Source organism: Mauremys mutica, chromosome 1 (genome assembly GCF_020497125.1).
Source record: "Mauremys mutica isolate MM-2020 ecotype Southern chromosome 1, ASM2049712v1, whole genome shotgun sequence".
Classification (NCBI taxonomy): Eukaryota; Metazoa; Chordata; order Testudines; family Geoemydidae; genus Mauremys; species Mauremys mutica.
The window spans coordinates 124,219,523-124,458,533 of NC_059072.1; the positions used below are offsets into that span (position 1 = coordinate 124,219,523).

Here is a 239,011-nt window from a genome sequence, read left to right on the forward strand (position 1 = left end):
TAACCAGAACAAAAGCCCAGCTGTATACAGCTCTTATAAAAAAAAATAAAGGATTTTTGGATTAATAAATCAGGATGTATCAGACAGAGCAGCAAGTAAAGATTAAATTTAAAGAAGAGCTTGAATCAAATTTGGTCAGTTAGATAGGAAATGTAGATACATCTGGACACTACATTAAAATCTTAATATACAAAGCTACTAGCACTGTAGGTTCCTTCCCCCACCCCAAATCAGCAGTGTTCTTTACAAACATAGCAGACTGATATGAAATGGCCACTTCGCTGTATTTTAATTAAAGACGAATTCAAACAGCAAGCACAGCATTAGTATAGAGACCAAACATGCATGGTGGGTTAAGAAACTAAAGACTGGCCTCCTGCATACATGTATGTAAGAAAAATACAACTGATTTCAATTGTTTTTATTAGGTATTATCAGTTTACAAATTTGAGATTTGTTTAAATAAAGCTATAGAACAGAATCAGTTGGAAACTCATTTTGGGCTTTTTTTAGATCCACAAAATTTGCAATATACTTTGTCAATGGCAAATTCCAGGCTGTCTAAAACACAACCCCACTATATTTTCTTATTCACATATTTCTTAAGTTATCAAAAAACTAAGATTGTTCTAAAAATATTTAACAAAACTAAATAGTCAATTAAACTACTCTATTTGTCCCTATAATTATGTATACTTGAATTTTGTTCATTTTGTACACGATACTGATTGTTTAAAAGCACTTAAGGAGACTACATTGCAATTTTTTAATAATTCTCAAAGTTATAAATAGATAGATCCCATGACAAAATTAAGTTTGTTACCATACATACTCTGAGTATTTATATATCTCATGCCTCACCCTAAACAAAATATTTTCTAGAGGAAATAATGCTCTAAAGGTAATATTCCCTTGTCATTTTAATGCTAAACAACATGAATTTCAAGAGCTTCTATTTCCTGACAAGCAAAGGTCCAAATCAAGCCCTATATTTTGCTATAATACACTAAATACCATCTCAATGTATGATTTTTTTAAATTAAGATTTCATTTCTACAGGACACAAAAACTGTCAGCAGACAAACTATGTATACATGTGACACCTGAGGTTTATGACTACAGATGCACAGATTCAGATCAGTAATCTCATCTTTCCATGTAAAGCATCCATCTAGCCACCTTTTTCTTCCCTGCCCTACAGCCAACTTGGGGTGGGGGGGGGGAAGATGTACTGTATGTAAAACTTAGGACATTGGAAGATACAACACTATAAAGGAACAAAAGCATAAGTGATGTAACAGGTTACTACAAGGTTTTTGCTACATAAAAATAAAATGACAGTCAAAAAATTCCAAGAACCAGAAAGTAACATGGTAAACAAAAATGGCAAAACAACCTGCAAAATATTCTAGAGCCTTAAGGCAGCCTTCATTTCAATCAGCAATGTGATCACTGGCATATCTGGAGAGAAATTCTTCTTTAGTGTACTCAATTATGTTGATATGCAACCGGTTAAGAACTATATCGATCCTAGAAAAGAGAAAAGAACAAAATACTCATGGGCATGTGTTCCACAGCAAGATAAATTAAATACAGTAATATTCATTAAAAGTAAGTGAAGTTTAATTTTTAAAGCCGCCACATTTAGAAAACTGGCCAAGATTTTAAAAAATAAGAGCTTAATATTGGGCTCTTGAATTTCAAAAATGTCAAACACCCAACAGCTCTCACTGATTTAATCTGAGCTCAATGGGAATTGATGGGCATTTGGTACTTTTGAAAACCAGGCCTCTTACTTAGGTGCCTAATTATGAATTTAGGATTTTAACTTTCAGCGTCTATTTTTAAAAATATTGGTCCTTCCATCCAGGGACTCTGTAGTACGTTTTTCTATCACATCAGTTACAGAGACAAAAGTCTAACAGTTAAATTACTACTAGTTACTCTAAAATGGGATATGAGCAACAAATTTGCTTGATAGAATGCACGTTCAATTACTATAAGAAAAGGAACACGTCAGTCATTTTTAAGAGTCAACTGTACACATGGAAACTTCTCTAAGAAAAGTGAATTATTAATTGGAAAGTCATAAAAAGCCTTAAATATTTTACCATCTGTTATGAAAGTTCTCTGACATTTCAGCTACATTATATAAAAATGATCAACTTCCCCCCCCCCAAAGGAGTTAATTAACAGGAATCATGTGACTAAATCCTCATGACAAAACTTCAATATCTATCCTGTTTTTTTAATATTTCTTACTTTCCTAATTTACTAACCTGTATAGAAGTCATGACTCCATTAGCAAGAACAGAAAGTTTTCCAGCCACTGATTTCACTCCTTGTTTAAACTGAGCCATATCAGGAGCTGAAGGCAAGACATTTGCAATACTGTAATTTCCTATATAGGGGATAAAAAAAACATTTTATAGTGATATTGTATTAAAAATAGCGTGTTGTTAGAGCTATTATCTACTACATTGAACACCAATCCCATGAATGTCTGAATGTCCATACCAACTAAAGTTCTAAAAATTAAAAGTAATCTTTAGATCTAAAACAATTAATCAAATTACTCAGACTCCTCTTGCTTTATATTTTCAAATTTCCATTTGAGAATTTGTACATATTCCTACCAAACACGCTATTTTCTAAAACTGTACACTCCATATACCAAGTTGAGCAATTACACTCCGCCAACATATAAGATTCCTCCTGCAGTTTCAACTGGATACAATATTACTAATTTCCTTTCCTAAACTGTTACCTAGGCTATGGCTACATTAGCGCTTCAAAGCGCTGCCGCGGCAGCGCTCCCGCGGCAGCGCTTTGAAGCGCTAAGTGTAGTCAAAGCGCCAGCGCTGGGAGAGAGCTCTCCCAGCGCTGTCCATACTCCACCTCCCTGTGGGGAATAACGGACAGCGCTGGGAGCGCGGCTCCCAGCGCTGGGGCTTTGACTACACTGGCGCTTTGTAGCGCCGCAATTTGCAGCGCTGCAGAGGGTGTTTTTTCACACCCTGCTGCAGCGCTGCAAATTTGCAAGTGTAGCCATACCCCTAGTCTTGCTGAGTGTTGTTTAACAGCTGCTGTATTTCACTACATGGATGCACTGGTATAGGTGTAATTCCGATACTACCTTTGGGAGGAATTTAGGGTGGTGCCATAGGAAATGTCAGAGGGCCTAAGCGGTTTCTGCAGGGCCAGCCTATCCAGGAGGTGCAGAGGCACCTGCAAGATGGGAACACACACTGGTGAGTGTTCCAAATGCGTGGGTACCACGCCAGTCATTGGCACCATCGGATCCCATTTGCACCTAGTCTTACTCTCCACATGTGGAAGCTTGGACATTGGTCCAGTTGCGCACATCTCACCCACTTGGCCAGGCTAGGGGAAGAAATGCTGTGCTTAGGAGCAATCTACAATGGGGATCTGCTCTTATGCCCGTGACAGTGTTTTTTACTCTAATGTTGGTACTTGTCCTTTGTCTTCAATACCAATGGATCGGGGCACATGAGGGGACTGGAGGGGCTCTCACTGCCAGTGATGGTTGCTTCACTGGTCCCGAATCAGAATGTGCCCTCAGTCTAATGGCTTCCTCCATCAAGTACTTATGGAGGCAAAGCTCTTGAGCTTCCTGTGTTCGGGGCATGAAAGACTTGCAGATGGAGCAGCAAGCCATGATCACAGGATGACTATGAACCGCCAATGTGATATGGCTGTTAAAAAAGCTAATGCAGTCTTAGGATGCATCAGGCGAGGTATTTCCAGTAAAGATAAGGAGGTGTTAGTACCATTATACAAGGCACTGGTGAGACCTCATCTGGAATACTGTGTGCAGTTCTGGTCTCCCATGTTTAAGAAGGATGAATTCAAACTGGAACAGGTACAGAGAAGGGCTACTAGGATGATCCGAGGAATGGAAAACTTGTCTTATGAAAGGAGACTCAAAGAGCTTGGTTAGTTTAGCCTAACCAAAAGAAGGCTGAGGGTAGATATGATTGCTCTTTATAAATATATCAGAGGGATAAATATCAGGGAGGGAGAGGAATTATTTAAGCTCGGTACCAATGTGGACACAAGAACAAATGGATATAAACTGGCCATCAGGAAGTTTAGACTTGAAATTAGACGAAGGTTTCTAACCATTAGAGGAGTGAAGTTCTGGAACAGCCTTCCAAGGGGACTAGTGGGGTCAAAAGACATATCTGGCTTCAAGACTAAGCTTGATAAGTTTATGGAGGGGATGGTTTGATGGGACAGCCTAATTTTGGCAATTAATTGATCTTTGATTGTTAGCGGTAAATATACCCAATGGCCTGTCATGGGATGTTAAATGGGGTGGGATCTGAGTTACTACAGAGAATTCTTTCCTGGGTGCTGGCGGTGAGTCTTGCCCACATGCTCAGGGTTTAGCTGATCGCCATATTTGGGGTCGGGAAGGAATTTTCCTCCAGGGCAGATCAGCAGAGGCCCTGGAGGTTTTTTGCCTTCCTCTGCAGTGTGGGGCACAGGTCACTTGCTGGAGGATTCTCTGCACCTTGGATCTTTAAACCACGATTTGAGGTCTTCAATAACTCAGACATAGGTTAGGGGTTTGTTACAGGAGTTGGTGGGTGAGATTCTGTGGCCTGCATTGTGCAGGAGGTCAGACTAGATGATCATAATGGTCCCTTCTGACCTTAAAGTCTATGAGTCTGTGTGTGTCTTGCCGTGGCAGTAAAGACAGCTCTGGTACTTGTCACTCACAGATAATGAATGCGGGCAAGAGACACAATTTTTAAAATCATGGAATCTGGGGCATAGTCCCCAGGTGGAGAAAGTTCCCCAAACAGGGAAAGAACTACACTAGTGTAGATATCACTAAAACAACAAAATACAATTATCTGCAACTATATACACAGAACAAGGAATGATCACTCTCTTAGCAAAACAGAGCGTGAAGGAACAGGGGTTCCGACTCAGGCCATGTGGCGGTAAGAGGGAACTGAAGAGGCATTGACCCACACCATCTATTATACCCTTGGCTTGAAGCACAAGGGGACGCACCACGCATATGCGGGTTAATGGACACTTCTTCCAGACTCAGGTGCATCCCACATGTGGAATACACATAGGTACCATCACTTGAAGAACTAAACAATTTGCATTTTAGCAGACAATTCCAGAGGGAAATGAGTAGCGGTGTCACCCCTGTCTTGCAATCTTGTGTGCCTTACAGTAGCTCCCACCTGGGCTGCTCACAAACAGCCTTCCAGCATGCAAGCCACACCTGGAGTGTCTGTGTGTAACTGCAGCCCGTCAAGTACACCTGGTCTCTCACCAGCCTGGGTTATATTGCAGGGTGACCTCAACACACCCCCAGTCGCAGATCTTCCCCCAGAAATCTTTGTCCTGTGCTGCCCAACCCTATCCTGGCCAATACAAATGTATTAAATCCATTATTCCTTTATAGAAATAACATGCCATTTATTACCTTAAATAGCTATCCAGACACTTCAATTTAAAAAGACTGGATTAGATAAAACAGTAAAACAAGCTTATTAACAACAAAAAGAGATTTTAAGTGAGGATAAGTAGCGAGGTATAAAAGTTAGAAATGATTACAAGAAAAATAAAAAAGAGAAAACTCTCACTAGTATCTACTTACGAAACTAGCTTAGTTGCAAAGTAAACTCTCTCACCTCAGGCTCCAGCAGATTACTGACTAAATTTGCAGGTCAGGACCCCTCCTCTAGAGTTCAATGGCTGTCTCCTTTTGTCTTCTCGGTTGTGGAGAATGAGGTGGGCAGGGAGAGAGAGAGAGAAACAGGAGGACTGCTGTTAACAACCCCCCCTCCGCTGGAAGGGGGTGAGACCAGAGTAGTGGGCACTGCCGGAGGGCAGTGTCCTGAAGTGGATGAAGACTGTCCTGAAGAGGACGCCGCTGAGCAGGGAGCAACGGGGGTCCAAGGGCAGCAGAATGGAGACAACAGGCGAGCTACCACGCAGCCTACCACGCGGCGAGGATGTCCCGGAGCGGTCAAAAGCTAATTCCTGGAGCGACTGACAAGGGGCGCCAGCAGTGGTGAGTTGAACCCCATCACAGTCCTATATAGGAGTAGGGTATTTTAGGGGAGGGTATATGTTGGTCATGCCTTTTAAGAATCGTTTAGTGGTTGGATGAGCAAAGATGGTAGTACCTTATCATGTAGTGAGGTGACTGCTGCTAAGTTTACCTTTATGCAGCTATTGGAGAGGCACGTCTTTTTAAGACCCAGTATATAGTCCAGGACTCTGGGTAGAGGGGCAGAATGAGGAGACATATGATGAGCCTCATACCAGGCGCAGAAATGTATCCACTTATGAGCATAAGTCTTGCGTGTGCTCCGTTTGTGACTATTCAAGAGAAAATCTTTTAACTTCTTCAGAGTAATCGTGATCCAGCCCCATTAGCCATGGACGAACCAGGCCTTTAGGCGGAGAACCACTAGGTTGGGGTGAATAATGTGGCCGGCCTCCTGTGTCAGGAGGTGAGGAAGTTGTGGAAGGGTTCGAGGAGGTTTCACTGCCATCTGTGTTAGGTATGGGGACCATGTCTGTCTGAGCCATGTTGGTGCAATGAGTACAACCCCGGCCTTGTTCTGTCTGATTTTGTGTAATACCCGGCTTACTACGGAGATCAGGGGGAACGCGTACATTAGTGGTGCTTCCCATTTTGTGGGGAGGGCATCGCCCAGTGAGTGGTGCCCGAGCCCCGCTTGGGAGCAATATTGAGGGCATTTTGTATTGCGAGCTGTTGCGAATAAGTCTATAGTACGGAACCCCCACTGGTTGAATATAGTCACGAGGGTCTGGTAGTCCATCTCCCACTCATGGGTTTGTGAGAAGTGTCTGCTCAGATGGTCTTCCGTGGTATTCTCAAGTCCTGGCAGGTAAACTGCAGAAATGTCTATATTGTTGGATCTGCACCACTGCCATAGGTGGAGTGCCTTGATGCAGAAAGGGTCTGATCGAGCTCTGCCCTGTGGGTTTATATAAAACATGTGGGCTGTGTTGTCCATGAGGACTTTGATGGTATTGTTGCGGATACGCAGAAGGCAGTGTTTGCATGCTTTTGTTACTGCCCAGAGCTCTAGAATGTTTATATGTAGGTTGGTTTCTGCTGGGGACCAGCATCCCTGGATGATGGTGTTGTCCAGATGGGCTCCCCATCCCACTACGGAGGCATCTGTGGTGATTGTTGTAGTGGGAGTTTTTTGTTGGAATGGGACCCCTGAACAGATGTTTTGCGGTTGTATCCGCCATTTGAGGGAATCTTTCACTCTCACTTCTTAGATGCAGGGTCCTTAGACACGGTTTGTGTGCAGCCCTTGTCTGAGGCTGCTGCTGGAGACCGTTGGCCAGGAGGAGTCCTGGACTCTGGGTCGGAGGCTGGCCTGAGGGATTTCTCCATCATTACTAGTTTTTGTTGGAGGTCCCTGGCTTTCAGTGTCCTGGCAGATAATTTCTTGCAATGTGGACACTTCTGTGGTATATGGGTTTCCCCGAGACAGCATGGCCATCCGATACAGTAACAGATAGCCTGTAGATCAGCCAATGTTTAAAGCCAGGGGGAACCAGGCATGCCTAAGGTGAGGTCACCATTGGCAGAGACCCGCTGGTGGCGGACGGGCAAACAAAATAATACTTTTTTTTTTTAAATCGGTAAATAAGGATGAGAAAACAAAAGAAAACCAGCAAAAGGGATAAACAGAGATGGGAATATAAGCAATTTTACGAGATAGACAGGCGCTGGTGTCATTCTGACTCTAGCCAAAGGCGGTAGAGAAGGAACTGAGAGAAGGTTGGCTGCGCACGCTAAATGGCCACTCGGAGTGGTGAGAGACAGATGTTGCGCGTGCATGACCAACTGGGGCACTGCTACTACAAATCTCTGATTACAAGCACAGGGCGTCAAGACACCTAAAGTGGAGCACCCACAGGGACACTCCTCAAAGAACCCCACGTTATCTATCTTTTCCCTAAGATGACAAAGGTGCCCAGCCCTTTGACTTTGGGGGATCGATTGTGACCCAGGAGTCTGGTCAGGAATCTTGATGGAAACGTGACGAGGATTTTACCTTGTACCTAATCTAGCTTAAATTTTAGTTACTAGAAAGCATTTTATCTTTATTTCTCTTGTAACCATTTCTCACTTTAATTCTTATACTCACTTAAGATCTATCTCCGTAACTAAACTTGTTTTATTTTTAATGTCATCCAGTCCAGTGCTGTGTTTAAACTCAACTCTCTGTTAACTCCAGTTAAAGTAACAAACCGTTGAATACTGACTCTTTAAAGGAGCAATGGACCTTAACATTCTTCTGCTTGTTCCAAGATCAGGTTGGACGTTTCAGAACACACATTTTTGGGAAAAATTGGGGCTGGGGAGAGTGTGGAGTTTCCTTATCAGTTGTTAACCAAGACTTGTGGAGACCAGTGGAAGTCTCTGATATTGTAGGCAGGCTCCAGGATCCAAAGTATTGGACCAGGGTTGCCCAATACATAGACAGAGTGTATACTTGTTGCTGACTGTGAGTGTCCCAGGCAGAAAAATCACAGTAGCAAGGCGTTGTGAAGCACTCGGGGTTACATAGTAAGATATGACAATTCTTCATTTGTCTGGACTGCACCTCAGAATGTGACATCCATTACAAGACTTTTCTAGATGTTGGCAGTTCTATATGGTGCGTAATACAAACAGCTGAACTCTGCTTCTTCAGAAGGCATAATTTTTCTACAACTGTTCCTTTTATAGGAAAGGTTAGAAGTTATAGGGTCAAGACAATCAGGAAGCTCAATCAGAAATTAATAGGTTGATGCTCGTATAGACAACCTAATGGTCAGACCCATAGTGTTACAAAAGGTCACACTGAGAATCCTAGTGATTAAACAAACAGTGGCGGCAGAAACATACTTTAGAAACACCAAGGGTGAACACTCATAAAATTTTTGAGCAATCAGTAAATTCAATGCATATTAAAAAATATTTTTAAAAGCTCAAATTGAGTTTGAGCTTTTAAAAATATTTTTAAGGTACTTCAATTATGGGCTTCACAATATACTAACATGGCTCAAAATACAAAAAAAGTTGCTTGCTACTGCAGCATGTAACTTATAAGGTAAATGCACATTAACTAAGTTATATGCCAAAGTGCAATTTTAAATTTCCTTATCTGTGGATCATGCCTCATCATCATTCCTTATCTTTTTCCTATGGCTGCAAAACATATTTTTTTCTCACTTTTCCACTACAGTGAAATGATACCTTATGGGCAATAAGGAAAAAGATGCAGTCCTATAAGACTGCATCTTACATTATGGGTAATGTAAGATATCACCCTCCAATTTTTTATATTCTTTCCTTAAAGAAAAGAGCTTTTTTCCTATAACCACAATCAAAACAACTATTCTGACCACTTGCAAAAATTCTTGCTCCTTTTATTCAGCAAGAATTTGTCACTATTTTAGACTCTCAAAAGGCAAAAGATGCCAAACTTTCTATTAAAACTACACCCTTGTCATCTCTAATGGCAAGTCTACACCATGGCTGTTTTAGTGACCAACGATAATTTGAATTGGTACCTTTCCACCCATAATTTCTAAGACACTAGTGATGCACGTTGGTATTTAAAATTAAAAACTGTTCAGGATAGCAGAACTTATTTGTAGTGAAAGATGCAAAGTCATTTTCAATAATACATTTTCTGCACTGCCCTTAAGGTCAGTATTGGCTATTTCTATAGTGGTATCACTAGACCTGTGTTCTACAGATTCTTTAGTCAAATCAACATTGTGATATGGATTCGAGTTTCACTTATACCTGTGAGATCCATCTGAAACAACAGTAGCAAAGACACAACCAAGTTTCTGAACTGAAATTTTTACTTTCTTATGAACTGTGTCACTTCAGATATCCTTTGGCCTTCTAATTTTGAAAACCAAATTAATAAAAATGAAAATCCCAAAGAACAAATATAAATAATTCAGATATAATGTAAATTAATACCTTAAGCAACTTAATTTTTCTCACGGCTTTCTGGGAAGCATCTTGCATTTTTGTCAGTAAAACTTGACCAGTTAGTGCCATTGACAATCAATAACTTTGAAATTAATTACACTAGAGGCTGTTTTTGTAGCCTTTCCTAGGCCTGGTCTACACTAGGACTTTAATTCGAATTTAGCAGCGTTAATTCGAACTAACCGCTCAACCGTCCACACCAGGAAGCCATTTAATTCGAACTAGAGGGCTCTTTAGTTCGAATTTGGTACTCCACCCCGACAGGTGGAGTAACGCTAAATTCGACATGGCTAGCTCGAATTAGGCTAGGTGTGGATGCAAATCGAACTTAGTAGCTCCGGGAGCTATCCCACAGTGCACCACTCTGTTGACGCTCTGGACAGCAGTCCGAGCTTCGATGCTCTGAGCAGCCACACAGGAAACGACCCGGGAAAATTTGAATTCCTTTTCCTTTCTGGACAGTTAGAATCTCATTTCGTGGTTGGACATCGGGGCGAGCTCAGCAGCACCGGCAGCGATGCAGAGCTCTCCAGCAGAGGAGTTCATGTAATCTCTGAATAGAAAGAGGGACCCGGCTTAGACTGACCGGGAACTCTTGGATCTGATCGGTGTGTGGGGCGAGGAGTCTGTGCTTTCGGAGCTGAGCTCCAACAAACGGAATGCAAAGACCTACGAGAAGGTCTCCAAAGCCATGATCCAGACAGAGGATACAGCCGTCATGCAACGCATCGCCGCGTGAAAACCAAGGACCCCAGACAAGGCTACCAAAAAATCAAAGCGGCAAACGGACGCTACGGAGCCTGCCACCACTGCCCCACCAGTGACCATGGACTCTGATGATGGGACAGTGTCGACGGACAGTTCCTCGACGATGTTCACGGACGGGGAAGATGAGGAAGTGTTTGTGGAGGACGAGGCAGGCGAGAGCGCTTACAACGCTGGTTTCCCCGACAGCCAGGATCTATTCATCACCGTCACGGAGATCCCCTACCAACCCTCCCCGGCCATGAACCCGGATCCTGAATCAGGGGAAGGAGCAGTCGGTAAGTCCTTTAACCATGTTAACTTTTATTCTTAATATAACAGGAATCTGAAGTGTGTGAGAAGGAGGTCTCTCTATATATGGTGATAGATCAGAAATCCTCCTGGGAGATCTCCACGAAGCTCTACTTCCGTTAATCGATAAGCATCAGCAGGAGGTTCCTGGGGAGAGCTGCCTTATTGGGTGCTCCGTGATAGCACCCTTTTCCGCGCGAGGCTTTCATGCGGTATTCAGGGAGCATTGCCTCCCCGACCACGGCTGCATCGGTCCGTGGTTCGTGATAGATTTCACGCAGCATGCGCTCTCTATCTCCTTCAGTGCCCGTCCTCACAGTGATCTCGCTAGGAGACTCATGCATCTAATTAGGGGAATTACTGTAATCTTACGCCTGGTCCAAAGTATTTTTAAAAAATCTCCGGACAGACGGCATAGCAGAGACTCAGCACGCTGCTGCGAGACGAGCGTAACAGAAAGCCAAAGAATCAAATGGACGCTCATGGAGGGAGGGGTGACTGAGGATGCAAGGTATCCCACAGTTCCTGCTGTCTCCGAAAATGATTTGCATTCTTGGCTGAGCTCCAAATGCTTCTAGGGACAAAAACAGTGTCCGCGGTGGGTCAGGGCATAGCTCGGCAATTTACGCACCCCCCCCACCCACCCCCAGAAGTGAAAGGGAAAACAATCCTCTCTTGACTCTTTTACATGTCACCGTATCTTTACTGAATGCTGCAGATAGACGCGATGGTGCAGCACTCAACACCAACATCCTTGCTCCCCCCACGCTATGGATGGCTGATGGTACAAAAAGATGGGTATCTGTCCTCAACATCAGCCTATTGGCACATGGGGCAGTGCAAAAGGACTGGTAACCATGCCGACTACTATCTGTCAGGTTCCCCAGTGTCAGGTGAACCTAATTTTTCCTGGTAGATGGTACAATATGGCTGGTAACCATCGTCATCATAGCAACAGGGGGCTGAGCTTCATCAGCCCCCACCCTTCATGTGTAAAGAAAAGATTCAATTGCCCCTGGACTAGCAGCAGGATGCTGGGCTCCTCTCCTCCACACTCCTTAATGTCCTATGTGGACTATCATAGCAACTGGAGGCTGCCTTCCACTCATTTCTCACTAACAAGTCACTGTGTCTTATTCCTGCATTCTTTATTACTTCATCACACAGGTTGGGGGACAATGCTATGGTAGCCCAGGAAGGCTGGGGAAGAATGGAATGAACAGGTGGGGTTGTTGCAGGAGCACCCCCTGTGAATAGCATACAGCTCATAATCTATGCAGGATCTGACACAGAGCAGCTGTGCTCTCTGGTTCTCTGATACAGTTGTTCTCTAGTACACTTGCCCATATTCTAGGCAGGACTGATTCTATTTTTAGATACCAAAAAGGAGGGATTGACTCAGGGAGTCATTCCCAATTTTGGCTTTTGCGCCCCTGGCTGCTTGGCCAGGGGCACTTATGAAAGCACCAAATGGTGCAGTGCAAAAGGACAGGTAACCATGCCCATCTTATTACCAATTTATGGTATGGTAGATGGTACAATATGGCTGGTAACCATCTCTGCTGTCATGCAAAAGCAAAAGCATGCTGCTGTGTAGCGCTGCTGGACCGCCTCTGTCAGCGGCATCTAGTACACATACGGTGACATACACAAAAGGCAAAACAGTGTCCATGGTTGCCACGCTATGGCGTATGCCAGGGCAATTCTGGGAAAACGGGCTTGAAATGATTGTCTGCCGTTGCTTTCCCGGAGGAAGGAATGACTGGCGACATTTACCCAGAATCCACCGCGAAAATTATTCGTGCCCCAGCAGGCACAGGGGTCTCAACCCAGAATTCACAGAGACAGCCTAGACTCAGTTAATTGTTCGCAAAAATGTATCTTTGAAAGGAATTCACTCCCTGTTTCCCATCTCACAGCTTCCACTGTCTCCAGACCTGCCACAGCATCCCCCTCGCAGAGGCTGGCAAAGATTAGGCAGAGAAAGAAAAAGACAAGGGACAAGATGTTGGATGAAAGTATGGGCTGCTACCTAGCCGAGGCGGACCAGCAGAGCCAGTGGAGGGAGACCGTCTCTCTGTACCAGCGCTCACACAGCGAACGGGAGGAGAGGTGGCGTGAGGAAGACAAGCAGGCGACTCAAACAATGTTTGCACTAGTGAGGGAGCAAACGGACACGCTCAGGCGCCTTGTGGATGTTCTGCAGGACCGCAGGAGGACAGAGCCCCCCTGCAGTGTATCTGCAACCACCCTCCCCCGCCACAAAGTCCCATACCCCCCTCACCTAAAATAACCAGAAGGAGGGGCGCCAGAGGCCGTGTAAACTGTCACTGCACCCCAGCAGAGTGCTCAAGTACCAAAAAGCTCTCATACCCTACATTTGCAGAAGTCGTTCCCTTCCGGACTCACACAAGTCCCAATCCCAGTTCCATCCCCTAAGTGTCTACTTAAGTAATAAAAATACTTTGCTGTTAATTACTGTTTCCGTCATGTTTTTTCAAAGAAGACTGTGTTTGAATGGGGGGCGTGGGGAAGGGGGTTGTTAATTGCATAGGACAGTCACCTTTCCCAGGGATTCAGACACGGGGGCAGGATCAGCAGCGGGTCACACACACAGTGCAGTCAGTAGGCACCATGGTCGGTATGGGAGGTGGTTTCCAGGTTCTGTGTGGGCGGGGGGGGATGTGACTTTGTAGCGGGGGAGGGCGGTTACAGATCTTATACAGCGGTCCTTGTCCTGGACCGCTGAGTCACGCAGCAAAGGAATCTGTATCCGTACTCCTCCGCCACAAGGTCACATATCCCCCCGCACACAGAATTCGAAAAAGAGGGATGGCAGGCTCCGTTGAAAGAAGCATTCCGGCACTGCGGACCGCTCTAGGAGCAGGAGCCTGTCATTCGTTGAGTTTAGAGGCGGTCTTTACATCACCGCACACCCTACCCAGCACAGTCTGCCTCCCAGTTTCAACCCTTTAACGCAAAGTGCATTAGCGGGCAGGCTGGGTCCCCGAGGATGACTTTAGGAATCTGCTCATCCACAACAGTTATTTCGTGGTCCGGGAAGAAACTACCTTCCTGCAGGCGTCTGAGCAGCCCACAGTTCCTGAAAACACACGCATCATGAACCTTGCCCGGCCACCCGACGTTGATGTTTTCAAAACGTCCCCTATGGTCCCCCAGTGCTTGCAGCACCATTGAAAAGTAGCCCAATTTCTCATCAGCTGACTGTGGAAGAGGTGGACGATAAAGTGCGTGGAGGAGAAAACGGTGATGATCGCAGCGGGCTCCATGCTTGCAGTGCTGTGGCGTCCGCGCTGTCACTGGCCAGAAAAGTGCACAAACAGATTGCCCGCTGGCGCTTTCAAGGAGGGAGGGAGGGAGGTTGTGATTGACGGTTCAATGACGACACTTACCCAAAACCACCCTCGACACATTTCTCCCCCCAGCAGGCATTGGGGGCTCTACCCAGCATTCCAATGGGCAGCGGGGACTGCGGGAACTGTGGGATAGCTTCCCACAGTGCACCGCTTCCAAAGTCGACGCTGGCCCCGTGAATGTGGACTCAGAAATTCGAATTAGTGTATTTAGTATGGATACACAAATTCGACTTCATAAGGTCGAATCCACAAATTCGAACTAAGTTGATTCGAAATAGTCTTGTAGTGTAGACAAGGCCCTAGATCTTGGTTTTTTGTTTTGTTTTTTTTTTAAAAGATGCAGACATTTAACCTGATTTTTTTTACAAGAACGAACACTTTGGAAGAGTTTTACGATAAACCCTAAGTGCTGTTCATGAAAGTGAATCTTTGAATTTAAAAAATGGTGTTTGATTCTGGCAAGGACTCCAGAATTTCTACAGCTTTTTTGTTGCCAATCTCTGAATTTCATATTACCTTCATTTTATAGAGAATCACTGTTTGTGTGCCTCTCAAAGTTAGGCAATTTTCAGAAGATAAGGACACTACCTCTCCACCATAGTTGAAGGATGAGTGTGTAACAGACTGACTACTGTGTGAATTAAAAAGGACAGTACAAATCACTACAGTATATCACAGGCTGATACTGGCCCTGTAAGAGGGTGCAGGGCCAGTGCACTCTGCCTCATCTGCTGACCCAAATGAGCTTTAAAAGAGAGCACCTGGGACTAGAGAGAAGGAGAGACCCCTTTGAAAGGGAGTCTGTGTGAGTCAGGCTGAATGCCAGTCAGGAAAAAGGCAGAGCGCACAGACATGGGGTGCCTGCTCCATGGGAACAGGGACCCCTGGAGAGCTAGGACTGCCAGAGTCCCCTGAGAGGGGAGGAAGTGGGAACCTGAGAGGAACTGTTCTGAAAAGGGGCATCCAGGGAGAAAAGCCTGGATGGCAGTGTTCAGGGAACAGGACACAGAAGCAGTAATCGGGCACAGCAGAACTGCCAGAGTCCCCTGGGAGGAAAGGCAGTGGGCACCTGAAAGGAAAAGGGAAAAATTCCCCAGGAACTGTAGCCCAGGGTGTGTAGAGGAACTGTTTTGTTGTCACAATAAAGCTGCCTCAGAGACTGTGGCATGGCAGGGGATCCATTGTGGGCAGTGGAGAAGCTACTACCTTGTTACAGTAGCTTCCTCCCTTTATTATTTTTTTAGTGATACCAGCCAAAAAGAGTTTGTAAAAGTCTCTCATCTTTGGCAACAAAATTCTATCTTTATTTGATGTACTTCCTTGAGCACCATAAACCATATGGATTTTTCAAGTGGTCAGTAATGAATACGCTCACAGCACATGTATGCTATAGTGTCTTCATGAGTTGTAATACTTTGTACTCAAATATTGGTACCTACAAGACATTTTAAAACAAGATAGTATATTTAAAGGGATGGCTTCAACCTGAATTTGAATCTATTTTTAAAATAAAAGTTAAAAGTAGTTTCAGACAGTACGCCTCCCCAATCCTTGTTTTACAATCATATTTTTCTATTTCCTTCCCATCCCCTCCCTCCATTGCTGTATGAAAGCCTCACATAAACCACACAGAGAACTGATAAGAGGAGGAAACATGAAATTGTCTCCACAAAAAGTGTGGTTAAATGCACAAAATAAACAAACTGAAAAAAAATCCCCTTCTAATTGCTATAGTAATTATAGATATAAACTATAACACTAATACGTAGGTTAAAAATTCAGGGGAAAAAAAACGGGTTTTTAAGCTAGTGTCTCCCTTTATATATATATATACACAGACATACACACACACACTGCTGAGGATATTAGTGAACTGCCATAATTCTAAGTTAGTCACTGTGGCTTCCTTCCTATCAAGAGTCTTCCAAGTTGCTTGAATTTAGATGCTTTTGACTAAAATTCAATTTGAGAATTCGTGCTAAGTGACACTGCTGCATTAGCCAGTAAATTAACAGTGCATACCTTACTCGGTGAGGCCAATGCAATATCAAATATTTTCTCACTGGAGCCAAAATGAAGACAACGATTTTTTTCAAAAATTTCCACAATTAACTAAGATATTGAAACTGAATTGTGTGGCTGTTTTTTAAAGTGAAATTGGGATGTTGGGTATCTTTCACTTTTCTAGACTATATTTATAATTACTTACGGATTTTTAACTATTCTTCAAACAATTTTTTTTAAATTACCTCCCTTTCCTCACTGGCTACAGAACTGAAACCCAACTAATTAGAGCACTAAAATGCTCTGATGTCTCATTGTCTTTTATAGCTTCATGCCATGCTACTGACTGGTCAAATAAATAACTGGACTAGAATGACAATATACCAAGGCTGCAACTATGTCCCAGCCTAAATTTCAGCCAATCCAATACCTTCCCTTTTATCCTCTCTTCTTCTCCCCCCAACCCTACCTATGACAAACCCCACCTGCTATTGCACCCTGTTAATTCAAGCGGGGAAGGGCTGAGATAATATAGACTGGGCTATTGCATAGCTTTCTTCATAGAAGCTTACTACTAGGCAAGTAATATTGCCTAGTAGTAAGTATTTGTTAAACACACATATGCCCTAAGGCATTTAAGGAAGAAGAATTTCAAATCTTGTAACTACTCTATCTAAGTGTTCTGGGTCTTCCTGAATCAATTACTCCCTCAATAATGATTTTGACTTTTACCAAATGTAAAGATTAAAATCTATTTAGTATGACTTATGTGCCATATAAACCTACCTGATATATAAGAAAATACTGAACCACTTGACTTTCTAATCTTATTTTGTACAGATTATCATTTCCCATTGATAAAAGACTTTACCTTTACAAGTCATAGCCTATCTTTTGCATAGACACATGGCATAAAATCAGCTTCAAATAATATTAAGTTACTTGCCTTCAGGAAGGTTATGAAAATCTTAATTGTGAGTTTCCTTGTATTTTTATAATTAAAATTGCCCCTCTAGTTTTGAGAGTGAATTGTTGTAATAAATGCTAAGCACAGAATGCAGTTTATATACTTCATCTTGTGGGGAACTGGGAGAGCTAGATTTCTGACACAGTGCAACTGAAAACGAATACTCTTAGTACATTTATACAATGGAGTTTTAGTTTTTTTCATTGCCTTCCTTTAGTACCTGCTGGTTGCTTCTTTTGCTCTTCAAACAAGTCAGCTGAACTTATGGAGGAACTTGCAGAAAGTCTCTCTAGACGAGCCCTAGCTTCATACTAGAAAAGAATTAAAAATAAAACGTCACTAACAGTATATTGACATGTCTTGCTCGTTTGCTCGGGTGCCTAGTAAGGGACTACAGAGACTTTTACCTGTAGAACACAGATAAAAATCCATATGTCTCTGCAAACTCCCCAAGGCAACCTACTCTCTGACCATTAGCCAATCCGAGCTACCTACCCTGCCCATTATTAGTAACTGTAACACAATTTTCTAAAGTCATCACACAATATTTGAGCATCAAAAAATATGTTTATTTTGCATAGAAACGTTTGTACTTACATCAGCATGGTCTTGCTTTCCAAAATACATATCTGATGAAATAGCTTTGACATTGCCAAATTTTTTTTGTGCCTCATCTGTGCTTAAAGGTGGCTCATATTCAGGTTTACGACGAGATGTAGGCCTAAAGCATTAATGCAATTTTTAAAAAATTCTATCCAGTATAACATGATTGAGCTGAAAGCAATATTATCTCTTTTTAACTAAAACAAAAAATGTACCTAGTTTTTTATATATTTTTTTAAATGCAAGTCAATATGAAACAAAGACAACAAGAAATATAAAGAACTTTTCTTTAAAAATGATATAATGGCAGAAACATAATATTTCAGTGATAATTTTATAAGTAGATAGGTAAATACTACTTGACTATAACTTGAACTGAATGAGTTCTGTTGGTTTGAATTAGAAGAATTAATTCAAGAGAGATTTATTAAAAAGCAAGCAAAACTGGTGTCAACAAGGATTAGATTAATTCTACAAAAGTTACATTGTAACCCACATTTATGTTAAACTCTGCCCAAAGTGAAGATGTAAAAAATAATGTTCAAAATGAGAGACTGTTTACAGCAGGCTTAGCCTAGTGGTAATACAGCAGTTCATAATCCTTTGAACCATCATTACCTTCCACATCTCACTGGCAACTAAATATATTCAGAATTCTCTACAAAATATAACATTAAAAGAATGTCAATGTTTCACAAATAAACACTCTAAAGTCAGAAAATGTCAGTGTTAAGATTGCATTTTGCTACAGTCCTTAGTTACACAATCACATGCTGTTATTTTCTAAGAATGGCTATTCATTTAATATGCAGGTTGGATGGTGTCAAATGAATATGTGCAAAATTAACTTTTAAATAAACTTAAAATCAAAAGTGAAAAAGAAGGCTGCAGACTACAATTGTCATTGACTATAAAACTGAAAATATTTCCCTGTGGAAAACAATAAATACTTATTTTAGACCAATTTTTTAAAAAAACAACAAATCTGTTACTTGTAAATATATTAAATAAATTTTAGTCTCAATTGTACAAGTGCATCACTATTTAATTCATTTAGCATCCAACTTAAATAAAGTTGGAGGCAGAAGGTCTGCAGAAGAAAAACGGGCAGGATCAGAATAACTAAAAATATAGAAACAATGTAGGTTTACTTCCTCTTACATTGCAATCTTCTTTTCTGTGCATGTCTTTTGAATTATAAACTCTTTGGGGAATGACTGTGTCTTGTACAATGCTGAAAACTTAATAAATAGTCAACATGTAATATGTAGTAATAAATGACAAAAAGTTACACAGGAAAACAGAAGAAACTCTTGCTACATATGTAAGGAAACCTCATTACTAATGATCAAAGTTTTGGTCAAATTCTGCTAGTCTTAGTCTCACAGGCAGTACCATTTAAGTCATCAGGACTACTCTCATAAATTAGATGAGTAGGTTTAGCTCTTTGTACTGAAGTTAGTACAAGTTATCTCTGTATACCTGTCTGCATAGTCTGTAATTTTTGAAGTCAGAAATGTGTCAGTGTCTCTGTTACTGTTCTCTTTCTTCCAAAAGGAATCTGTATTGTCTTCCCATTTAGAAAAAGTGCTGCTCCTCAACTCTGCAGAATCAAAGTACCTGAATGAAAAAAGAAGGAAAGTATTGAATAAAATGTCTTATTTCAATTTTATTTAACTAACTCAAAGCACTCCAGCTATTCCGCAATTACTAATGCCTGCAAAAGCTATCAGATTAAACTAGGCAAAACTGCTACAAATGGTTTTGAAACTTAAGCTAAATATGTTTTGTCAGTATTTCTCCTTATGGAAGAATACATCTTCATCTAAGAAGGTTCTGCAAAATTATTACTTATATGTGTGAAATGTATATGTAAATACTGGTATGATATGAAAAGAACGATTACTTGCTCTATAGTAACTGTGATTCTTTGAGATGTAATCTCTGCGGATCCCATCGTAGGTGCTCATGCTTAAGATCAGAGTGGGGAGGGGGGTTTTGAGGGAGAGGTTAAGGGAGGAATGGAGTTTGCAGAGCAGTGTCCATCAGGTCTACATGTGTGTCCTGTACCATGAAAGGATAAGAAGGGTGGAGCGGCAGCAACCCTCCCTCAGTTCTCTTGAAATTCAAAGCTTTTGCTGTTGAGGACTCTAAAAATCAGAGGCAGAGAGTGAGTTGTGAGATCCACACTGACTACAACATGTCAAAGAATGACAACTACTGTAGGGTAAGTAAAAAACGGTTACTTACCTTTGTAACTGTTGTTCTTCGAGATGTGTTGCTCATATCCATTCCAGTTAGGTGTGCGCGCGCCGCGTGCACGTTCGTCAGAAGATTTTTACCCTAGCAACCCCAGTGGGTCGGCTGAGCGCCCCCTGGAGTGGCGCCATAACGGCACCAGATATATACCTCAGCCAACCCACCCGACCCTCAGTTCCTTCTTGCCAGCTACTCCGACAGTGGGGAAGGAGGGTGGGTGTGGAATGGATATGAGCAACACATCTCGAAGAACAACAGTTACAAAGGTAAGTAACCGTTTTTTCTTCTTCGAGTGATTGCTCATATCCATTCCAGTTAGGTGATTCCCAAGCCTTACCTAGGCGGTGGGGTCGGAGAGAGATGTGGTGGAGCCAAAGGCTGCATCATCTCGAGATTGCTGGACCAGAGCATAGTGAGAGGCGAAGGTATGAACCGATGACCAGGTTGCCGCACGGCATATTTCTTGTATTGGCACGTGCGCCAGAAAGGCGGCGGATGAAGCCTGGGCTCTGGTAGAGTGGGCGGTGAGATGGCCCAAGGGAACATTAGCTAAGTCATAACAGGTGCGTATGCACGCTGTCAGCCACGAGGAGATGTGCTGCGATGAAACAGGAAAACCTCGCATCCGGTTGGCAACTGCAACGAACAGTTGAGGGGATTTGCGGAACGGTCTTGTCCGATCTATATAGAAAGCCAGCGCCCTATGAACATCGAGAGAGTGAAGCTGTTGCTCGCGTGAGGATGCATGCGGCTTTGGAAAGAAAGCCGGGAGGAAGATATCTTGATTGTTGTGGAAAGCTGATACCACTTTTGGGAGGAACGCTGGATGCGGTCGCAGCTGTACCTTGTCCTTATGAAAGATAGTATAGGGCGGGTCCACCGAGAGCGCTCGGAGCTCAGAGACCCGCCTAGCCAATGTGATGGCTACCAAAAAGACCGTCTTCCAGGACAGGTACAACAGCGAGCAGGTGGCCAACGGCTCAAAAGGTGGAGACATGAGCCTGTTGAGGACCAGGGTTAGGTGCCAGGTGGGAGTCGGGTGACGTACTTGAGGGTAGAGATGCTCAAGAGCCTTTCGGAATCTAGCAGTCAATGGATGAGAGAAAACCGTATATCCACCCTCTCCTGGGTGGAAAGCGGATATGGCAGCTAAGTGTACCTTTAGAGAGGACAATGCTAGGCCTTGCTATTTCAGGGACCAGAGGTAGTCTAGGAGAACTGGGATAGGGAGCTCCGAAGGGCCAGCGTTGCGCGCCTGAGCCCAGCAAGCGAAGCGCTTCCATTTGGCTAGGTAGGTAGAGCGAGTGGAAGGCTTTCTGCTGCTCAACAAGACATGCTGCACAGGAGCAGAGCAGCGCAATTCCGACTCGTCTAGCCACGCAGGAGCCACACCATGAGGTGGAGGGCCGTCAGGTCTGGGTGACGGAGAGTGCTGTGATCTTGGGTTATAAGATCCGGGTGAAGCGGCAGAGGAATTGGGCTGGTTATGGAAAAACGGAGCAGCATGGAGTACCAGTGCTGCCTGGGCCACGCTGGCGCAATCAAGATGAGATGTGCTCTGTCTTGTCGGAGCTTCAGGAGGACTCTGTGGACTATTGAGAACGGGGGAAATGCGTGGAGTAGCTGATGAGTCCATGGAAGGAGAAAAGCGTCCGACAGGGACCCCGGTGACAGGCCTTGAAAGGAGCAAAAGTCCTGGCATTTCTGGTTCGCTCGAGATGCGAACAGGTCTATCCGGGGAAACCCCCACTGTTGGAAAATTGTATGGGCGATGTCCGGTCTCAGCGACCATTCGTGGCAGAGAAAAGATCAGCTCAGGCGATCTGCTAAGGTGTTGTTCACGCCTGGGAGGAAAAATGCCACTAGGTCTATTGAGTGGGCTATGCAGAACTCCCACAGTTGTATCGTCTCGTGGCAGAGTGGGGAAGAGCGAGTTCCCCCTTGTTTGTTGATATAATACATGGCCGTTGTGTTGTCCGTAAAGACTGAGACACAACGGCCGCTGAGTTGACTCTGGAACGTCTGGCACGTGAGGCGCACTGCGCGTAGCTCCCTGACGTTGATGTGCAGCTTCAACTCCTGCAATGACCAGAGGCCCTGCGTACGAAGGTGGCCGAGGTGAGCCCCCCATCCGAGGGACGAGGTGTCCGTCGTCAGGGAAAGTGAAGGCTGAGGCGGATGGAATGGGACCCCTGCACACACTTGGGATGGGGTCAGCCACCAGTCCAGGGAGCGAAGGATGCTCGTTGGAACGGTGAGCAGGGCGTCCAGAGGGTCTCTGTACGGGCGATACACCAAGTTGAGCCACAGCTGGAGGGGACGAAGGCGGAGCCTGGCATGCTTGGTTACGTAGGTGCAAGCCGCCATGTGACCCAGGAGGCGGAGGCAAGTACGGGTCGAGGTCATGCGAGAGGTCTGAAGCCCCTGAATGATCTGTGTGAGGGCCTGGAATCGAAGCTGAGGAAGGTAGACCCTGGCTAAAGAATAGTCCAGGGTCACTCTGATGAAGTCCAGCCTCTGGGTGGGTATTAAGATGGACTTCTCCACATTGAGTACCAGGCCCAGGCGCGTGAACAAGTCTCTGATCACTGCTACATGCTGCTGTACTTGGGTCCGCGAATTCCCCGATGAGCCAGTCGTCTAGGTAGGGAAAAACGCAGATGCCGCGCCGACGGAGGTGGGCGGCGACGACGGCCATGCACTTCGTAAATACCCTCGGGGCCGTGGATAGGCCAAAGGGGAGGACCGCAAACTGGAAGTGAAGGTGATTGAGCGTAAATCGTAGAAAGCGCCTGTGCGGTGGAGAGATGGCAATGTGAAAATAAGCGTCCTTCATATCGAGGGCGGCATACCAGTCTCCAGGATCCAGGGTAGGAATGATGGTTCCCAAGGAGACCAGGCGGAACTTCAACTTTAGCATGTATTTGTTGAGGTCTCGCAGGTCTAGGATGGGCCGGAGGCCCCCTTTGGACTTGGGGATCAAGAAATAACGGGAATAAAACCCCTTGCCTCTTTCCCTCTCTGGAACCTCCTCTATCGCTCTGATAGCGAGGAGTGTCTGCACTTCTTGTAAGAGGAGTTGCTCGTGAGAGGGGTCCCTGAAAAGGGACCAGGAAGGAGGATGGGAAGGTGGGGGTGAAACGAATTGGAGGTGATATCCACGTTCCACTGTGCGGAGGACCCAGGCATCGGAGGTCAGCCGGGACCACGCCAGGAGGAAGTAGGAAAGGTGGTTGGAAAAAGGAGGGAAAGGATCCTGGATAAGAGCTGGTAGGCCGTCCCTGGGCGCATATTCAAAATGACGACTTCGGCCCCGCCGGTGGCTTAGGTGGGGCCTGACCTTGGGACGGTTGTGGACCAGGCTGTCATCTACGTCCCCCTCGACTGCGACGTCGACCGGAGTCTTGCCTGTACCAGGGCATAAAGTAAGGCTGGTTAAGCTGGGGACGGAACGGACGTCTCTGGGTCACAGGAGTGTGCATCCCCAATGTGCGGATAATAACCCTATTATCCTTCAGGCTTTGGAGCCTGGAGTCCGTCTTTTCGGAGAACAATCCCTTGCCATCAAAGGGAAGGTCCTGGATAGTATACTGTAATTCAGGGGGAACATTCGAACTCTGCAGCCAAGAGATGCGTCGCATGGTAATGCCGGAGGCTAGAGTTCGGGCTCCTGAATCGGCAGCATCCAAGGAGGCTTGTAACGATGTACGAGCCACCTTTTTACCTTCCTCTATGAAGGCTGCGAACTCTTGGCGCAAGTCTTGAGGAAGCAGTTCTTTATACTTTTCCACCTCAGCCCATGTGTCATGACCGTAGCAGCTCAATAAGGCCTGCTGGTTAGCCACTCGTAGCTGTAGGGCACCCGCAGAGTAGACCTTGCAACCCAGCAAGTCCATTTGTCTTGCGTCTTTAGACTTAGGAGCCGGGGCTTGCTGACCGTGGCGCTCCCTGTTGTTGACGGATTGGACCACTAACGACGAGGGGGGAGGGTGGACATACAAATACTCATATCCCTTAGAGGGAACCATATACTTGCGTTCCACCCCTTTGGCTGTGGGAGTAATAGAGGCCGGTGCTTGCCAAAGGCTGTCAGTATTCGCTTGAATAGTCTTAATGAATGGCAGGGCCACCCTGGTTGGGGCGTCTGCTGACAAAATGGTGACCACCGGGTCGTCCACCTCTGACACCTCCTCTTCTTGGAGGTCCATGAGTAACGCCACCCTCCGAAGGAGATCCTGGTGTGCCCTCAAATCAATCGGAGGGGGCCATGAGGACGAAGACCCTGCTACTGCTTCATCCGGGGAGGAGGAAGAAGATACCCCTGGGATGATGGTGTCCTGCCCAGCCTCTGGGTCCTGGGAAGGTTCCTGGTTGAGAGGCTGCTGAGCAGGCTGAAGGGGTGGTGGTACGTCCGTCTGAGCTTGGGGGCGGCTTATAGTAGCCTCTGGGATGCGCGCTTCTGATGGTACTGCGCGGGTGGTAGGCAGAGGAGCACCTTGGGCCTGGTGGTAAGCCCAAGGAGTCCAAAAACCCCATTGACGAGGGTCTTGGTCTGTGTATTGGGCCTCCTGGAAGATTCCCGAGGGCACCTGAGGGTCATGCTCGTCCACATAATAGCTGTCGGCCTGTGATGATGCCGACGCGTGCCTGGAGGGCCATGGAGGAGCGGAGAAGCCCTGCGCCGAGGTGCCGACTGATCTTGTTCCCCTCCGCTCCGGTGACCGGTGCCGGGAGGCAGTGTAGCATCGAGAGCAAGAGCGAGAACGGGACCTACGACCGGCACGGTGCCGGGAGGTTGACCGTGATCTCCACTCTCGGTGACGAGAATGGCTTCGAGAGGCACGGCGTCCGTATCGGCACCGGGATCTGGATCGGTGCCGCGAGTGATGAGTCGGAGAGCGGGAGAAGGACCGGTGCCGCGAGTCTGACCGGCGCCGCGTGGCAGAGCGGTGCCGGGACTGCGAGCGGCGTTGCGATCGACGCCGAGAATGAGATCTGCGGCAGGACCGGGAACGCTCGTGAGACCTGGAGCGGGAGCGGTGCCGGTCCGACTCGGTGCCGGGAGGCGGTTTGAGCAGTGCCGGCTTGCCGATAGAACGGGGCGCCCGCACCGGCGGCGCCGGGGGCGGAGGCACTGCCGGGTCCGTTAAAGCAATGAGGTCCTTTGCCGCTGTGAAGGTCTCAGGAGTTGACGGCAATGTGAGTTCTACCACGGCCAGTGCCGGGGAGGACACAGGATCCGGACTCGACGGCCTCTGTGGGGCCGGAGTCGACGGTACTGGCAGAATTGCCGGTGCCGTCGGTGCCGCGGCAGGCTTCGGTGCCGAGCGGTCCGGTCGGGGCGCACTCTGCAGCCTCAAAGCGGGCGGTGCCGAGGTGGCAGCAGCCTTCGCTTTTTTCGCCTTTGGCGAGAGAGAGCGTCTCAGGGTCGATTTCGGTGCCGATGGTGCTCTCGGTTTGGGCAGAGAAGAGTGGCCCGGTGCCGAGGAGGTACTGCGAGAGTCTGAAGGAACGGTGGACGGTGCCGAAGCCGGAGGGGTTAAGGCTGCCTCCATGAGGAGCTGTTTGAGCCTGATGTCTCTCTCCCTCTTGGTGCGCGTCTTGAAAGCCTTGCAAATTGGGCACTTAGAAGATAAGTGCGACTCTCCCAGGCACTTTAAACAGGAGCTATGTGGATCTCCTGTAGGCATAGGCCTGCGGCAGGCCGAGCACGGCTTGAAACCCGGGGAGCCGGGCATGTGCTCCGGTCCCGGGCGCAGGAAGGGGCTAATCCCCTAACCCGCTAACTAATATAACTCTAAAACTGATGGAAACTAATAAAACAAGAAAAAACTAAAACTAAGATAATAACTATGTACAATTTCACAAGAGAAGAACTATGAGGAAGCTAGGGAAGCGGAGGTCGGGCGAGCTGCACTCCACTGTTCCAACGACCGACACGGGTGGTAAGAAGGAACTGAGGGTTGGGTGGGTCGGCTGAGGTATATATCTGGTGCCGTTATGGCGTCACTCCAGGGGGTGCTTGGCCGACCCACTGGGGTTGCTAGGGTAAAAATCTTCCGACGAATGTGCACGCGGTGCGCGCACACCTAACTGGAATGGATATGAGCAATCACTCAAAGAAGAACTGTTCTTTCTTCTTTCACTATGTGGTCAGTGTGGATACCACTGAAGGTGACTGGCAGCAGTGTCTTCCCAGGACAGTGGGAGTAAGTAGTTTCAGCTGTATCAAATAGAGATTGAAGTGTTGCTGTCCAATACTTGGCATCCAGATGTGCCTGTGGCATCAGAAGCATCCATTACCATCTGTATGGTCATCTTGGCCACTAAGGGTATGTCTAAACTGCAATTAGACACCTGCGGCTGGCCTGTGCCAGATCTCTTCAGCTCAGGCTGTGGGGCTGTTTAATTGCAATGTAGACCTCTGGGCTTGGGCTGGAGCCCAGGCTCTAAGACCCTCCCACCCCACAATTAGCCACGTGCTGCTATATGCAAGCACAGGAGTACAAGGTCATGCCTTGTAGCCCTTGTCCTTCGGGGATACTCTGCTTATACCACCAACATGATTAAAGAGCCAAGACTGGGAAGAGAATAGAAAAACTTAAACTCTGTGGGAGGTACCTGGTACCTCTTCTTAACTTGTTTCCCAGTGGGCTTTATCTTGAGCAGTGTCTGCCACATGACCTTGGCCAGGTCCTTCATTATAGGGAAAGCAATTCTGGCTGGACAATAAGCTGACAATATGTCAAATAGCTTCTGGGATTTCTCAAATATAACAGACATCTCAATTTCTAGAATGTCAGCAATCCTCACAAAGAGCTCCTGGAATGCTTTAAAGTCATCCGGTGATGGTACCAATGCTAAGAATACTGCCTTATCATGTGATGAAGACAAAGGATCCTTTGGCAGTGATACAGAGTGCTGGTGCTGCTTCATCCTTGAATCTGGCTCTCCCTGGTATTCTGGCATAGGTAGTCTGGCCAGGGACGCTGATGAGAATGACCTCTTCCTCAAATCTGGTGGAGACCAATTTCTGGATGCCTGAAATGGTGGGTCCAAGTACCCCCAATAGGGCCTCGGTGGCATGTAACAGGAATATGGCTGGCTAGCTTGCTAAGTACTGGACAGGTTAATGCCATTCCTGATGAGCTGGTGAATGCTGAACCCTATAAAATAAATTGAAACCACTGACCACAGGAGAAAGGGCTCTCCACTGGAAGACAGGGTGAATACATGCCCTGGAGATGATGAGGTGGGAGTAGACCTCCTCCATGGGTGGCACTGAGGTATATGGTGTTCTCGGTAACAAAATCTGTACCAGTATGAGTCTCTGTATCAATGTCAGTCTTAGTTCTCATCTATGCGGATCCTCTCCAGTAAGTATTGATGTAGAAGGTTGCATCATCAGAGCTGGATGATTGTGCTGCACCATATGCTGTTCCTTCTCCTCAAGCCTCAAAACCATCCATGACTTGGTGGATTTATCTTCGGAGGCTTTAAAGTGCCTATCCTTATGGGAAGACACTGAGCTCTACTTGCAGTCTCTGCCTCTGTGTTCATAGCAGGCCCCCTCAGGGCCAAGTCTTTACTCAGTGCTGTCTTCTCTGTGGTAGGCTTTAGGGTCACTTGTCTGCTTGACAGGGCACCGGATGAAACTGGCTTGATCTGCTAGCAGAACTTTGAAGTTTGTCTCCTCAGGGTCTGATGAGACCTGTATGGACTGTTCCAAACGATGGAGCTTTAGTCTCACCTTCCGATTTACATGTTTGTGAAAGATGAACAGAGCTTAAAGCCTGAAGGTTTAAGAAGCCCTATACAGGGAGTCTGTCTGCAAGGAGTGGCCTACAGATTATTTGACTGCAGAGTTCAGTTCAGATGGATGAAAAGTTCATGGCAGTCGATGTAGAAGACCAAAAGTAGTTCTGAAGGGTTTCTTGAAGATGTGCAGGAATTTAGCCTGAGCTAAGAACTAGCAGGTCTGACACTCATCAGGTGCTATCTTGCTGTCACACCGGGTAAGAGGGAACTGAGGTAGGATTGCAACCACCCTACCATTTACACCCTTCTACAGGAGCACAAGGAGATACAGGGCACATGCATGGCCCCAAGAGATACTGCTATTAAAAAACAACAACAACAAAAAACCCAAACCTCTCTTGTGTGCACGCACATCTACAGTGGGATCCACACTGACACCCAATTCTGAAAAACTTAAAATAATGGGTATTTTGCAGGGCAGAGATTAGAGTATCAGTTAGGTGTTTTAGGAACTGTTAAAAACTAAACCATAGAGCAGATTCCCTGCTGGTATAAATTACCATTGCTAAACATGGATCAGAACTGTAAGGAGCCAATTCTTGCTGGTGGTGATTCTCACAAACCCATCTCTCTGCCCTTGCCTCCCGCAGCCCTTCAGCAAGAGCACTCTCCGGGGAAGGTGGGCCTGCAGAGACCCAAGTTCTCTGTGTCCCAGTGGGGTGGGAGTAGGGGAGCTGCCCAGGGGAGAAGCTGCCTCCACTGACAAGAGTCACCTCTGGTGCCACGCACACTGGCCCCACGTCTCCAAAGGTGCTGCCCAGAACCCCCAAGGAGGCTGCATGGTACAAGGTGCGGACCCCTGCTTCACCGCTAGCACAAACGTCAAACAGCGCATCTCACTGCCCTCAGTAACAGCTATTCAGGAGCAACAGCTAGGTACTGCAGGGAGGGGGCGCTGCTTTGCCCTGTCCCCAATCTCCACCCATGCTTTGGAGGCTGTCGTGGATGCAAAAAAATCCACTGGTGGCTGCATTTGAGAAACGCTGGACTAGCATTTAGGATTTACAATGTGGTATCATATATGAAGTAAATTGCAGGAAGGCAGCAATCCTCAGCAGCACAACAAGTAGCTTACTCCCACTTCTCCTAATCTATGACACTTCTACAAAACTCTTATGTTTTCATCCACCACCAGTCCAGAGTGACAGCAGAGCTCCAAGCTCCACAGGCTTAGTATCAGAGTATCTTGCACCCCTTCTTATTTACCACATCAGCTTCTGAGTTATATGCATCCTACTATCCTGCTCCCCCATATAACTGAAAGAACTGTAGTGGACAACAGTAGAGCCTGCATCAAGTCCATCATTCCTCCTTACCTACTGAGGCCATCAGACAATTCTGTAGCTTTTAGAGGCCTGGTAAGGATAGGGTGCAAGGAACAATGGGAAGCAGTGAGGGGCAGCAACAACAATATTTAGGGAGAACAGAGAAGCAGACTCAGAGACTGGCTTGGGAGCGAGGAGCCAAGGTTGACAGAGTTCCTAAGTCCCATTTCCTTGCAGCCTTGTTCTCCTGCCCTGTGGAGCTTCACAACTATGCGAAGTGTTCTGCTCCTCAACTCCCAATGAATGCCAAATATTAAATAAATGTAACAAAAAAGACTAAGAGAATTCCCATGTTGTTTGGTACCTTAACTTAAATTTCTAGACTTTCAACTGTTTAGATTTGTTTCTTTTTTGAAGACACTACAATTTTTGAAAGGATTTTACCCTTATATTACAGATATGTATTGTCGGTCTGATCTCCAGCTAAATTATTTTGTCTTCTGATGTATATATTAAGACAACATTAAAAGAACCTTCCTCTCTTTCATAGCTATGGTTAAAAATTAAGGAGCTTTACTGTGGTAGAAACCACAAAATCTAACTGACTGCCTATATTCTTTTTGAAGTGGAGAGTTTGTACACCAGTTTCAATTAAATTCTGCTATTACCATGACTACTACAAAAATAAACAGCTAGGTCATGATATATCTTCTAATTATTGAACAAAGATATAAAAAACTCTTCCATAATTCATAATTTGACTGCCAGGGAACTAATGAATAATTTGAGAGCAATAAGAGCTCTTTTCATGGGACAAATAGAAGCATTCAAATGGTCATGTTTTATTTTACAGCATTGTTGCCCGTGTATTTGGTACCATGCCTGCATTTCTACCACTAGTGATTACGTTACAAAGTAGTGACATTAAAGTCTTTGTGTTTTAATTTGACATTCTGCAGGTAACTAGGTACAATTTTTCAAAGCCTATTTTTTTCTGTTTCTTTGGCAGCAACCCAATACTTCAAATTTATAAAAGCACCATCTGCTCCTACCTCAATCTATGAACAACTGTTTCATAGCAATTAAGGCCTTTAGGACTTGTTCTTTTTTCCTCCAGTGATAGCAATACCTATCATGCATAAATATGCGCTTTGAACGAAAATGTAATACTTTACATATTTAACATTTTTCCTTTGTTTTTGTTTAACATACTTTTGAATAGTAAAATATTTTTAAATGTGTACAATTCAGAAAGCTTACCAATATATGAAAGCGATACATCTGAAATATTTGTAAGTTTTCCATGTTTGACAACAGAGATGTATAATTAGATTTATTCCAATCAAACTCAGCATTCTAGTGTCAGACTTTAATATGAAGCCTATTGTTAGGTTTGAGAGTTAGTTTACACATGCTAAGAGGACTAATAAGTGAAGAAAGAGAATAAGCTAACATGATGCAGAACCCACTGGACCAAAATGGTAACAAATCAGATTTTCCTATCCCCTACATGTGTCAATTGGCTTTGCAAACAAACACACACAAATTAAGAAATAATGCAACATATAAAATAGACCCATCGGCAGGCCCAATTTAAAATAGATGAGGAGAAAAAAACAAACAGAACAAAAAGAATGCAGCACCAAATCAGCAGAAAGAAATCTAAATGGTTCCCACCTTCCCGCCCAAAACTCTTCATTTATTAAAAGCAGCAAAGAGTCTTGTGGCACCTTATAGACTAACAGACGTTTTGGAGCATGAGCTTTCGTGGGTGAATACCCACTTCGTCGTTTGAATGCTCCAAAACGTCTGTTAGTCTATAAGGTGCCACAAGACTCTTTGCTGCTTTTACAGATCCAGACTAACATGGCTACCCCTCTGATACTTCATTTATTAAAACAGTAAAAAGGTTCAAAAATAAAAGCAGGTATTATTGATAAATGTTTGTCACTGAGATATTAAAATCAACTATTTTGCAAATTTTCCATTCAAATTGGTTCACTCTAAACCATAACAGATGCAGAGTTGTGTGCCATGCTGCCTTGTCTTGTATTTTATATCAATATTTTTACTACATCAAAACAAAAATTTTAATACACTACCTTGAACTAGGGGAAGAAAAATATGAATCATCTTCATCATTGTATTTTTTTCTTGGTTTTGCAGTTGTGGGTGTTTCTTGTTCTATCATTTGCATGTCTGAGATTACTGAATGGGAAATGCCACTGTACCAATAAATAAATAAATAAAACATTAACTTGTAAAGAGACCACTAAGTACAACTCTGAACTCAAGCAAATTGCAACCCTGATTTTCTGAAGATCTCAGGTAACATCCAAAAAACATACTTTTGAATTGTAAAATATTGTAAAATGTGTACAAATCAGAAAGCTTACCTATATATGACATCCAAAAGCTATGAATAATTAAGGTTTGGGGACAGAAGGGGAAGCTTTGAAGTCTGCATTGTATATTTTCTAACACTGTCAAACAAGCTTGAGAACATGCGGGCCATCTTCTCTGATTTTAAAGCTTGCTAAGCCTGCTTTTTTAATGACTTGGAGCTCTAAACAGGAGCTGTGTTCTAAGCTTACAGGACTTGGAGCTCCGTAAAAACATACCAGCTAGCTCCCTGATAGTCAGCTAACTTGAGAAGAAATTTGGTGGAGAAGCATGATACAATAACCTTTGGGAACAAAGTCAAACTTCAGTTAGCTGACTGTTTTGTCTAATGTTGAGATGCACTGTACATAATATAGGATTTACCATACCAGCGGGCCATAAAGTCCAGTATCCTGCTTCCAAGAATGGCAAATACCAGATTCTTTGGCAAAAGATTTAAAAATAGCTCCTGGTCAATTATGCATTTTCTATTTCCTTTCTAATCCCTGTGATATTAATTATATTTCCCTCATCAAAACATGCATAAAGTCAAGGATAAATTTATAGGGCTATATAAAAGCATTTTAATACAGTTCATAGAATTTCACATACCTTCTGTTGCTGCCAAATCCCATGCCAAGTCTGTCTACCTCAGTTTTCTTTTTACCAGCTATATTTAACTTTTCTTCTTTCATTTGAATTTCAAGATCCTTGTAGGCCAATCGTAAAGATGATACACTAAAACAAAAATACACAGATGTGTAATAAATGTAAATTAATTCTTAACTTTTAGTTCCCAATCCAGTAACATCAGTAGGAAAGCAACAGAAAACTACATTTGACAATAGAGATAAAATGGCCAAATTAATACTGCTGTAGGAACCTTAAAATAAGTCAGGAAATGCAAAAGTTAAGTGCTCAGTATTAATGCATTCAGTTTTTACAATTATGACAAACAAACTATTTTTGGATAGATAAGGTGGCTAGAGAAGAAAGCCAGGGGACAGAAGGGTCAGCATGAACAGCCAGTGCCTCAATCTGTGTTTAAACATAGATGTACAGCTCAGAAAGTATGCAATTGTGGTCTGTTTCGAATTGCACACCTTTAGACCAGTGGTTTTCAAACTGCGGGTCCCGACCCAGTACTGGGTTGTGGAATGTAAGGCACTGGGTTGTGGCGGCTCTGGTCAGCACCACCAACTGGGCTGTTAAATGTCTCATTGGCAGTGCTGCCTGGCTAAGGCAGGCTAGTCCCTACCTGTTCCAACACCGCACTGCGCCCCGGAAGCAGCCAGCAGCAAGTCCGGCTCTTAGACGGAGGGGCCAAAGGACTCCATGCACTGCCCCCGCCCCAAGCACCAGCTCTGAACTCCCATTGGCCAATGGGAGCTGGGGGGATGGTGCCTGTGGGCGAGAGCCACGCAGAGCTGCTTGCACGCCTCCGCCTAGGAGCCAGACCTACTACTGGCCACTTCCAGGGCACAGCGCGGTCCACAATGCCAGGACAGGCAGGAAGCCTCCCTTAGCACCTCCATTGCACCACTGACTGGGAGCTGTGTGAGGTAAGCCCACGCCCCAACCCTGAGCCCCTCTCCAAACCCAGAGCCCCTTCCTGCACCCGAAACCCCTCATTCCCGGCCCCACCCTGCAGTCCTCACCCCCGCATCCCAACCCTCTGCCCATTGGGTTGCAGGCATCAACAATTTTCTTCAACTGGGTCGCCAGAAAAAAAGTTTGAAAACCACTGCTTTAGATTGTTGTATTGTGAAAATTTGATATACAATTTTCCTCTCTTAAGTCAACCCATACGTTCCCCTGCCCCAAAAATGTACCATATACTCTACTCCTCATTAAGGAGTGTTTGCATGCCAAGTTTCAAGCATCCAAATATATCAGCGTTTGAACACAGTCTAAAAAAGTGTAGCCACAAAGTATTCTTTATCCACTGAAATAGGTGAAAATTTTTTCCTCTACATAAAAAGGAAAAAATTGCTCCTCTCATATCATAGATGGGCGGCCCTGGTTGAACCAGGAAGGGGGAGAGCTCACATCCAGACTGTAGCTTTGCCACTCCTTGCGCCTCAAACTGCATGTGGGAGCGTGCTTGGGACAGAGGATTCTCTGCCTCCCATTGGCCAGCTGGAAGCAATTAAGGGGGCTAATTGGCTCTCATGACTGCCCTCCCCCATTTAAAGCCTTCCCAGGCAACCAGGAGCCATCTTGCTGTGTTTGCTGCCCCACCCTCCCTCCCTTTGAGGTATATATCTAGTTGTGTTTTCAGGATGCTGTGTGTCCAAATGATCACCTGTTTTTAGGATCAAGGGGAAAAAAATCCCTCAAGAGGGTAAATTGACAAAATCTAGAACGTTTTTTGTCCCTCTCAAAGAATTGTGGAGGTACAGTTTAGGTTAAAAGGAGTAAGAATAAAAATTTAAATATTAGGAGGTAATACAGAAGTGTTTAGTTCATCAAAACTTGCAGGCTGTGTCCAATACGGATAAAGGCTAAAATGGAAGAAGTAAATGAGAATGGGATATGTCTGATGGACCTTTTGCCGCAAGGAGATGGAGAGACACAAAGTCTTCTCAAACTGAAGTCCCTTTTGGTTCTCTCTATCCTGGCATGGGAGGAATGGGGGAGGGAGGTGGCAACAGGATTCAGAAGTGAGCTGAGTCCTAGAAGAGGATCGACCACAAGTTATTGGTTACATGGTGAGAGCCCTGTAACTCCACTGTGGATCCAGTCAAATGCCTGGTATGAGAGAGAGGGTGCATGGACAGTGTTAAGTTAATAAGTTAACAAAGATATATATCCCTGTGTGTGTTTTTCATTCACCACTGTGTCCTGATCAACAAACTCAGTTTTAGGCAGACCAATTAGAAAAAATTTCAGCCCTAATGAAGGAATTTTTCAGGACGTTACAAGTAAAATGGAAAAAAAAATTACAGATAGTTTCCTTTCTGCTAGCAGTGTCTCCCACAATTCTCAACATCTTGGCTACTCTTCTCTCTATACAGCTCATGGAGGCGAATCAGTATTGGAGCCATGTGGCCATGTCCCCCTGCAGCTGCTTTATTCCCAAGCCGTAACATCTGCATAATATCATTAAAAACAAATATTCCAGAGATAACAATTGCCCGATAATTATTCCACTTAATATTTGACTCGACTCATAAGCCAGCCAGAGTGGGTAGAACTGTGGGAGACAATGCTAGCAGAAAGGAAATTATCAGCTGCAGAATAGAAAATTTCTCTCTCGGTGTCTCCCACAATTCTTGAAGTCTGGGAAGTAGTGAGCAGCAAACAGATGTAGGGAGGGTTACAGAAAAGGTCCGAAATAAGAAAATGGTACCCTTCCCCATCTATAATACTTATTCAAAGAGCAAAATCATTTCCAGGCCACCGTGTGCAGAACCTTCCTGCCAAAAGTATGCCTCTGCAGAGGATAGGAAATCTACCTTGTAGCGCTTCATAAATGTGATAGCATTCGACCAGGCGGCTCTTTCTGCCCATGAAGTTGCCAGAGATCATGTGGAATGTGCTTGACCCCTTATGGAACCAGAATCTCTGATGCCCTGTATGCTTCCACAACACATAGTCTATTTCACCTAGCAAAAGAGGACTTGGAGGCTCCGAGTCTTTGGCATTTCAGATGGAAGGATACAAACAGGGTACCTGGATCTCCTTGTGGACTCTTTACATTTGAGGTAAATTTTCAGAGCCCTTCTGATATCCAAGGACTGCCACCTCTCCTAGGTGGGATACTGCGTCCTTGGACAGAATGAATGTAGAAGCACCCTTTGGGAAGCTTGGAAAGAAGAGTTCACCTTCAGAATAAACGATTCCGGAGTTCTGAGCACCACTTAGTTCTCATGACACATGCAGTAAGGTTACTGCATAGAGAGCACTGCCAGCTCTGACACTCGCCTGGCAGACATGTTGACTTTCAGAAGACAAGTTTTTATGGACAAATAAAATTATGACACTGATGTAAGTGGTTTGAAGAGATGGTCTGTCAGGGCTCTCAGTACAAGTCCCACTTGGGAAAAAAAGGTCAAATTGCTTGCTGATACAGAACATGGCGGTGCGAATGTCCATCAGGATCTGAACCATCCTGCCCCTCAGATAAGACAGGAAAGCCTGGCAGGCCAAGTGAGCTGCTCTAAGATACCAAACAGGCTAGGGTCTCCATCTGAAACACTGGTTTCTTCAACAACCTGTTGAGCCCTTTGAGCTGTAGAATGCTCAGATTCCCTCTGTATGCTTCTGAATTATCAAGAACCGTGAGAATCTTTCTTCCGAGGGAACACTCTCTTTCTCCCATATCCAGGACAGAAATCTCATTCTGGATTAGACCATTCTTTAAAGGGAGATATGGCAGACTGGATGAAAAACATATGGAGTGGAGCCCGTGACTTGGGAGAATCCCTGACTCACTGTCTACATGACCTACTGGTCCATGATTGAAGCAACCCATACCTCCAGGATATTGGAAATCCTGCCTCCAATCTTCAGCTTCAGGCAGAGACCTACGTGGTCTGTGTCATAAAGAGGCTCTGGGAGTGACAGGATTCCCTAAGGTCTTTCCGATTGAGCCACAGTTCCACAGCTTTCCTTTGGAGAACCTGCTGTCTCTTCGCTGCTATTTATGAGAGGATGAAGGCCAGTCTGTCCTTTCTTTTAAAGGCATGGAAGGTATTCTTTAGATCTTGCAGCACTGCCGCCACTATCTTGTCTAGCTTCTCTCAAAAAGTCAGGGCTCCCATGAATTTGGCAGAGCACGGCACCTGCTTTGCATAGCTATCCACCTTCCAGTGACAGAGCTATAGATGGAACCTGGTCACCAAGTTTGAGGCCATAGCTTTGGCTGAGAATCTCTTTGCCTCCATCGATGTGTCAGCAATGAATGCGGTTGTTGGGGAAACTTTAGTTAAAACAGAGCTGAAGTCAGGGTGATATCTATCCTTGAGGGCTCTGAAATCCTCCAGACAGTAGAGAGATGCACTTGCAAATCAAGCCGCTGCTAGGGATGCCCTGAAAGAAGCCGAGGAGGCCTCAAAGTCTTTAAAGTAGTTGGTTATGCTATCTGTAGTTAAGAATGTGATCAGTCTCTGTTAGAAAAATGAAGGCCAGAGTTTATATCTGTGGGAATCCTTAAAATGCAACTCCCTTTCTGAGGGGATAAACATACCTTTAGCCAGGGATGCCAAGTCAGCATCAACCTTTGGTATCTAAGTAATTGGGACTTTTGGTATATGAATCCTATAGAAGCAAAGAGAATTTCAGTTAATCTCATTATCCCATTCATCCCTGACTATATCCTTGAAGGAGTGTAGGGAAATTGCAGCTTCAGGGGAGGATTTAGAGGGAAAAAATTTGATCAGAGGTTTACTCTCCAGATTTTTTTTTAAGACTGAATCTGAATAGTGGATACAACCTTGCTGCACATGGCCATGAATTTCTCAGGAGGAAAAAAACCTTTACTGAGTCTTTCCCCGATCCTGACTTGAGTCAGAGCCTGACAATTCACCATTCTCTGTGAAGGATGAGGAGTCAGTAGACTCACAGCTCCTAGATCTTCTACACTTTTTGTTACCTGTTTTTGCTTTCTTTGCTTTTTTAGTTTTTTTAGCTTCTTTAGAGAGCATACAAGCTCCATTGCAGCTTCGGTGAGGCCTTTTGCAGCAAGCCTTGCTGAGAGCCCTAAATGCTCTCGGGAGATCTCTTTCCAAGTCCTCCCGTGCTGGGTCCCATTGCCCCATGAGGGGAACGGCTTCCAGACCCCTTCTGGCTGAATTGGGAAGGGGATGTTTTTACAAGCCCTACTTCTTTTACCAGGGCACTCAGGAGCCATTTTACGACTTGTGAAGGAGAGGATTTGTGACCCTGTAAGTCTGCCCTTTCTGTTCTCCAGAGGCCCCTTGGGACTTTACTCTCTAAGTCAGCTGACTGGGGTCCCCCTTATCATCCCTGAAGCCTGTCCCCCTAGTCTCCTAATCCATTTTTCCCACATCGGAGTCACAGTTGCTCCAGAGGGTATGGGATCCTACATGCCTGTGCAACCCATAGCCCCAGGACATAGAGGGGCTATGGGTTGCCTGTAACACTGGGCACAACTCACCATCTGCTGAGCCTGGAAGGGCAGACTTACTGATGGAGCACCACTTGGATGTCATTTGGTGCTTTTTAGGCTGCTCTGGCATACCTGGAAGTCAAAAGGAGCCAGTAGGGAGGCACTGCAGCTGAGACGACAGGGGGTTCCAATACCCAGCTAAAAAAACTGGCCTGAAGGGAAGAGCATCATTGCTCAACACTGCCATAAATTTTGACAAAAATAGTTCCCCTCAGGCGGATGTGAAGGCAGGAGCTCTAAAAACCGCCATCCGCATGCTATGGTGCCACAGAGGCAGAGAAATGTGCAGTAGGCAGGAACTGAGGGGGCATGGCTAGTTCATGCAGCTCTGAAACTCTGATTTGCCTCTGTGAGCAGCAGAGAGGAGAGCAGCCCAGATGTCAGTAATTGTGGGAGATGCTGGGCTGCAGAAAAGGGTGTTGTAATGGGAACAATTGTGCTACCTTAACAACAGTATTTGCTACTGACTAACCCTCTAACATGAGCAACATATGAAAGTTAGGGTTGCTGTAATAATTGTCCCAGGAGTCCAAACTTTTGCATGTAAAATCTCAACGATAAGGTTATCTTAATGTACTTTTTGCATTTCCTGCACAGAGGGATTATGTGACTGGGGAAGTGAGTACATATTTCTACTTAAGCATGTGAAGTGGGATTCAAGCAAGTGCACTGAGTTTATATGAACATCTTAATACATGCAAGATTACATTTACACAAACTTGTTTTAATATACATGTAAATCAAGTAGAACTTTTAAAATTAAACTTTTTTTATTTTTTTTCCAGAACAAAGGTATTTGAACGAAGGATAAAGTTTCAAAAATTTCTGTCTTGTATTTCTGTACCCACAAAATGATTTATAGGTGTCAATTAGAGTTCCAGCCTCTCTATCTGATTCACAACCACAAATCAACTTCACATGTAAAACACCAGTGTAAACGTCACCCACAAAGATAGACAGACAACCATTCTTTTGAAAATCTGGGTATTATGGGTGAAAAATATAAATTTTTCATACGATGATGAAATTTTAGTCCAACTAAATTCAATTCAGGGCTCAGAATCAATAGATCTCCTCAACTATCTAGTGTCACTTTTGTGATGATGTATTCTGACATGACTGCCTGGTAACTGGCACATACACAGAATTTTTAAAAGAGTACTGTCTCTCCACTATATGTTTAAAAGCCATCTTCAAAATGCTGATCCCTTTGCTTGGTTCTGTCTTCTGGCTCTCTCATTTCTACATATAACCATGCTGCCTCAATATTTTTGGATTATATCATTGAAGTAGCAGGATAGCAAGTACTGTTATACCATCGGTAGTTAAGAATGTGATCAGCCTTTGTTTTAAATCCTAATGCTTAGAAGTTTATAATGAAAACCAGCTAAGACAAACCCTCCACAGAAGATCTTAGAATGGAAATGAATTACAAAGTTTTAATCAGATATTTCAGTCTGAGGGTTAGATACTGTACATGCACATTAAGTGTTTTCAGTTTCAAAAGGATTTCACTATAAATGCATATCAGCCAGTCTGATACAAAAGAATGCTAACAAGCCATTACAATACTCCATGTTGTGTATCCAATTTAACCCCTTACTGCTGATTTAAATAAACCATAATTAGTTGATTAGGACATTCCCTAAAGCAATACAGTGTTGTTAAAGAGTGCCAAAATGCAGAAGTATGCAATATATTGCCTCAGCCACGAAGGTAACATTTAAAATCTTGTAGCAAAGGTGTACTTAAAATAAATGCATATTCAAAAATACTTTTTAAACATATTAGTGGCTCCCTTAAAAATTATTAAGGTACAGCTGGGAAATTTTATTCCTGTGGCAATGTGGCTAGCTACAGTAATAATGAACTCCTTACCATGTACATTTTAAAGTCATAAATGTACATATCCATGAATATGCAGTTACACTACATCACCCAAAAACACAAGGGGGAAAAGGTCTGGTCTTTATATGATTTATAATCTTAAAAAGATGGATATATTTCTTCAAATAGTAGAGAGTGAAAATGTCAAACTACATTTAAAATTATGATTGTGAGAAGAAAATTACAGAATGAAATCTTAAGGCTATGAAGTATATTTTCTCAATGAATATATAAATCCTACTAGTTCTAACAGTGAGATATTTACATACCTCTCTCAGGGTAGGTCTACACTTACCTGCCGGGTCGACGCGTAGAGTTCGACTTCTCGGAGTTCGAACTATCGCGTCTAATCTAGACGTGATAGTTCGAACTCCGAATGCGCTCCCGTCGACTCCGGAACTCCACCACCGCGAACGGCGGTGGCGGAGTCGACGGGGGAGCCGCGGACTTCGATCCCGCGGCGTCTGGACGGGTGAGTACTTCGAACTAAGGTAGTTCGAGTTCAGCTACGCTATTCGCGTAGTTGAACTTGCGTACCTTAGTTCGACACCCCCCCCCCCCAGTGTAGACCAGGCCTCAGAGAGAAAATATAATCTTAAACATTTGATTACTGTCATTTTCTCTCCACAAGCACGTTAGCTAAAACTGAAGAGTCAACCTTACCTTAACATCTTAACATTTAAATTTAACTCTTTAAAACTGTATATGGACATACATATCCCAGAAAAGTCAATATGCACAATAGTAAATCTGAAAAAAATAGGCCAAAAATCACTAAATTGAAAGTGGTCTGTAAAGGAAAGCAAGCTTCTTAAGCCTTCATGTACTCCTTTAAGTCTACTATTCACTGAATAAAGTGTTCTACAATGGAAGACATAAAAAGGTGTATAAATAACAGTCAATGGAAATTAAAGCAGTTATGATAGTTGGGCAAATGGATATATAGCAATAGAAATAAAAAAACTGCATTAGAAGTAAACGTAACTGAAAGGAGCTTTTCCTGGAATTATCCATTCTGAAGCCGTGCATGTTTTTATATGCTGAGAAAACTTTCACTTCTAAAAACATGCATTTTGACTTTTACAATTATAAATAAAATAGACTTACTGTTACACCTCTGTGAAAGCATTAATGAAATCAAGAAAATAAGAAAAATACATGTCTTCAAACCAGAGCATATCTTTTGGGCAAGTATATTAAGTTCTTATTAATTCCCCCATTTACTGCAGGCTCTATTATAGGGCAACTGAAACTGGTCATGCCAAGTTCAATTTGAAACTTCTACTAGACTTAAATTTTTAAAAGACCAACCAACTAACCAATATTTTAAGGACTGAGCTGAAGACCACAGTTTATCAAGGATATTTTAACAATATCAAACCTTCAGATCTGCTTCTGGTTAAAATAAATAGCATGTTGATGGTTCTGAATAAGTCCACTTATCCACTCTATTGCAGAGGATATATCACAAAAACAGCAGAAGGAGAGAAAAGATTAAAACCCTAGAAATCTTGTACACAGGGTTTTAAATGATGCATTACATTTAGAAAAGAGTACAGGTTTTTCATCAAAACTTTTGTGAGTTGAAAGCAACATTTACATTCTAGCTATTTTATAAAGTCCTATTGAATGTTTCCATTTATTTTTAATTAAACACAGCAGAGATATTGTTTGGAGCCCAGAGTAAGTTAAAGTATATTCATGCTTCTCTAAATTTTGTATGCACTGCCACCTAGAGGTTACAAATCAAAGAGTAAGCATTTTTAAGGGAAAAAAAAATCAGGAGACTTGCCTATAACAGGAGTGAGACAAGATTGCCAGAGATCCACATATTTGGGGCATACATGTGCACCCCACATTTTTTACCAGAATTTTCTAGAGGGTTCTGGCCATGAGGGTCACATGTATGCTTCCTCACTATTTCAAGCTCTTAGGCCCAAAGCCTCAGCCCTGTCCCTCCAATCCTTCCATTACCTAGACTCCACAGAAGTAGAAACACAGCATGGGTCCTACAGATCTGTGAAGGCAATCATGCAAAGAACCTCATTCACAGATGGGTAGCCTGTTTTCCTTCATTAAGTATTGTCTTCACAGACCCACACTTGGAGATTGGCAAGCAGTAATACTGGCCCTGACGAGGACATAACTAAATAAAAATATAATGAGTCTTTCAAATCCATTAACAAAACTAGAAGACATATATAGAGGTTAATGCTTCTTAGTTATGGACAGAGCTCCAGATAGCAGCTCTGTTATCTATTATAGGGATGTTTCTGAGACAAAATATGGTAGTTGACTTAAAGCTAGTAGAATGTGCCCTAAACCCCTTGAGAGCGAAGATCCATTGCAAGATCATGATAAGTTTGGAAACAAAGTGACAATACTGTGTGTCTATCTTCACTAAAACAGTTAGGTCGAGCTACATAGTTCAAGCTAACATAGTTCAAGTCAGAGCTGCCACACTGTGGCATAATACCTGAGCTACACAGAGTGATTGGATTGGCATCTAACAAGTTGTGCTAACTCAAGCTTGTAGCCTGTAGCTGCATCCCCAATGCATTACTAGCTCAAGCCTCAGCATTATACAAACTTCACAACCAATACTCTCTGAGGGTATGTTTACATTGCAGCCAGTAGTAAGCCTCCCAGCCAGGGTAGAGCTATGTTAGTGGTGTCTGAGCTAGCACACTAAAAATAGCACTGCTGACATCACAGCTCCAGCAGCAACTTGCGGTACCCTCTTGAGCTCAGACTCAGGGAGTCAAGTGGACTTGAGAGCCCAACCCACAACATTTATACTGCTATTTTTAGTGTGCCAACTCAAGCTCCAGTAGTTTCAGTCTACCTATCCACACTGGGAGGTTTGTTTCTAGGTGCAGCGTAAACATACCCTGATGGGTCAGCAAGCCTGAGTTTAAAGCACCTCTTACCTTGAGCTAGAGATTTTGTGTGTGGATGGGAATTGGGTTAGGAATAACATTTGAGATATATCTTGAGCTACACTGCAGCAAAGACAAGCCCTATGTAAGTGGTAATTTGAACTTTGGATGACCCCCGTAGGCTACAAACAACCTGGGGAACTCCCAATGGGTTTTTAAAGGAGGGCGCCCTTGGCTCCAGGAAAAGGAGGATTTAATTTTGCAACAGTACCAATTTACAAAAGTCAACTGCTAAATATATTAACTTCATTGAGAACGACCATAAAACTAGAAATAATTAAAGAAAAACATAGCCATCTGAAATCTGCAGAAAGAAGCTACAGAGGTTTCAAATAGATGTAACAGTTACTGGAAAAAACCAAGGGACAGGATGGGTACATAGTTCCTTACATAGCTTTGGGTCTGAATGATCATTACCTATTGAACACACATGAGGCAACCCACAGGCAAAAGCATTTTAGAAGGTTCTGATAAAGATATAGGATGTCCCTGATGCACTCAATCATGGATTTGTACAGGTAACAGTACTCAAACTATTCCTTGCTTTTAACGAAGATGAACTAGGAAACTGTGTTTCATTCTATTTCTTCACTATTGCCAAAAAAGTTTCTCATCTTTACAAAGAATGTTGTTGCTGTTGTGGGTATTATTTTTTAAACATAGTTTTCTGTAAGTTACTTTTCAACACATATAAGCTACATTATTGCAGTAAAATACAAACATCAATTGAAGCTTTGTTTGCACCAAATAGTACTTGGCATTATTCTAAATGTTAGTAGATAAATCTAACAAAGTTACTTCTTGTGTTTTATCTTCTATAAGTAATTCATACTTACAATGGTTCTTCCCTCTCAGTTCTCTTACTGACATGTAGATCTTCCTGTTCCTTCATTTTATCTACAGCTTGTGCTTGCTTTTCAATCTCATTAAAACTCTTGCTGCTCACTTTCTGGGCTCCCAAGCCACATTTTTTGGCACCAAGCTTTATTTTAAAAAGAAAAAGAAAAAAAAAAAAGAAAGGCTTTATCTCTATATGTAACTATATTAACTGTCCTATGGTTTAGTATTTTTTTGAAAGAAGAATCAAGTACTGTACCTGATTCCACAGCATCTGGTATCAGTAATAAAAATTCAGAGTGGAGAAGACCATACAGCAATATGTTCCTAGATGCCACTCTCGGCCTCCATTAGAAAGCCTTTGATATTCAGGAACTTATTTAGTCTCTCAAACAGCAATTACAGCCTGATGAACCTCCTGCAGTTTGTCAGACCTTGTTACTATTCTGATAAATTCTGTACTGAATACTATAAAATATAAAGGAGCCTCAACTGCTATTGGGATAGGAGCCTAACTGCAATTTCGTATTTCTCATATGCTTAATTTCTCAACCTTAACATTTCATTAATGTTAGTTTCTGCATTAAATTTATCTGTATCCATTAAAAAAATCTCAAAGTACACAGGACAGAAGGCTTTTTAATTTGGGGGGAAGGAGGGTGAGCACAGAGAAGGTAATGCTATTTTTAACATAAAAATACTGTCATAAAAAGTCTTAGGCCCTGCTCCTCTAATTCACTTAATGCAGAATGTACCTATGAGCCAAAGCACAGCTCCACTGGCTTCAATGGCAGCGCACCTGCATACAGTGATTTGCAGAATTGGGGGCAAATGTGAAATGTAATTGAATCCGTGAACATGATAAAATATACACAAAGTAAATTCTGCTCTCGGGTACGTATACAAAATGTCTACTGAATTCAGTTAATTGCATATATATATATATCCAGATTCAGTAAGTGCTCAGTATTATCGTATGAAATCAGAAAATGACTTACAGATGATAAAGTACTCCACCCCACAATACTACTACTACTAAACATTCAAACAAATGCAGCCAAACAAGGGTTTAGAAAAACATTTTGTTTATAAGATTCTTGGATATTTTGTCATAGTTCAGATTTTCTAATTTGTTTTAGTGATGCATATCGTTACTGATACAAAACAGTCAAGATGTCTCAGGATGGATGGCTATCAGCCAGGATGAGCAGGAATGGTGTCCCTAGCCTCTGTTTGCCAGAAGCTGGGATTCGGTCACACGGCATGGATCACTTTATGATAACCTGTCTGTTCATTCCCTTTGGGGCACCTGCCATTGGCCACTGTCAGAGGAAAGGATACTGGGCTTGATGGACCTTTGGTCTGACCCAGTATGGCCGTTCTTATGTTCTTAACAGTGATTGCATGAAACACTCAAGATAAAAAAATTCTGTATTGCAGTTTAAATTCTACAAAATGATATGGGGCAAAATATATATTACAAACTTACCCCCTTTTTAGCTTGATTTGGCTTCTTTTTCATAATGGAGGTGCCCTCTGTAAAGATTAACAACCATTACTTTGGCATATAACTTTACATTTATCCAATACTTGCAGATGCAGATTTCCACAATTTAAGTCTTGAATTACAAGTTTTGCAGTTTATTCTGCTGCTACAGGCCTGGTCTACACTACGCGTTTAAACCGATTTTAGGAGCGTTAAACCGATTTAACTCCACACCCGTCCACACTAAGAGGCCCTTTATATCGATATAAAGGGCTCTTTAAACCGGTTTCTGTACTCCTCCCCAACGAGGGGAGTAGCGCTAATATCGGTATTACCATATCGGATTAGGGTTAGTGTGGCCGCAAATCGACGGTATTGGCCTCTGGGCGGTATCCCACAGTGCACCACTGTGACCGCTCTGGACAGCGATCAGAACTCGGATGCAGTGGCCACGTAGACAGGAAAAGCCCTGCGAACTTTTGAATATCATTTCCTGCTTGCCCAGCGTGGAGCTCTGATCAGCACAGGTGGCGATGCAGTCCGAAATCCAAAAAGAGCTCCAGCATGGACCGTACGGCTGTGATCGCTGTATGGGCAGACAAATCTGTTCTATCAGAGCTCCGTTACAGAAGACGAAATTCCAAAGCATTTAAAAAAAAATCTCCAGACAGAGGCCACAGCAGGGACTCAGCACACTGCTGCGTGACAAGCGTAACGGAAAGCCAAAGAATCAAATGGACGCTCATGGAGGGGGGGGGGGGACTGAGGACTCAAGCTATCCCACAGTTCCTGCAGTCTCCGAAAATCATTTGCATTCTTGGCTGAGCTCCAAATGCCTGTAGGGTCAAACACATTGTCCGCGGTGGTTCAGGGCATAGCTCGTCAATTTACCACCCCCACCCACCCCCAGAAGTAAAAGGGAAAAAAAATCCTCTCTTGACTCTTTTAAATGTCACCCTATGTCTACTGAATGCTGCTGGTAGACGCGATGCTGCGGCACTCAATTGCAGTATCCTCTTTCCCCCTCACTGGTGGCAGACGGTGCAATATGACTGGTATCCGTCCTCATCATCAGCCCGTGAGTGCTCCTGGCCAGCCTCAGGTGAGGTTGGCCGGGGGCACCTGGGTAAAAAACTCCTGATCATTCCCAGTAGATGGTACAGAACGGCTGGTAACCATCTTTATCATAGCAACAGGGGGCTGAGCTCAATCAGCCCCCGCCCTTCATGTGTAAAGAAAAGATTCTGTCCTGACTGGACTATCATAGCAGCTGGAGGCTGCCTTCCCCTCATTTCATTTCACTAACAAGTCACTGTTTCTTATTCCTGCATTCTTTATTACTTCAGCACCCAAATGGGGGGACACTGCAACGGTAGCCCAGGAATTCTGGGGGAGGAGGGAAGCAGTAGGTGGGGTTGTTACAGGGGCACCTCCTGTGAATGGCATGCAGCTCATCATTTCTGCGGGATCTGACACGGAGCGGCTGTGCTCTCTGGTTATCTGATACACTGGTTCTCTAGTACACTTGCCCCATATTCTAGGCAGGACTGATTCTATTTTTAGATACCATAAAGGAGGGATTGACTCGGTGAGTCATTCCCATTTTTGTCTTTTGCGCCCCCGGCCGATCTCAGCCAGGGGCACCCATGATAGCAGCAGACGGTACAGAGCGACTGATAACCATCATCTCATCGCCAATTTACAATGGCGGGCGGTGCAATATGACTGGTAACCGTCTCTGCTATCTTGCAAAGGCAAATGAATGCTGCTGTGTAGCGCTGCTGAATCGCCTCTGTCAGCGGCATCTAGTACACATACAGTGACAGTGACAAACGGCAAAATAGGCTCCACGGTTGCCATACTATGGCGTCTGCCAGGGCAATCCAGGGAAAAAGGGCGCGAAATGATTGTCTGCCGTTGCTTTCCCAGAGGAAGGAGTGACTGACGACATTTACCCAGAACCACCTGCGACAATGATTTTTGCCCCATCAGGCACTGGGACCTCAACCCAGAATTCCAAGGGGCGGGAGAGACTGCGGGAACTATGGGATAGCTACGGAATAGCTACCCACAGTGCAACGCTCCAGAAATCGATGCTAGCCTCGGACCGTGGACACACACCACCGAATTAATGTGCTTAGTGTGGCCGCGTGCACTCGATTTTATACAATCTGTTTTACTAAACCGGTTTATGTAAAATCGGAATAATCCCGAAGTGTAGACGTACCCTTAGAATACTGCAGTTTCTACATGAAGAAATTTAGAAATTAGCTGTATTACTATACTTTAATGTTTGATGTATCTTGTTTTCCTGTTTGTTAGTGTTTACAATTTATGGCTAAATTTTCAAACCTGGGTGCCTAAAATTGGACTCCTAAATAGGAGCAAAGGATTTGTCAAACCGGATCAGACTGAAGATTCACCTAGTTCAGTACCTTGTCTCTAACAGTGGCTAAACATATATAACTCCTGTGGACACCACTGGATTTTGTGGATGCTCAACCTTTCTGAAAATTGGGTGATTTATAATCTATATTTAAACACTTTTTTAGAGTGCTAATTTAACTGTTTTTATATAAGTGCATAAATATTGATTTAGGAATCTAACTTTAGGGACCTATGGTTTGAAAAGTTCATCCGTAGTGTATAATACTAAATTTTGAGGTGTGGAAATGAAGTGAAGTTATTTTGCATAATGTCTATCAAAATCGCTAAAATGTAAATTTTTGTTAATATGACTTTTAATAAAACAGTGAAGAAAATTTTGTACTCTTTCACAGTAACAGACACATTAAGCCAAAGCATATAACTTTCATAATAGGAATTTTAAAATTATTCTCACGATAATAATCCATAATGGCCAATGAATGTTTGTGTATACTGTGAAATTAGTTTAAGCTCTAAATTAGTTGGAAGCCATCTTACATGACAGAGAATTACAGGCAACAGGTGGTCTTGCAATGTTCAATATAACTGTAAAAGCATTCAGTTTATTTCTGTGGCACATATTCCTTGAAATACACCTCTACCCAGATAGAACGCGACCAGATATAACACGAATTCGGATAGAACACGGTAAAGCAGTGGGGAGCCCGTGGCCCTTTAAAGCGCCACCCGAGCCCCGCTGCTTTACCACATTATATCCGAATTCATGTGGAGTCCCGAGCCCTTTAAATCACCACTGGAGCTCCGGCAGCTGAGCTTGGCCACTGCGGGGAGCCCCAGGCCCTTTAAATCCCCACCTGAGCCCGGCTGCCAGAGCTCCAGCAGTGACTTAAAGGGCCTGGGGCTCCCCGCAGTGGCTGGAGCACCGGGCCCTTTAAATCACCACCGGGGAAGCTGGTCCAGTCCAGCATGGCGTACCGGCTCTTGCTCGTACGGGACCAACCCAATCTAACGCGGTCTCACCTATAAGGCGGTGAGATATTTTTGGCTCCCGAGGACTGCATTATATCGGGTAGAGGTGTATGCAAAACATGTACCCTAAGGCATACTATTCTTCCTTAAACTTAATTGAGTACTAACAATTAATTTGTAAGTACAAACTGAAACTCACACTTTGAGCCAAGACTTCAAATCTCGTATAATAATAGTACCTTCATAATAACTTGCATTTACTATAAGAACATTGTAGCTGGAGGTGTAATTTGCAGCTTGTGTAGCTATCAGAAACTCTAGGTATGTGCTTGGACCAGCTAGCCTGTCCTGCTGCTCATGCAGCCATGGCTATGCTCCTATTTTTAGTGCACTAGTTCAATCAGAACTAATGCAAGTTATGTCTAGCCGAGCTGGAAATTGTATCTCTAGCTCCAGTTATATGTACCCAAAGAGAGATTTTACTTTTGGAAGATGTGCCACGTTTTATTACACAGTTGCTGTTTCAATGTTTTATTAGCTACATATATATCTCCAGCTCCAAATAATGCTGTGAAGATTCGTTTAATAAAGTTATTTTTGCCTAGTATTTTTCTATGTATAAATCTGCAGCAGAATCTGCACCTCTCAATAATGAGGACACACAGATATATTTGGATGGGAGGATGAATCTGACTTTCCTATACTCTAGACTAATTTCCAATTCAGAAACAAACCCAACTGTAAAAAAAAAAAACAAAAAAAAAAAACCATACTAGCCTGGATCATCCCCCCCTGTAGGGGATGGGTGGGAGGGGGATATGGTTTCTGCTGGGGGGATAAGTCACAGGAACAACTCCTGCAAACGTGGCAGACTCAGTGTCCACAAGAGCCAGTCCAGCCACACAAAACCTAGTGCCTCTGCACTAGCTCAAGCCTCCAGCATCCTCTTCTCTCTCCCCCTGGTAGCCTGGTCTGTATTATCTTTTTTGCCTAAGCTACATGAGGCCAGACAATGTGCATGCCTCTGGTTGGGTCCCATTCTTCCCCAGCCCTCTCAGCGTACACTCTTCCAACATGCACCCCGGAGAGGGAGGGAAGGAGGGAGAGAAAGAGAGACAAAGACCTGTGTATGGAGAGTCCTCTCCATGGATAAACCTAGGAGGAATGATTTGGGCTGGAATTTGTTTGAGTCACTTGCTCTTGTACTACAACTTTCCATTGCAATACACGTTTTCTGTAAACGTACTGAAAGCAACTTTCCATTTCAAGATGGTCCATTTCAACTAGTAACTTTTCTGTTATTACTGACTTATTTAGCTTTTAAATTCCTTGGTACAGGGACTATGTCTTTATTTGTGAAGTGCAATGTAAATCTAGTATTAAAATTTTTTATAATAATAATAATAGGTCTACTCTTGACATCAGAATGCCATTTTCAGTCAGCATGGACAGACACTTTCCCCTATGTAAATACCATCATTTTTATAATGAGATACTAAAATTATCATAAAGACTATAATATATTTCTGGGATTATTTTCTTTCATTTCTGGAAAACTGAATTTCTTATGTTTACCTCAAGTAGTTACCCTACAACTATTTAATTTATGCTGTAAGATACAGCTCTGCAATGTTGCTTAAATTATGAACTCTACATGCTAAAAATGTGTATTATTAATTTTTCTGCAATAAATTAGAAAATGATTTTAAACTAAAAATTATTGCTGGAAAGAGAGCAAAATTATGTTTAAGACAGACAGACAAGCCTATTAGTGAAACACGTGTTTGCTTAATGTAAATAGCAGGCTGTGAATTACAATACAATGCTCTATTCCACCTGTGTGCTTAAGTGTGGAACCTGAAGCAGCCCAACAGGAGGTCTAAAACATTAATGATCACCTTTGTTAGGTGCGATGCCTGCAGCATCTAAATTCAGCAACTCGGCTAAAATGAGAAATAAAAACAAAGAGCACTGAGTAAAAATCACTTTTTAAAGTGTCATACATTGTTTAACAGAAACAGCTGTATTAACATATTATATTACAAGTTAATTTGTTTCAGTTAGCCCATGTGTATAAATATTAAAATAAGACTTGCACATTTCTTCCCAACACAACATTTTCTTTAACAACGTATAGTGGAGTAAAATATATTGTTCATCTATCTGTTTAGGGCCATTACCTAATGCAGCTTTTGGTGAGACACTAAGGCAATCAACACTTGGTCCATGGTCTGGTTCACCTAAAAATGTAAACAATATTGAGAACAACAGAAGTATGTTTATTAGGATGTTCTGAACAGCTCACGTATTCAGAAAAGGTTGGTTTTTTTTTTTTTTTTTTTTTTTTTTTTTTAAAAGATAACTTCCCTGCCCACAATCTTAAACCTGGTTCTCCCTTCATTTCCCTGTAATTTTCTGTATTTGCACAGAGGCATGATAGTGCTTGATGCAAAGTTAAAATTACGTGCCTCCTGTAGTAACATTACCAGTGACCCACAAAATAACAGGTAGAAGGGGCATTTTAGTGATATTCAGGTAATTTCTATGTAATTGTAACTGTTCAAAATTCCAGTCTTGGGCTACAAAACCTGAAAACTAGAAGCTTGAAATATGTTTGGAAGATACAGAAGTAAAAATTAGCAATTTCCAGGGACCAGATGTTGAAAATTTTGGCTTGTGTGTGTTATTTACAAGGATGTAACCAAATATGTGAAAAACAAAATGATACAAGGGGGAAAAATACATCTGAACAGTATTGGTTTTTAAAACCTATTTAAAACTGGTTCAGGTTAACAAGTTTTCCTTGGCCAGCAGGACATGGCATACCAATCCCTATCCTGTTTACAGCTCTTAGAAGGAAATCAAAAAATGAAATGGCTGGTTCACATAGACCAGACAAACTGAGTTAGCCTGAGCCACTTCTAAATCTTCTTTAAAGCCAGTTCTGCTAACAAGGTTTAGCTCTCAATATAAATAGGGTTTAAGTCTCTGGCTGAGTTACAGGTCATTGTCTGCATTGTTAAAATACATCATTCAGATTTGTAGTTTTACAGAAAAAAAAATCAATATACTTTTTGTTTACATAAGCAGAATAGTTTTCGTGAGTTCACATACAAAACTATAATGGAAAAAAAAATCAATGTTACTATTAACATTCTTATCCATATATTTCACTTAACAAATGTGAAATAAAATAAAATCTTACACAATTAAGCTGCTACTTGATTTATGAGAAAAAGCCCTCGAGTAACCTAGCAACACCAAATTTTAATCTATTAGTAACCTATGAACTGCTAACTAATCATAAAATATCTTCACAAGTTTAAATACATTATTAAAATGACTTTCTGGTGTAAGACTTGCATTATGTTTTCAGTTATGTGACCAAGTCTAATGGATCATTCAAAGAGTAAAATCTGGCCCAAAGGGTTTCAAATTAAATTTAAGTGTCTCTAACAATACATGCAGTCCTGTACAGCACGGCATGACCCCTCTACACAGTGTTCCCTACCTACCCAAAGGCTTCTTAAATTATTGCCACCAGAACACAATTACATGGTGCGTAGCTGTTACTGTTATAATAAGTAGCATTAAAAACTAAAATCAACACAGAGGTGAACTTAGTTTATTGTTAACGGAGGGAGGATGAAACATACCTTCATTAGATTCTGGAATGATTTCTGAAGACCCCTCCTTTTGAAAAACTGGCTCCGGTTCTGATGATGCCCATTCTGTGCTACTCACCTGCAACAGGAAAAGGAAGTTACTAAATAAAAATGTACAGAAAATAAAATGCATTAAGTAAAATACAAATAGTATCTGCATTGACTAAGTAAGGCAGTGACGGATCTTAGCATTTTCAGTGTGACACATTTTGGGGTAACTTGGATTTAATTTCTCATATCATAGCTACAGTTTTTGTTTTAAAAATTGTCCTCAATTAGTAATGACCTTTTTCTTGTTAAATAGGTACAACCATAATATGCAAACCACATAAGGGAGTAATTACATTTACCCAAAACAGCTGCTTGTAACAAAGATACATACTAATGGCCTTATTTTTCCATAAGGTGCTGAGCATATGCAATCTCCCATTTATTTCAAAGGGTTGGGGGGGGCGGTCTTCAGCACTTAAAGATTAGGGCATAATTGTTTTATTATATTTTACAGTATTTCTGTAGTTATTCCACACTGGTTATTCCATTTTGACCAAGATGATATGCTACAGAAAAGCTGGACAGTTTATTTACTGCTCTACCCCCAAACTCTTCCCTTCTCTGTAGTCTTGCATCTCGAACTCTCTTAATGTTTCATTTTGGACATCGAGCTGCCATCTCATCTTTTCCTGGCAAACCCTCTCTTCTCCTTGATAGAAAATTTCACTTTTCTGCCTACCAGCCAGGCTTGCAACTTTGGCATAATTTATTATGCACTCTTGCCACAACACACCTGTCACTAACTCCTGCTTGTTCTTCCTTCACAACTCAAATTAATGCTTTCCTATAACCCTATTGTCAAAATCATTGTAATGCCCTGATTATCTCTTGCAAGGACTACTACCAACCTGCTCCTCTCTGGAGTCTCTCCTTTACAGGCCATCCAAAAACTTGCTCTGAAAACCATCTCTTTCTCCTGTTCAGACCATGTCACTTCACTATTTAAATTATTTGACTGACTTCCACGTCAAGTTCAAGGATCTGTACAACTCTACTCCCATCTACAACTCTACTTCACCGTTTTCATTTCTTGCTCTCTTCTTAGGTTCTGCCCAAGTATTCATTAGCCCCTTTCTCCCACTCTTGTTTTCACATCATCTTCCATGATAACTTTTATGCTTAAAAGTTTTCCACTTATTTTGCAGTCACAGGAAAGATTTGTCTTGTCACTAAGATACTGATTCGGAATTCAGGATAGCTACGTTAAATTCTTGGCTTTGCCACAGAATATCTGGGTGATGTTGGGAAAGCAACTTAAACTCTGTGTCCTAGTTCTCCATCTATAAAATGAGGATATACTTCCCTACCTCACAGAGATATTACAAGGATAAATGTATTAATGTTTGTGAGACACTCAGATACTAATGGTGACACGGAACCACAAAATCATGCAGCCAGATAGATTTGAATCCTGCCTTAAAAAATTTCTGTGAAGCCTTACAAATACAATAAGAATGAATTTAAAAAATAATTTCAAGTGAAAACTGAGAAAAAATGTAAAAGAATTGTTTTCCATTGAAACTACACTCTAAGAGTGGTACTGCCCCATTACTAAGGTTACGATTTAGTCATGGATATTTTTAGTACAAGTCATGGACACGTCGTGGTCAATAAACAAAAAATTACTGTCCGGGGCCAGCCACCCAGGAACCGCTGCCCAGGGCCGCGGCTGCTCCAGCCGGCTGCCTGGGGACCGCTGCTGGGGCCGTCAGAGCAGCGACTGGTGTGGCTGTCCCCAGGGGGGTCACCTGAGCAGCTTGCCCCGGAGACAGGTGCTTGGGCAGCCCTGGGGTCAGCCACACTGGCCCCTGCAGAAGTCACAGTGGTCATGGAATCCGCAACCTCCATGACAGACACGGAGCCCTACCCATTACTAAATGCTGACATCTCCCTCTCCTTAAACTCCCCAAAAAATTATACCCACTGTAGTAGTCATTTTCATTGTCATTTTTAAAGTAATTTAGCTAGTAAGCACCTGAAGATAACTTTTTATTTGCCTATAAAGCACTGTGCATGCTATTATACTATAACAACTTTAATATCAATGTTAGTAAACTGACAAGGAATGGGTATTTTGTATATCAAGGGCTAGTCTGTCAGTACAGAATCATAGAAATATAGGACTGGAAGAGACCTTGACAGGTCATCTAGTCCAGTCCCCTACACTGACCTATTCTTAAAAACCTCCAATGACGGAGATTTCACAATCTCACTAAGTAATTTGTTCCAGTGCCCTTACAGTTAGGAATTGTTTCCTAATGTCTAACCTAAATCTCCTTTGCTGCAAGTTAAGCCCATTACTTCTTGTCCTGTCCTCAGTGGTTAAGGAGAACTTATCACCCTCCTCTTAATAACCAACTTCTATGTATTTGAAGACTGCTACCACATCCCCACACTCAGTCTTCTCTTCTCCAGACAAAACAAAAATTGTTTTCAATCTTTCCTCGTATGTCATGTTGTCTAGAACAGGGGTTCTCAAACTGGGGGTCAGGACCCCTCAGGGGGCCAACAAAGCTGTCAACCTCCACCCCAAACCCCGCTTTGCCTTCAGCATTTATAACGGTGTTAAATATATTAAAAAATGTATTTTTAATTTATAAGGGGGGAGTCACACTCAGAGACTTGCTATGTGAAAGGGTCACCAGTAAAAAAGTTTGAGAGCCACTGGTCTAGACCTTTAATCATTCTTGTTGCTCTCCTCTGGACTTGCTCCAAATTTGTCAACATCTTTCCCAAAGTGTGGTGCCCAGAGCTGGAGCAGCACTCCAGCTGAGGCCTTATCAGGGCTGAGCGGAGTGAAAGAATTACTTCTCGGGTCTTGCTTACAACACTTCTGCTAATACGTCCCAGAACGATGTTCGCTTTTTTTGCGACAGTATTACATTGTTGACTCATACTTAGTTTGTGATCCACTATACCCTCATTTCTGCCTTTCCTAGCCAGTCATTTCCCATTTTGTATTTGTGCAATTAATTATTCCTTCCAAGTACTTTGCATTTGTCCTTATTGAATTTAATCCTATTTATTTCAGATCATTTCTCCAGTTTGTCAAGATTATTTTGAATTCTAATCCTGTCCTCCAAAATGCTTGCAACCCCTCCCAGCTTGGTATCCTCTGCAAACTTTATAAGTGTACTCTCTATGCCATTATCCAAATCATTTTTGAAGATATTGAATAGAACCGAACCCAGGACAGATCCCTGCAGGACCCCACTCAATATGACCTTTCAACTTGACTGTGAACCATTGATAACTGCTCTCTGAATACGCTTTTCCAACCACCTTATAGAAGGTTCATCTAGGCTATATTTTTCTAATTTGTTTATGAGAAGGTCATGTAAGACAATATAAAAAACCTTGCTAAAGTTGAGATATCACATTGCTTCCTCTTACCCTACCCACAAAGTTTGTTACCCTGTCAAAAAATGATATTAGGTTGGTATGACATGATTTGTTCTGACAAATCTATGTTGACTGTTACTAATCTTATTTTCTTCTAGGGGCTTACAAACTCATTATTTGCTCCATAATCTTTCCATATAGAAGTCAAGCTGATGTCTATAATTTCCTGGTTTGTCCTTATTATCCTTTTTATAGCTAGGTACTATATTTGCTCCTTTCCGGTCCTCTGGGATCTCTCTGATCTTCTGCAAGTTCTCAAAGATAACCACCGATGGCTCAGAGTTCTCTCAGCCAGATCCTTAAGTATTCTAGGATGTATTTCATCAGGCCCTGCCGACATGAACACATCTAACTTGTTTAAATTATTTTTTAAGTTGTCCTTTTCCTGTTTTAGCCTCAGATCCTACCTCATTTACACTGATATTTGTAGTCATCCAGTCACTGCTAATTTTTCTGGGGAAAACTGAAACTGACCATTGCTGTGTTTCTCTTATCGTCTTTCTCTCTCCATTGAGAAATACGCTTGAACATTCTGAAAGGTTCTTTGTCTCTTTGGGCATTCTATTATGGCAATACATTGATTGTAATAATATCAAGCTACTACAAATTTAAGATCATAGTTGCTAAAACTGCTTTCTAATCCAGGCATCTGGATTTTTCTAACAGATTTATTTGGGCATAAGCTTTCGTGGGTAGAAAACCTCACTTCTTCAGATGGGGGTTTTTTACCCACGAAAGTTTATGCCCAAATAAATCTGTTAGTCTTTAAGGTGCCACCGGACTCCTTGTTGTTTTTGTGGATACAGACTAACTTGGCTATCCCCCGATACTGGATTTTTCTGTTACCATACTCCCCAGGCTACTGAAGCTCTAACAACTGAACTAAATGTTGCCTCTATCACTTCCATGTGAAATTGTAGAAAGGTGCACCGGGCACAGAGGAAGTGAGGCAGACTAAGTTTCAGCTGAAAAGGTGAACTAAAATTAAAAGAATAGTGACAGCATGAAGTACAATACTTTAGATCTTATAAAGATCAAATAAGTATTCTGGAGATTCTACTTTTTCAGGGAATTTTTCACTTACAAATTTTTGCTAGGAGCTATTGCGCTCTTATTGATTTACTATAAATTTATGGTAGATTTAATTAATTATAATGTTTTGATCTTGTCTGACAAATTTGCTGTGACTAAAAGTACAGCATCTATGGATCACAAAATAAATAGGGAAGTAGCTTCAACCCAACTGTTGTCAGACTAGCATCCTTCCTATAAAAAAAGTTGTGTTTCAGAGATTAGTGTCTAACTATCACAAAGTATACATTTAACAACACTGAGACAATAAGCACTTGAAAAGACTAATGTAAGAATTATGAACAGCATATTCTATACCTTCAGAGAAGCATGTGATGCAAAAAAATCCTCCTCTTTTTGCTGGGGTGACACAGGCGGAATTCCGCAGCCATCGATCCACAACTAGAAAAAAAAACATTTAATGATAAGAGCTTCAGCTTCCATCTGACATTACACAAAAATATTTAAAATTTCTTCCAAATACACTTCTACCTCAATATAATGCTGTCCTCGGGAGAAAAAAATCTTACCACGTGATAGGTGAAACCGCGTTATATCGAATTTGATTTGATCCGCCGAGGAACACAGCCCTCCCCCCCCCCCCGGAGCGCTGCTTTAGCGCGTTATATCTGAATGCGTGTTATATCAGTTGGTGTTATATCGGGTAGAGGTGTATATAGGACAAAAATGAAACTTTTTTTTTTTTTTTTTTTAACTGAGACTTAAATTGATCTTAAGCATACGGACAATGCCAGATTCATGACCCAGCCTTTTATCCCAAAGGCAACAAACTTCATTTTCCACATTGTCTGCTGTCCCACTCCAGTAACTGTCCAAAGCCGGTTCTCTTTTCCCACCCATTACCTGAAGCAGCAGTGTTCTGAACTTTTTAAATAAAAACAATAATTGAAAAAAATGGTCTTTTCAGTGTTGATGTAGTGCAGGGATCAGCAACCTTTGGCACATGGCCCGCGAGGGGAAATCGGCGCGGGCTGAGGGATGCGCTGGCCACCACCTCCTGCAGCCCGCATTGGCCTGGAGAGGCGAACCATGGCCAGTGGGAGACGCGATCGGCTGAAGCTGCGGAGGCGGCAGGTAAACAAACCGGCCCGGCCTGCCAAAGGTTTCCAATCCCTGATGTAGTGCTTTCAAAACCTAAAGTGCTAATTATAATGGAATGAAAATGTAGCATTTGATTACGATTAACAAACATACTTTGAACTAAATAATAAAAATAGGTTTTAGAGTTTCAACAATTTGATTCATATTCAACATTCCTTACATCACATACCTATTATATATGCCATACAATTCTGCATAATTATATGTACAATTTTAAACTGAATTGCTCAAAAGTGCAAAGATACATTGTTCTCCTTAAAGAATTCAGAATCCCCAAAAATTATTTATCATGGTGCAGGTGCATCTATGCTATATGCAATTAAAAAAAGCCACTAAGTACCTTAAGTAGCAATCTAAGATGATTACAGGAAAGCATAAGGTAATGTTTTAAAAATAACTTTCAGGCTAGCTACCTGCTGACTTTTCCAGATAAATACATGGGGAGGGAGGTTGTTATTGTTTTTTAAGCCCATTTGATTTTTAAATGAATCTTTCTTTTCCCACTGTGAAAAGCGGTTTCCCTCCAGACTGTTGAATTCTTCCTAGGAAAGATGCCTCACTGTGACCTTTGTGGGCAAATGTCGTTTGAACCATTTACAGCCCTGGAGTTCGATCCAATAAGATAAAACCATTATTTTTTTTCAAATATCTCACAGCTATCTAGGTTTGTTTTTCCCCCTAATATTCCCATTCTGCATCAGAGTATAAGAATCAAAACACAAGACTGTTAGACGACAACTGGAAAAAGCCTTCCAAACTTTCTCAATATGGCTTAGCCCTACTTTGAAGGAATCCTCCTACTCACTCCCAAGAGTAAGAGGGTGACAAAGTTTCCATCACATTTAAGGGCTCAATTGGCATGGTACTGATATTTAACTCCCCATTGATTCTGAAAGAAGACTGAAGGCTTTCAGCACATTGCGGGACCTTGCAAGTCAGGACTTTAATCCTTTGCCTGCACCCTGAGACAATTGATCAGAAAGTCATTTCTCATGGTAGTTTGAATTTTGTGGACTAGAAAACTAACAAACTAGCAGTCTATTCCATAAAGGTCACAGAATAATAAGTCAGTAGTAACTTTACTTCTAAACTACCATGAGCAGGATTTGAGCCAGTGACTCAGAGAAAGAAAGTCCCCATATCATTACCAAACCCCAAAAGTATTTTTTTAAAGTATGCATTTAATCACTTTTGCTGACCATCCTTTTGTGTACTATTTTCACCTGCTCTATTAACTGATAGAGGTTCAACTCCAGAAGAAGCAAAATACATATACTTTACAAAAAAAAAAAATACTGACACTTTTTCCATTAAAGTTACATAAATTCATAAATGTGCTACTCCATAACTACAATAAGTGTAATTAAAAACAATAAAAATTACATATTTTTAATGAAATCTGTAAGGTTTTTTCTAGCATTCAGATGAGTACTACTGTGTTAATAGCTATGATTAATCCAAAATTGTGTGACAGTATTAGCTCACACTTGACTTTCTCAGCATTTCCCTCCCTCCCCAACTAACAAGATTAGTTTCACTACTTCATCTCCTAGCCCCACAGATTCACTGCAATTTGTATTTACTTAGCTACAAAAACAGACACCACTCTACATTACATTTTAGCTACTGTTTAGAAATCTAAAATTACTTTGGAGCCAGGAAATCAATTCTTTTATATTAAAATGAATGATCTAATGCATTACTTACATCAGTACCATGCTTCCTTGTTGCTTGTGTTGCAAGATATTTAATCTTTTCCCTGTAAAGTTGCGCACCACGACTATTGTACTTAGCATTGGTATCATTTGTTGTGCACCCATGTTGTTGGAAAAATGCAGACTATAAAAATAAACAAAAACATGCATATTATGAGAATAGAATTAAACATTTGTGGGGTAGAACAAGACAATTTTAAATGGTTAGATGCCAAATAATTTTATTTTAAAAATTACTAAAAAATTATATAATTTATTGGACCAGCTTCTGTTGGTAAAAGAGACAATAGAATTTGGTCCAATAAAAGATATTACCTCAACCTCTTTGATTCTCTAATATCTTGGGACCAACACGGCTACATCATCACTACATACAAAAATATTTAGTCCAAAGAAACAAGAAATTATAGGCCAGCTCTCATTACTTGTTTCTTTTACTGCCAAATCATGGAAATCCAAAAATCAAAACACATAATTATTGATACAGTCTATTCATGAGATTATCTATGGGGATGTGACTCCATTTTAGACATAAGATTTATAAAAGAACCTCTACAGGACACCATGATTAAAAACCAAGGAAAATAATCACACTTATTAACCATGGCTATATTATTATTAAAAAATGGAAAAGAAAATATTAAACAAAACAACCCAAATGATCAGAGATTGTAATTGAAGTAACCAATTTCTCTATGCCTCTCTGTGGAGAGCTTTTAGCAGAGATTACATCTTTGACAATGCCATCTGTGGGTCATTCTTCATTTAGCCCTGGTCTACACTACAGGGTTAAGTCAAATTTAGCCGTGTTAGGTCGATTTTATAATGAATACAAAAGCAACCGCATTCTGTCGACCTAAAGGGCTCTTAAAATCGACTTCTGTACTCCTCCCCGGCGAGAGGAGTAGCGCTAAAACTGACCTTGCTGGGTCGAATTTGGGGTAGTGCAGACACAAATCAACATTTTTGGCCTCTGGGAGCTATCCCAGAGTGCTCCAATGTGATTGCTCTGGACACTTTCAACTCCGATGCACTAGCCAGGTACACAGGAAAAGCCCCAGGAACTTTTGAATTTCATTTCCTGTTTGGTCAGTGTGGCGAGCTGAGCAGCACAGGTGACCATGGAGTCCCCCCAGAATCGCAAACAAGCTCCAGCATGGAGTGAACGGTAGACACTGGATCTGATAGCTGTATGGGGAAAAGAATCTGTGCAGGCAGAACTCCAATCAAGAAGAAATGCTAATATATTTGCCAAAATCGCACAGGGCATGTCGGAGAGAGGCTACAATAGAGACACACAGCAGTGCCGCATGAAAGTCAAGGAGCTCAGGCAAGCCTACCAAAAGACAAAGGAGGCAAATGGTCGCTCCGGGTCAGAGTCTCATATTGCTGCTTCTATGATCAGCTGTATGGCCATGGGGGGGGGGGGGGGAAGAGGCTACCACTACCCCACCACTGTTCTGCAAGGGGGGGGGGGGAGTCTCACGCAACACAGAGGAGGATTTTGTGGATGATGATGATGATGATGATGAGAATGTGCAGCAGGCAAGCGGTGAATCCATTCTTCCCGGAAGCCAGGACCTTTTCATTACCCTGGAGCCAATACCCTCCCAAGGCGGGATCCCTGACCCTGAAGACGAAGTCACCTCTGGTGAGTGCACATTTGTAACTACAGTACAGGGTTTAAAAGCAATAGTGGTTAATGTCTGATTTGCCCTGAAGACCTGGGATGCATTCACAGCCAGTACAGCTACTGGAAAAGTCTGTTAACGTGTTCTGGGGATGGAGCAGGAATCCTCCAGGGACATCTCCATGAAGCTCTCTTGGAGGTACTCCAAAAGCCTTTGCAGAAGGTTTCTGGGGAGGGCTGCCTTATTTCGTCCTCCATGGTAGAACACTTTACCATGCCAAGCCAGTAGCAAGTAGTCTGGAATCATTGCAGCACAAAGCATGGCAGCAAATGGTCGTGGGCTTTGGTTGCATTCAAGCAACATTCGGTTTATATCTTTCTGTGTTAGCCTCAGTAGAGTGATATCATTCATGGTCACCTGGTTGATATAGGGGAAATTTTGTAAGGGAACAGTAAAAGGATCCCGTTCATGCTTGGCTGTTTGCACTTGGCTAAAAGGGATCATCCGTGAGAATAGCCACATGGCGGGGGAAGGGGGAAGGACTCATCCCAAATAGCCACACAAAGGGGGGGGGGGAGGTGTGTGCTGCACATCCACCTGAAAACCGCAGCCCCTCCTTTTAAATGGCAAACCCAACCAACATTGCTTGCTATGGAAAAGGAGGGCGCTGCAGTTGAAAACATTCCCACATGTTATGAAGGTGTTAGAAGCCAAACCCACGTACCCTTTGGCTTACCGTGGCTGCCTGGAAACCGAATTATGTTGCCCAACCGTGTGTGATGTGTCACCATACCGGCACACGCTCAATATAAAAGGCAAAATGCGACCTTGTACCTAAAGCACATGTGCTGTCTGCTGTGAATTGCTTCATTCACTGTGAAAGTCTCCCCCTTTTGTTCTCAGAAATGTATCTTAAATTTTACTCTCCCTTTTTATCCCCCCGCAGGTGCAAATGTTTCTATGCTTCCCCTATCATCTCCGTCCCTGAGGTTATTGCAGATTAGAAGGTGAAAAAAACGCACTCGCGCTGACATGTTTTCCGAGCTCATGCAGTCCTCCCGCACTGATAGGGCACAGCTGAATGCATGGAGGCATACAGTGATAGAGGCCAGGAAAGCATTCAGTGACCACAATGAGAAGAGGCAGGAGGTGATGCTGAGGCTAATGGGGGAGCAAATGGACATGCTCAGGCATCTGGTGGAGCTGCAGGAAAGGCAATGAGAGCACAGGCCGCCACTGCATAACTACCTACACTCCTCCCCAAGTTCCATATCCTCCTCACCCAGACGCCCAAGAATGCAGGGGCGGAGGCTCCGGGCACCCAGCCACTCTACTCCAGAGGATGGCCCAAGCAACAGAAGGTTGTCATTCAAACAGTTTTGATTTGTAGTGTGGCTACAATAAACAATGTGGCCTTGTCCTTCCCTCTTCCCCCAGGCTACCTTATCAGTTATCTCCCTTTTTAAAAAAAAAAAAATAATAAAGAAAGAATGCATGGTTTCAAAACAATAGTGACTTTACTTCCTTTGCCAGCTGTGATCGAAGGGGGAGGGTGGTTGGCTTACAGGGAATTAAATTCGACAAAGGGGGCAGGTTTGCATCAAGGAGAAACACACACAACTGTCACACCGTAGCCTGGCAAGTCATGAAACTGGTTTTCAAAGCCTCTCTGATGCGCAACGCGCCTACCTGTGCTCTTCTAATCACTCTGGTGTCTGGCTAGGAAGTATGTCCCTTCTTGCAGCTGCTCAAACAGCTCAGAGTTTCTAAAGATGCGAGCGTCATGCACCTTTCCCGGCCATCCCACGTTGATGTCTGTGAAACATCCCTTGTGATCCACTAGTGCTTGCAGCACCATTGAGAAGTACCTCTTGTGGTTTATGTATTGGTTGGCCAGGTGGTCTGGTGCCAAGATAGGTCTATCCGTCTATCGCCCCACCAGAGTTAGGGAAACCCATTGCAGCGAAGCCATCCACTATGACCTGCAAATTTCCCGGAGTCACTACCCTTGATAGCAGAACGTCAGTGATTGCACTGGCAACTTAAATCACAGCAGTCCCCACAGTAGATTTGCCCACTCCAAACTGATTCCCAACTGACCAGTAGCAGCCAGACGTTGCAAGTTTCCGCAGGGCTATTGCCACTCGCTTCTCAACTGTCAGGGCAGCTCTCATCTTGGTATTCCTGCGCTTCAGGGTGGGGGAAAACAACTCACAGAGTTCCAGGAAAGTGGCCTTACGCATGCAAAAGTTTCGCAGCCACTGGGAATCATCCCATATCTGCAACACTATGCGGTCCCACCAGTCTGTGCTTGTTTGCCAGGCCCAGAATCAGCATTCCACCGTATCAACCAGCCCCACTGCCGCCATGATGTTCCAATTGCCACATCCCATGCTTTCAGGAACATCTTTGTCCATGTCCTCCTCACAATCGTCCTCGTGCTGCCGTCTCTTAGCCAGGTTCTGCACATACTGCAATATAATGCGCGAGGTGTTTACAATGCTCACAACAGCAGTGGTGAGCTGAGCGGGCTCCATGCTTGCCGTGCTATGGCATCTGCACGGGCAACCCAGGAAAAAAGGCGCGAAACAATTGTCTGCAGTTGCTTTCATGGAGGGCGGGAGGGGAGAATGACGACATGTACCCAAAACCACCCGCAACAATGTTTTTGCCTCATCAGGTATTGGGAGCTTACCCCGGAATTCCAATGGGCAGCGGAGACTGCAGGAACTGTGGGATAGTTTCCCACAGTGCACCGCTCCATGAGTCAATGCTAGCCACGGTAGTGAGGACGCACTCCGCCGACTTAATGCACTTAGTGAGGACATACACAATCGACTGTATAAAATCAATTTCTAAAACTCGACTTCTATAAAATCGACCTAATTTTGTAGTGTAGACATACCCTTGATTAATTAAGACCAAGGTATATTGTTTCCCAAAATTATTGTGAAGCCAGTCTTAGTATCTTAGATACTTAAAAACTATTTGCATATGGACATAATTGGTTTAAGGGCAGGTGAAATTTGTCTAGGTTTTATTAATAGCTAGCAAGCTTATAGATGGGAAAAGGAAACATTCTCAGTTAAATCCTATGAAAGAAATATTGAAATTTGTTACTTAGTTACTTTAAGCACCTGTCTTGAGACAGGTCAATTACAAATATTTAAAATCTCAAATCCAGTTAAATCCTACTATTTCTCTGTTTACCAATGTTAGGCCGGTCTTTCTCTCCAGGAATACATGGTCTAACCATTAGATGGTTAACAGGAGAAAATGTTAGTATCTTCAGTTACCACAGCATTTCCATATCCCAATAAAATCATTACAAGAATTTCAAATATAATCCCTTCACAGTGTCTTTGTTAACTTCTCACCAATCCACATTGAAGTCTTGGGTAGGTTTTCCTTGGGTATGGTTTCTTCTTGAGTCTTTTCTGTTCTTAGCTATCTGTACTAGTAGCTTGCTTGTAGAGATGGACAGGATGAGTTGCGGAATGCTTGCTGTTTAATCAGGGTAGCAGTATGTGTGAGATGGAGGAGGTGCTCACTTCACAGTTTTATACCCTTTCCTTCCTATTTTCATGAAAATTATAGGAAAACATCTCTTTCATGCATGTTTAGATTCCAAGTTCGTTGCTGTCATTCTTTCACTGGCTCAGTACTTTCCTGAGTTGTCCTTAAGAGCCTCTTCATCTTATGAAGATGTAGTTTGTTAATGATATATGCATTACAATTGTAATTCTTTCTTGACAGTTATATCTCTCGTCTTTGGGGCAGGACGGTCTCACAACACCTTTGAAGTTAGAGTTTTAACTCTTCCTTTTTGTTCAATTCATTTTCTGAAGCTAGCACTTCAATTTTATTAGAGTTCAACAGAAAATAAAATGCTTTCAGAAAGTTCAAACACACCTGTTTTTTTATATAAAAGTTTTTTGTTTCAAAACAATCTTTTAAAATTAGTAATTATTTATGTAAAGTCTTTCTAAGAGTTATTTAAATAAGGTGTTGATTCTTTATAACAATTTTTGGAGAGATATTTATTCTTGTCTTCCTGAGTCGCATGAGGGAGTTGCTTGAGCATTACCAGTAATTAATTAATTCCCTGTTAATATAAACATTCTATTCTTAAATGATTTCTTACATTAGTAACTAGTTTAGTAAAATCATTAATTCTATGTTGATATATAAAGCATGTTACCATTTATACCAATTATATTAGGAAATTACATTAGACACTGGCATATTTGCAAGTATTTTAACTAAACAAAACAATCTGTCACTGCAACATTTAAGAAATAAACATAGGCCTGATCTACACTACACAATTAGATCAACGTAAGCTTCCTTATGTCGGTGTCTACACTACCAAGTCCCTTTCGCTAATGTAACTCGCCTGCTACGTCGACTTAATTACTCCACCTCCACGAGAGGTGTAGTGCTTAATTCAACATAGGTCGACGTGGTGGCAATGTAGGCACCGCGTTGCTTACACTGACTTAACTGGCCTATCGCAGATGTCCAACAGTGCTCCGCTGTGACCACCCTAGTCACCATTCTCAACTCCGCTGCCTACAGTCAGGTACACAGAAAACAGCCTCTCCCCTGTTTAAGGACCATGAACTTTTGAATTTCCATTTCTTGTTTGTTTGGCATAGAGCGCCCACCTGCACAGCTCACCATGCCGGCTCCATGCTGGAGTACATAGGAGGTGGAGGATCTTCTGGGTCTGCGGGGAGAAGAGTATGTACTGGTATAGCTCCAGTTCTGCCACAGAAATGTAGACATATACGAGCAGATTGCTCAGGACATGGGGGAGAAGGGCTATACCAGGAACACGCAGTGTCACATGAAAATCAAGGAATTGCAGCAGGCATATCAGAAGGTAAGGGAGGCGAACAGTCACTCTGGTGCAGCACTGCAGACATGCCATTTTTACATGGAGCTGCATGCTATTCTCAGTGGCAACCACACCACAACACCCAAGAGCAGCATCAATACCTCTGAGGAGTCGGAGTCCAGGGCCACTGCAGGCAATACTGAGGAGTAGGTCTTTGACAAGGAAGAGGAGGAGAATGGGAGAAAGGCAAGCAGGGGATCCATTGTCCCGGAGAGCCAGGAGCTGTTTTTAACCCCGGAGCAGTGCAGCCAGTCACAGCACAGCAGCATGGACGAGCATGATGCCAGAGAAGGAACCTCTGGTGAATATGCAATTCCAATTAATATGTTGAGGTCACATGCTCTCGTATGCTATTTTTTTAATTTAAAAAACTAGTTGAGGTAGAGTGGCTATCTGCTTTCCAGTGACTGTACCAGCTATGCAGAGGGTGCTCTGCGAAAAAGATTATTTATCTACATAGGGATGTCCAGGGAATCCTTCATAGAGATCTCCAGGAAACTTTCATGGAAGTATACTGCAATCCATTGTAGAAGGTTTCTGGGGAGGACTTATTCCTTCCACTGCAGTAGGACACTTTCCCACACCACTCCAGTATTAATCCATCTGGCATCATCACAGTACACAGCATAGCAGCATAAGGACCTGGTCTGTAACCAACACTTTCAGTAGCTGTTGCATTGCTGCCTCTGTTAACCTCAGAAGCGTGATATTAGCTAAAGTCACCTAGGGAGATGGTGGTAGTTTTCATTTTAAATTGCTTGAACCACAAACAGTAGTGCCTGTGGGGCCCCCTTGAGATTTTCTGCCCCTTCACCAACGCTTTACAACACATGGCTGTAATTTGGGTGGCAGGAGTCGGCACTGACGTCAGAAACTGCAAGCCTCAGGTACTAGAAAGCAGCAGCAGCAATGGTGGGAGTGGTGGGGGGAAGGAAAATGTTGTGGTGGCCACCCGCCACTGCAAACGCACACACCCATGCTGCCTCTGCCAAGGCATGCAGTTTGGCAGAGGGAACACTGGTCTCCGACCTCCAGACAATGCCCATGTTACAAAGGGGAGGTGGAAACTCTGGTCCCACTATGGGTTTGCTCACCCAATGCTGCAGATGGTGCAGTACCCCTACCCGCAGGCCATACTCACCATGGCTGGGACAGCAAAACAGTTCAATTAGTACCCTGTAGAAATGAAAATGTTCAGCTTTACACTTGTGTGGAGTCAGGGAAGTGATTTTTATATAGCAACTCCACACTAGATCCTGGGTCTGCATGGATCGTGGTTCCGCTCTGCTTTGCATGGTTTACAGCTGAAAGTTTGGCATTCAGCTCTTTCTCCACACTGGCAGAGAGGCTCTCCCAGATAAGATGAAGGCAAAAGAGGATGTGTGATGACATGTTTAATGACATAATGAACGCCTCTGGGACAGTGGACACCGAGCTTTTTCCCTATCCCAATTTTGTTCCACCATCTTTCCAAGATTTAACTCTTTGTCAGATCTTTCAGTGTCTATATGTGACAGTCAGTGACTAACCCTCTTGCAGTAAACTAAGAGGGGAGGTGTGACGCTCTGTACCTCGGGGGAACCCGCAGAACCCCCATATTCATCCTTGCAAAATGATTTTGTGCTATCCAATGTCACCAATGGTCCCTGCTTGCAGCTTTTTGAACAGATCTGTGTTCTTCAAGATGCACACATCATGCACCTTCCTGGATCATCCCATGCTGAAGTCGGTAAAATGCCCCCAGTGATCCACCAGCACTTGCAATGCCACAGAAAAGCATCTCTTTCTGTTTATGTACTCTCTGGCAAGGTGATCTGGTGCCCAGATAGGGATATGTGTGCCATCTATCGCCCAACAGTAGTTATGGAACCCCACTGCAGCAAAACCATCCACTATGTCCTGCACATTGCCCAGAGTCACTACCTTTCTTAGCAGAAGGTGATTAATGGCCCTACATACTTGGATCACTGCAACAGATTTCCCAACTCCAAATTGATTTCCCACTGACTGGCACTGCAAGCTTCCACACAGCAATCGTCACTGACTTCTCCACCGTCAGAGAAGGTCTTATTGTAGTGTTGCTGCACTGCAGCGCTGGGGAAAGCTCTGCACACAATTCCTGGAAAGTGGCCTTGTGCATATGAAAGTTCTGCAGCCACTGCTCATCATCCCATACCTGCATAATGATGCGATCCCATCAATCAGTGCTTGTTTTTTGGGACCAGAACCTCCACTATGTTGAGCCGCTGCATGACTGCCATCAGCAACCGGGAATTGTTTCATTCCACGGCTTCCCTTGGGGCTATTTGAAGGACACTGCCATGTTCCATGCGGCAGATCTCACGGCTCTGGAAAAACCACAGGATAAGGCACGTGGTGTTTGCAACGCTCACCACAATAGGGCACAGCTGAGCGGTGTCCATGCTTCTCTGCATATGGCATATGCGTGGCTAGACCAGCTTTTTGAAAAAAAGGCATGAAATATTACAGATTGCAGATGAAATCAGGGGAGGGAGAAAACTGCTTTATGGGACCTTAAAGTTATGTTTCCAGTGACACTTGTGAGAATGTTTTGGTCCCATGAGGCACTGCAAACCCTTCCCAAAACTCCTCTGTGGCAAGTTGCCCTGTGAGATAGAGCAATGCACCCTGGGTAGCTATGTATCGATGCAAGTGCTGCTACTGAGGACGCACTTCACTGACAGAGTGTGGTGTGGACATGCACAACCAACCTAAGTCGACATCCCACCGTCGTAGTAATTAAGTCTGTAGTGTAGACATGCCCACAGGTTTAAATCATTTTCAACTACACATGATTTTTCCTAGAGACTTTTCTGAATGAAGTTTTTAGACTAATTATAAAATTTCAAAAAGGAAATTTTCTGAATTCTTTGTGTAGGTTTACTTAGACATTTTTGCTGTTGTTCTGGGGTTGTTTGTTTGTTTGTTTCGGACAGGTGGAAGGGGGATGAAAAAGATCATTTACATTTATTGATCTGATAACACAACCCTACATTCCTTTTTACAATTAGGTATTTTCCTAAAACATGATTTTTTTTACATAGTTGGTTTTCTTGAAATAAGAATTACATTTGTACCAAGCTGGTATGTTATACAAAGGGAGGTTTCTTGGTCTAGATAAGACACTCTTTCGGTTTGTCTGTCTCCGGCGTTACAAAAAGCAGAAACCTCCTGGAATTCCTTTAACCATCCTGAACATGTTATAATATAACTAACTAAAACAAACAAGTGTTATATTTTTGAGCATTTTGGCTATAACCTACTTGTATCCATATCTTTATATTCACTAAGGATACAAACAAGTTTTAATAAGTTAAAAAGTTATAATAATATATTAATATCAGTTTTGCATTAATAATAAGGTCTGTCCAACACACACTAATTAATTTAAACAGTTTTAACATTAAAGGTTCCCTGATTGCAGCAAGACAATCTGAACCACTGTTGAAATCTGGTCTCTTTTTCCTGGTCTTGTTCCAGAACAAAAACAGAACTAGTCCACTAAACTAGCTGTGCAACAGTGCAAAATCTATGAAACACTATGACGACTATAAACATGCTAACAGGAGATTTTAATTTAAAAAATATTCAGAAAACCTCTTCATGCATGTTGCAAAGAACCCTAGTCCTGGAAAGGATGGAACTGAGGAAGCTGGGGACCAGACAGTCTCTTACAACCATAACTCTGAATGTTCTTGGCTATACAGGACACTCATTTCCAATAGGCACTGCTCTTCCTCATGCTCTCCAGCCAAGTTGAACTTATCACCATACGTGGGAATATGCAAAATCCACTTCAACAAACATATTTGATTACAGAATATCTTACTAAAATAAAAGCTTAAAGGAAAGAAAAAACCTTTATTCATTCAGACTTCATGAATGGTGATGATGGAGTTCTTCTAATATGAAAACTAATCTATCAACCTACATAAATTACATTGGTGCATTCCAAAACTGCTTGAAAGATCTAGGTCTGGTGAATCTGAAACTTTGACACTTTCTTCAGAGCACAGTTATAGATGATAAATAATTCAATATTAGTAACATGTAGAAATGCTTGCCAACCTACTACAGTAACTCCTCAATTAACGTCCTTCCACTTAACATTTTTTCAAAGTTATGTACCTGCTCAATTACGGAACATGCTCATTTAAAGTTGTGCAATGCTCCCTTATAACATTGTTTGGCTGCCTGATCTGTCCACTGCTTGTAAGATTCTGTGGAAGAGCAGCGACTTACAAGGGAGCATTGCACAAGTTCCTCTTCTCCCCCTCCCCCACAGTGCTTACCCGACTGCCAAACAGCTGTTTGGCGGTGCGTAGGACTTTCTGGGAGGGAGGGAGGGAGGAGGCAGCACGGGGAAGTGCCACATCTCCACTCCTCCCCCTCCCTCCCAAAAAGTCCTAAGCACGAAGTGCTGGGAGAGAGGGGCAGGAGCGGGGATGCACCGCGTCTCCGCTCCTCCCCCTGCCTCCCAGAAAGTCCTAAGCGCTGCCAAACAGCTGTTTGGCAGCGCTTAGGACTTTTGGGGGGGGGGGGAAAGAGGGGAAGGGGAAGGAGCCGGGATGCGACGTGCTCCATAGTGGAGGTGGAGTGGGGGTGGGAAGAGGTGGGCCTGGAGTGGAGACGGGACGGGAAGAGGCGGGCCTGGAGCATCCCCCTGCAAAGTTGGCGCCTGTTCTTCTCCAGGGAAGCTGCCGCTGCAGCGGTGCTTCATAGCGTCCTTGCCTGCAGCGGGCTGTGCCTGTGTGGGGTAAGCCAGGGGCACTTCCCAACCACAGTACAGTACTGTATAGTATGCAATGCCCTTTGTCTGCCCCCAAAAAATGTCCCTGGAACCTAACCCCCCTGTATTTACATTAAATCTTACGGTAAAACTGGATTCGTTTAATGTTGTTTTACTTAAAGTCGCATTTTTCAGGAACATAACTACAACATTAAGTGAGGTGCTACTGTATAGCTGAAGGCTGGATACAGAGTGTAACAGTTTCTAGACAGGCTAACAAATCCAGCGACTGTGTTTCAGTCTTAACTGCAATAGGCTCTAAGCCCAAGGTTTTCAAAACTGTGTGCCTAAAGTTAGACTCCTAAATACATATTTAAATGTCCAAATAAACTGCCAGTGACTTTAATGGAAACTTCTGGGTGCTCAGCACTTTGAAAAACCTGGCCATTTATTCAGGCCTCTAAATATACAGTTACAAGCGTGACTTTAGGCACACAGTTTTGAAACTCTCAGCCTCAGTTACAAGAAAAAGCTATTCTGGGAAGAAGAAGAACCTCAGAAGACTATACTGATTTTCTAACGACCTTAGATATTTCTAGGGAGCTAATCACTGTGGTAGCTGAGGTTCAAGATTAAATTGCAACTACAGTAAAGAAATAGCAAATATTAATAATATTCTGAAACAAGAGTTAGTAAAAAATAAAACAAAAACTTTATATGAAATATATGACAATGCAATTTAAGAGAATTTGAGTGCAACTATTACAGAAACCAAGTTACCTGGGAAATTTTTAGTTCATTAGCTACGGTATCACAAATTTCAAACAGTAACTCATATTAGATAATGAATTTACAAGGGCCCTGATGGTACCAACTGAATTGCATACAAGAACTCTTATCATTGTGTATTAGATGACAAAACACAAATTTTGAAAAGATATGTTTTAATATTTTCCCTTCGCCATATCTGTATTCATTTCACTTTAAAAACTGAACTTTGGCCAACAAAAATAAAGCATATAGAAGAAAAAGTAAAAACTAACCTAATTATTTTGGGTATTTGCCATTTCTTTAAAAAAAAGATCTGCATTTTTGTCTTTTTTTCCTTAGAATATTAGGATAGAAAATAACCAATAACATTTCATGCTATCACTTGTGTAATCTTTCAGCACAGCTGATTCTTCCTTTCACTAAGGCCAAAACATATGGAAAATTCAAAGTAACTTATTGTATTTCACTAGAATTCTAAGAGACACATTTATTGATCTTATGCCTTTGAAGTCTGTGCAAATCTCTTGAAACAGCACACATATTGTCATGACCCCATTTCCATATAAACTAGTTTCTTCCCAACAGGATGTATAAAGTTTTAGGAGTGAAGCAGTTAATTCATTATTTTAACTTGAAACACACAAAAAATACACAAATATTCTAGGGGGCTGTGGAGTTAACTTCTTCATCCCTGAATTCTTCACTAACACATGAAATGAGCAATGAAGCTAAGTGTGGAGCTGTTAAACATGATAAGCAAATACTTGAAATAAGAAAAACCTTTCTAAGATATACTTACGGCATTAGCATTTCCTCCTATTTGCATGCATCTCAACTGAAACCAAGACCAGTTGGAATCTAATTCCGTAGATCTAAGCAGAGGAAACATTTTAAATGTTATTTTCAAAAACAATTTTAAATACATCTTTTAAAAGTTGTTTTAAGAAAAACTAGCAGTTTGTAATAAATATTACAGTTCAAAAACCTGTATTATTGTAGACAAAACCCCTACACTAACTCAAGGCATGTCTACACTACAAACTTAAGTTAAGTTGACATACAGCCACTGCAGTAATTACTGCAGTTTTTCATGTCCACACTACCCTCCTTCTGTCAGTGGTGTGTGTCCTCATCAGGAGTGCTTGCACCGACTTCAGAGGGGAAGTGGAGTTATTATGTTGGTGTACTATGGAATAACTTGTAGGCATAGGGATCCTGTACTGTTTTACTGAGGACAAAATTAAAGGGTCTACTCAGGACAGTCACAAGAATCGAAGTACCTTTTGGGCTGTCCATAAAACTCATGCATAGCCTTAGGTAAGGCAGGGTTAGCAAAGAATTTCTCCCAGGACTCTAATTAACTGTTCAGTGTCTAAGGTCTGGTCTACACTAGAAAATATTTAATAGCATAGCTGCACCTGCAAACTCCCCTAGTGTAGGATGCAGCTTCTACAGGCAAAAGAGTGCTCTTGCTAGCATAGCTTACACCAGTTGCCTGAACAAAATAACCTATATCAGTAAAATAACTTTTTTGCTCTTATAATTGCATCTACACAAAGGCTTTAGCTGGAATAAAAATGTTGTTTAAAATTTAAAAAAACCCACACTTCTAACCACTTTTATTGTATCAGCAAAAGTTTTAAAGTGTAGACCTAGGCTATGTGAATAGGGAAAGCTCCATTAGGCTTCTGTCTGTGTTTAAAGTTTTTCCAATTACAAAAAGTCAAAAAAGAAAATGAAAACTGCAGGCAATATGGTGGAGGCCCTGACACAATACAACTCCCTTTCCAAATATTTACATTTGTGCCTACGTATGAGAATATAACACTCTGACAATCTCATTCCTGCAAAGATAATCACCTAGTTTTTGTGAAGGTTCCTTCAATATTCAAAGGCAGGGATAATTACACCTGTTACCAATTTTCCATATTTTTCATTTTATCAGGGAAAGCAAGTATCATCTCACCTGGTACACCACAATGAAGAGACTACGGTGCCATATTTCACCATTACAGGTTTAAAGAACAGAGGCATACTGTCCTTTTAAACATTTCTGATGCATGTACTCATGAAAGAATACTCAGTACCTTGTAACACAAAGCTAAAGATGACAAACAATCTCTACGCAAAGCTGCAGAAATCTGGCTCAACCCTGATATAGAAGAACCATAAAGATGAGAGAATTAAGTTCAATTTCATGCCTGTTCAAATCTTCATCTCCTGCAAGGAAGTTTGAACAAGGCTGCCAACAAGGGACTTAATTATCTTTGTACCACAGCTTGTGCAATGTGAACACGTGCACAATAGGAACTCTACTGAGACTCTCTCCTCTCTCATTTATCTAGTTCCCAAATACACAGCAGATAACTTGCAGCCAGTACCATTATGAGATGGATGTGAATCAGTAACTTAGAATGAAAAGCTCATTCCCTCATTAATAAGTGTCCACAATAAAAGCCTCTGAAGAACCACATAATGTCGTGACAGAAACACTGGAAACAAATCTTACCACTTATTTAGCATAAAATCGTGCTAACTACTTACCGAATGAAACTCAAGTGAACACCAAGTGATCGATGGGTCCCTGAGCAATCAATACAAAGAAAAACACCGTATGTTATGCTTGCCCAGCTAGGATTTTTGGCTCCACAGTCAAAACACACCTAAAAAAGATAAATTAACAAATTAATCAATTCCTACTAAAAGATACTTTTTGACTAATACCTATGTAGTGCTTAGCATTTTAAAACTAATCCCCAGACCCCAGGTTGACTAGTTCATTTTATATTATCCCTACTTTATAGATGGGGAAACAAACTGAGGTTAAGCAACTTGCCCACCTCTCACAACTAATCAGGAGCTCGCAGAATTAGAAATCTGAAATTCCCGGCTCCTAGTCTGTTCAATCCACTATCTTCTAAGGAACTCCTAAATTCAACATAATTAATGACAAAGTATCAGAGGGGTAGCCGTGTTAGTCTGGTTCTGTAGAAGCAGCAAAGAATCCTGTGGCACCTTATAGACTAACAGACGTTTTGCAGCATGAGCTTTCGTGGGTGAATACCCAACTGCTTGCATCCGAAGAAGTGGGTATTCACCCACGAAAGCTCATGCTGCAATGACAAAGTAGTCACTTCCACTCATACGAACACTTACTCATTCCATCTATTTAGAATGTAAGCAGCTACATAAATTGTAAGATACTTGGGGATGAGAATTTGTCTTCGTGCATATCTGCAGTACATCTAGCATGCCGCTGGCAACATACAAATACATATATTATAGAATCTTAACATCATAATGTTCAATTTGTTAAAAATATTTGTGAAAAGTGTAACACACTTCCTCGCAATCAACTTATGCTATCAGCCATTTAGTTTTTATATTCTCAAGCTTTTGTGTTTAAAAGACAAGCAACATGCACATTTAAGAGAACCCATATCAAAATAGCCCAAGAATAAGTTTGTTACAACTCATTCTATATTATTAAAAACAACAAGTGTTTAAGGAATAGCATTTCAAGGACATTCCTCTCTCATCATGGTAATAAATGATTCAGATAACGTGTCTAATACCAACTGGGTCTATTCTCTTCTCAATGGGTTTATGTAGCATCAGTTAATATTGTTGGTAATGATGTCCCACATGCTTTCCTTTTCCCCTGTAGATGCAAAGGGTTCCTGACAGCAAAACCAGTATGGTAAGCATTCTTCCCATGTATTGCTTAACCCAGCTCTCTGTGGCTCCTAATGTGTCTGTTTGGGAACAGAGCCAGAGGATCTGTTGTTACGCTGATCCTCTGGTTCCCCATAACACAGAAATGAGCAGGCAGAAGTGCCACACAGCCACTCTCTTGCCTGAAGGAAGGATCCCTTGCATCCATCCAAGTTATGCAGGATTTGGGCCTGTGCATCTATTTTCAGGATTTGCATGGAAAAATTAGTTCAGTTTCATATTTCACCTTTCATGTTTTGTTTCAGTAATCCTGACTTTTATTTTTTGGTGGCTGAGGGAAGTGAGCCCTCACACTCAACTTGATGGCATTTCTCTGTATGTAACATAACTTTTGAACCTGAATTCTAAGATTATAGGGAATGTTCTAGGCATCAGTGGGCATAACTCTATAGAGATTTTGGTGAAAAATAGAAGAGGAATATGGGGCACAAACAGAGGCCTTTGCATCTGGTTAGCAAACGCAGCAGCTCCTACCACCTCAGGAGTATGTCGATAGATAAAGGACTGGTTAATGGCATCCACAAACACATTCAGCATAATACCCCACATCTCAGCTCTGCCCATCCTTCCAACACAGTTTACAGTAACACCACCCTGAACGACTTGCCTCCCAGACAGACCGTTGTAAGAATGGTGGACGGAAAATGGGGGATAGGGGTGCACAAAGAGCTCATTTCAAGGGAAGAATAATTGGGGACTCTGACATGGGGGGGAAAGGAGTACGCAGAGCCCCTGTCATGGGCAGGAGGAGGAAATTAGGGGTGCGGACTTAGAGCCCTTATTATAATGAGGAGAATGGGGGACAATGGTATGGAGGGAGGGGACCCTGGGAAAACAAAGAGCTCCTGGCACGGTGGGAAAGGAGGGAAATATGGAGGCACACAGAGTGCTTAGCACAGGGGGAAGGTGGAGGCACAAAAAGCCCTTGGCATAATGGTAGGGGGAATGAGACACAGGGAAAACACAGAGCTCCTGGCATGGTGGGAAAGGAGGTAATGAGGGGGCTGACATAGACCCTGGCTTTGGGGGAGGAGGGTTGCAGGAAGTCCCTGAAACAGAGGGACATGGGATGGGAGACTAGCACACAGGAAGCTTGTGAGAGGAGTAAATGGAGGAACGCAAAAAGCCCCTGAGGTGTGCAATGCTCTCAGCCTACAGAAGCGACAACGTTTACCGATCTTTTTCCTTTAAAACATTTACTGCAAATAGACTAAGTCCTAATCTACACTTAAAAATTAGATCGACATAGCTATGTTGCTCAGGGCTGTGAAAAATTTCACACCCTGAGTGCCAAAGTTAGGTCAACCTAAGCCCTGCTGTAGAAGCAACTAACTAGACAGAAAGAACAGGAGTACTTGTGGCACCTTAGAGAATAACTAAATAAAGTTGTTAGTCTCTAAGGTGCCACAAGTACTCCTGTTCTTTTTGCGGATACAGACTAACACGGCTGCTACTCTGAAACTTGTAACTAGACAGAGGAATTCTTCCCCCAGCCTAGCTACAGTACTGCCTCTCAGAGAGATGGATTAACTACATCAGTATAAGAATCCCTTCTGTTGATGTAGAACTGTCTACTCTACAGCACTATAGCAGCACAGCTGCAGCACTGTAGCTGTTCTGCTGTAGAGCATACATGCCCTTAATTATGCCACCTAATAAAAAAAATCTTGCTATCAGCACGGACTTAATGTCCAAAACTCATCCTTTTTTTTTTTTTAATAATCCAAAATTGTAATAAAAATTATTTCAAATATGAGCCTGGTCTCTTCCGCCCCCCCCAATTTCTTCTAACTGAAGGAAAGAAAGTGTTCATACTCGGACTGAAGCTAATAAGACCAACCTGCTTGTTTCTAAACATGAGAAACCAGAATATACTTACAGCTCTATTCTGTGTCCTAGACTCTAACAATCTACCCCAGTGAACATAGGAGAAAAATATCTGAATGTCAGGAAGTGGATATGTTTAAACAACCGAGTGTTTAAAAAGTTCAACATAATAAGTAGTCCAAAATATTGCATTTTTCTATGTGATTTATAAACATTTGTTCCCTTATAGCTTTCTTGATTACATCATCTTAAAACTGATTGCATCATCTTGTAAATTTGACTGTCACAGTGCAGTGAAGTTCAGTATCTTTGCTGGTGCAGGATCTAGCTCTAAATGAACTGGCTATTTTACTGTGTCGTCTGTGAAAATTCACAGTATGAAATCACGTATCATTTATAAATAGTTGGGTATACAGAAACAATGTATATACTACTTTGTGAAGTCTACTATTTTGTAGACACTGCATCTTAGGTATTAAGCACCGTGCACACCACTATTGTTGCAGAAGTAGAATCGTCCACCTCATTAAAACAATATTTACATTCATTTTACTCAGCATTCAGAACTCTTTTTTATTCTAAACTTGCATGAACTGTGACAGGAAATTAATATAAATTTTAATTAGAACTAGCATTTCTGAAATAGTTTATGAAATCATTTCCACCTAAAAACAGAGCAGGGGTATTCCCCACACTGTTTTAGGTACAGACATTTGTCAACACCAGCAAGGAAAGCAGAACCCTGATCCTAAATTCTAGCAGGCAATTAAAGCAGAAAATCATTCTCAGTTACTTTATTTCGAGTTTTGCTTGTAATACTGTTTCTACTGCATTGATTTTGGATGTTAAAATGTTTTTTAAAGGAAGCTTTTCTGTTCATCATCTTAATAGTCATTTCTGAAAAATCAAGCATCAGCTAATCAGCATGTTTGCACCAGAGAACAGATAACTCACATAAACTCTTTAGTGTCTTGCAACATGCATTTATTAAACCAGTACTCACAGTATCTCTTTATATATAATGATATATACCACTACCGGATATGGAAATACACTAAATGTAGCCCTAAGAGATTTTGGTGAGTGTGGCACTTAAGGAGCTGGGCAGATTAACTGAATCCAGCACTGACCCCTCTGCGTAATGTCCTCTCTAGATATATTAATTTTAAAAGAATACAATTAACATATATCAAACTACACAGTGTTGATAAATAGTCTATTTTGACTGTTACAAATCTTGCTCAGGCAATTAATTATTCTGATCTTTTAGTGAAGCACTGTCAGTGGGTACTGTACTATACACAAAAATAAAGACAGCCCATGCCCTGAAACACTTACAGTTTAAAGAGATTAGTTATCCCCTACTTTTTAGCATTGAACAATGACACAAAAAATGACAACACAAACACCAGATGCTTTGATGTTTTTATAATTTTTGAAAGGTCAGTAAATTAAGTCATATACTTAGCTGAAAGGATTACTTAATTACACAAAAATTTTAAGTAAATAAGATTTAGGTCCACACTAGATATCTTACAGCGGAACAGCTGTACCAATGCAGCTGCGCCACTAAGATCTCTCATGTAGCCGCTCTATGCTGACAGGAGAGAGCTCTCCCGTCAACATAATTAAACCACCCCCAAAGAGTGGCGATAGCTATTCGCTTTATGCACACTACCACTTATGCGGGCGAAATTTATGTTGCTCGGGGGAGTGTTTTTTCATACCCCCGAGCGACATAAGTGGTAGTGTAGACATGGCCTTACTAACTGAAGATAAAGGGTATAGTGAAAAGTTCTAAGACTACAAAGAAACCTATCAAATATCTATCCTTTTTGGTAAAAGGGGAAAGGGAAAATTTTCAGTTTTCTCACCTCAGCATAGACACAACCATAAAACAGGTAGCAAGTCAGACCCCAAACCAGCAGACTAGGGCCAGTTATATACTACAATCTTTTGTCGGCATAGCTGTGTTGGTCAGGGGAATGGTAAGATGTGATCTGTGAACATAACTGCCAGCAAAAGCCTCTAGTGTAAATGTAGTTTTAACCAATACAGCTTATTTTGCTCAGGGGTGGGAGGGCTGTAATAAATTGTGCCAACAATACCCAAGTTCTTCCCAAATTGTATATTTTAACATTTACAGCAGCAGTACAGCCCAAGGACATTAGTAAAAAATATGAGAATACACAGCTTTTCCAAGTCTTGCACTTCCTCCTCATGTCAGCAAAAAATGAACATGAAAGAAAGTATGGAAAGCCGGGAGGGGAATAAGGAAATGCCTAGAAAAACAGGACACAGGACAAGTTGTAACAAAAAAATAAAAGAATAAATGAACAAAAATATGTTACCTTTGAAGACAAACAAACATACAAACGCACACAAAGATACAGGAAAGTTGTCTGGGACAATGAATTGTCATTCTTCCTCCCTCTCCCCCTTCTTCTCTCTGTCTTTGGAAGTAAATAAGATGCAATGTATGTCTTCCCTGCAAAGTTCACTTGAGTTAAGGACACTTGAGATACTCCTCTTTTGAGCTAGCCTAACTTGAGTAACTGAAGCCATACTGGGAAAGAACATTTCAGCTGCTGCCCTCACTTTTGTGTGGCCTTAAGACTTCTACAGGCATATTTTTAGAAATTCTTTGCACGAAAGTAAGCTGAGCTGCTCTATAAATTATTTCCCAATGGATTGAATTAGAATTTGTTTGTCCTTTCTGGGCACATGGGGGAAATTGAGGGTAGGCATTGGAGGACGAGCTGCATTTGAGTAGAACTAATCTGCATCCACATGACAGAATAGTTGTGTTAGCAGCTAACAAATTGTGCTAATTCAAGCTTTAGTCTATGCCTGACAGACCAGCCAACCTGAATTAAAAGCACCACTATATTCAAGTTCAGGAAGTGTGTGGGGATGGGACTTGAGTTATGTGGCAAGGCAGTGAAGACAGGGCTTCATGTTCCTCATCGCATACCTGTTAGGGTGAGAATTAGGCTAAAACGTTGGACCAGATAGGCCTCAACACATTACTACTGTTTCTCATATAAGATCAAAACGTTATTAGGCACTTACAGACAGTAAAAGTCAAAGTTAAAAGTCCCATCGGCAGTGCTGCCCAGCTAACACAGACTAGGGCCTACCTGCTCCAACACTGGGCTGTGCCCCGGAAGCAGCCAGCAGCGGGTCCAGCTACTAGGCCAGGGGGCCATAGGGCTCCACACTCCCATTGGCCGGTTATGGGAGCTTGGGGGAGGAGGCAGTGCCTGGGGCGAGAGCTGCATGGAGCCGCTTGTGCGCCTCCATCTAGGAGCCAGACCTGCTGCTGGCCGCTTCTGGAGCACAGTGCAGTCTGCGGTGCCAGGACAGGCGGGAAGCCTGCCTCTGCACCCCAGCTGCGCCGCTGACCAGGAGCTGCCGGAGGTAAGTCCGCGGCCCAATCCCCTGCCCTGAGCTGCCCCAAACCTGGAACCTCTTTCCTGCATCCCTGGAACTCCTCATCCCTGGCCCTACCCCAGAGCCTGCACCCCCAGCCCAGAGCCCTGACCCCCTCCTGCACCCCAATCCCCTACTGAAGCCCTGAGCCCCCCTCCCCAACCTGGAACCCCTTCCTGCACCCCAAACCCCTCATCCCTGGCCCCACCCCAGAGCCTGCACCCCTAGCCCGCACCCCCAGCCCAGAGCCCTGACCCCCTCCTGCACCCCAATCCCCTACTGAAGCCCTGAGCCCCCCTCCCCAACCTGGAACCCCTTCCTGCACCCCAAACCCCTCATCTCTGGCCCCACCCCGCAGCCCTCACCCCCGCACCCCAACCCTCTGCCCTAGCCTTGAGCCCCTCCCACACCCCAAACCCCTCATCCCCAGCTCCGTTGGGTCGCATGCATCAACAATTTTCTTCAGCTGGGTCCAAAAAAAAAAAATGTTTGAAAATCACTGGTCTATTTTGGTAGGGCCAAAGCACAAAACAATTCTTGATGAGAAAACCATGAAGAATATTCTGAGATTATACTACAAATCATGCATCTTTCATATTTGGATTTTTCCTTTCATTAGGTGTGAAAGAGGGCCAATGAAATTAGTTTTCATAGTTTTGAAGGGGTTCTTAGTGAATAAAGTTTTCTTCTTAGTTTATAAAAGCTAATTGAACATCTTAGTGCCAAGGCAACAACAAAATCAAGCAGTGCTTCAGAACACTGAGGGGAAAAAAAGTGCCAATTGGACAATGGTCCAAGTAATTTGAAATAAGACAACAGCACAATTTACAAACTACAAAAAGAATGATGCCACTTTTATTAATTTCAAGTAGTTTCAGGAAAGAGACAAGATGTTAAATCCACTGCAGTCTAACCAGAGCTTCTGTTTTGAAACTTTCTTTGCTTCCATTCCCCAGCTGTAAAATAGGGATGATGCTACTTACCCACCTCACACAGGGATTGAGAGGGTTCATTTGTGTTTGTCCTGAATATGGGAAGCTCTAGCCATAAAGTAAAAGCTGTTTGGAAGTAGGGGAAGGTTGGGGTTCAAGAGGTTATGGCACCCTGCTCCCCATACTCACCTCTCCCAGGCTGCACACTGGTTTCCCTCCCTAGGGGAGGCAATACTCCTTGGTGATAAATTGGATTGAAAACATAATAATGGAGCCTGTATTGCCTGCTCCTTCCCAAAAAAAGAGAGATGAGGGGAAAAGGATGCAGGCTAGATCCCAAGTTTCCTCACACTGGTGGTGGGAGGGGGGAGTAGGGGCAGTGAAGCAGGGGGAGGCTGTGACAAGAGCCCTGCTGGAGGTAAGTCACTCACGGGAGGTTTGTGCATGGGGGAGAGAAGGGTGTCACAGACCTAGCAATAATAATAATTACAGGCGGAATGAGATAGGTGTCTTCTGGACATACGCTGAGTTCAGTCACACTATCAAGTCCTAGCATTTGAGGCCAAAAGGGACCACCAGATCATCTGATCTGACCTCTTGTACATCCCAGGTCACCAGCACCACTCAGTGTCTGCACACTAAATACAACCAAAATTAGACCAAGTATTACTGCCTACAGTAGACTATTAGGTGCCACAGGGAGAGATTAGTAGGGACCAAGGTGCACCAGTGCCAGAGGGCCCTGTAAGGACAGGGAAATGAGACATACCCAGATAATCCTGGCAAGTGACCTGCATCCTATGCTGCAGAGGAAGGTAAAAAAAAGAACTCCAAGGTCGACTACCAAGCTAGCCTGAGGGGAAATTCCTTCCTGACCCCACATGTGGTAATCACTTAGACCAGGGTTCGGCAACCTTTCAGAAGTGGTGTGCAGAGTCTTCATTTATTCGCTCTAATTTAAGGTTTCGCGTGCCAGTAATACATTTTAACGTTTGTAGAAGGTCTCTTTCTATAGGTCTATAATACATAACTAAACTATTGTTGTATGTAAAGTAACTAAGGTTTTTAAAATGTTTAAGAAGCTTCATTTAAAATTAAATTAAAATGCAGAGCCCCCCAGACCGGTGGCCAGGACCTGGGCAGTATGAGTGCCACTGAAAATCAGCTTGCATGACGCCTTTGGCACGCATGCCATAGGTTGCCTACTCCTGACTTAGACCTTAAGCATGTGAGTAAGAACCAGCCAGCCCTGAACCTGAGCGAGAGAGAAAGAGCGAGAGCATGCTCGGTGCCACCTCAGCGCTCTGATCCTCCCAGTCTAATGTCCCATTTGCAGCTGTGGCCATCCCTGATCCTTCAGAGGAAGGAGATTAAAAATATATATACAGTAGAACCTCAGAGTTACAAACCAGAGTTATGAATCAACCAGTCAACCACACACCACATTTGGAACCAGAAGTACACAATCAGGCAGCAGCAGAGAACAAAAATAAAGCAAATACGTACAGTTTTAAACGTAAACTACTAAAAAAAAATAAAGGGAACGTTTAAAAAATAGATCAAAGCTGTATTAAGTCAATATTCAGTTGTAAACTTTTGAGAGAACGACCACAACGTTTTGTTACAAACATTTCAGAGTCAGGAACAACCTCCATTCCCGAAGCGTTCGTAACTCTGAGGTTGTACTGTACATACGCACACATTAAATTGGGGGAGGCCAGGGATATCCCTTTTTGACACCGACCAGAGGCTGACTGAAACCTTGAAGCATGAGGTTTAGGACTATAAGACACAAACCGGAAGTGAAGCCTCCCCTCCCCCCATCAGCAGCAACCCCCTCACACAATCCAATTTATTATTGTCCGGCTCCCACTTAAAACTAACCCAATTGTTTGCCCCCCCACTACTCCCTTCAGGAGGCTGTTCCAGAACCTCACTCCTCCCTTTTTTTTAACGTCCAACCCGTATTTCTTCACGGCTAGTTTACACTCCTCTGTTCTTGTGCCAACATCATCCTTCAGCTCATACAGCTCTTCCCCCGCCCTAGTGTGTCCCCCCCCGTAGAGAGCAACCCCCCCCTCCCCACGCACCCACCCACCCACCCCCACCCGCTGTTCTGGCGGGGGCTGCCCATGGCAGGGAGGGGGGGGAGCACTGGTGGGTCCCTGGGCCCGTCAGCCCTAGGCGGGACCGTGGCCCCCCCAGGATCCCATTGGCCAGTCACAGCGGGGGGGGGGGGGATCCGCTGGCACCGCCCCCTCCCGCTCCCAACAGTGCGACGTGTCACTAACAAAGTTCGGCTCCCCCCGCCCCCCCCCCCAAGCGCCGGCTCCCGCCCAACCGCGGCCCCGTTACCTTGTTGGTGGGGGCGGCGCGGAGCCGCTTGAAGATGGCGACGATGTCCTGCTTGCGGGGCTCGCACATGGCCGCGCCGCGCAGGGGGGCCGCTCTCGGCGGCGGCCACCGGGCAGGGGAGCGAAGGAGCCGGCCGCCCTCACACACGCACGCACGCACACACACAGACAGCCGCCCGCAGCCGCAGCACGGAGGGGAGGGGCGGGCGCTGAACGGGCCGGCCCGCGAGGGGCGGGGCCTGAGCGCGTGAGCGAGGGGAGGGGCGGGGCGATGCGCGGGAAGCCGCCGTCCACGTTCCTGTTCGGTCGGGGGCGGGAGTCGCTCGCGCGCCTCGCCCCGTTCCGAGCTCCCGCTAACCGCCGCTTGGCCCGGGGCTCCGGGCTACAGCGCGCGACGAGCTGCCGCCCCCCCCCCACACCCCGCGTCGTGTTTCCCGAGGGCTTTTACAGCCGCTCCTGGCCGCTGCGCCCCGCCCAGGCCCGAGCCAGCCGTAGCAGCGCTCGGTGCGGGAGGCCGGGCCTCAGGAGCCCGCCCCGCAGCCGCTGACTGGGGTTGGGCGAGTCACGTCACCTCAGGGCTGCCTCCGTTTGCCCCTCGCTGGTCCCGCTGTAGCTCAGCGCTCCTGGCACATCGCGCTCCGCAAAGCCTCCCGCACCCCCCTGCAGCCCGGCCCCCGCCGCGGGGAAGGAGTCCCTGGCTGCCAGGAAACATCCGTGTCACCGTGCACCCAGCGACCGCCTGGAAAAACAGCCTCAGCATCAGAATGTACAGCTGGACAAAGACAAAAGGCTGCTTGAGACGAGTAGGGTTTGCTTTGGGGCTATTTACTTTGTACATAATGGTGATTCTGTCTCCTCCCCCCCTCCCCCCCCACACCCCTAATTTCCCACAACTATGAAAAATTTAAATTGATCAAAATGATTTTAAAAATTGAATTCTGCCCAGCCTGATTATCTGTGATGGCTCAGTTGGACATCCCAAACAGCAGGGGCAGGGCGCTGATGCTGCTCAGAAAGGGGATAGTACCAGCAGGGCCAGTATAACAAGCAGGCAGCTGCCTGGGGTGCCAAGATTTGGGGGCGCCAAAAATCTGTGTCTAAAAATTGTTTTTACACTATTGCTTAGGGGCACGTACCTGCCAGTCTCCAGGATCTCCCCCCACCCCTGCCCACATAGAGCAGGTACCTACCTGGTTCTAGCTCAAGGGTGGGCAAACTTTTTGGCCTGAGGGCTGCATTTGGGTATGGAAAGTGTATGGCCAGGGGTGAAAGTAACTTACAGGACTTACCAGTACTGCTGGAGTCCTGAGGGGGCGTGGCCTCAAGCAGAAGAAGCGTGGCCTCAAGATTTAAAGGCCCTGGGGCACCAGCTGGTAGCACCAGGGCCTTCAAGTCAACGAGGGGCTCCCAGCTGCAGAGGTGGCTGGGAGCCCCCCCGAGGCTCAGGGGCAAATTAAAGGGCCTGGGGCTCTGGCCACCGCAGGGAACCCCAAGCTTTGCCAGGCTGGGGCCGGGATTTAAAGGCTCTGGGCTGTTTGCTGCATCAGGGAGCTCTGAGCCCTTTAAATCCTGGCCCCAGCCCGGCCACCGGAGCTGCAGGCAGGATTTAAAGGGCTCTGGGTACCTTGATTGTTCTTGAGTCTAACTTATTTTTTCACAAACCACTTGAAAATCGCAGAGGGTCTCAACGGACCACTTAATGATCTTTTCAAATATTGTTTGTACCATTAGCTAACTATTGTAAAGCACTTTTTTTTATAAAGTAAAAAAACATTGGGGTGTGGGGTTTGGCCAGGAGCTAGGGTGAGGGAGGGGGCTCAGGGTTGGGGCAGGAGGTTGGGGTGTGGAGTGCTTACCTGGGTCAGCTCCTGTTTGGTGCAAGAGGTGCAGGTGGGAAGGAGGTGGGGTGCAAGAGCTCTTGTCTGGTGCTCAGGGTGGGGTGGGATGTGGGGAGAGGGTGCAGGAGTCAGGTCAAGGGGCTGGGGAGGTGTGAGGGGGGTGCAGGGGTCAGGGCTGGGTGTGTGTGTGAGAGAGAGAGGAGGGTCCTCCTTGTTACAAAACAAAAGTATTTGGTGCAATCTCATCCATTCCAATGGTGCCTTCCTTCTCCTCCCCCTGCCTCCTGCAGGTGGCAATCAGCTGGCTTGCAGCATTCAGGAGGGAAGGGGGGAGGAGCAAGGACTCCGTGCACAGCCTCCCGGTCCCCTCCCCTACTTCCTGAATGCTGCAAACCAGCTGAATGCCACCTGCAGGAGGCAGCGGAGGGAGGAGAGAGCCTGTGTGCCCAGACCTCGCTCCTCCCCCCTGAACGCTGCAAGCCAGCTGATTGCTGCGGGCAGGAGGAAGGGGAGGAGACTGGAGGAGCGAGGACTCTGAGTGCAGAGTAAAGGGGGAGGAGGTGGGGGGAAGCAAAGGCAGGTTAAGGGTGGGGGTTTGAGGGAAGGGGTGGCATAGGCAGGCTGAAGGCTGAGCCCCCGCCCCTGCTGCTTTTTCATTAAAACTCCCATGCAATGGGATTTAGATCAGGCCCAGAGAGACTAAGGATGCCTCAAAATATGGCCCTACATGACTTCCACAAGGTCATACATGAAGTCTGTGGCAGAACAGTTAATTGTACCTGGGTCTCCAGAGTCTGAGGCTAGGGACCTAACTGCTGGACCATCCTTCCTCATCTCTAGCAGGAGTGAGATATTGATTCTGAGCCCAGAGATTATTTTTGAGAAGTTGATAATAAAAGGTCATCTTAGCCATAGATCATCTACAGGGCCGGCTAACTTTTTTGCCTCCCCAAGCAAAAAAAAAAAAGCACGCCACCCCGCTGTAACACCCCCCCCGCGACCACCGCGCTGCCCAAGCCCCCCCGAGCGCCGCCCAAGCTCCTGCCCCCCCCAAGCGCCGTACCACCCAAGCCCCCGCCCCCCTCCGAGCGCCGCCCAGATGAAACAAAAAAAAAAAAAAACCCTCCAGCACTGCCCGGCCGAACCAAAAAAACCAAACAAAAAAAAACCCCCGAGCCCCGCCCCACCCCCAGGTGCTGCCCCAAGCACGTCCTTGGTCGGCTGGTGCCTGGAGCTGGCCCTGATCACCTACCCAGGCACGTTTTTAAGTTTCAGCTACTTTTTATATTTGGATTTCTAACTATAATGTGCAATATTTCTAGGGTGACCAGACAGCAAGTGTGAAAAATTGGGATTGGAGAGGGGAGGTAATAGGTGTCTATATAAGACAAAGCCCCAAATATTAGGACTGTCCCTATAAAATCAGGACATCTGATTACCCAAAATACTTCCGATTAACACATGCACACGTCTTGATATGTTATAACAAGTGTTGCCCTTTTGGAGGTATGTCAGTTAGAGAGATCTAGCTTAGTGTGCACTGTTGGCCCTAAATAGGCAAGTGCGAAGGAGACCATTTTAGTTGGAGCAGGGAAGGGCAGGTGGGTCCACCTTGATGAGGATACACTTACCCAAAACTGCTTGCATTGGGGAAATGAAGGGCACAAAGGCCACTGTTCAATCTTGTAAATCCCCCTGCAGCTGTTATTCCAGCTAACTACAGCATGCTAGTGGGTTAGGAGGTGCCTGCCACCACTCCCAACCCAAAGTCCAATTATTTGGGCATTGTGCAGGGAATGAGAGAATGTAATCATTAATATGATAATTTATAACATATAACTGCAAAATGTGCATTATTCAAATGACTTAGTTACCTGTGTAGTAAAGCTATGAATACACATTATGTATATGCCTTAGTAGCCATGGGCAAAGAGCAGCCTTATGTTTAGCATCATATAAGATTGAATAAAATAATCCATTTAGCCAGGCATCAATATCTTTCTTGCAGCCTTCATAGCAATAGTTACTGACCAAGCCAGCTCTCGTTGGAGTCTGCTTTTGAAGTTCTTTTGTTGAAGAATTGCCACTTTTAAGTCTGTTACTGAGTGTCCAGAGAGATTGAAGTGTTCTCCGACTGGTTTTTGAATGTTACAATTCTTGATGTCTGATTTGTGTCCATTTATTCTTTTGCATAGAGGCTGTCCGGTTTGGCCAATGTACATGGCAGAGCGGAATTGCTGGCACATGATGGCATATATCACATTGGTAGATGTGCAGGTGAATGAGCCCCTGATGGTGTAGCTGATGTTGTTAGGTCCTATGATGGTGTCCCAGAAACTGCAGAACTGGAATTAATTTGCACACTGGATGCCATCAAATTAGGCCTGAATAAAGACTGGGAGTGGATGGGTCACTACAAAAAGTAATTTTCCCTCGGCCGATACTCACAACTTCTTCTCAACTGTTGGAAATAGGCGACATCCACCTTGATTGCATTGGCCTCATTATCACTACAAAAAGTAAGCTGTGACTTGGACTCATCTTTGGAATCAGTGGAAGCTTCACGGATTATCTACCAAACCCTTGACATAGAAAATACACACTTGCCCCATGATGGGATTTCTCTATAACTGTTCCATTTTTGCTCTCTTTGCTGAGCTGCCCACAAGATTGCCAATCAATACCTATTGTAGTGGGGACATCTGTTCTCTAGGAGCAGATGGGAGGACACCGGATTAAATTCAAATAGGGCAAAAATACAATATTATGTGACAGCATCCAGCCTGTCCAGTATGGGAAGCTATAAATCCACCTGGCACTTTATGTGAAAGCTCAGAGAAAGCAGTATTTGCCACCACCACCTTTGTATTAAATACCCAGAAGGCTTCACTTGCTACAGTGCCACTGTTGCCTCTAACTCAGTGGTTCTCAAACTGTGGGTTGGGACTGAAAAGGGGGTCACAACCACATTTTAATGCGGTCGCCAAGACCAGCGTTAGACATGCGGGGTCCCAAGGCCTAAGACAAAGCTGAGCCCCACTGCCCGGGGCTGCCCTCCTCCCACCTGCCCCCAGTTCATACAGTAATTTTTGTTGTCAGAAGGGGGTCATGGTGCAATGAAATTTGAGAACCGCTGCTCTAACTCATGGTAGGTAGTGGGCTTGACTTTCTGCTGCCAATTAATGCTTGTTGCGAGGCAACTCAGCACTAAATTTGTCCATTCATCTTTGAGAAAACAGTAGGCAGACAAAAGCAACAGCAAAAACAGATCAAACACGAATGCCAGAATAACTAGCAACTCACGGCCCCACCAAGGGGAAGACAACAAGCCTGTTTCCTCAGTAGACTTGATTGTTTGAGCCCTATGGATCTTCGGATCTCTCCAACGACAAATCAAGCCCAAAGGAGCCTTGACTCCTAGCAAGAAGCATACACAACACTAGCAGGTGAACTGCCAGAAGTCAGCACATTAAGGACCTGTTCCACTATAGCAACTGAGTCATAGAAGCTTACTTAGGTTCCAGAACCAGAGGAGGGGCTACTCCCGAGTCCAAAGAGGAGATAACTTTAAAAAAGAAGAAAGTACCATTTCTAACAACTCTTGAATAATGCATTAGCCATTTCATTGCCATCCCTGAGCTCAGAGGCAGAATCTGTGACTCTTAAATTGATCACTAGATATGATTATTTTAGACATTTTCAGCAAGTCCCCTGATGTTTTGACACGAACATACATTGACTGCTGTTAGGTCTGCCAAAGAAGAAAAGTTTGAAAGAGAATGCGCCCCTGGCCAAGAGCTCTATTTCAGAAGTGAGTCAGGAAGATTAAAGAAAAGGATTGTATGGCCTGAAAACTAACTTCACCACCTAATAAATAAAATAAAATAAAATAAAATAAATAAATAAAGGAGGCAGCAGCAGCCAGCAGAGAAGTGGGAACCCTACTACCAGGAGTCCAACTTGCAGCAGGATCAGAGCTGTTGATAGTAGAAGGTTTTTTTCTCCTCTCAGCCTGTCTTCCCTCTCCTCCCCTTTGTCCATAATATTTTATTGTATTATGTAGCTAATACAAATGCTGATTTTTGAAGGAACCTAAAATTCATGTAATAAGAGTTTCAGTGTAAAAACAGATACACTGATGACTCAGGGAGATTTCCCATTAGTGTTAGAGAAGACCTAATAACTGTAGTCGTAAAACTAGTTTTACTTTGCTTTGCCAATGTCATGAAAAAAAGAACTTAGGATGAAAAGATATCAATATGGTACTAGTCCAGCTTCTGGCTTTAGCAACAAAAGTAGTTTTACTATGTTAACTCTACTAATATTGCATAAGCACCTTAGCTAAGAGAGCATATCAGTGTAAATGTTTACTAAAGGTACATCTACACTTCACATTTCTTTCGGTAGCATTTAGAACACATACATGCATAGCCCCCCACCCCCAACATAGGTATCAATAGAAGTGTAGACCGTGAGGCATGGCATAGGCAAGTAAAGACATGCCTGAAAGGTGTGAGTATGTACCCAAGTACATATCCTATATGACTCTAGTCACCAAAGCTGTGCCTCCCCATCTACACTGCTGCAAAGAGTGTGATGACCTTGAAACCATGGGGAAACCTTTGAATGGGGTTTTGAGGGACTGCTTCTGCCAGAGCCCATGTTAAATGATCATTGTAAATACCTGTTAAAATTTATAACTAATCTCCTAATGCACATCAAGTCTCATCTAGTTTTAAAATTTTAAATGTGGTTTTAAAAGTTAAACATAGTAACAACCAAACATTTTTCTAGTGTTCAGATTACCCATAGTTGCGATATATAAATTTAAAAACACTGAAGATAGAGCACAGAGTCTCAGGACAAAATAGTTTCCTGACATAGTTCAGGATTTTGAAAGGAGCAGGTGTGGGGGGGGAGGGGGCGGTTAAAAAAAATCTACAAAAGAACTGGGAGTTCTACCTTCATCTCTGTTTTAGGGATTGTTACTTTAGCGCTGTAGAAGTAAACCATACTGCATACACCTCATGAGAAGTGGTCAGATCAAACTTCTCAATATTGGTCTATCAATACATCTCAGTCTTCACTCTCAATATGTTGCTATACTCTTAAACAGAGATGCACAGTTGACAGTTTTTTGTACCAGGTTGACAAAGGTCTACTAAAAAACAAAAATGAGACCAAATTCATTGCCATTTGAGTTAATGTGGGATTGAATTTCCCACTCAGCAGCACCGCATGGCTGGAGCATAACAAAGGAGTCCAAAGTATTTGAAAATAGGACTTGCTTGCTAAATCTCTATTGCCAATACCAACATAATTTTCTGACAAGCAATTGTCACCCTGGAAAGTTTTTATAGAAAGGAAATTTGTCATTTTTCTTCAAGCACATTCATTTTTCTGACATCTTTAAGCAGATACCATGAAAGCTCTTTAGTGAAAGGCAGAAAGATCTTGTGTAATGTATTGTCTGAATCTTGAGGAGTTCAACTAACTTTATTCCACACACACACACACACACCCCCACCCCCTTGATGGAAAACAGCATTAGACATCACCTGTGCTGTAGACAGATGTGACATTATGCTCCATATTCTTTATGGAAATATGCTTATGATATGGATGACATAACTGAGGTGTACTTTATGCAAGATGACTCATGTACAGTATCATTGGAAAGGTTATGATTTACTGAATGTGTTTATCCAGTTTGTATGCATGTATCATTTTTGTATCTGAAGCTGATAATATTGACCATATTTCAAATGTGCTACGCTGGATGAGGCCAAACAATGGTAGTGGCGTATTGAAGAAACGCACACAAGGATTACCCCAGGAACTGCGTGCTACAGAAACCTCTCTGAGATAGCTCTATACAATGGGAGTGGTTTGACACAGGTCAGATAGCTCTATACAATGGGAGCTGTTTGACCCAGGTCACAGCAAAAAAGCTTTCCAGCAAGTTATAAGATATAAGGGGAAGATATAAAAGAAGGACAAAGACAACTGTGAGAAGTGATGGTCCCAAGCTAAAAACTTTAGCCTGTGTATGAAAACCTGGGAAAGCCAAGACAACTTATGCCTTAAAATCTGCCAGCCTGTTTATCACACAGGGTGAGAATTTGCTAATTTGTATCCTACCTATCTAGTGTGTCAAGCTTAGTTTGCATGTTTTGTTTATTTACTAAGGTAATCTGCTTTGTTCGTTTGCTATCCCTTTAGCCACTTGAAATCTACCTTTCGTAGTTAAACTTTTATTATTAAACTCAGTTAATGTAATATCTAATGGGGGGGGAGAAGTCGTGCACACCTCTCTTAACATTGAGGAAGAAGGCAGATTTTTATGAGCTTGCGCTGTGCAGATTTTTCTGTACAGTGCAAGACAGTATTGTTTTGGGTTTCTCTCCCAAAAGGGGTGTGCACGTGAGTGCTGGGGCTGTAGACAGTTGTAGATAGACTGAAGCAATAATTCACCCTCCCCCCTTCTTCTACAAATATGTTTCATTACAAGCTTTTGCCAATACAGTCTAAATTTGGTGCCATGCTTCCTTCTTTACCAAGGAGACAGGTGTCTGTTCACATCATACACTAGTTTATGGATTTCATAGACTCAATGCAATTTTGGTTATTCATCTCAAGTTGCAGTGAAATACATAGAATGTTTGCTTCACAGCTAAATTTTCATTTTCCACTAGGAAGTAAGAGGTTCACTGTGTATATTTAAGAGATTAACAGATTTTATTAATTTTCTAAAATATTTTAGAATACAGAGACCAAGAACCCAAATTCTTGACAGTTTTTGTTAAGTCTTTATATTGTGAATGAGCAAATATGCTGGTAAATTTTTATGACGGACACATACATACATCCACTTCCTAAGCCTGTACACATTTCAACTCATTAGAAATGTTGACTAAATATATCTCTGATCTCAAAAAGCAAATAGCATAGCTAAAGAACACCTACATTGTTTTAATTACATGAAAATAGATTTCTTAATTTGATTACAGTGTAGCTTCCTAACGTTGCATTTTGACTCACCTGATAAGATTTAGATTATTTTTAAAGACAAAAACCTGCTAGAATATGTATAACCCAGCTGTTAAATGTCACAAATGTATATTGTTTGACACTGTTACATATGACTGAGTTGTAGCTGCAAACAAGATGTAGGAGACTTTACAGTGTTCTGCTACAATAATCCACATAGGGACTACTAAAGCTAGTTTATATTTAGATCCACAATTTACCAACCAATACAGATTTAGAGTATACTGTTGTATTTACTATATTTCTGAGAATCTGAATCACAGAATACTTGCTCTATGATACAGCACAACTAATAACAATGCAGATTTAAATAGGCCTATAATTTAAGTTTTCAAGCAGAGTCTAAATCTAATCAGTCAGAAGGCTCGCAAAGTTAACAGTAGACATGCTCTTTAAATTTTTTTGAATATCAAATTATATATACATATACACAACATAAAGAGCCTCTTAATAAAAAGCAATTTAGTCTATTTTACAGTCTCCTTTGCTTGAAAATTAGTCTTCATACATGTTTAACCTTCCAAATCACTGATAAAATCATTAATAATTTACAGAGGGTAAATTGCTCAGCAAGAGTATGATTGAAATAGTTTTAAATATTCTATGTTATTTTTGCTTTTAGAATGCGATTTACGATCTATTTGGGAAACTCACATTTAAACGTCAAAATGCATAAATAGCATTCACAATAGAAACCCAACCATAATATATGCAGATATATCTGCTACAAAACAATCTTCTGTAACAGACATTTATTAAATACAATACTTGTTTTACAACTTTAATCCATGATGACAGCATGGAAAGATTAACATTACAACATGGAAAGTTCTCATTCACTTGACTGGTGAATCAATCTGTCATAATTTAAGTATTAATTGAAAAATCCAAGCATAAAAAAAAGGTGCTTGCCTACACAGGATTTAAATAAAAAAATACTGCATCTTTCAGACATTGCTAAGAACAAACAGAAAATCAATGACAATAGTCTTAAAAATTCAAGTTGAAAATTACTGAAGGCCACTTAAAATAATTGATTAGATGAAAAGCAGGATAAGCCAAACACCCAGTGTGGATTAGGGCACCAGAATAGAAAATGCAAAAAACATGGCAATACAGAACAGACTGGAAAGAAGCTAAAGAGGAATTTCCTTGTTGTACTATATTTTTCAACCTGACCCTTTTGTCTTCCATTGTGTACAAATTACAATTTTGTTTCCAAATTGCCAACTCTAGCTTTTGTCTCTAAATCACCACAAAGTCAATATCAATCCATCATTCCTTTGCATTAAAAGAACTATATACATTCTATACATCATTCAGTTCCCCTCATTGTGAGCAACGTGTTTGGTACTGGCTTTCAAAGTTATTATAGTACTTCCAGAATCACTTAATCCTTTGTCACTGGATTGCTTCTACATAGTTTGCTGGGTATAAGCCAACTTGTCCATTATCCAGACGTCCTTTGCACCAACCTTGCTCATCTTCATCCTCCGTTTTAGTTAGCTCATCCCCTGCAAAATAAACTTCATGTCTGACAAATACCACCACTTTGGTAATAAGAGAAAATAACGTAGCATCAACTATTCTAGATACCTACCCTTCTTCCTTACCCACCCCCATCATAAATGCTTCCTAACTCTGCTCTTTACCATCACTTTGATTTTAGCAAAAAATATCCCATTTTATAAACATTCACATATGATATGAAGCACTTTAAGATACTTCGATGATAGGAGTTTTATAGAAGTGAAGTATTATAATGCCAACATTTCAAAAAGTTAACACTTTGCTTTACCAAAAATGAAAATATGATTTTAAGAATTACGTAAATTAGTATTAACTCCCTACCTTTCTAGAGAGTATGGATGGAAAAGGCTAATTTTGGGAAGCATAACTACCTCTATCAAGTCAAAAATGACACTTTTTTTTTTTTTTACACTAATGAGATTTACAGCCATTTAATGTACACAATTTTCCCCTATACATAAAAAATTGCTACAAAGGCATGTAGCAAAAAGCTACAAGATTTAGCAGAGATTTAGCAAAATGTGCCAAGACATGTTCTTTCTTTAAAATAAACTGGTAGGTTACTGGTATACCTACTGGATATATTGTGAAGAAAATAAATATCTTCCACCCTACGTTAATTTTTGTTACCTTCCCCTTTAAACAAACATAATGGATGTTGGGATTTATTTTTTGGTGGTGTGGTCCCAGCTTTACAGTTGGAAGTTGATACATGGCTGTGACATCGCCTCAAGAAACTTCTGTTTCAAGTGCTCAGTATAACAAGTCTCACTCATTCTAATACTGTTGCACAAAACCTGTAATTCCTTATGGTAGCCATTCTATACCCCACCCCTCAGCTCTATTGGACTGAGCCAGCAGCGCAGCCAGGGCCGGTCCCAGGGTGGTGATCTCTCCCGCTCCTCGGGAGTGGTGCGATCTGCCAGGATGGAGGGGAAGTGGGTCCTGCCTGAGACAGGCTACTTCAGGACCCACTTGCCTGGAAGGGCCCAACCAAGCCCCCTGCTCTGCCCCCCCAGTGGCCAAGACTGGCTCAGCCTCTGCACCAGTCCCATGCGGCTTGGCCCTGGAGAGGCAGGTGGGCCCCGCAGGTGGCGGACAGCAGAGACCACTCACAGTTGGAGCCTCACTGGGAAACAGGGCAGACCCCTGGGACGTGTCTCCCAAGAGCCTGTCTGTGCCCACCAGCCCTGCAGCCAGCAGCACTGCCCAGACCACATGGCAGAGCCTGGCTGCTGGGCAGTGAGCCCTCCTACAGGCAAGCGGGATCTGCTGCCTGGGAGCCTCTCATACAGCAAGGCCTGGGCACTTGACTGCCCTGGGAGAGGGGACAGACCTGGATGGATTAGATGGGTCCGTAATGGGCCCCTTCCGAGTGTAAACCCAGGACTGATGTAAATGATATACTAAACTATAACATGGATTGTGTATAATATGGACTTAAACATCTTTCCTATATGGATATTTAAATGTCTACAAACAGGTTGTCTAGGTCTCTTTTAATGTAGGTAAGTACTAGCCACATTTTAAGGATTATTTTCTACTGAGAACAGCAGGGCTAAATAGTTTAACCAAAGTCACACAGCTAGGAATAGAACCCAGAATGCCTGACTCCAAGGTAACCACTACATCCCAGTACATAAACATTGCTTCATTTTGCTGTAGACAGGCTCTACTGTGCTAATCCCTTGGAATATAGCACCTATCACTTGTCTGACATATTACTTGCTGTATTCCAAAGGAATTAGAACATCTCCATGTTGGCTGGGTAAGCAGGAGGGGAGCAGAAGTTGCCACAATCCACTGTGGATGAATAGCAATTTTTGGCTCCCATTGATTCCAGGCAGGAATAAATAAGAGCTTGGTGTGTCTTGCTACTGCTGTTCCCCTATCAGGACAGGGTTTAAAGCAAACCAGAACACTACTCACCTTTTTGGTAGCCCCAATTTGTTTAAAAATATTGAGATACGATTATTGTGATCAGAGAGAGCATTTTTCTACAGACAAATGGAAAAATGGGACAAAATGAAACATTGGTTTACCAAAGGTAAATTGTGCCAGACTAACCTGATATCTACCTTTGAAAATATATCTAGCTTTTTAGACAAGGGAAATGCAGTAGATGTAATCCGGACGTCAGTAAAACTTTTGATATGGAATGGGACGGACAGCTCAGTGGTTTGAGCATTGACCTGCTAAACCAAAGGTTGTGAGTTCAATCCTTAAGGGGCCACTTAGGCATCTGGGGCAAAAATCAGTACTTGGTCCTGCTAGTGAAGGCAGGGGGCTGGACTCAATGACCTTCCAGTTCTAGGAGATAGGATATCTCCATTAATTTAACATGGTAAATTATTAATTAAACTGGAGAAGAATGGGATTATTACAAGCACCGTAAAGTGGATAAAACAATGGTTAAAGAAGACATGACAATAGGTTGCGCGGAAAGCAGAACTGTTGGGCTGGAGGGAAGTTACTAGTGGAGTGCCTCCAGGAGTGACCTTGGGACTGATGTCATTTAGTATTTTCATTAAGGACTTTGGCACAAAAAGTAGGTGTGCTTAAGAAATCTGCTGATGACACAAATGTTGGATGCACTGTCTATATAGATGTGCAAGGTCATGCACTTAGGATTAATAACAAAAATTCTTGCTGTAAGCTGGGGTCTCATTTGGAAATGCCAGAAGAGAAGACCTGGTTGAAATAGCTGATCATAGGATGACTATGAGCCACCAATGTCATGTGGCTGTGAAAAAGACAACTGTGATCTCAAGAGTGTCTCAGGTGAGATATTTCCAGTAGAGAATGGAGAAGTATTAATGCCATTGTACAAGACACCAGTACAACCTCATCTGGTTACCCATGTTCGGGAAAGATGAATTCAAATTGGAACAGGTGCAGAGAAGACCTACAAGGATGGATCAGGGGAATGGAGAACCTATGTTGTGAGATGAGACTAAAAGAGATTGTTTTATTTAGCCTAGCAAAAAAAAATTAAAAAGGAATACAACTGCTCTCTATAAATAAATCAGGGAGCTAAATGCCAGAAAGGGAGATGGAGTATTTCAGGTAAAAGGTAATGTCAGTGCAAGAACAAAGGGGTATAAACTGGCCATGAACAGATTTAGGTTGAAAATTAGAAGAAAGTTCCAAACCATCAGAGGAGTGAGGTTCTGGAACAGCCTCCCAACAGGACTAGTGTGGGCCAACAACCTAACTAGTTTTAAGATGGAGCTTGAAAAGTTCATCAATGGGGTTATATGATGTAGTTGCCTGTGATAGCAGGTAACTGGACTCTATAACCCAGGTGGTCTTTTCCAGTCCAACGTTTCTATTTTGAATATATGTCTTAACACAGCCTTAACTGAAACTGGGGACAGTTTGAAACAGCAGCTCTGAAAACTTCCTGTCTCCCTGAGGGGAGGGGGTTAACTAATGGCCACTGGTTAGCGTCAATATTAACTATTTTATGGCTGCACATTTTAGCAGGAACAACCCAGCTATGTACTCATTGTATTCACTGTAGTTGAACATAATAAGATTTGCTTAACTTGAAATTAGAAAAAACAGAAGCTTCCCAAATTTTTAACTTCATCTCATTCCTCCCATTTGTAACCTAATGCACTAAGTGAGCCATCAAAGAATGAATAAAGGGCCACACGCAGGCACTGAGGGAAGAAGCAGACACTGAGGGAATGGGAACAAAGATGGCCAAATCTCATTTTTGCAAGCTGTGATTCTGCATTTTTTTTAGAAGCTGCACACAAAAATCAACAGCTATCATCTCAGGAATTCTGACTGAGCTGATTGTAAAAATACAGGCCTGGATGCAGCACCAGCTGTTGGTTTTTACAGCCTGAACTAGTAGCTCTGATACAGTTTCAACTTGCCACCACCGAAGGCTACTGCTTTTAGGTTCTTCCTGCAGTGTTTCAAGCTCTCCACTCCTGTGCTGAACAAACAAGAAATCACCTTGCCAGGCTAGCACAGCTGCAGGAAATACCAGAAAAGAACCCCAGCCAGAGTCAGCAGCACCTCCAGCTTGCACCCATCTGCTTAAAGTGCTGCACTGTTAACCAAAGCCAATGAGCAATTTGTATGTGTGTGTGTGTTGGGGTGAAAGTGGACTAGAGCATGTCTCCCACACTGCAGTTCCCTGCAAGTTCAGCTACATTCTCCAACCTTCCTTTTGTTGCTGGGATGGGCTCATGGCTCAGGAGAGGACAGCAGTACCCCAGCAAGCAGGGGAGATATCTGGAGAGAGTATACCCAAGGGATGACCTCAGAGGATAGAGCAGTGGTTCTCAAACTTTATTGCACTGTGACCCCCTTCCGACAACAAAAATTACTACACGACCCCATGGAGGGCTGAAGCCAAAGCTTGAGGGCTTCAGCCTTGGGAGGCTGAACCCGAAGTCCAAGCCCCACTGCCCAGGGCAGAAGCCACTGGGCTTGGGCTTCAGCAAGTCTAGCACCGGCCCTGGCAACCCCATTAAAAGGGGGTTGGATAGAGGGTGACAGAGGAGGAGGATAGGGGAAAATTGTCTTTCCCAGCTAGGGGGAAGAGGAAAAAAAACTTTCCTAGCCTGTGTGCATATTTAATGTTAAATTTTTAACCTAAAAATGTGCACAGTGGGGAAGCAGGAAGGAAAAAGGGTACTTCCGGTTAAAGCTGTTAAAAAAGAAAGAGCGAACTTCCCCCCCCCCAAAAACGTCATGATTCACACTCATCTTGTGATACTTTTTTTTTTTTTTTTTGGGCAAAGTCTTGTGATTTTTGATTTTCCAGGGTTGGCGATACTAGGGAGACGACAAAGTAGTAGCAGCAGCAGCTACCACCCCAATGAAGAAGAGATAATTAGTTTCACAATATCCCCCTTCACTTCAAGCAAGCTTCCTTTCCTGGCAGCTATTGCTCCCTGCACCTGCAAGGTATGAGAGGCACTGCTAACACTTCTAGGATGAAGAGATGTTTGTAGACAGGAGGATGGATCATTTGTAGATAAACCCTCTACTGTAATGCGAGACTTGGTTTAGAGTTGAATGTTGGTTGGTAAAAATCCCAGTTCTCACGGTACCCAGAAGAGGTGAGAAAGCCATATTCTTCTGGTACTTCCTCATGTTTCCCCTTCTGACAAACATTTAAAGTGAATGAAGTAAACTTACCAGCCTTAAAGCTGAGTTCATCATGCTCTTGGCCCTCATAGTCATACAGTGCTCGTACTCTCACCTCCACGGCAGGGGAGGCATCTTCATCAAATGGGTTTGTATCTCCATTTGCATCAGTGGAAGAAAACGGATTGCTAGACTCTTCATCAGACCATTCTGTAGGGTAGCTTTGGTTTTTCTCAGAGCTGCTAACACTAAAAGCAATTTAAAATTGTAGTTTATTTTAAAACATTAACTGAGATTACATACACCAACACCATAATACTAGTCTTATCTAGTTAAGTATAAACTTAATGGTTTATACATCAGAGCTAATGTTTCAAAATTTTATATTTCTAGGGTAGTGTTTCTTAACATGTTTAGGTTGGTGACACTTTAAATAAAGTCAATTTTTTTTTGCAACTCCTTATATTTTCTGTAAAAAGTGATAAGTCTATATTATTTGTTTGTTGAGAAAGACAGAGAACACTTGACTTTGAAAGATGAGGGAGTGCGGAGGTAGTGGGGAGGCAAGATTTTCTTTGCTTCAGATTTAAAATTTTCAGTGCCTCTCAAGCACCTAATTGCTTTTTGTGACCTCCCATGGGTCACAATGCACCAGTTGAGAAACACTGTTCTAGAACAATACTTTTAGATCAAGTAGTTTTTTATAGTTAAAAAAGGTAACTGTTGAGTGTGCACATGACATTCACAATCTGACACACCAGGACTGCTACAATGAAACAGGTAATTGAGAAAGTATTAAGTGGAGAGAAAGTCTTAAAAGTGGGCTTGTCCAGTGAGTGTACACACAGCAGAAAATCTCCAGCAGTAGTTTCACAGCAGATTGTCAGAGTTCACATATTTTAAGACAGTTAAATGAGAACAAAAAGCAACTGGTAAGTTGTGTTACCAACTGCCAATAACCTCAGTACAGTTTCAAACCAGAGGAGATTAAGGCAACATATACAATCTCTGTTAGAAAAAGAAAAGTTAGGTTTACAAAGTTGCTTATATGACTTCTCGTAAGAACTGCCATGCATTCTACAATATGGTGCCTTTGTAGAAACCCAAAATTGGAAACCTTGGATAGAGAAAGAGCAAGTGTGAAAACAATTTAAAAAACGTTCTTTCACCAACTTTTTGATTTTATTGTCCTCCTTTTCACTGACAGTACTCCCCGTATCATCTTCGTCTTCAAAGGGATTGTAACTTGATTGTAATGACTGCACTGTATTACTCGGGACACTAAGATGGCTATTTGGGAGAGAAAAAGCATTAAGGTGACCCTATCTGCTCATGGATTCACATGTATATTTAATTAGTGTCACACTAAAAAATGAGCTACCTAGCAGTTACCCTGCTCCAGTCAAGCACATTGCTTGGGTCCCTTAGAACAGTACAGGGGCCCTCAAAAGCACTACACATAAATATTATACCCTTAAGTATAATACTTTCTCTCTAAGCTGTGAAGGATTTGCAAAGGACTTAAAAGTCTCCAGACTTATCAGAAAACTCAGTAGATCCCTCAGCGTAATTTGACTATTATAGTAATGAGCTGTCAAAGCAGACAATATATCTATTTAATATAGTCATTTGGAACTGACAGAACACATTTTTTACTTAAATTCACAAAAAGCCACCTAAGAGAAAATTCAATTTCAGTTGAAGTTTGGTTTCTTCCAATTCCGGGCTGAAGGACAGATGAAAAATATGCTGAACACCACAAAAATAAGATAAAACCAAAGTATTCAATGAGCTTGCAGGCACACAACCCTTTCAAAAAGCTGAAATTTAAGGACTTTTCTGTTTGTTCCCTATCCACATAAATATTGCAAACCACTAAGTCTTGTTCTGAGACAAGAGAACCATATTCCCTTTACCTAGGTGAGTAGTGAAATTTCTGACCTGTATCCACCTAATGTACTTCAAGATACCATTCTTTCATAGTATTCTTTCAGCCTTTGTCTCTCACGGACATAAAAAAGTTCTACCTGCTATGCTTGGTATGCTGTGAAGCCTGATCTCCTGTCTGGTTGACACCAGTTAGAGTCACTCCATCTGAAGCCTTCTTCTTCTCTCTTCTACTGAGAGTACGATTGAAATCTGCAGACCACTCCTGCAAAATGAATGCAAAAGAAGCTAGTGAGAGTTTAAGCTAATCAGCAGCATAATATCTAATGTTGAAATTCAGTTATACTAAGGCAGTTCATCGGTTGTGTATGCAATGAGAACAAAAAAAGACTTTAAATGTTTCAACTTTATTTTTAGATTTGTTCTCTTCTTCCCCTTGCCATCCACTCAGAGGGATCTATGCATCCCCGCTGGAGTCCTGAGGACACCCATACTTCTCCCAGCCTCTTAAACTATGCCCAGCACTATGAAAGCCACTCAGTATTTAACAGCTTTAACCTGAGGTTGTCACTTGAACTAAGACCAGGCGAGAGGCAGTTGGTGCAACTGATAATCTTAGGTATATAAGTAAGTTATAGTTTCTGTTCACTTAGTTGTTTTTGGCATATTTTGTTCAGCATACAAATATTGATCCTATATATAACTGTTAGTATTGGGGGCTCTCCAACCACTTAGCAGAAATCTTAGATTGTGAATAGGAAGTCACTGGAAAAAAAGGATTTAAAATATTTTTAGCTGTCTTAATGTGGTGTGATATTACAGGTGGAAACAGGGAGGAGCCAGCAAACTCTTTTCAAAGCGCTAGTGGTTCACAGTAGAAAACTGTTAACATAAGAACACCCATACTGGGTCAGACCAAAAGGTCCATCTAGCCCAGTATCCTGTCTTCTGACAGTGGCCAATACCAGGTGCCCCAGAAGGAATGAACAGAGCAGGTAAGCATTAAGTGATCTGTCCTGTCACCCATTCCCAGCTTCTAGCAAACAGAGGCTAGGGACACCATCCCTGCCCATCCTGGCTAATAGCCATTGATGGACCTATCCTCCACAAACTTATCTAGTTCATTTTTTAACCTTGTTATATACTCCTGAGGGAATTCTGTGCCAAAAAAAATTAAATATTCTGCAACAAAAAAAATAAATATTCTGCCTACAATATTTTAAAATTCTGCATATTTTATTTGTCAAAATAACAATATAATCACACCATTTTCAATTATTTGCTGACAAGTATTTTGAAATAAATTACCAAAATAATTGAAAATGGTGTGATTATAGTATGTTATTTTAACAATTAAAATATGCGGAACTTTAAATTTTTTGGTGCAGAATTCCCTCAAGAGTACCAGGTGCAATCTGGGTGCAGGCAGCTCGATGGGGATATGGATGCAGGGGGGAACCTGGATGCACAGGGGCTTGGTGCAGGGGGAATGGGACTCTGCAGGGAAGTCCAGATGAAGGTGGTTAGGATTGGGGGGGAGGGGGGAACAGGGTGCAGCTGGTTGGGGCTCAGTGGGGTGGGTGTCTGGGGGGGGCTCCTGATACAGAGGGGGGCGTGTCCAGGTGCATGGGTGGGGGGAGGTGTCACTGTACAAGGATCCGCTTCCCTGTCCGCCCAACCGCCGTGCATCCAGACCATCCTGCACATAACCCCCGCGCTGAGCCTCCCCTCCCCCAAGCACCGTGGTGCAGAGCTTCCTGCCGCCAGGGTAAGTTTCTGAGGCTTGATCTGACCCAGCCCTGGCTGCTCGGTGCAAGGAAGAGGGAATGGGACTCATCTCTGTCCTCCCCTTCCCCTACCCCCACCCTGCAGCTGGGACTAACGTCCCTGGGTGGCCAGGGCATCCCCAGACCCCCTCCCCTCAGTGATTTACTTCTCTCCCCAGCTACCTGAACAGACAGGTCTGCACTGGTGCAGCTACTTTTTGCTTCCCCACAGAAACTATTTTCTGCAAGAAGCAAATGGAATCTGCTGGGGGGGGGCGGCATTTTTCTGCTGTGCCACAGTTGTGCAGAATTTCCCAGGAGGATGTTATAGTCTGGTGTACATATTTTTCTTTTCCAATACCCTGTATTTTTGACATTTTTAGCCTACACTTTTATAGTAGACCTAATCCTTGTTTAATTTTTTCCCCTCACCTTGTCTGTTTCTAGTTCTAAGAAACAGTTATAAAGCCCAGGCAGGAGGGAAGGGAGTAGTCCCCCACAGGGGAAATATTGTGGAGGTTTCTGCCTCTGCATAAACTCACCTGGAGGGGTTGATGCAAAAAGGACACAAGGAGTGGAGCAACAGCTATGAGGCCCAAGATCAGGACCTAGAGAGGCCCAAACAGCTGTGGTGGGGACTTGGATTGGGCCAGGGAGCAGGATCCAGAAGGTTGAACAGCAGCCAGGAGGCCCAGAATTGGGCTGGAGAGCAGAGAATGAAACCCAGAGGGGCTGGAATGGGCCAGGAAGCAGGTAGGAACCTGCACAGGATCCTCCTTCCCTGCATGGAGCCGCCTCCACAATCTTCAGTACCTCCCCTTCCTCTCTCCCCATTCACAGGGAGCATCTACTCCCAATCCCCACAATGAAGAAGGGAGGGAAATTCACTGTGCCTTATCAAAACATGGTAGTGCATCAACTGAGAGGCATAAAGAAAAACCTTTAACTTTGATACATAAACAAAATAAGGCTTAGGAAGGTGGTAGCAGAATACCTTTTTAAATTCTCTCTTAAAAGTGAGAGCATCAAAATTCTCTTATGGTCAAGCTTATGGGTCTGCAAGGAAACAGACATTGAAGGACCCATTGCTTATGTGAATAAATACAGCTGTTCTGCACAAATAGCATAAAGATTAAAGCTTTGCGCCCTGGATATCAGCAAGGAAATTAAGAGTAAAGTTAACCACTGGCAATATCAGAAGCAATATGCTGATTTAATTTTTGTGCCAACTGAAGCCTTACATTCAATCTCCCTGCCTCTAAAAATGCCAAACTCTCCCATAATGACTGTATCCATCTGCCACTAGTCTAAAATTAAGGGCGAAACCACAGAAACAGACTCTACAGGTAGTACACTGAGTGCTCTTTCACTGCTACAGAACAGCCAGGCACTAGTAGTATACATAGCTTTCAAGGTTTCAGTTTAAAAGATAAGCAGCATGTCAAGAATGATCTGTGGAAAAGTCAACTTGTTAAACAAGTAAACTATTTGAAAAGTTATCTATTGCATGAAAAGTGGTGATTTTGCATTTCAGTGCAAGTCCTTAAGGTACAAATTAAGGTACAACTCCCTAATTTAATATATTTGAGCTACTGCTGCTAAAACCCATTATTTTATATCTAGAAAAAAATCAATAAGACTAAAGTTTGATCATGGAACTCCATGATTTTTGTGTGTTTAAGTACTTATGTCTCGATATTTTGGAGCATTTAAAGGCATATGAGTAGGTAGACAGACAGGCACGAGTCAAGAGTTGAATACAACAGACAGCTGCAAAGTCAATCCTGAATTGCATGTTAATTCAAAGCAGGAACTGAGTGACAACACTGCAGCAATCCAAAGGACAAAATGGACAGACTAGGGAAAATCTTGAATTCGCAAGGCATTCTATGGTTTCTTCTACATCCCCCACACCTTAGGGTAAAATAAAACCGTTACCCACCTTTTCGTAACTGTTGTTCTTCAAGATACGTTGCTCATGACCATTCCATTGTAGGTGTGTGCACACCCATGTGCTCGGTCAGAGATTTTTACCTTAGCGGTATCCATAAGGCCGGCTGTGGCACCCTCTGGAGGGCTACGCTATATTAGGCACCGCTAGCCCTACGCCCTCTCAGTTCCTTCTTGCCGACAACTCCGGCAGAGGGGCAGGAGGACGGGTAATGGAATGGACATAAGCAACACATCTCGAAGAACAACAGTTACAAAACAGTGAGTAGCCATTGTTTCTTCTTCGAGTGCTTGCTCATGTCCATTCCATTGTAGGTGACTCACAAGCAGAATCCTCTGAGGTGGGCTCGAAGTTCACAGTCTTGCAGATTGGAGCACTGCTCTGCCAAAGCCATCATCATCTGGAACTTGCTGGGTCAGCGCATAATTCGATGAGAACGTGTGGACGGATGACCAGGTTGCGGCCTGACAAATTTCTTGGATCGGCACCTGAGCGAGGAAGGCCGCCGATGATGCCTGCACCCTAGTCAAGTGAGCCGTCACGATCACCAGCGGGGGCACCTTTGCCAGCTCATAACAGTAGTGGATGCAGGCCATGATCCAAGACGAGATTCTCTGGACAGACCCTGGGCGACCCTTCATCCTGTCTGCAACAGAAACAAACAACTGTGTTGCCCTATGGAACGGCTTGGTTCTATCTATGTAGAAGGCCAGCACCCATCTGACGTCCAGGGTATGGAGCCTGCATTCCTCATCCATTGCATGAAGCTTTGGACAAAGGACTGGTAAGTATAGGTCTTGACCAGTATGGGCAGAAAAGCTGAGTGCGGATGCAACTGGACCTTGTCCTTACAGAAGGCCATATAAGGCGGCTCTGACGTGAGCACCCTGATCTCGGATACCCTATATGTCGAAGTTATAACGACCAAGATGACAACCTTCCAGGAGAGAAGCAGGAGGGAGCAGGAAGCCAAAGGTTCAAAGAGGGGGACCCATGAGCCTTGACAGCACAAGATTCAGGTCCCAAGGGGGAACCGGGTCCAGGCACTCCAGAATTTTCAGGAACCGTGCCGTCATGGGATGGGCAAAGACTGACCTGCCTTGAAATGGAGGGTAGAATGCCGAAATGGCCGCCAGGTGTACCCTGACCAAAGATAGTGACAGGCCCTGGATCTTAAGGTGCAGCACATAGTCCAGGATCTCCTGCAGCAGGGCCTCTTCAGCGTCAATCAGATCCCCAACACGTGAACCTCTTCCACTTCACCATGTAGGTAGCCATGGTGGAGGGTTTCATGCTGCCCAGCAGGCCCTGTTGGACACCAGCGGAGCACTCCCGTTCATCCATACTTAGCCACGCAGTAGCCAATCTGTCAAGTGCAGCATTGCCAGGTTCGGATGCAGCAGATTGTCATGGTTCTGGAACAGCAGATCCGTCTGAAGAGGCAGCTGCAGCTAGGTGGCTGCCAAAAGACTCAGCAGCATGCCAAACCAATGTTGACAAGGCCACACTGGGGCTATGAGGGTAACAATTGCTTTGTCTTGCTTCACCTTTAGCAGGGCTTAAAACCCGGAGACCGGAGCATGCCCTGCCTGGGGCAAAGTCCCTGTCGTCCCATCCCCATGGGACACTAACTAAATCCTTAACAGCTACTTAACAACTAACGAACAAATGATTTAACTATTTACAGCTATCTACACAAGGCTGAGATATCAGGAAAAAGACTGACAGCTTGCGAAGCAAGGGACAGAGGCGCTCCAACTGACCACCACGGGCAGTAAGAAGGAACTGAAGGGCATAGGGCTGGAGGAGCCTGATATACCACAGCATGAGTGCACCACAGCCAGCCCTACAAATACCGCTAAGGCAAAAGTCTCCGATGACCGTGCACCTGGGCCCGCGCACACCTACAATGGAATCAACATGAGCAAGAATTCAAAGAAGCAGCTAGAGTTGGGTTTGTTGTACAAAAAGGAAAAGAACTCAAATAGGCATTCAAATGAAGTGAAGTTTTAAAAATGAATCTGAAAGCTCTACATGCTGGTATTACCATTGGATTACATCAAGGGTAGTCAATAGGTGGACCCAAGGACAAATCCAGACCACCCAGATGCTTTTCAATGGAGGCTGCAGTTGAGCCAAGGCTGGAGTATGGTTGCCAGGTGTCCAGTTTTCGACCAAAAAGTCTGGTCGAAAAGGGGACCTGGCCGTGTCTGGTCAGTACTCCTGACTGGACACAAACTCTGGTTACTGGAGTAATAGCAATCAGTCTCCTCACCAAGAGGGCAGGAAGAGCAGCAGCAGCTGCTTGGAGGAGCTGCTCAGCTGCTGATGGAGATAACTGGCTCCTGCATCTGTAGCTCCAGCCTCCAGTGGACTGAGGTAGATTAGGTGCCAGCACCACCACCACCCATGGGGATCTTGTTCACCACCTCCTCCATTCCCCCTTTCAGTCTGTGCCCAGATTGCGCCCCCCCCAGACCCCTTGTTCCAGGAACCGGCCCCCCACCCTGATTGCCCCCAGCCCCTCGCTCCGGGGACCGACCCCACCCCACCCTGCCTCCAGCCCCTCACTCCAGGGACCAATACCCCCACCCCTCCCCGATCGCACCCAGCCCCTCATTCTGGGGACCGACTCCCTCCCCCCATGCCTCCTGCTCCCAAGTGTCCTCCCCACCCACCATCCTTCAAGGCCAGTCCCCAGAGTCCTCTCTAGCCCCAACTGGCCTCTTTCCTTCCCCAGTCTGCCTCCAGTCACCCACTTCTGCCACATCCGAGCCTCCCACCATCTCTCTAGGGCTGATATCTGGAGTCTCCTTGTTCCTTCCCACTACCCAATGCCTCCTTCCTGCCCCTCTGCTATCCCAGCCCACAAAGGGGCATTGCGTCACTAGCTGGATCATAGTCCAATAGCTTCAGCTCCTGGCTCTGAGCTCAAAAGTACTCCCAAACCCTCACACCCTGCTTTGTTGCCCAGATCCTAGCCCATACCCATTCCTCTTCCCCCCTGCCCCCATCTCTTCTACTTGGCTCAACTGGGGGCACAGAGGAATGTTGGGGAGGGGGGGAAGAACAGCAACACCAGGCGGTGCAGGCCAGCCCCGTGTGTCCCATTTTCAGTTTAGAGAAATATGGTCTTTGGGTGGGGGGTGAGGAGCCAACAAGTGATCGGGGAGTGGCGGGGCAATTGGGGGGTATGGGGAGGGGAGCTGGCTGGGGGTCTGAACCTTGACCAAGAAATTTGAACCTTGACAAAATATAAATTGACTACCCCTGGCTTACACAATTTGTAAGTTCTATCAGTCTTAACAAGCAGACATCAATTTGTTTTCAATAGAGGACAAGATCTTTGAACAACTTTGTATAGATATAAATTAGAAGTTTAAAGTACCATAACTTAACCAAGACCATTGCTTTAATCATATTTACTGTGTAAGACATTTCTAAATATGACCATAAAATTTTTTTACTTACTTCATCCTTGTTGCATGTAAAGAAAAAATTATATTATTCTATTAGAAAAATAATAACTTACGTTATATTTGTATCTGCATCTTATATATCAAAAGCCCTGGCACAGCACATGCATAAAAAGCAACTGTAGTCATGTCATTCAAAACCTCACACCAAGAAACCCAACAGCATAATATCTTTATCTTAAATTTGATCTTTCCCACCCTCACTCCATTAGTATCCCGATATCAGCATTTCATCCATGTGGTGGTGGTGGTAGGGAAACAACACCCAAAGATATTTAAAAAAAAAAAACAAAAAAACATAATACGTTAATACTGCTAAAATGCATTTCCCCAGGCAGTGATCTCAAGCATGGTGTCTCCAATGTTCCCTTACTGAGGAAAGTGACATTTTAATGCCATCAACTTGGTGCCCCAAAATTAGCTGAAACTTTTCAAAAGCTCCTTTGCATTAAGTATACTTTTAGCACCAATTTTATTGGGCGGGGGGGGGGGGGGAAAGATATGTTAACAGCCACTACAAAACAAGTTTATATGGCCAACATCCAGTCCAGATTCCTGCCTTGTGATACGGTACTTGAACTAGTTGCCAGTATATAAAACAGATAACTAGAAAGATGGAGGAGCAGCAAAGAGTCCTGTGGCACCTTATAGACTAACAGACGTTTTGGAGCATGAGCTTTCGTGGGTGAATACCCACTTCGTCGGATGCATGTATTCACCTACGAAAGCTCATGCTCCAAAACGTCTGTTAGTGTATAAGGTGCCACAGGACTCTTTGCTGCTTTTACAGATCCAGACTAACAGGACTGGATGGAGTAAACTACATAGAATGTCTTCAGGATGCTATTAATGGCATCTAGTAGCAATTACAGTGTATAATGAAACTTACTACTGCTTTCTCTGAAGGTGTTGGAAACAAGTTAAGTAAAAATAAATCTTGACTTTTACATGGATTTTTAAACACTAAAGTATGTACAAGTCTTCAATAGGATGGATTTAGAAGTGGGTTAGTTACTAATAACTTAGTTTTCTTACAGCAAAGCTCTTGCTTTCTGTACTTCATTTAGCTGCTTGTTGATACTGACGGGATCTGAATTAAAGTCCAAGCCATAGCACAGAGTATGCAGGATGTTTTTATCTGGAAGCAAGCGACAGTTCTGCCAGCTAAAGCATGGTTCACAACATAAACTCACCCACAAAAGTGACATATCAATGACTAACTATCAGAGCTTTTTATAAGTGTGAGATTCAGTGACCAAAAACTATTAAAAAAATTAAGACAAAAATAGGAAGGCAAGGAATATTCAGCTTTTTAAAACCTGGCAAAAATTACTGTTCCATTAAGGAAAAGAAGGAAAGAAAGTCAAATATAAAAAAAAAACACAACAGGTTTTTAAAGGGGTAAATTCTTACCTCAAATTGAGGCCAATTCATTGACATCCCTGGACCATGATTAGCTCTAAACCACCGCAGATCTTCAATAGCATCTGCTGTTTTGATATTCTGCTCCAATTCACGATAGATATTTTTGTAACTACAAGAAAATTTTGTTTTCTCATTTAATATATATGATTACTATGGTAAATCCACTAATCAGAATAGAAAAATGTATATTTTTACCATGATTTACATGAGCCAACGCACCATATTGCACATTCTGTGGTGTAGGACAAACATCTGTATGAAATTCTTGTGCAAAACTTAGCAATAATGGCAAAATAAAAAGAAAAGCTATACAGCACAGCTATTGAGTTTTTGATAACTCTAAAGGTTGTGTTTGGTTTTATTTAAATCATTTTATGTACCACCCTCTGTGTTACCATTAATCAGTGCTAGCAAACTAAGTGATAAATGTTTAACAGTTTTTGTATGAACTCATTTATAATATTGTCTAAAAATCCACTTATGCAAATTTTCAGCAAGCCTGCCTAGACTAGACTGGAGACGGTTTTTATTATAGTTTTAGTGCAGAACTAATGAATTCTAATGTAAATTATATTCATAAACATATTTACTAGGAAAAGCTAAACTAGAAAAGCCTGAAATGCCAGAAATCTTAAAGTATAGTCAATAGGGGTATGAATTTTTAATACAAAGAATTAATCCAATAATTTGCCATTATATTTCCTTACACCAGAGGTCGGCAACCTTTCAGAAGTGGTGTGCTGAGTCTTCATTTAGTCACTCTAATTTAAGGTTTCGCGTGCCAGTAATACATTTTAACCTTTTTTGGAGGGTCTCTTTCTATAAGTCTATAATATATAAACAAACTATTGTTGTATGTAAAGTAAATAAGGTTTTTAAAATGTTTAAGAAGCTTCATCTAAAATTAAATTAAAATGCAGAGCCCCCCAGACTGGTGGCCAGGACCCGGGTAGTGAGCGTGCCACTGAAAATCAGCTCACGTGCCGCCTTTGGCACACGTGCCATAGGTTGCCTACCCCTGCCTTACTCTATATATTTCCTGGCAATTTTGTCAGCAATTACATAGTAATCTGCACAAGAAAAGTATAAAAACAGCCTTCAGAATAAAGATATGGACAAGATCTCAAGTGATGGTGGACTCTCTTTAAAACAAACAGTTACCTCACATTTTAATCCATTTCAAATGGAAAATTGTTTCAATATCTCCAGTACTACTTCAGTCTTGTTCTTTTGACAATTAGTGTCAGACATGTTTATGCGGTCATATCTGTGTAGTCTGAGATTAATGAATTCTAGTTTAGCCTGTCAAGAACCAAGTGTTATTTCAAGCCACTAAAAGCATATCTACCGTATACATTCGTTCATAAGTCGAATTTTTTTTTTTAGTGAAAAAGGGAAGCATCAGAGAAGGGGGTCAGCTTATGAACAGGTATAGAGAGGGAGAGGTGGGACACAGCCTCTCCCCACCCCCCAACAGAGGGGGCAAGGAGGCCTACAGCACAGCCAGAAGAGAAGAGGCGGGGCCAGTGTCTCCCCGCTTCTGGCCACGCTGCTCTCCCCCGAGCCTCTGAAGCGGCTGCAGCTCCAGGGCTGGCAGGCTGTGGCCGTGCCGTCCGCCCCACCTGCCAGAGCAGGCTGTGGCCACGCCATCCATCCCGCCTGCGGGAGCAGGCTGCAGCCGCACTGCCCAGCCTGCCAGAGCAGCTCCAGCCAGGCCAGAAACATCCTCACCTGGTTCACCCGAGCTAAGGTGGGAAGGGATATCAAGGGGAGAGTGTGGGGGTCCCAGGCTAGGGGTGGAGTCATGTGGGGGGTGGTCACAGGGGTTACTCCCCTGACCCCCAGCTTCTCCCCCCTCAAAAAAATTTCCCCACCAGTTGCTGTCCCGGCCCCTCAGAGTAAGCCGCTGGCAGGTTGGGAGACTTTGTTTACTTAGGTTTACCTCCGTGCCTGCGGATGCTTGAGGTAAACAAACTGTCTCGGCCCGCCAGCGGCTTATCCTGATGGCCTGGGAGCCAAAGTTTGCCAGCCCCTGAATTATAGGGTTGGCTTATGAACGGGTCATAAACATTTTCCATTTTTACTTATCCATCTTAGGGGAGTCGGCTTATAAACAAACTGGCTTATGATCAAGTATATACGGTAACTTTCTATTCTGCCATTTTTATATTCTAGACTAAAATTAAATTCTAAATTAAATTCTAAATAGGATTTCTTTCTAATAATTGGCAATTGTTCACTTCTGAAAACCTTAATTAAGAGTGGAACAAAAAAATCTCAGTCACTAAATTTTAAAGAAGTCTACTGGATTAGCATCTTCTTCCCAACATCTGATCCTGAACAAAACTAATTAAATAATGGAAATGGCTTAACATTTAATTATTAGAATCTTAAGATTTAATGCCATATAAAAGAGACATACTTTAGAAAGAATCTATTGTAAACTCTAGTTTACTGGATGCACAATATTTAATGGCCACATTAAAGCAATTTTAGCAAGAAATGTTTTCAGTCTTAAATTTACCTCACATCATTAGATAAGTCAAGGTGTTTTTGAACTTCCAGTAACACTTCTCGGAAGAAACGCAGACGTTTTTCCTCAAACTGCTGACATTGTTCAAATACCTGCTCCATATTTTCCATATACTGAGGTGTAACATAATCCAGGTCTTTCAGTGATTTTTCATACTTTTCTTTTGTCTGAAAAAGATGCAGTGCAAGTTGTTCTTGCTGTTACTAATGGCCTATTACAAGAGGTTCACAGAATGGTGAACTGGTCAATACTGTAACAGACAATATTGAGACTATAACAGGAACATCTTCTTTATTTATCTTAGTAAAGTTAATTTGTTCTAGGTTATATGCTATGCAACAGCTCAGTCTTCCATAAGAGGGGGCTATTTTCATTTGCAAGGTAATGAAATCTTGTAAAAGTGTTGAAAGCAATCGAGCTAATGAGAATATTAATCACCTAGGCTATCTAGAGTCCATTTTCTTTAAGCATTTTAAGTGCATATGTAGGAGTTCCAGCATCCAGAGACATTTGTAAAGCTGTCACATTCAGATGACTTGGGGATGAGATCAGGAAAGCCAAGAAAGAGCAGTTACCTTACAGTAACTATGATACAAAATGTGCTGTCCATGTGGATTCCACTTCTGCTACACACATGCCCCATGCACACAAAATCAGATTATTTTAGCTAGCAGCATCTGTTGGGGCTGTGGCTGTACTCTGGATGTTCTTGCACACCACCACCCAAGGGCAAAGGGCAGGCCCAACCATCTCTCAATTTGTTCGCTAATTCAGAATCCAGATGGTATAGAACTCCATAGCAGGAACAGAGGGTGAGTCATGGAATCCATGCAAGGATGGATCTAATTTAGCTATATCATAATATGATTTAATACAGATATCCATTTAGACAATCTTTGGGTGGATGTTTCCTGACCTATAACCCTATCTACAAATGGTATAAAACAGCCCGGGGAAGCTCCTGAAGGGTCTTGTTCTGTCCAGGTAATATAAAAGAGCCCATGCCACATCAAGGTCGTGCAGCTCAGCTTTCCCTTAGTTTGTGGGGCTTGGGGAAGAAAACTGACAGAATCTGTTGATTTAAGTAAATATAAAGAAAATTCTGGTTAAAAATCCTTAGTTTGAGGTCTCAATTACTTTGTGAAACATCGTGTGAGGTCGACCAGCCATGTGGAATTTCTCCTATCCTCCAAGCTAATGTTACAGCAACTAAAAAGACACTCTATGAATAGATGGTATAAAGAGCAGGTTCCTAGGGCTCAAAGACGGTCCCATTAAACCACCTAATACCATGTTGAGGTCCCAGGAAGGAGGGGATTCCTCAACTGGGAAATACATGAATGAGGCTCTTGAGGAATTAACTATATGGTGAGAAAATAGCATGCAACCCCTGAAACAGGAAGTGATGTGCTGCTATTGCTACCAAATGTACCCTTATAGACCCAATGGATAGTCCTGAATAGCAGAAATTAGAACTTCCAAAGGAGATTTTTCCATTTAGCTTAATCTAGTAGAGTGGTTTTTGCTATGCACCGAGGTGTTCTGGATTTCAGCTGAACAACTTCTTTTAATGGTAGTTAACAGCCAGCATCTACACTATCAGAGGTAAAGATACTTTGTCTGGGTTACACCTGACCTTTGTTTTGAGATCATGTCAGGCAGAACAGGTACTGTGATCAGGGACTGTGCTAACAAGTCCATTAGGTCTAAAGAACATAACTGTTTGGGCCAAGCTAGGACTAGAATGATTACTGATGAAAGTTGATTGAGTTTCCTCAGACCCTTGGTATTAGATTGTGGGTAGGTGAACATGATCTCCAGTGCCCATGGCATAAAGAGAAAATCCAACATAATGCCTCGGCGCCAGCGAGCCCCCCTTTAACCAGAATGTGGCATTTCTTGTCCTAGTCTGTAGCAAAAAAGATCTATTCTTATATATCCCATGGAAGACGCTTTGCAGGATCAAGTCCTCTACTCATGGTCATCTGAAAACTGCCTGCTGAGTTGGTTCACTAGGCTGTTCTGTAAGCCTACTAGATACAGAGCCACTGGTACTATTTAGTGTCAAATACGCAGGTTTGAGACTAACTGCTTCTTGGCAGAGGAAGGGGGGAGATTACCATGCCACTCCTTTTATGTTGACAAAACACTGCTGTTGTGTTCAGTCATTATTTCAGTTGCTGATTCACATAGCACAGCTAGAAACGTTGTGCACAATACGCTAATGGTTGAGTTCTAGAACATTTTCTTGGGAAGTTTGGAGGCCTTAAGCATGAAGGTGCTCTAGGTGAGTTTGGCAGATTTTAAATTAATCTGGAAGGCTCTAAGTGGAAGGCACAACCTTTCTCGTCTGGTAAGGAAAAAGATATTGCTGCTAGAATCAGTTACTCTTCCATTTCCTGCAGGTGTTCATGCTCACTGTCCTGTTCTTGCTGGTGCAGGTTGTGAAGCTGTACCAAATGACCCTCTTGTGTAGACCTATGATATCTTGTAAGGGAGGGAACTCTTACTCTAGAGAAGGCATTAGTGTGAGACTTCCTAGCTGACTGCATAACCTAAGGGGCCAAGTAAGGCCAAGATTGCATATTGTACGTGTAAGAGGCTGCAGGCCATGAGGGCAGATATTAAGATGAACATTCCCTATAAAGATTCTAGGGGGTCTGTGTTTATAAGGGAGACTCCTGGATTCCCTGTCAGACCAGTAGGGCTTGGAAGAGTGAAAAAAGTGAATGAACATAAGAATGGACATAATGGGTCAGACCAATGGTCCAGCTAGCCCAGTAGCCAGTCTTCCGACAGTGGCCAATGCCAGGTGCTTCAGAGGGAATGAACAGAACAGGGGAATTATCAAGTGATCCATCCGACTGTCCACCCCCAGCTTCTGGCAGTCAGAGGCTAGGGACACACAGAGCACAGGGTTGCATCCCTGACCATCTTAGCTAATAGCCGTTGATGGACCTATCCTCCATGAACTTTTCTAGTTCTTTTTTTAACCAAGTTATAATTTTGGCCTTCACAACATCCCCTGGCAACAAGTTCCACAGGTTGACTGTGTGTTGTGTGAAGACGTACTTCATGTTGTTTAAAGCTGCTGCCTACTAATTTAATTCGATGACCCCTGGTTCTTGTGTTATGTGAAGGGGTATATAGCACTTCCCTATTCACTTTCTCCACACCCTTCATGATTTTATAGACCTCTGTTATATCCCCCTTAGTCATTTCTTTTCCAGGCTGAACAGTCCGTCTTTTTAATCTCTCTTCACATGGATGCTGTTCCATACCCTTATTCATTTTGTTGCCCTTTTCTAATTCTAATATATCTTTTTTGCGATGGGGAGACCAGAATGCCAAGCAGTATTCAAGGAGTGGATTTATATAATGGCATATTTTCTGTCTTACCTCTTTCCCAATGTTTCCTGACATTCTGTTAGCTTTGACTGCCACTGCACAACGAGCTGATGTTTGCAGATAATTATCCGCCATGACTCCAAGATCTCTTTTGTGAGTGATGCCAGCTAATTTAGATCCCATCATTTTGTATGTATAGCTGGGAGTATGTTTTCTAATGTGCATTACTGTGCATTTATCAGCACTGAATTTCATCTGCTACTTTGTTACCCAGTCACCCATTTTTGTGAGATCCTTTTGTAACTCTTTGCAGCCTGCTTTGGATTTAACTGTCTTGAGTAACTTTCTATCATTTGCAAATGTTGCCACCTCACTATTTACCCCTTTTTCCAGATCATTTATGATTCTGAGTACAGGAACTCCTCACTTGAAAATCTTCCCGGTTAATGTTGTTTCGATGTTAAATTGCTGATCAATTAGGGAACATGCTCGTTTAAAGTTGTGCAATGCTCCCTTCTAACATTGTCTGGCAGCCGCCTGTTTTGTCCACTGCTTGCAGGAAGAGCAGCCCGTTGCAGCTAGCTGGTGGGTGGTTGGAACCAGGGTGGACCAGCAGCCCCCCCCCCCCCGCCTCAGCTCCCCACTCCTCTAAGTTCCCTGTGCAGCAGCTGTCCCTCCCTCCACTGCCATGTGCTGCTCTTGCCCTCTGCCTTGGAGCTTCTCCGAGACTCCTGCTTGCTGTATGGGGGGGAGGGAGGGAAGAGGGGACTAATGTCAGGGTGTCTCCCCCTCCTCCCTACTCCTGCACCCCGCTTACCCAACTTCCATAGAGCAGGGGGGACACACAACAGATGGAGGGAGCTTCTAGGCTGTAGCTGTGGTCTCAGGTCTCAGCAAGCTGATTTAATTCACAGTTTACTTAAGCCTGGGGTCAACTACTTAAAGGGGAAATGCGCATTTTTTTCCCCTCACACACAGGGTGTGTCTCTCTGCTGCCCTCCCTCCTTTCCTGCTGCCTTGTAGAGTGTTGTGAGAGTTAACCCTTGAGGGCTCAGTCAATTGCTAGTTCATCTAGCAGTAAGGCATTCCTTGGGAAATATCCCACTCTCTGACTCCTCCACCAAGCTTCACAATCATCATCACTGTGTACCAGTATTAAATTGTTTGTTTAAAACTTATACTGTGTGTGTATATATAGTCTTTTGTCTGGTGAAAAAAATTTCCCTGGAACCTAACCCCCTCATTTACATTAATTCTTATGGGGAAATTGGATTCGCTTAACATCGTTTCGCTTAAAGTTGCATTTTTCAGGAACATAACTACAACGTTAAGTGAGGGGTTCCTGTATGTTGAACAGCACTGGTTCAAGTACAGATTCCTGCAGGACAACTATTTACCTCTCTCTATTCTGAAAACTGACCACTTATTCCTATCCTTTGTTTCTGATCCATGAGAAGACCTTCCCTCTTATCTTATAACGGCTTACTTTGCTTAATAGCCTTTGGTTTTTTGAAAGTTCAGGTATACTATATCCACTGGATCACCTTTGTACAAATGTTTGTTGACCCCCTCAAAGAATTCTAATAGATTAGTGAGGCATGATTTCCCTTTACAAAAACCATGTTCACTCTTTCCCAACAAATTGTGTTCATCTATGTATCTGATAATTCTATTCTTTAGTATAGTTTCAACCAATTTAGTTGGTACTGAAGTTAGGCTTACTGGCCTGTAATTGCCAGGATTGCCTCTGGAGCCCTTTTTAAAAAATTGGTGTCTCATTAACTATCCTCCAATCAGAAGCTGATTTAAATGATAGGTTACATGTCATAGTTAGTAGTTGTGCAATTTCATATTTGAGTTCCTTCAAAACTCCTGGGTGAATACCATCTGGATCTGGAGACTTACTATTGTTTAATTGATCATTTTATTCCAAAACCTCCTCTACTGACACCTCAATCTGGGACAGTTCTTCTGATGTCTTATCTAAAAAGACTGGCTCAGGTGTGGAAATTTCCCTCACATCCTCAGCAATAAAGACCAATGCAAAGAATTCATGCAGCTTCTCCGCAACGGCTTCATCTTTCTTGAATGCTCCCTTAGCATCCTGATTATCCAGTGGCCCCACTGATTGTTTAACAGGCCTCCTGCTTCTGATGTATTTCATTTTTTTGCTGCCAGTTTTTGAGTCTTTTGCTAGTTGCTCTTCAAATTCTTTTTTGGCCAGCCCAATACTTTTACACTCCATTTGTCAGAACTTATGCTTCTTTTCTATTTTCCTCAGTAGGATCTAACTTCCAGTTTTTAAAGGATGCCTTTTTGCCTCTTACCACTTCTTTTACTTTGTTGTTTAGCTATGGTGGCAATTTTTTGATCGTCCTATTTTTTTAATTTGGGGTATACATTTAATTTGAGCCTCTATTGTGGTGTTTTTTTTAAAAAGTTTCCATGCCGCTTGCAGGCATTTCATTCTTATGATGGTTTCTTTTAATTTGCATTTAACTAGCTTCCTCATTTTTGCATAGTTCCCCTTTCTGAAGTTAAGTATCACTGTAGTTGGCTTCTTTGGTATCCCCCTCCTCCCCCAAGGATGTTTAAATTCAATTATATTATGGTCGCTATTACATAGTGGTTCAGCTATATGCATGTCTTGGCCAAGATCCTGTGCTCCACTTAGGACTAAAAACTGCTTCTTGGAGCAGGTAGTCCTGGAACCCACAAGGGGAGAGGCAATCATTTATGGTGTCTAGACATTTTATCTCTGACTGGTACATGCCTCCTCAGGAGGGGATGCAATGTGGAGATAGTTGAAATCCCTCAATATTATTGAGGTTTTTTTTATTATTATAGCCCCACTAATCTCCCTGACCATTTCACAGTCACCATCACCATCTTGGTCAGGTGGTTAGTAGTATATTCCTGCTGCCATATTCTCCTTATTCAAGCATGGAATTTCTATCTACAAAGATTCTATGGTACAGTTTGATTAATTTAAGATTTTTACTATATTTGATTCTATGCTTTCTTTCACATATAGTGCCACACCCCCCTCCAGCATGATCTACTTTGTCATTCTTATATATTTTGTGCCCTGGTATTACCACGTCCCATTGATTATCATCATTCCATCAAGCTTCTGTGATACCTATTATCTCAATATACTCATTTAATACCAGGTACTCGAGTTCACTCTTACTAGTATTTAGACGTCTAGCATTTGTATAAAAGCACTTATACCATTTTTCACTGTTTAGCTGTCTGCCATTATGCAATATAATTGAATGTGACTCTTTTGCATTTGACTGTTTCTCTTCAGTTCCTGTACTATCATCAACTTTCAGTCTCTCCTCTTTACTAGGATTATAGAGAATCCCCATTAATAGATCCTCCCTTAAGGGATGTCTGTCCAAACCATGTGCTCCTCCACACCCATCAACTTTCCCCAAGCCCCTAGTTGAAAACCTCATCTACAACATTTTTAATTTTACATGTCACCAATCTGGTTCTCTTTTGGTTTAGGTGGAGCCCATTGTTCCTGTAGAGGCTCCTCCTTTCCCAAAAGGTTCCCCAGTTCCTAATATACCTAAACCCATTCTCAATACACCATCATCTCATCCATGCATTAAGACCCTCCAATTTTGCCTGTCTGTCTGACCCAGTGCGTAGAACTGGAAGAATGTCAGAGAATGCTACCATGGAGGTCCTGGACTTTAGTCTCTGACCTCAGCCTAAATTTAGCCTCCAGGACCGCTCTGCTACCTTTCCCTATGTCACTGGTGCCTACATGGATGATAACCACTAGCTCCTCCCCAGGACTGCTCATAAGCCTGTCTAGATCTCTCAAGAGATCCACAATCTTTGCATCCAGCTGGCAATTCACTATGTTGTTCTCCTGGTCATCACAAACCCAGCTATCTATATTTCTAATGATCGAATCCCATTACTATTATCTGTCTCTTCTTAACTGGCGATACCTCCCTACTGTGCTCAGAAAGGAAGACTCAACCAAATACTCTTACCTTAAAAGGTGAGCTAACCTGTCTAGTGTCATATGGTGATTTCAAATCTGCCCACAACCTGAACAAGAGAGCTCATTGGTACAGAGGCAAAAGGTAGACAATGAAAGCAAGGTTAATTCTGGCTGTGCAGTCAGCACACAATCACTTGGTACAGACAGCACAGGAAGTCTGTGCTAGAAGCATCTGCACTGCAGCTGGCAGTCCTGGGCACTGACTGAATCAAAATCAATATATAGAGGTTGGTACCAGGTCAACTGTGGATTGCTCTTTCAAGAGGTACTGTGGGTACTCGGACTGGTTCAGTGCTGAATATCAGAGGGACCTGATTTGAGCCAGAACTACCTTTTGGCTGCAAGACTTGGAGATTTTTGCCTCATTTTACTAGGCCCCTGGGTGGGTGACCTAGGCCTGTGTTTGTTAGGAAGACACTGTTCCCACATCCCCTTATGATGATTGAGTAGAGGAGGTCTTAGCTGCTCTATCAGGCTTAGTAGTTGAAGTGTTCGATGTTTTAAATAAAGAGAGCCTGGGAGCTCCAAGTAGAGCCCCAGCTCACAGGAGCACTAGATGTTGGAGCCTGATCAGGCTTTGTGGGTCCTTCTCTCTCAGATTCAGGAGAAGCTCTCAGAATGCTCCAGGAGAAAAAGTCTGAGGTGGGCCTCTCTTGCTTTGTGTCCTTTTAGTAAATAAGCAACAGACTGAGCACGCATCAGGGATGTGCCTTACACAAAGTCACTCTAATCACAAAAAATTGTGATTACCAAAAACTATATTTAAAAGTTATGCGAGAAACTGAAAAGAGCCAGCTAAATCAAATCAAGTTAGATCTATCCTTTAAATGTATGGTTCTTTGATCTATCTTTGACTAGGTCTTTGCATCGTACAACGTACAGACATAAAGGAGGAATTCACATAGCTCTGTGAACATTATTGGTCCTGTCAATTCAATGGGAACATATAGGACACTTAAAAGGTGAGGCTCTGAATACGTACAGAAGCATTATAGATAGATGTAGTAAGTGTTCTAATAAATCGCTACAAGAATGTAATGCTGAGCCCTGGGGGGGTCAAGGAAAGGAAGAGCTGCTTTTTTCCCTTCTTACACCCCAGAGAATGGCACCCCATATGGGGAATCACTCAAAAGAGGCAGAGAAGAAAAAGAGCAGAGAGGATCTGAGTGGGTAGAGGATGTCCAAATGGGGCAACTGGTAGGGGAAATTTCACAGATACATTTACTCTTTGACATGGCATCAGTTTGACTCAACTGCCTTTAATGCACTATTTAACTATGCTAAAGAGGTACATTCTGCAGTCAAATAAGACAATTTGCATGTTGCAGATAAGCTTTTTTTACCCCCAGCTCATGGCCCCGGAAACTGAAAGGATAATTCAGTCCTCACCCCACTCCTAGAACTCCCTTTCTCCCCCCGCACTCTGCGATACTGAAAGCAACACTACTGTGTAAGGCTCATTTATTACCATTGTTACTGTTACAAACCTGCCATTGCCACGTGCTGTGGAGAGAGGGTTTTATGTGTTCCTAACACTGTGGCTCTGGCACAAGGACCATCATTTAAAATGCTCCCTGCTCCATATAATGAGTTTGTCACTCCAGCATTGCACTCGCTTGTACTGCAGCTCGCCGTACATATATTCCATACACAGAGATTTGCAAAGTAGCATGCACAGAATGTTAAATGTGAACAGTACACTAGTATGCAGAGTTTACCTTTAGCACATCTTGTTTGCTTTTTTCCACTTTGTCTTGTAATTTCTTAAGTTGTTCCGGATTCAGTGCTGGATCTGCTTTGCTGTTCATTTCTCGGGATATAGCCAGTTTCTCTTCTTTGCATGCTGCATGGTATGCTTTCTTAGCAGCTTCCACCTACAAATGAAGTTTTGAATCTTTCTGTCTAGTACAATTTACAAATAATCAGCAGCAGCTATGTATGTATGAGTAACTTCACCGTAACGAAAAAATAAATAGAATTTTGTTTGGAAGAACCTTACATTCAGACCCATTGCTTTGCTCAAGCAATTTTAACTACAATATAATGTAGGAGAATGAGAGGGAGGAAACTAAATATTAAGAGATCTGACATTCTCCTTCCATACAAAATAAGTTACTGTCACTCACTTTAGCTTAATAAACTTATTGAGGAAAGAAACATTCAGTGATGCCTCAAAAAAAGCTCTGAACAAAATGTGTGTGTGTGTGTGTGTGTGTGTGTGTGTGTGTCTCTCTCTCTCTCCCTCTCTCGAGTCCCCTCCCATACATTCGTTTAAATAACAGACACAATGTTAAATCAACCAACCAATCTCTCCATTTCTCTCAGGATGTTTTTCCTTGAGCTCATTTTTCCTGTAGCATGTGCCTCAGCTAAGTCCTAAAACCTATATCTGTACAAACAGATGCTGTAAAAAGGGCAGAAAAGTAGGTTAACTCCACCTTCTCCAGAACTATGCTCAGGCTACTGAGGTTGGAGAGAGGGCAGTGGTTACTGAGAAAATATCAAGAGAAGGTTTGTCTTCAGAAGAGGCTCTAAAGCAGACACCTAGTTGAGAAAGGATCCAGTACACTGTGGTTTTTCATACTTTAGTGATTTCTATGAGGCATCAAAATATTGATGCGCAACATGCAACCTACTGCTGTACCTCTTTTAGCTTTTTCGCCCAGGGTTTCTGTGCCTTTCTGTATCCATCTTCTGCTTCTTTCGTTTCCTTAAATCCTCCTATCATTTGCTTATGAAAGGCCTCCTTCTGCCAGTTCTTGATCTTTTCAAAGTCCTCATTCATCAGTGCACTTTTTATGTCTAGATGTAATTCACTCACTTTTTCAGCTTCTGACATAACTGCATGCCAAGCCTTTTCTACTGTTCCATACTGTGGACCTAAACACAACAGGACAAGTCATTTCCAATAAATCACAACACACAGGACTTTCATCCCTAAAAAGCCATCTGAAGCTATTTGTTGATATTGAGTTCTTATATTGTATTTAGTTGTATGTGATCCATAATCCTATCTTTGTATCTTAAATCTTAAATCAGAGATTAGTGTATTTTCATGCTTATTAAAAATTATGTAATTACAGATTAATAGATTAAATCCAGAAAGAACCATTTCGATCATTTAGTCTGACCTTCTGCATAACACATGCCTTAAAATTTAAACCAATAATTCTGACATGAAACTCAATGTGAGGTTGAATTATAGCATATCTTTCAGAAAGACATCTAAGTTTGATTTAAAAATTTGTAGTGACTACAATCCACCACATCCCTTGGTGAATTATTCCAGTGGTTAATTACCTTCTCTAACAAGTATCAGATGGGTAGCCGTGTTAGTCTGGATCTGTAAAAGCAGCAAAGAGTCCTGTGGCACCTCATAGACTAACAGACGTATTGGAGCATGCATCCGACGAAGTGGGTATTCACCCACGAAAGCTCATGCTCCAATACATCTATTAGCCTATAAAGGTGCCACAGGACTCTAACAAATTACAACTTGTTTTCAGTTTCAAGATTCAACTTCTAACCACTGGATCTTGTTATGCCTTTGACTGTTAGAAAGACATCTATTATCAGATATTCTCTTCTCAGGTAGGTTCTTTTAGACCACCATCAATTCCCCTCTTAACCATCTCTTCAATAAGCTAAATAGATTGAGTTCCTTAAGTCTCACCATACAGTAGGTTTTTCAGTGCTTCCATCATTCACTGAACCCTCACTAATTTTTCAAAATTTTTGTGGATCTATAAACACCAGGAAAGAAGACAATATTCACTTGTTTTGACATGAAACAAGTTAGTCACAGGTGCAGGAGTGGATGCCTTAATTTAGTTTTGATAACTGTGCTCATCTTTTACAGCATTTGGTGTTTTTGTAAAGACCCCATTAAGAGGTAAAGAAATTCTGCGCACCCTTTCACCTTGTAATCACTAACATTGAAATGTTCCTTTTGAAACTATTTTCTTCATCTCATGACATTTTGGTTACCTTTTTCCACAAGTTGTTTCCATCTTTTTGCCCATTCTGTAAGCTGCTGAGCATAGGTCTTCTCTATTCTTGCACGTTCATGAATACAGTTCATGAGATCGCTGCAAAGTCTGTGACCATCATCAATTCGCTTTACTGTACGTTTATAATTTCCAACCTAGGAATACAAAAAATATTGAGGAATTGCTACCTGAAAGCTGTGGGCCACAAGAGAGGCAAATCTCCAGTCTATCAGCAAATAGGAGAACAGTATGAAAATGGGAATCAGATTATAAAAAAACAGTAAGAATCCATTGTTTTTAGCATAATTTTCAACAGAAAGGGCTAAGTTAACTTAAAAAGAAAGTATGAGAAAGTGTATATTTTGTTTAAATAGGAGAGCTAATATGAGATTTTAATTTCAAGTACCATGTTTTGTGTAGAAGACTACAGCAAGCCAATAACAGCTCAAGGGTCACACTGCAGGCTTTCCTGCTAAAAATAGTGTGGTCCACTTTGAAAGTTACACTAAGCTAAGATAAAAACAGAGCCACTAATATACATTAAGGTCAGCACTTCTGCACTAATAGAATCTAGGACTGTAATAAAATTATAGCCCTTTCATAACGTAATTATGGCTGCAGTTTAAGCAAGTCACCAGGAGAAATTTTTCTTAAGAACAATTGCTTTACAGTATTTGATGTTTGCATAATAAAATATTCTAGTTATTGCTTCCTGATTTTCTATTTTAATCTCAACACAGAAACACAAGATTTTACTTTAACACCTGTCACTAAGGGGTTCAATAACCAAGTCCTAATTTGCTGTTCAATGTGTTAAAACAAACTGCACCTTTCTGTATTATGGAAACTACAGCTAACAATGAATGAATACAGGAGCACTGTGAAATTTACATTTAGTATGACATTTAAAGGAACTCTCCAGGGTAAAGGAGTACAAAATGCAACATGGAAGAGCTCAACCACTTCAAGTCTGGCAGAGACTCAGAGGACAGGCAGCAGATTTTCAACAATGAAACACAGATTAAAATATGGAATAAGTAAGTAGCTACCCATTTGGGAAAAAACTGAGAGCCAGCACCAGGCAACTCTCGATTTAGTCCTCAGTGGAGCACAGGAGCTGGTCCAAGAGGTAACTATAACAGGACCACTTGGAAATAGTGACCATAGTATAACAACATTTAATATCCCTGGGACGGGAAGAACATCTCAATAGCCCAACTATGTGGCATTTAATGTCAAAAAGGGGAACTATGCAAAAATGAGGGGGTTAAACAAACAGAAATTAAAAGGTACAGTGACTAAAGTGAAATCCCTGCAAGCTGCATGGATGCTTTTTAAAGACACCATAATAGAGGCCCAACTTCAATGTATACCCCAAATTAAGAAACACAGTATAAAAGAACTAAAAAAGAGCCACGTGGCTTAACAAGCATGTAAAAGAAGCCATGAGAGATGAAAAGACTTCCTTTAAAATGTGGAAGTCAAATCCTAGTGAGGTAAATAGAAAGGAGCATAAACACTGCCAAATTAAGTGTAAAAATGTAATAAGAAAAGCCAAAGAGGAGTTTGAAGAACAGCTAGCCAAAAACTCAAAAGGTAATAAAATGTTTTTAAGTACATCAGAAGCAGGAAGCCTGCTAAACAACCAGTGGGGCCCCTGGACGATCAAGATACAAAAGGAGCACTTAAAGATGATAAAGTCATTGCAGAGAAACTAAATGGATTCTTTGCTTCAGTCTTCACGGCTGAAGATGTTAGGGAGAGTCCCAAATGTGAGCCGGCATTTGTAAGTGACAAATTGAGGAATTGTCACAGATTGAGGTGTCACTAGAGGAGGTTTTGGAATTAATTGATAAACTCAACATTAACAAGTCACCGGGACCAGATGGCATTCACCCAAGAGTTGTGAAAGAACTCAAATGTGAAGTTGCGGAACTATTAACTATGGTTTCTAACCTGTCCTTTAAATCGGCTTCTGTACCCAATGACTGGAAGATAGCCAATATAGTTAATGTAACGCCAATATTTAAAAAGGGCTCAAGAGGTGATCCCGGCAATTACAGACCGGTAAATCTAACGTCAGTACCGGGCAAATTAGTTGAAAGAATAGTAACGAATAAAATTGTCAGACACACAGAAGAACATAAATTGTTGGGCAAAAGTCAACATGGTTTCTGTAAGGGGAAATCGTGTCTTACTAATCTTTTAGAGTTCTTTGAAGGAGTCAACAAACATGTGGACAAGGGGGATCCAGTGGACATAGTATACTTAGATTTCCAGAAAGCCTTTGACAAGGTCCCTCACAAAAGGCTCTTACATAAATAAAGTTGTCATGGGATAAGAGGGAAGGTCCTTTCATGGATTGAGAACTGGTTAAAAGACAGGGAACAAAGGGTAGGTATAAATGGCAAATTCTCAGAATGGAGAAGGGTAACTAGTGGTGTTCCCCAAGGGTCAGTCCTAGGACCAATCCTATTCAACTTATGCATAAATGATCTGGAGAAAAGGGTAAACAGTGAGGTGGCAAAGTTTGCAGATGATAATAAACTGCTCAAGATAGTTAAGACCAAAGCAGACTGTGAAGAACTTCAAAAAGATCTCACAAAACTAAGTGATTGGGCAACAAAATGGCAAATGAAATTTAATGTGGATAAATGTAAAGTAATGCACATTGGAAAAAATAACCCCAACTATACATACAATATGATGGGGACTAATTTAGCTACAACAAATCAGGAAAAAGATCTTGGAGTTATCGTGGATAGTTCTCTGAAGACATCCACGCAATGTGCAGAAGCAGTAAAAAAGCAAACAGGATGTTAGGAATCATTAAAAAGGGGATAGAGAATAAGACAGAGAATATATTATTGCCCTTATATAAATCAATGGTACGCTCACATCTTGAATACTGCACACAGATGTGGTCTCCTCATCTCAAAAAAGATACTGGCACTAGAAAAGGTTCAGAGAAGGGCAACTAAAATGATTAGGGGTTTGGAACGGGTCCCATATGAGGAGAGATTAAAGAGGCTAGGACTTTTCAGCTTGGAAAAGAGATGACTAGGGGGGGGGGGAAGATACGATAGAGGTATATAAAATCATGAGTGATGTGGAGAAAGTAGATAAGGAAAAATTGTTTACTTATTCCCATAATACAAGAACTAGGGGCCACCAAATGAAATTAATGGGCATCAGGTTTAAAACAAATAAAAGGAAGTAATTCTTCACACAGTGCACAGTCAACTTGTGGAACTCCTTGCCTGAGGAGGTTGTGAAGGTTAGGATTATAACAGCGTTTAAAAGAAAACTAGATAAATTAATGGAGGTTAAGTCCATTAAGGGCTATTAGCCAGGATGGGTAAGGAATGGTGTCCCTAGCCTCTGTTTGTAAGAGGGTAGAGATGGCTGGCAGGAGAGAGATCACTTGATCATTACCTGTTAGATTCAGTCCCTCTGGGGCACCTGGCATTGGCCACTGTCAGTAGACAGGATACTGGGCTAGATGGACCTTTGGTCTGACCCAGTACGGCCGTTCTTATGCAATGTGCAGCCAGTAGAGAAAAAAATATCCATAGGCACCATGAAGGTGAACTAAAGCTTTTGTAAACATTAAAAACAATTAACAGAATTTGTCCAGTCTATAAACATGAGAATTAGTTACTCAACTTGTTTGTTAAAACCACTCGAATGCAAAGGAACACAAAATTCAGTTGTCAGGTGGAGGATGAACTTGTATTCAAATATTTCATATTAAAATGCATTTGACATCTTCACATCTGGACACAGTCTGATCGTGATCTGAAGTCCTAAATACATGAAGCTGTTCGCTAAATCTTTTAGATTTACTTTTTACAAAATTTTAGAACATAATTTTGTAAATGACTGAAAATTGAACAAGACAGCAAAGTAACCTATCTGTAAATCCACTTGATTCAGAATCAAGTACACAGGTACTCCTGGTAGAATTTTGCGCCACTGCACGTGCGCAGAATTCACGTCCCCCACATACGTCTTTGCTTCGCCGCAGAAAAATGACTGACAGAAAGCAAAGGGAAGCTGGAAGAGCAGTCACTCACCACTCCCTAGCTACGCAAGATCATTCCTTCAGGCACCAGAAGCAGCCAGCGGAGAGGTTAATCACCGCAGGGCTGGAGACACCCCAGGCAGTGGATCCTACTCTGAGCCGGGATCAGCTGATATTCTTGGCTAGAGGCAGAAGAGGATGGGACTTCCTCTTCCCCTGCAAGGAATGGCTGGGGCTGTGTCAGACCCACCCCCAGAAACCTCCCCCAGTTGCAGGAAGCTCCCCTGCTTCCTGCCCCCATCACTCCTCAGCTGTGGGGGGGAGGGGCATCACTGTACAGGAAGCTGCTCCCCCATCTGCTCAACCCCCATGCATGTGGATCTCCCATACCTAGACACCCCCACCAAACCTCACCCCAAAAATCCAGAACCCTCCTAGCCCTCCATACCCAAACCCCACCCCACTGAACCTCAACCCCTGCATCTGGACACTGCTGCACCCAGACCCCCTGCCTCCGGACCGCCATGCCTGTACCCAGACCACCCCCCTACTGAGCTCCCTGCACTCAAATTCCCACCATGATGAGCCCCATCCCCTGGAGCCACCCTGAGCCCCCACATCCAGACCCCCATGCCACTGACCCCCAATTAGCTGCACCCAGACCCCCACCCCACCAAGCTCCACTCTCCCAGCACCCCCACCCACTGAGAACCCCACACCCAGACCCCTCCACTGAGCCCCAACCACTTTCCACCTGGAAGCCTCTGCAGAGTCCCATTGACCCTGCACCTGGAAACTTCCCCAATTGCCCCCACACCTGGAACCCCCTCTGTGCATCCAGATCCACCCCCCACAGTTAGAGCCCCTACTGAGCTGCCTGCCCCACACACAATCCTCTCACCCCCCACCTGAATCCCCCCCACTGAGCCCTTCCACACTTGGATCCCTGCCTGCTCCACCTGGCACAGAGAGGCAGGGCCCCAGGGTGTTTCTGGGGCAGACCCAGGCCTTGTGCTGCGTCAGGGTCGGGTGTAGCCTCAGCACTGAGTCAGTGTCCTCGGGGTGGGAGGTGAGGAGGCTGCAAGGTGATTTCCCACCTTCGTGCAGCCAATGCTATGCTGGAGCCTCTGCATTTAATTTATTGACCAATAAAACTTGCAGAATTTTAAAATATTGTTCACAGAATTTAATTTTTTTGGCACAGAATACCCTCAGGAATAATGGGTGCACACTTTTAGAATATTCCTCCCACTTTTAGAAGAGGGGATTAAACAAAAGCAATTGTTTTCTACATTACGATAAAAGGTCACACTTCATTTTCAGCTCATCAATTCTATGCTGATATTTGATATAGAAATATGCTATGCCAAAAGTCCAGTTCTGAAGGCAGCACATAAGTTAGGGTGGCAATCCCATGCCCCCCAACAACAAGTTTGCAAAAAAAAAAAAAAACCCCATGCCCTTTTGAGTCAGGACCCCCCCCCCAGTCACAACACCATGAAATTTCAGATTTAAACATCTGAAAATGTGAAATTTGTCAAGTTTCAAACCCTATGGCCGTGAAATGGACCATAATGGACTGTGAATTCGGTAGGCCCTTACTGTACTATACGCTATAACTTTTACTCTAACACTAGCTATTAACTATGTACAATAAAACTAGGCTGTGACACAGGGCCAGAAAGGGTTAAGCAATTTACAGGTTAATTGACCCAGATTCAACCTTTAGAGACATATTAGCAGATAATGTTTGGGTTTTGGGGTTTTTACATACATATTGTTAGAATGTAATCAAACAGTTCCTATCTCTCACTGTATTTTGTTAATTCAGAGATCAAAAGGAGATATTAACATTTAAATCAACTGTGAATGTAGTGATATCACTGTCTCGATTTCTTTTTGAAGTATATAGCAAATTCCCTGCAAATGGTGGGAGATAGGCAATTGCCTTATGTTAATCCATACAGCTAATTACCGGTGATGTTTAGGAAACAGGTTACTTCAAAGACACTATTGTTCACCTGAAGACTGCATGCTATCAAGAGGATGCCAAGAAACTGCATAAAGGGCTCTTGGGACCTGATCCTTTTGATCTCAAATTTGCTTATGTTTCATTAGGGCAAGTCTGAGCCATAAGATTGAGGTCTTCAATTTCATTTTGGATCATCCTGTTATGGAAAATTGGACAACCTATGGACTAATTCTGGAAGAACTCTCTGCAACTCTAGAGCTCACCATCTCTACTATGAAACTGACCTAAGAACTACATTCATGTCTGTATGTATAATCTTTTAACCAATACTCCCTCTCTTTTTTAAAATAAATTTTAGTTTAGTTAAGAATTGGCTGTAAGCGTGTATTTGGGTAAGATCTGGAATATTCATTAACTTGGTGGGTAATGTATCCGATCCTTTGGGATTGGTAGAACTTTTTATATGATTTACAAGATTTTCAATAATCCTCATCATATTTGACATGGCTGTCTGGGAGGATGCCTCAGGCTGGGTTGCTTTAAGGGAACTGTTTTATTGGCTTCTTGGTAACCAAGAAGGTATTGTAGAAGCTGTTTTGTTGCTGGCTTGGTAAATCTAAGTATCAGAATAGCCACCAGTTTTGGGGATTGTCTGCCCCATTCTTTGCAGTTTGCCCTAACTGAGCATGGCACCCCTGGGACCCTGGTAACATAGGCTAAGAAGATAAATTCTGAGGTTGTGAAACAACAACCAGAGTTCCAACTCCAGCCATCGGGCGATGAGAAGGAACTGAGAGGAGTGGGGTGGCGCCATCTCATGCAGCCAGGGGAAGTGCTACAGGCTCGAGCACTGTCCTTCTGAGTACCACTAGGCAGAAGTCTCCATTTCCAGTGCATGGGGTGCACACACCCCTACACCTACTTGGAATACATGTCTGTATCTACTTGAAGAAATCTGGAGGTAATAAGCTTTTTAGATACGGGACACTATTACTGCTATGACTCTTGATGGAAGGAGTACATTGCATAACAGTGAAAATAAGTGTCTTATTCTCCAGTCAACAGTCACAAGAGGGACACGGTGACACAGATTGACTTGGGATACAGAATCTCACACTTCTGAGTCACTGACCATTCATGTAAGTTAAATGAGTTTCACAGGGCTTGTCTATATGAACATTTAGTTTGTGGCAAAGCCAACATGTGAAACTACCTGACACTAGCCTGCCGTGAACCAACTGTCATGTGGACCCTGCTGACACACACTAACAGTTTCTTAACGCGCTTTGACCTACTCTAGTTTCAAAGAGGACTAGATCAAAGCACATTAACAAATTGTTACTTTACATCAGCAGGGTCCACAAGATAGTTGGTCTGTGGCATGCTAGCATGGGGTAAATTCATATCTTGCTTGCTGTGAACTACATGTTCATGCAGACAGGACCCAATTCTAATTCTTAAAAGACATCCCACTTCCAAAAAGAGTCATCTTAATATATGGAAGCCTTGCTAGCAGTCTCAGAAAGGCAGAGGCTTGAAATTGCTCACTAATGCTTACAGGGACTCTTCAGTCTCCATACAGCTTTATAAAACAACTACACAGGTAAGACACAACAACATGTCTGCAAAGCACAAGGTATTTATAGATTTCCCAAGATTGAAAACTCTCAATTTTAATGGGCAGGTCAGATCAGTGCACCTGGTAATAGAAATAAGTTTTTTTCGATTGAGGCAAAAACACATTTGCCTGTTCCCCTGCATAGTCAGGATCACTGATTTTCATAGTAGTGTTGCCCTTTTGCCAAGCAATAGCAGAAATTTGGGGCCCTGTGTGTCAGCTTCCCATTTGGAGCAAAATCTGTGATAAACTAAAGTCAGGAATTATCTTAGTGTCATTTATTTCCAAAATATACATCAATGCAATTTCCCTAAACAGCAGTAGGAACAAACCACACATAGATATCTGGGATTCCTGCAAAGGAGGCTAAGAAAACACTGCTTTCTCTCAAGCAGCAACTATTTCGAACCTCTGCCTCTCTCCAGGAACCTAGCAGTCAGATACAGACTACTTCCTTCCAGGAGCCAAAGATGCTCACATGTTCTGACTACTTAACACACAACTTTGTTCCAGCCCTCACACCAGAAACTAGGGTGACCAGATGAGAGAAAGAAAATATCGGGACACATGGGGGTGGGGATGAGGTCACCGGCAGAGTAAAAAAAAGCCAAGTGTTGTGAAATATCGGGACAAATTGCATCCCAACCAAAGACTGGGATGTGGGACAAACGCCTAAATATTGGGACATCTGGTCACCCTACCAGAAACCCAGGTAATCCCATTAGCACTACACTCGCCCTCTGGACCACATGATCTCTCCAGATGCCTCCTGGAATCAGCACTCACCCTTTTAGGGCAAAATAGCTGCAAAATAAAGGAGTCAGCTACTCCTACTATTAGACACAAAGGACACTGCTTTACCTTAATTTTGCCAGTGATCACCTTTGCATCCATGACCTCCAGTAGCAACATAACAGTAGTAAAAAATGACAATAAATTTTTTGGAGCCAGAAAACAATTTGAAAGGTATACAAGAAAGTGTTCAAGTTTACAAAGGCAGTATCACATGCACCAACTTCCTGCCAAAGGAGGCATCAAAAGAGTCTAAGATTATTTATTAAGCCTACCAGAACATTAGTCCTAGGTTATGGGCACCCTTTAACCATCAGTTAAAGACTAAATATAAAAATTACAAAATGCAAAACAAGTAGTATATCCCCACACACACCCCCAAAAACAGTGAGTCTAAGTATATTTATTAAAAAACCCAAGTTCCCAAGAGGTCTCCACACACAACTCCCTCAGTCTTTCCTAAATGCCTGCTCAAGGAAAAAATTTGCTTCGTAGCATGCTCTGAAAGTAAATACATTCAGGCTATTTTGGACCACAAGGGAATAATTTCAAGAGTAATGTCCTACCAGAAGATGCCTCTCTGCTATGCCAAGGGAGTTCCGGCTCAAGAGCCTACACTTATCTCAATTATGGTAGGAGGGAATAAGAATAGGTAGCTACTCAACTTCCCACACCTCCCGACCAAACTACATCTAGAAGCTAATAAGGAGCCAGTGTAGATCACAGACCACATAATCCCCTTAAATAGGCTGCCATATTCCATGCTAGCCTCAGCCTCCAAATGGATGTAAAATCTAGCCCATGCAGAACACAATGCACTGTAGTGATGACAAAGGCATGAACCACAGCAGGAAGACCTGCATCCCAAAGAGGTTGCAACCTCCTGACCAAATGCAGATAAAAAGAGCAGTATTGGTCACTGCAACTATTTGCTCATTTAATGCAGCCACAAACATAACTAGACCACGAGGCTACCAAGATCAGTTACAATAGCTAGTTCAGAAAATATTAAATTAGGAGCAGCCTTTAGTTTTACAATTCAACTACATAGAAACCGTTTTGGTCCAGAAATATTAATCTACTCCAGGAGAAGTAAGTATCCAAATGGCTGAAATTAAGTTTTACTTAATCTCTAATAGTTTCTGTATATCATTTAAACAGTGAATAGGGAAAGGTATCAGAAGGGTCCTGGAGGCCAAATTTAGGCTGTTAGGTATGTAATTAAAGCCCAGGACCTCCACGGTAGCATTTTTTGAAATGCTTCCAGTTTCACACACAAGGCTAGTGAGACAGGCAGAACTGCACAGTCTCAATGAGTGGATGAGATGATGGTGAAAGGAAGAAGGGGTTTGGTTCATTAGGAACTGGGGAACCTTTTGGGAAAGGAGGAGCCTATACAGGAAGGATGGGCTTCACCTAAAGCAAAATGGAACCACACTGCCAGCATGTAAAATTAAAAAATTTGTAGAGGATTTTTAAACGAAGGGATGGAGGAAAGCTGACAGGTGCAGAGGAGCACAGGGTTTGAACAGAGACACCCCTTAAGGGAGGATCTATTAACAGGGATTTTCTCTATCAGGGATAGGCAATCTATGGCAAGCTGATTTTCAGTAGCACTCACACTGCCTGGGTCCTGGCCACCTGTCTGGGGGGCTCTGCATTTTAATTTAATTTTAAATGGAGCTTCTTAAAACATTTTTAAAACCTTAGTTACTTTACATACAACAATAGTTTAGTTATATATTATAGACTTATAGAAAAAGACCTTCTAAAAACGTTAAAATGTATTACTGGCACGGGAAACCTTAAATTAGAGTGAATAAATGAAGACTCAGCACACCACTTCTGAAAGGCTGCCGACCCCTGCTCTATATCCTAGTAAAGAGGAGAGGATAGAAGTTGATAAAGTAAAGGTAGGAACTGAAGAGAAATAGTCAAATGAAAAAGAGCCCCATTTAAATATAACACATACAAGGCAAGCAACTGATTATTGACAAAATGTACACGTCCTTATACACAAATGCTATAAGTCTAAATACTAAGATGGGTGAACTAGAGAGTGTCTGGCATTAAATGAGGATATTGATATAACAGGCAACAAGGAAACTGGATGGAATAAGGAAAAAAAAATCAATGGGACCCAGTAATACCACGGTAGAAAATATACAGTAGAATCTCAGAGTTACGAACCCTAACCACACCCCTCATTTGGAATCGGAAGTATGCTATCAGGCAGCAGCAGAAACAAACAAAACAAATACAGTACAGTACTGTGTTAAACATAAACGACTAAAAAAATAAAGGGAAAGCAGCATTTTTCTTCTATATAGTAAAGTTTCAAAGCTGTAGAAAGTCAATGTACAGTTGTAAACTTTTGAAAAAACTATAACATTTTGTTCAGAGTAATGAACATTCCCGAGGTGTTTGTAACTCTGAGGTTGTACTGTATAGGAACGACAGTAGATTGCACTAGTAGGGGAGTGGCACTGTATGTGAAAAAGCATAGAGTCAAAAAGTAAAAGTCTTAAATGAATCAACCTGTACCATAGAATCTCTACAGACAGAAATTCTATGCTTGAACAATAAGAATATAGCAGTAAGGACTATACTACCGACCACTTGACCAGGATGGTGACAGTGATTGTACAATGCTCAGGGTGATTAGAGAGGCTACAAAGGCAGAAAACACAATAATAATGGAGCATTTCAACTATCCTCATACTGATGGGTAACAAGTCACCTCAGAAGGTATACAGAGATAAAATTTCTAGACATCATCAATGGAGCAGCTAGTCCTGGAACCCGCAAGCAGAAACCCAGGTTTTGATTTAGTCTTAAGTGGGGCACAGGATCTGGTGCAAGAGGTAACTATAGCTGAATCACTCCGTAATAGTGACCATAATGCAATTAAATTTAACATCATTGTAGGGAAAAACGCCAAAGAAACCCACCACAATAGCATTTAACTTCAAAAAGGGGAACTATACAAAAATGAGGAAGTCAATTAAATGGAAATTAAAAGGAACAGTCACAAGGGTGAAATGCCTGCAAACTGCATAGAGACTACACCTCTACCTCGATATAACGCTGTCCTTGGGAGTCAAAAAATCTTACTGTGTTATAGGTGAAACCGCGTTATATCGAACTTACTTTGATCCACCGGAGTGCGCAGCCCCGCCCGTCTCAGAGCACTGCTTTACCGTGTTATATCCAAATTCGTGTTATATTGGGTCGTGTTATATCGAGGTAGAGGTGTATTTAAAAACACCATAATAGAGGCTCAAACTACATAGATACCCCAAATTAAAAAACAATAGGAAAACCAAAAAATGCCATCATGGCTAAACAGCAGAATAAAAAGCTGTTTGATGCAAAAAGGCATCCTTTAAAAATTGGAAGTCAAATCCTATTAAGAAAAACTGAAAGGATCATAAACTCTGGCAAGTCAAGGGTAAAAGTATAATTAGGCAGGCCAAGAAAGAATTTGAAGAGCAACTAACTAAAGACACAAAAAACTAACAGTAAATTAATCAGGAACCCAGACTAGTCAGAAATTTGTCAGAAAACTTGCCAGTCAGTGGGACCACTGGCACTGCTAAAGGATTATTCCAGGAAGACAAGGCCGTTTTGGAGACACTAAATGAATCCTTTGCATCAGTCTTCACTGTAGAGGATATGGGGGAGATCCCTACACCTAAACCATTATTTTCAGGTGACAAATCCCAGGAACTGTTCCAAACTGAGGTGCCAATAGAGGAGGTTTTGGAACAAACTGGTAAATTAAACAGTAGCAAGTCACCAGGACCAGATGGAGAGTTTGCAAATAACTCATATATGATATTGCAGAACTATTAAGAGTGGTATGTAACCTATCACTTAAATAGCCTCTGTTCCAGATGAGTGATGGATCACTACTGTAACAATGTTTTTTTTAAAAGGATCCAGAGACAATTCTGGCAATTAAAGGCTGATAAGCCTAACTTCAGTACCAGGCAAACTGGTTGAAAGTATAGTAAAAAACAAAATTATCAGACACAGATGAATATGATTTATTGGGGAAAAGTCAATGTGGCTTTTGCAAAGGAAAACTCTGCCTCACCAATCAATTAACATTTTTTGATGGTGTCAAACATGTAGACAAGGGTGATCCAGTAGATATAGCATACTTGGACTTTCTGAAAACCTTTGCTAATGTCCATCACCAAAGGCTCCTAAGCAAAGTAAGTAGACGTGGGATAGGAGGGAAGCTCTTCTCATGGGTCAGTACCTGATTTAAAAACCGGAAACAAAAAGGTAGGAATAAGTGGTCAGTTTTCAGAATGGAGAGAGGTAAATCATGGGGGTCCTCTGTACTGGGACCTGTGCTGTTCAAAATATTCACAAATGATCTGGAAAAGGGGGTAAACAGTGAGGTGGCAACATTTACAGACAATACAAAATTACTCAAGATAGGCAAGTCTAAAGCAGACTATAAAGAGTTACAAATGGATCTCACAAAACTGGGTGACTGGGCAACAAAATGGTAGATGAAATTTCATGTTGATAAATGCAAAGTAATGAACATTGGAAAACATAATCCAAACTATACATACAAAATGATGGGATCTAAATTAGCTGGTATCACTCATGAAAAATCTTGGAGTCATTCCAGATAATTCTCTGAAAACATCTGCTCAATGTGCAATAGCATTCAAAAAAGCTAACATTGGGAATCCTTGGGAAAGGGATTGATAGTAAGACAGTAAATATCATAATGCCGCTATATAAATCCATGGTACACCCACACTTTGAATACTGTGTGCAGTTCTGGTCACCCCATCTCAAAAAAAGATATATTAGAATTATAAAAGCTACAGAGAAAGGCAACAAAAATGATTATGGGTATGGAACAGCTTCCATATGAGGAGAGATTAAAATTACTGGGACTTTTCATCTTAGAAAAGAGACAACTAAAGGGGATAGGATAGAGGTCTATAAAATCATGAATGGTAGGAAGAAAGTAAACAGGGAAGTGTTAAAAAGCCTCTCTACAAAAACTAGGGGTCACCCAATGAAATTAATAGGTAGCAGGCACACAGTCAACCAGGGGAATTCATTGCCATGTGAAGTTGTGGAGCCCGAAAGAATAACAGAGTTCAAAAAAAGTATTAGGTAAGTTCAGAGAGGATAGGTCTATCAATGGCTGTTAGACAAGTTGGTCAGGTACGCAATCCCAAGCTTCAGGTATCCCTAAACCTCCAACTGCCAGAATCTGGGATTGGACAACAGGGGATGGATCACTCAAAATTGCTCTGTTAATTCCCTCTGAAACATCTAGCCCTGGCCACTGTCACAAGACAGGCTACTGGGTTACATGGACCATTGGTCTTACCCATATGACTGTTCCTATGTTATTTTCAGTTCCTCTAGAGGAAAAACATCTAAGAGGACTTGCACAATTCAATACATCAGATAGAATATGAATCAAAACTATTCACAGCAGACACCTTGCTAAATACTCATTCGTTCCTGAGATCTCAATGAAGAATTCTTGTGTTACTATTTTATAAAGCTTTTCCACAGAAACATATTTCCTCCAAATGCTGAAAAGCAAAAGCTTTGAATCCAGATGGCACATAGTGCCACCATTTTGGTATTAATTGCTGTATGGCTTAATTTTTCAGTGATAAATTCTAGCGAGACTATAGCTAATCACTAAAACATAGTTTAAAATAAAAAGCAGGTGCTTCAAATAGAAAGTAGATTGTGCATAAATGAATATTCATAAAATAGATTAGGTTCTCTTAAAACTATAGCAAGATGCAAGGAAAGGAGGTATTGGGGAAGAATCTAGGCAGAAGATCTACAGAGCAATAGAGCATAGCTTTAGGGATATTGATTTCCTTATTCTAATAAAATTCCTCTCTCAGTGTTAAGAGAAAGTGACTGATTCTTTACCATTGTTATGTTACACTATGCACTTTTTTCAAATATTACTCCTGGGGGAATTCTGCGCCAAAAAATTAAAAATTCTGCATATATTTGTCAAAACAACACAATATAATCACACCGGCTTCATTTATTTTGGTAATTTATTTCAAAATACCTGTAAGCAAATATGCCTGTAACAATACAGACCAAAAAAATATTCTGGTAATTTTTTTTTTGACAAATAGATTCCTTACTAAACATATTAATACAGAACTTTGAGTGATTAATTTAAAACTACAATACAGAAACGTTCTTCCTGCACCTGTCAGAAGCAGTGCAAAAGGCTTGGGGAAGTCAGGGGCAATGGCGAAGCTGAGGAAGAGGGAAGGAGCCTGGAGTGAACCTGGAGGGTTGTTGGATGTGGGTGGGAGAAGTATGGAACAAGATTTTGTTTTTTTTTTGGGAGGGGGGGGAGGGATTTTTAGGGAATTGGGGATCCTCCCCAAGCCTCTCCTATTCAGTCAGGCACATCTGCCCGTCCCTGTGTGTCCCTACACCACTCATGTCTCTCTGCTACCTCCTCCCCCATCCCCATGTGGCCTGCAGCCCTCACTCCCATTCAGCCCCTGGCTCAATGATGTCACCCCACTAGCTCCTGAGCCCACGCCCTAGTCTGTCTCCCCACTAGCCATTCTGAACTCCAGACTTTGATACCTGTCCCCCCACAGCAGTCCCGTGTGCCCCACTCTCTGTCCTAACCTAGCTCTGCAGGCAGGGTGCTGTGATGAACTTCAAATTACTCCTCGGGGAATTCTACAGCACTGCAAACGCACAGAATTTTTTCCCCCTGCAGAAAAAACACTGCACCCAAGTACTGCAGTTCTGCCTTTTGCCCACCGGAGGCCGCTGTGGCACCAGAATAGCCAGCAGCAGGCTGCATTCATGCAGGTGACTGTTCTGGCGTCATCTACATTATGTAGGATGGTTGTATCCAAGTAAAGGAACACTTTCTTTCTGGCCTGTGGATGACTCTACTGGACGAGGCCTAACAGAACTGTTTATGAAAGTTTTGAATGAGTCTAAAATAAAGCTTTAGGACTGCCACAGGCAAGCTACGACAATGGCATGAACATAATGGGAAGAATCAGTGGTGTCCAGCCAAGGACCCTTGCACTGAACCCGAGAGCTTTCTTCGTGCCTTGGGGCCACCATTCCCTCAACATGGTTGTGTCAGATGCAGCAGCATCTTTTTTAAATTCAGTTTCTCTCTTCAGAGTACTTCAAAGGATATACGTCCTGTTTTGAGCACCAACTATCAGGTAGAAGATCCTTACCAGCAATGTTATAAATCTGACTCTAAAAGCTGCTAAATGACACTTGCTGGAGAGCCGTATTGACAGCATAAGGCCAGTGAGGTACCAAGTGACTGAGGTTTATGATGCCCTGATGGAACTGGTGCAATCAAATAAGTCGAGGCAGGAATCTGACACCAGGCTCAATGCCTGACAAACCTGATCCCCGACTTCAAATTTCTAGTCTCAGTTGTGGTTTGGCATGATATCCTGTTCTAAGTAAACATGGTAAGCAAGGAAATACAAACTCATGTGATGGACATTATGGCCTCTACTACTTTGATGAGAAGCTGCCTTGATTTCATAACATAAGAATGGCCATACTGGGTCTGACCAAAGGTCCATCAACCCTAGAACCCTGTCCTCTGACAGTGGCCAATGGCAGGTGCCCCAAAGGAAATGAACAGACAGGTTATCATCAAGTGATCCATGCCCTGTCACCCAATCCCAGCTTCTGGCAAACAGAGGCTAGGGACACCATTCCTGCCCATCCTGGTTAATAGCCATTGATGGACTTATCTTCCATGAATCTATCTAGCTCTCTTTTGAACCCTATTATAGTATTGGCCTTAACAATACCCTCTGGCAAGGAGTTACAGAGGCTGACAGTGCATTGCGTGAAAAAATACTTTCTTGTGTTTGTTTTAAACCTGCTGCCTATTAATTTCATTTGGTGGCCCCTTGTTCTTATATTATGAGAAGGAGTAAATAACACTTCCTTATTTACTTTCTCTATACCACTCATGATTTTATAAAAGCAGCAAAGAATCCTGTGGCACCTCATAGACTAACAGATGTTTTGCAGCATGAGCTTTCGTGGGTGAATACCCACTTCTTCAGATGCATCTGAAGAAGTGGGTATTCACCCACGAAAGCTCATGCTGCAAAACGTCTGTTAGTCTATGAGGTGCCACAGGATTCTTTGCTGCTTTTACAGAACCAGACTAACACGGCTACCCCTCTGATACATGATTTTATAGACCTCTATCATATCCCTCAGTCGCCTCTTTTCCAAGCTGAAAAGTCCCAGTCTTATTAATCTCTCCTCATATGGAAGCCGTTCTGTACCCCTAATAATTTTTGTTGCCCTTTTCTGAACCTTTTCCAATTCCAATATATCCTTTTTGAGATGGGGCAACCATCTGCACACAGTATTCAAGGTATGGGCGTACCATGGATTTATATAGAGGCAATATATTTTCTGTCTTCATTATGGTCTACAGAGACAATGGATTTGAAGATGTCATCACTGCTGCCAAAGAAATGGTTGAGCCTGTCTTCAAGGAAACTCATCCATTGGAAAAAAGACCGTTTGGTTACGAGGGCAATGATGAGATGATGGGAAGCTCGAAAGAATAATTCAAGAGGGAGGTTTTTTGCTCAGTCGTTGACTCTGCTCGAGTGTCCACTGAAGAAAGGTTTGGACAAATGAAGCACACAAAAAGACTTTTTTTTTGTTTGTTTTTTTTAATAAGATCCTAATAAGCTGCCGGCGGACAGGAAAATACTCTTGAACAATTGTACAGACCTTCACTGGACACCGACACGGGGGAATGTTCAGACGTCACTGTTGACCTCCATGTTGAATTGGACAACATCCATCACAATTTGTCACACGGGAAACATCCTTCACTCTAAACTCTCCAATTCATTAATGATGCACAGATGAAGAATACATTTCCTAATGTGCAGATAGCTTTAAGGATTCTGCTGGTCACAGTTGCGAGTGGTGAGCACAGTGTTTCGAAAACAGAAAGGAGTTTGCCTGGGATCCCTCTGAGCAGAGGTACGCTAAGTGCTGCAGTAGGGGGACTGCGCTGGTGAGTATCTGAGTGTCTATTGGGGGGGCAGTTTGGCAGTTTGACTGTGTGCTTGATTGTTTGATTGCTTGTTTGACCAGTTTGATTTGGGAGTGCTTTGTTCCAGCTGGGCCTGACTGTTATAAAAAGGCAGTCCCCTGAGCAGCGAGGCAAACAGAAGGAGTTTCCCTGGAGAGAGCCTACTGAGCCCCCCCCCCCCCCCCTTGCAGGTTCTCTGAGTAGCTTCTGCCACAAGTAAGGAAGCTCTTATAAGGAAGAGACCATGGATGCTGAGCGGTCTGCTGTTGTGACCTGCACAGGATGCGCCATGTTTGTCTTCCTTACACAGGATAGAAGTGACTTTGTCTGTACAAAGTGCAAGCTGATCTCCATATTGGAAGAGAAGATTCAAGGTCTAGAGACACGGATATCAACCCTGCGTTCCATAAAAGAAAATGAGGATTTCCTGGATCGACGTCAGGATCAGCTTCAGCGGGCACAATGTTCTGAAGATTCAGAGCAGGCTACGCAGCGGGGACAGAAGGCCAGCGAGGATAATTGGCGGCATGTGACTTCCAGAAGAGGAAAGAGTACCAGAAACGTCCATGTACCAGAAACACAGATACAGGTGAGCAACCGTTTTCATGTTCTCTCCGCAGGTACTAGTGCAGAGAGTGGAGTGGATGATACATCTAAGGGAACAGACCAGAAGGAGACTCCACTGATTGGAAGGCATGAGATGCGCCGTCCTAGGGATGGGGGTTCCACGACCACCACAGAGGAGGAGGGTGGTGGTGGTCGGGGACTCTTGCTCGTCTTAAACACAAAAAAACAGCTTACAAGAAGTGGAAGATTGGACAAATAACCAGGGAGGAGTATAAAAGTATTGCTCAGGCATGTAGGTGTGAAATTAGGAAGGCCAAATCACACTTGGAGTTGCAGCTAACCGGAGATGTTAAGAGTAACAAGAAGGGTTTCTTCAGGTATGTTAGCAACAGGAAGAAAGTCAAGGAAAGTGTGGGCCCCTTGCTGAATGAGGGAGGGAACCTAGTGACAGAGGATGTGGAGAAAGCTAGTGTACTCAATGCTTTTGCCTCTGTCTTCACAGACAAGGTCAGCTCCTAGACAGCTGCACTCTGCAGCACGGTATGGGGAGGAGGTGACCAGCTCTCTGTGGAGAAAGAAGTAGTTTGGGACTATTAAGGAAAGCTGGACGAGCACAAGTCCATGGGGCCGGATGCGCTGCATCCGAGGGTGCTAAAGGAGTTGGCCGATGAGATTGCAGAGCCATTGGCCATTATCTTTGAAAAATCATGGCGATCGGGGGAGGTCCCGGACGACTGGAAACAAGCTAATGTAGTGCCCATCTTTAAAAAAGGGAAGAAGCAAGATCCAGGGAACTACAGGCCAGTCAGTCTCACCTCAGTCCCTGGAAAAATCATGGAACAGGTCCTCAAGGAATCAATCCTGAACCACTTAAAGGAGGGGAAAGTGATCAGGAACAGTCAGCATGGATTCACCAAGGGCAAGTCATGCCTGACTAACCTAATTGCCTTCTATGATGAGATAACCGGCTCTGTGGATGAGGGGAAAAGCAGTGGATGTACTATTTCTGGACTTTAGCAAAGCTTTTGATACAGTCTCCCACAGTATTCTTGCCAGCAAGTTAAAGAAGTATGGGCTGGATGAATGGACGGTAAGGTGGATAGAAAACTGGCTAGATGGTCGGGCTCAACGGGTAGTGATCAATGGTTCCATGTCTAGTTGGCAGCCGGTATCAAGTGGAGTGCCCCAAGGGTCGGTGCTGGGGTCGGTTTTGTTCAATATCTTCATTAACGATCTGGAGGATGGTGTGGACTGCACCCTTAGCAAGTTTGCAGATGACACTAAACTGGGAGGAGTGGTTGATATGCTGGAGGGTAGGGATAGGATACAGAGGGACCTAGACAAATTAGAGGATTGGGCCAAAAGAAATATGATGAAGTTCAACAAGGACAAGTGCAGAGTCCTGCACTTAGGACGGAAGAATCCCATGCACTGCTACAGACTAGGGACCGAATGGCTGGGCAGCAGTTCTGCAGAAAAGGACCTAGGGGTTACAGTGGACGAAAAGCTGAATATGAGTCAACAGTGTGCCCTTGTTGCCAAGAAGGCTAATGGCATTTTGGGTTGTATAAGTAGGGGCATTTCCAGCAGATCGAGGGACGTGATCATTCCCCTCTATTCAGCACTGGTGAGGCCTCATTTGGAGTAATGTGTCCAGTTTTGGGCCCCACACTACAAGAAGGATGTGGATAAATTGGAGAGAGTCCAGCGGAGGGCAACAAAAATGATTAGGGGGCTGAAGCACATGACTTATGAGGAGAGGCTGAGGGAACTGGGATTGTTTAGCCTGCAGAAGAGAAGAATGAGGGGGGATTTGATAGCTGCTTTCAACTACCTGAAAGGGGGTTCCAAAGAGGATGGATCTAGACTGTTCTCAGTGGTAGAAGATGACAGAACAAGGAGTAATGGTCTCAAGTTGCAGAGGGGGAGGTTTAGGTTGGACATGAGGAAAAACTTTTTCACTAGTAGGGTGGTGAAGAAATGGAATGGGTTACCTAGGGAGGTGGTGGAATCTCCTTCCTTTGAGGTTTTTAAGGTCAGGCTTGACAAAGCCCTGGCTGGGATGATTTAGTTGGGTTTGGTCCTGCTTTGAGCAGGGGGTTGGATTAGATGACCTCCTGAGGTCCCTTCCTACCCTGAGATTCTATGATTCTATGAAACTCAGGCTCATTAAAACGTACCTTCGATCGACAATGGCCGGCGAAAGCCTGACATCGCTTGCTATTTTATTGCTTGAAAATGCCATTGGCCAGTCTTTGGATCTCTCTGACGCTATGCTTCAGATCATGAGGGCAAACGCAAGAAAAGCAACCTTTTAAACTAAAGAACTGGGGTTAACATTCTAAGGCTGTCACCTACTGAACAACTGTTATATATGGCATGAATAAATACAGATTTACAAATCCTAGCGTGCAAATGTATTGCCTTATATGACAGGGATAAATCATGCAAAGTCATGAAATGAGCTACAAATGCAATAAAAATAAAGTATTCAGAAACTTAAATGGAGGGGGGAGGAAGGGGTGCCAAATATGTTATCTGCTTGAGATGCCATTTGGCCTAGGGTGGCCCTGCATGTATATGAAGTCTTGGATGTATCTACTAGAGCATTGCAGCTATACATTCCATGTTTTCTGTGATTAGCCAATTGCCTTTGGAATTATGAAACCAACTATAAACGTTGCTATTTTTATATAAAAACCAAATGCCACCTCTAGAGTCTGATCAAGTATACAGTTTGCATGACAGTTTTTTTGTTTTGTTTTTTTAAAGAAGCCAAGTCTAAGGGTTTGGCTACACTGGAGAGTTGCAGCGCTGGTGGTGGGTTTACAGCGCTGCAACTTAGTCACCGTCCACACTTGCAAGGCACATACAGCGCTGCATCTCCCTGGCTGCAGCGCTGGCTGTATTCCTGCTCTGCCTCGGGTATAAGGATTGCAGCGCTGGTGATGCAGCGCTGCTCCGCAAATGTGGCCACCAAAAGCGCTGTAATTGGCCTCCGAGGTATTCGGAGGTATCCCAGAATGCCTGTTCAGCCACTCTGTTGTTTTGTTGTGAACTCCGGGCTCCCGGAGCTGCTTATCTAAAAAACAAACACAGCTACTGTTTGCTCCAGCAGAGGCAGGCAGGGGGATTCTTTTGGAATGTTCACAGCTAGTGTTTGCTTGAGGAGAGAAGCAACACGGCAGGGGGGGAGGAGGGAGTCTGTTTTGGAGCAGCTGCTTATCTGGTCTGAAGGCTATTTGCATTTAGTGAATAAGAGAGGGGTGGGGGAAGGGGTCCAAACTTTTAAAATGATTGAAGGTTGGTGCTCTGTACCTTCCAGTCCTTAGAACTTGCAAGGCAGGGAGCTCACACAGTGTCAGCTCCAAAAATCCACTCTGTCTCCCCCATGCTCCCTGTCACACTCCACCCCACCCCCCTCTTTTGAAAAGCACGTTGCAGCCACTTGAACGCTGGGATAGCTGCCCATAATGCACCACTCCCAACAGCGCTGCAAATGTGGCCACACTGCAGCGCTGGTAGCTGTCAGTGTGGCTACACTCCAGCGCTTTCTCTACACAGCTGTACGAAGACAGCTGTAACTCCCAGCGCTGCACACCTGCAAGTGTAGCCAAGCCCTAAGAAATACCACTTTTACATTTCAGTAAATGTAAAGCCTCTCTGAAACAATGTGAAAATCTTTAAAATGGCATTAAAAAATCCTACTCTGTTCACTCTTTAAAGATTCAGTATTTGTAACCAAAATAAAACACTTCTGGTGAACTGTGCATTGCATTGTTGGGCATTTAAGACAAACAGAAAAACATACAGTGCTTTCATAAGTAATATGACCATCTAAACCAGTGGTTCTCAACCCACGGCCCACTTGCAACCCAATCAGCACACAGCTGCGGCCCTTGTGACATCCTCAGGGCCAGATAGGTAGTATATATATTGTGTGGATGCAGCCAACATAACACACAGAGCTGCATATACGGACCACAATGGTAAATAGGTTGAGAACCACTGATCTAAACAGTTAACTCAAAGATAAACATGGTGCAAAGATGCTCATTTATTTTTTGGGTGAGTGTTGGTCTTTCATAGCATATGTTGACAGCTATCATTTTAATATTTAATTTAAAATCAATGGAATATTAGGGACTATTTGGTATATTAAGTTGTACAGAAGGTGCATTTTTGCTGCTGAACAAGAAGTTAAGGCATTAATGAGCCTCTTTCCAATTCTTCACTTAATGAAATTATAAACTTCTTAATTATTACAGTTGGGGTTCATTCTTAAGGTGAACCAAATAACCCACAACTCTGATTCATTTGCTACACAGATTAGAAAACATGAAGGTGGACTCTACAACCTTCAGCAAATCTAAACCAGTTCTATTACGGTTCATCCTAGCTACAATTTTGGGGCTCTGTTATTGACTTCAATGGGAGTAATTATATGCTAAAGGTTAAGCATGTTTAGTGCTTCAATGGATTACAGCTAGAATGCCTAGCATCTTGCAAGACTAAATCCTTTTATTCTCTAACTCTCCCTCAGGCTCTGCATTTAAATCCAAGCACACATTACAGACAAACTGAGCAGTGTTTTGGAATGCTGATGCTAATTTTCCCATTTGGGCAAGGTTTTGGTGTGTAGCCTGATTTTGGTCAGCATTTATAGTATCCACTCTCAAGAAGATTCCCCATTCTTGGACAAGGAGCTTAATTTATTTATTGCATCAGGCTGAAAAAGAAAGTCAGAAGTAATAGTTACCTAAATATTCAACCTGCAATTTCTCCTCTTATTTTGAAAAATAAAGCCTTGCTCAAAACCATACAATGTAGGATTCTAATTCCTATGAATACCCATTAGCAATAGCTGAGGGAAGTGGAAGAAATTCATTGTACATTGCAGAAGTGTAACTTTTTCTGTGTGCAATATAATGAAAAATGTTAGTGCCATCTGTATATTTTAAATAATGCTGCAAGTCAATTGTACGTTTTGTTTAAATTGCTGAGCTAGAATATGGTAAATATGAAAGTGCATTTTTCTAAACTATTAGCAATTCTGCTCATTACAAGTGTTAAAGTAATATTTGCGTATATTGCTTAAAAGGGAACAATTTAAGAGTAGTTCTACCATACATACAAGACCGGTCTGCCTTACAGTAACTGTCCAGATTACTGCAAGCAGCAAATATTTCCTGATCCTTTTCAGCACAAGAACTCTTACTTGAGTTCTTGCTAAATTGTGACCTTTAGGAGAGATTTTTAGAAGGACATAGAATCATAGAATCTCAGGGCTTGGCTACACTTGAAAGTTGCAGCGCTAGGAGTTACAGCGCTGGTCATGCAGCTGTGCAGGAACAGCGCTGGTGTGTGGCCACACTCACAGCTACCAGCGCTGTTGTGTGGCCACATTTGCAGCATTTACAGCGCTGTTGGGAGTGCTGCATTATGGGCAGCTATCCCAGCATTCAAGTGGCAACAACGTGCTTTTCAAAAGAGGGGGGTGGATGGTGGTGTACTGTGACAGGGAGCGGGGAAGATAGAGAGAGTGGATTTTTGGAGCCAACACTGTGTGTTAGCTTCCTGGATTGAAAAATCACAAAATGTTCGCGAACCCTTAGTCTTAATTGCAAACAGCCTGCATCCAACGCTGTTTCTCTGTCAAGCAAACATTCACTCCCTGCCTCTCATTTGATCGTTCACAGCCAGGTACAGATAGCTCCTGTTTGCTGTGATCAGTGTTTGTTTTTTTAGATAAGCAGTTCAACGGAGCTCCGATCGGAGTTCACAACAAAACAAAGAGAGGCTGCATAACAAAACAGAGTAATTTAGTTAAAAGCATTCTGGGATATCTCCTTATTCCCTGGAAGCCAATAAAAGCACTGGTGTGTGTCCACACTTGATGAGCAGCGCTGGATCACCAGCGCTGCAATCGCTACACCCCAACCTGACCAGGTGTACAGCCAGCGCTGCAGCCAGGGAGTTGCAGCGCTGGATGTGCCTTGCAGGTGTGGACGGTTACTAATTGCAGCGCTGGAAAGCCTCTACCAGCGCTGCAACTTGCAAGTGTAGCCAAGCCCTCAGGGTTGGAAGGGACCTCAGGAGGTCATCTAGTCCAACCCCCTGCTCAAAGCAGGACCAAACCCAACTAAATCATCCCAGCCAGGGCTTTGTCAAGCCTGACCTTAAAAACCTCTAAGGAAGGAGATTCCACTACCTCCCTCGGTAACCCATTCCAGTTCTTCACCACCCTACTAGTGAAAAAGTTTTTCCTAATATCCAACCTAATGACATGATAGGTTCATTTTTTTAAAAAAGATTTCAAAATTTACAATTTGACATGAGAAGCAAAAATAATCAACACTGACTTAACCCAGCCTATAACATGGTCTCCAAACATGATTAAACTGTTTTCTTTGTACAAGGCCTTAGTATAAATGCCAGAGAACAGCTATAAACAATGATGTGTTTAAGACTGGAGTTTGCATTAAAAGTCTGTTTTAGTTCCTAGTATTCTTTTTAATCCATGTGTAGTAGCAGACAAGAAATGCTGGTAAAGAAGTGAACCTACACTTTTTCAAAAGAAGAAAAAGTATAGTAATTTATTTCACAGATTTTCAAAATACTGAATATAGGAAAAATTATCTTACCTTACTCAAAAGTTTCCTCTCTTCTAAACAGGAAAGTCCACAGATCCAATCCACCAAGCACAAGAATTGCAGTTCTGAGGGAGGTTTACTCTGGCGCAGTCTCCTCCAATTTACTTCTTTGCACTATACATATGTGTATGCTCTCCAATAGCTGGGGTGGAATTTGAAGTTGATCTGCAGAAGGAAGTGTGTGTATGAATGTTTTGTTCTATTTTATAACCTTTGAATTAAACTTTAAAAGACTTAGGTCTATGAAGTAACTTTGGAAGTAAGTTCTTCAAAGTTTAATTCAGCGGTTAACTAAAACAAGAATTCATGCAAACGCTTTTTACTATAGATCAACTTAAATCCATGCCAACTATCGGAGAATATACACATATATAGTGTACCCTCAAAGAAAATAGAGAGTGAGACAAATTAAATCTCCCTCAATGATAATTTGTGTTGGATGGATTGGATCTGTGGATTGGATCCTGCTAGACGAAAGGAAATTCTTAGTAAATTAAGACATTTTTCTATTCCTTACTTGGAAGGTCTGTTGTTCCATTACAATGGGATATCTAATAGCAGTGCATCAACAGGGAAGGAAAACAAATAATGAATGAGATAGATGTATCACACTCTCAGTTTTAAATATAAAATTAGGGGTGAACACAGTATGCAGATACCTGTCTTCAACGGCAAAAACTAAGGGGACCCATGCAATTAATTTGTAAAAACTTAGTGAAGCTATGAACAACATTACCAGATGGCCACCCTGTATCCTTCTGTATGTTGGATATGATCCTTCCGGATGGCAGGCTACTCTGGCTCTGAATAAATGAGCATGAATATTGGGGGGGTGGGGGGGGAGGAGAGTCTTCTACAGTTGACAGCTTCGGAAATGTCATAACGTAGTCATCTAATAACTGAAGCCATACGGTATGCTTTTATTTATTTATTATGATGGGGGTTACAGACCACAGCTAGAGATTTCCTGAGCTGGATTGCTGCATTCAGTGTTAATTTTTAGCACTCTCCTAACACATCAGTTGTGCATAGAGTTCTTTTTAAGGTGTTCTGCACGTTGGCAGAAAAGAAAACAATTTCTTATAATCAGGTTAGTTTGGGAAATAAAGGTTTAGAACAACTTTGCCTCATGAGAAGTGCAGAAATGCAGTGTTAATTTGTAATGAAAGAGGTACCAAGGCTCAAGTAATTAGGGTGCTAGGGCTCAAGCATTTTTTTTTTTTTACCTTCATAATTGACGCAGAAAGCCCAGATATCCTGGGACTATGAACTGCCAAGCCTCAGGTGCCGGGGCTCAGCCCTGGCACAAATTAAGCACTGCCATAATGCCTTTCCCCAATCAGACCTTAGCCTCCAAAAATGCTCCTTGCTGTAGTGACTACACCTAGTATGTTAGCCTTTAAAGATAGAAAATCTATGACACTTCTGACAAGGAATTAAAATGCTTAGTCAGAGCATTGGATACAACATCTAGTTCCTGGAAGGAAGTTCCCATTGGTGTGGATTTGAGATGTGTGGCACTCTAACAAACCTTTCATCTGGATGAGAGGACATTCCTGTCTTTAGTGAGGTGGAAATGGTTACAATTTGTATTTTAGAGTCCAAGGCTTTAGGACAATTTTAAGAATTGCTTTGCCCTTGCATTAACTGAATCCATCCATGCTAATAACTGAATATTGTCATTCACAAAGATGTGGCCCTTGAAGATGCTCTGTTTGTAGATATTATTTCAAAGCTAAAAGTATTACACACATCTAAATACATTGCTTTAATTGATACCTCTCATCATGTAAGTCAATGTAGTTTTTTCTGGGCTTGGATGCAGAATTTTGTCCTTGGGAGCAAATACTTCTTGTAAAGGAGGCATAACCAAACGGCAGTTGTTACCTAAATTGGACACGAGAACCAGGACCTCCTGAACAACGTGAGACCACCTGACTCACTTTTGTGTGAGCGTGCATGTGCACACTTCCATCCTGGAGAACAGCGTGGGCAGTAAAAGACAGAAAGACACTCATCGTTGGCCATAGGAGAATATAGCTACAATCATGCAGTCTATTAATCTTGCATTCTAGAATAAGACTTGAGTTTCTTTGCTGGGTTCTGGATACAAATAGATCCATTGACAGGATGGCTACTGAAGGCCAGACTCTACTTGAAGATCTTGGGCTGTATACTCCACTCTCCCAGATTTATTGTTTGCTTTCTTAAGCAGTTGCTATGATGCTTATTCTCTCTTTACGTATAGTGCTTATGAAAACAGAAGATTCTTCTTCTTCCTCCTTTTGGCCAGGAACAGAGAAGAGGTTGAGGATCTGGTATCTTCTCTCTCATTGATAAAAGCCAATGCTGAAGTGTTGGAAGAACTTCCCCCTTATTTGTAGGGTACAGAGAGATAAGCAACCTGAGATAATAGTATTAAAAAAAGATCTGAAGGGAGAGCCAAACTTATTGATGTGCTATAGATGATGCCTAATTGACTTCTTGAACATTATACATGCTCCCTAAGCTCCCGCTCCAGGCAGAGGCAGGGGAACCCTTTTCATGTAGCAGCCATTGTGTCTCAGAATCCTAAGCAATCAAGGCAAGGTTTCATAAGGGTGGAGTGACACCTTGTTAAAGGGACAGGGAAAATAGAAATAAGGGACAGGCCAAGACGACCCTTACCACCTACTTTTTCCTTTATGTCTGGACTGCTCTCCCTCTCATTTCTCCAGGGCTGGCTTTATGGAGGAGAGAGTTAGAAAAAGGCAGGATATAGTCCACACACAACATGAGTTGGGTTCAGTTAGCTCAGCAGGTGTGGCATGGCTGACCCAAGGCGAGCAGGATTTGGTTGGGTAGGCATTTTGTGCCCGTTTCTGCCAGCCTCCCAATTCCTCCTGTTGTGTTCTTGCCTGAGAGATCTACCAAGACATGCTACTCTGAAAGTTGTTCAAGTCAGCTACCTAAGCATCGGAAGGTTGTTTCCAGGAACCTTGCTGCAGAGCCCCCAAGGTTGAATAATAGATCAGAAATGCTTAGATCCAATAAGCTGAATTGCAAGAATAAATAAGGATTCCTTTTTGGTTGTTTTTTTTTCCTTGTTGCTCTGAGCAGGTCTGGTAAAGCCTTCCAATTGCTGGAGGCAGTGTGCGCTATCTGGTCAGGTCTTCAGGGCAGTGGCCAGTCCCAGCCTGCTTTGATTGACAAGTCTGGTTTCTGCCTCAAAGGAGCTGCATATAAGAGTAAGATCCATTGTACTCAAGTGGCAAACTTTCATTGCAAAGCAGACATTCCTTGAGAAGAAAATACTAGACTAGAACTTCCTAAAATAGACAAAAAGCCCATTCAAGATTTTATGCTGTGGTATCCAGAATCTCTGCAAGAGTGAGTGGGCCATTTCAACCACAGAAGTCTTCCAAGAAACTATACAGCAGCTAGTTTGATTGTTATCCAATAGAAACCTTAACTGGTCAAACTAAGCATTTCCTCAATATCTTATCCAAGATTAATGAGAAACTAGCATCAAAATGCAACAACTCTTGCTTGTATATATGCTTAAAAGGATTAGATTTTTTAATCAGTGTTAGTAAACATCACTCTACACACAAACTGATGAAAAAAATATATCCATCAAAAATAATAGAAATTTACAGATAGACAAAGAAAAATGTCTTTGAGAGCTCCTTAAGAGTTTGAGTTAAGGATATTTACTTTGTATATTTTTGACATGTGATGTTACTAATTTGTGTTTTAAACAGTTAAAGCTTTAAATTTTTTAATCTCAATGTCTACTGTCATTAAATTATTGCCTGCCCCTCACCCATAATTTCCTGCAACTGTGAACATTTAAATAAATCAAAATGGGGAAAAATGCTTAAACTCCATAATTTCTGCAATAGTGAAAATTTAAATCAATACAAATAAGAAAAGCTTAAAAATAAACATTGATATTATCCATTAAGATTATAAAAAGACAAAAATCTAAATTTGCCACGCCTGCTTTGTAAATCAAGCATCTAAATCACCAGCTGCCTGATGGGAGACCTGCTCCCACCAGGCCACCACAAACCAATTAATCTGATAGTGCAAGACCCCAGTTCTTATGGAAATATTTTAACATCTTCTGTCACCCATTTGTCTCTGCTTTGCCATAGATCAGACCCACAAGTTCCAGTCACAATAGTAGTACTTGCACTGTAGAACACTGAGCTTACTTCTACATTATTCCAAAAATCTCATTCCAACAGATTGTTTCTTAATCTTTAATTTTAAAATTTTATAAAACATTAAAATTTCTATTTTATGAAGATCAATATATTCAGTAAATCTTTTTAATACAAAGATTTTTTACTGGCTGAAGACCTAGTTAAGGTAGCTTTTAAGTATACTCCTTAGCTTTTGTCAATCTCTAGCTACAGAATGAAGTATTTTACACAGACTTCCTAACAGGGCAGAAAAAGTATAAACATTTAAACTGAATCCCATATCCTATTAAAATGGATGGCATTTGTGATCTTGTGTGTCAGCACTTTCAGTTTATAAACTTAACTTGACAGAACTGGGCCAAAAATTAAAGGTCACCGCTATCCCGAAGGCTACTTCTAAAGTTCAAAATAACCACACATTTTATTTAGACTACCATCTTTAGTTGCTTGTAACTCTGTATGTGCACAGAAATCAGTCATCTATGGAAGAGGTGAGAATCAGAAGCAAACATGGTATCTTATAATAGAGTGTTCAGGTTACCTCCCAGAAGCTATCACTAGAAACCTCTACTCCAACAGAATCATCATATGATCCAGACATTTCTATGTTTGGAGAGCTTGCAAGTGTTCAGTGTTCTATTATCAGCACCAGATCTTCAAAAATCTGTAAGAAGGACAAAGAAAACATTACTAAACATTAAACTTTCAAAATCATAGCAAATTATGGGTGTGTCCATTCTTTCATAGACTTTTAAGCCTAAAAGTTAAATGTTACGATAAAATTTTCAATACCCCCTCCAAATCAATATACACTCAATTACTGCTTACTTATATCCTTACTTCCAGCAACAGCAAACCGTAAGTATTACATGTTTGACACATCTACGTACATTACTAAGACCAGGTCTACACTAAAAAGTTAGGTCAACCCAGCTACGTCACTCATGGATATGAAAAATCCACACTGCTTAGTAACATAGGGCTGGTCTATACTACCGCGGTAAATCGATCTAACTTATGCAACTTCAGTTATGTAAATAACATAACTGAAATCAACAGAGTTAGATCCACTTACCTCAGTGGCTACACTGTGCCATGTTCTCCTGTTGCTCTCCTGTTGACTTCCCTTACGCTTCTCAGGGAGGTGGAGTACACAAAACTTGGCATGTCTTCACCGGACCCGCTAAATCAACACTTGCTGCACTTGACTGCAGCAGTGCTGATCTACCAGTAAGTGTAGACATGCCCTTAGTCAAGCAGACCCAAGTCTCAATGTAGACAGCCCTAGGTTGACAGAAGAATTCTTCCGTCAAGCTAGCTACTGTCTCTCAGGGAGGTAGATTAACTACAACAGGAGAACTCCTCCAGCTCCTGTAGTTAGTGTCTACACTGAACCTCTACTGTACAGCTACAGCTGTGCCACTGTAGTGGTTTAAGTGTACACAAAGTCTTCTAACTAACACTCATCATCCCTCTACATCAGCCCTAATATACATAATGTGCCATTTTAGTCTTTCCATTGCTGTATGGCAGGCGCTATAGTTGGTTTGTATATAAGAATTTCAGTGTTTAGTCCCAGAGTTTTATTTGAACATTGCTTGCCTGGATTCATAGACTCTAGGACTGGAAGGGACCTCGAGAGGTCATCGAATCCAGTCCCCTGCCCTCATGACAAGACCAATTACTGTCTAGACCATTTATCTAACCTACTCTTAAATATCTCCAGAGATGGAGATTCCACAACCTCCCTAGGCAATTCATTCCAGTGTTTAACCACCCTGACAGTTAGGAACTTTTTCCTAATATCCAACCTAAATCTCCCTCGTTGCAGTTTAAGCCCATTGCTTCTTGCTCTATCCTTAGAGGCTAAGGTGAACAAGTTTTCTCCCTCCTCCTGATGACACCCTTTTAGATACCTGAAAACTGCTATCATGTTCCCTCTCTGTCTTCTCTTTTCCAAACTAAACAAACACAGTTCTTTCAGTCTTAATACAACATTAATCTAGCTAGCAAGGATCTCTTGACTAACCAAACCTAGGGAGGACACAGCACAGTAAACTAAGCATAATCTCAGACTCCATAATCTGTGTTGCATTAATTAACAATAGCAATACAAGTTGCAATCTAAAATCATATCTAAATTAAATTTTGTAGACAAATTACAGCTCAATAATTTCAGTTTCTGAATCTTAACGTTATGTTCTCATTTACAAAAAGGGTGGAGAGAAGGGATTGTTTTCTCATACAGCTAGATGACCCATTACAGCCTCAAGGAAGTCAAATTGGCAAGTGGGTCAAGAAATGACCCACTTGTGACCTAGTTAGCCTAGTTTCCAGACTAGGTTTCCCAAGATTAAATGTTGCCTTATTAACCCTTTCTACCCTAGCAACTAGGTGCTTCTCCAGCTAAATCCATAAACAGATACAGTATCCATACGTAATTCCCAACTAGCACGGAACAGCAAATGGAATTTAGCCTGACAGTATTCCTGCCACTAAGCAATTAATGCTTTTTCACATTCAAGGAAATTTCAGGTTTAAATCCTGATACTAAAAGGACTGAGTGGTTTTATAGGAATACTTGAGAATTTTAAACAAATATTTCATATTTATAAAGGAAGTGATGGTTGGAGATGTGTGAGAAGGTAGCCTAGGCTCAACATGGCAAAAACATTGTTAAAAGAGCAGCAGTTGTCATCAGACAGCAATGCTGTTAGCCATGTATTCCTATAGTGCTCATATCTAAGAGTGACAAATAAGAACAAGACAATGAACAATTGCATAATGACTACTGTTGGGCGACCTTTTTTCATTAAGCATACATAGCTGACTGAGTTCACTAGAGACCAGAAAATTGTTGAACCCCATCAGAACATAAATGTATACAGAATATAAATTTCAATAATTTGTTAAGCATGTTTCAACCAGTTATGGAAAAATGTAATTTCTTTTTATAAGATTACAGTGCCAAACCTGTTAACGGTTAAGCAATTTTATACATGTCAAAGATCAAGCTTTTTCGGGTGGCTTGAAGTACAGATTTCTTCATTACTCTACCTGCTAGCTTCTCCCTCCCCAACTTTCAAATATTTTATTAATTTCAAAAGTCAGATACCTTTAAGCTGAAAGACACAGAATATAAAAGAACAGCTTATTGCTGGGAAACTATTTATAATAAATTTCATCTGCAGTATTCAAAGCCACTAAACATGTTGGGATAGAAGAAGAGAACATGCTTGAGCCATTACTGAAATTTTCAACTAGAAGATTCTAGACCCAAGAGTAGAAGGTTAAAAAAGTATGTTACCCAAAAGACATCAAAACTGAAAAGAGCCTCCTCTCTACCCTCAAGACAAAAAAGATACACTGACATGAGAAGAAAAATGTGATCCGACAGATTTAAGTGATAAGAAAGTTTTATTTGGTTTCCTAAATAAAATAATCTGGATAGTTGAGTTAAACACACCTGCAGTAGATATAAATCCAAAGTTTCAAGGCACCAGGCACTTCAAGAAGGGCCAATATCCCACTTGTAGTTGGTTTAATAGTTTTTCAAAAATCTTTACCTTCCTGTGTGTAAAGGAGTTGCCCTTTATTAATGCACCCATAATTACTTTTTCTGGAAACCGCCACCAAACAAAAGATATAATAAAATGTATAGCATTCAGTAGCACCCATGTGTTAGGTAGTGCCTACAAGACATACATGATGACAGCCTCTGCTGCAAAGAGCTCACAATCTAAGCAGCTGTAACATAAGAGTGGGATAAAATGTACAGTCTTTAACTAACACACACATCATTTCCTAATGCCTCTAGGCCAAAATTCGTATGTACCATGTCAAAAACCAGTCTTGAGAGAAGCAATTGTTAATTTCCCTAGCAGCTGAAAATCCTGGACACTGTTGCTTTTATCTGCCTTTGTGACACATTTTACCGTATTACAGTGTGTGCTCTTTTGCTACTTAGCACAACATAATGTTTTACAAAATACTAATCACTAAATCTAAAAAAGGTAAGCCATATCTCTTTAGTGGTTTTGCTGATCCTTCACACTCCAGATTAAAGCTGAAGGGAGGAGAATGCATGATGCATGTTTCCTGGGCAGAAACATGTTTGTAAAGTTGTAAAGTTCTGTGCAAGGACTTTGTAGGATACCAGACAACTGACTTTAACAGCACTGTTTCTTTATAAAACATTTAGTCACTTGAATGAATATCCCAATTAAAGTAATTGTTGTATGATCAACCACTGCCTCTGGAGCTAGAAGTGCTGCACTTTGAACTCAAGGGTTTTTTTCCATCTTAGGGTTGCCAATTTTGATTGGAGGTATTCCTGGAGGTTTCGTCACATGACAATCTTGAATTAAAGATTAACCTGTAATTCCTGGAGACTCCAGGACAATCCTGGAGGGTTGGCAACCATATTCCACAGTCAGATGACTCAGAGAATCTCAGGGTTGGAAGGGACCTCAGGAGGTCATCCAGTCCAACCCCCTGCTCAAAGCAGGACCAAACCCAACTAAATCATCCCAGCCAGGGCTTTGTCGAGCCTGACCTTAAAAACTTCTAAGGAAGGAGATTCCACCACCTCCCTAGGTAACCCATTCCAGTTCTTCACCACCCTACTAGTGAAAAAGTTTTTCCTCATGTCCAACCTAAACCTCCCCCTCTGCAACTTGAGACCATTACTCCTTGTTCTGTCATCTTCTACCACTGAGAACAGTCTAGATCCATCCTCTTTGGAACCCCCTTTCAGGTAGTTGAAAGCAGCTATCAAATCCCCCCTCATTCTTCTCTTCTGCAGGCTAAACAATCCCAGTTCCCTCAGCCTCTCCTCATAAGTCATGTGCTTCAGTCCCCTAATCATTTTTGTTGCCCTCCGCTGGACTCTCTCCAATTCATCCACATCCTTCTTGTAGTGTGGGGCCCAAAACTGGACACAGGACTCCAAATGAGGCCTCACCAGTGCTGAATAGAGGGGAATGATCACGTCCCTCGATCTGCTGGAAATGCCCCTACTTATACAACCCAAAATGCCATTAGCCTTCCTGGCAACAAGGGCACACTGTTGACTCATATTCAGCTTTTCGTCCACCGTAACCCCTAGGTCCTTTTCTGCAGAACTGCTGCCCAGCCATCCGGTCCCTAGTCTGTAGCAGTGCATGGGATTCTTCCGTCCTAAGTGCAGGACTCTGCACTTGTCCTTGTTGAATCTCATCATATTTCTTTTGGCCCAATCCTCTAATTTGTCTAGGTCCCTCTATATCCTATCCCTACCCTCCAGCGTATCAACCACTCCTCCCAGTTTAGTGTCATCTGCAAACTTGCTAAGGGTGCAGTCCACACCATCCTCCAGATCGTTAGTGAAGATATTGAACAAAACCGGCCCCAGCACCGACCCTTGGGGCACTCCACTTGATACCGGCTGCCAACTAGACATGGAACCATTGATCACTACCCGTTGAGCCCGACCATCTAGCCAGTTTTCTATCCACCTTACCGTCCATTCATCCAGCCCATACTTCTTTAACTTGCTGGCAAGAATACTGTGGGAGACTGTATCAAAAGCTTTGCTAAAGTCCAGAAATAGCACATCCACTGCTTTCCCCTCATCCACAGAGCTGGTTATCTCATCATAGAAGGCAATTAGGTTAGTCAGGCATGACTTGCCCTTGGTGAATCCATGCTGACTGTTCCTGATCACTTTCTCCTCCTTTAAGTGGTTCAGAATGGATTCCTTGAGGACCTGTTCCATGATTTTTCCAGGGACTGAGGTGAGACTGACTGGCCTGTAGTTCCCTGGATCTTCCTTCTTCTCTTTTTTAAAGATGGGCACTACATTAGCTTTTTTCCAGTCGTCCGGGACCTCCCCCGATCGCCATGATTTTTCAAAGATAATGGCCAATGGCACTGCAATCTCATCGGCCAACTCCTTTAACACCCTCGGATGCAGCGCATCCAGCCCCATGGACTTGTGCTCGTCCAGCTTTTCTAAATAGTCCCGAACTACTTCTTTCTCCACAGAGAGCTGGTCACCTCCTCCCCATACTGTGCTGCAGAGTGCAGCTGTCTGGGAGCTGACCTTGTCTGTGAAGACAGAGGCAAAAAAAGCATTGAGTACACTAGCTTTCTCCACATCCTCTGTCACTAGGTTCCCTCCCTCATTCAGCAAGGGGCCCACACTTTCCTTGACTTTCTTCCTGTTGCTAACATACCTGAAGAAACCCTTCTTGTTACTCCTAACATCTCCGGCTAGCTGCAACTCCAAGTGTGATTTGGCCTTCCTAATTTCACACCTACATGCCTGAGCAATACTTTTATACTCCTCCCTGGTTATTTGTCCAATCTTCCACTTCTTGTAAGCTGTTTTTTGTGTTTAAGACAAGCAAGGATTTCACTGTTAAGCCAAGCTGGTCGCCTGCCATATTTACTTTTCTTGATACACATCGGGATGGTTTGTTCCTGCAACCTCAATAAGGATTCTTTAAAATACAGAATGAAAAAGGTGATGGCCATGTAGTGCTTAGAAAGAGAGTTAAAGTGGGGATTCAGCAAAGATGCAAATAATCCCAAGCAAAAACAAAAAGGTATATCAACTAATTCAACTGATTCACAGAACAATATCTAACCCACTGGTGTCTATAGGTACCATAAATCAAGATAGCTTTCCTTTGCTTAATTATTTTAAAGGGAAAATAAATGAAAACAAATGCCCTCCCAACTATAAGGACTATATGTTTGATTTAAGCAAGTCACGTGTCCCTCAATATAATATCCAATAGCATTAATCTTTATTCTACTTTGTTAGCCTTATTAATACATGATTTTAAGATAAAATATGCAAAGATACATGCCTAAAATGGATCTTCAACCCTTTCAAACACTCCTTATCTTACATTTTATCTGTTATTTTTCAAAAGGATAAAATACTATTTATATTTGATGGACAACAGATGCAACCCCTTCTTCCCCCAAGTAACCTTAATAAGCTAAATTAATCAGGGTTGATCATAACCACATATATAAAAAACCACCACCACCACACACCTTTTTCCTAGTTAGAGTCTAAATATAACACCATGAGGGCAATATCATACTTATCGGGGATTGTTTACTATTATTGCCACCTAAAATATAATTTGTTAACTGTTATTAGTTTTTCCACATTAAAAAAAAACTTTTGCACAGTGTTATCTGCATATGTAAGCGCACTGGGAGAAAAAAGTGCTGAGTTTTTCAAACAATGCTAACCAAATTAAATAGTAAATATTTACTGTACCACTTGGATGGACAATGCAGCTAACAGTTCCCTAAATCAAATGTAACAGAAGTGGGGACAAATCTCTAGTATACAGAATCAAACAAAAAAATGTCCTGGCATGAAGCTGTGTTAATTATGTAGAAAATATTTATCTAGAGAGGTTTTGGAGAAAAGTTTGGATATGTTTCAGAGCAATGTATTTTGTCAGTCCAAACCGTAATGGACTGCGACAACAGTATGGTAATCTGGGATTGCATGAAAGACAAAGAAAAACAGTTTCAAGTCTTGTGTCATCTTTACTATACTGCAGTTACAATGGAGTTTTGTTATGGATTGACAATTACTTGTTCATGAGATAAACACAGAATACGTCAATGTCACTAAAATATAGATTGTATTGTTAGTTTTTTTTTAAATAGTAAGACACCATGCAAAAGTATTTAACTAAAATTCCCTTAAAGAAAAAAAAAAGGGTAGTAATAGAAGGAATCATTCTGCCAAGAGGTGAACAAGTGCCTTCAGGTAAAAGTCCACTTATTTTCCACAAGTGTTCACTTAACTGCAAGCTAAAAATACCTATTTCAAATTCAATATTCCCTTGAAGTTCTGTCACTGATGTTGCAGTACAACTACTGAAAGTACTGCACCCCTAACATGTATCTATACCCATTATTTACATGCACACTGGTAACATCCTGTGCAAACGTATTCCAGTACATAACTATCTTTAAGCAAGATTTTTCTAATATCTAACCTCAATCTCCTTTGCTGCAGATTAAGCCCATTACTTTCTGTCCTGTCTTCAGAAAATTGGGAGAACTTGTCACCCCTCCTCTTTGTAACAGCATTCAGATATGTTAAAGACTGTTATCAGCTCCCCAGTCAGTCGTCTTTTCTCAAAGCTAAATGTGCCTCTTTTTTTCCTTTTTCTTTTTTTAAACCTTCCCTCATAGGTCAGGTTTTCTAAACCTTCTATCATTTTTGTTGCTCTCCTCTGGGTTCTCTCCAATTTGTCCACATCTCTCTTGACATGTGGCAGCCAATACTTGACACAATACTCCAGCTGAAGCCTCACCAGTGCTGAGAGTGGGACAATTACCTTCCTTGTCTTACATAGGACACTCCTTTTAATACAGCCCAGAATGATAGTATCCTCCTATACAACTGCATCAAATTATTGGCTCACATTCCATTTGTGATCCACTACAACTCCCACATCCTTTTCTACAGTACCACCTAGCCAATTATTCTTCATTTTGCATTTGTGCATTTAATTTTTGCAATTATCTTTATTGCATTTCATCTTGTTGAGTGAGTACACACCAGTTCTCCAATTTGTCAAGATCCTTTCAAATTCTAATCCTATATCCTCTTATCAACTGCAACTCCTCCCAGCTTGGTGTCATTTTAAAATTTTGCTCCATTTCATTACCTAAGTCATTAAATAACCTATTTAGTGTTTTTAAAATAAAACCTTCATATAATGAGCATTAGAGTTTGCTGTGGATTTGAGGAAACCAAACAAAGGCTTTTTAAAATAATTCTATTTTACTGATCACTAATGTTAAAACTGGAAAAAAAGGTTCTGTAGTAATGGTGTAATGTCAATTCACCTTCAATTTAAAAAGTTCAGAGTATGTTACTTTAGGACCATTTAAGCTGACAACCTAGTTGGAAAACTGGAAGAGACCAAGGCTACAATGGAACAATATTTTCTGAATAGATACAGAGAACAGGTGTGTGTTTGTTTTTTTAAATAATACTGCCTAAAACAGAAAATTCTTTTTCTATAAAAGCAAGAAAATAACTATGATTCAGGAAATTCTGATTAATTGTAAGATTTATACATGCCAGATACTATGCTATGAGAAAGTATGAACAAGCATATTAAGGGAAATATTATGAAGTCATGGCAACAACTAGCACAGAAACTCTGGTTGTACAGCACTATTTAAAAATAAACTGAATAATGACATACCAGCATTAAGCAACAATGAGTCATACTGTCCTGTTGAAATACATTTATTAGAACAGCCAGTCCTTTAAACACATTTGTCTTTAGGGCTTGGTTCTTCCCTCCACCCCCTAGGAATTTTAAAAGTTTGCACAAGAGAAAAATCTGAACTTTGTCTTTCATACTTTTAGTTTATTAACCAAAAAAGGGAGGGAAATGTAAATATTTTATGCCCAATTTTTATTCTGTCATTCCAGATTACCAAAAGGGAAAAGATTGAAAAATCTATGCAAAATCATCAACTTTTCATCAACTGTACCAGAAGGCAGAGTCTAAGAGATTGTCCAGCAAAAAAGGACACGGATTTCCCATTTTCAAAGTTAAAAATCAGAGTCCCCAGCTCATGGAAAGGTGCTAGCCTCGGAATCTTTTTCTGGCACTTCATCTGTTGGATCTGTCTCTGGCTAGTAGGAATGAAAATTCTCAAATCCTCCGTATCTTTCAGGATACGCTCCCTTCCTAAGACTTGTGCCTGATGGATACGCTCTTTCATCCCACAGAATCTTTTTTGTCACAGGGAGCAGTCACAGTGTCGCCATCGTTTGCTCCTACATAAAGTCCAGTCTGGTCATGTCTTTGCATTCAGCAACCTACCACCTAGTCAGTGGTTGCCTTTATGTCAGACTAACCTTGGCTGTGCTTACATTATTTTCTTTGGGATGCTATCGTCTGTCTTCTGTAGTGTCCCCACCACCGTAATTTTCTCAATTGTAGCCAAACCCATACCCTGATTTCTGTTTCTTACTTAATTGGTCTTAAAAATAATTCCACTTTACACCGGCCATCTTTCAAAACACACAAACGTACAAACCTTATCTCCACTGCTTCCAACCTTTTTCCCCTCTCATTTACTGCAGCTGCTTCCTGACCACAGAGTAAGACTGTTAAGTAAACTGGTTTGATAAAATTATTGTTTTGTACCAAAGTGAAAATTTATCAGATGATAATTTTGTCAACTTCTTACAGCACTCATAGCTAAGGTACATCTCCTTTCAACCTAATCCTTGGTGGAATCATCAGCACTGATCAAGCTTTCTAGATACACACAAGATTCCACTTGTTCCATAACTTCACTGCTGCTACATTTCAATACTATCTATTGTCCCTTTCCCAAGATGCAACCACTTTGTCATCTTGGCATTTACTATAAGTACAATTTGACTACACCAATTTTCCAAGGTAGCAAAGAGTATTATTAATTCACGTCTGCCAGTTGTATGATGTCATCTACATAAACAAAGACGCTTAACTCTAAATCTTATGTCATACCCTCCAATTCATCTATTATTCTTAATATCCAGTTTAAGAATGTGATGAAAAGTGACAATGACTCCATGCGTCTCCTTATTTTACACTAAACTTTGACTTAAACAAGTTGTTTAATTTTTCCATTAGTTCTTATGGCACTGATGGGAAATAAGGACATTTTGTTCTGACTTACTGAAAATTTCCTCTGAACTACAAGATCCACAGATGCATTAACTAATGGGCTCTCAGCCTGCGTTTTACTACACAAGCAGAATCAGACCAGTCAGTCAGTCACTGACAGCAAAAAGAGCAGCCAGCGACAATGAAGAGTCCACCAGCTGAGAGAGCTTCCAAAGGCTAATATCCACTGCAGACTGAAACTTTCTAATGAGCTTATAATGCAATAAACTGAATTCTTACTGTGACACTATGAAATATGGGAGACACTTTATGATATTGTTAACGCCAATATTATAATATTGCAAGGAATCTGACCAGATATGCCATGTAAGGTATCTACAAAAATGTTATAATTTGCTAAATATGATAATCTTGTTTATATGTTTGTATCACCTTTGTATTAAGAGTTATAGATATGTATGGCATATCTGTATTTCTAATCTTTGTGCTGGGTTTCTGGGTGATATCCCCAGACAGAATGGCATCAACACTAAGCTGGCTTGATGGCCCATCAAGGGATATCAGGTGCACAATGAACCCATTGAAAGGAACTATGAAGGAACACTTCTGGGTCAGCAAGGCATGTGGTATGCTTATGAACAGAACTCTAAGGTTCTTCCATGCCCATGTGCTGTGAAGCTTGTGACTGGGACACAGGAAATACAAGCCAAACGGTAAAAGGAATATAAAGGGCAGCTGCATCATCTCCATTGCATCTTCACTCCTGCTTCTTACCTCTGGAGAAACTTTTTCTACAAACGAAGCTCTGAACAAAGGACTGAATGAACCCATCCAAGCTGTGGCTGTGTTCAAGAGGCACTTTCAAGCCAGCAAACTCACCAATACTGCTAAGAACCTGATGTATGGACTCTGAAGTCTTTGTATGTACGTGACTGATTTACTGTTAACAACTCTTTTCTTGTTCTTTTTTCTTTATAATAAAACTTTAGTTTTAGACACTAAAGGATTGGCTGGCAGAGTGGTATTTTAGGTAAGATCAAACCTAATATTGACCAGGCAATGTGGCTGGCTCCTTGGTGGGTCAGAAGAACATTTTGTATAGTGAGTAGAGTTTTAAAACAGTTTCTCACTATATTGGACTAGGTCCTGATTCAGAGCCAGAGAACTGAAATGCAATAAGGGGGCTATGTGATTCCTTTTTTTTTTTTTTTTTTGGGCACGCTTCTTGATAACCAGCGTGGGGATCAGAAGCACAGTTTGTGACTGGTTGGGGAGTTTAACTTCAGTGTTACCCACCAGTCTTGGGAATATCTGCTCTCCTTTTTGCAGCCTGCCCTGACCTTAGTATTTCCAGTGAGGACTATCCCAAGCACCCCACGTCACACTTACTACACATCATAACTTTATGAACCAATTTGAAGGAACCAAAGAACTTCTTAACCTACTGGCTAAAGAAATACTCCAAAAGCAAGGAAGGATTAGACTGTGGCTACCAGGAGCAGCTCTAGGAATTGTGCCGCCCCAAGCAGGGCGGCACGCCGCGGGGGGCGCTCTGGCGGTCGCCGGTCCCGCGGCTCCGGTGGACCTCCCGCAGGCACGACTGCGGATGCTCCACCGAAGCCACGGGACCAGCGGACCCTCCACAGGCATGCCTGCGGGAGGTCCACCGGAGCCGCCTGCCGCCCTCCCGCGGCCCCAAGCATGCGCTTGGCGCGCTGGGGTCTGGAGCTGGCCCTGGTGCTACTGTAACCTAGAAAGGAAAATTTTGGTAAATCAGAATAAGTCTTCCTATTCTGTTTATAGGGGCCACAGATCCACTAACCATTAGATTTTCTAAAGCAATTTGCCTTTAGGGAGGGTTCAATTCAAACAGAACTATATAAAGGGTTTTTAAATTCCTTTACTACTGGGAGACCACAGGGTGGAGTACCCTCTTACCACAGGCAGCATCTGCCGATGTCTGAATGCCCAGCTTGTAAGGGCTTGTCTACACTGGCACTTTACAGCGCTGCAACTTTCTCGCTAGGGGTGTGGAAAAAAACCCTGAGCGCAACAAGCTTCAGCGCTGTAAAGCACCAGTGCAGACAGTGTACCAGCACTGGGAGCCACATCCCCAGAACTGGTAGCTATGCCCCTAGTGGAGATTGGTTTTTTTAAGAGCACTGCGAGAGCTTTCTCCCAGCACTCTGCCACGACTACACAAGTCACGTTAAAGTGCTGCCGTGGCTGTGCCAGTGTAGACTAGCCCTAAGGTTTTGGGTAGATGTGTGTGGATGACCAGGTGGCAGCCCACCTAGGGTGACCAGATGTCCCAATTTTATAGGGACAGTCCTGATATGTGGGGCTTTTTTTTTTTTGTTAATATGGGCTCCTATTACCCCCCACCCCTCCCAATTTTTCACACTTGCTATCTGGTCACCCTAGGCCCACCAGACTCCATCATATGGTGTGTAGGAGGCTGCTATTGCTCTCAGCAAGTGGTCTATCAATCAGCATCAAAGAGAAAGACTGTGGGTATGTCTCACTGCAAGTAAAGGTGTGGCTGCAGCATGGGTAGGTATATCTGTGCTAGCCTTAATTTCACTAACATGAGTAACAATAGTTGTGTAGACATGTCATGGTCTTGGCTAGAGGTGACCCCTTCCTGCCTGAGGGCAGGTACCAAAACAGCTAATACCTTCATAACCCTGGGGCCTAGGGCAAGGCCAAAGGAGAACAAACTATTGGAAGCGCTGGGATCCAAAGGTAGCAGAGAAACAGACCAACTGACGGATGTGGAAAAGTCATGTAATAATAATCCAAGGAAACAGAAATGCAATTTTATGAACAGTGATATGCAACCTAGTTGAGAGACTGTATAACTTATATTGGGGTAGTGGAATGTTTATACACCTACATATGCAGTGTCACATTGACCTCAGGAAGAGAAACAAAATTTGATTCAGACTGGTGCATACTGAAGCAATTCTTAGCCACCTTGTTTAATCTCTCAGTTTTCCCTGATGACCCCCGTTCTTCCTTGATCACATCAGTCAAGGCCATCCTGAGACAAATGTGAGGTTCAGTTTGGGATCCTGAGGAACAGTACTTTTGAACGGTGTTGCTGCTCTTCTGATCCAGTTCCTCCTTTGTCTTTCTAAGAGCAGGTCTACACTTAAAATGTCACGGTGCAATGGTACCACTGTAGCACTTCAATGAAGACAATAGTACACCGAGGGGAGAGCTTCTCCTGTTGGCATAGTTAATCCACTTGCACAAGAGAAGCCCTCCTGCTGACCCAAGGGTTAACTCCGTATAATTGTGTTACTCAGGGGCGTGGATTTGTTAAGCCCCTGAGCAATGTAATTATACCAATGTAATTATATGGGTAGACCTGGCCTTAGAAGTTTCCTCAGGAGATAGACCTAAACTGGTAACTGCCTTCTTAGACATGGATTTGAATAACAAAGTGTTTTTCCTGCTTCCCCTCCTGTGGGTTCTGTTCTGAATCTGAAAGTTGTCCCCATTCCTGAAAGATACCAAGTGACTCTTGTGCCTGTAAGATGTGGATTTGTGCTTCCTTCTTAGACCTGCCCCTCCTTGGAAAAAAATCAAGCATCAGAACACTCAGACATAGATGAAAGAGTTTAGGGTCTGTTCCTGGATTTCCTGAGTAGTACAGCCTTTTTTACATATCCAATACATAGCCATAATCAACAAAGGAGGCTGTTTCAGAGAAACTGGATGACTAAAAATGGCTCACTCAGCCATGCCCTCCCTTACAAAAGTTTGGAAAAAACATGGCATCTCCAAATATACGAAGGTTCTACTGGTGAAACTTTTCCATAGCAATATATGGATGTGAATCATGAGAAATGAATGCTGCTAACAAGAAGAAAACTGAAACCTCTGAGATTGGTGTTGTGAAGACTTTTGCATCTCCCTTTGATGGAAAAAAACAAATGTTTTTGCTATAAACATTACTGGAGAGAAGCAGACCCCGCTGTCAGAAATCAACATGGGCAAACTTATGTATTTTGATTGCATCAAGCATAGAGATGTAAATAACCTCAAGCAAGTTTCCATGGAAAAAGAGGTGGAATGACCAGCAAAATGATGGTTAGATGGTGTGCAGCAGCTCACTGGAGGTCAGCTACTGAGTGCTCGAAGCTAGTGACGGGTCAAGGAGGCTTCTAGAAATTCTACTACGATGTCACCAGTATTCAGATAAGAATAAATTGATTTTCTTTATTTTTGTCCTGTGAGAACCTGGGAAAGCAAGCAAGCCAGATGACTGTGGGGACTGGACACTGAACCTCCCTCTTGTTTTCCCTTTCTAGTTTGCCCCAGGGATTCTTGCCATCTGGTATGACAAGAAGAATCTCTTCCTGGAATCCCTTAACTGAAGAGGAAGCAATCCAATTCCCTAGATCTGACCCTTCCCACAATGGGGGACACTGCTAGAAAAAAATTGCTATGCCAGATACAGGTCCATGATACTAAATTTGAAAAATGAACACTCTTCTGAACCCTACAATTAACTGAGGCTGGTGATGACAAAGCCTCTCAGAGGGATCAGGCTCGGGCCCTGAAAGGGGAGAGCATACCCTGGGACTGAGTGCTGGAAGGGAAGCCCCAGCGGAAGGGGGCTGTGGACAGACTGAGGCACCCTCTGTCTGTCAATTTTCTCTGTTGAGAAAATTCCTTAGAGAAGGGGGAATATCTGTGCTCCATGCTCCTTGACTACTTCTCCTATGTCCCCTTCAGCCCTCTCCCACCTCAAGCACTTCTAAGGAGTAGGGAGCATGGACATAAGAATCTGGACCACAGTTGTAGCCACATACACATGCATCACCATGAAAGGGTAGCTTGTCCCATTCTTTCGAGAGGTCATGTTCCAATTTTTCCCCTGGGTGTCAGCTCTGAAATCTGCTCCAGGATCCAGTGTTCTTGCTGTTCTGGGTCTGTGTTTGCTGATCCTAGTTCAAGAGAGGGACTCCACGAAGGTCTTTGCCCCAGCTGCCTCTACTGTGATGTGAAGAGTTCCTGATCACAGAATATGCAGATACCCATGATGGTGAAGCATGGGGAGACATGCAGGGTCACGTGTCCCCCCACCGCCTGATTGTTCTGTCACATGGTGTGGTCAGCCCAGCCCCCTCCCTGCGGAGCAGCTGCGCCAGGCAGGGAGATGCAGAGGCAGGACCAGAACAGTTGGGAGTTAAGGCAGCTGCACTGAGGTGCTGCTTCTTTGGTGGTGGGGGGGGGGGAGAGAAGGGGACAACAACTGCCAGAAAGGGGGGTGGGGGACACAAGACTCAAGCTGTTCTGGGGTTGTCCCCACCCTCCCCCTTCCTCCCACTGTTAGCAGGCACAGGCCATCTAACCCATCTAGGCATTCCAAATGGGCTGGAGCAAACAGCATACATCTGTGCTTTTCCCCTTTTTCTTCCCTTTCTCTTCCATGCTGCATATTTGAGTGTGCAGGGGCTGAGAACAATCACCAGTGTCTCGGAGTCTCGGCCATAGACAAGAACCAGACCCTTAAATTCTCAATGTAGGAAAGGACCAGAAACTATAGAAGGCTAATTTATACAAAATGTTTTTGCTCTGCAACAAAAACTGTGGTAAACAGTCCTGCAGCTATGGAGGCAGAATGAAAACTGGTAGGCTCTTCAGCATATCTCGCAATCAGTGACTAAAAGGTCTATCTCTGCCTACGCAGCTTCATGCAGACAGAGTTAATGGATCTGTGGACTCTGTATACAAAAGCTAAGGATCCATTACTCTATACCAGTGGTGGGCAACCTGCAGCCCATCAGGGTAATCCACTGGCGGGCCACCAGACCATTTGTTTACAATTGCATGGCCGCCTGTAGTTTCCAGTGGCCACAGTTTGCCGTTCCCGGCCAAAGGGAGCTACGGAAAGCGGTGCGGAATCTGTGGCCAGGCCCGCGTTGTTTCCCACAGCTCCCATTGGCCAGGAATAGCGAACCGCAGCCACTGGGAGCTGCGGGCAGCCATGCAAACGTAAACGAATGGTCTGGCAGCCCGCTAGCGGATTACCTTGATGGGCCGCATTCAGCCCGTGGGCTGCAGGTTGCCCACCACCACTCTATATTTATTCCAAACTTCTCGATGCTGTAAAAGAGTTTTTACTGCTCTACGCCTTAACTACCTTTGCTATTCATAGTTTTCCCAATTAGCAGTAGTACTGATCAGATTCATGTCCATTTTCTGTCAATGTTGTCCATAAGGTTCCCAATATCAGCAGCCAAAATGACGTGTCATAACTGGAGCTGATCGCAACACCAACAGTTAAGTTGCCTAAAACTTCCCATTATAAAGACTCTGTTTTAGTTGTTTATAAATGCCAAACTTCAACCATTCAGGCTGAAATGTCTCCTGGTGGGTGTTTGCCTGATGCAAATTTATTTATTTAAACATTTCAGCTGTTTCTCGGAATGAGATTAAGGAAAAATAAGTTTTGCCTATGTTAAAAAAAAATTCTTACAACTGTTTCACTGAAAAACTCTAATCCCTCTGATTTGGAGCAGGGACTAGAAACTTGGCAGAGAATCTTGTCTTCTCAGTGAAAATCCATCCAAATTTGGCTAAATTATAGGCCTTGGGGAAGTGGGGGGGGGGGGGGGAATGCAGTATGCACAGTTAGTAGAGGCTTGTTAGAGCGTATTAGCTAAATTGTCCGAAGATTCTGTGTGTAATGGGCATGCTCCAGCCCAGGAGCTTCTCCAGGCAGTGAGGGGCCTCTGTGGCAACAGGAGCAGGAATTAAGTGCAGGGATCCCATCTCTCCTGTGCTTTCAATTCTCCCCTGCTGGTATCCACAAGGAGGTAACAACCTGATTGGAATTCAGAGGGATAAGTCAAGGGATGGGGGAGGAACAGGGCAGGGAGATGGCACAAAGGCATAAACTGTTGGGAGTAAATATTAGGGGACAGAGAGAGCATTTGGGGTGGACTGGGCAAGAAAGATCTAGCCCGCAACTGCACGTTCTGTTCCAGAACCCAGAAACAGAACCAAGATTCCAAGTCTGAACATTCCTTTGCTGTCTAGCAAACAGCTATGAAACCCACTGACAAATTGTCTCTCATTCCCCCTCTTGTTACTAGTCCACAAAGGGTAACAGCCTACTACTGATATCAGTTACCTCTGTAGTTGAAGTGGTAGAGGTCTGTGCAATAGATCTAAAGGATCCAATACTGCTGATGACTCATGTGTGGAGTTAACGTGATTGAAATGGTATCTTCAGAGTTGGTTTTGTTTTTTTTAATTTACATCCAAAAAACAATATTACAAGAGCATTAAGGTTGCAAAAGTCAAACACTCAAAAGTTAGAAAGTGCCAGAATGAAGGTTAACTGTGCAAATGTAATTCAGACCCCTTGTGCTTATGCATTATGACACAGTCTAATTATATGATCAATGGGTTTTTTTCTCTGCCTCATTCAATGTCCTGGATGCACAGCGCTCAGGAAATGAACTGGGTTGCATAGTGAATGAAGCTGTTGTCCGTAAGACCCCTGCCTCCTTTTTTGCAGAAGTTGGAATGTGTGTAGTGAATGGAGCGGAGGATTACAGGAAGAGAAAGGATCCTCTTATGCTTTAAGCACTTGAATGATACTCTGGAGAACTGAATCCTGCCATATAGTTCCTATGTGATGCTGGGAAATTACTGATGCCAAAATTTTCATAGGTGGCCACTAACTGTTCGTTGCTTATTTTATGGGTGCCCAACTTTAGACACATGGGTCAGGTTTGCAAATGCTTAATGCTTCTGCAACTGAAGTCAATGAGAGTAGTACAGCGAATGTACAAAGTAGCATAAAAATGCTAAGTACTGGGGAGAAGGCTCAATTCCATTTTTAACTTTGCCAGCTGTGTGCCAGGTTATACATTTGGACTCCATATTATTCTCAATACATACCAGGACAGCCACCAATGTCAATTGGAGATTTGTACAAAAATCAAGGGTAGGCTATGGCCTTTATATAGTAACTGAACTAATTAGTTATTTGTTCAGTACCATATTGTCAGTGAGAAAAAGTATTTCCTTTTAAGTCACCATTTCTGCTCTCTTCCTTTCCCATCCTCCTCGTTTCTGTTCTCTGTCTCTGCACGTCTTTTCTTTCCTCTGCACTTCCTTCACTGCAGCAATTCTGACTCATGAGCATCACCTCCAACCACTTCCTATTCATCTACAAATATGATCAGCGGAAGTTGTTGAAACAAATCTGCCTCATCACTGATGAAAACAAGTCAACTGAGAAGTAGTTTCATTGTACTAAACTTGGACCATATCCTCTACTTCTATATCACAATTCCATGAAAACACAAGCCTCAGTATTTTGCAGCAGACGTCAAATTTGTTTATATTTTAGCTGACAGATTATGACAAGATATTCATTGTAAATTAAATCCCAAAGAGATACCTACATAGTTTTCTGTGCAGTTAGAGCAGGTGTGGGCAAACTATGGTCCGTGTGCCGCATCTGGCTCGTCAGAACTTTTAATCCAGCCCTCGAGCTCCCGACGGGGAGCAGGGACGGGGGCTTCCAGTGTTCCCTCTAATTTTTACCACCCATGTGCAGAATGAATTTTGTTATGTGCACCAATATGGAGGTGATGTGTGACACCATGAGGGGTGTGAGGGCTCCAGCTGGCGGTGCAGGCTCTGGGGTGGGGCCGGGCATGAGGGGTTCAGGGCTGGGGCAGAGGGTTGGGTGCAGAGGGTGAGGGCTCTGGCTAGGAGTACAGGCTCTGGGGTGGGGCCGGGAATGAGGAGTTTGGGGTGCAGGAGGGTGCTCCAGCGCTACAGCGGAGAGAGAGGACTCCCCCAAGTGCTCTCTTCCCACAGCAGCACCTGAGCTTGGGGGGGAGGCACATGTCCCTGACACAGGAGCTCTGGGACTGGGGCTGAAGGATAGCCACCCCTCCCCCAGCGTGTGCCGTGCGGAGGGGTCGGGGGAGGTGCACTCCTCTCCCAGCAGGTCCCCGGGAGGGTTCCCTAAGCGCCTGCGCAGAGCTAAATAGGCTGCTGTGCAACTGTGCACCTTACAGGGAAACTTAGCTTGCCCCGCTTCAGCACTCCAGCACGGGAGCAGGGTTAGGGGCTGTTCCGTGAGCACGTGCTGCTGCTCTGCACAACTCCTGGAAACAGCAGCATGTCCCCCACTCCAGCTCCTATGCGTAGGGGCAGCCAGGGGGCTCTGCATGCTGCCCCTGCCCCAAGCGCCCTCCTCCCCCCCCTCCGCAGCGCCCATTGGCTAGGAACTGCAGCCAATGGAAACTGCGGGGACGGTGCCTGCAGACGGGGCAGTGTGGAGAGCTGCCTGGCCGTGCCTGCGCGTAGGAGCCAGAGGGGGGACATGCCACTGCTTCCAGTAAGCACCATCCAGAGCCTGCACCCCGAGCTCCCCCCCTGCTTCCCAACCCCAGCCCTAATCTCCCATCTGAACCCCTCAGTCCCAGCTCGGAGCACCCTCCTGCACCCCAAATCCCCCAACCCCACCCCAGAACCTGTACCCCCAGCTGGAGTCCTCATCCCCCCTGCACCCCAAACCGCAATTTCATGAGCATTCACTGCCCACCATACAATTTCTATACCCAGATGTGACCTTCAGGCCAAAAAGTTTGCCCATCCCTGAATTAGAGCTATTTAGAGCAAACACACCAAGGATTATAGCATTGTAAAGTAGCAAATGAGCTCAATTTTCTCACTTTACAGTGCAAGGGATATTTCTGTCACATGTAAAGAAAAACTCAAGTATGCATATTTATGTACAGTTACAATGCTGCTTGCTACAACATCTGACCTAGGTGCAACAATTGTAGATCTATTAGGAGATAGGTTGATATTTTATGGAAAATTAATTTCCATGGCTGACTGATGGCAACATAACAAATGGATGCAGTGCTGTCTGCAAAGGTCAGACTCATTAGCTGAACCACAACTGAACCTGGATTGCTAGTGCATGGGCTCTCAGGACAAATTACCTGGTGGCCTCTTGCTGGTGGCCACTCACATTTTCCTAGAATACTTAATAAGCTTTAGGAAAAATAAATATGCACATATACACATCCAAATCATTGTCATTTATTTACAGCTAGCTAGTATGTTAGTTGTAAAAAGTGATATTAAACATACAAAGCATCACTTTTCACAGCAGACTACTCAGCCCTGGCAAGCCTGGGAACAAATTAAGCCCTGGTTGGGGGGATCAGGGAAGGCAGGGGGGGCCTGAGGTGATGGGGATGGATGGGTGGCTGAGGGAGGCAGCTGTGGGCCAGAGCCTGAAGCCCAAGGAACGGGGCCCAGGAACAGAGCCCAAAGCCACGCGGCTGGAGTCTGGGACTTGTCGCCGCACATCCAGAGTCTGGGGGTAGAGCCCGAAGCCCCACAGCCAGAGCCTAGCACTCCAGGGCTGAAGCCCAAAGCCCGAGCCCCACCACGCCAGGAAGGTGGGGAACTCACTGGCTGCCTGCTCCTACAGCGCTGTGCCCCAGGTGTATTCAGGGGGGTGGAGGGGAACCCTGCTGGCAACCCCAGCAAACAGCTCCAAGGGAGCAAAGAGTCTTGTGGCACCTTATAGATTAACAGACATTTTGGAGCATGAGCTTTCGTGGGTGAATACCCACTTCGTCGGATGCATGTAGTAGAAATTTCCAGGGACAGGTATATAGAAGCAAGCAAGAAACAGGCTAGAGATAACAAGGTTAGTTCAATCAGGGAGGATGAGGCCCTCTTCTAGCAGCTAAGGTGTGAAAACCAAGAGAGGAGAAACTGGTTTTGTAGTTGGCAAGCCATTCACAGTCTTTGTTTAATCCTCAGCTGTTTTTTTTTTTAAAACTGTAAATATTTTATTCCCCAAAATTTTGTTCACTTTGAAAAGTTTCCTTCATACACTACAATAAAAAAAGGAGGAAGGGAATGAGGGTGAGGGAAAGGAAGGGCAAAATAAACTTTCCCAAATGTCAAACACATTATAAATAAAGTACAACTCCAGAGCATAATTTACAAATATAAAATCCCATAGAAATGTATGTACAGAGTAGTACATTACATACAAATATGTATAAAAATATTCACTGTGTTTATTCTCTTGCTAAAAGCTGTATGGCTAGATTGTGTCTCTTTGGTACTAAGCTTAAGTAAAACGATTCTTTTACAAAATTAAGGCTCTGATTCTTCAATATACAAAGCATAGGCAGCCTGGCGAACCCGCATGGAGCCACTCTGTATCTAAAGGGGTTCTGTGTGGGCAAAGAATCTACCCAGGCATTGTACACTGCAGGATCGAGGCCTAAAGCGATTACCTAAACAGGCAATCATGGACGTAGGAATTTTTAGAAGGCACTTCATTAGAAATCTCTTCATTCAGCTGATGGCAGTGTATCCTGAGCAATTGTGGGGGGGGGAAGCCGCACTGCTTTTCCCCTCCACCCCCAATCACAGACCAGGAGGCTGTGGTCACAAGAAAAGCCACAGTGGCCACATTAGGATAACGCTGTGCTAGTGTGTCTTTCAGGCCAATAAGATATTTGAGAATAGTTAACACCGCCTTCCCACCATTCCTTTAAGCCCAGGGGTCGGCAACCTTTCAGAAGTGGTGTGCTGAATTTTCATTTATTCACTCTAATTTAAGGTTCCGCGTGCCAGTAATACATTTTAACGTTTTTAGAAGGTCTCTTTCTATAAGTCTATAATATATAACTAAACTATTGCTGTATGTAAAGTAAATAAGGTTTTTAAAATGTTTAAGAAGCTTCATTTAAAATTAAATTAAAATGCAGAGCCCCCTGGACTGGTGGTCAGGACCTGGGCAGTGTGAGTGCCACTGAAAATCAGCTTGTGTGCCGCCTTCGGCACCCGTGCCACAGGTTGCCAACCCCTTCTTTAAGCCAGTGTTTCTCAGTGTAGTCCATGTACCTGGCCCAGTCCCTGAGATCTCCTTGACACAGTTTAGGAAGGCAGCAAGCTGGTCCCTGGTATCAAAAAGGTTGAGAAACACTGCTTTACAAAATCTCTGTAGTTAACAAGCAGAATCCGATTCTTCATATGAGGAGACAGCAGTCAGGTAAATATTGGAAGTAAAATTAAATTAAAAGGTTGAAACCTAAGTTACTTTTACCATATTACAAAAGGCTGTATTTGTTATCTTTAAAAGCAGATACATTAACTCCCTGAAGTATGTTTGCTATCTAAAAGTCCAGTACTACAGCCTGGTTCCCTGATCAATAATGCTTCTTGTCAAAACAGCAGTTCTTAGCGAAAGCATTACTGAGAGGCCCTCAAGGATTCCACTGCAGAACAATCCATGATGCAAAGTCACTTAACACTCAGTATTGAATCAAGACTATCCAACTACTAAATGAGAAGTGTTCTTGTTTATGGGTACAAAATGTCACTATAGATTGTCTGCAAAATTCCAAAATCTAAACTTAATTACTTTTTAGTTCTACGTATATCAACACACACACAGGTATCAACCAAGTACTGGGAGAGAGAGAGAAGTTTTCCATCTTTGATTTCTCTATCAAATAGTTTCTAGAAATGCAAACTCAAATTCCTAGTAATTATGAAGTCTGGTGGAGTGTCTCACCACTAGAGTCCACTTACTGGTCATGCTTCTTCGAAGAATACTGAATGTTGATGTCTACATAGTACATAATGCAGTGGCCAGGAAAAAAGGACAGATAAACCATATGTAAAGAGTAGTTTACTTTCAGGAAAATGTATGTATAGCGTTGGACCAAACAAGTGTTTCCATTTTATTTGATTAGTGTATAAAAGTAACATTCCTAGGAAGCTGCTTAAAAATAATTTTCTTAATACATTTGCCATTGATGACCCAAATATTTTTTTCAGGTTTCATCAAGCACAATTTCTAGCATACTTCAACTTAATATAGAACATTTCATGGCTAACTTGATTTAAGGTAGTCCGAGACTTACTAATTTTGTCAATACAAAGAAACTTTTCCCAAGTCTTTGGTTCAAAAGTATTTTGAAGTGATTCTATGTTTTTGAATCCTTTCAAAGGCACAGAAACTGTGCTACAGTCTGTTTGCCAACTAATGAACAAGAATAACTTAGCAAAGGCAAGCTACAGTATGGTAAGTGTGACGCAGCAGCCTCTAGAAGCTCTCTGAAGCCTGAACGTTAACAAAAAGCAGTGCTACCCCTAAGAGTCCATTACCTGAAGTTTCATATTCCAGCATTCACACAATCAAGTCTACATCCTATATGTAACTGCTTCCTTCTAGTTTCAGTTTCTAGGAAAAAAAGCTTAATATTTTAGAAAAAAGGAACAGAAGGGTAAAAAAAAATGTAGAGTAAAAGTTGAAGTCTTTACTAAGCTGCTATCACAGACTGCACACAATCCAGAGAGTGGGGACCAAGAGCAACGCTGAGTAGGTCTACACTGTAATGTAAACCCAGGGTTAGTAGAATTTGAGTTTGCAGTTTGCAGAATTTGAGTTTGCTGGGTTTGTTAACCTAGGGCTTGAGTGTCTACACTCATTTGTAACCCCAGGTTAGGAATTGTTGAACCCTGGGTCACAACTTGATGCTCCAGGCTCTACACTGCATTCTGCAGGACTGAGTCCAACCACCCATATCCCAGAATTCCTAGAGCCCTCCCAAAAAGGGGCCACTCTAGCCCTTTGTTTGTGGTGCAGTTTGGGAAAACCTGACTGTCCACCAAACCTGACTATCCAGAGGACAAAGAAAATCAGCCCCTGGGTTTGTGGGATACTTTTGGAGGACTTCCAGAGCACAAGTCCAGTGTGGCCACATATACACTGCAAAGCAATAATTCCTGAACTTGGGTCAGGCGTACCTCAGGCTCAGACCTTCCATACCTGTAGGATTCTTGGGAACCTGAGTCCAAGCCCTCAGTTAGCATGATTTGTGCATTGACAGAAATGGCATTACACTTGATCCAGAGTTTGACTTCTGAGCTTACACTGCAGTGTAGACTTACCCACTGCCACCATCAAGCTAGCCCATGCTCCACATTTCTCTAGATACGGGGTTTATGGAAAGACACCTTCTTGAGCAAGATTAGTAAGAGCAGTTACTATGTGGTGGGTTCAACTCCTGCTGTGGACAATATTTGCTTTTGAATTAAGACGTTCATTATGGTCCACAGAATACAGAAAGAAGTATCAAACCTCCTGACAAATACAACAGGAGTACGGTTGCCAACCCTCCTGGTTTTGCCATGAGTCTCCCGGAATCAGGCCCTATCTCCCAGAGGCTACTGCAGCCAAACTGAGAGATTTTGGGTGCTAACAGTCCGGCAGCGTAGTGGGGCTCAGGCAGGCTTCCTGCCTGCCTTTGCCGCTCCCGGAAGTGGCCAGCACCATCCCTGCAGCCCCTGGGGGGTGGGGGGGGGGAAACAGGGGGTTTCTGCGCGCTGCCCCTGCCCTGAGCACCGACTGCAGCCAATGGGAGCTGCGGGGGCAGTGCCTGCGGGCAGCGGCAGTGCGCAGAGCTCCCTGCTTTCTCTCCACCCCCCGAGCCGCTACCAGAGGGATGTGCCGGTCACTTTTGGGAACCACCCCTAGTAAGCGCTGCCCCCCTCACCCTCTCCCACAACCCAACCCTCTGCCCCAGCCCAGAACCTGCACCCAAACTCCCTCCCAGAGCCCACACCCTCTCCGGCACCCCAACCACCCTGCCTCAGGCTCAGCCCGGAACCAGCTCCCACATTTTGAATGCCTCGGCCCCACCTCATAGCCCAGAGCCTGCACCCACCCCCGCCCCCCCCCGCATCTCAACCCCCTGCTTCAGCCCAGTAGAAGTCAGTGAAGATGGGGAAGAGCGAATGAGTGGGGACGGTGCCTCGCAGAAGGGGCGTGAAAGGGGTAGAGCAAGGGTGTTTGAGTTTGTGCAATTAGACAGTTGGAAACCCTAAACACGAGTAACAGGATGAAGTCGGGGGGATTAGGAGACAACCAGCTCTCCCACCCTGACAGCAATTCTCCTCGGCTGCTGTAATAGGAACCATGAAAATATACAGCCAATTTGTTGGGTAATTAGGTCCAAAATATTAAATATAAACAAAACAGAAATGTACATTTTTAAACTAAGGCTTTTTACAAGACTCCCTGTAATATAATTTTTAATTTTCAAAATGACCGTTTTGGTTTCAAACACTAATATTGCAACTAATGCAAAAGAGCTAGAAAGAAAAAGTAAACAAACATTTTTGACCAACCTGAGTGAAATGTAAATAAGTGAAACAAACATCCTAAATAATTTAGTAATTTGAAATTGTAGTCATTTCTCCGTTTCAGTAATCTGAAACACAAGCAACAAGAAAGTTTAAAGCTATTTCCAACTGCTTGTTTACTTTAGAAATAACAGGTATATCAACTGTCCTTCCTTGTTTTTGCTGAAGAATTACTGGGAAGGTCTCAGGGACAATTTGAGTTTTAGTACCTTAATTGAAGGTACTTAGTTGAATCTTTAGTGAAGGCTTCTTTTATTTAAACTGTTAGTTATTGAAGCTAAACACATGTTTAAAGAAAGTTCAGTCTGATGGAAAAACCCCTTCCCATTTCAATTGCCCAACTTTCACTTCCTTGGCTCTTGTGATGTCACCCATTTCACTGCTTCTTCTATCAAAGTCTTCCAACCTGACTGACCTTAATTTCTAACATCAAAAACCAAGCAGAGCTCTTGTGATTGAAATCTTTCAGGCTACATTTATGCCATAAAGCAGCAAAAAGAGGTACAAGACTATTTCTTCCCCACCCCACCCAATCAGGTTACCTTTGAAAAGCATGCAATGGCCAGCAATTCTTTCAAGCAACTTGTTATTGAAAGAAATGAAATCTATTTGGTGTTCCAAATATTAACATTAAACTTCTCTGTAGCAGAGTCATTTTAACAGTGCAAACAGAAACTATTATTGAAAATCTTGCTAAGTATAAATAATTATACTATATCTTAAATCTATTCATTTACAGAAGTATAGAAACCTGGAAGTGTATCACTGTAATCTTTGTCCCATATCGCCTGTTATGCATGACACTGAGAAATAGCCGAACTATTGATTTAACTGGGGTAACTGAAAGGATGGTAAGCTACACAGATGCCCACATATGAAACCTTCTTACAGCAAAAATCTTAATTCAAGATAAGTCTGTACTTACACCAACATTTATGCAGGCTAAATATTAAAAACTGTTTGCTCAGTGCTTTACTCCATCTTGCCATGTAGGAAACTCAGATTTGAAAGTAGTAGTATGACTTCCACAACAGCCAGTAGTATTTGGAAGCATGACAAAGTTATGTTGTTAGCCCCTGGAAGGTTGAGTTTTTGGTTTGTTTTTGTTGGGCAGGGAGCAGGGGTAAATAGTAAAGATGGTAGAATAAGAATTGGACATGAATTTTGTGTATTCTCTAGCAGAAAGGCATGAAACAGCATTTACAGCAATCTTGGCAAAGTAACTGCTTCCCTAGCTGCAAGAATTACATGAATACACCAAGATTCTATGATTATAGAGGGAAACTGGAAAATCGTAATAAAGGTATTGCCCCAGAGATGAAAACTCTTTCAAGATAAGCTATCAAGCAAGGTATTCAGGAATCTGACAGAGCATATATCACAAAATATAAGCACCTATCTGTAAAGTACTTACAAAAAAACCCAGAAACAATGCTAAGCAAAAGCATAAATCCATAATCTCTACCACAAGTAATATGATCGCCATACTGATCAAGTGAAAGAATGTTTCCATGGATTTTAGCTAATACCTTCTCTTAATAAGGTAGGGTATCATTTTACCAAACTCATTCACTATTTTTTTTCCCCCAAGCTGCTAGCTAAATACCAGTTCAGCCAAAATAGTTTCCAACTATTTGTACTAAGCAGCCGAACCTAGTAGGGCTCTGGAAAAAATTAAAGCTGTTTAACAATTCATTAAACATGCAGTTTGCATAAGGTCTACCTTAATAAAATATACACCTTAAGTAACTCACATTTTTCTTCCAGATGCCAAGTTCAGTTGCATAACTTCACAGACCAGCTTCAGTACCTGACTTTTCCCTACACAGCTCTGTATGACCTCCAGTTCCACAAGCAGAATTCTCTGAGAGCTCATTTCATCATTTCCTGTTGGCTGCTGAAATCCTTGTAGCTCAAACTAAGGTCATTCCTTCACATTGCAGTGCTCTCACAGATCTCAGGGTTTTTCCACAACCATTCCTGATATTTACAGACTGCAGTAATACACTGGGACTGCCTTTCCTACACACTATAATAAATCTGAATGTTCAAAACATAAATCTTTCATTCAAAGTATGAATTCACTGAAGACATTTTTAAAATATATGATTAGTCTAGTGAAGAGTTAAAGGAGAAAGTTTAATTTTTTTTTTTAAACTATACCAGTGAAATTGAAATGCTTGTGGTACCAATTTCACAAATACACATGCACACCCCTAGTTAAGAGTTAGCTATGATGTTTCTATTTTTACAGACTTAAAAAGTTGGATTACTGTGTTTCAGGAAGAGTAGAGTGGGTTATAATCACTAATATACTACTGACACGGAATAGAAGCAAGTCCAAGCCTGTAGGATAAAGCTAACCAATTTCAAGAAAACTAAACTAGTTGCACTTTAAAGTGAAACAGAGCTTTCACTTTTTTCCCCCTTTCCCCCCCCCCTTTTTTTTTTTAAAGTAGTAGTCATTCATTGAGTTTTCATTTAGATCAATTTTACCCCATGAACCATCTCTGGCAGAGATTTCTTTCCTGTCACTATTAGTGAGGACTAACTGGCATGAAATGCTACCGCCAACAGAAGGCTCTGCTTGAAATAACCTAGAAAAACCTAAAGATGAGGAAAGATGAGTAGGGGAAATAAGAAGAAATCTGGCCCTCACTGCAACAGAGCAAACTGAAGGAAGTAAGGAGAGAAAGGTGGACACAGACCTTCCTATGTACGTAATGTCTCACTGGGATTTTTTTCTGAAGGTTAGGATAGGGAATAAAGGTTGTGTCCTTTTCCTGTATTTTCTAAGTCCCAGGTTACACTAGGAAAGGCTTCTAGTATAGTTATACTTGCAAAACCTTTTCCTAGTGTAGGCACAGCTTATACCAGCCAAAACAGTTTGGTTATTATACTGGTTTGCTGAGTGAAATAAGCTATATTGGCAAAAGCACTTTTTTGCTAATATAACTGCATCCATATCAGGACTTGTGCTAATATAGAAATGTCATTAGAAATCACATTCCTAACCAACCTTACTATACTGGCAAAAGATTTAAGTGTAGACTGGCCTAAACACATCTAAACAGGTGTTGAGACTGAGCCCAAGAGAAGAAATTGCAGCTGTCATGGATAGCTAGACCTTCTGTCTCCCAGAAGGATAACAGTCAAAGATAATGACTGCATGAACCATCAAGGTACACCCATCTCTTCAGACACCACACCTCATCTCCCAAAAAACATTAAAGTGCAGTCTAGTAGTTATGCTTGTGCTGTCAAGGTAATAATGACTGTTTATCATTTAGTCCTATTTAGTTGCTTTTTGCAACTGTAAAGTATTCATTTCCAACCCCAATGGTTAAAAAGATCAGACCTGAAAATAATCACTTCTACCTCTATCCAGCAGAACTTTTTTTTGGCACTGGTGCAGAATTTATTGACTCCAGACCTCAGAGGAATGTAGTTTTCTGTACTATCCATATGAAAGACACACCTGGCCTTTCTAATTCTTGTTTCATTTAACAAAACAACAATCTGTTCCTTTTAAATGAATCAACAATGGAGCTTTTTATCCAAACTGTTTCCAAATCAAGATTTGAAAGCCTGAAGCAGGTACTATAGCATTACAAGAAAACAGAAAATTATTCAGATCTGAGACTAAAAATATTAATGACACTCTAGTGCTTAAAATAGATATGAAAATTATATTTGTAATTAACTTTTTTTAAAGCTAAACACACCAAATTGTTCCTTAGACAGTTTACCTTTTGAATCTTATTCACTGCAGATAAAGACAAAGACAAGACAGAGCTTGAAACGAGACTGTTGAGTTTTGGATCATGCTTGAACTCCGTTTAAATGTTCTTCCAACTTAAACCATGGTTCAGATAGGCTCTCTCATTCACTTTTAATTCTAGCCCAGCAGTTCTCAAAACTGGGTCACAACTATTTTAATGGGGTTGCCAGGGCCAGCATTAGACTTGCTGGGGCCAGGTGGGCTGAAGCCAAAGCCCAAAGGCTTCAGCCTGGGGTGGCAGGGTTCGGGCTCCACTCCGCCCTGCGTCATGTAGTAATTTTTGTTGTCAGAAGGGGGTCACGGTGCAAGGAAGTTTGAGAACCACTGTTCTAGCCAATTTCACTTTCAGATTCTCATACATCACCATACTACTGCAACATGAGGTTGCCAACACTGTAAGGGGATATTGATTGCTACATGAATTTACAGAGAATTATAAGCATTTATATTTGTACTGATTTAAACTGAAGACTTCACTGACATTTTTAACTTTTCCTATAGTTAGGTCTTTTTAAATAAAAAAATTACTGCATAATAAATCGTAGGTCTAAAGTACCTGAAAATATTCCTTTAAATACTAATGTCATTAACAAATTCAAAATCTTACAAGTACTTTAGCTAGCAAGTTGAAAGTTTGTTCAGACTTTCTTAAGCCAGTCGCCTTAGAGCTAAAGTAGTAAACTAAAATTTCCACCGTGTACAAAAAGGTGTTGCCTTTAGAAAACATGGAGTGAGCGGTGGATGGGGCCTCAGAGAAGGGCCGGGGTAGGGGTGTTTGGTTTTGTGTGATTAGAAAGTTGGCAACCCTATCTACAGCTTTAATTAAATTAATGTACTAATAGGCATTGTTGTAATCTCTACAGTCTCCCGCCCTTAGAGGAAAAAGTTAAATTTACAATTTGAGAAGAAATCAGATGCAGAATTACCAATCCAAGATACAGTGATCTATTTTTTTGAGAGTTCACTTTGTCACAAACCTCTTGTTCTTTTTTGCTTTAATGACTCTGTTGTCAAGCAGCAACAAGCTGTGCACTATTAACATCAATAATTTGTGTTCCGATGCAACAGGCAACCCAAAGCGGCACTTACAGTTTGTTTTAAATTCAATGTAAAGTATAATTAGTGAACCGCTGGGAAAAATAAAGTAAAGTAAAAATTGGAATGATTTCTGCACCTTCAGGAACAAAGCCATTTTAGAATTAAAGATATCAAACTTGAACCTCAAAAGATGTAATTCAAATCCAACTTCTAGAACTAAACAACTAAACCAGATCTACATATTGTTTCCTCCAGCCTTTAACAGAGCAAAGAGAAGAAAAACAATTCTCCCTGGGACTACAGGTTTATATTATACAGTTAGTCCAACAATATAATAGGAATTGTCAGGCAACCTTAACAGGCAGTGCTACCAGCCCCTCCAACAATTATTCAGGTTTTTCTCCTACATTTGTAAATAAATGTTTGCTAAATTTGAGCTAACATATACATTTAGCTACATTACACACTATGCTCTGATGGTGAAGCACTCAACTAGCCTTCATGCAGAATCAGCCTTAAGTCTACACCACTTCCTTGCCCTCATTTTTACATGCATGATCCTCAATTCCTAGGGTAGGAGAGGGAAAAGGCTTTGAAGCTATCCAAGGAAATCAACTTACAATATGAAACTACTGAGGAAAAGCTCTATGTAGCACAGAAGAGTGAATAGCTTGGCATCTTGGTTACAATACTTGACTTATGGTTATGGTATTCTCTGGTTACTGGAGTGGGTCACCTGACTGGGCACAGAGGGGGCTAGCATTGCAAAACCATAGTTATACCACTACTGTATGCTGCAGTGCACCGGTCAAGCAATTGTTCTCTACTTTCTGTGGGATAAAAAAAAATCTGCTTTTTAAAAGAGTTAAGGGCAAAGAATCTGAGAGTTTAAAGCTGCAATTTTTGCAGGAAAAATGCATTTGAGTGTCACCAAAAATAATGTTTCTATTTGCCCAAGTCAAGAACCTTTGGGGGAAAAAAAGTCATATTAAAGCATGCAGGAAACTGTTAATCAAGTTACTAAAGTGCACAGCTAATGAAGAATTGAATGGACTTATGGTTAATATAGCTATGTGGTTTTAGACTTTGCCCACCCCTCCACCAAGCAGATGATGTGGCTGCAGTGGCAGCTCCTCAGGCAGCAGCAGGTGCTTCAATGGTGGCGGAGGAAGCAAGGTGAGGACAAGGAAGAAGAGGACACCTAGCAACAGCTACTACAGAAGCAGTTTCTGGACTCAGGAAACCAGTATGGATTGATAGAAAAGGATAGTTCTGCAGACCTGGGATGACCAGCAGAGACAAGAATTACAGGATGGCAAAGAAAACCATTTTGGAGATACATGCTGAACTAATCCCAGAGCTACAATGACAACTTAGCAAAATGCAGTGCCCCATACCCATGGAGAAGCTGGCTGTAACTGCAATCAGGAACTTTTACCAGTTCTTTAGCCAACCAAGTCGCCATGGGTAGACTGACTGACTGTTGGGGCCACTGTCAAGCATGTGTGTAATGCCATGGATAAGGTACTGTTGCTCTGGGTTATAAAGTTTGGTAACGCTCAGGAGACTGATGGTTTTGCATGTATGGAATTCTCAAACTGTACTGGGACAACTGAGGCGACCGATGTGCCTACTATTTGCCCCGCCACCCTCGTATCAGGGCTCAGAACTCATTAACAAAATTTCTTCATGGTGCTCCATGGATTTGTCGACCCCCACTGCAGGCTTACAAACAAAGGCTGAGTGGTCTGGAAGGGTCCACGATATTAGGATCTTTCGGAACTCAGCTCTATTTAAATTAGTGGGGAAAGAAGCATTTGCCTCATGTGAACATTGCTCTGGTTAACCTGGGAGGATCCAGGATTATCCTCTGCTTCCCTAGTTAATACAACCATTCACAGGCCACTTGATTAGAAGGAAGAAACTGTTTAACCGCCGCCTCAGTAGCTGCAAAATGACAATGGAGGGTGCATCTGTATGTTTGAAAGGGAGATGGTGCTTGATGTGGAATAGGTTGGAAGCAGCATAAAAAACCCCAAAGAACATAGCAGCATGTTGTATTGTTCACAGTATTTTCAAGAGTAAGGAGAAAGTCTTAGCGATAGGTGGAGGCTGACGCAGGGGCATCTCTAGGTATTTTGCCGCCCCAAACACGGCAGGCAGGCTGCCTTCGGCGGCACGCCTGCGGGAGGTCCCCGGTCCCATGGATTCGGCGGCGCGCCTGCAGGAGGTCCGCCGAAGCCGCGGGACCAGCAGACCCTCCACAGGAATGACACCAAAGGCAACCTGCCTGCCGCCCTCGCGGCGACCAGCAGAGCGCCCCCTGCGGCTTGCCGCCCCAAGCACCCGCTTGGCGTATTGGTGCCTGGAGCCGCTCCTGGGCTGAGGTGAAGAGATTTGCTCAGAGGTTTGAGTGGCAGCCAGCATGATGTCCAATACAAAACGCAGACAGCCAGGGTAATATTAACTAGGATGCCTATTACTCTTATTTTAAGTCTCAGGCCTAACGTTGTGTAGCTGAGACTTAAACCCAGCTTTTAACCCATGGAGGGGTAGCAGAGTGTTTTTCTTCAGTTCAGTGTTATAGGAGTGGCAGTATAACATTGTGGTAGTCGCTATGTACCTCGTGTCTTTGCCTATGTTTGTAAAATCTTGTGAATTAGCACAAACTTTTCTCTGTGATATGAAATGTGGACTCCATATGAATAAAGTGTTAAAGTCTTTTATTAGTAAACAATCTATCATGCAACAAACAAATGAACCTTCAACTGTCATTTTTCAGTTTTGTTTCAATTATTAAACATATTAAAAACAATTATCTAATTACAAAGAACCTTTTCATTAACCCAGTCATGAAACAAAAACAGCAAAGTGCAACAGAACAGTGCAGGCCACAACTCAAGGGATGTGTGCGGGCAGAGGGACCTTAAAGTCAGAGGTAAGTACAGCAACTCCTCCCTTAACATTGTCCTGGTTAATGTTGTTTTGTTATGTCGCTGTTCTATTAGAGAACATTCTCGTTTAATGTTGCATAATGTTTGGTTATAATGCCTCCAACCCCCACCCCCAGCGCCTCCTGCCTGCCAGCGGGCCTCGCAGATCAGCACCTCCCCACTCCCTCTCCACACCTCCCACCCACCGCAATCAGCCGTTTCACAGCATTCAGGAGGCTGGGGGCGAGGGGGCAGAGAGGACGTGGCACACTTGGGGGAGGGGATGGAGCAGGGGCAGGAAGATGCAGGGTAGGGCCTTGGGAGAAGGGGTGGAATGGAGGCAGGCCTGGGGTTGAGCACCCCCCAGCACTTTGGAAAGTCAGCACCTGTGCATGCGCCATCCAGAGGATGGAGTGGTACGCTCTAGTGGGATAGCGTGGGTTCATCATCACGTTCAGTTTCCACAGGGAAGTGTTTGCAGCTGCTGCCATACCTCTGTTGTGTCTCCTCCCTCCATTGGTACTGCCCTGTGGAGTGTGAGTCTACATTAACAACGTGTTAACCCTTGAGGGCTCAGCTGAGTGCTAGTTCATCATTTAGCAGCAAAGCAATCCCTGGGAAATATCCCACCTGATATCAACACGGTTGCTTTAGGAGAAGCTCAGGTTGCTCATGAGCAGGTCCCCAGACAATCCTCTGATTAGTGACTGCAGGGAGATTTGGGGAAAGGGGAGCTGCTGCTAACGTGTGTGAGCAAGAAACAAAAGGGGCTCACATAGGACATTGCTCTAGTGGCCCTGTGCACGTCTGTTTTAAATGTAATGGTGGAGGGCTATGTATCGCTCTTCATGCAGATTGGGGCGGAAAGTACTATAGCAACAAACATACTAGACTATCGTAAACAGCCATTGTTGTTTACGTTGTGTACGTACAAGTACAGTATTCCCTGAACATTTCTAGTGTGTTGTAATTGTACAGTATCACCTAGCATTGAGTCAAAAACACCCAGCAAGTGATAGTGGAGTGCCTAGCAGTAGCAGTATTACTAGCAGTAAGAAAATTGGGAAAACCACAAGTTTGCATACTAAATTATATGTTTTAGTGCGTTTTGATGCAGGGGAGCGTACGGTTGACATTGGCATCACTCTAGGTCTTACTATGACCACTGTGAGAACAAATCGGAGTAATGCCGACAAGATCAGGGCTAATGCTCAGTGTGTAACACTGCTTAATGCTACTAAAATAACTCTGTCAAGAAGCAGTTTGATGGAAAACATTGAGCATCTTCTCTCAGCGTGGATAGAGGACCAAAACCAGCGGAACATACCTCTAAGTTTGCTAGTGATACAAGCTAACAAAAAAAGTTTGTATGACAATTTGAAGAGAGACCAAGGTGAAGGATCACAAATAGAGAAGTTCATGGCAAGTCATGGATGGTTTGATCAGTTCAAGAGACGGTTCCACCTGCATAACACCAAAGATGTCCGGTGAGACGGCTAGTGTCAATACTGGAACAGCTAAAAAATTCCCCAACTATCTCAAGAAAATAATTGAGGAAGGTGGCTATTCACATAAGCAAGTCTTCAATGTCGATGAAACGGGCCTCTACTGGAAGAGGATGCCTGAACGGACTTATATTCCCCAAGAGGAGAAGACAGCACCCAGTTAAAAGTAGCTAAAGACCACCTAACCTTGCTTCTAGGTGGTAATGCTGTCGGAGACATGAAGATGAAACTGCTGACAGTGTACTAATCTGAACCACCAGGAGATCAAGGGATTTTCAAAGGAACACCTTCTGGTCATTTGGATATCCAATAAGGAGGCAAGGATAACTGCAGTTTTTTTTTCAGAATGGCTGACTCTCTATGCCATCCCTGCATAGAAGGAATACTGTGCCAAGGAAAATCTTGATTTCAAGATTTTATTACTTATTGATAATGCACCAGCTCATCCAGTCAACCTGGACAACCTGTGTGAAAATGTCAAAGTTGTCTTTCTGCCAGTTAACACATAACTCACCCAACCCAGAGACCAAGGAGCCATCACGGCATTTAAGACATATTTCTTATGCTGTACTTTTGACCAGCTCATCAGAGGCACTGATCGGGAAGGCAAACCTACGATTTGGCAATTTTGGCATGACAACAACATCCTCAAGTGCATCGATAACATCAGTGAGTCCTGGGCTGAAGTTACTCAGGCATGCATGAATGGTGTGTAGGGGAAGTTGTGGCCTGAATGTGTCAATGACTTAAAAGGATTTAAAGATGTTGTCCCCACTATAAAGAAAGATATCCTTGGCTTGGCCAAGAAAGCAGGTTTTGATGAGGTGGAAGAAGCTGACATTACACAACTTCTGCAACCACACAGAAAATGTGCAATCACTAGCCAATGAAGATCTGACGTAACTAGAGGTGATGAGAGCAACAGAAGAAGAGTGCCAAGAAGTAAAAGAAGAGCTAACCCATTGAAATTTGACTGCCAAATGCCTTTCTGAAGCTTTCCAAATGATTGAAGCTGGCTTGCAAATCCTTAGTGATGACGATCCTAACAGGGAACGCAGCTCCAATGTGAATACAGGACTTGGTTATGTAATGATTTGCTATAAAAAAATTTACCAAGAGGAGAAAAAAAAAAAGAGAGAGAGAGAGAAAGCAAAACAATCTCTAGATGTGTTTTTCCAAGTTGGTAAAGTTCACCAAGAACAGCAAGAGGAGCAGCCAGATGATCCACACTCTTCTACCCTCTGACTCCACTACCTCAACAAAGCTTCACAATCATCATTGCTGAGTACAGTATTAAATTGTTTGTTTAAAATTGTTTAAAATTTACTGTATATGTATATGTCTTTTGTCTGGCAAAAAAAAATTTCCCTAAGGCCTAAACCCCCCTATTTACATTAATTCTTATGGCGAAATTGGATTCACTTAACATCGTTTCGCTTAGTCACTTTTTTCCAAGAACATAACTATAACATTAAGCGAGGAGTTACTGTATATGTCTTGGCTCTGCCTCTTCTGGTTTGTGGGACTTCTGGCATGGAATGCTGAGGCCCAAAGTTACATGGGGCAATAAGGCGGCTCAAAAGAGTTGGGTCCCAGGTACTACTGTTCCCTGAACTGGAATCTGGGAGGGGAATGGCCTCTGGGAGCAGTGCTACAGTAGGAAGGCGTTACTGTTGTTCCCAGCAGCTTGTATTGTCCAGGGGCTGCATAACATGGCTGGGGGCTGGTGTGCAATGCTACATTGCCTACTGCCTTAATAGTGCACTGCAACAGGGCATACTGGTTTTGTATTGCCTCCAGGAGTTCTCTCTGAATCTCGTTTTCCATACTATCTTTGGCTATGGCAATGCCCTTTCCTAACAACTACCATGCTGTCCTTCACCACAGCAACGATCTCCCTGGAAAGCTCCTTACTCCATTCCCCTCAATCCTCGGATACTACCTCCACCTCTACAAATTTGGGGGGGGGGGTTAGGGCTATGTAATCATGTCCATGAACATTTCATTGCAAATTTTCCATTTTCTCCCCCTCAGGTTTCACAACTGCTCAGCCATTAATAAGGGTGTGTACTTGCAGGTTTGGCCAGTGCAGGTGCAGAGGTATTAAAAAAATGACAAGTTAATTGTTCATATTCTAGGGAGAGTATAATAGTATTTTTTACATGCATTTCTGGCTTTACCTCGCTGAGATTCTTCCCAGTCTTGGAGGAACCTTGAAGATGTTAAACGGTACATGCACAGGGATTTTTTTCTGTGCAGTATCAGTTGCATAGCTTTGCCATTGTGTCTTGGAGGCTGGGTGGGATTGGGAATTACGTTTCCAGTCTGGGGACAGGGTTGGGAATTATGTTCCCAGTCTGGCTTTGTAGCTTTGCCCCTTATATATAGTTATATGGTGTCAGAGGGTTTAGGGGTGCTAGTCTAGGGTTGAGCTAGGTAGTAATCCTCTCTACATCCCCTTTAGGATGACATTACACTGAAAAGGTGAGTGGGAGGCAGAGAATGGTCTTATACAAGAAGGCAAAGGGCAGACCAGCGAGATACACTGAAGTTATTCACCAAGATGTTCCCCCTACTCCAGAAGTGCTGCAGGAGTGAAGGGGAGTCACAAGGTACACTGGTGGGGATGGCCATGCAGCTATTCCTCAATCTCCAATAAAAATTGAGCAAAATTCTCAGCCTCAGATTTTTATTTCCTCTGCAGACACGTTGAAAGTGCAGAGAAAAAAATATACAGGGCTCTGCAATGATAGCCTGAAGCATTCACGGTTACCAATCTGTAAGAATGTATGCTACAGGGCCATATTCTGATCAATAAAATCTGCCACTTTTGGCAACACTTCAGTGTACTCCCCCTCCCCCCACATGCTGCTCAAATTTGGCACAGCTGCCCCATCATAACAGAGGAGTAACTAGGCCAAATCTGAGTGAGTGGCATTGCAACCTGGTGCACAGGGTTGCCATGTCACTCAAATATGGCATGCCCACCCAAGACAATTAATTGCTCAGAAATCTGCCACCCTGGACAGCTTCTTAGCTTGTCTACATCTAGAGCAGCCTCTGCACAGGGCACTTACAGAGGAGATACTCTGCAGCTTTATATGCCTGCAACATTGATTTCTACCTAACGTAAAGTGAGAACACTAACCCATTTTTTTTTCCTGTAACCACATCTCAATAATTTTTTGCATTTCACTCAAAAGAATGTTTTCCTTATTCAAATATGACATGGGAGAGGGTCGAGCAGAGGCTACGGTTGTCCACCACTGTGAGATGGCTAACAGCAGTGGGAAGGGGAAAGAAAAATAGTACACGGGCATGTGGTTTCCACAGTGTGGTACTGAAAATGGTACCTATTAGTAGCTTTAGCAAAAGATGGGGGCAGATAGCCCAATCAGATTAGCCACCATTTTGAAAGGTTAATGAGAGGGTGAATGGACAGCATGGGCTGATGAAGACTTCTAGCTCACATCTGCCTACAATGGCTGCAGCCTTGGGGCTCCCAGAATAGAAGCTAGCATAAGAACATAAGAATGGCCGTACTGGGTCAGACCAAAGGTCCATCTAGCCCAGTATCTGTCTACCGACAGTGGCCAATGCCAGGTGCCCCAGAGAGAGTGAACCTAACAGGCAATGATCAAGCAATTTCTCTCTTGCCATCCATCTCCATCCTCTGATGAACAGAGGCTAGGGACACCATTCTTTACCCATCCTGGCTAATAGCCATTTATGGACTTAGCCACCATGAATTTATCCAGTTCTCTTTTAAACACTGTTATAGTCCTAGCCTTCACAACCTCCTCAGGTAAGGAGTTCCACAAGTTGACTGTGCGCTGCGTGAAGAACTTCCTTTTATTTGTTTTAAACCTGCTGCCTATTAATTTCATTTGGTGACCCCTAGTTCTTGTATTATGGGAATACGTAAATAACTTTCTTATCCACTTTCTCCACATCACTCATGATTTTATATACCTCTATCATATCCTCCCTTAGTCTCCTCTTTTCCAAGCTGAAGAGACCTAGCCTCTTTAATCTTTCCTCATATGGGACCCTCTCCAAACCCCTAATCATTTTAGTTGCCCTTTTCTGAACCTTTTCTAGTGCTAGAATATCTTTTTTGAGGTGAGGAGACCACATCTGTACACAGTATTCGAGGTGTGGGCGTACCATGGATTTATATAAGGGCAATAATATATTCTCAGTCTTATTCTCTATCCCCTTTTTAATGATTCCTAACATCCTGTTTGCTTTTTTGATCGCCTCTGCACACTGCGTGGACATCTTCAGAGAACTATCCATGATGACTCCAAGATCTTTTTCCTGACTCGTCGTAGCATGGTTGTGTAGCATAATAAATTAAAATCTAAGAAGTAACTTTAAAAATATTAAACTTATATGCTATGGTCCCCTCCATAGGATCAGTCTCCTCAGTGCCGGTCTGGGTTGCTGCCTGGGACTCAGGGTTGGTTGCTGCAGGGCAAAACTGGGCCATGTGCTACCTGTCTGGCATCAGGATCCTGAGTCCTAGACAGATCCTTGCTTTCCAGGGAGATCTCTTTGCTGGCCTCCTTGTGATCATCCCCCACATGACACTTGCTGGTCATCCTGGGAAGGGGTGGGCGCAAAGAGTAGAAAGGAGGGGGTGGAGAAGCGGCCAGCAGGCTGTACAAGCTACCTAGGTTGGGTGGTTGTGCAGTTATATAAAATCCTGTCCAGCGCCTCAAAAAAAATGGACAGGTTACATATCCCTGGCCAGATTTTTTTCTTGTGATTCCATTATAATGTAGGTGCTCCTGAGCTATTTGGTCTCTATCTGGCACTGTTTGGCACCCGGATCGTGGCCCCTCAAAGACATCTGCCTAGGACTATCCACAAGAAGGTCTTTATTCCAGTGGCTGGCCACAAGAGCTTCCAGCACTGATGCTTTTCCCCGGATGGGAATTAGATCCAGGGTCTTGGCATGGCTCCAAGCATCTGCTCAGGGCATGTTGTAGGGCATCTGGAGTTTATCACCGCTATTGTGACAAAATGGAATCCAGGAGCAAATGGACAAAATCTGGCTGTGTGCCAGCTTATAAACAAGAGGGGGGCATCCAATCAACTTGACCCCAGAACCAGGCTGGACGCACAGGTAAACAGACACGTCAGTGATGGCTGACCGTAAAGTAGTATGAGATAGGCATTGGCAGATTGCCAGAGTAGTTGGCAGCAGCATTGTATGCATATGTACAAACCAGACTACTTTGCTTCACAGCAAAGTCAGTTCACTTTAAAAGAGGACTCCAGAGTTCACAATAAATGCAGAGTTACTGTACTAAAATGAATTACTTCATGTGTATGCAAGTGTTCTCAAACCGAATTAAGTCAATTCAATTCCATGTAGACAAGCCATAAAACTAATTAATGTTTAGGACTTAACTTGAGCCTAGACTTATACCTAAAATACCCGTATAATTGTCCATCAAATGTGATACAAGCTCCCACCACCTATTTTACAAGAGGTCATGTTCTGTTTCAATAACACCATAAAAAGTACTACATTTAACATTTTGAAGTGCACAGAAAATATGCGCCTTGGGATATTTGTTTCAAAAGTAATTTTTTATTTCTGAAAGAACAGTGGCCCTGTCACTAATGCAGAGTAACTGAATAAGATGTGATAGCCATAAAAGTGTATTATACTGCTTAAAAAATTAAACTGAATTCATTTTATCTTTTAGCGTAGTAACTGAGTTCTATCTCACTAAAACGCAAATATTTAAAAACTGAAGTTAATGAAAAGAACTTGTCAAGCTAACAGCATTCAGATTTTAAGACAATAGTTTAATGTTCATGCCTTGGGATATTTATATTTCATTGTACCTGGTGGTTTTCTTGTGTTTTTTTTAGGAAAGGGAAAATAGGTGCCCTTCCTTTCCCAATCACTGCCACAGGAGATTGGAACATACAGTATGCTATATAGAAGTAAATAAAAAACTTACTTTTTCGTAACCTGCCCCTGCCACAGAACATTACAAAAAGCTCAGCAACAATGCACTACAGTTTCAAAGAACTGGGGTTGAACTGCATTGCATGATTCATGGACCAGTAAGATTTGGGAAAAGAGGAAGTGCTGTGCTTCTTTAATAGTAGTTACTCCACCAGATCAAGGAACAGAAGTGATGGGCTCTGAAAGCCATAAGAATAATGGCTGTGACTCAGGACATTCAAAATGAAGGAAAAACTCCCTTCCCCCTCATTATCAGAAATGAAAGTTTATGGCCTATTCAATTTTTCATTTTGTATTAAATGAAATCAGTTTAACATCTGCTAACACTGGCAAAAGAGGGGTTGTTGTCAGGGTGGAAAGCCTTGATTTAAACCATTTAAACAATCAGTTTTAATCAACTTTTCCATTTGTACTTCAGTTATTTTATATGCGGAAAGGTGCACTCTCATTGGCTGATATAACCATTAAATGATTAAAACATGTTGATTTACAACTAAATAGAGCCTTCACCTTAGATTTGGTACATCTTTTTGCTACCTAGGAGAGTACTCTATAACTACATATATTTAATTATATAGCTTAATATTTTCAGATTCTTATTAATTGAACTTTTTAGTACGTTGTAAAACGGTGAATGATATATTGCTTACTTAACTAGATAACTAACTAACTGTTCGCTCATGATTTATGTCAAGCTGCATTAGTATGGTAACTGCAATTTAAAACACACAAAACAAATTTTATAGGTTTATGTTTTTTAAATAAAAAACAACCTTAAATGTTTTGGATACAAACTTCAGGTGTTCTTCCATGAGCTGGAGGATAAGGGCAAGTCTACACTTAAAATGCTGCATCAGCACAGCTTCACCGATGCAGCTGCGCTGCGATAGCACTTTAATGAAGACACTCTAAGCCGACAGGAGAGAGCTCTCCCGTTAGCATAGTTAATATTTATGAAAAGGTGGTAGCTATGTCAGTGGAAGAAGCGCTGCCACTGACATAGTGCCATCTACACAGTGGGGTTGTGGATTTTTCACACCCCTGAACAACTTAGTTATACCAATATAGGTCTGTAGTACAGACCAGACCTAAGTTTTCACAGTTGGAGGAGTCATAAATGTTCATAATTTGAGAACTGAGCCAATCAGAGCTCAGGTAGGGAGACTCTATAAAATAGGAGTAAGACTACCCAGGTGGGCTCAGTGGTTGATCCTTATGAGATACGCGATAGTGCTTCTTGAAGTCAGAGGCTGGGTCCCCATGCCTGTGATGACTTTACCAGTCCCTTGCACCCAGTCGCACAGCCCCTGGGTTCCTCACAGAATCAAGTCCTTAATACAATATATGACCTATTGTGCTATATTTATAAAAGGTTGACTTCAAAAGTTAAAATCAGGGGAAAACTTCTCTCTTTATATAGAATAGTAGCACTTAACGTTTTGGACAGAGGCTCATGGATTCAGCATATTTGTTTTTTATTTAAATGTTTTCGTAATAAATTTAAGCCTTAACGTATTTTATAGAGAGCTGTTGAGCAATTAAAAAAATAATTGCGATTAATCACACTGTTAAACAACAGAATACTATCTAAATATTTTTGGATGTTTTCTACATTTTCAAATATATTGATTTCAATTACAACACAGAATACAAAGTGTACAGTGCTCACTTTATATTTATTTATTACAAGTATTTGCACTGTAAAAAAAAAAAGTAGTATTTTTCAATTCACCTAATACAAGTACCGTACTGCAATCTCTTTATCATGAAAGTTGAACTTACAAATATAGAATTATGTAAAAAAACTGCATTCAAAAATAAAACAATGTAAAATTTTAGAGTCTACAAGTCCACTCAGTCCTGCTTCTTGTTCAGCCAATCAAGTTTGTTTACATTTGCAGAAGATAATGCTGCCCACTTCCTGTTTACAATGTCACCTAAAAGTGAGAACTCTGTTGTAGCAGGCATTTCAAGGTATTTACATGCCACATATGCTAAACATTTGTATGTCTCTTCATGCTTCGGCCAGTAATCCAAACAGAAAAATGTACAGGCACTTTTTCTGCTAAGATTATTGGGGAAAAGATGGTGGTTGGTGAATATTCTTCAGGCTGAGACTCTGAACAGAAGAACTTAGCAGTGATAGGGTTGATTTAGAATTGCAACACAGGAAGTATTGATATGACATTAGAATATGCACCCTCAGAATGTGAAAATCACCCTTCTCATTCTTATCCCTAGTGAGTGAAGAGGCTTAAATTGCCAATTTCAGCAGCATTTAAGATTTCATTTAAAGTATTAGGTTTCTAGCCTTCAAAAATACCTTTTGAGTGTAAACTGATGAAGTGCCATATGTCTACAGCAGGGGTGGGCAAACTATGGCCCATGGGCAAATCCGGACCGCAAGCCGTTTTAAGCTGGCCCACAATCTCCAGCTGGGGCACCAGGTCGGGGGCTGCACCACGTGGCTCCTGAAAGCCACGGCATGGACCCACTCCGCGGGTTGCGGGCCGCTCCACACCTAGGAGCCAGAGAAGGGACATGCCACTGCTTCCAGGAGCCACTTAGAGCCTGCACCCCGAGCCTCTCCCCATGCCCCAACCGCCTGCCCCAGCCCTGATCCCCCTCCCACTCTCCAAACCCCTCAATCCCAGCACAGAGCACCCTCTTGCACCCCAAACCTCTCATTCCTAGCCCCACCCCAGAGCCCGCACCCCCAGCCAGAACCTGCACCCCTTCCCGCACCCCGATATTTGAACCCCTCAGTCCCAGCCCAGAGTACCCTCCTACACTCCAAACTCCTCATCCACAGCCCTACCTCTGAGCCTGCAACCCCAACCAGAGCCCACAACCCCTCACACACCCCAACCCCAATTTTGTGAGCATTCATGGCCCGCCATACAATGTTTAGTCCCCGATGGTGGCCCTCAGACCAAAAAGTTTGCCCACCCCTGGTCTACAGGTTACGGATGGTCACTTCAGTTCCTTTGCTGCTGCCTACAGCTTTCTCAAGCCCTACCAGAAAGAAAGTATTAAGATTGTCAGTTTCACAGATCCACACAGGGTTCTGAATACCAGTTGTAAACCAAAGCACATGTCCCAATCATTGTGCTATATTAGCACCAACACTGGTCCTATGAATAAGCTGCGTCACCCTACCACCCACCACAAATAGCCAGGAGACTAAGGTAGGAAGAGAAATCTCTTTCAGCAGATAGGAAAGAATGGGTGCATCAGACGCCCATTTGCCAGAGCAGAGTCCAAGGAGAGCAAAATTCTAACACCCCTCTCCCACCCAGCACAATCATGCAGGATGGGCTAACTCACCAAGGTATTGACCCTATATTTAACTACTGAACCCTGCAAACTCATTTTTCATATAGGCTGCTGGATAGTAGATTTTGATATTGGACAATATTCAGAGAAGTGCAGCAATCCCAAGAAACCCTGTAGATCCAGAAAGTCCAAATTTTTATCCTGCTTTCAGTGAAGGAATTACACATATCCAAAAATTCTACCATAAATGTTGGACCCTGTGTAAGATTAAGAGATTCCATACAAAATTTAGGGCTTAATACCCATTTTCAAAAGAGACAGACTTCTAAGTCACTTGGGGCTTGGCTACACTTACAAATTTGCAGCGCTGCAGCAGGGTGTGAAAACACACCCTCTCCAGCGCTGCAAATTGCGGCGCTGCAAAGCGCTAGTGTGGTCAAAGCCCCAGCGCTGGGAGCGCGGCTCCCAGCGCTGTCCGTTATTCCCCACAGGGAGGTGGAGTACGGACAGCGCTGGGAGAGCTTTCTCCCAGCGCTGGCGCTTTGACTACACTTAGCGCTTCAAAGCGCTTCCGCGGCAGCGCTACCGCGGCAGCGCTTTGAAGTGTAAGTGTAGCCAAAGCCTTAGAGACTTTTGAAAATTGTATCCTTCAAATTCCCACTTCTACAGTTGTTATAAGTAACATCCAAGATTACTGTAACAGACAGAGGAAAATATATTTCTGTGTTTTTCTAGTGTCAGTTCCCTATTTGTGCAAATATTTTACAAAAAACAGGGAACAGAAACCTTTCTGAACAGGAAAATGAATGTAAAGAAAATAAATCAGATGGGGTAATTGTAGGAATTGAAACAGTTTAATTTTTTTCAGCTGACCTGACTTTACATTTATAGTCCCTTTTCAGTATTTCACACCTTCTTTAAGTACAACACTGATCTGTAAAATCCTTTCTATTGAGTGACAGATGGGGAAAGAATGCAAGGCATATATTCTCTCTAGTACAGATATGATAGCCTGACAGACTTTAGATAATCTCAAATCTGAACACGTGAACTGAAGAAATTCTTAAAATATTTTATGTCAATTCTATAGAATAACCTACTGTTTGCAGAGTCCAACGATCCCAGTTCTGTTAGACAATTGCTCCGAATTTAGTTCTTTCTAGAATACAGGTGCGTATGTTAGAGGATATTGGGGAATGAGACAAAGCAAGTTACACACTATGCTCACTGAAAGACAACTTTTTCTTTATTTAATCTAAAGGTAATTAGACTGACTTACACATTTTCCCATTTTGTATACGAAAACTTTGGAGCGGTGGATATTAAGCAACCAGGTTTTGGCTACAAAAGAGTCCTACATTTGGTTAAGCGGAGCTGGTAGAGGCTGCCAATGTTGAATCAACTGGTAATCCAAGGGGAAATGGTGACTTTAAAAAGGAGATGGAAGGATAGACGAAGGTTTCTAACCATTAGAGGAGTGAAATTCTGGAACTGCCTTCCAAGGGGAGTAGTGGGTGCAAAAGACACATCTGGCTTTAAGACTAAGCTTGATAAGTTTATGGAGGGGATGGTATGATGGGATAGCCTAATTTTGGCAATTAATTTGGCAACTGATCTTTGATTATCAGCAGGCAAGTATGCCCAGTGGTCTGTGATGGGATGGGATCTGAGTTACTACAGAGAATTCTTTCCTGGGTGCTGGCTGGTGAGTCTTGCCCACATGCTCAGGGTTTAATTGATCGCCATATTTGGGGTCGGGAAGGAATTTTCCTCCAAGGCAGATTGGCAGAGGCCCTGGAGGTTTTTCGCCTTCCTCTGCAGCATGGGGCACGGGTCACTTGCTGGAGGATTCTCTGCAGCTTGAGGTCTTCAAACCACAATTTGAGGACTTCAATAACTCAGACATAGGTTAGGGGTTTGTTACAGGAGTGGGTGGGTGAGATTCTGTGGCCTGCATTGTGCAGGAGGTCCGAATAGATGATCATAATGGTCCCTTATGACCTTAAATTCTATGAGTCTATGAGACTGGTAGACTTCTTTGCTCTCCTGGATACCACCTACCTCAGCAGATCTCCCCCTTGCAATTTCAGAACCAAACCACCACCCCATAGTTGAGAGAGTTTGGAGTACAGAGGATCTCAGCATTACCTTGAATACCTTCTCTTTAAATCAAAAGCCCTCTCCTGGTCTTCTACACCCTCCAAAACTCTGCAGGCAGTGTGGGCTATGATCTGTGTGTAATAAAAGCCAAATATTGTGGATGCTTCCTGGCCTTGGAGTTCTTGACAGAATTAGCTGTGATGTATACCTGAGAGGGCAGGACTTTGACTCATGGGACTGAGAACCTATAGAATGTCAATGCCTTGAGGTGCTGCAGTCACTGGTATGCAGCTGCTTCTTCAGAGAAATCTTCATAGGCCTATGAGGCCTGCTGGATTTTCTCCTTTTGGTTTACCCCTTTCTCCTCCTCTGACAATGGTAATTATACTCCATCTGCTGCCTACAAGCAGCTGAACTCTGGTAACCGGTAAGCACCCCAAATGCAAAGCATGATCATCAAAGAGTCCCAATATACTGTATCTGCTGGCAAGGAAGAGCAATAACCAAACATATGGACTGACATAGAAGACGGATAAAAACTAAGAATTCTAAATCAGCAAGCTGTTAAATACTGAAGGTTGTCAATTCAGAAGTGCTCAGTCTTCATATGATGGCAGGAAGGAGCAAAAATTAAGATGGTATAGAAAGGAATTATTAGGAGGATGCAACTTCATGCCAATTAATCTTATATTCAAGATAAAGAAATATTAAATTCATATTGAAACAACTTCACAATTTTTGGAAACTAAAGAGTGGTGAAATAAACCTGCATAGTAAGATGCAGAATTCAAAAATTAGCAGTATTTTAGTGACTGGTGCTCTCCCCTCCCATTAAGCTGACAAACAGCAGCTGCCAGCCAAACCCTAACTTGAGTCATTTCCCACAGCATGGTAGTATGAAGTTGAGACTATATGTACCTTGGACATTAGAAAAACTTTGATGGCAAGGGCATACAAACAGTTTCTTTATTGAGCTAGCTATTACAGTTCTTAAAAGAAAAACTAAAAGCATTTGGAGAAAACTACGTGGAGTCCCTGCCAGACAGATTGGTCCTATCCAACCTTACTCCTGACTCTACCCTGTGATTTTCACTGAAGCATGGCAATCTTACAGACCATTGCTGATACAGTGAGATGTGCTCTTGGTCAGCGCTCTACAGCTAGGTAAAGCTGTTTAAAAAAACAAAAACAAAAAAAAACAGGAAAATGTGGTGAAATATTAGGTTTCATGCTATTTTAAACCTCCTGAAGCTGCTGGGAATAGGATGGGGGAAAGAGGGGCTATAATTTGCACTGAAGCAAGTGAAACCCATGTGCTTTACACTGCAGCATTTAACCTTGTTTGGACCAAAGAATGGGAGAGAAGCAGTTGGAAACAGTATCGATTTTAATTAAAGTACCGTCTGCAGAGTACACGCCAGGGCAACTCACCTAGAAGGGCCCAGAAATATCAAGAAATAGGGCGTGACAGTTACTAATCATGCTCACGAACTGTTTCTGAAGCTATATAGGAAAATTTTGGTGTGGGCAATCCACTTGATAGGTGAAACACCCAGTCATTCTCCAAGAGTTGAGCCAGAGTGCAAGAGGGGGGACATTATAAATATAGGAGTTAAAGACAGCCCTGTGGACTCAATGGCTGATCCACAAAAGACCAAGAGATGTAACTGCTGAGAGGGCTTGATCACAATCCCTGTACCAGTTTAGATACAGGCGAGTGTGTTAGTCCAAATTTACTTAGTAGGGAAGGTTCCCTATAAGATAAATATTTGGTCCATCAGTGTGGTTGAGTGAGAGCTGAGAGAGGCGCATGTGTTTCCCCTAGAGGCTACAGAGTCTATGGAACTTACATTTAGCTATCAGCTAACTGCTTCAAACTGGGATTCTGTCTTGGTTAAAGAGAGAGAATGGAGCAGCATTTAATGAGACAACAGTTTGGTAACTTCTTGCTGACTTAGCTGGGCCTATGGGGAGAAGATAGTGCCCTGTAGAGTGAAGAGCCTTAGAGAGAGCCAGGAAATGGGTAGTTTATATGATCCCAATACCTATACCATTTTGGATAGATGTTCCAGATATCAGTTTCCTCGGCAATTGAGGACCCAGTCAGCTATTAACCCAAGGGCTATAATGGAGATCCTCAGATTGCTTGTTGATAGGTTTCTGAAGAGTTTGAAAAGACTGAGATGCTCTCATTCTTCTTAAGCTCTAAAGAGTCCAGATGAAATACATTACACTTTATGGTCACCAGAAAAAGATGAGAAGTCATCCAAGAAAGGATCAGAAGGGAAGGTGTTTTAAACTATAGGAAATGTTATGTTGCAATCTTTTATTTGAATATATATATTTACTAATAGTTTTAATTTAAATATTATTCATAGTGTTCCAAAGTACTATTTACAATGTTTTCTGTGTACATTAAGCTGTTTGTTTTACTAAATCTATGTCTACACTACCACTTATGGTATAACTTATGTTGCTCAGGTGTTTGGATAAGCCCCCCTCAGTGACAGAAGCTACACCAACCTAAGCACCAGTGTGGACAGAGCTATGTCAGCAGGAGAGCCTTTCCTGCCAACACAGCTGCTGCCGCTCATTGGGGATGGATTAATTAAGTTGATGGAAGAGCTTCCTCATCGGTTTAGAGCAGCTACACTAGAGATCTTATTGCCTTGGCATCCCTCTATCCTATTTCAAATTCATAAACTCATATGTAAATTTTAAATAAGCAAGTGGGAGAGTAGTAGCGGTGCTTCACAGTCTAGTGGATTAAACCCAGGACCAGGAGCTAGAATATTCCACCTCTAGCACTCACAAATAGTAAAATGTTGTGTAATTGCTGACTTTAGTTAAGCTTCACAACATCCCTGAGATTTAAAAAAAAAAAAAAAAAAAACTCCTATTTTCACAGCTAATGAAACAGAATCAGAGAGGTTACACATCAGCAAGGACACAGCAAATTAATATCAGAAATAGGGACTATAACTCCATTCTAACTCCCAATCCGTACTTAATCGTGCAATTCAGCAACTAAAAACTATTTACTCCATGTCTGAATTTAATTTTGTTTGAAGATGGAGAAGCACTAGCATATAAAATTGCAATCACCTTGAGAGGCCCCTTTTAACTTAAAAAAAAAAGGGGAGGGGGACCAAAAAGATCAGAAATAAACAAATGATTTTTCTCAGAACGCCTAGACTGATAGCAAAGGCTATCAGTAGAGCAGTGGTTCCCAAACTTTAATAGCCTGTGAACCCCTTTCACTAACACATCAAGTCTCACGAACCCCCTCTTAAAAATGAATATTTCCAGGGATTTTCTCCTTTACCCAAGTATAAATTATAAAAGCAGTGATCTTGGAAATATAACATTTGTTTTTATGACATGCTTATTACACACTATTTATCATTATTATTTATATGTTCATATTAAATTATGAAAACGGCAACACTCTTCCAAGATCTCACTTGGAAGCTTGTATCACTTTGAGTAAACCTGTTATAAGACAAGGCTCCTGTGTTTCATCAAGGAGTATCAGATGTGAAACAGCATGAAGGTATTTAAGAAGCCAAATCAGAGTTCCTCCTACACAAGCATTCAGGTCTTGAGCAGTCCAGGCAAACAGTGCATGTTACAACAAAGCTTAAACATGTTCTTCATAATCATTTTAAAAACACTAGCTGCCTATTTAATTTTAAAAAACAGCAAAAAATATTCACCTTCCTTTCCGTTTCTTATAAGGAGTCTTGAAGTTTAAATCTCCTCAGTGTGATAGATATGCTTGCTTTGATCTGCTTAGCTCTTGGAAGTCCAGGGGCTCTGGGCTGCTGGCCCCATGCTGCCCCGGGTCCCTAGGGACAGCTCTATCCACCATTAGGGAATTTTTTCCCATAAACCCACTGTAACATTTCACAAACCCCAGTTTGGGAACCACTGCAGTAGAGGAAGGATACTGTTTATATCTGACCCTGGACCCACCAACCATTCATTTTTCTAAAGAAAGGCCCTAAGGAGCACCACTACTGCAACTGTCCCCCACTAAAAGAAGAACACAAACTTGGGAAGGACATCACAGCTGCCAGGAAAGGAACCCAAGAATGCCCCCAAAGTTTTGGATTGACTTACTGCTTGTCAGTTACAAGAGCAGAGACCACCCAAATCAACAACTAGTGTACTGAGAGTATAAAGAGATATGCATATGTTCAGGAACTCTAAGTCATTTTTGAATCAATGAGATTGAACTTTGATTGCACATGCTCGATTTCCCAAATTTCTACCACCAGTCTCTTTTTGCTACAGTAAATAGAGCGATTTGTGGTCTTACAAATTCAAAAATGCTTGATTGCAAGAGTTTCTGCTACAACTAGCATGACAAATGCTCCATAAATTGACTATCTTTTCTACCTTATAAAAAGCACTCTTCTAAAACGTAGCCCATCAAAACAAGACATTTAAAAAATATCCTGGAAAAACTTATTCACCCCTTGCAGAAATTCAGTTAACAGCTACATTATGCAAATGAACTGAAAATACAGTTAAATGGTTCAAGACCTTTGGTGAAATCCAAGTCCTTCAAGGCTAATAAACCAAGAAACTTAATATCTCATCCATTATATATTAAGAAATGTGGAATGAATGTTGTGCATCCACAGTCATTCATCCACAGTAAGAGTAACTTTAAATATATGACAAGCATCAAGAGCTTCTTAAGGGTTTCAGTGCTACCCCAAGACACAGTGAAAGCTTTCACTTTTTTCTTCTGGAAAAGACACATGAAATCCAGTAAGATCACCACTGTAGTACTAGTAAACTCTCATCCTCTCCTCAGTGAATTAAGTTCAGTGTAATCTTCCTTATATAATGAATGGTATGGTATTCCTAGCAACACTTCATGTTGCAAACAAGGATGCCAGAAACTAGTCTCTGAAAAAGGTGTATTCAGACACTAACAATCTCCAGTTTCTGTATATAGCATTTTTATTTTCTTCCTAGTATAGGTGAAAGAACAACTACACCTCTACCCCGATATAACACAGTCCTCAAGAGACAAAAAAATCTCACCGTGTTATAGGTGAAACCACGTTATATCAAACTTGCTTTGCCCCCCCATCCCTGACCACACCCTCCAGAGACCCCCCCCATCCCTAACCACCCCCAGGATCCCACCCCCTACCCAACCCGCCTGTCCCCTGACTGCTCTGACCCCTATCCACCCCTTCCCGCCCCCTGACAGACACTCACCGGCAGCAGCAGGAAGTGGCGCAGCCCGGCCCCGGTCCGCTCCATCCTGCCAGCTCCCAGCCACAGTGCTCCACTTTCCGCCGACAGTGAGTGCGGGGAGGTTGGGGAAAGGATGCCCCCCCCCGCACTCACCTGCGGCAGGAAGCAGTCGCGACGCGGCCCTGGCCCCAGCCATGTCGCTGGGGGGCGGCTGGGGAAAGGTCCCGCACTCACCTGCAGCGGGAAGTGGAGCGCCACGGCTGGGAGCTGGCCAAAGTGGAGCTGGCTGGGGCTGGGCTGCTCCGCTTCTCACCACCGCTGAGTGCAGGGAGGTTGGGGAAAGGACGCCCTCAGCACTCACCAGCGGCGGGAAGCAGAGCAACGCGGCCCCAGCCGACTCCACTCTGCCACTTCCCAGCCGCGGCACTCTGCTTCCCACCACAGGTGAGTGCAGGGAGGTTGGGGAAAGGACAGCCCCTGTACCCACCTGTGGCGGGAAGCGGAGCACTACGGCTGGGAGCTGGCAGAGTGGAGCAGGCTGGGACCAGGCTGCTCTGCTTCCACCACTGCTGGTGAGTGCGGGGGAGATCCCTTCCCTCAAGCCCCCTCCCCTGAGCGACACAGCTGGGGCCGGGGTGAGAGAAGCAGAGCGGGCTGCTCCTGGCCCCCTGCTAATTCCCCGGGCAACTCTGGGACTGCGGGGCCCCTAAAAGTGCCCTCTCACAGCTCCTGCCCCCCAAACCCTGGGGGGAGCCCCTGACCACCCCTGAGACCCTCTGCCCCTTATCAAACCCCTCAGCCCTGGCCTGGCCAGATACTCTTAACACGCTGCTCAGAGTAGCGTGTCAGAGCTTTACCGTGTTGTATGCGAACCCAGGTTCTATCAGGTCACATTATATCAGGGTAGAGGTGTATATGATTCCTCATAAAGTGTACCTACTTTATCCTTCCTTTACTTTTCTTTTATCCTTACTTTTATCCTTACTTTATGCAACCCATACTGATTTCCTTTACCATTAAGAATCCCATGAGAATAGGTCTCTGACTAGCAGGGATGGAGGGCAGGTTATGGAATCTATGTGGACAAAACAGCTCTAAGAATCACAGTTACTATAGAGCCAGTAACTGTTCTGTCTTTGACTGTCCACACAGATTCCACTCTTGTTGAGTAATAAGAATTGCCCAGGCAGGCAAGAGAAGTCCTGCTTAAAGACTGCAGGACCATCCAGCATCTGATCTGGACACTCGAACCAGGGAACACTGAGATCCATGCAGTTGCCCTACATCTCTCTGTTATGGATATAGCTGGATGCGGCCCTGTCCATGGCTTGGCCTCTGCCAGGCAGGAGCAGCTCCCTAGTGAAATGAGCCTGAATTTGTCCAGGGGCAAGTCTTAATACACTCCGAGACCCACTAGGACAGCAAGAGAATATGGGAGTGTAGGCATGCCCCTGAATGGCTTGGTCCTTTCTAAACAAAAAGATCTCTCTCTCTCAATATCTAGCATGTGGGGTTTGCATTTTTATCTGGATGAAAAGAATGTAGTGAAGAAAACCAGGGTGTGAATAGATACTGACATATGAAAGTGACTACCCTGGATAGAAAGTGTGGGTGAGGTCTAAAGGATGAGTGTCCTTATGAACGAACATGCAAGGGTGCCTTGTTACAAGGGTCTGGATCACCCCCTCTCCTCTAGCTGATGTGATGTCTATTTGAAAAGCTGTTTTCATGAAGACAGTAAAGAACCAGGTAGTAGCCACAGGCTTGCATAGAGAAATCCATCAGTCCAGTCAAAACTAGGTTAAATCTCACTAACGTAAGTTTTTCCACTGGTCAGGGAACAGAACAGCTTCTCTCTCCATCTGTCACCCATCCAGGATTCAGGCAGCCCAATGCAAAGATGTCAGGTCTGAGTGAAGGAACTAGCTGCCATTATGATAGACTAAATCAAGCCGGTCAAGCTAAATGATCAGTCTCGTTAATCAACATTCAGTAGACTGGAAAACAGAAACTGGCCCATGAGTCTGGTACATACCAGGGTGACCATGATAATGTACCCGTCATCTTTCATCAGCTTCCTCAGTCCCCCAGGTATTGTAAAGACAACATACATCAGATCAGGAGCCTACAAAATGGCATAGTGGTGAGGACTTGGCTCCCCTTTACCTGTTGAAGTAATGAATCTCTGTGGTGCTGTTCATAAACACTTATATTGTCAAACCCTGCACACCAGCAAAACTGCTCTGAATTCCAGTATATTTACATGTAGTGAGGTCTCCTGAGTGGGCCAGTTCCCTTGAATTCAGAAGCGGTTGAGATGCACTCTGACAGATATGGAAATTTTTATGTAATATCCTGGACAACTCTTATTGAATTAAGTTTAAGTATCTTAGGAGTTCATTATATTAAAAATGTAAATGTGTATATATTATTATGGGATTGTACTTAATGGCTCTAGAGTGGAGACATGACTAAGGTAAACCCTAAGAAGATTATGAACTTCAAAGGACTAGTGAAAACAATGTGCCGGAGAAGAATGAACTTTTAAAGTAAAGTGGATTTTCCAGGAAATCACTGGAGGGAGGTATACTCAAACGTATCCCCTCAGTTATGCAAAACTCAGCCTTTGGAAGCTTCACCTTGAGAAATGGACCTATGTCTAGCTGGTAGATCTGCAAAGACCATAAGCAGGTAAAGACCCAGGCTGTATAAAAGGAGAAACTAAGCTATGCATGAGGTTCTGTTTCTGAGCAGAACGAGTTATGAACTTGTAACCACAGAACTCCTGTGTAGGGTTTGAAGGACTCCCCCCACCGGAGCTGGGGTGATCTCTGATAAGCTTATTAGCATGTGCATAGGATCTCTTATTATTGTAATATGTTTTCTCTGAAATGCTTTCACTTTAAGAATGAATGTGCTTGCGTAGGAAAAAGCTGTCGGACCTTATAGCTGGGCAATTATGCTGTTTATAACCTCTGAGGAGACAGTAAAGCAGGCCTGCTTGGGCAGTCTGACTTGCTGGGAAATGTACAGTGTAGGCAGGGAACTGTGCAGGAAGGAGAGAGATGCAAGTCTCTGCCCAAGAAAGGTGACAGCTGAGGAGCCAGGAACCAGAGAGGTGTGTCTTGCTGGACCACGGAGGGGGAATACAGCTGTAGTTACCCTAAACTGTGACAATCCAAAGCCTTCGGTGGAGGCATCTGTAACTAGAATCTCTACTGGTAGCAGTACTGGAAAAGACATTCCACTGCACACCTGTGTTGAATTCATCCTCAATTTGATGAGGACATTGACACTTTCCAGGGATACCCAGGGTTGTTAGGCACCTCCCTACCATCTGCCCTTCACATGAGGAAGCCTTGTCTGTGCCTGCCATGGATCAATTTCCCTATACCACCAACCTCCAGCAACACAAACACCAACATCCATGCCTCTTCTGGCCCTGATCTCTCTTTACAAGTTAACAATAGGCATGCTCCACTGAGCCCTTCAAGCATCCCCTGGAGTGCCCATCCCCAATGCACTGGACACTCAGAATTCCCAGATCTTCTACTCTGAAAGGAATAGTACACACCAGTTTACCAGTTACACTTCAGGATCACCACTGCTCAACACAGAGCACTTAGATATATTTATAGTAAGCAGTAGAAGTTTAACAAAGAACAAATTTGAGAAGTAGAATAGAAACAAATGGTTACATAAAAAAATAGAATCATAACATTTCTCTAGAGCCTAAACTTAAAGAAATTTCCATCTCATAAAAGATTAGCTCCCCCAAAGTTTCTCTCCCAGCATCAAAGAGCAAGACTGGCTGTGACCCTCCATCCATAAGACAAGCCAACTGGCAGCTTGTGCCCTTAGTGAAGGATAACAGGGTGTACTTCTTCACCCCAATGATCTACTGTCTTCACTTTTAAACACGGTAACCCTCTACTACTTGTTTCTTCCTGTCTAGAATCCCATCTCAGTATTTTGCAATCATTTTATTACCATTTTGCTCAGACTGTAAGTAGGTGTTCATTGTGAAGAGTACATTATTAAATCTACATATACACAGACAGGTAGATAAGCATCTTCTGCCTGAAAGAAACCCACTTTTCACCTTCTGGCAATCAGCCCCAACTCTCAGACCTTAAAAACATCATTTTCAGTATATGTGTATAACTCCTTACATATTATCCCTGCGTACACTTTGCAAATATTATGATGACCAGTGTGACACACTTTCAATAGATGTTACAAGACACCTTTGGAGAACTATTACGTAGATACTAGATCCTGTCACCCTACACACCCCTCTGCCGATGGATACCATAAGGTCCCGGTCAGAGACAGGACTTTGACGGATAGTAACCAACCGATCTGTGCTTGTTGGGCAGATACACTTATCTTAATTACCCTTGCAAAGTTCAAAGATGCAGTCTGGCATACTGCGTGACATAAGTGCATACTGCCATATGTCCTTCTGAATCTGAGAAGACTTCACTGGAGCACGGGGGTGAACATGATGAGGTTCACCACAGTCTGAAACCTCTGTGGAAGTAAATATACTCTTGCCACCTTGTGCCAATGAACTCTATGCTCTGAGTCAACATCCTAAATCTCATCAAAATAGAAGGTTCATTCAAGTGCAGCTCTTCTCTGGCCTGGCTTCTCCCCCACTATCCAGCTCACGTCAGAAACCCTCATGTTCCCCAACCCCATGTTCACCCCGTATGTACAGCTCTTTCCCTCCCACCGCAGGACTTCCAGAGTCAGCTCCCCCTGCACACCAATAAGCAATGCTATGGAGAAGCCTTGAACTGATGCTCCAATGTATAAAAGTTGAGGACACTAAGAGGTTAGGCTTGTCTTCCTCAGAGGTAAAGGCTCAACAGGAACATCAGATTTGTCCAATGAAAAGTTAGGTTCCTGTTCCACCTTGTGAGGCTGACAGTACCAGAGGGATAATGCTCTAGCTAGTGGATGTGGTAGAGGAGGATCCTCTTTTCCACAAGGTAGTCTCTTCTGGTGTCAAGAAGTCTCTGAGGAGAACTGGTCCAGATAGAAGAGGGGATTATGGATATGATTGTGACATTCTCCAAGGTACAATCTGGACTGTTGAACAGCTGTGTCCCCTCAATTCTCCAATCAGGGGTGCCTTTTACACTGCTTTGCTGTGAGAATGTAACCGGGTCCTTTCCTGGCCTGCCCCCCTGGTGCTCTGGGCTCCTTTAATAAAGCTCCGTCAGGCTTCTCCTTTGCAGCACCCGTGGTTTATTCACAGAATAGTTCCCACCACCAGCAATACTATATACAAACTTTACAGGCTTTTCTCCTCTTTACAGGGTTTCTCCCTTCTGTCTGGATACTAACCCTTCCCTGGCCATTCCCCCCTGCACTGGCTGCCAGCCAGGCTTTATAGCTCCTTCCTGAGCAGGCCCACAGGTGCAGCCAGTTTCTGGGGCCAGGCACCAGCCTTCTCCCCAGCCCCAATCCATTTCCTCTGATTGAGGCTGGCTGAGCAGGGGCTGGTTAGGTGCTTCTGCAGCAGCACCCTGCTACAGAGAACAACCAACCACTCCTTGCCAGTTCACACACAGCCTCTAGCATGCATTCCCAGTTGAATTACATGAATGCTCTGGCCAGCCATTCATGAATTATATAGAGGGCAATGCCAACAAGGGGGGAGGGATAGCTCAGTGGTTTGAGCATTGGCCTGCTAAACCCAGGGTTGTGAGTTCAATCCTTGAGGGGGGCCATTTAGGGATCTGGGGCAAAATCAGTACTTGGTCCTGCTAGTGAAGGCTGGGGGCTGGACTCAATGACCTTTCAGGGTCCCTTCCAGCTCTATGAGATAGGTATATCTCCATATATTATTAATTATATTATAACAAACTCCCAGTCCCAGATCCTCCCCCAGAAATGTGCATCTTGTACTGCCCAGCTCTCTGCTGGACAAGGCAAGCTCATATAAAATCGGTCACTTCATCAGTGGAAAATGATATGCACATACCTTGTTGTCACAAGTGGTGGTTCTTAAAAACTTCAATCCAAACACAATGGTTTAGATAAAACAATAAAACAAATTTATTAACTACAGAAAGATAAAATGATTACAAGTAATGAGGCATAAAAGTCAGAGTTGTTCACAAAGAAAATAAGATAAAACACAAACTAACACCTAATTTAGCAAGCTAAATGGATTCAAAGCAAAGTTTTTTCTCACTACTTGCTCTTTGCAGTCTTTACTAGTTGAAAGCCTCCAGGCCAGGACCCCTCCCCCAGTTCAGTATCTCTTTAGGAATTGTTGCTGCCCTGAGTAGAGAGGAGTTGAGTAGAAAGGTACAGTATGGAGGAGAGAGGTCATTTGTGTTTTGTGTGTGTTCTCTATTCTTACACCATTCTCCCCTCTTTGAGGATTATCTCCAGATGGGGTTCAGGCAACAGCCAGTCTGTTTACACAGGGAGGGTGGTGGGGGAAAAAAGAGGCACATGAACACCACCTCCCATGTAGTTCTTGCTTACACCCTTCTTCCTGCAAAAGAACGGCCATTTAACTAGGTGATAATCCACCTGACTTTGTTGACACCTGGCTTGGGAGTTGGTTTGTCTTTTGTTTCTGATAAACTAGTTTCTGCCTGCTCTTCTGAACTTGGAGCATGCTACAGCAATGTTATACAGAAGAATCCTATAACTTTACATACCGTGTTTATACTTACAATAATGTTCAGTAGATCATGAGTTTTCAAATGATACTTCACAAGGCATACTTTGTATAAAACTTATAATAGTCTTGTAAAAACTATGAATATAGGGATACAGTCTGTCACAATGGTAAAGCAAAAATATCCTCCAGTGAGGTAAAGGTTTCAGTCCTTCCTAGAGTTCAAGGAGTCTTGGAGGTCAGGACTAGTGTATCTGGTGTGTCCAATGATCTAGCACTCATAGGTTCCCAACCAGAAAATGCTGGAACCATAGACCAGGAGTCCAACATGGAGCTCCCAGCTGGAACTGGAGGGTGCCTATCTGATCCTTCTTCCTTCGTGCCTTTCCTTCCCGGACAAAAGATTTGTATGGACCTAGACCTTTAGGGCCCACATGCAAAGACTCAGCCAACTTAGACCAAGATGGGGTGGAATCCTCTCTCTTAGAGGCAGTTCTGAATGGCGATCTTTCCTTATACTTATGTTCAATGAAAACCTCTCAGAAGAGTATGGACTGAGGCTTGGTGGTTTTCATCTGTGCTCCAGAGCTCGTGCTCGGAGAGAAACAGTGCTCAGTATTTGAGGTTGCTTCACGAAGACAGTCTCCTCAGCCTGAGGTCTCATGGCCTCATCTCCCTGGGGTGTTTCTATAAATGGAGCTCTTATCCCTCATGGGTTCAGGGAGGGAAGGAACAGCATACGATGAAACTGGCAGCAACGTAAGCCTCTCCAAGATAGTATTGGTGTTCATCGCTCATAGAGCAGGATATACCATTCTAAAACCCCAGGAATCTGGGTATAGCCCTTCTTTGTGGAGAGAATCTTCCCAAGGCAGGAAGGAACTAGACAACTCTATATAAAAAACACTAAGTCTAATCTTACTAAAAACTACAGGCGAGTCTCATCTTATACTGGGGTTACATTCCGCTGTCAGCGGGTAAAGCGAAAATCATGTATAGTCAAAATTACATTGAGTGTAATGGCGGGCAGAATTGCCCGCACTACAGGTACAGTATTTAAATTGTCATTTCTTTATTTTGTTTTGTTTTTTGCTGACCACACAAAGTTGAATTCGCACATGTTAAATGCGTGTAGGATAAGACTCGCCTGTATGTATATTTACAGTTTCTGTAATAGGAGGAGGATTGTAAAGGATTCCAGTGATTTCAACTCTAGCCATGCAGTGGTGAAGAAACTGGAAAGGCACTGGCCCACACCGTCATTTATGCCCTCAGTTCAGAGGACAAGAATGGCAACTGGATAGGCGCAGATCAACAGACACTACTTGCTACAAATCTCCGGTCTCAGGCTCATCCATATCCATGTATGCAATACGCATAGAGACCAGTGCTAAAAGAACTGTCCTTCGCATTGGTAGGCTTAAATATAGTCTCCAACTGTTAATGATTAAAAAGAGTAAAATAGAAGAATTTTAATCTGGCTTTAACTGAAATCTCAGTGCAATTTTACTTGCACAATTGCTAGGGTGCCCTCATAGACTGTTTCGTGTTTACTTTAATACATAGCATTTGTAAGATACACAAGCCAAGAATACTTCGCAGTAATCACATACATGCACACAGCTCTTTACAACTAAAGATTTTTAGCAAGAAACTGTTTGAGGATTTTTTCCTTTATACTTAGAATTTCATTCAGCTGGAGGGGGGGGGAGGGGAAGAGATGGGGGAATCACTTGTCAGTTTATTTCTGGTTCTCATGCATTAGCACAATACTGCAGGGTTCCATGAGTACAATAGGTTTTGCATGCCTTCAGTTTTGGATCTGAACTATTTTCAGCATCCCTTTAGTTCATAATACAGAATTTTAACAACTTTTAACCTGTTATATAGTGCTATGCATTTAAAAATTCAGTGAAGACCCAATAAATGCAATAATAATTAAAAAAATTAAAGCAAATTTCCTTATACATCATCCCTTTAAGAATGCAATTCCCATAACATGAGTTACTTAATTATAGCTGAATTCCATTGTTCTTATGTGTCACTGCTATATTTATGCAATTTTTACCACTGTGATATATCCTCAGCAGCATTTGGCATAAAAGCTTTTATTTATTAAGATTTAATAAACAAATATTAGGGTACCAATCCTATCTGTTCTGTGCACATCCAAAATTCCTGCTGAATGACCCGCCCTGGGAGCGAGTTACCAGTGACCCAGCCCTGGGCTCCCCTACCACCTGCACCCTCCTTCCGCCGCAGCCCTGGGTCACTGGTAACTCGCTCCCAGGGCGGGTCATTCAGCAGGAATTTTGGATGTGCACAAAACACAGACAGGATTGGTTCCCATATGGTTACAGAACTGCAGTAAAGTGGAACAATTTTCAGCTTGTGTGACTGGAAGATATCTGGATGCATATTATAAGACTGTCCTCCATAAATAAGGAAAAGTTGAGGTGCCTTTAATATTCTTTTGTTCCACTCTTTCTAAGGGGAATTTGCCAATGTGATATCACTGTCTTCCTTTTAAACAAACAAACAACAAAAAAGGCAATGTCTGTTGAAAATAGCAATTCCAGTCCTAATAACCACTGGGAAGCATTTCTTGCTCAATTTTATCCTATTTTTTCTACGGCAAGTTACAGTGGATCAGTATATTTGATTTGGGAGAAATGAAGGCCAGGGTAGAGACCGTCGAATCGTGGAAATCAACGAATGGCTACGCAGATGGTGTCGGAGAGAAGGGTTTGGATTCTTTGACAATGGGATGGTCTTCCAAGAAGAAGGATTGCTAGGCAGAGACGGGCTCCACCTCACGAAGAGAGGGAAGAGCATCTTTGCAAGCAGGCTGGCTAACCTAGTGAGGAGGGCTTTAAACTAGGTTCACCGGGGGAAGGAGACCAAAGCCCCGAGGTAAGTGGGGATGTGGGATACCGGGAGGAAGCACAAGCAGGAGATTACAAGAGGGGAGGACTCCTGTCTCAGACCAAGAAAGCGGGACAATCAGCAGGTTATCTTAAATGCCTATACACTAATGCAAGAAGCCTGGGGAACAAGCAGGGAGAACTAGAAGTCCTGGCACAGTCAGGGAATTATGATGTAATTGGAATAACAGAGACTTGGTGGATAACTCACATGATTGGAGTACTGTCATGGATGGATATAAACTGTTCAGGAAGGACAGGCAGGGCAGAAAAGGTGGGGGAGTTGTGTTGTACGTAAGAGAGCAGTATGACTGCTCAGAGCTCCAGTATGAAACTGCAGAAAAACCTGAGTGTCTCTGGATTAAATTTAGAAGTATGAACAACAAGGGTAATGTCGTGGTGGGAGTCTGCTACAGACCACCGGACCAGGGGGATGAGGTGGACGAGGCTTTCTTCCAGCAACTAACAGAAGTTGCTAGATCACAGGCCCTGGTTCTCATGGGTGACTTTAATCACCCCGATATCTGCTGGGAGAGCAATACAGCAGTGCACAGACAATCTAGGAAGTTTCTGGAAAGTGTAGGGGACAATTTCCTGGTGCAAGTGCTGGAGGAACCAACTAGGGGAAAAGCTCTTCTTGACCTGCTGCTCACAAACAGGGAAGAAATAGTAGAGGAAGCAATAGTGGATGGGAACCTGGGGGGCAGTGACCATGAGATGGTCGAGTTCAGGATCCTGACACAAGGAAAAAGGGAAAGCAGTAGAACAGAGACCCTGGACTTCAGAAAAGCAGACTTTGACTCCCTCAGGGAACTGATGGGCAAGGTCCCCTGGGAGAATAACATGACGGGGAAAGGAGTCGAGGAAAGCTGGCTGTATTTCAAAGAAACCTTATTGAGGTTGCAGGAACAAACCATCCCGATGTGTAGGAAGAGAAGTAAATATGGCAGGCGACCAGCTTGGCTTAACAGTGAAATCCTTGCTCGTCTTAAACACAAAAGAACAGCTTACAAGAAGTGGAAGATTGGACAAATAACCAGGGAGGAGTATAAAAGTATTGTTCAGGCATGCAGGTGTGAAATCAGGAAGGCCAAATCACACTTGGAGTTGCAGCTAGCCGGAGATGTTAGGAGTAACAAGAAGGGTTTCTTTAGGTATGTTAGCAACAGGAAGAAAGTCAAGGAAAGTGTGGGCCCCTTGCTGAATGAGGGAGGGAACCTAGTGACAGAGGATGTGGAGAAAGCTAGTGTACTCAATGCTTTTTTTGCCTCTGTCTTCACAGACAAGGTCAGCTCCCAGACAGCTGCACTCTGCAGCACGGTATGGGGAGGAGGTGACCAGCTCTCTGTGGAGAAAGAAGTAGTTCGGGGCTATTTAGGAAAGCTGGACGAGCACAAGTCCATGGGGCCGGATGCGCTGCATCCGAGGGTGCTAAAGGAGTTGGCCGATGAGATTGCAGAGCCATTGGCCATTATCTTTGAAAAATCATGGCGATCGGGGGAGGTCCCGGATGACTGGAAAAAAGCTAATGTAGTGCCCATCTTTAAAAAAGGGAAGAAGGAAGATCCAGGGAACTACAGGCCAGTCAGTCTCACCTCAGTCCCTGGAAAAATCATGGAACAGGTCCTCAAGGAATCAATCCTGAACCACTTAAAGGAGGGGAAAGTGATCAGGAACAGTCAGCATGGATTCACCAAGGGCAAGTCATGCCTGACTAACCTAATTGCCTTCTATGACGAGATAACCGGCTCTGTGGATGAGGGGAAAGCAGTGGATGTACTATTTCTGGATTTTAGCAAAGCTTTTGATACAGTCTCCCACAGTATTCTTGCCAGCAAGTTAAATCAGTCTGGGCTGGATGAATGGACGGTAAGGTAGATAGAAAACTGGCTAGATGGTCGGGCTCAACGGGTAGTGATCAATGGTTCCATGTCTAGTTGGCAGCCGGTATCAAGTGGAGTGCCCCAAGGGTCGGTGCTGGGGCCGGTTTTGTTCAATATCTTCATTAACGATCTGGAGGATGGTGTGGACTGCACCCTTAGCAAGTTTGCAGATGACACTAAACTGGGAGGAGTGGTTGATACGCTGGAGGGTAGGGATAGGATACAGAGGGACCTAGACAAATTAGAGGATTGGGCCAAAAGAAATATGATGAGGTTCAACAAGGACAAGTGCAGAGCCCTGCACTTAGGATGGAAGAATCCCATGCACTGCTACAGACTAGGGACCGAATGGCTGGGTAGCAGTTCTGCAGAAAAGGACCTAGGGGTTACGGTGGACGAAAAGCTGAATATGAGTCAACAGTGTGCCCTTGTTGCCAAGAAGGCTAATGGCATTTGGGGTTGTATAAGTAGGGGCATTTCCAGCAGATCAAGGGATGTGATCATCCCCCTCTACTCAGCACTGGTGAGGCCTCATTTGGAGTACTGTGTCCAGTTTTGGGCCCCACACTACAAGAAGGATGTGGATAAATTGGAGAGAGTCCAGCGGAGGGCAACAAAAATGATTAGGGGGCTGGAACACATGACTTATGAGGAGAGGCTGAGGGAACTGGGATTGTTTAGTCTGCAGAAGAGAAGAATGAGGGGGGATTTGATAGCTGCTTTCAACTACCTGAAAGGGGGTTCCAAAGAGGATGGATCTAGACTGTTCTCAGTGGTAGAAGATGACAGAACAAGGAGTAATGGTCTCAAGTTGCAGAGGGGGAGGTTTAGGTTGGATATTAGGAAAAACTTTTTCACTAGTAGGGTGGTGAAGCACTGGAATGGGTTACCTAGGGAGGTAGTGGAATCTCCTTCCTTAGAGGTTTTTAAGGTCAGGCTTGACAAAGCCCTGGCTGGGATGATTTAGTTGGGTTTGGTCCTGCTTTGAGCAGGGGGTTGGACTAGATGACCTCCTGAGGTCCCTTCCAACCCTGAGATTCTATGATTCTAAGTAACAGCTGCCCAAACTGAGCTTGAGCACTCCTGAATTGTGAGGTTTTCAAATCTGTAAGGCAGGTGTGGGGGGGGGGCGCTTGTGGCTCCTCGGGGGAGCATGGCATCATGTATGCAGCAGCATGTCAGACCAGTGTGTCTGGCTCTGCACAATGCCAGAGTGGCACTGTAAGGAGGCTGGGGATTGGAGAAGGGGTAGGGGATTCCGGGGGGGGGGGGGGGGCAGACAAGGGACAGGGAGCAGGAGGGCAGTCAGAGGCAAGGAGAAGGGAGGGGTTAGATGGGTCAGGGGACAGGCAGCGGTTGGATAGGCATGGGAGTCCCAGGGGTTTGTCAGGGGACAGGTAGGGGGTGGGGTGCTAGGGGGGAAGTTGGGAGGGGTCTCAGGAGGGGGCAGTTGGGGACAAGGAGAAGGGAGGCTTAGATAGGGGCAGGGGTCCCGGGAGGGGGCAATCAGCGGACAAGGAACAGTGGCGCTTAGATAGGGGGTGGGGCCCTGGGGGGCAGTTAGGGGCAGGGGTCCCAGGAGGGGGTGATCAGGGGACAGGGAGCAGGGGGGGTTGGACGGGTTGGGGTTTCTGGGGGGGGGCAGTCAGAGGGAGTCGATGGTGGCAGGGTGGGGCTACCCTCCCTCCCTATGGAGTGTCCTATTTTTTGAATGTTAAAATATGGTACCCCTACCCTTCACAGTGCAGCTCTCCATTCACAGCAAGCTGCAGCATGAGGTCTCAGCTACCTCACTCCCTCCCCCTTCCTTTCCTGTTGGTAGTAGCCAAGGGAATGCTGGGAAATGTAGTTCTTTCCCTGCTCCAGGGCTGGCTCTATAGGCAGGGAGCTAACCAAGGAACTACATCTCCCAGGGCCCCCTGTTGGTTCTCAGCTTCCATGCTGGATCCCTGCCGCCCCTGCAAATGGGCTGCCCCAAGCACGTGCTTGCTTTGCTGGTGCCTAGAGCCGCCCCTGCTAATAGCACTATACAAGCTGACATATTAGGTAACAGACATACCCTTAGGTGGATGTTTCAGATATTTGAAATTATAAAAACAGCAAGAAAAAAAACAGAGGAAGAAAGGGAACAAATCAGGAAAACTCAATCCAAGTTTCCACTATATTAACCCATGCAATCGTATCCTGCAAATAAGAAGCATTGGACTACACTTCAGCTGGTCATCACACAGCTCCAGAAAAAGTCTTCCACATTACATTATAAGTGCTCATTTTATTTTTGTGTAGAAATTGGACAGCTTCATTTAACCTTAATTAGTTTAGCAGAACACTAGCATTCCATTCTTGGTGTAATTTTGCATTCGGTTAATTAGTTGGGCTTTGGGGATGGGGGAGGGGGACAAGTAGTACTGCCAGCATAATTCTTTGGAATCATATTTACAACAGAAAGGATTAGTGTTTCTCATTAACAAAAGATCATCTCTCTCAATCTTCACTGACAGTCCACTCTTTTGGACACTTTTTCCCCAAAAGTGAGCTATGATAGGTATGAAGCACAAAGTATACGAACCTTGCCCTGGATAAAACTCAGAATGCAATTCTTTTGGGATCTAGTAACATATCTGGAGTACAGTACTTTATATTGAATATTTACATAGCCCATCAGACTGAAAATTGTTTGTGAGTTTTCAAAGTTAATTTAAAACTCAGATCTAAGGGGTTTTTTTGTTTGTTTTTGTAAGAAAATGAATTTCTAGGTGACAAGATTACATGCTTTCTACTCTGCAAGAGATGTTCATTCTTCTAACCCTATTGGTAGAGAACATTATCTGCAGCCTCTAACATATTGTTATGCTGGATGGTGTTAGCGGCAGGTTTCATCTACAGATCACCACAGACCTGGTTAAAGCTGATGGGTGTGCTAATCAGCCATCTTTCAGGTGAAGCAGAAGGAGCAATTAAGCCCCTTTTAGACAGTTGTAACTGGTGACATAAACCAGCATCCAAAGCAATGGGCCACCTGGCAAGGCCTGATAAGAAGCTAAGCCATGGGAGCTAAGAGGTTCCTCGATTGCAAATACAGGGAATAAGGGACTGTTTGCTTCTCTCTCACACACACAACTTGCAAAACAGCCAAGAAAGCCAGCTGAAAGTGAGAGAAGCCGTTGTGAGCATAGCCCTGAGAGGGAGCAGAGAGACAGAGTTCCTCAGGGCAAAGAACTCGCTGGAGAGGCAAGCTTGGAAATTGTGAGCAAGGAAACTGCCTGCTGTTTGTTTTTACTGTGTTAGGAGAAACAGGATTTTGTTTCTATTTTTTGCAAATAAATAGAATTGCACCAAAGAATATACAAGACTCATCAATTTGTTATCCTAATGTAAACTACCTGGGCAAAGTGGGGAATATTAGCTAACTGCTTGGGCCAGAAGGGTCTTCAGCTGCAGACATACTCCATGGCCTGGTCTACACTACGCGTTTAAACCGGTTTTAGGAGCCTTAAACCGATTTAACGCCACACCCGTCCACACTAAGAGGCCCCTTATATCGATTTTAATGGCTCTTTAAATTGGTTTCTGTACTCCTCCCCGACGAGAGGAGTAGCGCTAATATCGGGATTAACATATCGGAATAGGGTTAGTGTGGCCGCAAATCGATGGTATTGGCCTCCGGGCGGTATCCCACAGTGCACCACTGACCGCTCTGGATAGCATTCTGAACTCTGATGCACTGGCCAGGTAGACAGGAAAAGCCCCGCGAACTTTTGAAATTCATGTCCTGCTTCCCCAGCGTGGAGAGCTCATCAGCACAGGTGACCACGCAGAGCTCATCTGCACAGGTAACAATGCAGTCTCCTGAGAATCGAAAAAGAGCCCCAGCATGGACTGCACGGGAAGTACTGGATCTGATCGCTGTATGGGGAGAGGATTCAGTGCTAACAGAACTGCGTTCCAAAGACTAAATGAAAAAGTATTTGAAAGAATTTCTAAGGCTATGACGGATAAAGGCCACAGCAGGGACTCACTGCAGTGCAGAGTGAAAGTTAAGGAGAGCTCAGACAAGCCTACCAGAAAACCAAAGAAGCAAACGGAAGGTCCGGGACAGGGCCAAAAACATGCCGCTTCTACGCTGAACTGCATGCAATTTTAGGGGGCTGCGCCACAAGTACCCCACCCCTGTCCGTGGATTCCGAGGTGGGGGTTGTAATCTCTGCCATGGCTGAGGATTATGTGGACGGGGAAGATGATGATGAAGAAGAGGAGGACGAGCTAGCAGACAGCACACAGAACTCCGTGAGCCCCAACAGCCAGGAGCTTTTTCTCACCCTGACGGAATTACCCTCCCAAGCCACTACCCCAGACAATGAAGCCATGGAAGGGACCTCTGGTGAGTGTACCTTTGCAAATATCAAACATTGTTTTTTAAGCAAGCGTTTTTTAATGATTGATTTGCCCTGAGGACTTGGGATGCATTCGCAGACAGTATAATTACTTAGAAAAGTTTGTTAACATGTCCAGGGATTGAGAGGAAATCCTCCAGGGACATCTCGATGAAGCGCTCCTGGAGGTACTCCAGAAGCCTTTGCAGAAGGTTTCTGGGCAAGGCAGCCTTGTTCCGTCCACCATGGTAGGACACTTTACCACGCCATGCATGTAGCAAGTAATCAGGTATCATTGCATGGCAAAGCATAGCTGCGTATGTTCCCGGTGATTGCTGGCATTCAAGAAGCATCCGTTCTTGATGTCGCTGTGTTATCCTCAGCAAAGTGATATCGTTCAGGGTAACCTGGTTGAAAATCAGGAATTTAAGTAAGGGGGATGGCCATTTTCCTACTGGGTTCGTGGACTGCAGCAGCTTTAAAAAAAATCCTTTCCTGCACGTAGCCAAGCGGGGGGTGGGGAAGAGTGAAATGCCGATGATCTTTTTCATGTTTGGTCAGCGGGGATCTTCCCCAAGCTACCAGCCACGCAGTGGGGGGGGAGGGGGAAGGGTGTTGATTAGCAGGGAGCTAGCATGGTATTAGCCATGCGTTGGGGGGAGGGGTAAATCACTGCAGAAGCCGAAAGACTGTGGCTTACCATGGCCGCATCCAAGCTGAATTCTGATGCCCGGACCTGTGTCTGTGAGATCTGTAACCCCAGAGCTGCAGGCACTCAGTATTAAGATGAAAAATGCGACCTTGTAGGGAAATCACATGTGCTATGTAAGGTGAATACTGCTGTTCACTGTGAAAGAGTATAACCATTGTTCTGTAAAATGTATCTTTTTAAATACTTCTCTCCCTCATGCATCTGCAAATTTTTCAAGCCTCCCTGCTCCATCCCAAAGGCTAGCCCAGATAAGGCGGAGGAAAAAGAAGACGCAAGATGAAATGTTCTCGGATATTATGGAAGTTACACGCAAGGAAAGAGCTCATCTGAATGAGTGGAAGGAGGTGGTATCAAATTACAGGAAAGATGCCAGTGAACGTGAGGACAGGAGGGACACCCGAGATGAGAGGTGGCGGCAGGAAGACCGGCAGGAAAATCAGCGGTGGCGGGATGCAACTCTGGGGCTGCTGCGTGATCAAACTGACATGCTCCGGCGTCTGGTGGAGCTTCAGGAACGGCAGCAGGATCACAGAGTGCCGCTGCAGCCCCTGTATAACCACCCTCAACCCTCACCATGTTCCACATCCTCCTCACCCAGACGTGTAAGAACACGTGGGGGGAGGCTCCGTGCACCCGCCCACTCCACCCCCGTGGACAGCCCAACCAGAACGCTGTCATTACTGTGAAATTTTTTAAGTGGCCTTCTCCATCCCTCCTATCCTCCTCCCAAACCACACCCTTACCTCTCTCCCTCTTTTTATAATGAATTAATAAAGAATACATGATTTTTAAACGAGAGTGACTTTATTTGCATAAGTAAGCTGTACTTGAAGGGGGAGGGTGGGTTGCTTTCAGGGAATGAGTCAATCAAGGAGGGTGGGGGTTCATCAAGGGAAAACAAACAGCAGTCACACCCTACCCTGGCCAGTGATGAAGCTCGTTTTCAAAGCTTCTCTGATGCGCACCGCTTCCTGGTGTGCTCTTCTAATCTCCCTGGTGTCTGGCTGCGCGTAATCAGCGGCCAGATGATTTGCCTCAGCCTCCCACCCCGCCATAAAGGTCTCCCCTTTACTCTCACAGAGATTGTGGAGAATACAGCAAGCAGCAATAACATAGGGGACATTGGTTTGGCTGAGGTCTGAGCGAGTCAGTAATGTGCGCTAGCGCGCCTTTAAACGGCCAAATGCACATTCTACCACCATTCTGCACTTGCTCAGCCTGTAGTTGAACAGATCCTGACTACTGTCCAGGCTGCCTGTGTATGGCTTCATGAGCCATGGCATCAAGGGGTAGGCTGGGTCCCCCAGGATAACTACAGGCATTTCAACATCCCCAACTGTTATTTTCTGGTCTGGGAAGTAATTCCCTTGCTGCAGCCGTTTAAACAGAGTAGTGCTTCTGAAGACGCGAGCATCATGAACCCTCCCTGGCCATCCCACGTGGATGTTGGTGAAACGTCCCTTGTGATCCACCAGTGCTTGCAGCACCATTGAAAAGTACCCCTTCCGGTTTACGTACTGGGTGCCCTGGCGCTCCGGTGCCAAGATAGGGATATGGGTTCCATCTATCGCCCCCCCACAGTTAGGGAATCCCAGTGCAGCAAAGCCATCCACTATGGCCTGCACATTTCCCAGAGTCACAACCTTTCGTAGCAGCAGCTTAGTGATTGCTTTGGCTACTTGCATCACAGCAGCCCCCACAATAGATTTTCCAACTCCAAATTGATTCCCGACTGACCGGTAGCTGTCTGGCGTTGCAAGCTTCCACAGGGCTATCGCCACTCGCTTCTCTACTGTGAGGGCTGCTCTCATCTTGGTATTATGGCGTTTCAGGGCAGGGGCAAGCAAGTCAAAGTTCCATGAAAGTGCCCTTACGCATGCGAAAGTTTCGCAGCCACTGGGAATCGTCCCAAATCTGCAACACAATGCGGTCCCACCAGTCAGTGCTTGTTTCCCAGGCCCAAAATCGGCATTCAATGGATAGAATCTGCCCCATTACCATCAGGATCTCCAAAGCGCAGGGGCCCGCGGTTTGAGAGAATTCTGTGTCCACGTCCTCATCACTGTCATCGCCGCGCTGCCGTATCCGCCTCCTCCTCGCCTCGGTTTGAAGGTCCTGGTTCACCATATACTGCACGAGAGTGCGCGAGGTGTTTAAAACATCCACGATTGCAGTATTGAGCTGAGCAGGGTCCGTGCTTGCTGTGTTATGGCGTCTGCACAGTTCACCCAGGAAAAAAGGCGCGAAACGGTTGTCTGCTGCTTTCAGGGAGGGAGGGGTGAGGCTGTACCCAGAACCACCCGCAGCAATGATTTTTTCCCCATCAACCACTGGGAACTCAACCCAGAATTCCAAGGGGTGGGGAAGGCTGCGGGAACTATGGGATTGCTATGGAATAGCTACCCACAGTGCAACGCTCCAGAAATCGACGCTAGCCTCGGACCGTGGACGCACACCACCGAATTAATGTGCTTAGTGTGGCCGCGTGCACTCGATTTTATACAATCTGTTTTACTAAACCGGTTTCTGTAAATTTGGAATAATCCCGTAGTGTAGACGTACCCCATATCTCACATTCTAGAAGGTTAAACTTCCTTTGAAGGGTAGTTAACTGCTTGATTTTTTTCATTTGTCAATGTATCTGTGTGTGTTTAAATGCCACAAACCTGACCATGTTCTCAAAATATTTTAATACACAAGGATTAAACAAGTATCAGAGGGGTAGCCGTGTTAGTCTGGATCTGTAAAAGCAGCAAAGGGTCCTGTGGCACCTTATAGACTAACAGACGTATTGGAGCATGAGCTTTCGTGGGTGAATCCCCACTTCGTCGGCCACTACATGCATCCGACGAAGTGGGCATTCACGCATGAAAGCTCATGCTCCAATACGTCTGTTAGTCTATAAGGTGCCACAGGACTCTTTGCTGCTTTTAAGGATTAAACAGAGGGTCTTGTGTAAAGTAAATGGGATCCGTCCTCAGTCCCTACAGTTAAAACAACTGGTTTCTACTACTGTGGAACAAGAGTGCCATTTCAGCATGAAATGAGATAAGTATCTTAAAAGATAACTCCACCTAGTAAAATTCACCCTGAAGATTACCCCACTGTCAACTTGGTGCAGCTGCCATTTCAGGGTTAAATGCAATTTTCTATAGTTTAGATTAGAATTAGATAGTGTAACCACAACTAAAAATAAACCCCTTGAAGCTTTTGTTTAGAACCACTTGGGTCCTCTTTCCAACCCCTAAGACTTTGAAGACAACATTTAAAGATGATTCGAGGACTGAGAATGGCAACATGATATTTAGGTAGTTTATTTTCTGTATTCATTTTAAACAATATTCACATGGATCCATAAAGACAGGCAAAGGTGCCTTAGCCTATCTATGCCTATTTGATGGATTTCTTACATCTCCTGACAAGAACAGTGTTATTGTGTTCAGCAGTGACCTAGATATTTGTCAGGTTGCCAAGAAGACTCCCATTAGGAGAGAACACTGGAGGCATAATACAGGCATCTCTTTGGCTTTCATCAAATTGATTTGTCCTATGGCTCCTTTTATCACAAACTGACATTTGTACCCCAAATTTCCCCTTTAGCATTAATATGCCAGGGATGTCTGCTCTCCCCTTTATGTTAGCTATAAATTCACTGCCTACAAAAGAGTGAGTTTAAAGGAGTAATAAATTGTTGCTGTATTTATTCCTGACGTAGTTACTAACCACATACACCAATGCAAAAATCACGTACTTCACTATGTGCCTAATAACTACACTAACTATGATAGGAAAAGCATTCTGTACAAACAGTTAAAAGTTATTTTCAGATCCCAAAGGTCATGCTGAATATATTCTGCTACGGCCCTCCAGAAAGATGCTGTGATATGAGTTAATGAGGAATTAATGCTGTCATTCCTTTGGGAACGTAGCAAATACTTATCTGCAGTTGGCACGACAGTTAGATAGCAGTGCTGCTATCATGCTGCTACTCAGCAAACCCAAGTTTAACATCGTACATCAAAGAAAAAAGTCAATCAAATTCATAAGTCAGATGTTTGTGCTATTGCCATCACATCAGAGACATGATATAGACACAATGAATATCAAGTTACTGCAAATAAATCACTTTCTAGTGAAGATTACAATAACATGACATTAATTCAATTTCAGGATTGTAGGAATCTTATATTTTGCAATTAGAGTCCAAAATGATTTCCAGGTATATTGATAGCGATTGTTGTCAGAAGATTTTAAACATTTGTTTTCCCAAAGGAGTTTACAATATTACTGATTACCTAGGAACCTTGCACATATTCTTGTGGAATCTGTTTCTCCTTTGTTATGCATCTGTAAGTATATCCCATAAAGGAGTGTTGAAAGGAGAAATTAGTTTCAACACTGATCTGTTACATGTAAAATTGGATTGGAACTGTGCTTTGATGTGCTCTTTCCATTCCATCTGCTCTCTAAACTAGGTTACCATACTTTCTTTCCCCCTTTACTATTGGGCAGAGAGCAAAGAGACTTTAGATGCTTTTCTCAATTGCCAGCATGATCACAAATGTGGTATCTGAGCCAGTACATTTTTTAAATATTTGCATGATTTAAACTGTTGAACCAAATATCATCACAAAGCCTTAGAGGTATTTTATTTTTTCCTTAGCTCTAGCTCAACTATTTACTGTTGAATGCTTATCCATACCTATTTCTATACCTGTTTATCAATAAGGGTTGGGTGCCGTCTCAAATATTGACACATCCTGTCCACTCAATATCATGCTATGCCTATGTGCAATAGCTGACAACAGCTCATCAAACAGACAGAATTGCTCAAATTATTTTAAGTGCACACTAAGGGAGGTTCTGCATTTCCGCGCCACAGAAATTCTGTCCTACTGTCTTGATTCTACCCCAACCTTCCCTTGTCAAACACGTCTCCCTGCAGGATATCAGATAAAAGAACAATGAGATTCAAGATAAGGTGACCTTTGCATTATTAACAGTAGATCCTAAACTAATTGTTTTTCACTGAATACCCATAGTAGGTTGTCTGCCTTCTCAAGTTCAACTTCAATCAAAATAATTTCTCAATCCTAATAAATTAGTCATCCAGACAACATACACATTTCAGCACAGTATTAAAATCACAGTTCTACCTAAACAGATTCAGTGTTTAGCTGTATGTCAGTACACAAGTACATCAGTATTGCTATCTCCTGCTGTATTCCCCTTCACGTGCCAAAAAGAAATGCCTCATGATTTCAAGTTAAGTCCAAACTAATAATTTGTTTGAATGGAAAAACTAGTTAATATTAAACAAAACCTAATAAATAACTAGTACCTGTGAAACCTCTTTAGCTAAGGACAGCTTTTTAGCATATTAATTTCTGTAAGACAACAAGGAAAATTTGCTCAATTCCTTCAGTACACCTATAAATCAAATTAAAGGAGCACCCTTCAAAGTAAATGCACCAAAGTTTCCCTTTACCCAACACATTTGGGACTTTAATGCAGCCAGATAAATAGCTCTTGAAAATATGAGCACAGAAAATATTGATTCTTGGAAACTATAACCTACTGTGTATTTGAAACTGCACCTATACATAATACATTAGTATGATCTGTATATTTAATGAGAGTGGAAGACAAGTTTAAAAATTACATTAATGACAGATAGCGGGAGAGGATAAAATAAGTGGTCCTATTCAATAACTATTATTTCATGCAACCTCAGAGGGCATTCTAGGCATCAAATCATTGAAATGTTATTTAGTTTAAAAAACAACCCTGTACTTAAAGTTAGGAATTGAGAAAGTTATTACACAAAAGATTCATCTGAAATAATTGGCCAGAGTCTGAAGTACATAAAGAAAGTTCTAGCATTTCAACAGCAGAAAATTACTCTATAGCTGTTTTACTTAGCCCCTATATGCTCTCCTGACCATAGGACAATTTTTGGGCGACAGAGGCGCCATGTAGCTCTATGTCATCCCCTCTCAATGGCCAACACAGAAGACAGGACATTTAGGGCAGCTTGTGCCATTTTCAACAACCCAGAATCAGAAGAGAACACAAGTAACTTAAGGATATCTTTGCACACGACCCTCCTGAGCTCAGTCAGTCACTATCTGAAACTACTTTTTCCAGGTACGAGTCCAGTAACTAAGAGACTGAAAACTTTTTTTTTTTAAATCAACATACTCACAGATAACTAAAAGAAATTGTTGCATTATTAGCCAGATTTTTTTAAGAGAGCTTCTACATTAACAAAAGACAGCACAATGAATATCAAGTTATTGCATACTTTCATTCTGTGGACCACTTTGTAATTAAGCCTCTCCCTTAGCGACTGGCTACCTTCCCAAATCTGACCCTTGGTTCTCAAATATTTCATTTTATGAAAAGAGACTAGTGGTCCATAAACCCAAGCCTGAGAATCACTGGTATAAACAACAAGCAGACACCCTAAGTTGGAAAAGTATTAAATTCAGACATTTTTCTGAAAAGTTGTTTCTAGATATTCACAGATCAAATATTTTGCCAAGACGACCACTGCATAAATTCCTACGTTGTATGACATAGCATAAACTGAAAGTCATTATATAAATGTACTTACAGAGTCAAAGTAAACAAAAGAATAAAATAAAAAATAAAATGAGATGTACAATGCTGGAGAGTACTATTGCCACTTACTTGGACAACTCATGAATTATGCAGGCCTTCCCAGATACCCAAACACATGTGGCTATAAAAACCTTTACATCATCTACGTTCACATGGACATACATCACTAGCCAAACACCACCCATACAGTTAAAACAATCATATTTGTTAATTCAGCATTAGCTATCACTGATATAGATCCTTAGGCCATATGCATTTTTGGTGGGAGGGAGCCTTGAGCAGAGAAAAAAAAGATGCTACCAAAACTTTATTTCAAGACAGGTTTTTATTTAGTTGGGATTGGTCCTGCTTTGAGGGGGTTGTCCTAGATGAACTCCTGAGGTCCCTTCCAACCCTGATATTCTAGGACTCTATGAAGTGTCTGTCAACCATTAATAGGCTGCTTCACCACAAACTATATGTGTGTATGCTGTCTTATTTCTGAGGTATTGCTGCTTGACCTGTGGTATGAAGCTGCATTCCTCAAGCAATCTTTACTTTTAAGTTAAGTAAACACACTCTTGTTTAAGCTAGTTCTAGTCATAACTAGAAGAACATAGAATACATTTTTGTCTCAGAAGAGAATACATTTAAGTCTGATAAGTAATTCCAGACAGAGAGAAAGTGTGGTATGGAGGATAAACCAATCAAACGTAATATTTAAAAACATAATTAAGAAGACCTGCTCTATATGCTTAATGTACAATGTGCATGCTGCCTTATAATTTCAGTCTAAAGATGAGAAATCAAACTAAGTCATGTTTGTTTCACCCTAAAGAGAGCAAAAAAACAAGGCTTTTTCATAGCTTCTCAATTATATTAGACTAGTTTAATAAAGAAACCAACAGACAACCTAAGTCATCACAGTATTTACTCTCATTTCTTAAATATCACCTTCATCAACAGCTCAATATCAGCAAAACATTAGTACACCCATTATAACCTTTTTGAACTACTGGCCTTGTATTTTAGTTGGCATAACCTTTCACAATAGCTGGCCAAGCCCTGATTTACGTTCAAACAAGCACAAAGGAAAGTTTCCAATGGAGAACAAGAGAAAACAGTCCTATTAGCTACCTTTCAACTAGTCTGTGGATGGGAGTCAGGTGTACATAGTATCAGGAGGTAGCCATGTTAGTCTGTATCCACAAAAACAACAAGGAGTCTGGTGGCATCTGAAGTGAGGTTTTTTACCCATGAAAACTTATGCCCAAATAAATCTGTTAGTCTTCCAGGTGTAGATAGGCACACCCAACACTCTGACTTGTTCACCGAGCTATGGGGAAAAAGACTTATCAAACTTATTGGAATAATTATAGGCTAAATGAATTTACATCCTGGGTTTAAAATACTTTAATCAGGAGGGTGGGACACCAAGAAAGCTGAGTGTTTTACACTGTGTAAAGGAGTATCTGGGGCCACTTTCACATGTTTCTGGTCTCCTTTGCTCTTAAAGAGAGAGAGAGCAGAGGGAAGCATGTATAGACTGGGCATACCAGCTTCTGACTACCTTCAACCAGTGTTAAACCAACTGGCTGGGAAAGACATACAGTCAGACAGATACTGTAGATACTGGTCAGTCTCAGTGGGCTCAACCCATATTAAAGAGACTCTGGCTGCTCACTTCCAACAAAGTCAAAAGATGTTTCACTGTGTAGGATGATGTGATCTGATTCTTTCTGGCAAAAAGGAAAAGGCACATAGAGGAAGGGGGTGGTGACAGAAGGCAGCACGGTCTAGTTGTGTCATTACCGGTATTCAGAAGACACCACCCACTCTCAAATTCTCTCCTTGGAGAATTACACTTGCCTGTTTTATTTGTGGGGTGTCTGGGTAGTGCAGGGATCACGACCAGATACTGCATTAGATTTTCTTCGGATTGGGGGAATGAGCACTTTAGTTTTAGGGCTGTTCTTCCCACTCCCTACCAAATGGTTCACTAAATTTCACCAAGCAGCTCTCACCTTCCCTGGCACAGAATCAGAACCTTCCCGGTGTGACCCTCCTGGCCCCCCGTAGCCCTGCCCTCCCCAAACTTCCCCAAGGGAAGCGTCACCTTCCCCAGCTCGGCTACCCCAGATTGGCCAGCTCCTTCCTCCTCTGCCCCCTCCCTCCCAAACTCCCAGCCCCTCCCCCCCTAAACTCCCCGCTCCTTAGCCCCCCCAGCACCTCGCCACCCGCACTCAGGCACCAGCTGCTCCCCCGCATCGAGCTCAGGGGCTGGGTGCCCCCCCCGCGGGCTGCCCGGCTTCGGCTGGCCCCATTCCGGGGGGTTGCCTCGCAGGACACACCCTTTATTTCCGGGGGACTGGAGGACACCCCCGGAGGCTCAGGAACCCGGCCCGCTCCCCACACGGGCCCGGCCGCCGGGTGACACCGGGTCACGGGCGGAGGCGCTGGGGCCGGCGATTCCCTCTGGAGCCCCATCACCACCCCCGCGGGGGGGGGGGCGCTCACCGGCCCGCCCGGGCCCCGCCCCTCCAGGATGGCCCAGCCGGAGGTGGAGGTGGAGGTGGAGGTGGAGGTGGTGGCGGGGCTGCGCATCGCCCCCTCCCTCCCGGCAGCGGGGTCCGAGTCCCGCCCGGCGGCGCGTCCCTCACCTTCGGCTGCTCCCCGGCTCCTCTGCGGCGGGTCGGGCTCGGGCGGGAAGGTCCCTGCTTCGCTCGGCTCCAACCGAACCAACGGCCGCCCACCCCACTTGCGCCAGTCCGCGAGCTCCCATTCGCTGCCGCACAGCGGTCTTCCGATTGGACAAGGAAAGCTACGTGTAAACCCGCTTCCCGGTGGAGCCGGAGAGAGTGCCATTGGCTCACTCTGCTGTCGATCAAAATCACTTCCTCAGGGAAGAAATCTGGGGAAGTGGCGGGACAGAGGCAGCGAGAAGTGAAAGTCGGAGCGGTGGGTGAGTGGTTAGGGCGCCAGACGGTGACTGCGTAGGTCGTGGGTTCTAACCCGGCAAGGCGCTTGTTGGAAATTTTAAAAAAGAGCTTGTCTTGGGGCGATCCGCCCGAAGATACGTTACTTAATGGCAAAGCTCTCAGAAAATAAACGCCTAAAAATGTCACCGTGTTGCTTGTATTAACTAAGTTTCTTACAAAATCACTAGATGGCCCAACACTGATCAGTTAATATTACTATTTAGCTGTTACTAATACTGTTATTAATTCTGTACCGTCTCAAATAGTGATAACATACACATCTCAGGGTTAGAATTCACAGGAAGGAGAAGCTGCTTCTTTCATCGTGATCATCTAATCAAAATAGTATACATTTCTATAGTACTCTTCATGCTAAAAAATCCTAACGCTTTGCCTACCACACAAATGCAGCCAGCTCTCTCAGATGAACATGGCTGCTCTCTAATGGCACAAAAGTAATACTGCGCAATATTTTATCATCAGAAGCAAAGAAAAATGTCATGTCCAATATAAACTACCATGGGAATGTAGGAAAGCAAAAATTAATTTTCCTGAACTGGAAATTGATCAGGAATTAAAAAGTGTCAGCAAATTTTTAATGACCCAAAAAGGTCAAGACCTCAGTTTTGCTTTTCATCCTAAGGATGCCTCCTTCAGTAACACAGTGCCCCCCTCCTATCTGACAACCAAAGCCCATAATTAGGACCCTACCAAATTCAGGGTCCATTTTGGTCAATTTCATGGTCCTAGGATTTAAAAAATAGTAAATTTCATGATTTCAGCTATTTAAATCTGAAATTTCATGGTGTTATAATTGTAGGGTCTCTGACCCAAAAAGGAGTTGGGGGAGTTGCAAGGTTATTGTAGGAGGGGTTGTGGTACTGCTACCCTTACTTCTGCGCTGCTGGTGGTGGCAGCGCTGCCTTCAGAACCAGGCAGCTAAGAGTGGCTTCTGCTGACTGGGAGCCCAGCTCTGAAGACAGAGCCACCGCCAGCAGCAGCACACAAGGATGGCCTGGTATAGTATTGCCACCCTTACTTCAGCATTGCTGCCTGCAAAGCTAGGCCCTCAGATAGCAACTTCCACACTCGGGTTGCCCAGCTCTGAAGGCAGAACAGAAATAAAGGTGGCAATACCGCAACCCCCCTAAAATAACCTGACCTCCCTGCAATTCCCTTTTGGGTCAGGACCCCCAGTTTGAGAAATGCTGGCTTCCCCCCGGGTGAAATCTGTATAATATAGGGGAAAAGTGCACACAAAGCCAGATTTCATGTGGGGAGACCAGATTTCATGGTCCGTGACGTGTTTTTCATTGCCGAGAATTTGGTAGGGCCCTACCCATAATGCACAGAGAAACAAAATACATGGGCCTCAGTGTTCCTGTCAGTTAACTACATGTGAGATTGAGGTTGTCCTTGAACAAGTCACCTTTAAAATAATATGCTTTGGTTATTTCTCTATCACTAGAGGTGCACTGTACTTGAATAGTATTTACCATCAATAAAACTCTTCTTCTACAGCTGTTCCTGCCCTTGCAAACCTATTTATTTTAAACAGGGGAAGAGCATTTCCTCTTAAGTCCAGCTCAAAGGCTACCGTAATCACATCATCTTAATTTCCCCCCTCCATTCTGTGTTTTCTCTTGTCTCTCATGTGCCATGTTTTTAACTCTTTTTTTTCCCTTAAGTTTTAAAAATTCTCCTCTCACCTCCTGCACTTACTGCCAGCCTGCCTACAATGTTCTCACGCTGCACAGTTTGGTTTGGCTGCAGCAGGAGTACAGTATCAGCTCCTAGGGCTATGATACTGCTCTATAGTTCCTCATTCTATTATGGCACTTTTTGTCACAAGAGTGAGTATTATAGTCTTCTGTCAATGTATGTACATAACTCGTTAACATCAATTGGAGTTACATATGTTCTCTGAGGGTGACATTTATCCTAGTGCAGTGGCACACGCAAAAGGCACTCTGCAACTTTTAAGCAACGCTTCAGTGAGGAGCATGTTATGAGGTCTCTGCACTTGGATGAATTTTACCCTCAGAAGATATATCCCCACAAATATGATTCAGCTTTATTATAGCCATAGGATTTAATTTGATATTGGATAGGAAAAGATCAGTGCTTCCTAGTTTAAAAAGAAGTTGATGCTTGCAACTTATTTGGTTACATTCCATTTTCCATTTTGTTTTATTCCCCTGTGGAGACTGTCCCATTGCAGTATGAAATGAAGCTTTGCATCAGTCAGTTAACTTCACAGAGGATTACAAACTATTTCACATTATCATAACTCCAGGGCCGGTACAAGGATATTTTGTGCCCCAGGCAAAATTTCCACCTTGCGCCCCCCACCCCACACACACATCGATTCATTGAGGGGCAAATTCCAACGAACCTTTATAGGCTGCTCCCCAGACTAGGTTTCCCCCTCTCCGCCCCCTGAACTCCCCTGGAGGATGTACAGCCCCCCCATGAGCCCTCCCCACCCCACCCAGGTGGCCCCCACCCTGAGTACACTCACTGGCTTTGCTGGGCTTGGGCCACTGCAGCAGCTCGGCAGGGATGAGCTGCCTTCCGGGGGCACCGGAGAGCCAGAACGTCCCACTTGCGGCAGCAGCAAGCCCCAACCATGGAGGATCCAATGCAGTGCAGGGGGGCAGCAATCCTGCAAAGGTGGCGGCGACCCTATTGGGGAGCAGCCGCACCTCCCACCCAGGTTGTGGCCCAGCACCCCCCCGGGGGCTCCTGCAGGCTGCAGCAGATGCATGTGGGCACCAGCCCCCATACGCCCCCCGTCCCCTTGCCCCCTCGCCTAAGGTTACCATATTTCAACAATCAGAAAAGCGGATGGGGAGAGAACCCCACCTCGCCCCCATCCACTCCCTCCCACTTCCCACCCCCTGACTGCCCCCCCTCAGAACGCCCAACCCCCCTGCTCCTTGTCCCCTGACTGCCCCCTCCTGGGAACCCTGCCACTAACTGCCCCCCAGAACCCCACCCACTACCTAAGCCTCCCTGTACCTTGTCCCCTAACTGCCCTCTCCTGAGACACCCCCACCCTAACTGCCCCTCTAGGATCCTACCTGTCCCCTAACTGCCCCAACCCTTATCCACCCCCCCCCACCCCCAGACAGACCGCCAGGTCTCCCACGCCCCATCCAACCACTCCCCGCCTCCTGACAGGACCCCCAGAACTCCTGACCCATCTAACCCCTCCTGTTCCCTGTCCCCTGACTGCTCTGATCCCTCTCCACACGCCCTGACAGTCCCCCCCAGAACTCCCGACCCATCCAACCCTCCCCCTGCTCCCTGACTGCCCCCACTCTGGACTCCCCTTACCGTGCCTATGCTGGTCAAACACTGGCTCCACGTGGAGGCAAAATACGCTGCTGCGCGCATAGCCCCTCCCCTGCAGAGTGCTGAGGCAGTGAAATGGGGGAGCTCCGGGAGGAGCAGTGGCGGCTCACATGCCTGGGAGCTGCAGAGCCCGAGAGCAGCGAGGGCAGAGCTGGGGGGTGCACGGGGGCCACCGACCACATGCATCTGCTGCACAACACCTGGGGGGGGAGGCGGCGTGCGGGCCACAGCCTGGGAAGGGTGGGGGGCTGCTCCCCACTAGCAGTGCCGCCACCTTTGCAGGGCTGGCTCCTCCATGGCTGGGGCTTGCCACCCTCGCAAGTGGGACGCTCTGGCTCTCTGGTGCCTCCGGAAGGTGGCTCCTCCCTGCCAAGCCAGAGCACTGCTTTTTGGTACCCCAACCACTTGGCACCCTAGGCGACAGCCTAGTTTGCCTAGTGGTTGCACCAGCCCTGCATAAATCCTATTATGTTTATGGCAGGGCCGCCCAGAGGAGGGGGCAAGTGGGGCAATTTGCCCCAGGCCCCGGGCCCAGCAGGGGCCCCCACAAGAGTTTTTCGGGGCCCCTGGAGCAGGGTCCTTCACTCGCTCCGGGGGCCCCAGAAAACTCTCTTGGGGCCCGAGCCCCCGGAGCTTCTTCGCTCCCGGTCTTCGCTGGCGGGGGGTCCTTCCTCTCCGGGATAGAAGGACTCCCCCCGCCGCCGAATTACCGCTGAAGTGGGACCCGCCGCCGGAGTGCAGCCGGGTCTTTGGCGGTAATTCGGCAGCGGGGGGGGGTCCTTCCGTTCCGGGACCTGCCGTCGAAGTGCCCCAAAGACCCACGGTGGGGGCTGCACTTCGGCGGCGGGTCCCGCTTTGGCAGTAATTCGGCGGCGGGGGGTCCCCGCCGTGGGTCTTTGGGGCACTTTGGCAGCAGGTCCCGGAACGGAAGGACCCACCACCACCGACTTACTGCCGAAGCGGGGCCCCCCCGCCGCCGAAGACCCCGGGAATCCTCTGGGCGGCCCTGGTTTATGGATGTGAATCAGATTTTCATTTTCCTGAACACTACCTGAGCTAAAACTCACCTTTACCAAAGCACTTAGGCCCAGATCCTCAAAGTTATTTAGGCACCTAAATCCCATTGATTTCAATGCCAGTTAGGTGCCTAAATACCCTTTGAGGATCTGGGCCTTACACTTTCCTCATCCTCAATCTCCCTTAGGCACTTGTTTATTTCTTTAGCTGGATTGCATCATCCAAAAATGCTCGAACTTGTTAGCAGATTTAGGAAATAGCATGAACCAGAAACTAACTGTAGTTCACTGGGCCACTCTTGAAGTCCATACTCAGGCACACTGAAGTCAAGGGGAGTTTGACTGAGCAGAACTCTGAAATGTGATTCTCCACTGCCTTGCACCTTCTGAGTCATTTGCACCCGTGCAAAATAAGTAGCAAGTGTATGTAAAACACTATCACCTATGTAAGTCAGGGGATCACTCTAATTTTACACCAATGTTACAGTAGTGTAAATGGCTACACAAGATGCAAGGCTGTATACAATTAGGTCCCAGGTCCATTTGCAAAAAAAATTCAGAGCTGACTTTTTAGCTGAAGAAGACAATTCCTTACTCATCCAAAAATCTGTCACTGTGTATGGACTTGTACATGCCTCATTTCTCCATACACCTGTTTTTATATTGATGGATACACTAAATTGGCCCTCCTGTGTCTTGGTGCAAAAGCAGTATGCCAGTCCCAGTCTTGCAAGCCCTCTGCATATGGAACTCAAATTACTTAAATGTTGCCTAGAGGCCTTCCAAGAGTAGGCTCCATGCCCCCAATATTGTGTTAATCTGAGAATCATATAACACACTGCCAAGCTTGTGATGTCCTGAAGCTGCCTTAAAAGGATCAATAAGGATCTCTAGCTGAAGTGTACATAAATGGAATGGAAGATGAACTGAACTGAATATTTTTAAACAACAGTTTTATACTAAAATCTGGATGAAGATTTTTAACACAGCACATTAAGTCTGGTGTGAGATTACACTGTCAGATAATCACATTTTTCAACATTTCATGTCAACTTCCCATATTTATAATAAAAGCGCTACAAAATTACAATGACAAAATAATTAAAAACAAAAGAAAATATAATTTAAAAGGAAAACAGAAAGACAGACTAAAGCTACATTGAAAGAAAAAATTAAGACAATTTACATAATACATCTTAATTTAATTTAATATTTGAATGGTTGGTTGCCTTAGTGCACCATATTAAGGATTAGTATTTATGCTTTACTTGTGGCTAACACCCTCTTCTGGTCATAGAATGCCTCCCACTGTTTTTTAAAGTTTGACTATAAAGTGACAGGAAGTCTCTCTGACACCCGAGGAGGCAAGAATATAATAAATGTATTTTTAATTACACTTTCCCCCATTTTCTTGGGGGTGGTTTGGAAGCAAGTAAAATACAGCATGGTTAAAATCATTCAGTGTATATCTTTGATCAGCTTTATTGACTTCCACATGAGTTATACTAGATTTACATCTGAGCAAAATTTGTTTTTACATATATGTGTGTGTCTGTGTGTGCACACGTGTGTATATATATATACATATATATACACACACGTACCCAGAAGCCCTGATTCTGCAAACACCTACGAACATGCTTTACTTGACTTCAGCAGGACTATTCACAGTAGTAAAGTTAAGCACATGATTAAGAGTTTTAAGAATGAGGACCATACAAATTATACACTCACAATCTCATAACCAAATGCTCAAACAATGCACATAAACATTTTCTCAAGTAATTTTTTCTCATTCATAAAATGTGAATTTTAGATTAAGAATCTGTTTATGTATATTCAAGCCCAGAGATCTCTGCTTTTATTGAATGAAGTGAGAAACATACCTACACATATTTCTATATCTACTGACATATTGAGTGTGTCCTAGACCCTTCTGGCGTGATGAGATAAGCTAAAAAGTTATGCCACTAAAAGGCAATTCATGATTTATTGAGAGATGCTGATGCATACATTAACAGTTTAAATAATTTTGAATGGAACAATTAAAAAAAATCTCATTTTTCAAATTAAATTATTTTCTGGTATGTTCTAGGCACAAGAAACTAATGGCCAAAATAATAATATTAGCTCACATGCAAATTAGCAGTGGATCTTGATTATTCAAGTCTTTTTGAGTGGATTTAGTGTATGCTAAATGGTTGCAATTTTGGCCTGGCAAAGGTTATTTATTTGGTAATCTTTTTTTAAATAGGAAGGCCAAATGCTAATAGCTCACATAGGCCACCTGGTGGACAATTACGTTTTTGCTTTTGGTATTAGGAACAGAACAGAAAGTTGCCCCGAACATCTCTGATTTCCTCTCAACTTTGAATGAGTAGCGGATAGAAAAAGCTATTTGCAATACTGTCTAACTATTTTTAAATATACTTTTGTGTCCTTTGATACCTTCCCTAGTTCAATATGCTCTATTATGTGCTGATAGCTTTCTTTCTCAGTTGTTGCACGTTGTATAGCTATGTTTCTGTTATTCTTATATTTACATCACTTCAATTAACGTTACCGTATTTTCTTCAGAACGTTTATGTCCCAGTAAGAGTCAATCATAACTACAAAACAGATAATATCTGTATCTTTTAAAAATGTTAACATTTCAAACCAGTACCATTTTCTTTAGGAACAATATAGTTGCCTTAGCGTTTATATATACCCACACAGCCAACTCTGAATTTGGAGACAGTTTAGCCCCACTGAACTCAGTTAATTTGACCATTTAAATGGTCAACTTATTTGGAAGGGGCTATTTGTATATCTATAACTTTCTGTGGCTGAAATGGTTTTTTATCCTACCTTGTTTTTTCACATGTGAAATATTTTGGATCAGTCATTATATACTGTGCCTACTTTTCTAGTGGGTAATTTGCTGTAATGGTACTAGATGGTGATTTATACATTTATTTTTATATTGATACAAAATACTAAAACAGAAGAATCTCAGGAATTGGTGAATCTTGTGCAAGTTATGTAGGTTACACCAGTGGCTCTCATCCTTTCCAGACTGTTGTACCCCTTTCAGGAGTCTGATTTGTCTTGCATGCCCCCAAGTTTCACCTTACTTAAAATTTAAAAAACTATTTGTTTACAAAATCAGACATAACAATACAAAAGCATCGCTGCACACTATTACTGAAAAAATTGCTTATTTTCTCATTTTTTCTGTATAATTATAAAATAAATCAATTGGAATATAAATATTGTACTTACATTTCCCTGTATAGTATACAGAGCAGTATAAACAAATAATTGTTTGAAATTTTAGTTTGTACTTACTTCATTAGTGCTTTTTCTGTAGTCTGTTGTAAAACTAGCAAATACCTAGATGAGTTGATGTACCCCCTGGAAGTACATGTATGCCTGGTTGGGAGCCACTGGTTACACCATCATAATACTTGGGAAAGTCTCAGCTGTGGGGTTGATTTGAGAATGGAATTTGCTGGACTTTTTCTGAGTTTGCTGCTACTTCTGTTTTCTTTGTAATTTAATACATACACACATACCAGAAATGCCCAGAGAATTAAATGGGCACCTTTTTACTGTTAGAAATCAATATGAATAATCTTTCAAATAAATTCATCTAATTTGTTTGGATAAAAAAACTGCCAAAATCAGTTTTCCTCAACTATATACTTTTATTCTGGCAAGAAAGTAAAGCAATAATGAGGCTGTTTTTCAGAAACAGCCTCCAGTTCTTCAGGGCAATTAACTATGGACATCTTAAGAACATAACATAACAACGGCCATACTGGGTCAGAACAAAGATCCATCTAGCCCAATATCCTGTCTTCCAACAGTGGTTAATGCCAGGTGTCCCAGAGGGAAAGAACAGAACAGGTAATCATCAAGTGATCCATCCCCTGTTGCCCATTCCCAGCTTCTGGCAAACAGAGGCTAGGGACATCTTACATGAATTTATTGAGTTCTTTTTTGAACCCTGTTATAGTCTTGGCCTTCACAACACCCACTGGCAAGGAGTTCCACAGGTTGACTGTGCGTTGTGTGAAGAAATACTTCCTTTTGTTTGTTTTAAACCTGCTGCCTATTAATTTCATTTGGTAGCCCCTAGTTCTTGTGTTATGAGAAGTAAATAAAACTTCCTTATTTACT

The 239,011-nt window shown here is 43.0% G+C and overlaps 2 protein-coding genes across 7 annotated transcripts; both read right to left on the reverse strand.

The window, feature by feature from the left end:
* Positions 1–406: 406 nt before the first annotated feature.
* Positions 407–83,983, reverse strand: ARFGAP3 (ADP ribosylation factor GTPase activating protein 3). Of its 2 annotated transcripts, XM_044994456.1 has the most exons (17): positions 83,769–83,978; positions 74,032–74,150; positions 72,287–72,359; positions 59,428–59,559; positions 56,917–57,000; positions 52,066–52,153; positions 50,590–50,649; positions 50,308–50,352; positions 45,056–45,102; positions 43,566–43,711; positions 32,383–32,508; positions 31,491–31,613; positions 19,529–19,666; positions 18,041–18,164; positions 17,664–17,754; positions 2,280–2,401; positions 407–1,530 (listed from the first exon to the last, which is right to left on the reverse strand). In XM_044994456.1, the coding sequence occupies exons 1-17, from the start codon at positions 83,835–83,837 to the stop codon at positions 1,513–1,515; spliced, it is 1,605 nt and encodes a 534-aa protein (XP_044850391.1). In that variant the 5' UTR covers positions 83,838–83,978; the 3' UTR covers positions 407–1,512. The 2 variants fall into 2 exon arrangements, with proteins under 2 accessions (XP_044850391.1, XP_044850401.1); XM_044994466.1 differs by lacking the exon at positions 50,308–50,352 and having other exon boundaries at positions 83,769–83,983.
* An 8,189-nt stretch (positions 83,984–92,172) lies between these two features.
* On the reverse strand, positions 92,173–230,295 carry PACSIN2 (protein kinase C and casein kinase substrate in neurons 2). Of its 5 annotated transcripts, none has more exons than XM_044994480.1 (12): positions 230,157–230,294; positions 153,157–153,279; positions 123,698–123,854; positions 122,355–122,590; positions 121,429–121,584; positions 112,327–112,502; positions 109,791–109,911; positions 108,373–108,378; positions 101,325–101,449; positions 100,471–100,587; positions 99,349–99,545; positions 92,173–94,169 (listed from the first exon to the last, which is right to left on the reverse strand). In XM_044994480.1, exons 2-12 carry the CDS (start codon positions 153,214–153,216, stop codon positions 94,057–94,059), a joined length of 1,464 nt encoding a protein of 487 aa, XP_044850415.1. In that variant the 5' UTR covers positions 153,217–153,279; positions 230,157–230,294; the 3' UTR covers positions 92,173–94,056. The 5 variants fall into 5 exon arrangements, with proteins under 5 accessions (XP_044850415.1, XP_044850423.1, XP_044850439.1 ...); XM_044994488.1 differs by lacking the exon at positions 230,157–230,294 and adding an exon at positions 180,271–180,351; XM_044994504.1 differs by lacking the exon at positions 100,471–100,587 and having other exon boundaries at positions 230,157–230,295.
* Between the last annotated feature and the right edge of the window lie 8,716 nt (positions 230,296–239,011).

Coding starts and splice junctions, on each gene's coding strand:
- PACSIN2 (XM_044994480.1), bottom strand. CDS start 153,216: ATGTCTGGATCATATGATGATTCTGTTGGAGTAGAGGTTTCTAGTGAT. Junction 123,855..153,156: donor CTAGTGATAGCTTCTGGGAG/GTAACCTGAACA, acceptor TTGTATTCCTAG/GTTGGAAATTATAAACGTAC. Junction 100,588..101,324: donor CAGCATACCAAGCATAGCAG/GTAGAACTTTTT, acceptor TCTCCCAAATAG/CCATCTTAGTGTCCCGAGTA.
- ARFGAP3 (XM_044994456.1), bottom strand. CDS start 83,837: ATGTGCGAGCCCCGCAAGCAGGACATCGTCGCCATCTTCAAGCGGCTC. Junction 72,360..74,031: donor GTTCACTTGAGTTTCATTCG/GTAAGTAGTTAG, acceptor TCCTCTGCTTAG/ATCTACGGAATTAGATTCCA. Junction 59,560..72,286: donor TAGGAGGAAATGCTAATGCC/GTAAGTATATCT, acceptor TTATTTTTATAG/TCTGCATTTTTCCAACAACA.